At 36.9% G+C, this 267,433-nt stretch overlaps 7 protein-coding genes across 8 annotated transcripts; 4 read left to right on the top strand and 3 right to left on the bottom strand.

Moving 5' to 3' along the window:
- Positions 1 to 3,166: 3,166 nt before the first annotated feature.
- On the bottom strand, positions 3,167 to 35,547 carry LOC124645840 (tribbles homolog 2-like). Its single transcript, XM_047185769.1, has 5 exons — positions 35,308 to 35,547; positions 34,756 to 35,152; positions 30,929 to 31,218; positions 5,579 to 5,770; positions 3,167 to 4,810 (listed from the first exon to the last, which is right to left on the bottom strand). The coding sequence occupies exons 2-5, from the start codon at positions 35,056 to 35,058 to the stop codon at positions 4,549 to 4,551; spliced, it is 1,047 nt and encodes a 348-aa protein (XP_047041725.1). The 5' UTR covers positions 35,059 to 35,152; positions 35,308 to 35,547; the 3' UTR covers positions 3,167 to 4,548.
- Positions 35,548 to 63,447: 27,900 nt separating this feature from the next.
- On the top strand, positions 63,448 to 69,195 carry LOC124646033 (transcription initiation factor IIB). The gene is made up of 5 exons (XM_047186050.1): positions 63,448 to 63,514; positions 63,728 to 63,838; positions 64,417 to 64,717; positions 65,419 to 65,775; positions 66,493 to 69,195. The coding sequence occupies exons 1-5, from the start codon at positions 63,498 to 63,500 to the stop codon at positions 66,652 to 66,654; spliced, it is 948 nt and encodes a 315-aa protein (XP_047042006.1). The 5' UTR covers positions 63,448 to 63,497; the 3' UTR covers positions 66,655 to 69,195.
- A 13,563-nt stretch (positions 69,196 to 82,758) lies between these two features.
- On the top strand, positions 82,759 to 217,762 carry LOC124645918. 2 transcript variants are annotated; one of them, XM_047185897.1, is made up of 9 exons: positions 82,759 to 83,053; positions 98,901 to 99,360; positions 172,937 to 173,040; positions 188,915 to 189,097; positions 189,967 to 190,161; positions 190,374 to 190,550; positions 204,668 to 204,769; positions 212,353 to 212,437; positions 216,381 to 217,762. In XM_047185897.1, exons 1-9 carry the CDS (start codon positions 82,969 to 82,971, stop codon positions 216,466 to 216,468), a joined length of 1,479 nt encoding a protein of 492 aa, XP_047041853.1. In that variant the 5' UTR covers positions 82,759 to 82,968; the 3' UTR covers positions 216,469 to 217,762. The 2 variants fall into 2 exon arrangements, 1 of the variants encoding a protein (XP_047041853.1); XR_006986287.1 differs by lacking the exons at positions 82,759 to 83,053; positions 98,901 to 99,360; positions 172,937 to 173,040; ... (1 more) ...; positions 189,967 to 190,161; positions 190,374 to 190,550 and adding an exon at positions 191,402 to 191,550.
- Positions 217,763 to 241,448: 23,686 nt separating this feature from the next.
- Positions 241,449 to 244,040, top strand: LOC124646260. The gene is made up of 3 exons (XM_047186376.1): positions 241,449 to 241,566; positions 241,793 to 241,930; positions 243,626 to 244,040. The coding sequence occupies exons 1-3, from the start codon at positions 241,491 to 241,493 to the stop codon at positions 243,862 to 243,864; spliced, it is 453 nt and encodes a 150-aa protein (XP_047042332.1). The 5' UTR covers positions 241,449 to 241,490; the 3' UTR covers positions 243,865 to 244,040.
- Positions 244,041 to 248,596: 4,556 nt separating this feature from the next.
- On the bottom strand, positions 248,597 to 251,469 carry LOC124646099. The gene is made up of 4 exons (XM_047186145.1): positions 251,313 to 251,469; positions 250,883 to 250,968; positions 249,870 to 250,010; positions 248,597 to 249,225 (listed from the first exon to the last, which is right to left on the bottom strand). The coding sequence occupies exons 2-4, from the start codon at positions 250,947 to 250,949 to the stop codon at positions 248,948 to 248,950; spliced, it is 486 nt and encodes a 161-aa protein (XP_047042101.1). The 5' UTR covers positions 250,950 to 250,968; positions 251,313 to 251,469; the 3' UTR covers positions 248,597 to 248,947.
- A 10,491-nt stretch (positions 251,470 to 261,960) lies between these two features.
- On the top strand, positions 261,961 to 264,256 carry LOC124646227. Its single transcript, XM_047186336.1, has 2 exons — positions 261,961 to 262,585; positions 263,490 to 264,256. Exons 1-2 carry the CDS (start codon positions 262,247 to 262,249, stop codon positions 264,123 to 264,125), a joined length of 975 nt encoding a protein of 324 aa, XP_047042292.1. The 5' UTR covers positions 261,961 to 262,246; the 3' UTR covers positions 264,126 to 264,256.
- LOC124646226 lies at positions 262,582 to 265,101 on the bottom strand. The gene is made up of 3 exons (XM_047186335.1): positions 264,776 to 265,101; positions 264,266 to 264,578; positions 262,582 to 263,410 (listed from the first exon to the last, which is right to left on the bottom strand). The coding sequence occupies exons 1-3, from the start codon at positions 264,919 to 264,921 to the stop codon at positions 262,622 to 262,624; spliced, it is 1,248 nt and encodes a 415-aa protein (XP_047042291.1). The 5' UTR covers positions 264,922 to 265,101; the 3' UTR covers positions 262,582 to 262,621.
- Positions 265,102 to 267,433: the final 2,332 nt, after the last annotated feature.

Below are 267,433 nucleotides of genomic sequence, written 5' to 3'. Positions count from 1 at the left end.
ATTTATCTATTTTTTTAACGATGGCAAAAGCCATCCAATGATCGGCGAGGGAGTGTCAGACTTTTACTGACTAAAAATCCATCGTGTTCCTTTGTAGGCCTTTTATGTACAGAGCCGCGGTAAATCTTTCGAACAATCCCGCAGCCCCATTACTCTCCCCCTATATTTCAGACATCTCATTTGAAGTTCCTCCGACTAGATTGCTATGGATGTTCAGGTAGTGAAACCAGAAAACTCACCTATCTACATCATAACAAAAGATATAAAGGGTTATAATATCATATCCTCGCTAAAGATAACCATGCAAAATCATTACAGTCATGCTGACGGCAGACTTCCATTACGTTTCAGATGATACCATAATCTAGATTGGTACGGCCCCTAACTGGTACTAACAGGTTGAGGTACCTGTAGTAAATACGATACCTACTAGTTACTGGTATATGGATATTTTGATACTTATCCGCCCAAAATTAATTGCTAGCCGATCAGTCTACGAATGGTCTATTTCTTGCGATGGACAGACCGTCTACTTGCCCTGGCTGTATATTCTGTCTATATAGAAGATGAACAAATATTCTTTGTTTGTATCATAGAGGCTCTGAAACTACTGAACTCATTTGAAAAACTTTAACTGTTGGGCTACACGAGCCCCGAGTTACATAAACTTTAGATACATAGTAAATGCTACATATTTAATTTTACGAAACGCTACTTCGTACTTAGCTAACAGAACAGGAAGAGAGAGAGCTCAATAAATGAGGACCCAATAAATTATTGTTACGAAGACGTAAATGAGAACTGTCACTCGATCTAATGTGAATAAAACAATGTAATTACATTGCATCGGCTATGCACATAACACTAGTGTGATGTAACCTATAGTCTACCTACTTAGAAGTTACGTCAAATAGTTTCCTCGAATATACTTAATTGGAACTTGACGATCAGCTGTTACGCACTCTATTGTGAACATTACATTTGGTAAAATATTAGGTACTTAAAACTTTAATTGTTTGTTAATTCGAATTTTATTAGGTAAATGTTATTGGTTTGCTTGCTGCTTGAGGGAGACTCAGACTTTAGATTCCTAAGTAGGTAAAAACCTACCATGTTCCTTTTTAGACCTTTACCTATGTACCGCGGCAACTCTTTCGAATAATCCCGCAGCACAACACCGGCAAGCTTTGGCCCTTTAATCTTCAAAGTTTGATAGTTTGTCTACCTAGAGATCGAGTTAAACATTAATTTATAAATCTCATCACCATTTCTCGATAAGAAGATTACGGAATTATAAGTCAAAATTTTTCTACAAAACAAAAATGACGCTATCACAATAATTTGCCATCGTCATTATGAAAAAAAATGGTTTTCCCGCACTTAATATTGCTTTGTAATTAAGCATCTTGTACGTACTTGTTGTTTTGAAGACAACTGACGACACAATATGACAAAATGACAGTCATGTTACGTAGTTCGCTTCTCTTGACAATTAATGACACACCCATGGCTTCGAGAGCCCAGCAAGCGAGGTATTTGTCTGTTTGAAAGAAAGAAACATTTGATGAGCATGTGACCAGATCACCAGAATCTATGTTCCATAACTCTCTTTAAAGTTTTAATGGTGAAGACTTTTTGACAAAACTGCCGATGAGAGATAGGTACCTAATATGAATTGTCTCGTTCTAATAATTTCAATCCAATAATTAAAATTTAAGCCCCTCCTCCACTACTCGCGTCTGACCATGTTGCCTTTCGATCAAGAGTGTATTCCTGAACGAAAAGACCTGTGAAATAGCAGGATTAACAAAGTGTGCCTAAATGTCACTTTTAATCATTATAATTTTCGAGGAAGGCAGATCAACTAAATGAATGCTTGACTATACAAACGTTCTAGAATTCTAAGAATTAAAGGTAGGTACTACGAGGAAGGTAAATAAACGCTAACATCTCCTAACCACAGCTAATTTACCACGAAAATATTTTCCTAAAATGTTGTTACGCACTAGATTTTTGTGTATGTAGGTAGGTGAGTACCTAAATCCGTGGGATTTTCTTTCTCACCTTTTTTTTCTAGATAATTATGTAGATCAAAATACTGGGTTTTTCCTGAAAATTACGTCTGCTAGCATTTCGCGGTACCTCTTGTAATCTTAATGCTTTTATGACGCAAACCGATATTTTGGTAATCTAATCTAAGCTTCCGCTAGCATATCATGAATATTCGTTTATTGGAAGAACAATGGTTTTCATTTTATTATGTCTCCTAGTGTTTTACCTATTGTTTCATTGCTTTTCAGTGTCTTCTTCGGATATTTACTTTTGTATTTAGATACTTACGTAGGTACACTTAGTTTCTTTCCTCCGAGCCTTTTCCCAAACTATGTTGGGGTCGGCTTCCAGTCTAACCGGATTTAGCTGAGTACCAGTGCTTTACAAGCAACCCGATACCCCTTGGTTAGACTGGAGTCAGACTTACCGGCTTCTGACTACCCGTAACGACTGCCAAGGATGTTCAATAACAGCCGGGACCTACAGTTTAACGTGCCATCCGAAACACGGTCATTGGTGTCTAAGATATCCTTAGAAAGTACATACAAACTTAGAAAAGTTGCATTGGTACTTGCTTGACCTGGAATCGAACCCGCGCCCTCATACTCGAGAGGTTGGTTCTTTGCCCACTAGGCCACCACGACTTCACGTACGTAGACTAGACGTAGGTACACTTAGTATCACAACTTTAATAAAATAACCAAAATACCTGACTACTTATATCTCAAATGCTAAAGCTGTGCTCACTTTCAGCTAAGCAACTTATGCTATTACTTGACGTCCAGGTTAATAGAACATTTATATGATCAAGTACTTTGTAATTTTGGTTGAGTTATTGGACTTTTCTTGGAGACTATACTAATACTTACGCCGATCATCCCTATGATCTTATCACGTAGATGTTAATACTGATTGTTATAATAAATAATGAAGGACTTGCTTATTGCTTTCTTTATCTTGATTTCCAAATAATATTTAGCTAATATTCTTAATTTTATCTTTTTATCCACAAGTAGGTTTCGACGTATTTCCAATTGAGGATGTGATCAATTTTGACGGTTGGTAATTTTCATTGTTCGTGTAAGTAGGTATGGGTAAATCAAAGAATGAAATATATTTTTTCTAAATTATTTTATTCCCTCTATCTCTTTCTTTTTTTCAATAATCCTTATGATATCTTAGCGCTATTTACAGTTTGTATAAATTAAAGTAGTAATAGTTTATTTTACACAGTAGGCTACTATTGTACAACACACTTTCATGAACAACATGAAAGACTTGACTACTTCAACTGAACCATTCAACATAGATCCCGAATGAACAAAAATTAAACAAAAATGATTCAAAATATAAAAGGTGAGTGATTGATACAATTCAACAATTTGGATGTAGACTAAAACTTAAAATTGATCACAAGATTTAGATCAAAAATAAAAACTCAACACCAAGTACCAAATGGAATAAATAATTTAGTAATAGGAAGAGAGTGCCGACTCGACGCCGTCAATTACAACAACAATAAATAACGTTTAAATTAAATAAATGGCACAGACCAAATTCTACAACCATCTTCGGTACATGGTGAAGTGTATATATTTCTTTTATCAAACATAATTTCGGTTGAATATAATAACAAATAATAATTTCGCTTGTTGATTAGCCGAATAATCACGATTTAATATAACCAAAAATAATATAATCAAAATAACTCTATGATGGAAGCAACTGATCGTTGTGCAACAAAAGAACTATCACTTCTGCGTAACAACATAATGGCAATCAAGTAATCGCTAAATAACATCGGTGGAGATCACAATTACACGATATAACTTTATATAAATACAAAATATACATAGGTCATTTACCTAACACTACTGCAACAACTTCAATGCAATATACCCATCTATATTGATGTGAAATTGATATGATTACATTAGGCTTATGAGGAATTAACATAATAGTTAACTGAATGCTTCATATAAATAACTCATTCCTGACGAGGGCACAGCGTCCCATGCGCGAGGCCTGGGCGCCCCTCGTCCGCAGATAGATCACAAGAACGCGATATCAGTCTCACTTATTCTGTCATTATGAACGTTACGACTATACCACAGCTTGTAAAAGCTTCAACTAAATAGTGCCAATAAAAGCCGCATAAAACTGTACTAGCATTATAACAGTGCGTTTGTATTGCCTCGGTGGAGTTATGCGATTCTTATTGAAGTCCGAGCTTCTACGTTTATAAATTATTAGCGCGTGTCCGGGACGGGCCAGCCGCCGGGCGCTCGATCCCAATGGATCCTAATCACTAAATTAAAATCTCGACAGAGACATATTTGGCTTGGGGTGTTTCTTACTGAAAGTTGGATATTCGGGGACGAAGTAGGACTGTTTCAGTGAGGACGACCGCAAGCCTAAGGAGGCCGGAATAACTTAGGATAAATTCATAAATAAGGAGTAGTAGTGGGCGTCCGGTGCCAGCACCGGCGGCGGCGGCTACAGGCAGTCGAGCGCGGCGAGGTCGGGCACGAGCCGGTCGTGGCCGGCGGCGGCGCGCGGCGGCAGCTCGTTGCGCGGGTCGCGCGCCAGCCAGGGGTGCCGCAGCACGTCCCGCGCGCTCAGCCGCTCGCACGCCTCGCGCCGCAGCAGCGACCGGATCAGGCACTTGCCGCGCGACGACAGGCACTCCGGCACCACGAAGTAGCCCCGCGAGATCTTCGCGAACAGCGACGCGTGCTCAGAGTCGTTGAATGGATACCTACAACAATGCAGACGGAACGTTAATTGACGGTCATTCATTATCTAGATACCTTATTTTAGTGGCCAATGTTAAAATGAAGGATAGATCAATAATGTATCGAATCTGATCACTAACTAGCAAAAAACGCAGCTAAAGGTGCTTATCACATTTACAAAGATAAGTTTGACTGAACCATTAAACATCGGCCGAGAGTAGAGTCCCTAATCGTTACGTTTTTACAAAACGCGGTCCCAATTAATAGCGATCCGATTGTCATTTAGAAAGGGCAGCTGCAAACCAAAACAAAAACTCAGGTACGATGGAACCCTTCCGGCGACAGGTGATGCCGGCGATTGCAGCCAAATCCCGAATTTCGTATATAAATTACGGGTGCGAGAGCCCAAAAAAAGTAGAAAACAAAGGCTCGCGAACGGCAGGTGCTTGCGGAGGCGGGGGCGGGGTGCGGGGGGCAACGTCTTCGCCACATGACCGAGGCAGGTGCGGCGAAGATTTCACGAGCCTCATTTATATGTGGGTGATATAATTGTTAGCCGTTGGCGCGTAACGGCCGACAGGTGATCATCCCCACGGCTACGTCGCCAACGGTCGCCGCGACCCTCGCTTTGTGATCTCTACAAACGGTAAGTCCCACGCCTCGCAGGTGAAGACGCCCACCCTGCGCCCTTTGCATTCATTACAAGCGTTTAATTGCTGCTAACCCAAATTTTATACCGGATCCCTAAGTCTTTCTATAGAGACGTGAGACAGACAAGGGTAGATACGCACCTTCCAACGAGCATGGTGTACAATATGACGCCGAGGGACCACATGTCGGCTGCCCTCCCAGAGTACGTCCGGTGAGCCCTCAGGATCTCGGGCGACACGTAGGCGGGACATCCTCGCTTGTCCTGAAGTAAATCCTCCTCAGGATCGTCGAGAACTACTGCGTCTTCTAACGACTCCAGTTTTAACGTCGTTCTGAAACAATAACAAATTGGAGTTTAGTGTTATGGTCAGGAAGTATTTAGGCAGAATGTACAGTATGTGACTAATGTGAGGCATGTTCGTACATAATTCATCTTGCGTTGGGAGGCCCATTTAGCCGGCTACATTGTCGGGCCGCGTGCATTTGACGTGCATGACCAGTGACCCATATAAATCGCGATCGTTTGCCTATAGTATAATGCACAGGCGCGATACGCACTCATCCGAAATGGATCCCTTTGTGCACAAAGCTTTGACGGCGCACTATTAACGATTCGCGCGCTCTGCTAATTATTATTTAAGCGTCATACATTAAATAAGTTCGCGTTCATGTTGCAAAATAGTTTCGGGGGATACAACGGAGTATCGGTGCGTATGCAACAATAATGTCATGTAAATAATTACATAGCGTACCATAAAGCTGTTCGATGATGCAATAGGTTTTGTTTCATCACATCGGGCTTTAGGCTCACCGTGCGCGACCTCGTATTTCACAGAGCGGCCGCATCGTTTCGAAATGCATTATTAAATGCACAGTTGGAAACATTACACCGGCTGCGTCGTGTATGATTGAATGTAAACTAACTCCAATCGGGCGACAAACGGGACTTTTCGATCTTCGGTTTCATGGGAACGCATCGAGCCTACTGCCTTGCTGACATGAATGATTGTGTGCTTTACTAGCGTCGACGGATTAGAAGGCATAGACATCGCATCGGTTGGTAACATTTTATTTAATATATCCACGTCTGGTTACGGCAAGGTAAAACAGGACAGGTGCGTCGCGTAGGCGGTTCGATGCAACAAAATCAACATATGCATTAAACGCACACATGCATGAGGTATTTTTAGCCGTCTTAGTAATAATATACAGGGGAACGGAGAGCTTAAGCAATTTGAAGAGCAGTTCCTGCTCTATTTATACATTACGAACCCTATAATTGTCCAGTAAGAATGTCGACACGAATTGTAACATTCGATCGTGAGGAAATGTGTAAGTTTCGATCGGCCGTGCGTATTCCGAAAGCTGAAGGCAATAAATATCAAGTTTGCTCAAAGCGCTGTTACAAAACCTTTGAGTTGCGGTCTCAACTGTTTGACAAATAGTCTGGTCCGCGGACGTACGCAAGAGTCGCGGGCACTGACGGCTCAGCGAAGAGATCGCTCTGCCGACAGCCACCGCCAGCGACTCCAACGAGCCATGTTACACCGCAGCGAGGTATTAATAATGCGTTGCGATACTTCTGATACAGATGTTAGATAAACGATTGCTATTTATTATGAGCACAGTTTACAAAGTGATCGTGTCGTGACAATATGGAGCGGCTGGCTCCCGCTAAAGGTTACTCTCGTTAAGAGTGTCGCAACATCGGTTGGTTATCAAGTGAAATATTTATGCTGTAGGCCTGCGCGACACCTCGCCAGTAGTAGTGTGCGCACAGTTATGTAAAGTCCAGACGTCGCCTGGCTAATGAAGCTGTAGATGCAAGTTGGATGCGCGGGGCAGCGCTCGTGCGTGGCCGGGCACGTGCGGCGCCGCCAGTAATCGCTCGGTGTAGCAACAGATCCGCTGTGGGAACTAGTTGACGAAACAAGTGACGTCACCCTGCAACTGCACTCCGGCCCTTTTTTGTAATCCATCAGTGAGCGGAGTCGACTCTGGAGGGCGTCCTCGTATCCGTTTAGGTCTCGCGACTGCGCAACTGATCCTAATTAAATCCCTACAACGGCAAGGCTAAAGTGCGATGTCTGCAGTTGCAATCGATTCGAATTTCGCAACGTGTAAATAAGTTATACGGTGTCGTAACGCGGTCGGAAGGTTGGCCGGATTTCCGAGCGTGTTCCGAGCGGTGGCCTCCAAGGATTCTCGCGGTGTCTCGGACGCGGGCTGCGCGGCCCGCGGGCGAAAGGACACCGTCGCCTTTACGCAACGCAACGCTACGCACACGCAGGGCTGCGGACACCACCTCGCCCCATCTACTGCAGTCGTGAGCTCGTGACGTACCACCTACCCGAACTTAACAGTCTCTATTACTAAATTGACTCACGTTTACAACTTCGCAACTGTGTTAACGAAATATTTCGTTAAAATTACACGTTTGTAAGTGAGCAACGTTCTCCTTAAGATTTCTTGGTCAAGTTTGCGCTCAGGTGGATCATCAATAAAGTGGTGTATCGGCAATAATGTTAGTTTAATGCGTCGGTGTGGGTCCATGTCGCCGGTTATTAAGATTGATCGTGATGCGATGGCGGGTATCGGCAGCACGGTGCATGTGGAGCGTGTCGGCCGGCGCTCGCAGTGTGGGAGATCGCCCACAATTAGCGGGATGCGCCGGCGCGCGTTTCGCAACCGCCGCCATTGCTCAACTCAACCCTGACAGTTTCGTAATAAACAATGGCAGTCATCGAGGCACAGATGCACCACACATGCATGCACTTCCTGCTCGAGTTTGTATCATATCGCGGCAGTATGACGAATACTTGCGCAACTCGCGCTAGGAAACGCTTCATAACCGAGTGTACACAAATCGGAGCCGATGTGTCAGTTGCACAGATTGCGAAAGGCTCTATTTTAATAGCCGAGTCGACAATGTATAATTCGACTTTGACGCTCGATATCAGCCGTTTCCGAGCTGAGCGGCGCGGTGGCGCAGCGGTTAGTCACAAGTTTTCGTAACCCGCATTGTAGGGACATATGATGTCGTAAGCGCGGTGCCAGTTGCCACACCGCGGAGATGCCGCCGGGATACGTTGGGAAACCATCCCGACCATGCCCAATTATATGTCGGCTGTTGTGATGCAATTGTCCACATTTCACCGAATATAATTGATAAAAGCAGTATAGTTTCCATTTGCCATATCTTGGACAACGCTTGATGATTCATGCCGATTTGGCAGGGAGGACCTACTTATTAAAGTTGCAATTTATCACCACATGACAACAGAACTGTTTACATACGTTAGGTACAATTTAGGTCTCAAAACCGCGCTAACTGCGGCACAGTTAGCTTTATCAGAGCACCGATAACGAAAGTCGAACTGTGTTTTGAAACCGAGCGTTGGGCCGCTTGCGAAAACGCTAATGTGAACATCGGTTGCAAAATTGTATTAGTTTAAAAATCGAACGGAGTGACAATGGCAGCGTACGGCCTAGGCGCGGATGGCTGATCCGCGCCGAGATGTGGCACCCGTGACATTTGATCGCGCGACTTGTCGATGAAGTAAGGAGATCGAGTAGCGCAATGCGCTGCGGCCGTATTTGGCAGGCGGGCAGCGTCCGCACACCGCCGCGTGTCACAATGGCGTGGATTATGAGCTGCGTTGCGATATGGCATGTTGCAAGTCCGGGCGGCGGTCCAAGCGCCTCCGCCGAAATAATCCCGTGTTGCAACGCGCGGACTGCGGAACGGGCGCCACTCCAGAGCCCGTTGCGCAAACGCACTACCGCACGCAATTGGCCAATTGCGCACCATCTCCGAGTGGTCGACGCGCGACGTTTACGAAACGAACGATACCGTTCGATGACCCGCGCGCGTCTATTACGTGACGATTGTGTAATGAATGAAAGAAAGCGGCCGGAATGCGTGCGCAAAAAGTATCCAAAATCTCGTCGAATTCCGTCTCGAATCGTTGCAATTACACCGTTACGCGATGTCGTGTTAAATCCGGTGAGCGGTCGACTTTCTAACGCGGGGTCGGTGTACGCGGCGGCGTGTCGCAACAATTTCTCCGAGCGCCCGTCGCGAACGAAGAAAGCGCGACCTCAGCGGCGTTTTGCAATCGCACGGCCGCACCGCCGCTGCCGCTGGAGAAAGACATGCCAGCCCTCGTAGAAAGCGTACGTCGACCCGCGGTGCTCGCCTAACCGCAAGGAGAGGCTTGCAACACTTGTGCTAACAAGATTCCTGCTGACTCCTGCGACCGCAGCAGCACGAGCCGCTTGCCATAACAGTGGAGTTCCGCGTGTGCGCGATTGGGCAAGTGAGCCCGGCGTTACGCAAGTCGCGATAAAGCGCGACGCATGTCACACTCGTGAAACACTTCCGTTCATTGACTCCTTCCCGATATAACCGCGTGGTCCGTTTCGAAACACTTTCGCCGGCTGACATAGCACACGTGTAAGGACACTAAGATATAAGATACCGAAAAAATACAATTTGTATCTGAACCCTTCATCTTCAAGGGCCATTTGTTAGACACGCTCGACACATATTCAAAAACCCGGCGCCGGAGACCCAGGCCTAAGCTCGAACGACCCAAATTTCATAATTATCCGCGTTTCGCTCATGTCTAATTTAAACCAAGGAATTCTGTCTTGCAGGATATTACACGAAGAATCAACGGGTAACCGGCTCACTAGCACGTTTGCGTATTCACTTTCATAACTCGTTGTTACGTTTTAAACCGACTTTTCCAAGTGTTGGGAAACGTGCGAGTAAAAAGCTGGTGCTCCCACATCGCGGACGAGTAATCATCGTCATTACACCACTATTACGTGTACAAAGAAAAAAATAAGATTATCGTGCGACAGGCTGTGATTAGTTACGACGATAGCTTTCACGCTAACGATGACACGTAACTAGTAAGTGCACAAAAAGTAATGTCTCGCTGCGCGTAGAACGCGAGTGAGCTGCAATCATGTGCGAGAGGACACCTGGCGACAGGTGCGCGTGGCTCGGAGGCTGTCTAACGAGTACCAGCACAGCGCCATAAAGGGCAGCTGTTCCATGTATGTCGCCCGACAGATGCGGTCTAGATCGCTCGATAAGTAAAAAGAGCAAATCCGCATCCGTATGCGTCCGCGCAGCTTCCGCCGCACGCAGCCGGAATCAACGATTGTTTCACTCGCAGGCGTTTCCTCGTCATTATTGTGAGTCGGAAGTGCTAAAGGTGCGAGATGAATGCTCACCCGCACACATCGTCAATACAATATAGGTTAGAGCAGTTGGCACATCGTAAGGGTTGCGATACAGGCAATGGAAATTAGAACGACGATTAATCATGAAAGCTATGCCCGCTGGTCGGACGATGCAAGAGCTTGCGATATGTAGCGAGCGGAGTAGAGTATTGCGAACTGGCGAGGCAATACCGACCATTACTGAAACTGTTGGTTAACTATCTATTGGATCTGGCGAGTGGCGCAAATGTATGGAAAAATTGAACGAGACAATGCTTTGCTGACGTTACGGCTGATTTATATGCGACGAGCAGAGCATCCTAAAACCTTTGGTAACCCGATGTTTTGTAAGAGCGTCGCTTAGGCTCAGAATGTTTCGCATAGTTATCGCAATGTATTAAACGGCTGGTCCTTACGCTCCATTTCATAATGTAGTTTGCACAACAGTCGAAACAAGCGCGCGTTTGTCTCTCGAACACGCCGACTGACTTGTTCCAACTAACTTGTTACTAACGGTACACTCATTACATTTACAAAAACTACTCAATATATGAAATTAACATAGTTCTGCCGATGCGAAACAGAAACAACGAAATGTAATCAAGCGTGAATAATAAACAAAATGATAATGAAACTTCAAACATTAATATGGGCACGAGGCGGTATGGTATGGCGACATTTTGACACCAATAAAACCGTTTTAACATTTCATATAAAGACAATAAACACAATGTAATCGTACATAAGTACGAAGCAGGAATGAATGACGCAGGATGATTTCGAAAACGCGAAATAAGCGATGTTGCGATTTCGCCTTGTGAAATACATTTACTTCGTGATTGCAGAAACGCGTGGGACGACAAATGGGATTAATCTCAGTCGATTCCTAACTATTACCTGTCCTATTATGAAGTAAGAATACATTTTTGTACTTGACAGTACATAATTGATTTACATATTTCCAACAGAACTAAGAGAAAAATCTTTCATCGATACTGATTTATGATCGTCTCAATTTGATATTGCATTCAATGTCTTCGGGACTGAGTATACGGTATAAAATGAGGTGACGACATCGCTAGTACCGTTTATCGCGATTTTTATCAGCATTTCACTCATATCTTATCACGAGAATAAACCTTAAAATTTTCACCACTTGTTTATTTGTTTAGTTGGCAACGTGAGTGATAAGCAAATATTTTGTAATCTAATGAGTGAACTGTTTGTTAAGTTACAATTTGAACTTATTTATTGGTCGGCCGTTGCGAAAATGTGTTACATATAACATGCAGTTATTGTGATGCCATTTGTATGGAAATGAGTTGCGTTGCGTCGCACACGATGCACCCGGCTCGTGGATCACACGAGCTAAGCTTCGACTTCGTGTAGGAGTTCTGAGAATACCCGATCACGTCATTTGAATTTCGATTCGATGGAAACAGCCATTCCTCGCCATCAACGTCAAATAAAAAAAGAACTTGTTTGCAAACAGAATTACTCTCAGCTCCGGTACCGCTAGGCCTCTCGGCGAGTGCTTACATACCGCGATTATTATCTGAACTCCATCGAGCAGGAACAATAGCTACAGTACTGGGGTCCGTACGACCCCAATGACGACGCAGGTTCTGTCGGCTCGCCGCGATAACACACGCAAAACCATTTACTACATTCCCGTACAACTCGAACAGAACTAATCGCCGCGCCCGACATACATCACTACATGTGCTATAAGTTAACATGTTTTATGCAAGCAAACCCAGCAATGTACTGGTTATTCATTAAATTACTTGTCATGAATGTAGAACAAAGGTTGTGCTCGTACTCGTTCCAGATTATAAACGCTTTGATACAACAACAAAAGTGCGGTTAAACGTGTGCTCGACGTAAACAATACAAGGAAATTGTATACCGAATATACGCAAACGTTGATGAAAATTGTTTTGGTCCAAAGTTTGTAAATAAATACTTATCTCTGCGGGATAAACATCGCGAGAGGAGAACTCGTTTCTACCGTTAAGCATTGCTGAAAACGACGCGTAAACATCGCTAATGTGAACCACTCGAGAACGGGTTTCCATTTATTGATTATCGAGAAAAGGTGCAATGCTGAATGACAATTTAAAACTATCTCTGCTTACTACAAAATATTCTCACACATCGAGTAAAAGTACTTAGGGCTGTACGATGAAGAATTCCAAACACCGTACGATTGTGTGAATCGAGAACGTGGATCGAATACGCTGCGTTCGAGTGATCGTGGTTGATAAATAAACAGGCTTCTAGGATTCGCGGACAATGCCCTTTGTGTTTTCATACTTATTGGAAGATGGTTCCAATATGAAGTTAGCAAGCCGCAGAGCAATAATATATCAGGTTTACAGCTACGGTTCGAATGTGGCACGCCAAACAGCGGTACTTTCTGATTGGTACGCTGTTCGCCTCAGCGAAATGGTACTAGGCCGAAGAAAGTATTTCCAGCGAAATGATATCGTCATAGATAACCCCCGGAGTAAATGACTAATGCTTCCGTGCTATCAATATAATTTTTGGAGTGTTATAGTTTAATTAATAACGAATATAAATAAAAACATAAAATTCCAACATGCTTTAGCAGCAGCAAAAGCAGGTGTTTACTTCTGGTGTTAAATAAGCAAAAAAACGAATGAGGCTCACAGATATATTTTTTGTTACACTCCGAGGTACATCGAACTATGAGATCATATAAGGATCAACGCTCCCTCGAATATCGAAGAAGCAATGATCAACAACATTAAATTAAAATGGCCGGACTATTCGGGCGTTCACCCCGCGGTTACTTTTTTCTAGACGCAATGATGTAACTTGGAAAGTGCGGAAATGGTAATTTCTAAACTCCAACAGAATTACACGAAGATTTATTATATCACTATGGCGGGCATCTCGTTCGCGGATGCACCGCAGAGCGGGGGGAGGTCACTGAACTTGCGAAACTTCACCTGTCCTATCCGAGGGGAGCGAAACAAAGCCGCCTGATGTAACCGAAGAAAGTGCGGAAATGTATTCAATTAATGAAAAATCGTGAGCACAACTAGCGGCGGTTGCATCGGAAGCGTCAGTTAGATAAAACGATTCCGATTTGGAAATTGGAACTGGTCGCATTCCGAATTCACATTAGATGCGGTGCGATGGTCGCTTGCACAATGTTGGCGGCGCAGCGGAAGAGAGTGCGGCGAAACGGCACACGCCGGTGATGCAATAAAGAAAGTGCGGAACTGAAGTAGGTTTTCTAACGCGGTGAATGTACTCTAACCATTAGCATTTTATCATTCGCGTCCGCAGGCTGCGCGGCCGAGGCTCGCGGCCGTCGACCTCGGGTGATGTCAGAGGAGCCGATGTGTTATTCGCGATCCGCAACACTTCTCATATAATGTATAATACCTTCGGGATGGAAAATTACGATGCGAAATTACGAGCCTACAGCGAGGAGGTTACACAGAGCGTTACATCAAACTCTTGCTGTATTGGAGCCTGCAATGAGTTAAGTAACGAGTGTTGTCACACTTGTTTGTTGCAATTACAAAGCTGACGTAATGCGTGCACTGTGCAACGAAGGAAACATTATTTACAACTTAGATGGAACATTTCTACATATATATGCATGAACTATTGAAACATTGTCGACTGACAGAAAATCCGCAAGAAGGTCTTGAAAAATGCAAAACTTTATAACAAAGCACATGCGAAACAGTGACGCTTGCAGAAACATAAGTAACCTACTTAAGTTAACACTGACATGAATAATTGGCAAAAAATATGTTAAAAAGCGATATGTCAAGTTCAGTGGGCGCGAGGCCGATGCGCGAGCGCAAGCGCTGGCAGAGAGAGGGGGAGGTGCGGGCCGGGGAGGGGGGCGTTCGCCGGTGACAATGAATGGCAAAGCACCGTTGTACTTGACCCAGTATTCCGGCCGTCACGCCCGCGGTGCAGCGCTGACGTTCGATTGATGACATGCGTGAGACACGACCACAGCCACTAACAAATGCTACCATTTCTCACATTAGCACTATAATTAACCAGTATGTAGCGCAGCGATGGTTTTATGATAAGCCCGACATTGGCGCACTGACCCACTTGGCACCGGCCGTCAGATTTCTTTACGTCAATCAAAGAATATTTCCATCTAGCCGCAGTCATTAGCCGAACAGCTCGATCGCCTGCGATGATGTCACACTTTTGGAACGTGCATATTAGTTCAACAATTGAATCATTCCACTAACGATATTATTAAGAATTCTATCTCGACACGTTTAGGGCGCTGAACATAAACAGCCGATGTCGAAACGCATACAAAGTATCTCGCAAGCGGTTTCCGATATACATTTGTTAGCGGCTAGATATGTACCCGAGTATATGTGCCATTGCGCAAGGTCGCCAGCGCACCTGCGTGCGCGCCGGTCACTGCAGCGACCGTTGCAGCTCCCACGACATAGGTACTAATGAATTATTAATTAACTCCAGAAACTTAAAGGGTAAATTAAGGAATTCGGTGTCATCAGCACCTGCTAATTGACCTTTTGCATAAGAAGGACAGAAGCGACTTTTATCATAATATTTTAAAGTACCATATACTAGAGTAGAAGTGACAAAATGTACCGGCAAGCGTTTGCAGCGCTGTCGGCGGTGCGGGCGTCCGGCGCTCGGCAAGCGCACTCGTAATCATCCAAGTGGGTTAAGGTTCCATCAAGGATTTATTGCGGCAAGTCTCCGCTCCAAAACGCCGAGCGTTGGTTACTATGAGCTAACTGCACGCCGCCGGTTCCGCTGCATTTGTCCATTACAACCTTTTGTTATTCCGCAGTTTTAATGTTCGTTCTCAATTAACGTCGACGCTCAGTCTGTCAATGTCTGGATGATGAACAAGGGCAATTTTTTCACAAACCCACTATGTATTTGAAATTCATTCGGAATAGTGTTCCATTTCATTCACCTGTCACAGACAGTTACAACGGCCAGACACAAAGAGAACCTGGACATCTTTTGTTTAATTAGTGTCGGACAAACAAAAGTAACTTGATCGTTAGGGACGCCCTTTGTGTTAGCACTTAGAGAGCGTAACTGTAGGAATAATGAAAACGTCCTTTGAGAGGCTTTTGAAACTCCAACTGTGGTACAATGAGCGCAAAACAAACAGGTTAATAAGTTTCAAAACGATCCAGATGTATTACAAAATTTCAAAAGCGGTAGCACACAAATGTTTAGCAACTGCATGGTCGATTCTTTCGCAACTCGGATCGCAGCGTCCGGACCACTCGATTAATTGTTCCTATCCTACAACATCGAACATTCCAACTCTTTTGTTTCATAAACAACAACCATTGTAGTTCACTTAAGGGTACTTAAGCTTTGAAATTATTGTAAAATACTTTTAAACTGCTTGGACATATTGTAAACCATGGTATATGGTCGCCCTTCTGATTTCAAAAGGTTTATTATTTTAGTGAATGGACAAGCGTTTGGTTTGCAATTAAGCGTACCCTTAGTTATGTGAGAAGTCGACCTCGTATTTAGTAAAGTAACTTGGATTTATAACATCTCTCTAAATCGGTTAGCAATTATTGAGCAAACGGTAGACCTCGAAATTCGCAGGCCTATAAATGGTATTTATACGGCAAGGCACCGTTTAATTTGTTCCACTATTGCGCTTCTATTTAGTTCAAATATCCCCAAGCAACTTTGTAGTTATTCATGATTTCATGAATAGAAATACAATATGAGATATATTTTTTAAGTAATGACATCTGCATACTTTTGCAAAGTCAGAGTGAATAAGAATTTTATGATTGATCACGGAATTTTAAATAAGCATTAGATGCACAATGGTACAGGAGTAGAGATCGGTGCGCGGGCGGCACCGGCAGATGTGCGCACGCATTGTGTCCGTAACAAAGGCAGGTAGAAACCTAAAGGACGTTATCGTGCCATGTGCAGCGTGTCACTTTTTCATATCAATATATGTTTTACGTAAAAATCTAAAAAAAAACATTAATCTGACCCAACAGATGGCCGCGCACATGTCGATACAAAAAATCGGAATGCGAGATTAAAGACCACAGACAACGAAATTAATCATGAAACATGTACGGCATCGTATTACCACTTTTACACAGAACTACTCCAAATGTAATTTCGGCGCCAATCGCGAACGCTTTGTTTTGCTGCGTAACTATATTAAATTAATTACGATGGTTTCCCTTTGTTACAAAAGAGAGAAACGAATCGAATCCCAGTTATCAAAATTAATAACGGCAAAACCAATTTACTCTGATCGCGTAATATCCTGTCCGGCGCATTTATTGAGCTCCGCAGAGTTTTCATTGAAATTGTTTTCCGAGCAAATGTTGAAAACCATATGTCTAGCATCTGCCGCAGACTGGTTCACTTCAAAAACAAAACCTAGTTATGAAAAGACCAACAAAGGGGATTTTCAATACTTTGAAGAAAGGAACGTTCGAAAAAAACGGCAAATATTGACCTCGCGGCAGATGTCGAAAGCCAAACTTGGTGCTGGCTGTAAGTGCATTTGAATAAACATCGCCTCTCGATAGTAACTAAACTCTGTTGACCTTCCGTTGTATCGAATATCGGGCCGTGTGCATGCATTTCAACAGATAGAGTTGTCATCACGTGTCCAAACACACCGCTTTACGGACTTCCATTGTTTATTTTGATACAGTTCTATTACACAGTAAGGCGTGGCAACAAAAAAGAAGCTTAACCTGTAATTAATTGTTTTTTTAATGAAACCAAGCGCATGCCGGCGAACCATGAAAGATCTTGGACCCCACTAGCTAAATAACGTACACCAAATATAGATGCAGAACTATAAAGACGAGAAATTGCTGGCTTTTAAAGCCCTTTACAAGATCTCTGATTCTTTGAGTAGTTTGAGTTATACTCTTCTATCTTAGGACAGAGCAATTGCGACCCTGTTATTAATTCTTGAGGACCCTTTTGAAATGACAGGTTCGGGAGAAAAGTAATTCATTATTGTCTGTGCGGAATGCGAATATCGAACACGTGCGTGCAGGTAAGATTCTCCTTACATGTGCAATTCATTGTTCAGTCCAAAAAGGTGTTTTCTTAGTGTTGAATAGGACGAATCTTTGCACAATGGTCGGTAGTTTTCTGTCGTCCCATCATCGATTCAGTGAAGATATGGAACGAATAAATCATGCGTAGGAGAGTAGTATAATGGCCGTATTTGTTTACTGGAACATCTGTTCGAGTCGGATCGTGACGCGGGTATAGAATTGGCAAACTGCACAAAAACTGCGCATTGTAACGTCGCGCGGCCAATTGTTGGAAGATTAACCCGATACGAACGACAACAATACAGTTTGGAACACCTTGAGCTTTTTTCTCCAAAATCCTGAATGAACGTCAAGGCACTGATCTTGCCGTAAGGTTGTGTTACACCGAACGCGGAGCACATTGCGGCATACCGCGACCTTACCACGTTATCTGCCCCTGATAACAGATTGCTGTGACCTCTAAAATGATTAGGTGTCTTGAAGATAACACTGAAGTACAATGACCGTGTCACATATATTCATTTATTAGCCAGTACTGTACAGTACCATTTCCCATGGTACTTGAATTATTTTTTCATCATTAGGGGAGCGTATGCGCATGAGTTTGATTCTCAAGCATTCTCGACTGCCGGATGTAACGGGACCGGAAACGGATTTTAAATAAAATAGAACTGCACAATTTACACGGCAGATGGCCGACATTGTATCAAGAGACAAAAGAAAAAGTCGAGAGTATTAAAAATAAGTGTTCACCGTCCGGCCACATGGCAAAGGTATATTAACTTAATTATCTTACAGCCGACGATGCTCCGGGGATTTTAAATTGGATGCCTAGTTAGACTCGCAATGGATGCGCTGTAATTACGGAGCTGCAATTTTATGCAATTTTTTGACATTAATAAATTACAAAGAACTCTTATGTTTTATAATTACATCATAAATTATTATCTTTATCAATAGTAATGTTAGCGAGTCAAGTCGCGACATTGTAAATTATGTGCGCAGTTGTATTTACATAGAAGCTATTTGCGGACTTCAAATATCTTGTTTGTGGCTTTATACATAGTGTTAGTCATTTACACAGTGTTAAACAAATTAAAATGGTTGCAGTATCATCATGATACATCAGATAGCAACTGTTATAGGAAAACAATCATCGTACGATTTTATTCCGAGAATTAACTAACTACTAAGATGAAGTAATATACAATCTTTTCGTGAAATCTAGTAGCCAATACGAAGCAATATTGCATAAGAACGTGATGTTCACACGCGCAAAAACTGATACATCTTCAAAATATGTCATCACGTATGTCACACGTACGAGTAGGCGTTTGTACGCACGTTCAAATTAGCACAGGTAACATATCGTATAACATCTATTTTATAAAGCGATAAAAGATTACACGTACTAAATTCAGGGCAAGATACGTTACGATTTAAATTTGAATAGTGTTCTCTCGTTCCTGGTTGGGCGGCATGGCCGAATGGAAGGCGGAAGAGTGGCGCTTGCGCAACTGACATTGAATCGAGGCAGTCTTCGGCCCGAGGCCACCCGCCCGATTTGTATACTACTATATGTAGTTTAACGATCATTTAATCACCGCTTTATCATTTTGTACCGACAGAAAAATTTCCTTGTTTATTCGCTTTAATGCGAATTAGAGGGATGCGTAAGAGGAAAACCGCACGTTGCATACTATAAACATTTCCATTATACGAAAGAGTTCTTGGTAACAGGATGTGATGTATAACAACACGTTCTCTCGCACGCGGAAATCTTACACGAGAGTATTTATCATGAGAGCGATACGTTTCGTTTGTTTTGATGTGTGTTTTCCGCCATCCTGTTCATAATTACTGGCGTGTCGTCACCGCCCCTGTTTACCTCCGGCATAGAACGTGAACGATACTAAAAGTGATGTAAAAAAACTTTGCCAACGCGTCATCCGTAAACAAGCCAACTTTTCAATGAATGTTGCAATAAAGTACTCTCCTACGTCATCTAAAGTAACGAATTTGCAAGTGTGGGTGCTAATTTCAACAGACGGTGGCGGAGGTAAAGTCACCGTCACGTGTCATTCACCAGCGAGAAGGTGAATAAAGTCAATCATGATAAACGTTCTAGAGGCTAACTAGCCGATACGTCCGACACGAGAGACTTTTATTCAATGAACGACAAAGTAATATCTTTGGATAGATAATTGAGCAAACATGATGAGTACAAGGCGATGCCATGCGTGTGCAGTTGAGGAGTGGCAGTGAATGTGCGGCGAGTGGCGTGCGCGGTGCATCGCAGGCGCATCGCGCGGTGTGGCAAGCGGCGGTGGCCATGTGCGGGGTCCGCGCGTCCTTGGCCACGGCTCCACCACGCCGACACAACGGGCCGGCCGGCCGCTGTGCGACCGTGCGCGACCGCTTCCGCGTACCGCTTACGTCACAACACTCACGGCAAATAAACACTATTGGAATCCATACAATTACGCATCTAATCGATAGCAAGCGCCGAGTAATCATTAGGTGCGTCACTACACAGAATCCCACTCGCGGGGTAATTTTGCCGCTCTGACGTCAATGCTACGTAGCCTCGTAGCGGTTGCTACGGGTCACGTGCTACGGCCTATAAACCCCCGCAACCCTCGCGTGGGAAGGTCGCTACTTCAAAAATGTTCAGCCGAATAACTGGGTGGGCGCTCACGTTTCTCTAAATTCAAAACAATTTTCTTCGAGGGATTTGATGAATTTTATACAGTTACGTGATGTTTATAAATTGTTTATTAGCCTGCTTACGTCAATGCAAAGATAAATCGTTTAGAAGAGAAATTAATTTAGTTAAGTACTAATGGCATGTTACAGAGCTATTGATAAAATGAGTTCAACAAATGAAAGGTTTGATTGACACAATCAGTCGCAAGGCAAACGCGTTCATCGTGCAAGCGCGTGAAGGGGTGAACTGGTGCACGTGAGCTAAATGTGTTTTGATCCTACTCGGTTACATCAGAGCGTTGCGAATGTGTGTGGCGGACGCTAACTGCGCAAATTGTCGCGAAATCTGTACAAACATATCGATTGTACAAAGAAAAACAAGAGTGGGTACAATAGCGACGGCACTCGCTAATGACGCCAATGTTATTGTGGTACATTTATATACGACGATGACTTCATGACGATAGGGGATCATCACTCCGACAATGTCACGACCCGCTCGCGGCGCCGATGTAAATTACACTTTAATATTAATGATATAAGATCCGGAATCATCTTCGAAGTGGCCCCAAATCATTCTACTTGAGTTTGATGACACGACACACGGCGACCAATCAATTGTTTTAAATTACTTACTTCGACTTAATAATGTTTCTTATAATAAATAGATTTCGACAAAGAACATATTAAATTAATTTGTTTAACCTCGCGATAACAAAGGTTAGGTCGAGATATCAAAATAACACTGATCTAAAAGTATAAAATATACTTTTGCAATAATTGATTCGGCATTGTCTCCCAATATGCATGTGCAATTATAATTTATATCTTTAAAGTGTCAATAAAATCAAAGCTCCGTTTTGTCGAGCAACAATCGAATGCAAATTTGAAAATTACGTAAGCTAAAAATCACAGTATTGTTTGTCGCGTTCGGTTACACAATGAGTGACCGCGAACTGAGGTCGGATACGTTCTCATATTTATTATACGTATTCTTCAATCTCGACCGCGGCGCGCAGCGAGGCCAGAAACACGAAAAGAGTACCGTTTCGCAACGCAACTCATTTCAATGTCATTGTAAACTATCCCGATAACTGAACACTATTGCCCATTCGAACACACGTACTAAATTAAACTCTATGCGATATGCAACAGCTTGTCATCTTATTATTCTCTAATATTGCATTCTATATCTTAAAGTTCATTTTTTTTTAAGTTCATTCTTCAGTTCAGTCATTGGGAGATTATTTATAACGTGTTTATTGTATAAATCTGTTTTGTGTATACACTATTCGTGTATACACAAAACATAAATATAAAAGTATAAATCTGTTTTGTGTATACACTATTCGTGTATACACAAAACAGATTTATACAATAAACACGTTATAAATAATCTCCCAATGCCAAGAGTGGCGCAATTACACACTGAACTCATGAGCTCTTGTTAGCAGTTCGCTAACAACCCCAGCATTTCTTACGTGGAAAGAAACGTAAAAAGTTCCATTACGAGACCGTGACGTCAGAGGACTTAAATCTTACGACGGTGACGTAGAGAAAGAAAAGTTATACATTTTCGGTGGTATAGTCACGTGTAAAGTTTTGGCAAGTTAGTGTGCGGGAGGTGTTGTAATGCCGCTGGTGTGTGCAACGCCACGGCTGCGCTTGCGTCATTTCCTCTTGTTGACCGTGAACCGAGTTACGTCAGCGTCAGAGTTTCGGAACGAGATTAGGATGCTCCTATACTTCGTATCTATGGAGCGATCGCCCGGACGATCCCACTACACTTTTATAATTAGAAGCGAACTGTACTTCAAGTAATTCTAGACAGCTATGGAACAAACGTCGGTAGTTATTAACGTTAGCAATGGACACGTGTTTGTAGAACAAGATAAACCAGTAAACGACGGCATTTAGGGGAATTTGTGAGTGACATCATGTACAACTAATTAAGTGCCATACCGATTAGTTTATCTAGGTGAGCATCATTAGTATGCCACTGGAATTGTGTAAACGATAAACGGAGGAAGTTCTGTAACAAAATTAAAATAAGGAAAATACTCAGAATTCGTGCCAAAAGGAAAATAGATTTGTTTACACAATATTCTTCCAGAGTTTTCGTGTAATATTAATAGATTAACTTATTTAAGAATGAATGAGTCTGTTATAGGTAATCAATGACGGAATAATTCGATTAAAGAACAGAGAATTAAGTCATAAGTGACCCCAATGACACTGCTACTAAAAACGGTAATTTTAATTTATAATGTCGAGGTTAATGTATCAAAAATCGTGCCACTGCAACAAAACAGGAAGCCCGTAGGACAGGCGCCCGTGCCTGTACTGCTAATAGCTATAATGACCATTGTTTTAAAACATAACGCACTTTTAATATTACCTACTAGCATCGATCGTGCAGCAGTAAGTTTGAAAGCTCATATTTAGGTGAAAAACAAACATGAAAGACGAGAAGGAAATAAAAATGTATAAACAAGCGCGCATCGGCGGACGGTCGAGTATTTTTAGTGGGAGACGCATCACAACTGCAGATTGAGGGTTAATCGTAATTCTGGCCACCGCCAGACCGGTTTGGACTTACTTTTTATTCAGACGCTTGCAACGCGAGGTAAACGCTCGCAACACAGAGAAATTGGCAAAAGGAATAAATCACTAGCTTGTCAACTTATTCGCCGGTAAACATGGCAACGGAAAGGTTGTGAACTTACAAATAACAGGGATTATTTTAGGAAAGCGTGGGTCGTTTTACGCGAAGGTCGAATATTTGTAAGGACATAATATTTCCCAGTGTATGTTTGGCTCGGCGCCCCCGCTTTTAAATATTTTGCGCACCAACCCAGCAACGACGATGTGGGTGGCGAACAAATGATACTGGATTAAAAATAAGGAGCTCCGAAATTGCTAACGCCTCCGTATTAAGTTTAATAGAACGAGCTTCATTTTATTTTTGTATAGGATCGTCGTAAAACGTGTATGTATCACGAGATCTACCCACGCGCCGAGGAGTCAATGTATGACAAAAAATGAAAACAAAAACACACAAAAACTGCCAGCAAGCGCACTACATGTCTGATGGCTCGCTAAATTGACTGTCGCCTGCAGAATATCGAAAGTTGTTGAACTTTGAAGCGAAACAGGAAAAAGCTGACAGTGAGGGGCAAGAACATCTTGGAAGATTTACGATAGTGTATCGGTAGCCGGGGTCAGTAGCCTGCATCTCACTTCAGCAGGAACTCGTAAGCGCCTGTTTTTTCCTCTTCCAAGTAAGTTATGTTCGCTTTCTCTCGATCACCGTTTAATATTTTTATTATTGCGGACTCGTTTCCTTTGCATGCACAAGTAGGCCCCGGTGCTCGCACCGTGTCGTGGTGTTGTTTTTATTTTTGTTCGTGCGTTGGCGAGTGTAAAAGGACTCCGGCAATTAATGCACCTTCAGGTTTTGTACGTTTTTTGTAGCGCAACTCGATGTTATACAGTCGCCTGCCAGAAGAATAGCAAGCTGGAATTTATGTATATTATTATTAGAGCTCACTAGTTTTAGCAAGTCCCAACTTTGTATAAATGGACTGTATTTCTTAATTTATGACTCGACATAAATCTTTACAAACACGGCTAAAATTATCACTTATTTACCAAGACCCTAATAGGTGCACTCACCTATTTATAGTAGGTATCCATGGTGTTTAAATTTAGGCGCCATTTTAGGGTAAGTATATTTAGCTGCGTAGGGTGCGAGGCTAGTGACCCGATAGAAATTTCCTATGATTCATCCCTGCACCCTCTATTGTTACCCATACATTTTTAACTTCCTTCTTAGATGACGTCATTGAGTGCACCGCTTTTTTGTTTGAAATTCATCATCGCTGTCGCGCGTGATTCATTGCTATGACGAGTTTTATTTTGATGATAACAAAGAAGAGAGTGTATTTAAAATTCCACTTCAATTTACTGAAAATTGCAAAAGCTATGTGCACTATCGAGGCACATTCTTGAAGTGAACAGGTTCAACAACCTCGTTGCCGTATTGTACCGATAACATGTTATCGTTTAGGGTGACGCTTTTGTTGGAACAAAAGCATTAATTGTGTATCAATGTATTTACTTTTTGAAATACAAAATAGATTTCGCAAAACTCATCACTTTGAAATTAACAATAGTGTGGTAATGGTTATGTGGTTGTATCTGTGTTGTGTTTACGCTGGATGATTTCGGCGGTCAGCGACCTTCGCGACGCGGATAGCGACGGTGGCTGCGACGCCTCCAAAACGACGTAACACACGCCCCGAGCAGGTTTTAAATGCACAATAAAAAATATGTGCAGCGCGGAATAAAATACCCCGCTTTAGAACAACTCCACTCTCCAGTGACTTACAGAGGTTTGTTGCTACCTCGTTAAAAACTAATCTCACTCGTATGGAACGGGACGGAACGAGGGAAAATTGAAAATACAGGCTGGCGCGTGTGGCGACGGTCAGTGATTCCTCCTTCGACATAACTTTGTTCTCCCTGAGCGGTCATGTACGACGGTATTCAAGAGAGGGCGCAATTATACTGTCTCGTCCCTATTTAATTGCTGGCACGTGCATATTTTTTGCCTCTAGTGCGAAGTGAATGCACCCATCTCTTGCAGGGAACGGTCGCGTGCGCCCGACCACCGTGAAACTTTTTGCAGAACTTTTTAATGGACGTGCCCGTGCCTTATGCTCCCGCCTGAGAAGGTTAAGTCAGTTCAAGTCGGCTTTATCCGGCGTTCACGTCTCTGGAGTCACGACCGCCGTGACTCATCCGGTGATATCATGACATGACACCACCGTTGTTTTCCATGAGATATGTGGAAGGCGAGCTAGATCACTCACAGAAATGGAACGCCATTTTTGTTTGAAATTAATTGAGAACAAGGTGCTCGAGCGGAAACAGAGCCCGAAATGGGATGTTGTAGAGTTGGTCAATGTCAAATTCATTTGCATTGTCCTTGACATTGAACGATGCTAGTTTGCTTGACTATCATGCTTTGTTCTTGAGGAGAAAACGTGTAGGTCAGCACAGTTTGTAATATGCATATTTGAAAATGATTTATGTTAGTTGATCTGTGGCACAGTATAATTTAAATAAAGGTTGTGCAGATGTAGGCAAACGGAGCGTGTCACAACACACGGGCGTCGTATCGGCGGATAAGTGCGCGGTTACGCAAATCCGCAGATATGTCGGCGCGGCGCGGGCGCGCCGCTTGCACAAGGTTTCGCAGACCTTTGTTTTACGCAACCGGATCGATTTAATAGCTAGTCGTGCGTTTTCTCAGCTGTGTACCCGATAGCAAAATTAACGACGCCGAATTGAGAATTTGTACAAAATTATTCTAATAGTGACAAAAGGATATACGTAGTGGTATTAACAAAGAAATTGTAACAAAAACTGGGAAGGAAGAGCAGTTCCGCCCTTTTGGTAACAATATAAACTTGTTGTATATGCCCCTGGTTTAGCAAGGTGTACGTCAACACCGATCCATCGTCGCTTTGAATTCTGACAATCGGATTTACTTTTGTATGGGTGACACCTATGTCCGGTAATTCATTATTGAGGACGTCGCTCACACATTATGTTCTGTCCTACAAGTAAGTAAAGGCGACTTTCGCTTGGGAGCATTGCACTATCGCCTGCGTCCGGTAGTCGCATCCGGTGTTTTCGTACCACCAAAAAAGGTGCGAACACGCGTTATTTATAGTCATGACGAATGCTTGCGTCGTCCTCGCCGATTCATTTATTTTCAGAATGAGGGAAATGTGTAGGCGTCTTAAACCCGAAAGCATTCCGGGTTAGATCACGGTCGAGTGGTTTCTCGGAGGACCTTCCAAAGCCCGAGCCGTGCGAACGGGATGCCTTGCTCATTCAAGGTGAACGATGAGTCACATTTATAAGGCTCGATGTGGCATCAGAATTTTTGAACCGCTGCAGTGGCATCAGTTCCGCACGATCGAGGAGGCGGCGTCGGCGGCGGCGTCGGCCACGCGACATTGGCACAGTTGCGCGCGACCTCACCACGCCGCGCGCGCTAGTCGCGATCGAGGCCGCGAATAAACGCCCCAAAACAAGAACCAACAGTGCGCTTGAATTCCGGCACGCCTGATTCACGCCGTACAAATTAGCACTCGATGCGCGCTCGTTTATCTAACACGAGTGGCCAGCGGCCACACCCGCGCGAAAAATACCAGTAGCGAGTGCCAACTACGCACTGCACAGTCAGACATTTAGTGAAATAAAAGGTCCGTTACGCAAACTAGACAATAATGGTAAAGTACAACTGCACCAAAAGTTATACAACTAGCGAAACTGACGTATGGTTATATTACTGAGCGCCCAGTATTATGCAAATACAGCGCTGTAATGTGGAGGTCTCTTGCACCACGAAGCTTTAGCAACTCTGTTTCAAAACGTTTTCAAAATAGTCAGCGTAGGCGCGCAGGTACACGCGCTGATCGACCGCGCTCGCGCTGCTGAGATATCGGCAACTACCTCGAGGCGTTATTTGGGTTGAGTTGCACATCTTTTTTATTGTAGAGCGGTTGCGTGCCGGTGCAGTAATAACACGCATAGGTCGCAAATTAGATACAGATTTGGAAGGAAATGTTGTGAGGCGGTGGCCGGGCCGGCATGCGACGCAGCGGCGTCTGCCGGGTGGCGAGGCGGCCGTCTATCGCGGACCAATTTGGCACATCCGCCGGCTCTGGCCGCACCGTAAATATCCCGTCCCGTTAAACACGACAGACGTGCGAATTCACCAGCCAGCTATATTAGTGGCGAAACAAGAGTCGCTTTCGAGACATGATGTGTCTGTGTCATCCAGTTTGGAAAGTAGCTATTGGCTAGATATAATTCATCCATGTGGATTGTGGATATAAAGGCGTATAATGTAGACTTCAAATATGAACTTGCGTAATCGAATGCCTTTGGGTCGACATCATTGTTTGCTATACATTCGATCATCCGATCCATCTTCCGAGCACCGTGTTACGCAAAAAAAAAGTGACTAGTGTTTCTTTACCTGGAATCGTTCGACGAAGTTATTATATTTGCCGGAGCGATCGGGATGCTCCCGAACAATGAGCTTGGGACAATTTTTGTACCTGAAGTTATTTACAAAGGACCAAGACGTCGTTTGCCGACCGAAAATAGGCTCCGGGCTGTCTGGCGTTATGAGATTTAACTAATGCTATACAACAACACTTGCGAAACAAATTAGCTTTTTAGAGACTTCTTGCGGACAATGGCTATTTTCGTCACGTGAATATGTTTCCGCCTTGTATATCCTGTCGGCAATGCCAAAATTAAGAATGCATTATTCGTATAAAGGTAGTTTACAATCAAACATCCGGCTTTCTGTCGTCAGGTTCGTGATGTCACCAGCGAGCTGATTTATTTTTATACAACATTTGTCGTTGATGTTCTGTTATTATGATGGGTTGAAGACATCCTTCCTGGAAGTATGCTGATATTAATGACGTGTCGTCACAATAATTTGACGTGTGACGTAGAATGCGTGCGTGTTGTCGTAGGGCGTGAGGATCTCGCTACCTGCGCTATCGTGGCGACCTCGTTTTCCTCCCCCAAGGCCTGCGCCCGGATACACCGCCCGAGATTTCTCTTGATAGTTTCTAGTTACACACGAACATCTCATTTGTTATCTATTGTAGCTTATGATAGCAGAGAAAGCTGAATCAACCCCAACAGATGTATCTGTTTGCATTTCAGTAACGCGTTGGCGGGCTTCGATGATACATATGTATTTTTCATTTTAATTTGATTCATGTTTATTTAGTCCTATCCTGTTTCCTGAATTTAAAGGTTTTTCTTTTATTTCTCTCATTTAAAATCTCTGCATTTTATTTTGTAATTTAAATCTCAAAGGAGAGCACAGAATTTGTTTTCATCTTTCAAAGGACAAGAAAAACTACGGGCGAGTGTTAAGAAAATCCACTTCAAAGCGTCAAAGAGAGTACGGAATCAATATTAATGTTCTTGTTTACCTTTGAGACGGGACGACGGCGGTATCGCGGGATGTTGATCGTGGCGTCCCGCCGGATGACTCGAATTTATAATCAGGGGTGCCTTTATATCGCACCGAGACGTGAGAACCGAGGTCGAAGGGCGGGACACTTGCTCAAGTTGCACCTTCACCGATACACTATTCTCACGATTGCAAACAACAGCTGGGGAATAGTGACCGCCGCGACATGTGCAATCATTAGAATTTATTAGGGGTGGACAAGGTCAGCTGCCCGATTATGTTAATAGGGGTTCGTTTGACCATCTGAACAATCAGATACTTTAAATTAGTCTAAAGGATTGTCTGAGAAGAAGTGGCACACATGGTCATTAAGTGAACGAGACCCTCTGGTCACAGATTGCTTAAACAGCTGTCTACCTGCTTGACCTACACGCAAAGGTCCGTTATCATTAAGTAGAACAAAAAGCGATATTTCCGCTCCAACACCGGCACATGGCAAAACTGGAAACACATCTGCAATATCCTGCTTAATTTATATTAACGGTCAGACAAAACAGACGCCAGCGAGCCAGCGCGTCCCGTTTGCCCAATAACTAGAGTCTTTTGTACACGCCATGCCAGCGGACATTATCGACGCAATTGCAATTTTGCTATTCAATGAGTTATCTGTACGTTTTTGCCGAATTAACATTAAAACATTCCAGACGGTCGGTGCGGTAAAAGTTTATCTTTAGCTACTGTTTAGAGGTTCTGTGTAATAACCAAAAGTAAAACATTCCGGCTTTGAGAGGCAAGTTCGGAAAAGGCTTCTCAAGTCGCAGCGTACTCTGCTATTACGTAAAGGGTAAAGCAAAAGTTTTTACATTAGAGGTAGGGTCGCGGTGCTTCCCGTTCCGCATTGCGAACAGGCGCTTTTGACAACACTCGCTTTGATGACGCGACGCTGAAAAGAGTATTAAATTTTACCTTTTCCACTGTCTGTCTGTCCACTCAAAAGCGGACTGAATTAATACTGTTGCGCAAATACGCAGATAGAGTTCGTTTTATTCGTGTTTGGGGCTTATATTGCGTTTCGAACATGTCTGCGGCTGGGCGGTCACGTCAAAGGCATATTCGGATTCGCGACGTGAATGTCACTAGGGACGAGCCCAAAGGTCAGTGAAACCATCACGGCAAACTTTCAAGTTCGGGTGGGCGTACTGAATATTGTCTCAGAGAGGACGCGAAAGATAATCCAATACACAAAAGGTTGGCTGTTGCCCCCGATGTGGAATGAGGGGTCCGAGAGAATTATAACTACAATAGACGGGATTCTGACTTACACAAAACTTACGAATTTAATAAAAGGCTGGATGAAGTAGGTACAATAAAGTTTTTAGATGTTATCTGATCAAAATAAAAAATCTAATAAATGAATCTTATTAACAGGGCAAATACCAAGGGTAACGATACGGGCAGGTGAATAGAATTCATTTGAAATCCTTTTGGAATGTGGTCGGTAAATTACGCGTTAGGGGTGCATAAAAAATATTTTCTTTTTCTTATGGTATTTCTCAGGATCACCTGATCGGATGAGGGCAGGTACCCGTATGATGATTAAGAATTATATAGGGGTCAAAACGGGTGCTATACTCGCAACGTTGAAACCACACGTTGCGGGCGGTGCGCAAGCGCATTGCCGCGGACCCTTGACCCGATTGCGGCGCGCGCAGTATTGTACGCAGCAATGACACCGTTCGCCTTGAGCCGCTAGCATTGCCGGAGATATTCGCAACAATGGAGGCCAGATAACATTTCAAAAGTTTGAAAATCCGCTGGTTCCTACCGGCCGCCGCGAGACCGGCGTAATTAATAAATGCGTTGAGTAATCCTATTGTACGATTGCTGTCCTTTTAAATTTTACAACTTTTTCAATAGTTGTTGTAAGTAAGTTTTATCGTGTTCGTCATACGGATGATTAAGCATAGACATGAGGTGTCTGAAACTTAAAGTAGAAGTGTTTGGCGCCAGTGGCGCAATGTGCCTGCAATATCTACTTCAGTTTGTAGACAACGACAACTAACATTTCTAGTGCGACACATAGCGCATAAGAATCGTCATAATGAACGACTTGATAACAGTTTATAGCAGTAACACAAGGCGATTGACTCATGGAGGAAACGAGGCGCTACTTAAATACAAAGAGCATTTCCGTTTCCCTTCCGACCTTTTTATTAACTCATCTGTTTTCTCACGATCGATCTTTATAGTGGGCGTAGGCAGTAAAAAATACCGAGGAAGTTACCGATCGATCAATTCGAAGCGGGTCGATCGTCTTGATAACAGTTGCTATGGAAACGTTGCATCGGGCAATTTGTTTAGTTAGTGATAACATTTCGCGACTGACAATGTGGCCGACTAAGCTGGCGTAAATATTTTCATGTACATTGGTTTACACAGTAAAGTTAAAGAAGACTCACCTTTGAGGATCGGCGAAGACAAATTTTCTCAGCTTAAGATCCCGCAAAACGATGCCTTGTTCGTGACATGCGGCCACTGTTTCTGCCATTTGTCTGAACAGTCTGCGAGCTTCATGTTCCCTTAGCCGTTTCCTCGCCCTCACATATGAGTGGAGGTCGGAGTGCGACCGCGGGAATATTAGGTACACCCTCTTATCTCCGACTAGGACTTCGTGTATGGGGTTGACGTGCGGATGGCCATCAAGCCGATAGTGGGCTTGGAGTAAGCTGCTGCAGTCTCGTGACACCACCTAAAGGACAACGTTAACATTAACACACCGATTCCACAAACTAGTTTTGTGAAAAAACCCTAGTAATGTTCTCTTAATGTGCAGTCGCTTTACGATTGTCGTTAGTATTGATTTGAAGGTGCTTTCCGGGAAAAAAATATACGTTTCCTTTAAATCCGGCCGACTCCTTGCATTATTCAATGAATGACGTATCGTTATTGGGGTCGTTGCTATTTTCCTTTATCGTTGACCTAGCTACCGTCGCGTGTCACCTCTCCTCTAGTTTATTGTTTAATCAATTCCAATGTCTAAGCGTAACTTTATATTTAGTGCTGCCTATTTTAAAGTGAATATACGTTACCAGCAATATACAAGCAAACGAATATTAAGTATACTGATATGTTAAAAACATATGCGTCACTGAAATTCCCGTCCACGTTAAATTCAAAGGGGTCCTATTTCAAAGCGACCATGATTTAAAAGGGCTTAGTCTAATGTGAATAACGAGATTGAAACATTTAGTGAATAGAGGCAAGCTAACCCTCCTTTTGCAAATCTAGCCCGGTCGACTTCAAACAGAATTCTTGGGTGACGACAAAGTAGAAATCAAACGAAACAGACAAGATAATTGTTGCAATAACATTTTTCAATAGCGAATAGGCAAGAGTTGTCTTGTCGGCAACGGTAAGCTTTTTAGAACCGCTAGCGCGTCGACTACATGGAATGGTACAGTTATTTTGGAATGAGCGATTGCACCGATCCGTGTATGCCTGTGAACACAGTGCTCAGTGCGATCGCTCATCAAATGTCAACGACATTGTGAACGCAAATTCCAAATCTGATTTCCCGACTCACGAATGATGAATCACGTCGCGTGCGTCAAACCATTTCTTTTTGGACTTGTGTACAGTATAAATAGTTTGTTGGTTATTTCAGCGTAGTCACCCTAGACACGACGTCGCTTTTTCGATTTCTATTTAATGTTGGGCGTTGTACGAAAATAAAACATGACCCATTTGTGGACTATGTTTGCGAAAACACGAGGTACTGATAAGAATTCGCAATGTTGACAGAACACTTGATAATATTTGACATCGAACGTATTTTACGGGAGCTAACCTACTTAGCTGTTATCAATATTTGTATAATCACAAGGTATGTATATCTATTGCAAAATATTTGTAAAGCGCACTCAACAGCTATGTGGCTACATTCGGCTTTGACTCTCCCATTAGCGATAACCTAGCTTTAAATCAATCCAATTACAATGGCAAAGAACTCTATACATAATATAAAGGAGCATATAGATGTATGTATTTCCTGTTCTATTGTATCAATCTAAGTCAAGTTGTTTATGTTTAAGGAGCATAACAAATTCGCAAGCCTTCATCCGTTCTAGGCTAAATTACAATAGCAGATTACCGTACATACGGCGGCTGTCGCGATTGTTTGCAGATTGATTGCATTCACTCTTAAGATATGATTCGATCGGACTACTCAATTCTTGATACAGCTTTGTTTGCTAGACTCGTATTAATGGACCTTTTAAAGCAGCAATGAATAAGCGCTTCGCTGCTAATGCCACTCGTACTGTTATTCAGTGGGGGGGGCGAAAGGAGGGGGGCCTCTAGCCTCGCTATGACATTCGGCGATCGGCGCGTTATCAAATCGTCTATTTCACAATGTCAATGAGAAGGTCAAGCCTATTTTTGACTCGACCTGATGCGATCACATGTGACGTTACCATTAGAAGTATCAATAAAGGATGGTAATTTACGTTTTTTTAAAAACAAATACAGTGAGACGGTATCACACATGATGAATGTGAAACAAACGTGGCAGTCGTGTCGGCAATACTCGGTGTTGTAAATACGCTCGACGTTTAGCAACGATAACGTTGCCACACTATAACCTTGCCAAGTTCTCACGAGGGAAGTGCCTATTCTGTGCCTTGACAATACTCGTATAGGCCTTTGTTAGTACTCCTATGTATCCTGTATTGCCTAAAATTACTAGTAACCAGCCTAGGCTCAAAATTCGTTACGTAGAACGAGTTTTCAAACTAGTTTCTATGGCTTGAGTAGTGATTCACAAAGCCAATAAGGATAAGCCAGTTCAAACTAAAAATGAATATGTTTGGAATGTTAGCTCCGCCTAATTATAAGTTGTGAGGCGCGCGCTAGCTCGACTGGTGTAATGCAACAATTAGCGTGTTGTTAGCGTTATAATTGCCGTTATTGTTAGGTTATCGATTGCGAAAGTCGACACATGACATTGTAAAAACGGCGATGGCTGTGGCCTACAAGTGCGATCGAGCAGCGCGCGGGCCATGACATATAAAGTATGACATCGGTTTTGAACAAGATGCTATGAACAATGCACGCGAGACTCGTGAAAAAACTACTATTGAACATTAATTAACGAATTAGGTACTCAAAGCCGAGCCATTAGAGTTAGGTAAAAATAGCCAGCCGTGATTAAGAAATACATACATGTTTATGATTCAAATGATCTTTTCTTGGGGTGATACTACATTTATTAATAACAAGGCTAATGTTTTTAGATACATGTGATGAAATATATTGCTAAATAAAACTAGCTGTCAGAAGTCACTAATGGTTAAAATTGGTAAAGTTTACTATAATAATTGAATTGAAGGGACACGACATGTGGGCATATTATTGAGTACTCGGCCTATCTCTACATGGGGTCCAATCCCGTGGGATAGTGAGAACCCTTTAATAAATATTTTGCTAGATATTGCCTTTGTGAGTAATTATACCAATAAATGATGTTTTGCGTTTGTTTGTATTAGTCAAATATTCTATATATATATATATTCTTAAGCGAGGCCAGGACATGTTGTACGTGCTTCAAGTTTACAAAGGGGAGCAGGTGTTTTACAAACTGACTAGCTAATTAGATTTGTGTACTAAGAGGTCGAACTACAAGAGATTACGCACTATATCAATCAAACAAAGCCACGCAACGCCTGATGAAACCCGACACAATTTCGACATGCGCACGTTACGCATCCTAGCCGCGTCACGAGAAATACAGATTGTTCTCTTTGGCAATTCGAATTTTGAAAAATGTACCTACATGCCAGCACTAATAAGATAAAGGAGTTTTATAGGAAGGTTTGCAAACTCGTAATGTAACATTGAATGTTTGCATCTCATAAAATACCGGTCTCGTTTAAATGGATAACATAAATAGATGTTAAGTGAATATCTAAATAACTACGTAGGCACATAGGTATATTTGTATAAAACTTTTGCAAGTTCGCTCGATAAAGTTGTTGGACTCGTGAACCAAGTTAGCAAGTTGCAGATAGCTAGCTAGTGCTATAGGTTTGTATCAATAGCGCAAGTTTACTGTGGCAAATAAACTCGATCTCCTCCACAGCATCTTTGTGCATGTATAGGTGGGTTTGCTATAATATAACTAGCCGCGGTTCCGGGAGGCATTGCACTTACGTCAGTATTTAACTCGTGTCTTAGAACATTGTAATGAAGTCTATGTCTAATGTTGCCTTAGACTTAGATAAGTACTTACCTTGCAAACATACTCCTCTTGCGTTCGCACGTCAACACACCGACAGAGGGATGAGCCTTCAACTTGTTCTAGGAGGAGATACTTCTCAGCGACGAGTGCCGCTTGGAAGTGGTGCTGAGGAGGCGCCGGGCTGGAGGGCGCCGGCGGGCTGGAGGGCGAGGGCGCCGCCGCAAGCCGGTCCGTCAGCACCGGCGACTGAGCACGCTCCTCCGCCTTGCTGCTGTCCTCGCCCGCCACCGGCACCGTCACCGCCGGCTTGCTCAGGCGCAGCGGCCACAGCAACGATGGGGATCCAGGTTCCATCACTAACACTTAACACTGTCACGTTACACTTAAGTTCACAAACACACACAAACACTTAATTACGATGAAGGAACTACGATGAGATGAACATGATCTGCAACAAAACGAAAACCACTTATTAGTAATTTCCCGTTTGTGACACTTGCAAATCCACGGAACCGACATTACAAAATTTGAAACAAAACGAGACAATCGACACGATTTAGTAACGTTATTTTAGTAAGGGGAAATTACGAATAAAGTACGAACCTTGAAATGATTCGCCCTGAGTGGATATCGTACCAAAATTTGACTGTCCGTGGTCACGAACAAGTCGCTTTATTGTGTGAGGAATTACAGGAAGTATCTTCAAGTAATTCATGCACTGATAGACGGCCAATATTTTGGGCCGGTGTCCGCTCGGGTTGTTGTGAAACTAAACGAACACACGTCCTATTCTCACTAACGCCATTGCGAGACTGACGGACGACGCTCGCCGCGAAGCCTCGGACCGGCAACCGATCCAACGTCCAATGTCGACACACCGTCAGCTTGCGTAGTACGCTACAATACGCCACGCGATAGCTGAAGGAGCGACAACTCTATGTCTGTCTCTTTCTGTCATACTGAACAGACACTTTATAGAAAGAGAAAGATTGTTACCATTCATTTACGTTTGGCAATGCAATCGCAAACGTTTGTTTCAATATTTTTCACAAGAACCAGGTAATATTATTTATTTATTACACATTTATCTTCAAAGCACTAATTAGATTTAAATTTAGATACAACAACATTAAAGACAACAAACAAATATGTTTTATCATTCATTTGTGGGCATTTTGCAAACTAATCATAATAAGAGGATAATTTAACTTTTATTTAGGTAGGCAGGTAGGTCACGCTAAGATACCTACTTAACTTTATTGTTAACAAAAGAAGATTGTTTAGTTTACAGAGTGAGTTATACGTGCGTGATCAAATTCATGTTTTGGTTTCCTTAACTTTACTCGTAACTTCAGAGCAAAATCCGCAAACTATTTCGTCATCTAAGTAGTGTTGGTGTCATTCTTCGATACCTAATTGTTTAAGAAACCTACCAAGTGGGTGGATGGTTAAGTGTCATGAACAAGAACGACATAAGTAGGTACCTATTGGACATTCGATATCTGTCAAGTTCCCGCGGTCTGATAGTTAAACTAAGCACTGAAGTGTAATCAAAGTTTGTCCTCTAACTTAAATTACACGCCTTGTCTTAGTTAAGCGATGTAATAGATTAATTTATTTTAATTAAGTAGGTAGGTGGTGTATTTACTGTTGTCCTTACGATGTAGATCAAGAATTTTATTCGATAGAAAATTATTTAAACCACCTTCGCTGCGGTAATTAAAAAAAAAAACCAATAGGGTTGTCAACTTATGAAACCACTTATTTTTTTTTGTAAAAACTCAAGAAATGAGAATGCAACTACCTACCTTATACTTAGGAACAAATGGTCCAGTTTGGGATTTTGATGTTGTTGTTAATTTAATATTTCCTAGGTATATCCGGCTTTATTTTTACGACTACTACTATGAGACTAGTATGATAACAGTAGCTTGTTGTATCTTTTATCTTATTATAAGTAATACTCATAGGTACATAATATTACGCATTGATTTTATTAAGGATACTGCTTATGATGAATTCATGACTCAACTATTGACTGAGGCATGATTGTACCGGGGTACGGGAAAGATTATTCTCAGTTTATCACAATTTTATGCAAAGTGGTATGGGCAATTTGTTTAGTATAATGCGTACCTTTACCTTTACCTATACCTTTTGTCAATCCTTGTTTTTTCATTTTATAAATAAGTAGGTGTTATTTTTTTTTTCTTGTGGCTATTACATTCGCACGAATTTCTATGGTGAAATAAATCTTTCTGTACACCAGTTAATTCAAATTTACATAATATTAAACTTATTTAGGTAATTTTAGCCTGAAACGGATGTCTGAAAATAATACCTAATTAATTACATATTACATTTAAATTAAATACTTAAATTATAATTGTATTAAAAGCGGATCTGGTAAAACTTGCTGAATTAAATAAACCGGTTTTTATTTATAAAAAAACTATAAAATATTGCGCAATATGTTTTGTTCTTGTGCAACCAATCCTACATGGTTAATAAATAATACTTCCCTTCCAAGGGTTTATCCATACTACAAGTGTTGACCTTGGCCAAGGAGTTGATTTCAAACAGCCAACGTTTCGCGCCAATCGTCCGTTGCTTAGCAACGCGCATAACACTAATGGCGCGTTGCGATTGTTTATTTATTTTTTCTGACCTCGGTCTCACTCGAGAACGGGCTGATTCTTCTTAGCAGATAGGTCAACTGTATGATTCAATATGCGTAAGTACAATAAACTTTTAACTTTATTAAAGTTAAAAGGCTCAATAGCTCAGACGAAAAGAAATGGGAGACTTTTACGTAATAATAAAGTTAAGGTTAAAGCAGGTTAAAGTGTCGTCTCTACTTATAAATAGCTAAAACTTATTTTTTGTCTGACCTTTCATAGTCCTAAAAACCAACCCTGTTCACCAATACTGAAAGTTTTTTTACATATCAACTCCGTATTACCATTCAATGAATTCTATTTCTTCTTCAGTGTTCCAATCTGTAGCAAAGCACGCTATGTCAGGCGGATAACGCTAATGCATCGTCAGATCTTCATGTTTGCACACGTCTGGTTAACTCGATGATTCAACAGTCAGCAATTCGAGCGATCCTTTGTCCGCTCAGTGGCTCAACTTAGTCAGGGTTCACGCATTCCCGATCAATGAAACACGGGATGATGATTTAAGAAGCGTCTCGCGAGACTCGTGTGTCGTGAACTTAACATGTTAGTGGCTGCTTGCTATTTCCGGGGTTAAAACTAATGTTTACACCACTAGAACTGTTTGTTTAGGCATTAGCAGGAGCAGCTTATCCTAATCGTGCGTTTCCCAACGATTTATTTCACTTCGAAATTGTGGCATTTCGATTTTTAAAAACCTTAAATAGGTTTGTATGTAAGAAGGTTGAATGACGAAAGAATTTATCTCTGAAAAAAGTAAACGAGCTTACCAACCTACGTGATAATGTAGGATTTCATTTCAAGGTGAGCGCAAAAATACAATCAGACGAAATACGATTTGTTTGTAAACAGTTAAATATTGTTTGCGACTCTTTTCTGCAAATATCCAATAAGTATGTGATAATGACGAATATTCTCGACTTGCGTAAGGAGTGACGAAATAAGTTAGTAATCTTTTATCTTTAGATTTTGGTCTATGCCCACCTTTCTGGTTTTTTTGTGATATTGATATTAGTAGATATTTGGTCATTTTGAGTTCGTGTCGATACCTGTTTATAAAAGAACTTAGGTAATATTTACCTATTTATAAAGATGGAAATACAATATAAGTAGGTACCGAGCTGCGCTGCTAATACTTCACACCTTTGCCTTTGTGCAAATAATGAAATTAAACGCTCTGCCGCTTAGTGACCTATTGAATTTTCCTTAGAATTTAAGCAGAACAGGACAAGCCACACATAATTTTAATGTTTCTGGAATTATGATGTAGTCAATTCGTATAACTCACATATATTTTCCGGTACAAGGAAACTTGTGAGTTTATAATATGTACTTACTTATATTTACAGGTACTTACTTTTTACTAAGTAATAAAATTGTTGCGGTTTTCAACAGAAGTTATTTTCGTCACAGGAAGGTGAGAATTGCGGAGCTTCCTTGACTTAAACTACTCGTTCAGGTTATTTGTTATTTACTTTATTTACTTTCAAGTAGGACAGATGATGTGGTACTGAATAATTCTCTGCAATTCACCTGAATAAAAACCGATTGAGAGAATTGAATCCGTGACTAATTATTCGTCATCATTTCAGGACAATAATATTGCAGCATATTTTTGATTTTTTAGAAATTTTGCCTACGTCATTAGTAGGTAGATACTAGATACCAACTAGGCATGTTATTACCTATTTCCCTTTTTGAAGAACGGATTATACAATTATTTTAATAGCTAACTTAGGCGGAGAAACCTGATGGTTCCGTGACACCAAATGTTAATTAACAAAAAGGCTAACACAAAGACATTGAAATCTCTTTGGGCTAACAGAATTTTTCCTTACTTTCTTAGACCCCTTTGACGTTAATACTTAATGTACCTACCTTAGTAACTATGTAGGCCTGTCTACTCATCACAAACATTATTCACGATATAGATTAGTCAAAAACGCTACCATATTGGACAAGCCTCTGAATCCTTGTGTCATCTAAATGGTGGTTTCCAACGCTGACTAAATAGTTTGTACAATCATGTTGCAATGGTCAATGTGTAATTCAAACTCCTTTATTGCACGGACTTTTGTAAATCTACAACTCGGTTTTTACCCGAGACGAGAGACTATCAGTATACGTATATTAAACCTCTTTACCCGAGACAAAAGCGATTCTAGATGGGGGAAGAACTTTTCTGTTGTTTTCAGTAGAAAATGAACCCAAGATACAAAGGTCAATCATGAAGGAGCATTCGTAAATGTAAAGACAGGTATAAAATATATGGAAATGAACTGTTCACCAACTGGACACATTCGTGGTGAGTTTAGCGTGTCGAGATGACGAATAACCCGAAGTGAATATGCATCATCTGCCTAACTTCTTCCAAATTATCGTACAGCAACTTGGAAGAAATGGGCAGAAAGACTTGACCTTAAGATAATTTGCAGGGACTAGATGCAGCTGAGTACCAGTGTTCTACATGGAGCGACTGCCCATCTGACCAGTATCACGCATGAGTAAATAAATCATGCTAGCTCGCCGTGGACTTATAGGCTTAGTACTTTGTACCTACTACCTATTTCATTTAGAAGGTCCAACTCTACTGATAACGCGATTATTTCTGACCAAAGTTATCTCAAACATTAATCTTTGATTGATTGATCAATGTCACGGTTTACACGTGTAATAAATGTAGGTATGCGAAAAAATGATATAAAAATACGTAGTTGTGTATAATACAGGAAATCAGATATACATACCACAATTACAATTAGATGACGAAATATTACTATAGTGGTAGTAATTACGGTTGTTTGTGTAAACTATGTTATCATTTATTACACCATAATGGAATTGATGAACTTGGGTAAACTACGTTAGTAGTTTTTTTTTATTAAGGAAGGACAATATTCGTAGGTATGACGTAGTGTCGCGTGTATCTGTTGTTATGATGAGCTTTTTTTTAATTCATTTACCCTTTGTCAAACTTTTTTTCATGCGCTACGAATTAGGCAACTGATATCATGTTTTTTGGATTATTAGGTAGGTACGCCCAAAAAGTCTGTTACTACATTCCGCTAGATGATAATTTGATAATAGGTAATCAAAAAAAATATGGAGATAAGAGGGCACATAAGGTGACTTAATTCACCCGTGAAATTGATAATAGGAGCCATATACCTAATTATTTATGATAATTATCATCTTATCAATGTATCGTACGACTTTCTTGTATCACTAACAAAAATCCCCTTTTAATATTGAAGCGAGAAAAGTTAGGCACCTCTTCAACTTTGATACTTTAACTTTTAGGTGGGGTAATTCCTACAAAGTTATATAAACAGTTTACTAGATTTACAAAATCTGCTTTTCAAATAACTCTGTCTGTGCCAGGTTCCAAATTCAGACAACTGTTTTTTTTATTTACCCCTTTATTAATTAACTCGCTATCTTCGATAGATTGGAAAATAATTAAATAGTTTAAAAGAAATAAAAAACACGCTAGTCATGTATTGTCATCAGAACTCAGATCGTGTTAAAAATTTCAGCGTAATCGAAGACCGGGAAGTGGGTCATTTTAAGATTCTAAAATTTTCTTACATACATCCATAGTTACAAGTGAAGCTAATTTAAGCGTGTTAAAAAAGATTGAGAAAACTCTCTTCAATATGCCTAATTATAGTTCGGCCATTCAGAGAATGCGTTCCTGACACGTCGCGATTGAACTGACGACGTAATAACATTCATTGATTATTGATATAATAATGTTGTTTTAATGCTCCTCAATTGTTAAAACGGTAAACAACCAGCAAAAATATTTTTATCGTAACTGCAACGCCATTGCAAAGTTACGTCGTCAGTTCAATCGCGACGTGTCAGGAACGCATTCTCTGAATGGCCGAACTATAGGATTACGCAACATTTAAACAAAAGAACAAACAACAGGAATCATTTAGCACGTCTTAATAACAATATAGTAAACTGTCAAAGCAAACTGTCACGTTCACCTTCGTTTGCAAAAGCGCACATCTGTAACCTTCAACATTACGGGTAAGTAATGTCATGTAATGTCACCTAGAGTGTGCGACCAACTGGAACTGCCATGAGGACAATTCTCTATGCGAAAAACTTTGTAAAAAATAAGCGCTAGACAAAACCTCGCCTATTTATGTGTACCATGAAGGCATCCAAAATACTCAAACAATTTGAAAAATTATTTAACTGGTGGGAAACTATACTTTCCCCAAGAAACACATTTTTATCCAGGTACAGGACATATTTCCTCCGAGCCGCGATTCGTCCGTTTTACTAACGGATGGCAACTTTTTCACATAACCTCATACAACAAACGTGAAAAGTTACCATCCTTATCAAAACGGATCGTTTCTCGTTTATTAGAAGCGAGCATAAGATGGGAAGGCAAAGCAATGTCGTCTCCAGTTAGTTCGATTCTCTAAATAATGTCATGAGGAAGTATGTGATGAACAACTGTGATGAAGGTTGCTGATTAAGCCCTAGCAACCGTGACGTATGTGAGGTCAGACCCAGGTCCTTTTTCCTGTATTAAAACTTACGTCAGACTTATCCGTGTTCCTACTTAATTGGGTATTTCTTTATTAGGTACCTAAGTAATTGGATTTTATACTTCGTACTCTAGATATGTCTGGCCGGTAATCTCCCGGCGGATTCCGGTTAGATAATAGCTGAGTTATCTTTTGTTCACGGGGTTTTTAATCAAATTCATTGACGTTATAGCATATCCTCTTGAAGATTCATTTGTTTTGAGAAGATTATTAGGTATTTTTAGAACGGAAGTAACTCTCATTTTTACTCATATCCCACAGACTTTAGTCTGCTAATGTATCCTGATAATGATTATTTGCTACAATAAATAGCAGTGGTAATATTCAAAAACTTTCATTATCAGATAGACCAATACGCTTCTTATTCACTGCACATATAAAGTCAAACAAAACGTCTTATAATGACCTTATGTGACTTATGTTAATATCGTTTTTTCACACGATTCCATCATGGTCGCACGTGCCAAATTACAAGATTAACAGACGACAGACACGTTGGCATAACTCGTTTAAATCCTGCATTTTATTATAAGTGTTAATTAGAGTTTTTTTCTGGATTAACTAACTTAGATATTTTATTGTATCATGTGACGTTTTTATTGGGGTTCTCTCAGCAATAAACACATCCATATGTGTGTATAAAGTATCGTTTTCAAGCTGGTTTAGTTCATCTCAAATAGCTGTGCTATAGAAATCATTGATGAACCATGCTCAATCAAAGCGCAGAAATTCAATTAAAGTCTTAAATGTCTTCTTATATCCTTTCCCTAAGTCAATTAGTGACTTTTGAAGTCCTTTCATTGATGAATTTCTATTGAATTTTCGTACCACCTACATCGCGTTCTTAGAAATCTAACAATGTCCATTTAGAGAAATGTTGTATCGTTATAGAGATAAAGCCCGTAGAAACAATTCAACTGTGACGTGTAAAACCGAGGTGTAATGTAATATTCTGTTTTCCTATAAGGACACGTAATAATACCTATATCTATCACAAACAATAACTCCTGCTGTAGATAAGTAGGTATCTAAATTAGCAGCCGAATTTCCGGCTTCATAGTCCGTACTGATTAACTGAAGATATGTAGTATTGGTACAGGAAATAGGTATTTGTCTGACTTGACCGATAACCCAATTGTTTCTTCGTATTTTGTAATAAATAATTATGATGTTTTTAAAAACAGACTTCGGTATTTTAGAATTCATATGCGGATAAGGCTCTAACATCTTTTTAATAAGAAAATATAAACAATATTTAATTGGTGGCAGAGTTGAGAGTGAGAGTGGTTTAATGTACTTATTCTAAGTTTCAAATTATCCTCCGACCTCCACCTTGGTGAAAATCTCACGAAATACCGTATAGGAGTTTTTAAGTGTATTGCTGATAGACAGACAGTAGACGTGGCGGATAGTTATCTTAATATGAAGAGAATGCTCTTAAATCCACACCAATTGAAAGGAGAATCAATAATAGGAAAAAGGCCAGTCAGATAGCTACTCCAAATAAATTGTCTGCATATAATTTAAATGGGTTTTTTCCCGACTACAAACAAAACTATTAAAACTTATTTTTAGTTACCGTTTTGATTAGCAGCTGACTATAACAGACAAATGACGTGTACTGTCTACAGTGAGGTGCCATGTACAGTGAGAATGCGTAGAATAAAATAGTACTTAGTTCGTTAAACCTAGGAATCGTGATTGTATCATTAGTGATTCATAACTTATTGAATATGCAACAATGGTCTGTGTCATCTATTTATATTCCAGACATTTCTTGTAAGATTTCCTCTGAGTGAGACACGAAATTTTCCTCTGATTACAATTGCTTTGAGTACGTAAGTACCTACGTATAAGCCAAGGCCGCACTCACGAGCGTAGCTAAAAATTTTCCTCCTGAAACTAGTCCCTACCGCAAAATTAATGTCACGTTCCGGTTTTCTTAACGAAAATTACAAGGTTTCTGTATCTAAGCTTATGGCAACAGTCTTAAAATGATACAATAAACAACCACAGCGGTCTACTAAATATATTTATTTTGTAAGTTATTGGGAATGTAATATGGCGATTAGTATTCAATCGACTATTGTTCGAACCGGTTTCGACCGGTTATGTGTCAATTGCAGATAAGCAAAGGCGGCCCACGAACTGCCACTGCTGTCATTATATTGTTTAATTAATTTAACAATTAAAACAGGAAAATCGATTGTTTATTTATGAACCCACAAAATGTTAATGATTCGATATTTCAAAAATTGATTGAAATATCGTCTGTCATTACGCAAGTTGCGAGTACCTACTCATTGAAACGCCCCCAAAAAAATTGGGCAACACGTTTTTTTGTTCTTCAGAAATTATTTTTCGTCTCGTAACATCATGCTCCAAATATTTTGCAACATTTTACCCTAAAACACTCCCAACACGTTCCCTAATAATATCATGTAACGTAAGACGCCTACATCGTTGACGTCACGTCAGTCGACCCTTTACGTCAGCATCTTTGTTCTCCCCGAAGCCACTGAAAATCTCGCAACGTTGAACAAGCGAACAACTTTACACGCGACCTGAGTTGCCTAACGTTTCTTACACAGAAAATTAAAGGCTTCATTTCAAGTACCCCCTGTACTTAAATTTATAGACAGTGGATTTCAAAAAAGGTCACTCCCTGCTCGTCTACTCGTGACTATGACGTCACCGTCGAAATAAGGTACGGTCTTGACGAAAATATCGAGGAAATGAATCATTTTCCTCAAATGAAAATTTGGGTGGGCTATTTATTAGCTCAGTGGCAACCTGTTACGAAATGTTGTGATCTGTTTTTGAATATTAATGATGATTAATTACTTATCTATATCTCAAGGATTTTTTTTTTCTAGGTTTACGGTTGGATTAACCATACAAATGCCATTTATGGGTCATCGAACTGATAGTTGCACACGGATGACCAATGACCATTGTGCTAAGAAAAGTCATCAGGGTGACTAAAATCCGTACGTCACCTTTTTACCGTGATGTCATGTACAAGAACAATATCAATTCCTTTCTTATGACTTACTGGATGTATTATCACTTGCATTTTACAAAAGACTTCATAAGAAAACAAAACAATTTGTATGTGTAATTTGAATAACAGTTAAATGCTCGTTAAACGTAAGCAAATGACATAGACAAAAAATACGTCACAAAAAAGGTTGACAGTTTATTGGTTCGAGTTTTTGTCCCTGTTTTTGTTATTTATGGTCTTGTTTATTCCCATTTTAATAAAGTTGTGTTATATTTTTATTATTTTTATTAAATTGGAAAACAAATAGCTAGCGTCAGATTGATTTAGTTCTGATGAACTTCGCTTACTTACGTTATTTATTTGTCACAATTTTCTCACTCCATTGCAATTTGTATAACAAATATTTACATTCAAATTTGAAAACAAATTATAGTTACCTAAGTAACTCAACTATAACAACTTCAATTTATCAAAATTTATATTTAGTCTTGGTATATTTAGACCAGTTTTGATTAGATAACTTAAATAGATCTCTAAACTAAGTTATTTTAATAGTTGTCGAAAAGGACGATGGGCGTTTTGGTACCCTGTCCAACAGTGCTGATTCTAGTACCGTTGCGTAGGTCTTGGCAAGGCAAAAAAAATTTAATATGAGGACTAGTTCCAAATCCTTGTCCATTTCACGTGACATCGACTAGCAGAATGTGTAATGTTCATAAATCGTCAACGTAGATGTAGTTCTTAAATCCAGCTGTATTGAATAAAAACTGGTAAAGCAACAAAAAAACAGGAATTTGGCCTTCTTAAAATGTTTGCCTGCCGACTGCTTTAAAAAAAGACTGTGCAATCCTTTGCAGTTCACGCAGAACTAGATTATGTATTTGATGAAAGTCTTTCAGTATTTACAATCAATTAAGGTTGCAAAGTCAGGGGACGATGTTAACATAGTACATATTACGACTTAATCTTGCTCCTCAAGAGGTGCTGAGATAATGATGAATTTCTTCTTAAAAAAAGATGAATAGAAATGTTTTGAACTTTTGTCAAATCAGATGACTATTGTGTTTCCGTAGTATGACTCCATAGACTATCACAACTTTTAGATTATAATAGAGTGTATCTCAAACAATGTAAGATGTCTAATAACTGAGTTTAAAATTATTACACTGACGACATATGCCTCTTAATGAATTTGCATATATGGATGACATAATTGTTTCTATGTCGATTCAATTTTTATCATTACTCGGATCGGACAGCTAATTGAGGCAAGCCCCATAGTTTTTATTATTCTTCATGTAAATACCTTTCTAATGATATATCATACGTTACTGTTGGAGCGGGTACCAAATCCCATACAAAGTGCCCATTGTCCTTTAATTAAATCTGTTTTGGACACTTTATGTATACAACCATCGACTGTGTAGAGAGTTAGACAAACGAATAAAATCAACTACAGGCTTTATCAATATTGTGATATTTTATCCCGTTACGTACAAATTTCCAGAAAAGGGCGTCGTTGCCAATTTGATTATTACGTAACAAAGTTTTCAACCCCAAATCGTGAGCATAAAAGAAAACGTGATGCTTCCTCGTAACTAAAAACAAAGAATTTGACAATGACTCAGAACATTTGAACAACCCTCTGGAATGTTACGTAATTAATGAGCAACCATAAACACGTGATTTTCTGTTATTTTCTGGAAGGAAAAATTTACATCATTCATTTCATTTTTATTTAATCAAATTAGACGGAAAAATTAGAGGAAAAACTTTGTTTTGTTTTGTCCTTTTTCTTGTATTGATAACGAACGTTACCTACCGTACAATATTTTAAAAGAAGATTTTTTTAAAACGTTCTACAAAATTAAACATGGACCTATATTTGTACGCGGTGTGCGAATATCGCTCAAATATAGAGGTAATAAAACTAAATAATTAAACTAGGTACGGTAGGGAACGGGAGATAATTTTCCACCAGTATTAATTAAAAATATTGGTATAAACCTTTACAATACCTATGTAGGTACTCAGGGCGTATCTAAGAGAATAATCCGTTTTGTATTTAATCGATTCGTCTAGTATTCTAATAACCTACAAGAATTCTTAATTAATTAAAAAGTAATTGATGATTATAACTATTTAGTATTAAATCGCGATCTATCGTCTCTAGATAGTATCTGTTTGGAGACTAAAAAGGGATTATTACTTACTGATAATCGCATTTAATAAAAGTATTCACACTTATCTATTATACTTATTTATCTGTTTTGCTATGTTTTAGCGAAGATATTTTATCGATCGATGTTTTGATTGTAAAAAAGTCCCTAAATCTTATGATACTCTGCAGTAAAATTGGTAGTAAGGTAAATAATAACTTAGGATAGCACCTAGCAACATACCTACATTAAAGGTATGATTGTCACGAGGTACTTCACCACTTCACTGGGGATTACCTTTAAACCTGTACCTAAGTGTGATAGTTACATGACACAAAAGTAAATCAATCATAAAACAAAAACTTACAGTCCAGTTACATTATAGACATTTCAGATGACAGTCGTCATATATTTTTTTACCAAAATGAAAACTATCCTCAACACACTGCAAACCCAAATGCAATGTTTATCTCATTTACTGCCTAGGTATTTACTTGTATCAATTCTTTGAAATACCTCTAGAACTCTCGGTTAAACCAAAACAGACCTACATAGGTACTTATTCTTCGCAGAACAAATGAACCTAGTAATTAAACGATGACGTAATTCGCCTACAAAGCATCATAAACAATTTGCAGTGACACTTTTCTACGTAACACTATATTATCGAGAACGGGGAAAACACGATACAATACAAACGTATATAAACATATATATATATATATATATATGTAGTGTTTGTATTTATGTTGTCAACAGAATCTGTGCTAGGTTTGTTATGTAATGTTCATGAAACTAGTTAGTATTTATCTGAAACGTGTGTTGAGTAATTTCTATGTTCGTAGAAATGATTTGTTTTTGTTGTTGATAGTGATAATTCTATGATTTAGAATATGTACCTAATATATTCTAAATGGTTCATTTATGTATTTTTTTTAATCTATGGCTAAAGGAATTTCGCTTTTCTACAAATTTTGTATTCCTCAATCAATTTCGTGTATCATTTGTTTTGTCTAAATATAAATTTATTCACAGTTAAAAAAGAAAAAGTATCGTAGATAACCAATGTGACTGAAGCAATGAATTCAATTAACAAGAAGAGAATTTATCCTCAACACTTACCACAAAATCCTAATTTAGTTTCAGACGTCACACAATAACAATAGTAAAGTGTAACCAATAGTACCAACCTAATGACAATTACTAATGTTTAATTAAATTCATATACCTGCATCATTGTTACATTTATATCTGTGGATCTCCAAAAAAAGATTTCTTTGAAAAGCTGCTTGATCATGAGCAAATTGAAGACCACCTATGATGATTACTAATCTTGATTCTTTCTTCTGAAACACTGATTAATATCGTTTTCATCTAAATGTGATTACTAAAATTATAAGAATTTAAAGTGGCAATAAATGTCGAGCAGATCTTTGGATTATATTGACGCTCACTCAATATTTCTCTGTGTGAAAGGAGGCATGTACCAAACAGTTACCCATTAAAAAAGCCGGTGCTGATGATTTTCTGTGAATGGGAGTTACCTTCGGATATTAAGTAGTATATATCACATTTTTGTAACTCTTTCAAGAATAACTTAGGACGGATTTTGATGTAACTAGCGTAGTAACTTAGGTATAACATTTACAGGGATTTTATAGGCAATTGTTAATCTTTGTAAAAACTTTTTTCAGTACTTAACTCATTTAATGAACCTTTTTTTTTTAACGACGTCAAAAATCATCAAATGACCCCTTCCGCTGTGGGTTAGCAGCGGTGAGGGAGTGTCAGACTCTTACTGACTAAAAACCGTCGTGTTCCGTCATGGGCCTTTTATGTACCAGGGCCGCGGTATCTCTTTCGAACAACCCGCAGCCCCGGCAGGCCTTGGCCCTGCTGGGCCCCGCTGCTTTAAAATCAGTGTTTATGAAAACTTTTTCGCAAGCAAGCTATACTCCTATAACAACGGAAGTTACCTATTTTAGCATGCGCATAATTTCAGCTGGTTCAGACAACGGGAACCGTTTCAAATACTTATCATATTCTTACTAGACTGAAAGATACCTGTATGCCTATATATTCTTACTTAGTCATAGCTGTGAGAGAAATAGATCCTGTCGTTTTAAGTATCTACTATTGAACAAAAAATTGGTTAAGAACGGTTTCATCGAGATCAATCGTAAAAAAGAGTAGATTGAATAAGGTAGAGGTCTATTCGCTTAAAAATCTCCCTTTTTGGGTTTGGTAAATCGCCAGAAAGCCCTTGAATTGATTGTCGGGATTTTACCGACTAAAACCCACCTCCGTTCATCATCATTAATTATGAGAAACTATCTGACAAAATTACAAGAAAAGCAAACGATTTCACTGGCATATTATAAAATAACAGGTAACATACAATAAATTACTTTTAACACAATGAAAAGAATTATTAATTACACATTATGAAAAACCCATACTTACCTGGAAAGTTTCATCCAGGTAACATATTTTCCTTATAATAAATTGTACTTCAGTGGAAAACAACTGGGACAAACAAACGGTACTTTACTCAATATCGTTTGTTACGTAGTGAGTACTCATGAAAACTGCTACTCAGAAACTCCGTTGCGTAATACAGGAGAAATAATACGTTATTTTATTTACAAAGGAATTTGTTACGTACTCGAAATGATTTAACAGTGATGTTGTTTACTTGTTTCTGGAAAACAATCATTAATTTGTGATATTGTTTTTGAAAGAGAACTGGGTGAACTAAACTGGCCAGTGCAGTTTTTCGGTTTTCAGAACTACAAAATGATCTATCGATTGGGTTTTGTTACTATGACCCATTGCCAGTGGTCTGGATCAATATGCATCAAAAAAGGTTGAATAGGTAAAGTTTATCAATTTCAGATTTCATTTTCATAGAACAAGAAATACGCTGTGGCGACGATATAAACTCTTCATGTACTTTTGCGTCATGTTTATTTTCTAAATCTAAGCCAGTGGTTCCCAAACTTATTTTGTCTAATGCCCACTTTGAGAATAAATATTTTTTTAGCGCCCCCATTTTTTAGGGTTCCCTACCCAAAGGGTAAAACGGGACCCTATTGTTTTCGCTCCTCTGTCCGTCCGTCTGTCACCAGGCTGTATCTCATGAACCGTGATAGTTAGAGAGTGAAATTTTCACAGATCAGTGCCGGTTTTAACTCTAGGTACTAGCGCCCTGGGCGAGATTTCTGTGGCGCCCTCCAACTGTAATTCAAACCCATACGAAAAACAGAGACATATGTAGTTACGAGATTGCGCGAGATTTTTTATAGTTAACAAGTCAAAGCAAAAATGACGTAAAATGTAGCCCAATCGTATATAAGTTATTGCTGGTTGGTGAATGCAAAAACACGGGAACATAGCTTCTGATTGCGCGAGCGAAGCGAGCGTGAAAATTTTTGTTATATTTTAGAACTCAAAACAAAAATTAATCAAAATGTACCCCTAACGTACATAACTCTTTGTTGGTGTTGACGCCTATGTATTAAAATTGGGACTTAAAGTAGTACCGAAAATAACAAAGTTCATATGGAAACTAGAAGTTACTTTCTTATTAATAAAAGTACTTAACAACGTGATACCTTTTTGCTAGGGTAGACTAAACATTTTTGAAAAATAAAATCAACTGTAAAGTGAAGCAAACCCGAAAATTTTTGAGTTTTGGATCACTAAAAGTCCTAAACATATATAATAAAAGGCAACTGAAATGAAGAAGCCGCGAGCAAAGGAAGCGTGAATTTTTTTGAGTAGGTAATGGGGCATTAAAAGTAGCTATATCTGTTAAAAAAATACGAGAATAAAGTAAAGAAACCGCGAGCGAAGCGAGCGCGAAAATTTTTGAGTTTTGGGACATAAAAGTAATGTTTGTTCGAGAATTTCTCAAATTTAACGCGGAATTAAACACAAATCAAAAGAAACCGTGACTGGATCGACAGTCAGCTGTATGTGTCTTTGTTTCTTCGGTGCCCCAACTTTCCGAGTTTGAGCAATCTTTTAATTCATATTAGTTGATGTTCACAAGTTGTTGTTGAGAGTAAATAAAATTACAAATGACCTCTACACAACGCCCCCATTTTCTTTCTGGGTCTCTTACCGCCCCCCTTGAGACCTGCAGTGCCCACAAGGGGGCGCTATCGCCCACTTTGGGAAAGACTGATCTAAGCTACCTAACTAGTTTACTTTATGTCCATTCCTATATTTAAATCGCTGTATATAATATTGCCTCAGTACTTCATAACTTCTTCAGACCTACACTGAAACTGTTTTCAGTGTGTCAAAATGTTTTTATGAGTGCAATAAAGAATAATAATAAAAACTGCATTTTTTCATTTTACATACCGCTTCAAAGAGCATCGAGATACATATTGATTTTACATGATAAAGCAATTTAATCAAACCGCAGCCTTTGAAACAACAAGTCTAGACCAATACAACTTTATAGATTGAATCCAACTTCACCAATAATTCAAATAAGACGAGTTACGTAAAATAGTTCCATATGAAGCGTGCCAAAGATGTTATAGACCTAAAAATGTTATTAGAAGCTAAAGTTTTCAATCCAAAAGCCGTTTAGGGCTTATTGCTTAAATCTGTTGACTATTAAGGGCAAAGCGCGTGTGCCTAGAATATTGTAGGCCTACTAGTTGCCCTTGGCTTATAACGGACAGCTTTTAACCACGCTCGTAAACTTTAATAATACCTAGGTAAGTGTTGGGAGTTTAGCAATCTTTTTGAGTGATTTAGGTGTATTTTGGCGAAATGAAATTATTGAGATTATAGTGCTAGAAAGGTTAAGATGGAAAAGTAGAACGTTAAAAAGTAGGACCGTCCCTTATTTTTAATGAATTTAAAATAAAGTACTGAAAAGTCAAAACGCGGCTGAAGTAGCTTTCAACCTCGTTTTTTTTATCTTAATTAGACACATAAATTCTTTTTTTTCTAGACTTTTTTGGCAATAAATTAGACTAAGAGAACTGGTATTTGAACATGGATTACTTTAAATAGTCTTTTTGACCTTTAATGCCTACCTATATGCAAAAAATCGATGCAAAAAAATTACGATCGCAAATTAGCGAAACGACAAAATCCGCTTAGATATGGTTTTAAGGCTAGTGGATATTTATACTGGTAAATAGTAGGTAAGTATAGTTATCGGCACGGATATTGAGCCCTGACCTTCACCTGCACAGAAGCGATTTATTGGTTTATTGCCTTATGTGTACAGTGCGCAAAGCGATCCCCACTCTTCCGCCGAGAGCTCAATATCCGTGCCGGTAACTATACAATGATTTTCTGGCTATTTCTAATCCTGGTTAATGAACTTTTAGAGTAGTTCTTTACTAACCGAGGCGAGGATAACAAACCTGATATTGGATGACCTATAGCAATTAAAATCTAGCCTTTAAATAAATATCTGTTTTAAGACTTTTTCAGTTTTTAGTTCGACTTTTCCTGTTACTATTGTTTGAATGTAAATAACGAAAATCCCACATAGAAAGATACTCAGGTATATCTGTTTACTTCACATTCACCAGTCGGCAAATATTAGCATGTCAAATTGAGAAGTCTGGCATGATAGAGCAAAAAAATGTGGTGAAAAATAATCATTTTCCTGTTGTCGATGCCAACTTGGTTTTCACTGCCTACTTGTATAAATATATTTGAAAATAGTTTTCATATATCTTTTAATTTACCTATACATACATATATTTGGTTTTTGAATCCTTCTATTCTGAGTACTTCCAGGATTTTTTTTAAGCTACAACTTTTTTTGAGATGGTTATTCAGCCCCGGGTTTTTCTTTTTTCATAATATCTCCCATAACAACGTATGGCCTCCAATTCGTGATTCATATTATGCGTATGAATGTTATCAAGACTTACCTAAACAAAGCACTCTATCAGTATTTTTATCAATGTATCTTCGCTTTAAAATTATATAAATAGTATTACGTAGATTGTAGATGTATGAGTCATCATCATCCTCCTTTAGGTTCCATAGAGGTCAGCACAGCATGGCTATAGTCTATGCTTTCCATACATCAGTAAGCACCTACCTACCTAGTCTGTATCTTATGATTATAAATGTAAAAAGAACTAAAACGATTTGAATACAAATTCTAGAAAATCTAGTTGTTATTCTAGGATTTTGGGGCTAATTTAACACATATTTACTTTCCTAAATAAAATATCTAAATTATAACATTTCAATTTTCTAATTAAGGGGTTCTAACCCATAGGAACATAAAAACATGTATAATCGATCGATCGATCGATCGATTAGGCGTCGAAGTATTCCTCCGCTTCACTGTCCTCCGGAAAAGTGCCCAGAACACTGGCTGCATTGCCACGTTTAATGGCATAGGATAATATTGATAGTTTTTTTTTATTTAGGCACAGGGCATAATAGACAGATTTAACATAAGATAATTTTAGTTTATTAGGTATTAGTAAATCTTTTAATAAAAAAAAACAGCTCTTGATGCATAATCTTTGTAATTTTCCACAGAGTTTTAACCTTTAGAATGGTACAATAAGTTGTCAAAAACACAAAAATTATGTTACTGTGAAAATCCCATTCCTCGGTAAAACCGGTGCAGGCAGACAAAAAATACCCAATTACATATTAATTTGTTGTTTTTAAATTGACGGATACCGTCCGGGTAAGAAGTCAATTCTGGGTTATTTCCCAATCAGGTAGTTTTCACAATTCTACGTCTTATTTATTAATTATGTTTGACATAACTATCGGCGGGTATCGCCATTTTCTTTTATGTGAGTCATGTTTAATTTTATAAAGTGATTCATTTTTATTTTTGCTTTAAAGTGGATTTGCTGATATTTTAGTTATCTTTCATAATTAAGTATGGGTGTTGTCTTTTTTTAATTTCCGTGGTATCTACAGTATGAGCCATTTTTTTACTCAGTTCTTAAATATGTTACTAATGTACTGTCTATTATTGTCATAATGAATATACCCATAATGCAATTGTTATTTATGGTGTAAGTGCAGTGTAATTGTGTGCGTAACTGCATACAAATTGCACCATATTACATTTTCATCGAAATAAAATTTCACAACCTTTTGTCTATATTTCTACGGAAAATCACAATGATTCAGCATAAATATAATCTGTATAATACCGTAAGTGTTATGGAAATTCCATTTAATATAAACTGAAGGTAGATTAATAGCCATAAAAGTATTATAACGTAAGTTTACATCACAGATGATAACACACCCCCGCTAACGAGTCTCCCTCTGTGGATGACTGGATAATATTGTAAATAAACCTTATCTCTTCATCGATAACGAGGAAGTGACTCAGAGACAACGCCGGCGCATAAAACATGACTAACTTTTAACTTTCGCTGCGTCATAAATAACGGGAGCAGGAAACTAACGGAATAAGGTGACGTATTCCCACGATACTCCAAAGAATTTTAATATATTTTCATTGAACAGTGTCGAATTCAAGAAAATTCTGATAAACATGAATTAATTACTCATTAAAATTTTAACCCAATTTAGCTACATACCAAAATATTTACGAAGTACAAGCAATCATTTAGAAAACTCGAACCAAATTAACCAATTCGTAAACAACGAAGTATTAAAATTCGACAAAAAGGTTGCATGAAGGCATTTCCTAATGCCAAGGCCTCGGAATTGTAATATTAAAACTTGACATTACGTTTTAAAAGAGCTGGCAGTTGATGTTCGAAAAAATGTTGTGACAGCCATTAAACCTATGAAGAAAAAAAAATTGTTTTACTTTTTTGTGAGTCATGTCATCCCGAATGAGTTTTTGTGGATATTATGGCCATGTTGAAAGATTTGAGATGTCAAAAGATGTAAAACCTTTTTTAAGTCGATTTCTATCTGTAAAAAGATAAAACTTTGATATAGGTAAGTATCGCACGAAATTGATAACGCTATTATGATTTGTTACTAGAAAAAGATACCTATTTTTTTGTTTTTAAATATAAATTGCTTTGTTAGTTACCAATATATATTATTAAATCTAAAAATACATTTTTTCATAAGCCATCATAATGCGGTTACTAAAACTTTGAAAACACGATAAGAGTCACGTATGCAGGCATTACACTTATATACAAACACACATACTTACGTTCAATAAGTAGCTCGTGTATTATTAGTTATTAATATTGTAATTAATAATAGTTATTTATATTGGATATACCTATGTAATCATATCTATGTTTAACTAGTAGGCAAACTGTTTTGTTTACTTTAACAATTTACGCAGCATCTATTTAGATTTTAGATCAACAAGGAAATTGTATCAACAGTTTAAATATCTTTAAGTTCCTGAATAAAATGTCTGAGAATAGATAAGAGAAGGAAAATATTGTTAGAAAGAATATTTCTGTGAGATGACAGCAGATAGAAGAGTATGGAAGGATAAAACATGCTGCGCCGACTTAAAAATAAAATTGGGATAAGGGCAGGAGGATGAGGATGACAATGATGAAAAAAAAGAAAATATACTTATTCGCGTATTTATAACACTAATATTTACCAATAGGGATATTAGTAATCAAACAGTGTAGATTTATTTTACATCCAACTTTAGCTATTAATTTACGTAGCCAGCTCGAACGCTGTGTGTATCATTTATTTCTCTGTAAATTATGATATCACTATTCTCCCGGATCTGTTTGACATTATCATGACGCGTTTCAGCCATCACGTTTCCATTATGTGAGACTGGCCGTTTACCGCAGTTTTCAAAGCAGCCATCCAAGTTTTAATTTTTAAGTAAAAGTTAAGACACTCTTTCGCAGTTTTTCAAATCAAATCAAACACTTTTATTTTCAGGCTGCATTGGCCCATAGATATATACCACCCAAGACTCAGAGGTTTTTACTCAAGACTCTTTCATCATCATCATCATCATCATCAACGCAGCCATAGGATGTCCACTGCTGAACATAGGCCTCCCCCTTAAATGTCCACAGATACCGGTTGGAGGCGACCTGCATTCAGCGTCTTCCGGCGACCTTTATAAGATCGTCTGTCTACCTTGTTGGTGGACGTCCTACGCTGCGCTCGCTAGTCCGACAAGTATAAAGCCTCTTTACTTTATAGGTAACAAACTTGCGTAAGTAGGTATAGATACATACTTAGGATACTGAGTGAAGTGCTGTGCACCATTTCTTTTTATAAATGGAATTATTACTGATTGGATACTTATTAAAAATAATATTCCAACAACAAGTTTCTATAAATACTCTCAATTAAGATAAAGGTGTTGTTTGTTTTTATATTAATAAGAAATTAAATGAAGACACTTTCCCGTATTATAAAGAATATAAAAACAAATACCTAATTGTTGTTAACTACATTATCATCTGTTATGATTAAAGTACTGAACCGCTGTAGATCAATTCATGAACAAAGATACAGGATATTACGGCTAAAGTTAATTTGCCAATCAAATCAGTGACCCTAAACCACAAAGTAATTACGCTCCTCAGTAAGTAAAGTAAGTTCAACTCAGTCTTGCGCGCGGCCTTATGTGTGGGTAACCCTTGTACATACACAGTGACTTTGTGTGCGTGACAAGAGGTACAGTCGGGTACAAATACAGTTATTTAGGGGTTACGGCTGTTTAAAGAAAAACAGTTATTACGTAATTTAATGTTTATTTATTTATAATGATTCTGAATCGCTACTTGAAAAATCAAATGATGAATTTTCGGATTCGCTACTCTCACCGAGGTAAATTATAAATTTTGACTCCATGTCAAAATGTCTATAGTATTTTTCTTTTTTCTTTTGTACATGTCGACAAGTATTACCCAACATCCCTTCATCAATATGACTTAAACGTTCATTTATGAGTTTCATTATTTCCGTCTTATTTTGGTCGACATTATGCGAAGCAATATTATTTTTTAAAATTCCCCACACATTTTGTTTACATTATTATACTAGATTATACCTACGTCTTTTTACATTCTTAGTCCACACTTTTATTTATTGTCCGCGTACCCCGAGATCTAGAAAATATGTAAGGAGTATTTAATTCATCTTAGATATTTCACCTCATTTATTTCTTAGATACTGTCAACGTCAATTTGAAAAAACATATGAGAAAATAATGAAAAACTGTAAAATGTAATAATAAAAAGCTTTGAATGTTGTTTCATTTTTTGAAACGCTACCTGACTCCTTAAACATTTTCTCCGTGAAGAACTAGACATTTTCGTAAACGACTGTACCCATAACAAAAAGCGATAAGAACACGTCATGCTCGGACGACGTCACTGTCACACGAATGAAAGTTGTATATTTACAAGCCGACGCACACATAGGGCCGCGCGCAAATCTGAGTTGAACTATCTATACGTTTAAACAATTACACGCCAAATTCCCCATTTCCGCATTTAAAAATAAAAACAGAGAATTCCCAAATGCAAAATACAGAAAAAAGGTATATTCAAATGAGGCTATCCCACTTTTGTAAAACGGGAAAACCAAGAATGTTATCCAGTTATGCATTGTTATTGAGGAAAACCCGAAATACATTGACTTTTCACACATTGTTTGGCTATAAAGTTCCCAGATTGTTTTTCTCCATGAATCACAGTTTTATCTTTCAGCTGACGTATGACACATAATTTAATTTCGGTATAATACGCAGCAAAAATATGTTGACGCCACATTTCCTCGAACTAATTTGGAGATTAAACGCAAAAGTATGCTTGAACACTACGTAGTTAATGGAGTTACTTTAAAGTCATTATTTTTTAAAACCTGTCGGTAATTTTGCTTGTGAGAACTGTCTACTTCGGTTTATGTCCTCGTCAAAATGTCCTACTATGTTAAATATCGATCGCTGCCGACTACTATATCTCAAAATTAAAATTACCATTCTATATTGATACTGAGATATTAAAGTATTTCCGTTAATTTTAATATCTTTGATATTTATTTCTAACAAGAAATACCTACTGCATCACCTTCACCGTAAGTAGAGTAGGTAAATGAACAAGTGCAAGCAATCAAACCTCTTTATCTAAATCATTACCAAAAAGTTTTTATTGCCTGCAATATCTAAATTGGTTGATTAATTCAATTTCCACCTCTTTAGTACGAAAATAAAAAGCCGATTGCGTCTGAATCTCGGTGTCTCTAGAGATCGACGCAACATTTGTTTAGCAATACGTAGTTTCAGTAACGCAATGTTTCATAACAGTGAAATTCATAATAACTCGCCACGCCAGATGGCAATGCCAAGTTACCGGCTGTCAAGGTTGGCTCAATCGTTTGCAACTGTTTCTTAAAAAATAATTCGATACTGTAATTTAATATTAATATCACTTTTATTTTCATTACCAACGCAACAAAACATTAAAAAATATATCTAGATACTGACCTACTTAGTCTGCTCGCGATATTTAGTTTTATCGGGAAATCTATGGCACCCACAGACAATGAACTTTTACATATTTTTCCTCGTTGGCGCGAATTTCATTCATAATTTTCCAAAACACATTTTTATACATATAAGGATGGGCTGTAAACGTAACATTAACTATTTTTATAGACTCCTCAACTCAATCCCATTCATGGCTTCAATTACTAATTCATCTCGCGTCTGGTAACCATAGATTTGTAGTCACCTTTTAAGGCTAGATGATTCATTTGATATTCGAGAGGCTGTTCCAATAAGTACGTGATACATATTACACAAAAATAACAACTGGCTTCGCGCCATTTTTGATAACCTAGATCTATTTCATGCTGAACTCATTTGGTTTTTAAATGTAGTAATATATCTATCATAATTAATTTCACAAGCTATTGTGTTTATTTTAATGTTGAATGCCATTTTAGAGTGAAATAAAACGTTTTATTTTATTCTAGTGGCCTTATTTGTAATACTTATCTAAAGTATTTTTGTTAGCGAAAAAGTTTCAAATATACGTAGGTAATTAAATTGTATATTTCAGCAGTTACTTAACAGTCTATTTATATCTAAATAATGAAAGAATTCACCTTACAACTTTTCAAATAAATGCCGAAACAAAAAAAATATAAAATTAAGTACATAAGTACTTCAAACAGCCTTGATTTTCCGCGGCTCGTGTAAGTTCGCTTAACTTAAAAAGCCAGCGTCTCCATTAAGATATTTACGTCACAGAATACCAAGTAATTACCATTACAAAGTTAGATTTTGCAAAACACTGTTTAAAATACCTCTAAAGTTCCACTCCACCGTGCCTACGTCATATACCCTTATTGATGTGACCTTTGTTCTTTAGATATTATTATTAGCGATATAAGTACTCTTTAGATAACCCGTGGTACCTTTGAATTGCTATCTAATCATATAGATTTACGTGCGTAGTTCCTTATAGCTTATGGCCTAGGTGGACATTAGAACACTATGTATTCACGTCATAAGTGATAAAATCATTATTCCTGTGGGCTTGCTTGCTTGCCGAGAAAAACCTATGTAAAGGCTACATAGGTAGGTACATAAGTACTTTATGCATATGACACTGACCCTTTACCTAAATAAAAATGATTGCGTTCATTTATTTATTTATTTGATTTACACGACTTCAAAAGTCACTTACATAAATCAGAGTACCTAGGTAGGTAAGTAAATTTCTTACAAAGGAAACTTAAAAATCATAAACATCTGCCTATTCAATTTTAGTTAACCTGTGATGCAGTGAAAGCAGGAAGCATGATTCATATAATTTGAAGTAATATCTACTTTCAGGACTAGGTATATTGAAAGCAAAAATGCTAAATGTCTGAGTCATCTGAAGTACCTAGTAACAGTAATTTAAATGACCATTTCCATAGATTTAAAGAAACAATGGCGGCCGTTTCGCTCGCATGGTGTTTATTACTATTGTATTGTACCCTTTTCCATTAATATCTACCTGGCCGATAATCCTGATATTGTTTACTATGTCTATAACCGTAGTTTCAAGGCGAAACTATGGCCGATAAAATGAGCAAATAGTCCAGTCGGGACTGTTTGGTAATCAGTTAAAACGGGCAATAATTGTTAGGAAACAGAACTTAATGTATATTTAATAGTCTATGGATCTATTTGTTTATTTTGGTTAGTTTATCATGAATTGGAATCTCATCGACACAAAAGAATGACTAAATCATTTATGTAAAACGCTTTTTTGTAATACAACATGTGGCAATCATAAAATTTCATCTCAATTAATACGAGACAATAAAGTTAATTGTCGATCTGAGATCCACATTTGATGTCAACATTAAAATGTCGCCTCTTAATGAAAGACCGAGGTCTGGTGAATTAATGTGCGAAAAATTATGAAACTCATAAAAATTGTTGATAAACCTTTACAACACACTGAGCGCATAATTTGCATGTATGGCTTTATATGCACGTAGTGTCGAAATAAATGAAAAAAAAAATAGAAAATGCGAACAAAGGCCAAGAGTAGGTCTAACCTTCGTTGGAAGTTATCTTTTCATGACATCTTTATTTGAAGGTTTCCTTTACCTTTGCTTATTATGATTACGCTACCTATCCTCTCCCTGCGGCCAATTTTTATGATGCATGTTGTTTCTAATTTGACCTTTAAGATTTTGTCTCCGGGGGGAGGATCAAAGACTGTGCTAGTTACCTTATTTCGATATTGATGGAAATTTCTTGATGATATCGGGAAACATTGCTTATAAACATGCCAATTTTAAATATAGCAATAGCACAAAAAACGACTTTAGTGATGTGACATGGATCTTACTGAGCCATTTAAAAAACTGCAAATCGATTTAAAAACTGAGCGAACTAGGCAGACCCTTCAATAACCGCCCAGCCACCCAAACATACAAAATTCCTCTCTAATTGAAGCCAGAGCCAGTTTTCCTTGGGTGTTACTGTGCTTAGGTTCGGCATGCCGACTTAAATGACCTTACTACAAATGCAATAGTTGATGCAAGTTAACATTTTTGCAATGCAACTGCTAGCGTTAGTGCAAGAAACGTACGAAACTGTGATGAAACTTATTGGATGATGAGACGTTTAAGGACGAGAATGAGAGGATTTTATCGATAACTATTAGTATCGACACTCACTTTAACTAGTGTCATAACTTTACGATAGAATAAATAAAGGATGAAAGTTTCGACCTAAAAGAGGTCCTACAATGCAAAAATGACGAGCAACGAGTTTTCCAATCCCGATGCAATTGAAATGCGGTTTCAAAAACAATTGAGACCACCCAGCATTAAACATGAAACAACAGTTGCAATAAGATTAAAACATGGAAATCAGTTGGTAAACATAAATCTTTGAATGGAAATAAACTTTATTTATCAATTAAATATGATCTTAACTGGTAAAGACGCGGCTGAGGTCAAGAAAGTCTCCATTCATGCATATTCATGCATGTAGGTATGTGCTAAAATTAATTAAGTGTCTTAGGTATTTCATCAAATTTGATGATTATTTGGCTCGAATTGAATATACTTACGAGTAACTCTTAATTAATTAGGTAACGCGTAGCATACCTACTTAGAGTTAGACAAATAGAATTCGTAATTGGAATTGTGAAAATACAAAGTGTAATTCAATTGGTGGCCTAATTTCTTGTTTTAGTTCATATTTGTGAAATGCTCACAATAATGCCGACCGTTGGCCAGGATCTGAACTGGACCTTTGTTTGTTTTTAAGGTCAATTTCCATAGCTAGATAGCCGAAAAGAAACACATGCTAAGTTTCCAAATGTCCACCTTTGGAACATTGCTCTGCAATTAAGTAATAAATAAAAATATCAATCACAAGTACCTAAACTCTTAAACACGAATGATTTTTTTACAATAAATTAGCGCGGCAACTTATACCGATGACCTCATATTGCAAAAAGGTTGACCTTATTATAAATAAGTAACATTCAATACATTAAATCAACGGCTAAGGTTGCCAATAGCGCTCAAAATGCGATATTACTCATTGACCCACTGCCTTAGAAAACGTGTCCGAAATCGCGGTGCAGTTTTTTTCATTCGGATTATGACATTGCGATGTTCAATTGTTACGCTATCTGTTGACATCACTTCTATCTGTCTGCCTTCTCAACACGTCATCATATATTTGTAAAGAAATTCAAGTTTGCTAAGTATTTAGTTAATTACTGCAATCATATTGTGGCTAACGCTAATTGTTACGATATCGTTGGTATATCGGGTAAGCGTTATGTCAGATAAACTAGTATATTACGTTACATAGATGTTACTTCAATATGCCTGTGTAGGCTAGTTTATAAATTATTATAAGTGTATGCAGTGGAAACATGGTGCACGCATGAGACTCAGGGGCGGATCCAGCCCTTAAAATAGGTTGTGAGCACACACATCCATCCAATACTGTTAAAAAAAACAAATAGTTTCACATTTATTACATTTAGGTACACGAGGGAGTACATAAGATTAGGATTACATAGGGGTAGTACATTAGAAAGTACATATCGCGAATACAAAAGTTATACATATGGTGACTACACAACATGATTTTAGAGGGATACATAAAGAAAGCGTATAAAGCAGTATATAGGCGGAGTATATTATGGGAGTAATAAGTGTGATGTCACAGGTAAAACGGCTACCACCACTACGCTAGATCTGCTACTGATGTGACTAAGGCGCCCCCTAGACGAGGCGGTCGATAAACATAGGGGAATTACCCGTAGCCAGCAGTTTGCAACCTTGAAATCGATATACCAATGTTCATAAAACTAACTCCCTGTAATAAAAAGACACATTGTATTCATTCAATATTACCTACTTCCAAAGGCTACTTATTTATTATTCATCCCAGAGTTACTGCTAAATTAGGTAAGTCATTTGGTGACCATGAATGACGACGAATTGACGATTGAGAAACCTTGACTTTCGGTAGCAGACATGACATATTGTTTGTATTTTCCTGTCACTATGACAAAGTACCTACTGACTCTGATGCATATTTGCATAATACCTATTTATTTAAATTAAATTGTATTCGCAACTACTGCTCGTGTCAGCAGTATTTGCAGAATGAAACAGACTTGGTTCTGCATTTTATTTTTATGAAGCAGATGAGAAGTATTCTATTTTTTAAATAATGGCATATGTAGTTTTTGTTTCATTGTGCTACTAACCTGCATAATTAACTCCTAATTTTGTTAAACATAAGAACATTTTTAAGTATTGAAAAGGCAACTTTCAATATATCGAGAATATCTTGCTTGATTTTTTGTCTATGGTACCATTGCGCCAAACATTACCAACTCGTAAAAAAGTTCTGTAGTTGTTTATGGTATCTACTTGACAATCAATCATGGCGAGCACGTCGAGGTCTGTTTTCCTAATTTATTTTATTCCTGATTCGTTATTATCGACGTTATTTATGTATTGTACAGCCGAATATATTTAATATTTACTATGATATTACGTAAGTTAACGATGGTGCTAATTACATGTAGCAAGAGGCCACTGCGAAGTTGTTTCCCAAAGATTTGATTTCTACTTGTTGATGAATGATGAGCCTACTTTCTTTTGCGGTTTTAGGATTGAGGCGAATAAGGTGGTGTGCTATGCGCACCCAGATGCACCGCTCATCGAGGATTACAGGGCCGGGGACATGATATGCTCGGAATGCGGGCTGGTAGTCGGCGACAGGTACGTAGCTAAATGTTTGTTTGGCAATATTTACGAAACGCACTGAGCTTTCCACCACTGATGCCATGTCGTAATAATAACAAAGTTGCTGAACTAATGCGAGTGATGTATTTGATTTCTATTATTTCGAGGTCAATAAATAATTGACTAATTGTGCAATGTGGAAACTTGAGAATTGCGCATAGGAACAGAGAAGTAATTAAGCTGTATCACTCACACATACACATACGTTCATTTGAATTGTTAACTTTTGTCAACAATTGTAGTTTCAAACAAATATTTTTGAATATAAAAACTAAATGTACAAATAATAATGTTCCACAAAATTGCACATAGCTCTATAATCATGTGTGGTATGATTATTTTTATAGTTCTAAAGGACATAATTTGCATACCCTGTGACTACTCATTAAACAGCTTATCTATGCATACTGCACAGTTCTGATGTGGTATGTCCATCGGAATTAGGACAAAACAGTAATTAACATGCAATAATGAGTTTATTTCATTGAACAATACAATGTTGTCTATGTACTAGAAAAAAATGTTGTTTAAGAAGGCTGTACTTTGATTTTCAGAGTCATAGATGTGGGTTCAGAATGGCGTACATTCAGCAACGAGAAGTCCGGCGTAGACCCATCTCGTGTTGGTGGACCGGAAAATCCTCTCCTCTCCGGCGGAGACTTATCCACCATCATCGGACCAGGTCGAGGGGATGCCTCGTTTGACAGTTTCGGAGTATCAAAGTACCAGAACAGGAGAAACATTAGCAGCACAGACAGGGCACTGATTAATGCATTCAGGGAAATCAGTACTATGGCAGACAGGATTAATTTACCGAAAACTATTGTGGACAGAGCCAACAATCTCTTTAAACAGGTATGGTAACAGACATTTAAGTAAGTTACAAAATATTCTTATGCATTATCAAGGTCAGGTTTCATATGTTTGTGAAACAAACTGAATCATGTCTGTCCGAGAGTGAAATTGTTGATGTAATACATATTGAATTGATGTTTATATTTCATCTTTTGATTGAATTGGATAACTCTATTGTATTTACTCATGCAAAAATGTATGATAAGTACAAACTTCTCTTTTAATATAATATGGTTTCAGTAATCATAAATTTAAACAAAGTTTGTCATGGATAAGGGCAATTTTCAAGTATTTCCATTATTATGTTAATTTGTCATACATAATGTTGACCTCACTTACAGTTTGATTTAAACAATAATCTGCATATACATGAATATTAAACAATGTATTTATAAAAATTACTGATATTTTTTTATGGTTATTTTATTTAACATGCTACGTTCATGGTTCATTTGCAGATAAATCAAAGGAATATGTTGAAATTTTATTATGATGTTGATTCAGATAATATAACTTTTCTGTTATTCCCTCTGCCTTGTTTTCAATTTTAGTATCAATTGGTGTGGAATACCAATAAAGCGGCTCTCTGAGTTCTGCATCATAGAATACGTAATCTAGGTTCTATGATATTTCTACTCACTACCAGAAAGATTCGGCATAAAAACAGTCTAACATAGTTCATTTAATAATCTCTTTCTCAGGTGCACGATGGTAAAAACTTGAAGGGCCGAGCGAATGACGCGATAGCCTCTGCTTGCCTCTACATTGCGTGCCGTCAAGAAGGGGTACCACGTACCTTCAAAGAAATCTGTGCCGTCAGCAAAATCAGTAAGAAGGAGATTGGCAGGTGCTTCAAACTCATCCTCAAGGCTCTGGAAACTTCTGTGGAGCTCATCACTACAGCAGACTTCATGTCTCGTTTCTGCTCAAACTTGGGACTGCCCAACTCGGTACAGAGGGCTGCTACACATATTGCAAGAAAAGCGGGAGAGCTGGATATTGTGTCTGGACGCAGTCCCATTTCGGTGGCTGCTGCTGCTATTTACATGGCTTCACAGGTTTGTATTACTTATAGTTTTTATTTTGGCGTCTTTCATTTACAAAGACTGCTCCAATTAAGATTTTCTTTGTGCTTCTGTCAAGAATAGTTAATTTATATGACAGAGTTGCAGGAATACTTAGCTAAAAATAAATAACTGCACCTTGAATTAAACTCTTGTCCATAAATTATATTTTATTAATTTTTTGCTATAATCAAATCTGCCCTTCACACATCAGTGGTAATTTTAAACGCTGAGCGCAAACAAATAAAATGCATATTAGAATTTACATATTACTTGAGGTGAACAAATTCTTGACCATGAAGCTATATTATTTTGATGTAACATTTAGAAGGACAAGGTTAGAGATAAAATCAAGGTAAATAGTAGATTGGTCTGTTATGTTAGACTGGACTTTGATTTGGGAATTATTTGTTTTGATAAGGTGTTACAACTTATCAGTTCAAGAATACTATGATCACTTGAGTTTTGTGATGTTATTTTTCTTGTCTAAAAAAAGATGTCTAATTCTCCTTATCTGTATTGGCTGCAGTATCTTACGCTCAGTTACTCTGAAGGAGTTGTGTGATATTATTTTATTCCATGTTTACAGATTATGTATCAATAAAGATTAAGCCTAATCTGTCATATTGGTTCCAAGATATTTCCAGTTAATAAGGGAACTAATACAAAAGTCCAAAACCTTAACATAACTATAAAATTCCTCAATTCCAGGCATCAGAAGACAAACGCAGCCAGAAAGAAATTGGTGACATCGCCGGCGTTGCTGATGTCACAATCCGTCAAGCTTACAAGCTGATGTACCCATTCGCAGCCAAGTTGTTCCCCGAGGACTTCAAGTTCTCAACACCCATAGAATTCCTCCCACAAATGTAATAGGTACGTTATATCCTGTTAGATATAAGAAGGTTATACAAGTGAATTTGACAGGTCAGGCACACTGACTATGGTTGAAAAAAAAAAATTGCGCGGGAAAATCCTTGACGTGATATTTTGTCCTATTTTTTTTTGTTGGTTTATTGAGTTGTTTGGTTGTATTGTTGGTAAAATAAATCAAAGTAGGAATAAATAGCGCTATTCAGACAGCCATTTGTTCATGTAGACAAATGGTAAATTACACTATCAAAACTTCAAACCAGTAGGGTAACCCCAATGGTTACCTTAGGTTGAGTTATTCAGCATTAGTAACACTAATTTACCCGTAAAATGAGCCTACTTTATGCATATTCATTACCCATATTATCTGTCTATATTATTAAGCTCTTATGTTTGTGATCATATCATTTGAAAAAACTGTGTATTTATATTCATTAGCTGATCATATACTTACTAAGATTTATTGAAAAAAAGAAATACAGTGTTTAACAAAAATAAGTGACAAACAGTTAACAGAGTTGACTTGCTGCAAGCAAAGGTGTATGCGATAACAATATCTAAAAAAAAAACATTTATTATTATTACACATTTCATAGATTCATAAATGCATATTAATAGTATTGAAGAATAGGACTAACAGGACTGTAATTTAGAGGTGATGAAGATTGATAAGAAAAAGACAAAAAATGGCGGATGATTGTGAGTTTGCGAAGTTTTTAAAGACTTATCAGCAAAAATAATATCACTAAAAATCGGTTTATTTAGTAGTAGAGATGTTTCGTAAATTATAAGGCGAGAAACAAAAACTAAAAAAAAGTATAATCGCAGTTTATCGTAACGCCATAATCTACTGAGAGCTTTTGTAAAATAAATTATTTAATATTCATTAATTTGCAAATAAAACAGGAGACATATTAATGTAGACTGACACTTGTTAAAAATATCTAAATTAGCACAATTCATTAACATTTTCAAAGTTGAATTTTTCCTTTTTTGTATGAATAAGTAGTTTTTGTAAGTGTTGGAAAAAAATATGTTGTGATGGCTTGTTATGTGATTTCTAAGTATCATTTCTACGTAGGTGACAGTTGTGTATTTATAATTTATATTATCTGCATAGCTTGTAGGTCATTAGTTCGATAAACTATCTTATATTTTTTCTTGTAGAACCACCTTAGATTTATATTTGGGCAAACAATAACGATACTATGGGAATATATTAAAGCTGATTATTTAATTTGTTGTCAGATATCATCATAAAAGAATTGACTGCTATGCAATGAGCATTGTGAATGTGATTTGACCAATCCTTTATTACAATGATTTTTTAAGGTGTCGTACATACTTCAAGTTTAATTAAAACTCTTACTTAATTTATATAGTTAAAGTTTGCCCAAAACGTTCTATAAAATACTTAAAGTATTGTACCTGAGCATTGATTGCTCTTTATTCTTATCCTGGCACTATCATTTATGCAAAATATACTCGATTCTTATCGGAATAGAGTTCATTTTATACTGGTATAGAAATCAAAGTATTTGAACAAATATGTATGCAAAAGGAGCCACCATTATCGTTTAAGGAAATCATAATTATACTGCAAGTATTTTGAATTAATTGGCGATGCTTAAGCCCACTACACTAGTTATAGATAAAGTGTCAGTTAGTTATCTGATAGTTAATGCTATCTGCCAGATAAACGCTGATTACTACTTCTGCCAGATATTGCTATTCAGGACTTGTGAAACCCAAAGTTATTGTCTTGGTATTGATCAGAGACTTTGTCAATAACCCGTGAAACTGGCCGTATGACTGTAACCAGTAAAATGTTCTATATTACAGAGCTTATAACTGGATTTCTGCATATTCTTTTCTATCTAGTTGTCCCCAAATAATTCAAAATACTGTTAGTATTAGAACACGAGGTCTAAACAAACAATAACAGAAGATTAAGACTAAATTAATTTCATGTCTACCTAGGTTAGTTATTGAGTTATATGCATTTTTGGAATAACAATATAAATTATATTTTGTAAGAGTTACTATGTGATGCCCGTACCGAGTGTAATGTTACTAATCGACCATATTTTAGATAGAAAAGTTGATATAAATATACATATTCATATTGCCTTAATGTTGTACTTTAGAAAATTTATCACTACTGAAATATAGGGCCAATATAATCATACTGTCACAAAAAAGTTCCGTTTGTTTTTTTATCTGGCAACTATTATACATATAAATGTTGTTTGTGGATTAAAAGGCTCGTATTTATCGTATCATATGAGGATATATTTTATACATATACAATGCCACATCTCCGAAATATTTATATAATTTTAAAGGACTTTTTGTGTAGTAATATGATCTCTTTCTTCTTAATTTGAATCTTTTGGTCTCGTAGTGTTGCCAGTTCCACATGATAGCCGACTGTAACTTTTTGTAAAGATGTATCGTTAATTTTGAATGTATGTGTAATGTAACTAGCCTTAATTTAGTAATTATGAATAACGCCACAAAATAAATGTATACTAAGTGAAATTACTTTTTTATTACTTATCCTAATACTGGTTATTATTTGAATATAATTTAGCTGTTCAAGAAAATAAAACGAAACCTGGTTGTTCGACGAACCTTCTATATAATTTCCGATGAGTTTTTAAGACCATTGATCGGCAGAAACAGCTGTGTCCTGTAGACAACAGACTCGTAAACTTATTGCAAGAGAGCTTTATTACTGAAACACTTATACCAAACTGCTGATAGTTGTATGAACCTTTTAAAAGTAAGCATGTTTTCCGAATAAAAAATAGCAAAGGTCTTCCGAGAATAGTGTAGCATCCCTACAGTGAAAGAATGTTTCTAATCGATTAAGTATTTTCGGACAATCGAAAATAAATCTGTCTATAGTAAAAGGTAAGTAAAACATTTATATTTTCACTGCTCTGTAGTTAACTATCACATGTCAGAAATTGGTTACTGCTTTTGGTCGAGAATATATTTAATCTGCAAAATTTTTGGCAGTTAACATAAGGAACAAGCTTTATCTACGCGTATTTTGGTGTCCATTTCGACCGCGCGGCCACCTCATAATTTTTGATGAAACTTTGCCAGGAATTAGTAGTAATTTGTTACTTTTCACTCCTCTTTTCCTGAATTTGTTACAAAAAAAAACAAGACGCTATGACAAAGAACAGTTGGCCGCTAGAACCGCCACTTGCCGTAGTCATCGCCCGTGATTACTCAGAAACTATACAATGCAGATAGACGAATGATACATCAAAAGAAAGGTCTTTATTTGTTAAATTTGTTACAAAAATAAAAAAGGTCAAAACGTAGATAAACAAAAAGTTATGCAATGTTAAGTTTTCAGGTTATGAGTAGGTAAGTATATCACCGTAGGTACCAAATTAATATAAGGCGGCCAACCGTCCCGCATTCTGCGGGACCGTCCCGCAATGCTTGACGAAATCCCGTTTTGAAATTATTAGTAAAATAGTCCCGCAAAACGTTGTATGCGTCCCGCATGTCCCGCATCCCTATTTTTCTACACACAGATTACCTATAATATAATCTCGTTCTCTTTATTTCTACTGTAACACAAGTTAATTAATAACTTACCATGGGGCTAACCGACCGTGTGTGAAAATGTGTCCAGACATTATTATTATATGTATGTCTCTTCCAGACCTCGGGACTATAGAGTCCCGGATTTTTGGGAGGCGAACGTGGGGCCGAAGCCAACACGCTGAAGCCCTTTTGAGACAACTTTAATGAAATGGTGACACAAAACCGACGATTATCCCTGTATACACTATAGAAATGTACCCAAGGACAATCCCCGGTTCTGTGCTAAACTATTGCTAACTATGGATGAAAACTACTTGGGCTATTGTGATGGGATGCTAATGGACTAGGAATGGGGAAACTACGGGAACTATGGCACCTGCCGATGACAATGTATTAAATACATGTTAAAATGGCAGGTGGAGACTCGCCAACTCACTTACTGGCCCCCCGGGAATCAGTCACTGAAAAGCAACAAGTGGGCAACAGGGACATGAGCGGCTGAGAAGGGTGAGGATACCTCGGCAGATTTTAAACGCAGATCACGCGCTCCCTGTGGGTCCAGCATCACCGGCCCACTCGCCACTTACCACGAGGCACCTACCTCCGAGCAGGACTAACCTTGCTCTAGCGACTCCACTCTGACCGGCCGATGAAGGCAAGCCAAGAGGCGGGAGACCTATCCCCCGTCATGCTTCACTCCGGCAGGCCGGAGATGGGGGACAGTATACTCTCCCTGGAGCACTCGGATATATAGCCCCGCGGGGTCGCTACTCCCCGTCATCCGCCTCAGATGCCCTGCGGGGCTTATTATTATTATTTATTACTGAACTCGTGAGGCCTAATGATTTTGAAAATAAGACATTAGTGCACGCTGTGACACGATATTGATAGGTTAAATTATAGCTTTTTGCTTACGGTTTTTATTTTATCAGTTCCGTCCGATCATTTTTCAATCCCCCCCCCCCCCCCCCCCCCCCCCCTTTTCACGAAAGGTTAAGTCCCGCATTCAGTTTTCGGAAAGTTGGCCGCCTTAAATTAATAGAGGCTAATGTGTATAGAAAATTAGTCTTTAATTTGTTACAGCGAAAAAAGACAAAAAAATACTAGAAAGTAGGTTCAATAATATGTTAGAGTCGTTTTTAGTAGGCCGCGCGGACGGCAATATGCCTAAAATACAATTTCGTTTTTCTCGTTATTAAAAGTAGGTTTAAGCTTAATTAGAGTACTAATCGATGGGTAACGTAACCTAGTTTGAATAAATATAGCGAATTTAACTGCAACATTCATATTTTAGGAGATATTTACAATAAACCGGCCAAGTGCGAGTCGGACTCGCGCACCGAGGGTTCCGTACAAATGATAGTTAATAAATAATAGTTTAAAAAAAAACTAAAAAACACGCTTTTTATAGAAAAACGAACTAAAAATTAGAAAATAAATTTTAATGGATTTAAATTAAGAAAACAGTGTTAAAAATTTCAATGAATATAAATTAATAATAGTGTGAATACAAAAAAAAATATTTAAAAAAGCGTGGGGTGCATGGTGTCAATAGTTCTAAATATTTTATTGACAGATATGAGTACAGTGATTTTCATTTCGATAATATCTTAAAAGCACCCCACGCTTTTTTAAAATATTTTTTTTGTATTCATACTATTATTAATTTATATTCATTGAAATTTTTAACACTGTTTTCTTAATTTAAATCCATTAAAATTTATTTTCTAATTTTTAGTTCGTTTTTCTATAAAAAGCGTGTTTTTTAGTTTTTTTTTAAACTATTATTTATTTTCTACTTTTTAGTTTGTTTCAAAACTATTATTTGTTTTGTAGAATTAAAATTCTCTTTAGTATACAAAAAATTGTCAATATTAGAGAAAACGGCTAAAGATAATTATTGGAAATAAAAATTTACATCGAGTCCTGCCTTATCGACTGTAGAGAAAAATTCTAGAAAATTTTAATTAATTTTCTTACCTTATCGACTATAGATGAAAATTATATAGGTAAATTAACAAAAATCATATTTTGCAAATTGAAAAGCCTAGAAGTCGGTGTCTAATGGATGTTACTAAGTTAATTTTGCCACCGACTTCTAGGCCGGTGCACCTAAAATTAGTTTTTTTTTTGCTTTTTAGTGTTTTGGGAAGTCGGTTTAATTTTTTTGTAAAAAGGTTATTTATTCAAAGCTTTTCAGTGATACGAATAGTTGTCACTATCCATACATGTGGGAAGTTCTCATCAATACAAAGAATATAAGTCCAAACGAGGTATTTTACATGTTCAGTTGTCGAGTTCCCTCGACTTTCTCTGGTCTCCATCATCAGGTCAGCTCCAAATCTTCACTGTTGCATAGGTCTTGTCAATACGAATAATCTAAGCCCAAACACGAGGTAGTTTACATATTCAGTTGTCGAGTTCCCTCGACTTTCTCTGGTCTCCATCATCAGGTCAGCTCCAAACCTTCACTGTTGCATAGGTCTTGTCAATACGAATAATCTAAGCCCAAACACGAGGTAGTTTACATATTCAGTTGTCGAGTTCCCTCGACCCTCTCTGGTCTCCATCATCAGGTCAGCTCCAAATCTTCACAGTTGAATAGTGCTTTTAGGCGTACACCTGAGTGTCAAGTTTTTACCCTATGTATGCCTACAACTTTTGAAGGTTGCCCTCGATTTCTCAGGGTTTCCATCATCAGATCCTAACCTGATGACTATGGGACCAACTGCCAGCTATTCCGAGTCGAACAAAAAAAGAATCACGTAAATCGGTCTATAAACCTCGGAGTAATCGATGTGTATGTGTAACCTCCTCCTTTTTGGGAAGTCGGTTAAAAATGGAATAATTTTATCAAATTAGTGTATTGTCATCGGTCCTCAATAAATCTACAAAGTTTGAACGAAATCTGGCCATTTAAAGTGGGTCAAAATCGCGCCCAAAGAAGTCGGTTACAAACATACAAACATACAGGTGAAGCTAATAAAAAGCGTGTAAAAAGTGAGTTTCGCGCCAACCGTTCAGTTTAGAACAATCATAGTTATGGTAATTTCGTGAGAGTCAAAATAGTTAATATTTTTTATTTTATAATATAACTAAAATAGTAGGCCAGTACCTTGTAAAAGTTATTTTATTGAAGTTATTTATTTACAACATTTTATAGTCATCATTCAGAAATCTGATTGAAAATAACTAATTATGTCTTAAAGGTCATGGGGCATATCTGACCCGCTTTGTAAAAAGTGGCGGACATGAACCAAAGTAGTTTTAAATCGTGGAGAATGGTATGACGTTTCTTTGAATATAAATATTTTATTAAAATTCCATGGAGACGAATGTCCAGGATCGTTTGAAAAATATAAAAGACAAGCAGTTTCAGAGGATTGTACAGGTTGCAATGCTAGTTTTTATTGTTAAAGACATTTCATAAAGAAGGAAGGTGCCAATCCGGATGACCAGGATCTGATGAGGATCTGGACACCCTGAGAAATCGAGGGCAACTCTTGAATATTGTAGGCACGCATCGAGTCATAACCAGACATGTGAGTGTATTTTTGAGGGTACTGGTAAACAGTGAAGGTTTGGAGCTGATTTGATTATGGAGACTACAGAGAGTCAAGGGAACTCCCGAACGGTATGTTGCAACTACCACGTGTTTGGGCTTATTTTATTCGTATTGGCGAAGACTTTCCACAAAGATAGGTTTGACTGCCATTGTGGGATCGACAGCTAAGATCAGATATAGTTATGGGAACTCCTTTACAATTTATAACGTAACCTTGTGTTGGAGCTTATTTTATTTTAGGTGATGAGAATTCACTACTAACTTGGGTTAAAGCAGCCATTGCAGGAATGGGATCTTTTATTTTTGAGGGATTAATCACCTAAAGAGCCCCAGTTTCAGGTTTTTTTCGAAACCGCCTGACGACTTGTAGCTGTCGAATTGTAACAACGACTTCTAGAGAGTAGGATTCGGGGCTGCTGGCTTTACGTTTCTAGAGCCTTGACAAAAGTGTAATTCTGTCCCTTTCTTTGTTTTATAAAGTCGGCATTATTTTATTTTGTAGCATTTTACAAACAAATCCAACTTCAAACATATAAAAAAGCAACAAGAAAACAAAAGCAAGAAAGAAATTAAAAAAATATTAGGTGCATCGGTCTAGAAGTCGGTGTCTAGAGGATGCATCTATATTTATTTAACCACCGAGATCTAGACCGATGCATATAAACAGTTTTCTTGTTGTTTTAGAAGTTGTTTTTTTTTTTGTAAAAAGTTTTTTTTTTTTATATAATTTTGCGGGAAATATGGTGTTACATTAGATCTTATTATGTGTAAGTTTGTGTACAGAAACATATTTCACCCTTATTACGGGTATGCAAAATACAAATACTTAAAACTAATCGAAAGCTAATATTTAAAACTAAAACAATATATTTAAAATAAGTTAAATTAAAATAGCAACTCTTAAATTACGATAACAAAAGAAGAATATGAACAGTACGGCGTTTAGTGGGCACCAAAACGACATTTACTTTTACTTTTGTTGAGGAACTCTTTAACACTATAAAAACTCTCTTGAATTAGCCACTTTCGTAGGGCTCTACAGAATTTGCTGTACGGCAAGTCAGTCAGTTTTATTTTAACTTTTGTGAAAAGTTCTCGTCAATACGAATAATATAAGCCCAAACACGACGTAACTAAAACATACTGTTGAGGAGTTCTCTCGACTTTCTCACGTCTCCATCATCAGATAAGCTCTAAACCTTCACTGTTTGATAGTATCACCAGACATACATCTGAGAATCAAGTTTTAATCCTATGCATGCCTACAATTTCTGATAGTTGCCCTCGATTTCTCAGGATTTCCATCATCAGATCCTGACCTGATGACAATGGAAATAAACGGCGAGTATACTGTTTCACTACAAAGAAATGATTTCTCAAATCCGTCAAACTTGGTCGTTTAAATTCCCCATTGAAATGAGGAAAATATTTGATGTTTACACCTGATTTTCTCAAGATTCCCATGGTTCACATTGATGCGACTAATGCCATAGTAAATCAGAGCCTTTATCATTATACTGTGCTATATTTCGTTCGTATCCGCCGTGGGTATGGTTTTCATACTAAGATGCCCAATGACCTTTGAATGATTTAAAATTTTTCACAGTTTAGAGGCCATTATATTTAAGAAGTGTTTGATATGAATTTCACTTTTTATTCAAAACTTTAATATCTCTACGCGTTCATGTGAAAAAGGGTAGGTAGTAAGTTTATAATTATTAAAAAAATATTTTATGTCATGTAAGCAAAAATAATATTTTAATATTTTATGTAACTTCAAATTTATCATTTTCGCAATTTTTCCTTTATCTGTAGGTACTATATAACGTTGCTTCGTGCCGAATTTTAAGATTCTGAGTTCACGGGAAGTACCTTGTAGGTTTTGATTCCCTAGCGTGTGACGGAAATTCGTCTAAGGTGTCGGTAAAACTGCTGTATCTTTTGATCGCGTTAACTTAGAAGTTTGATTTTTTCATTGCTTAAAGGGACAATAGACCTAGGTATTTGGTATAAATTTCAATTTGGTACCTTTATTCGTTCGTGAGAAATAAGGTAGTAAGTTTCATTTTATTAAAATATTTTTATTATATTATATAACAAAAAAAATGAGATTTTCGCAATTTTTCCTATATTTGCATTATATAACAATGCTTCATGCCAAATTTCAAGATTCTGAGTTTACGGGAAGTACCCTGTAGGTTTTGATTCCTTTGCGAGTGTCGAGAATTTGTTGAAAATATCGACATAATCGGTTGTATCTTTTGATTGGCTTGGCTTAGAAGCTTGATATTTTCACAGCCTAAAGGGACAATAGACCCGAATATTTCATGTGAATTTCAGCTTGATACGTCCACGCGTTCTTAAGATAAAGGGTCTTGACAGACAGACAGACAGACAGACAGACAGACAGACAGACAGACAGACAGACAGACAGACAGACGGACAACAAAGTGATCCTATAAGGGTTCCGTTTTTTCCTTTCGAGGTACGGAACCCTAAAAACACAGTGGTATGAAAAGGTATGAGAGTAGGGTGTCCATGCATTTTCACATATTCGAAATTTTCGTTATTCACGTCTTATTTTTTTAGGGAGAGTGCATACTTTATAAAAATCAAAGTCACAAATAGATAGAAAATATGATGCTCAGACTCCACTTTGTAACTTTTGAAATTCCATGTACAAGGTAATCTAGTAATGAGCCAAATCTTTTCTCTTAAAATTTCCACCCATTTGTACTTAGGCAGTATTTTATATTTTTTAAATGGAGTGCATGTTCTCAAGTCATTTCTTTTATACAAGACATTTAATGGTTGCATTTTTTTCCAGTCATAGATATCTAATTCGAACTTGAAGTTTTTTGTATCGTTTTCACTATGATGCTGATTGGACTCGACATGAGAATGTGATATTTTGGATGCAGTTCTCGGGCTATTGCTTGAGGATGATGATGAGGATGACGAGGACGGACACACAGTTCGCTGCTTGCATTCAGTGTTTAGAAACTCCCTGAAATTTCTTTTCAGTGACATGTAAAGAGCTGCTGGTGTCATAAGATTATCCAAATAACTTGCAATTTTATAAAATAAAGGGTCATTCAGTTTAACATCCAGTAGTTTGTCGGCATATTTCATAAAAACTTCTCTCTGTTTTGATTTCTCAACAATAGATTTTCGTCCAGCTTTACCCATTTTTGCTGCAATAAAAGCAACTGATAATATAATACAAAGGTTAAACATCCGTTGCCTGCATCACAAACAAAATATACATACTGAGGTACTACAAATTATTGCTATGTAAGTAGGTACATATTAAGGGCAAAAACTTTTCTTAATTAATAATTTTATAACGAAGAAAAGTCGTCGTTATTTGACAGACAAAGATGCAGCGACTTATTTTTAAAAAAATTTGGTCACTAACGGTCAGCACTTCTATGAAAGAAGTGTGCAATTATATTTTGCAGCTAAATTAAAAGCTAATGTAAGTTATTAAGCTAAGAATATTTTTAAGAGATGACCACTTTTGAAGTGAAATGAAATCACATTAAAATGTGGCAGAGACTTCATGAATTTCATGTCATTTTATATATACGTAATAATTATAAGGACACAGTTTATTACTTTATACAAGTCATCATAAAATTGAAAAAAAAAATAAACTTATCGCAGTCGATTTGGATCCCTCTGCAATACACTTTTTGGTGGTGAGTTCCAACATACAGTGGGCACAACTGATAACTAAGCACTTTTAGACACTTCTGGATTTATAATGATAATTGTCTCAGTAACTTAGTAGTATGAAAATCACGGGAATTAAATACGTACGAGTACCTATACACTTCAAAATTCAGCACAGGAATTTATTTGCAACAAAAAAATATCGTTTTTTAAACCGCTTGCGACAAATATTTTTAACAATAGATTGAAAACAAAAGAGATCATTTTTCTGGAATCGTTCCCATCATAAAACACCTGCGGAAAGTCAATGAAACTATTTTTTTATCAGTAAATGGGTACTTTAAAGAATTAAGAACAATGGATATCAATATGACCGCAAAACGAACCGCATATTTGTTCAGAATACAAAATTAACAACATGCCTTTGTACTAATGTAATCATGGTACTCTACTAGTATGCACTCTCCCTAAAAAAATGTGACGTGAATAACGAAAATTTCGAATATGTGAAAATGCATGGACACCCTACTCTCATACAGTTTCATACCACTGTGTTTTTGTAAATATCTCCTAAAATATGAATGCTGCAGTTAAATTCGCTATATTTATTCAAACTAGGTTACGTTACCCATCGATTAGTACTCTAATTAAGCTTAAACCTACTTTTAATAACGAGAAAAACGAAATTGTATTTTAGGCATATTGCCGTCCGCGCGGCCAACTAAAAACGAATCTAACATATTATTGAACCTACTTTCTAGTATTTTTTTGTCTTTTTTCGCTGTAACAAATTAAAGACTAATTTTCTATACACATTAGCCTCTATTAATTTGGTACCTACGGTGATATACTTACCTACTCATAACCTGAAAACTTAACATTGCATAACTTTTTGTTTATCTACGTTTTGACCTTTTTTATTTTTGTAACAAATTTAACAAATAAAGACCTTTCTTTTGATGTATCATTCGTCTATCTGCATTGTATAGTTTCTGAGTAATCACGGGCGATGACTACGGCAAGTGGCGGTTCTAGCGGCCAACTGTTCTTTGTCATGGCGTCTTGGTTTTTTTTGTAACAAATTCAGGAAAAGAGGAGTGAAAAGTAACAAATTACTACTAATTCCTGGCAAAGTTTCATCAAAAATTATGAGGTGGCCGCGCGGTCGAAATGGACACGTATTTTGTACCAAAAGCATCACCCTTGGCCTTACATTTTACAACCCTAGAATATACGATCTGTTTACTACACCATACATAAGTAATTTATATATACAGTAGGTACTCGAGCTTGTATATACAGTAGGTACTCGAGCTTGTATATACAGTAGGTACTCGAGCTTGTATATACAGTAGGTACTCGAGCTTGTATATACAGTAGGTACTCGAGCTTGTATATACAGTAGGTACTCGAGCTTGTATATACAGTAGGTACTCGAGCTTGTATATACAGTAGGTACTCGAGCTTGTATATACAGTAGGTACTCGAGCTTGTATATACAGTAGGTACTCGAGCTTGTATATACAGTAGGTACTCGAGCTTGGATATACAGTAGGTACTCGAGCTTGTATATACAGTAGGTACTCGAGCTTGTATATGGCCCAAGAGAATGAATTTATATTACAGGGGCCCGATTCTCCTAATTTTACCTAAACGACATACGATTGAGGTTCGACTCGATTCGACTGAGATCCGATTCCGACTCGATTACGATTGAAGCGTATGTGGCATTCCGCTATTTTTCGGGTTAAAGAATCTTTATTTCTCAAACAAGAAACTACAGTTTCACTTAAATGAGAACAATTTTAAGTTAAATCTAAGTTAGGCTTAAAATTATTAGGTACATATTATATTTATGTTTACAGACATAGTTAATTCTGATATGCTAAGGAATATAAAGCAAAATCAACATGCAGTATTTCGATCTACCCTACATTACACAATCGCAAGTTAGTGTTGGTCGCGCAAAGAATGTGAATCTATGCATCATCGTAACCACATTGCAGACAAAACACCAGTAGTACAATACCTTGTTTACTTCAAGAGATTCATGTCATTCATAACATGATTTTTTAATTTTGATTTAAAGACATTGTAGGATTTAGCATTTTTCACCTCTTTGGGCAATTTGTTATATAATTGAACACCCGCAAAACTTATTGATTTTTTACCAAGATTAGTTCGTACTCGCGGTAATAAAATATGATCTCCTCTACGACTGCTCCGGTTATGTATTTGGTGTATTTTAGTGAACGTGATTTGTGTGTGTATAGTTTTATTAAGAATCTTTTTTATTAGTATGCACGTGTAATATGAGTGTAATTGCTTAATATTCATTATTTTCGTTTCTTTGTAAACTTTTATTGTTGGTGTTCGGTAGTCATAATGAAAAAGCATTTTTACAATTTTGTTTTGCGCGATTTGTAGGTCTTTTATGTATGTTTTCGGTGCATTGCCCCAAATTTCTATTAAATACATTAAGTGTGGTTTCACCAACGAGTTATAAATAGTCAGGCGTACTCTACGAGGGAGACAATGAACGATACCACGGAGTGAGCCGAGTAAGGAGGAAAGTTTGGATCGAATATTGTCAATGTGTATTCTCCAGTTTAGGTGGGTGTCTAGTCTTAGACCAAGGTATTTTTCAAACTGTTTCAGCTGCAGATTTTGATTATTAATATGGAGATGGGTATGTGGAGGTATATTTTTGTTTTTGGCTTTAAAAATTACGTAGCTTGTTTTTGAGGCATTGATTGTGAGCAGATTTTGTTCGAACCATGTAGACAAAGTGTTTAAGTCAAGTTGAGCCTGTTTTATCAAGTCTGTTATGGAGTTGCCAAAGTAGAAAATACATGTATCGTCAGCATAAAGTGAAACATTTCCGTGCAGGGGTAGTTGATGGATGGAATTAATATATATGAGGAAGAATAATGGTCCCAAAATCGATCCCTGCGGCACGCCAAACATTATGTCCTGCGGTGAACTTTGGTAATTTCCTATCTTCACTATCTGGGATCGGTTTTTGAGGTATGATTCAAGTACTTTATATGCCACTCCGGATATGCCTATGTCTATGAACTTTTGTAATAGTATTGGGTGACTCACAGTGTCAAAAGCCTTTTTGAGATCGATAAAGAGGCCCAAGGCTATCTTTTTTTGGTCTATATTCATTTGCATTTTGGTGATTAGATCGGCTGTGGCTGATAAAGTATTTGAATGGGGACGGAATCCGTATTGTTTATCGTAGAGAAATTTTATCGTACAAATTTCGCTCATTTGCTTAGGCGCCGTCTACATCTCCGCTCGTTGTCCGCCAGTTGTCCGCCAGGGCGGAGATGTAGACGGCGCCTAAGCAAATGAGCGAAATCATGTTAGAAAGAGACAACGTCATAGTCAGTTTTGTACGTTAGAGCAGGGAATTCCGCTATTGTTTCGCCGCCCAACAACTCACAACTCACAGCGAAACTATGGCGGTTTCGCCCTTTGGGTTTCGCAGCGGAGGTGTGCTACAGGCATTATGAGAGTTTTTTTTTCTACATGAAAATAATATGAGAAAGTGAAGGGCCATCATACCACTCCATTTTCTGCGACACACATGCCTTATCCTTCACTATTAGGTACCTTACAAAATGAGGATGTCGATAATTTTATGTAAATTCAATAAGTCAGAACAGGTGACCGATGGGTGCCATAACCAGCTGTCATTTGTATGGTATGTAGGTATCTATTGGCCCTTTTACCCATATGTCTGACCCATGGACTTAGTAAGGCTGCATAAATAGGTAGGTAAGTAATTAGGTTAATTGCATGCAAGCAATAAAAGTGTTGGATGGTTATCAAAAATGTTGACGGACCACCTTGGTGTGGTCTACTTATCAACATTTATAATAATTTATTGGTATGTTTATGGAAAGTTGGTCCTCACAGTCTAAAATGTCCACTGCTGGACAGAGGCCTCGTAGCTCAAAGCTTTCATAAATGGACTCCGAACTTTGAAATCATTTTTAAGTAATAAACTTTTCTAAGGAAGAAAAGTAGTTCCCAAGCTTTGCGTGTTCGAACAAACAAAAAAGTATGTATACCTAATATTTTTTAATAATAAAGATTAATCAATAATATGCCAAAATGCCTGAATGCTAGATTGCCATAGGTACTCAGTCTATGTGTACATCTTATTATGTGACATTGTTTTGGCACTAGGTATTAATTGCATTTCATTGGCTAATTGAAATCAATTAGGTATTGTCTGTGTGTTCCTATATGTAGGTATTACAATAAAGCTAATTAATTTAGGTGGTAATAATGATAAGTGGTAGGCAGAACACCAAGTGTGTTTGGAAAAGACCAAACCAGCTTTCAGCTAAAAACACGCACATAAATCGGTTTATCCATTTAAAATCTATGTTGCCGGAGACAGCTACATGACACATAATGAAAGGCACGGCATGGCATTTCAATTTGAACCTCATATAAAACAATCTATAACGTTAATAAGTATAAAGAGCAAACGACGGTTGACAGCAAGCTTGCAGCTACATCAGCTTCGCAGTTCCGTGCGGTTCATGTGTGCCATGACCTTAAGCGATCAAACTTACACCACCCTTTTTGCGTCAAGGGGTTAACAAACTTTAAAACAATACGATTTTAAAGTCACACATTCTTATTTAGGTCAATGACCCCGCATACGCTCAAAACATACAAAATATTAATTTCATTCGCTACTGAATTTGGTAATTACACGATAAGACTAGAATATTAATTAAAATTCCCGCGGGACCCGGGACGTAGTGTTATTTATAATAGTAAAATATACATAATAGTGTGTGTTTAACCATTTAACGACAAAAAAGGTTCTATTATTGTATCTGTTACGGTTTAAGCCCGAACTGCGGCTACACCTAGGTTCTATTAGATATCAACACCAAATTACTTCAAATAATATATTTTAGTTTATCTTTTTAGGCTATGAAGTATAGCGCTTTCGAACCTTCCTGTCACCAAAAAAAAGCTGTCCAACTTTAGCTACGCATAATTTAATACTAAAATATGCTAATGGACACAAAGTAGCGCGTAATTTATTACCCGATAAACTGCCCTTTTATAATCTGGCTACTTAATCAGACAAGAGCTTCAAATGAACATATCAATTAAAATAAAACTAACGGAGGGTATGAAAACGGATCAATTTGTATCGCGGGCTTTCCCAGCTACGACCTGCGACCTGCGAGCTACGAGCCGTCTGCGACTTTATTCTGCAACTGTTATGAAATCGCATCGCTCCACTATTCAGTACCGCGAGAGCTTTCGAACGGGGAGCCCGTGCTGCACGCGCGACAATCTCTCCCGCGTATTTACGCACGCAGCACATTCAATCCTAAATCCAATTAAAAAAACAATGTGTCAGTGACCGCTAATCGCCTATAATGGGATAATAGTGTAATAGGTTATTGGTTCATAGTTTTTCTTGTGTGGAAAATGTTTTTGAAGGATGTGATTTCGGAAAAATGTTGAGGGCGTCCCGCGCGCGATGTTTGCACGTAGGATTGCTGTGGTTCATTTTGTGCCTAGGCGACGTAGATGGACTTATAGGTATGTTTATTTGTAATCATTTTGTATTGTTAAAGCCTTAGTACTTACTGAGTTTTTTTTTTCGAGCGGACATCTGTTATTGTCACAGATAACTTACGAACAGTCTCGTAAATTCGACAGTTACTGCATTAAAAATGTCTTCATCAGAGCATTTTGCACCGTATAGCACTTGCCTTTATACAATTTACGAAGCATTCTCGAAACAGGTACTAAATATTTCAGGCTGAAGTGAAACAACAGTGTTTCTGAGTGAAACAAAACACGATTTAAGTCAAGGATTCGTTTCGCAAACATTTGTAATTAAGGGGTCGAATTTTGAGGCAAGTAAGCTATCAACCCCCTTCTGCTCACTCTCTCTATATTTATCTATGCTAATAAGGTTTTAGTAGCAGGAGCATCGAGAGAAATAATTTATGCTCGCGCTCGTTTGTGATAATGGATTGCTAGGTCGTTCTATTCGGGTAGAGAGAAATTTATTTCTTTCTATAGGTTTGATTTTGGATTCGGTTGGGGTTAAAGGAGTGAACTATGGTTAACACTATGACCTTGCGGAAATGACATGAAAATATATTTTTTATTCACACTTTTTTATTGTTACAGTCACTAGGTTTTGTATTTTTTGACGGGAAAACTTGGCATTCAAATTCTAGCGCATATCTACGTATGTTAATCGCTCTAGCTAGTTAGAATTCTGATTGAAAATAAGAAGTTGATTTTCACTTTGGACAGAATTTAACTTCCAGGATACAAAAAACTTACATAACTAGCCAAATGTGTATGATCTTAGTTCTTAATCTTATGCTTATACTGACGAACAGCAACCAACTATCTCAAAGACCACCTTTCTTTTATCGCACTTTTCTATCAGCTGTTAACAACGCCTACTGTTTTATTACTTTTTATTGGACATAGAACAAGGGCCCTGATGTATTCCCGTCAATAAAGTTTGATGTCATTACTATTGGGCAGTTTCGTGACTAGATTTTGCGAAATGCCACACCTAGGCGCACGCAACGATCGGATAATCAAATTGCCTTTTCTGTTATAGTTAGGCGTGTATTGTGAATATAAATCTGTGCGTATCTAGCTTTTTAGCTTAATTTGTCTGATGTTTAGTTCTCTTTGTTTTCGGTTTAGTATATGTAACAAAATTGTTGGCTTACGTGTGACACATTAGTCTGCCCTGGAAAAAGTCTTGGTTGATTTAATTACGGTCCCAGAAATATCATCTATTGTTATTATTCAATCTAACCCGTCGTCCTCTATACTGGATAACTGCTGAGTTCTGCTGCAAAACACGTCATTTATTTTGCATTTATAGTGTTCAAATTGTCGACAGCTATTTGAATTTCATTTTCAATTACAAATTACAAAATGTTGCGGATCACTCTAGCTTTCAAATTTGAACAGGCGACAACACATCTGACAAATAGCTGGCAACCCCTTTATTAAATCTAAAGTCCCTTCAATTTCCTACGAATTTCGCGCAGATGATTATTTCATACACAATTATGACAGGCTGCCATTAATCCGGGGAGGGTTATTTTTTATATCCCTCACAATTCGGCAATCGATATTGGTAGGGAGAAATATCTATTGTGTGGATTGAATAGTCGGGAGCACGAGTTCTATGACAAAATCCCAAACATTTGTCTATCCATTCATCTATTTTTGTACGGTTTGTCTGTAAGCCTATATAATAGTGGTCTGGATTTGGATAATCGATTTTTTATGAGAAAATTATACTATCCGAAAACAATTGCCGAGTGTGTCCTGTTACGTCACTGTCGGGAACATACTTCATGAAAAATACTTTGAAAACAGGAGTATTTCACTTGACCCAAATTTCGAGGGACACATTTTTTCATCGTACCTTTAAATATACAACAGATTTTGAACAGAAAATAAATATAAGCACGCTTTCCCCTTTTTCTTACGTCCCCAAAGATTTGACGTAAGTACGATCGTAGGCACATTGTCGAGAGGGGTGGCAACATCATGTACTCTGCTGTGAGTAGCCGTGAAACTGACATTATTAATTCATATATAGTTCGGCCATTCAGAGAATGCGTTCCTGACACGTCGCGATTGAACTGACGACGTAACTACATTAATTGATTATTGATATAATAATGTTGTTTTAATGCTCCTCAATTGTTAAAACGGTAAACAACCAGCAAAAATATTTTTATCGTAACTGCAACGCCATTGCAAAGTTACGTCGTCAGTTCAATCGCGACGTGTCAGGAACGCATTCTCTGAATGGCCGAACTATAGCTACAAATGCCTTTTCCTTTGAAAGATAGCGTTAAACTTGTCTCAGGTGACTTTTGAAAATGTGATTACACAGTAATGTATCTATTTAAATGTATCACGACTTTCACGAGGCTTGAATCGTTCACATATTGTATGCAAGTTGTTCAATAATAACCATTAAAAAAGTAAACACAAATGGAAAGAAATATAGGAAATTACCTACACTTCTTTCCCTTTAACCGATTTACAAAAAAACGAGAAAAGGAAATCAAATAAGGATAGATATTCCTGATAAAACTTCTCATCAGTCATTTTCAAAATGGATGACATGACAATATTAACAGTTACCCGCCATTTATCATTCGGTTGCAGAATAACGCTGTTAAGGTGATGTTTCACACCTAGATGTGTTGCCATTAACTCCCGAATTTAGGGTGCGATGATTAATAGTTTATTCGATTCCTACTCGATACTCGACTGCCATCGATTAGTTTTATTCGATAGCAAACTATTCGATTTAACTTCATAGCCATTAATTACAGAGTTTTATGTGGACGTTTATTTTGGTGCTGACGATTGAATGTTGAATGGAAATGCTTCGGTTTTAAGTAGTTTGTAACTTTTACGAAATAGCTGAAAGTTTTTTGTAGACGTTCGAGATAAATAAATAAACTATTACGTAAAATATATAAGTCTGCCGTTTTTTTTTTCTGTTGTATCTTTGTTTATGTCTAAAAATATTTTTCTTGCAATAACGAAAATGTATAGAGGGCCATTTGTCATGCAGATATTTCGGGTTTCCATGTCTGCGGTGCGACGATATTTCGTACCGGCAAAAGCCTATGGATTAATGTATCAGTGAGCGTTATAGATAGCTGAAGAACTTTTACAGTTTGTATGGTAATGACTAGGAAAACTCTGAAATTAAAATCAAGTTTAGAAGATATTTTTGGACGCACAAAATTCTGTTTTTCCTTCTTGGTAAACTAGTTCTCATATATTTATTCTTACGTACAATTCAGTCATACGCGTTCATTGGTATGTGCAGTTTTTAACAACTGACCTAATTTTAAAAGTTCAGCGAAAATACAACTTTCGGAAAAGTTCGATTTCATTGGAAAATGTGATGACATTAGTTTTATCCAAAGATTGCAAGATATTCTCGTATGTTTTCAGCAAACTTGCCGATTCTGTATTAAAGCATCTAACTTCTTATTTATATTGATTAAAATCTGAGTTCGGTTTTGTAAGGAAGCCCGAAAAAATGTTATACATATAATATGTATCTGTAAATAAATAGATACGTTTGCAAAATTGTGTTCAGAGTTAGAAAATTTAAAATAATATAATGGTATAATGGTGTAATAAATAAGTTAATGTTTACAGACAGCTGAAATAAATGGAAATGATAAAAAATGTAACTGCTAATAATTGCAAGATTTTCCCAATAACGTTCCTACGTCTTCCTTGTATTAGAAAACTAGCTTCTGCCCGCGACTTCGTACGCGGATCCTGTCCCTTATGCCAGCGACTATGGGGTCAGCAAAATCAAAGATCTGAATAGTCGCAATAGACGTGACCATAGGGATAAAAGTAGTGATTCTAATTAGACCGCATTTAAGTTGTGTGTGGCAAAAATATTACACGTAGGTATTATTTCGTAAAAAAACATTAAATAGATGACAAAGTCGTGGTGACTTAGTGGAATTCGTGGTGGTTTAGTGGGTAGAGAACCAATCTCTCAAGTATGAGCGTGCGTCTTTGATTCCAGGTCTGGCAAGTGCCTGCCAATGCAACTTTTCTAAGTTCGTATGTACTTTCTACGTATATTTTGGATACCAATGACCGTTATTTGGAGGGGATGTTAAACTGTAGGTTCCGACTGTCATTGAACATTCTTGGCAGTCGTTATGGGTAGTCAGAAGCCAGTAAGTCTTACCAAGGGGTAACCGGGTTGTGGAGGTCAGATAGGCAGTCGCTCCTTGTAAAACACTGGTACTCAGTTGCATCGTGACTGGAAGTCGACCCTAACATAATTGGGACAAAGGCTCTTGAGATAATAACGACAATAATAATGAGATATAGGCACCGCAAGACATCTGAGGCTGATGACGGGGAGTAGCGACCCCGCGGGGCTATATATACTGAGTTCTCCAGGGAGAGTATACTGTCCCCCATCTCCGGCCGGTCGGAGTGAACCATGACGGGGGTAGGTCTCACGCCTCTGGCTTGGCTTGGCCGTCCAGAGTGGAGTCGCTAGAGCAGGATTAGTGGCCCTGCTCGGAGGGTAGGTGCCTCATGGTAAGCACAGGGAGCGCGTAATCCGCGTTTAAAGTCCGCCGAGGTATCCTCACCCTTCAGCCGCTCATGTCCCTATTGCCCTCTTGTTGCTATTCAGTGACTGGTTACAGTAAGTGAGGTGGCGAGTCTCCACCTGCCGTTTTTACATGTACCTAATACATTGTCATCCACTAACATCCCATCAAAATAGCCCAAGTAGTTTTCCTCCATAGTTAGCAATAGTTTAGCACAGAACCGGGGATTGTCTTTTTTTTAACGACGTCCACCGGGGATTGTCCTTGGGTTCATTTCTATAGTGTATAAAGGGATAATCGTCGGTTTTGTGTCACCATTTCATTAAAGTTGTCTCAAAAGGGCTTCAGCGTGTTGGCTTCGACCCCACGTTTGCCTCCCAAAAATTTGGAACTCTGTAGTCCCGAGGTCTGGAAGAGATATACAAAATAATAATGAAGATAAAACGCAACAAAGTTAGAGAGTGGAGGCTCGTGACGCCACGTCTAGGTATGTAAAATTTGTACTAAGCAGTGACTTAACACGAAATTCAAGCGTTGTTGTATCTTCGTTATTATTTGTTTGTGAGAGAGAGAAAAGAAAAATGCGTGTCCATTATTTTAGGGTTATCTAAAAGACGGACTAATTACTTATTTTGATTCACTATACCTATTTCATAACATTCATTTCTATACATTTCAAGTGTAGTATTGCTCTTGAAGTTCCACATCAGGTGTTCCAGATCTTCGAGGTTTACACGTCAATAGAGAGTGCTTATCAGATTGAACCACTTTTGCTAAAACGTCATATCTTTATAAGCTATAGTCTAGCTGGGCTCCTGGGTTTCCACATTAGGTGTTTTACATCTTCAATTTTTATAAGTCAACAGAGAGTGCTTATCAGATTGAACAACTTTTGCTAAAACGTCATACCTCTATATGCTATAGTCTAGCTGGGCCCCTGGAGTTCCACATCAGGTGTTTTAGATCTTCAATTTGTATAAGTCAATAGAAAGTGCTTATCAAATTGAACAACTTTTGCTAAAACGGCATACCTGTATATGGTACAGAGAAGCTGGGCTCTTGGGGTTCCACATCAGGTGTTCCAGATCTTAAAATTTATAATCTCAGCTGAAAATGCTCATCAAATGAAACAATTTTTGCCACGGCACCATATTTGTATCTCTTATAGTTTTATTGGTCTGTTGGAGTTCTGCATCAGGTCTTCAAGTTTCGAAGATAAATTATAGCCTATATGTTGACCAGGCCTAATACTGATACAACAAAGAAAAAATCATTGAAATCCGTTCAGTAGTTCGGAAGATTAGCGTGTACAAACAAACAGACATACAGACATACAGACATACAGACATACAGACAAACAGACAGAATTTTTTTTTTGGATTTGTGCTCCATTACTGTTTCTAAACCCCACCCAATTATTATTTTTTTAATATATTCAATGTACAGACACAGTTTTTTTACAGATTTATTATATGTATAGATTATATAAAAAAAACGTAAGACCAAGTAATTTAGTCTCAACGTTCGTGTTTATCAGTAAGTTCAAGAGAAGTGGGTCACTCGACTGGTGTACACAGTTGTACGCGACACGTCAAACAATACATTGCGGATTAACTTTGGTTTTTAACAGAGGGTGATTGGTTTTGTTCAATACTTCGTGTGAATATGAAGTACTGTTGTAAAACGATGTGTGTGCAGCATCCTCTCTTAGTGATGTAAGTTAGGCATTTAGGAAAAACACATAGGAAGTGGTGAAGGGAGGGCGTTTTGGGGGCTGTCTTTTGTAAATTTGACATTCAAAAAGTGCTGAATTTCAGCCAAATTTGAATAAATGACTTTTCATCTTTAGGCTTACTTTTAAGATATATATGAAGTACCAATGCAAAAGTTTTTAAGTACATAGTTTGAAAACACTATACTTACAGCATTATTTTAATTAAAGATATTGTTTTGTGCTAATTTCGTCAGAGCTTTTTATTGGCACACAAAAAACTGTTATAGTAGTACCAGAATACCTCAACAGGCGATAAGAGACGGCAAATGATGTTAGCAATTCTACTCAGTAGGTAAAAACAACTATCCCAGCTTAGTATTTGTCAAGGCGTTTAAACAGCTAAGCCTATGATAATCCGTTCTCTAATTTATAACATTGATATTCAAGCACAAATCCTAAAGTAAGACCACAGATTTGAACCGAAAACCATTTAAATTTTATTACCTATACTTCGGCCGTTCAGAGAATGCGTTCCTGACACCTATCAGTTAGTCACGACTAGTGATGGGCACAACATAACACTGAGTTCGTTACCGTTCCTTCAAAATGAACCGCCGCATTATTTTAAGATTATTTTCGTTTTAAATTGGCGGAATCATTTGTTTTATATTTTAGTTATTTAAGTGGAAACCAAAAAAAGGTAATATTCATATAATAAAATTGTTTTATTTATTCTTTGTTACAAGTACATTGAATTGAATGTGCGAACAGAATATTAATCAGACTCCGATTTGCTTGAGGAGGTGGTGTCTTTATCATCATCTTCGCCTACATGTATAATTATATTATTATCAATAACAGAATCAATCCTGATATCTCGGTCTAACAAAAGCCGGGTAATCAAATAAAAACAGATCGAAAACACTTGAAAAACGTGGTCTATGCGCACGAAACGACAACGGACGACTGTTTTAGCGTCACAAAATGGCGGCCCATAACGCCATTTGGGGTTACCATTTTTAATCTAAGTATAAAAATGCGGTTTGGTCATAGTTTTATTTTTATATTTCATAAAAGTTATAATTAAGTCTTATAGTCCATTATTTTCCAATTCTTAAAAAGAAAATCAAAACGTATTATTTTATATTATAACTGTATAAGAACAGATTACGATACTTGCCTGTTATTTTTAGCACAGCACTACAAAATATAAACCGCTGACATAACCTTGTAATAGCGCAGTATAGATTTAGAAAAATATTGTTTACCAAGTTATTTGACACTCAGTTTGGCACAAAATTATAACATTCATTGATTATTGATATAATAATGTTGTTTTAATGCTCCTCAATTGTTAAAACGGTAAACAACCAGCAAAAATATTTTTATCGTAACTGCAACGCCATTGCAAAGTTACGTCGTCAGTTCAATCGCGACGTGTCAGGAACGCATTCTCTGAATGGCCGAACTATAGTAAGCGAAGCGTTCTGTGGCTAATTTAGAGTAAACACACACTAGAAACTTTTAGTCGGCCGATAGTTGGTTTGGGCTCATACCTAAATCAGTATGAAGATGAAGTGTAGTACATTCATGTATCATAAATGTTAATACAATAATGTATGTATGTGGATGAATGGTAGTGCGCACATTACAAAGATCAGTTTCAGGCCGACTGAAATGTATCATTGGAATCAAGATTTTAATTTAAAAAAAATTGACTATCATGGGGGCGACTGTCGGCCGACTGTTTAGTTTTCAGTTTGCGGGTGCTATAAGTAGAGCGTTCTGTAGCTAATTTAGTGTTAAAATAGAATTCAACCGTAAAATTATAATTGATGTCGCAGAGTTAAAATAGATCGGTATGAGGAAGGCGTCTCTAATGAAATCGAAATCGTTTGTTCTAAGATTATATTTATATGATTTATGATAAGAGGAATTAATTTACTGCGATTCTGACTGATAAATTGTTTTACAGAAAGGGCCTGAATTCCTTTTGAAGTCTTATTGAGATGACCTTCTTCTACACAGGAGCCTTTTTCTGAAAGCATTACTTACGCATCGAAATATTTATTTACTAGGATAGGTAAAGCAGAGTTGTGAACCTATAGTCCCGTCACATCCATATCCCGCCATTTATCACTGTCAGTTCATTCAAAAAGCTTCCCTGGCTACTGAAAAGCAAAACCTGAAAAAAAATAACTTTATAGATAAAATGACTCGGTATATGTATGTATAGCTATACCAAGTCATTTTATCTATGAAGTTAATTTCCTGATACTCAAAATTGTTATATCTCTGAAATTTTTTTGTTAAATTCTTCCATTGTCTTTAGATGTCTCCTACACAAAAAATTTAAAACAATGGAAACGTACACCAGAAACCAAAACGTCTCGTCCCTCTAAGGGTTGCACCCTCTGCGTTCTCTGTACACTGAATTGATTTCTGCAAGCATCCCTTTCAATATTTCTTTGGGAGTGCTCGGTTTGACATGTATTGTTCTTCGAGTGCTGTAGGGAAAAGTTCTTTTATAAGGCAATGTATGCAGAAGAGTACCTCACGTACCTATGGTAGGATTTTGATTGTTTTCGGTGAAATGTGAAAGTGAAAATTTGAAATGCGTGTTATTTAGGGTTCCGCTCCCAAAGGGTAAAACCCTATTCTGAGACATCGCTGTCTGTCTGTCACCAGGCTGCCTCATGAAGTGTTAGTCTTAGTGGGACATTAAAGTTTCTAAGAGTTTCGTGCCCAAAGAAAAAAACAGAACCCTATTGAGGCTAGTTTGTTCACCAAGCTGTGTATCATGATGAACCGTGATAGTAATATTTTTACTATTACGTTTTTACTATTAAATATACTGAAAACTAGACTAACTTTGGACCCTCTTATTTTTGAACTGATCGTGTACGAGTCTGACTCGGACTTGGCCGTCTTTGTTTTTTTGGTTTTGTCGGTGTAGTTTTTGACGTGACTGTGCTTATGACTTAAGGGGCAATATAAAGGGGTTGCTTGGTCGAGAATGCAAATAAGCATAAGTGTAGGAAGGTAATTTTTCTATGTATGCTTTTGTATGCTTGTTATTTATGAAATAAACAATTGGTAGGTATAAAATAAAAGTTTCATAATTAGTTCCTTTATTTTTTTATGTTATTTTAGGATATAAGATGGTCATTGGGAACAAATCTAATTTTAAATAACAAGATTAATATAACTTCATTTAATTCCTTTATTAAATAAGTGTGGGTTTTTTTTATTGCAAAATATATATCGGATTTGCACATATCAATCTTCTGCTAGTAGCTTTCCCTCTCCCAAATGAATCAATTAAACTACATACAAGGTAATTTGTAAACCCAGACAATCTATTACATCTCCTTACCAAGTAATCGAAGCAATTATCTTCAAAGGGTCCACAAATCCAGTAGACCCTAGCCAATAAATAGGAACATAGTTCCCTAGCCTCCCTTAAAACAGAAAACAACATTTATCACACCTTCGCCAAGTAATTAACTGAAATTGCACTTTAATCCCTTTGATCAAGGTATAATTTGCAGTAATCGGGATTGATTGCTGTCCAGTATAAGTTGAACTGTGATTGTTTGTACATGTGGAACGTTTTCATGGAGAACAAAATGACTAGCGGAGGTGCCATATTGCAAAATCTCCTAAGAAAGTAGCGTGCCAAAATGCGGGTGTGTATGAGACGAGGAAAGTTACTGTCTTCGCCTTTAAACGCTTCCTTTGGACCGACCATTTTTGTAATACCAAAAATCGTTGACAGGTGTCTCAAAGAACCCAAACGCCTCGTTATTTCACTCGTAATTGATCGTTCGCCGTATCTGTTTGACCTAGAAGAAGGCGGCAGACCTATCACTACTATAGCATCTCTGTTCATCTTTCCTTATTCCGTGGACGTTTTAGAATAAGTAGATTGGTCGGACAGATCAAAATTAGCTGGTGCAAAGAAACGGTTGTTTGGACCCGTTGCTATGGCAACGGTTGATCCGAATTTGGCGCGCGAAGGGTGGAGTGTGGGAGTGAGTGAGAGAATACAGGTGTGTGTGTGAGTGTAAAAGGGATGGAACATTGGGGTTGGATGATGCAGTGTGCATGATTAAATTGCATTAACGTTTCGTACGTTCGCAATCTGTTGGACTTGCGAATTTTAGTAATCAGCGATGTGCGACTGAATTTGAGCTTTTTTCTAGTCTTTTTTACGTGTTAGTTCATTCTGCTATCTGTGTTAGTTCTCCTCAGTTTAGCTATGTAGATAATATTTAGAGTATTGTATTTCGTGTTTTATATGCATAAACTGCATGTAAAGTGAAGAAAACAGCCACATACCTAGCTACGAATTTAAAATGTAGGTCTAGTCAAAGAATTGGAACTACACTTGAAATTATTTTTTAATAACAATCAAAGCCTTTAGACAACGTAAGCTAAAAAATAAAAAATCTTATTTACATATCAGGCTGTACTTAATCCCCAAATTTATTTAATATTTACTAAATCATAGACACATCGATTCTCACAAACAAACACCGTTAACAAACACACTATCACTACGCCACGTAACGTTCGCTTAAAATTCTGATTAACGTTCGTATTTAGGCTTAAATACGCTCATTGCGTACAAAATGAGCCCGAAAAAGGTATAAGAGTGAAGCAACACAGCATATATTAACAATATAAAGGGCTGTCCGTGAGGGAATGTTGCCCTATTGAATTATGCAAGGAACGGAACAATGAGGATTTACAGCAGACCTGGAGTTCTTTGATACATTATTAAAGCTTGGGTTTTTTGTTCTTTTAAGTCCTTTCTTGTGGAGGGATGTAGTAGTGCAGTTTTGTTGAATTTGTTTGCAAATATTTAAATTAAAAACTTGCTCTCAATGGTTTCTTAAAGGTGCATCCACATTTAGCAATGGTAACAAATACGAATTTTATTAAGTACATTACAGATTTATAAGTGAGAAAAACATCTAATGATAGTAACAACGACACCAATATTAGAAAAAAATGGACACGATTCATCAAAACGGAAACTATCGGTGACAGTCCCGGCTGACCACCGCTAGGTCCATTTTTGGTTATTCATAAGAAAAAAAAAACACTTTCTTACTTTGACAATGATTTTAAACGCAAAAATTCACCACTGGTCAGGTGGAAAAGTCTGCGATATTACGTAGGTACGTTTGCTGGACCAAGTGCCTAGATATAAACATTTGTGCTCTTCACTAGTGAAATCTCAGATATAGCATTACAAATACCAGCTGCACCTACTTATATAACATACACCATTACATTACAAGTTCCAAAGCTACCATAGCATTACGAATCCAAGCTACATATACTTAGGTATACACTTGCAATTTCTAAAGCTTCCTAGTATTAGTGTAAGTGTGGCGCCACTTGTCACCTTGTGCCCTGGCGCGATGTCAATCACTCATGACGTTGAGTGATATACATCTGACAGTTACGCTCCAGGCATGCTTACAGGTTGCTGGATAGTACTTAGAGTCAATGGCTGGTCTGGTCTAGGCTAGCAAAGTGGGACATGTAGAAAATGTGATAGGTAGAGAAGTTTTTAAACTGTTAATAACAAAATGAGAAAAAATGCTCAAACCTTGGATACTTAGTTAAGTGTATTGTTTAATTTTTCTACAACCTGATATATTACCCGGATTGCAGTTGTCTTGTGCCAGATATATGTAAGCAGATAAGCAAACAATTGCTCAACTTTTATATTCGAATGGTTTAATTGCTGGAAAGCCGCAAGCGATAAAAAATAACATAAACCTTAGTTAATTCAAAAATAATTAAAAAAATGTAGGACCAACATCAGTTTTAGACCATCTAAGTAGGACCAAAACATGTCCAAAAGAATTTTCGTCTACAAAAATCATCGTATCACCCAAATAAGTAAAAATGCAATTGTGCAATGAAACAGGAAATTATTGTAGTAAGCAAGAAGTCTTCACTTAACAAAAGTCTTCTATACGAGGAGTGATCGTAAATAATTTATCAGCCATTAATATCTCGTCCGACTTTTACGACAGAGAGCGGTTTTTGGTAGATTGCCGTCCTATGTTTTGAGGTAATTTATGTGTTTTGTTTAAATAGCAATAAACAAATTAAGTACTAAAAAATACGAGAAAACACATATAAATATATATTTATTTAACGAACTTTAATTTTTCTTCAATTCATTAATATATTTCTTTGACGACCTCGATGGCGCAATGGTCATCATGCCGGACCGCCGAACCTGAGGTCCCGGGTTCGATTCCCGGTTCGGTCGACATTTGTGTGATGAGCATGCTTGTTGGCCGTGGTCTGGGTGTTATGATATGTATTTATAAATATGTATATATGTAGCTATATGTAGTTTATCAGTTGTGTTAGCACCCATAACACAAGTTAATAAAATAACTTACCATGGGGCTAACCGACCGTGTGTGAAAAAGGTGTCCCGACATTATTATTATTAATATGTACCGTTTATACATTAGATATATCACGTGCTTATTATTATTATTAATATATTTCTTGATTTTTCGCAATTTCCAGAATTCCATTTAACCCGTCGATGTTACCTGAAACAAAATTATGACATGAAATTATTTTGCAGACTTAAAATTCAATATTTAATAGAAAAACGAAAGACGGTTCAATATGTCATCAAACTACAAAAAAAAAAGACTGTAGCGTAAAAAATATACCGCCGTACAAAGAAAAGTAGACGAAATCCGCATGGCAAAACCGACATCGTGCATTAAGTACTTTATTTATTCGTATGCGCTGTCAAACTAAAAGTATTTCGTTGTTTTAATCCCGCTAGACTCAAAGCTGTTATTTTGTTCCGAAAGCACCGAGTTAATCTCATCAGAGCTTACATTGTAAGCTTAGCTTACATATATTTTATAGTTTTATAGCACATTCATGACTGCACGCGAATTTTTCTGTAGATCTGCGCATTGCGTCTGTGGATTGAACCCCGACGTATTATGTGTTCTTTCGTTCGTTCTGTATCTATCTGAATGTTCTTATTATGACCAATTGTACCTGTCTTTTTCAGTTCAAACCTAAATAATAGTTACTGTTACTGTTACAGCCTTTTTATCGTCCCACTGCTGGGCACAGGCCTCCTCTCACATGGAGAAGGATTGAGCATTAATCACCACGCTTGCTCAATGCGGGTTGGTGATTACAGACTTTATAGTCCAGGTTTCCTCAAGATGTTTTCCTTCACCTTTATATCAGCCATTGGTGTCTAAGATATACTTAGAAAGTACATACAAACTTAGAAAAGTTGCATTGGTACTTGCCTGACCTGGAATCGAACCCACGCCTTCATACTCGAGAGGTTGGTTCTTTACCCACTAGGCCACCACGACTTTTTCTTTACCCACTAGGCCACCACGACTTTTTATATATATAATATTTATATAAATAATAGTAAAATATTGTATTTTTCTTATATGACTTTTGTCAAAATGAAGTCATTATAGTTATCCAAAGAACGTCCACTTAAACTTTTGCATTTAACTACCGGGACAAACTATGAAGTATTAGTAGTACTATTAAGTCTAGCCGACTTGATATATTGCGTTTGATTTGTTTGTATGTCTAATGGTTATACGTTAATGGCTTCATACAATTGAGTATGAAGTGCATTTGCATGTAACTGATATTATCAATATATTGAAAGTGGCCAGCGTCACGCGAGTAAATTGCAGCGTGGAAATGTTAGATTATTCATAAGTATCAAAATGCACAGTCCAAATGGTTTAGGAGTTTGGACTTCCATTTTAAAAAGCTGTTTAAGATTTTGCTAAAGCTGTCTATAGCCCAGAAATATTAATTTTCCTACAATTGTGTATATAAATTCCATTTGCTGATCTTTTGGGCAAGGTCATTTAATTTTGGTCAAATACAAAATTGAGATTGCTCAACTAAAAAAAATACTCTTTACTGGTTCCTATGCATTATTCCACAACTCAATTAAAAATAAATCAAATAGAATTCATTCAATCTTCCTTTTTAAGACCACAGACAATAAAAACGTTTAACGATCGATCAAACCTTTTACAAAGCTATCAAAATATTTAAAAGCTTTAACATAAACAATGACATAGCCATTAACATTGATATGGCTTGGCTGAAAGGCTGTATATGGCTATTTGGCTATAATACACACTTGCTAAGGCAATCTGTTTACCGTTATTTATGAATATTTATCAACGGTGTGTATGACATTTCAAATGCATGTTATTTTATGCATGTGAGAATTTTAGGGTTAAAACGATTTATTGTCATGATTAAAATGTACACCTTTTATTATTTTTAGATTTGTTTTTCCTGATAGATGCTTATTGATTCACTCAATTGTGTGAAGATTATCATTATTCAATCTTCCGTAACAAATGTTTTAGAAATAATTGACAGTAATTCAATTTTAATGAATAAATTACTAAGATTTATACACGGCTTTGAAATTAATATCACTGGTATTTCCATGAAATATATGCATCATAAATAAACACACGCACGGTGCATGTATTATTAACGTAAGCTAATGATGTCTTCTGTTTTACGAACATTTATTTATTATTTGTTTTGACTAATGGGTGAAATAAAAACTTTATGGCTTATAATTTTATTTTAAAGCTTTAAAAATTAATTAGGGTATCGTATTGAGAACGATTGGAGATACATTTTAATGGTTGGTCAACCTTACTATACCGTCGAATAAAATAGAAGTCGTTCCTGCATGTTGACAAAAAAATTAAAATTATAATCAAATGATTACTTCATTAGTACCAATTACAAGAGCAAAAGATAATTCCAGTACTAAAATTAAGTTAAAATAACTAACTCTGGGCCGACACGTACCACCCGTAGATTGGGACCTGCCATTACACCAGGAACGCCTTAATTCTCCTATTAATAGCTTGAGCGTGATAGAAATACTAACTACTATAGATTTTACAATGGTAATTAATTTTGATGAGTTCGGCAAAGCAGTTGGAGAAATAGGTCATCGAGATATAATTTGTTTGAAGCTTTTGAAGTTTTTAATGTCTTAGCTGAAGTCTAAAAATTACATTTTACTCAAAGTTTTCGGAATCCTGGTAGTTGCTAATAGTTGTTTGCCCCAAAAGCTAAGAAGAATAACTCGAAAAGGACACTGTCGCCACAAAGCCAATTGACCTAAATTGGAGGTACAATTACACCTCCACAATTGGGACTTGATCGCCATTGGAATCCACCTGTTACCCACGGTCGATGCAATTAGCCCGAACCGTCACATTAGGCAAAGAAATCCCAAATGTGTATAAATATAGAATACTAGCCGTTTTCCCGCGGTTCCACCCGCGTACTACGTGCCGGAATAAAATATAGCCTAAGTTACTCACAGATAATGTAGCTTTCTTATGGTGCAAGAATTTTTTAAATCGGTCCAGTAGTTTTTGAGTTTATCCACTACAAACAAACAAAGTTTTCCTCTTAATAATATTAGTACAGATTAAGTTTATTTAGAATCGTTTTTCATTTGTTCCAGAAATAGTGGAAGAGCAACAATGTCACGACAGCGAGTTCCGACTCACATGCCGGGACCTAGACTCTCACATCGCAGTATTAGAGGCGTGGTACACCTCCGCAGAAAACTACCACATCAACACCACCCACGAGAGTCTCAAAATTAAAACCGAAAACGATTCGGAACTAAACAGAGTTTACGTGTATTCTAGTCCTAAACATAATGGGGTTTACCAGCCCACAAATCATTCCATGTTAGAAAACACCTCGAGTATAAATAATACGTTTGATTTTAATGATTTTGTTAATGATACCTCGTTTTTTAATGAGACGGTGGATGTGTCAGTGGATTACGTAAATGTGTCCGGGTGTGGTGTTCCGACCTTCGCGAGGAGTTACGCCAGTTGGCGGGAGGGAGATAAGAGGAGACGGCCGCAGTCGAGAGAAGCTTCTGTCAATTTGAGAGCGCCTGTCAGTTATAGGTGAGTGGTAATATATTTTATATAGTTATGTTTGATCTTTGATCTGCGGATTCTCTTGCACAAGTACACATGAAACAGGATTAGCGGGACTGTCAGATGTAGTTATTAAGGAAGTAACCTCACCTGTGAAAGAATATGGATTATTGTAGGTATATGTCGTTTTAAAATGATCACCCATTGCGACAGATTAAAGAATATTGTTTATGACAACATTGCAAACCTTTTATAGCGTCATCCTGTTCCGTAGAGCTAAATTTTGGGACTAATATTGAATGTGTCAAAGAGCATATGATTGGCAATTTGAATTCTATAATTGAACTCAAAATATGATCAAACGTCAATCCTATGTCAATCAACTTACAAATCGATGTTTATTCCTTGCCTCCGGGTTATTTGTTAACAAGGGTGATTCAACGTAGGGATGGTTTAAAAAAATGATTAAACTGTGTTGAAGTGTGTTGTTACTATTTCCTAAAAATATTAGGAGAAAAGTTTGTTAATTTAGTAAGAGTTTTCGTTCATGTCTATGTGAGTTAATTGTTTACCCTAATATCTGTTGCATATAGTCCAAAAGACTGACAATATGAAAAAAAGTAACAATGTAAATGAAAAAGGTCGCAAAATTCCCAAAGGTATGCGTGACATAGAGCCTACCCATAACGTCAAATACACCCTAATACCCACATGTATTGTAATAAAGCCATGAAGTTATGCGTGACGCTAACAAGAAGGTTTCACGTAGCGTAACGTAAGTATGGCAATACTTTTTTTGCGTAAATAAATAGACGGAAACTTTTTAGGCATTCTTTTTTATTCATTAAAAATAATTTCGACTGGGAAAAGGGATAATTTAGATTGCCCGGGTAACTGGGTTGAGGAGGTCAGATAGGGCAGTCGCTTCTTGTAAACCACTGGTACTCAGCTACATCCGGTTAGACTGGGAGCCGACCCCAACATAAGTAGTTGGGAAAAAGGCTCGGAGGATGATTGGGAAAAGGCTAGGTAAATGGTAATGATAAAAAGTCACTTTACACCTGTGCTTACATTGACGTTATTTATTTTTGAATATGGAAAATTGACAAAAAAAGTATTTATTGTTTGACCAAAAACATTCTTGAAATTGATTTTATTAGCTCACTAGATTATTTTAATTTCTTTAAAATAATTAAAAAAAAACATAAAAAGTTCAAAGCTTGTGTGACGTGAATATAATTTTATTGAGCTGTAAAACACTAAACCACCAAAAGAGTTAAACCAATTATCCAATTTAGTATAAAGATGTAAGCGGTAGTCGCCATATTTGATGGGCTAGCGTGTTCCTACCATTTCTACTATTAAATTATCCAATTATGTACTAGGGAATGTAGCGGTATTTATTTTATTGAAAAACTATAATTTGATATGTGTTAACATCTGTGAGTATACTTTATATTAGTTATTCCGGATATGGATTAATATTATATTTCGTAAAACAGACTACAATTATTTGGATTTTTCTTTTGTGGCAACTCAAACTTGTCTCGGCGAAATCATTGTGTGTTTTGGATGCAGTTTGAGAGTGTATGTTAAGGTGTGCCAAAAAGACCACCTGCGTTTATTATAATGTGGCATAATATCTCACAGTAATGTTTACATTATTTATCTTCCATCAAAACTGCAGTTCTTCGAAAGCCTATATTCCGTACCCATCGCAATCGCCATCAAAGGCAAACGTGTAAGGCCTCCCATTACGCGATATTATTCATTCAGAGCGCACTAGACACGTAACGATGTCAATGATACTTTTCCCATGGGAATGGGGAGAGACCCGATGCTCTAGTGTTGCGTTACTAATTAACAGCCTTTTGGAATGACAAACGATTAGGAAATTCTGATTGTTAGGACAGTTAAAGATTTTGGGTCACACACACACACATACATACTTTGTTCTAAATACCCAAAGAGGTCGTATACATATGCGACCTCTTTCAATTCTTCATACTTACTTTTTCTTTTTTTAAAGTTGACAGCTCAAATCGAATTCCAAATTTAAAATCAATAGAACATAAACAGAACAACAATGTAAAAGCATTTATTTGTAGTTCATATGCATTCAAAATTGAACTTTATATCATGAAGTTAAGGTTCAAGGTCGGCTAATTTATCTTGGATGCGTCTATGGATAGATATGGGAGAATAATAGACAGCTAATGCATCTCTAAATGGTGACTTGGAGTCATCTAGGAGTCAAAGGTTATCAGTTATTGAGGGCGCGATGCGTGATAGCGTAAGGTAACTGATCTTACTAGAAACTCACGTGCCGAACCGAAATGACGTACTTTTTAAGAGACTAGTGACGTCACGTCAGTTGTTTTCATACTAATTACGGAATTTGAATTGAGAATTATTTAGTTTATCAATAGTTAGGTATAGTCTGACCGTTTCTTGGTGTAGTTGACAGCGCTGTCAGTCAGTTCAAAAAATGCTAATTTCCTTGAAAATTGACAGCTGTCCACTGCACAAAGGATTTGGTATTCCTATAAGAATTCATATAAACCAACTCTCTTTCACACTAGTTACAACTCACACCACGAACATGCTCGTAATATTTACGGAACTAAAGTCAACGAATTGGGAATACGTAGCTACCTACCTAATAAAATACACTTAATTATTCGTTTACTGGATTTTATATTACGGAATCAAAGCTATCGAACCGTATAGCTACTAGTATTTCCTACCGAAACGTCTTAATTTCGTCGGCTAGCATAGACTCTAATCCTGAATTCCTTATTTGACGACCACTAAATGACACGCGCCTCAGTTTATGGCGTCTCTAAAATTAGTTAAAAGAAAAAACATTTTGTCGCGTTGTCAATAAAACTCCGAAGTGCTGACAGGAACTTCTTGGTGGAAAACATAAAAATGTTGAAAAGTTTTTTATGCGGTTTTGTGAAATACTTACACTTAAGTTATTTGGGTAAGATAATGAATAGGCTATTTTTATAATAGGATATTTGCATTTGTGTTTTGTGAATTCGTTAGTGATGGTGTTTTTGAAGCCAAAAAAATATTTCAGAGAATATTGTGATTTTCTAAAATAAATCTCTAGTTTTGAGTTCTTTCAGTTTAGAATAAAATAATTTGGTTACGGTCTTTTTAAATTCTAACCTCCGATTGCTGTTGTGTCTAAAGATAGATCAGTTATAAGAAACGATACATCAAAGGATTACTACAATTGGTTCAGTCAAATATCACCAACACATCTCAACGTAACAATGCTAGATATTTGACAGCAGTAATGTTTGTTGATGTACCTATGTGATGTTTAGAACTGAAAGGAGCTGCTTGCAATGATTTGTGTGAAATAATATGAATAGGATTTATCTGCGTTATTTAGCTGTTCCCCGTGGTCTCCATGTCCCGGGAAAGCCACATCCCGCAGCTAAAAAGTAGCCTTTCTCAGGCTCTAGACAGAATAGAAGATATACAGAGTTACTTTTGCATATGATGTCAGACTTTTTTCAATTCTTGACAGAAAACTCACGCTTTTCTCACTCTTTTTGGAAAAACTGTTCACGATAAAAAAATCTCACATATTTCTTCCATTCTTGACAGCAACGTAGCTCGGCACACCAATCAACTACTTATTTACCTCAAAGCAATTTTTAATTAGAACACAGATGCACAAGCAAGGAGTTTATACTTCACACTATGAACTGCTCAAATATTCATGTGTATTATCTATCAGCAGTGGATTGCAGGTGTATGCTGTATATAGGTCAGGATGTCCCGATAGTTCCGCAAGTATGGTGCTTCTATCTATGGTATTAGTTAAATGTGGTTTATATTCATTAACAAGTGTGCATGGGAAGTAATTGGTTTGGTGATGGTATGGGTTTGGGAGTTTTTAGTGATAAAAATATCTTCTTTAATAGCGATATGTGTAGTTAGTTATAGCTTTAGGTACTATCGTAAGTTGTTTGTTTTCTATGTTACGAACCTGTAGTAGATATTGTTGTTATTGCTGTTAAATGATGTTTCTTTCTTCTTGTACATAATGAAGATTGATTAAAACAGTATCGATTCAGAATAGAAGATTCAAGTAACTATTTACACCTAACTGTATAATTTGGTACGTGCAGAAGTTCTTTTGGTGATTGCAATAGTGACGTACGTGTGGCTATTGTTTATTATAGCCAGTGATAACTGAGTGCGAAATAGGTGGGGCAGCAATTAATTAGCTATGTCAATACTTTCCGCCCATTTCCCAGAAATCTCAAGCAATAACCGAGTCGCCTAGGTGTCATTAGTTCACGCCAAATAGGTTAACAATTCTGAAGTTAGACATTTGACGCCTCATGCTAGTAGATATATCAAAATTTTTGGCTATTGCGAAAGCAATAATAGTCAACTTCGGTCAAGCAAAGATTATCGACAATACCTGTATGAAGGTATGCGTGAGGAGTCGTATATAGCCAAGGTTAGAATTGCAAAGTTATATAAAGAGAACTGCAAATAATGAGAAAATAAAGTAATGTAATTCTGACGTAGGTATTATGCATTTGATTAAAGTATAACGTAACCCATTTCCGTGCAAAGTAAACCAAACGCTTAAAACCAAAATAGTTTCCAATACTTTTAAATAAAAGCTTATCTCATTCTGAGTAAAAGCTATTTCTAAGTATTTGTTAGTTTTTCCATATCTTTTGTTTCCATTTCAGCCATTTTTATACCGATTACAAACCGATTCCTCAAACAAACACATTAAATCGATATATTTGAACAGCCATACATCACTGAATATTTCGAGATGTTTATTCAATCGAGACATTTTTACCGAGAATCGAGTCATGGAGTATCGAGTTGGCGTTTATTTACTCGAGTCTATTACGAACTATCAATATTGGTTACATTTAGAGAGCAATAAAATTCTCTTAGGGTTTTGTAAACATATGAGTAGACGAAGCTAATATTAATCATCTTTATTTATTCTTGTATGTAGGATTCGTAGGTATGTTTGTTACTCTTTTGCGCTAAAACTGCTGAAAGGATTTTGATGAAACTCAGCAGTAATATAGTTTATAATATATCGGAATAACATATAAGTTACTTTTATCCATACTGTTATCCATGTGCGGGATATAGCTTACCTGAGATACGGGCAAAACTAAGGGCGGAAGCTACATTATGCGTAGGTAATAGTTATACAGGTGAAATATAATTATATTTTGTATCAAATATTTAGATACATTTCACAAAGGTTACACAAAGGGTTAAGATTTAGGGTAACAGTACCTACAAATAGAAGCAGTAATTATCTACCGTTTAATCTTTCATTTCTTGGTTAATTAAGCTAATTGCCGTCTAAGGTTCCTTCGAAAGGTAATGACTGATTTGTGTAAAGGTTCAGTAATTATAGGCTGGGGTTAGGGGAATATTAACGGCGATTGGGTGCCGTTTCAGATTAGTTGAACCCTTTGTGTGATTAACCAAACAGAAATGCATATAGGGAGTTCAGACTACAGTGAGTTTGCTTAAGATGCACTAATTAAATAATGTCAATTTCTAGTCACAAAAATATTAAAGAGATTTAATATTTTTTGGCTGGCTATGCTATTCAGGAAGTTTAAGGGTGCGTCCACATCTGGCGAATGCGCCGCGAATGCGCAACACGCGAGCCGATCGCGAGCTGTCCGTGAGCTGCGCGCGTGCAGTCACTGCAATAGTTCGGTGCGCCTCTTTAGCGCAACTCACGCAAGGCTCGTATAGAGCGCGCGAGCGGCGCGCGATCTGCGCGCAATCAGTTCTCGCCCTTACAGTTCCGTATATTGGCTCAGTACTATCGAAGATGGCAGACGTCGCGCGCCGCCTGCGCGCCGCTCGCGTGCGGCGCTTAGGTCGCGCGCGGGCGGCGCAGAAGCGGCGCACGAACAAAAATGCACGCGCGCAGCTCGCGGACAGCTCGCGATCGGCTCACGTGCTGCGCATTCGCGGCGCATTCGCCAGATGTGGACGCACCCTTATATGGTTCTCCATTCAAAGAGTAAAACAGGACTCTGTTAGTGAGACGTCGGTGTGTCCGTCTGTCACTGGGTTGTATTTTTGCTTCCGCTATAACAAAAAAAGCTACTGTAATGAATATTTTAGAGGGAAAATCAGTAGTAGCCAAATTCGGATAACCAACTTTTTTTTTTTAACGACATCAAAAATCATCAAATGACCTCTCCCGCTGTGGGTTAACAGCGGCGAGGGAGTGTCAGACTCTTACTGACTAAAAACCGTCGTGTTCCGTCGTAGGTCTTTTATGTGCCAGGGCCGCGGCCGCGGTATCTTTTTCGAACAACCCGCAGCCCCGGCAGGCCTTGGCATCCAGTAACCAACTCATGTGATATTTATGCTTATGTCACAACACTACAAAAGCGAAACACAAAAATATAACATAAAAGGGACAGACAAAATATCTCACAACATTTTCCAAATGTAACCTAGTTTTAATCCATTCCTTAGATGCCAGTGACGTGTATCAGAAGATGATTATTTTTACTTGTCGCCTGACTAAAAATGGAAGCCGTGGCTATTAAAGTTCACTCATGGAAGAATTAATGGCATACAAATGTTTAGGTTGCTATTTACGATTTTATTTGGAGTAAGTTAGCTGGGAAATAATTCTCCTTCATCTAGGAATATAATAAAGAGGAAATATTTTTTTCTTCGTTTGTACCCTAAAGGTTTCGAAACTACTGAAACGACTTCAAAAAATCTTTCACTGTTGGTAAACTGCACTTTTCCCGAGTGACACAGGCTATATTTTATCCCAGTATGGACGTCCACCAACGAGGTGGACAGACGACCTTATAAAGGTCGCCGGAAGACGCTGGATGCAGGTCGCTTCCAACAGGTATCTGTGGAGATCAAAGGGGGAGGCCTATGTTCAGCAGTGGACGTCCTATGGCTGAGATGATGATGATGATGATGATGGGCATTAGTTCCCACGGGACGCGGGTGAAACCATGATAGAAGTAAATTGATTAAGATTTGTAGTTTTAATTTTAACCGACCGAACTTTGCGCATAATCCGCTAGTTTGAAAACTCTTAAGATCAAAAATAAAAGGATTATCTCGGCAGTCTTCTTTTTCTTTTCCGAGACTAAGTTTTAAAAGGATATTGATTGAAATACTTTAGATTTTCAACTGGTATGTTCAATTACAGACTTTCCTAGAAGAAGAGACGGCAAACGGCTTCACAGAGCGAGCTTTAAAGATTCTTTTGACGCAAATATTTTTCAGTACAGGACTGATTCAGATATTTCTCCTCAAAACTGGTCTTCTAGGAATTGTATTGTGTTACATAAATTGCTTTTTTCCATTAGTACTTTTGCAATTCTGAAAGTATAAACGCTTGTACAAAAAAAACGTACATTCAGAACAATTTTGTAACAAAATTTTACCAAGCTACTTTTAACTATTTTCTTGATAAAATTTTCAATTAAACCATAAATATTTAACTTTTCCTTAATTAAAGGAAAACGCAATATTTCTTCGTTATCATATTTCTCATAACGATTTTCAGTAATATTCCTGAGTCTCGGTATCAAAGGGAAACTCGCCAAAGGTAAAGCTGAAAAGATTGTGCATCTCATTAGTTTCCTTTTTGTAAAAAAATATGCAAAAGCTTTAATATCGTTACTTAGTTATTTTTGTAACTTTATTTATGTAGATATTTTTAACAATATGATGAAATGAACTACCTAGTACTTGATGAGAACCGTCAAAAGATCAACAGGTTTGGAGACAAATTGGAGAAGCCTTTGCCCAGCAGTGGGACGATTTAGGCTAAGAAACGGAAACCAAACAATGACAATAAATAAAACTTTTAAGTTACTGACAAACTTTTCGTTATAATTTAGTAGAGGCATGATTTTTAAACTTCGAACATATAACTCTTGACTTATTTTAAAGAATTAAGGCCCAAAGTGAACTTTTCCAAAAAAAGAAAACTCGGTACTTGATTTTAATTAATTGCTTCTGGAGAACAACTTATTCCATTACTAGCTTCTGCCCGCGACTTCGTACGCGGATCCTGTCCCTTATGCCAGCGACTACGGGGTCAGCAAAATCAAAGATCTGAATAGTCGCAATAGACGTGAACATAGGGATAAAAGTAGTGATTCTAATTAGTCCGCATTTAAGTTGTGCGTGGCAAAAATATTACGTATAAAAACATTAAATAGATGACAAAGTCGTGGTGACTTAGTGGAATTCGTGGTGGTTTAGTGGGTAGAGAACCAATCTCTTAAGTATGAGCGTGCGTCTTTGATTCCAGGTCTGGCAAGTGCCTGCCAATGCAACTTTTCTAAGTATGTACTTTCTACGTATATTTTGGATACCAATGACCGTTATTTGGAGGGGATGTTAAACTGTAGGTTCCGACTGTCATTGAACATTCCATTCTTGGCAGTCGTTATGGGTAGTCAGAAGCCAGTAAGTCTTACCAAGGGGTGTTGGGTTGAGCGGGTAACCGGGTTGTGGAGGTCAGATAGGCAGTCGCTCCTTGTAAAACACTGGTACTCAGTTGCATCTTGACTGGAAGTCGACCCTAACATAACTGGGACAAAGGCTCTTGAGATAATAACGACAATAATAATGAGATATAGGCACCGCAGGACATCTGAGGCTGATGACGGGGAGTAGCGACCCCGCGGGGCTATATATACTGAGTTCTCCAGGGAGTGTATACTGTCCCCCATATCCGGCCGGTCGGAGTGAACCATGACGGGGGTAGGTCTCACGCCTCTGGCTTGGCTTGGCCGTCCAGAGTGGAACCGTCGCTAGAGCAGGATTAGTAGCCTTGCTCGCAGGGTAGGTGCCTCATGGTAAGCACAGGGAGCGCGTAATCTGCGTTTAAAGTCCGCCGAGTTATCCTCACTCTTCAGCCGCTCATGTCCCTGTTGCCCTCTTGTTGCTATTCAGTGACTGGTTCCCGGGGGCCCAGTAAGTGAGGTGGCGAGTCTCCACCTGCCGTTTTTACATGTACCTAATACATTGTCATCCACTAACATCCCATCACAATAGCCCAAGTAGTTTTCCTCCATAGTTAGCAATAGTTTAGCACAGAACCGGGGATTGTCTTTTTTTTTTAACGACATCCACCGGGGATTGTCCTTGGATTCATTTCTATAGTGTATAAAGGGATAATCGTCGGTTTTGTGTCACCATTTCATTAAAGTTGTCTCAAAAGGACTTCAGCGTGTTGGCTTCGGCCCCACGTTTGCCTCCCAAAAATTCGGAACTCTGTAGTCCCGAGGTCTGGAAGAGACATACAAAATAATAATGAGATATAACGCAACAAAGTTAGAGAGCGGGGGCTCGTGACGCCACGTCTAGGTATGTAAAATTTGTACTAAGCAGTGACTTAACACGAAATTCAAGCGTTGTTGTATCTTCGTTATTATTTGTTTGTGTGAGAGAGAAAAGAAAAATGCGTCAATAGAGAGTGCTTATCAGATTGAACCACTTTTGCTAAAACGTCATATCTTCATATGCTTCATATAGTCTAGCAGGGCTCCTGGAGTTCCACATCAGGTGTTTTACATCTTCAGTTTTTATAAGTCAACAGAGAGTGCTTATCAGATTGAACAACTTTTGCTAAAACGTCATACCTCTATATGCTATAGTCTAGCTGGGCCCCTGGAGTTCCACATCAGATGTTTTAGATCTTCAATTTGTATAAGTCAATAGAAAGTGCTTATCAAATTGAACAACTTTTGCTAAAACGTCATACCTGTATATGGTACAGAGAAGCTGGGCTCTTGGGGTTCCACATCAGGTGTTCCAGATCTTAAAATTTATTATCTCAGCTGAAAATGCTCATCAAATGAAACAATTTTTGCCACGGCACCATATTTGTATCTCTTATAGTTTTATTGGTCTGTTGGAGTTCTGCATCAGGTCTTCAAGTTTCGAAGATAAATTATAGCCTATATGTTGACCAGGCTTAATACTGATACAACAAAGAAAAAATCATTGAAATCCGTTCAGTAGTTCCGAAGATTAGCGTGTACAAACAAACAGACATACAGACATACAGACATACAGACAGAATTTTTTTTTTGGATTTGTGCTCCATTACTGTTTCTAAACCCCACCCAATTATTATTTTTTTAATATATTCAATGTACAGACACAGTTTTTTTACAGATTTATTATATGTATAGATTGGCTTCCACAAATGAACTGGTGCAAAAAGTTTGAAACACATCAACTCTCGCAATTCTGCTTTGTTCGACGGCTTTATACATTTTCAATTTAGAGTTGAGTAAAAGCGAAGTTGGGGAGTGATGCTGAATCAAACATACTTTGTCTATGGTTGTAGGTCAAGTTGTACGTATTGTGAAAGGTTTTATTCGAGTATTGAAGTGCGTGTTAGCTTTTAGATTGCTTTGACTGTTGCTGTTAAAATGGAAAAATCTATTCCTTGATGATTGTTAGAAATATGTACTTACTTTTGGTGTCAAAATGGTGAAGTTACAAAATATACCTAAATCTGTTCTCGATGTGCAACAACGTAACCAAAAATGTCCGCTATCACGGGGGTCTCCATCTTTTCTGAATGGATTATAAATACGTGTAAACAGTGGACCTTGGAGCAATGGTCTTTAGACATAAAGAAAAATAAGCCGGACTTTCCAGGATAGCCGAGGCCTGTGTGTACATACATGTTTTGCACATACTAAAACAGTAGGTAACACAATTCCACAACACAAAACCAGGATAGCTACGGTCAATACCAACAAATAATTCCCGTGACCGTTGACACGGGGTCACAAACTCACAATTGGGTCACGCAAGGAACAGCGTCCATGTCACTGAACTAATTGTGATTCCACGATGCTATTAATTAAGGAAACCCGTGTTTTTTCTGCACGGTCCTCTGGCTTAGACAATCTAAGTAACAGGAGACGCCATGCCTTCCTAATTGCCAAAGGTATGTGACCCGGTCATATTCGTATGTCGATATATAATGTCTGACAAGTTTATGCTTTTATCTACCTTTTCTTAAGGAGCCCGTGGCTAATTAAGTGAGTGGCTGTCAAGTTTATGCTTCTTATCTGCCTAGCCTTTTCCTCGAGGTTCTATAAGTTCTTGCCCATGGACGTTATGCTTTTGTTTGTCAATTTCGGATAAAGATGTGATTGAAAATGCAGAAGTGAGCTATCACTATTATTTGTGTTACCTCGCCCTTCGCGTGTTTTGCAAAGATATTTAAATTCATGGTGGATCCGGATGGTTAAATGCTCTTAGTTATGTGGTGAGGTTACAAATGGGTGACAAAAGGCATTTGTCAACTTTTTGTGGGGAGTGTTAGGTGGGAAGGAAGTCAGTGGACAATATTATGTCGTGTCGTGTTGAAATTATAGCGTGAAGTAATTAATTGGGAAATGTGTGCACGCATATTGGAAGTATTTTATGGAATATTTACACACAACAATGTTTTTATTTTGTTGGAAAAAGTTGGAGTGAATATTATTGCTTCATTAAAATTGACTAGTTTCTAATCAACATATTCCAATAAAATAGTGACTCAAATAAAGGCATTCAAACATTACGATTGTAATTGATAAAAAAAAACCGACCAAGTGCGAGTCGGACTCGCGCACGTAGGGTTCCGTACCATCCAAACTAATGTTCTATATATATTTATGGATATCGAGCAAAAAAGAGCAAAACGTTTGTTGTATGGGAGCCCCCCGAAATATTTATTTCATTCTAGTTTTTAGTATTTGTCGTTATAGCGGCAACAGTAATACATCATCTGTGAAAATTTCAACTCTCTAACTATCACGGTTCATGAGATACAGCCTGGTGACAGACAGACGGACGGACAGAGGAGCGAAAACAATAGGGTCCCGTTTTACGCTTTGGGTACGGAACCCTAAAAAAGTTTCATCAATGTTCATTGATATCGAAACCATTAAACCGCCTCGTCTTTGATATTCTTTTAAAATTACCATCATAAAGCGGTACTACAGTACTTTTATCAATTATTGCAATAAAAATAAATGAAATCGTATGATTCAACAAAGATGCTTGTTATCAAAGGTAGTTGAAACAAAAGCACTTCAGATCGATGGAACAACGGGACTCATTGCTCTATTAGCGGAGGTAGGGCTGCCTGATAAAAATTATTATAAAAACGCTTATTTTTTCATCACAATATTTAAATTATAAAAATGTGTTTGAATTCGATATCTGAAAAGAATGATACCTGTGCGATGACAGCAGATAAAAAGTGAGGAAAAAGAATGTGCTGATCGCCAATAAAATTACGGTCAGAAGGATGACGATACCATGAAAGATGTTATCCCGGTGTGATCAATGCATTTAGAATGTGGGATACTGGTACCTAAGCTACGCCAAAGATTTGTGTTTCAGGACACCAGGTTTTCTATTTATAAATGTTAATACAAGTCTCTGTAAATACATATTTGGTAAATAAAAAACTTTGACACAGTTTTAAGAATGAAAACGAACATTTGCAAGTCATAGTTGCATCCTGTCGGTTTCGTAAGACATCTGTTTATAGTTAACCCACTTTTATTATTTGCTTCTTTATTGAGTATGCACTATAAAGAGATAACTTTAATAGTATTCATAAGTACCACTAAAATTAGTAGGACGGCCGTCTAACTGTCCGTCCTACTGCCATCAGACTGCATGTGATGAACCGTGATACTCAGATAGTTGAAATTTTCACATATGACGTACATATTTATTTATTATTGCCGCTACAAAAATTCGAAAATATTTCAGGGGGCTCTCATAATAACAAACGTGAGGAAGTGTGTTCCTTCTTAAGCTCTTTATGTACCTGGCCGCGGTAACTCTTTCGAACAATCCCTCAGCTCTGGCAGGCTTTTGTCTATGGTGCAGAAGTGTTAGTGTGCAATCCGACTCGCACTTAGCAGGCTTTTTAAGACCCAATTCATATGACACAGTAAAAAATGTCTACAAACTTCACATCTCCTGGTAGCCCTGTAAATAAATGTAGATTACCAGTAATTACAGCAACAGAGGAGCGTTGTCTATTCCAATTGAAAGTAATTATACCGAGCTTGCGCATGCGTCAGATTGTTGTGATGAGCTTAATGGTTACGTTTGAGGCTGTCAAATTAAGTTTAATGAGTTTCAAGTATTAATGTGTTTAAGAATTCTTTTAATCTGTGTTTATGTAAAGAGGTAAAGTTTGTGAAGTTAGTAAAGGGTGTCTCTTAATCTATTGAATCGATTTGAGTCACGATATTTGTGAGTGTCACAGGATAAAGATACAGGGTAGACATGGGAAAAACATATCATTGAAAAGAAAAGATTGATATGTATCTTTTGATCACTGGGATATGTATCACTCTTTTGTATCTCTATATCCTTTCGAATCCGCAAGTGACATTGTACTGTTGCTCTGTGTTGCTCAGAGTGACTCGCTTCGTTCAATTCAACCCAATGTATCACTAAATCAGTACGAACTAAGAGTGATAGATTTGTTTAGGATAGATAGATTCGTATATCAGTTTATAATATTTTTAAGTTTTTTTTTTTTTTTAAGTTTTTATTTTTCATTTTAAATTTAAGTTTACGATTTATGTAATTGGTTGGTAAAAATAATGGTCAAACACTTATTCCCGGTATCGAGAAAGTGAGACAGAACATTCTAAGTAGGGAAGTGCGAAAGAGATGTCTGGACGACTTTCCGATGAGAAACCGTGACGCCAGCCGCTCAACGCTGTGTGTGCGAGTGCAAGTGCAACACAGATATAAACGGACGACGATTGAATGAGTTGTTAAAGATACACTGATACATTCGGATTTGAACTGATACAAAGAGTGAGTGATCAGAACGGAAAGATACATATCTTTTTTATCTATCACTCTTGAGTTACCCATCTCTAATACAGGGAGTAGTTCTCTCGGGACACGTGTGAAACCACGAGAAACAGTTAGTTGGTTATTAAACTATGTTCTTTTGCTTTAAGTGCAAATGACACAAATCAATTGATTTCTCTATTTCTTGGAAATCTACGAAAAGATTTTACGATACTGACAGTGAAACCTCGTCCCTAAATTCATGGAAAGTCTGTTTGTATCTAAGTAAATTAAAATCTTCGAGAAAAACAGGTGTGAAGTAATATATATAAATTAAAATAACTTCATCCTTGGGAACCCCCTCAATTTTTTGTTTCTCCCCATCAATCCATCTTCACTACTTTTATATAAATAAGCATGAAGTCTCATAAAATATGAAGTTTTATGAAGTATCGCTCAATGAACTCTGTATGAAGTATTCTATTTCGAGTTACTTTTACGATTGCCGTCGTCATTAGAGGATTTTGATGTTTATTTTTAGTACTTTTTAAAAAATAAGCCAAAGAGTAAAAAAAAAAAACTAATGTCTCGATGAAGGAAAAGCGCTGAACCTACTAGGTCCGTAAGTGAAGTGACTCCACAATAGAATAAAAGGCGGAATTTGCGTTATGAGACTTAACGCAACTGAAACCTTAAAAAAACACTAGTGCTAACGTGTCTGTAAGGATTGCATTACAATATGTGAGGTAATTTTTACATACTTACAGTTTTATTCAATATGTTTTAAACAATGCTTTTTTGTTTGATTTAAAAAATGAAATATTTAGGTACTGCTTTCAGATTAAAGTACTATGAACCGGATTACAATTCGCTATGGAGTCCTTTAAAAAAATACGGAGACCTACTTTTCGTACAACCCAAAATTAGAAGGGGAACGACTAAAAATAACCCTTTCGTAAAGTCATCTTTCTTTGTCGAAGTTTCCACGTCATCGGCCTCTCTTGTCTTTCGTTGCGTCGAGATCAAAAACCAAAGAATTTTTTACCAAAAACTTCCTCGGTCTTTCATATTTTTATGACCGGTAAAAATTAAATTATGAACGCCTAATATAGTCGTAAAGAGTTTGTTGACAAATAAATAATTAACAGAACAATTGCTATTAATCAATTTTGTCAGTTCTAATTAAATATGAAAAGCCCTTGTTCCCATCATCAAAAGTCTTAGATTTGACATCCCTATTACGCAATGAATCAAAAACCACCAAACTTAAAACGAACTTTACCTACAAACAAATAGAGTTAATAATCCAATGTATGTGCTACACCTATTTCACGGACAAAGCGATTTGAAATTCGAACAAATCGGGAACGTTAAACGCTTGTCGTGAAAACCGAAATGTATTAAGTACATTGCCTCCCCACTTAAAGAAGGTTAAGCATCGCTCGTTAAATATTGATCGATGGATTACTAATAAGGGTTTAGCATCGTGTAGTTTTTATTTCTTTCCATTGATTTATGGTTGCGTGTAAGCTTAAAGGGAAATTATCTATGTGTGTTTAGTTGTCTTAAGGGCCGAGTATTGAACATCAATTAGTGAAGGAATTTCTTTTAATTCATATCTGGTTTAATGTTAATGTTTGGCGTTTGATGTAGTTTTGTATCGGGATAGTTTTGTCTATGATTGATGAGTTCTATTGTTGTTATGAGCTAGTTCAGTATTTGATAAATAGCTCATTACAGTACTTATGTATGTAATGTTAATCATTTATGGTGGCTTAATTCTCTGCACTGCATGTGTTTACGTACAAAACGGTAGCAATTTCGCGCAAGAAAAATCGCCCGCTTTTTTTACTTTCAGCTAGAGCGAGTAGAAGAAACATTGGTGTGCCTTTAAACGTAACCGCGCAAGTTGGAAACCTACAACTCTTACTATCTTCTTTCATTCACACAAATCTGACAAAAAATACAGCCATTCTGAATTCAAATTGACCTATTAACCCACCATTTCCCACGAATAATAACAAAACAACAGAAAACAACAAATAATCTCTGTCGCAATAAATTGATACTTAACTGTATCGATAACTACCACGGAGGAAAAAAAGATAGCGGAGATTCCATAAGTTAGGTAGGTCAGGCGCCTTCTTGTAGGTCGAGCAAAGGCGTGATCAGTTACTAGAACTAATGAGACGTTAGGGTTCCTTGTCAAATCAAAACCAATCTGTCAAAGATTGATTGGTCATTTTATTTTGAAAACAATCATGGGATTGCATAGAAGGCATGTAAGGACGGAGCTATTAACTTTCCTTGTCTCCCTCATCATCCTCATCCTCCGAGCCTTTTTTCTAACTATGTTGGGGTCGGCTTCCAGTCCTCCTCGTCTCCATAACACCTGCATATTGGCGCATTATATTCTTAGGAGATTTTCTGTGACATATCCACTAGTCATTTTATTCTCCATGGTTACGACTAGAATCACAGATTATTTAATAGTAACTACGCTAGAACCAAAACATTGGGAGTCACGACTCGATACCGTTAAGAGATGTAGGTACTAAGAATTTTGTAATTATCTCATCGGAAACAGATGATTAAATGTATCGATATTTAAAAAGTACGAACATAATTGCTAAGTTGGGTTTGAGAGGATGTGAGATGTCAAAATAATTATGAAATCTAACTTGATTTAAGAGGAATGTGACAGGTTCTGTTATTATTTAAGTAGCTGTAAATGTTGGACTATGTTATTAGGTTTAAGTCTACAGATAAATAATATATCCCCGAAACTGTTCACTAATGCAATGGAGGATATGTTCAAGACGCTGAACTGGAAAGGACGCGGCATCAACATCAATGGCGAACACATCTCTCACTTGCGATTTGCTGACGATATCGTCATCATGGCGGAAACGCTGCAGGACCTGCTGAACGACCTGGCTGAATCTTCTCTACGCATCGGAATACGGATGAACTTGGACAAAACCAAGGTCATGTTTAATGAACATGTTCTGCCGGAACCGATTGCGATACACGGCGCCGTTCTCGAAGTTGTTCGGAAATATGTATACCTCGGGCAGACATTGCAGTTAGGTAGAAACAACTTTGAGGATGGGGTGAATAGGAGAATTCAGTTGGGTTGGGCTGCATTTGGGAAGTTACGTCGAGTCCTAACATCGTCGATCCCACAGTGCCTAAAGACAAAAGTCTTCAATCAGTGCGTCCTACCTGTCATGACTTACGGAGCCGAAACGTGGACACTGTCGGTACGGCTGGTTCACAAGTTTAAAGTCGCTCAGCGGGCTATGGAAAGGGCTATGCTCGGCATTTCTCTGAGGGATCGCATCAGAAATGTGGTAATCCGTCAGAGAACCAAGGTCATCGACATAGCCCACCGAATCAGCAAGCTGAAGTGGCAGTGAGCTGGCCATATTAGCCGAAGAACCGATAACCGTTGGGTAAACGAGTTCTAGAGTGGAGACCACGCCTCGGCAAACGTAGTGTAGGACGTCCTCAGGCACGGTGGAGTGATGACTTGCGCAAGACGGCTGGCAGGAGCTGGATGCGAGAAGCCGAAAATCGATCTCAGTGGCGTGCACTTGGAGAGGCCTATGTCCAGCAGTGGACTGCGATAGGCTGATGATGATGATGAGATAAATAATACAGATTTTCCTTTTTAGGGTTCCGTACCTCAAAAGGAAAAAACGGAACCCTTATAGGATCACTTTGTTGTCCGTCTGTCTGTCTGTCTGTCTGTCTGTCAAGACCCTTTATCTCAAAAACGCGTGGACGTATCAAGCGGAAATTCACATGAAATACTCAGGTCTATTGTCCCTTTAAGCTGTGAAAATATCAAACTTCTAAGCCAAGCCAATCAAAAGATACAGCCGATTATGTCGATATTTTCAACAAATTTTCGACACTCGCAAAGGAATCAAAACCTACAGGGTACTTCCCGTAAACTCAGAGTCTTGAAATTTGGCATGAAGCATTGTCATATAATGCAAATATAGGAAAAATTTCGAAAATCTCATTTTTTTAGTTATATAATATAAAAAAAATATTTTAATAAAATGAAACTTACTACCTTATTTCTCACGAAAGAATAAAGGTTTCAAATTGAAATTTATACCAAATACCTAGGTCTATTGTCCCTTTAGGCAGTGAAAAAATCAAACTTCTAAGTTAACGCGATCAAAAGATACAGCAGTTATACCGACACCTTAGACGAATTTCCGTCACACGCTAGGGAATCAAAACCTACAAGGTACTTCCCGTGAACTCAGAATCTTGAAATTCGGCAAGAAGCAACGTTATATAGTACAGATAAAGGAAAAATTGCGAAAATGATAAATTTGAAGTTACATAAAATATTAAAATATTATTTTTGCTTACATGATATAAAATATTTTTTTAATAATTATAAACTTACTACCTACCCTTTTTCACATGAACGCTTAGAGATATTACCCAAGTAGCATTCGGGGTTCTATATAAGACGTCTAGTCGTTCACATGTACTCTGCAAGCTGTGTATGTCAGTTGTATATGAGCTGTATAGCTTGCTATAATGCTTTTATTGAACCAGTTTGGGCACAAATTAGACAGCCTTAAGTTCACTATGGCTGTACATTAGAAGTATAATAGCATTATAATAGCAGTTTAAGTAGTAACATCGGACTTAAGGCTGACTTACGGCACTATATGGAACGCAGTGTGAACCATACAACGTACATGAGTGTAATAAAGAGTAATAAGTGGCTAAATACACAGCCTTCACAGTTAAAATCGGACAAAAGTACTCCAGTAAGCTACCTTAAATTCACTTGTGTCCTAAATTATTTCCATATTTTAATATATTAGTTTGTCAATTGTACGGAGTGCACGGATTCGGGGCAAACTAACTCCGGCGGATTATTATTATAATATAACACGCTGTAGTACCTGTTTTATATACTATAGCATGTTAATGTCATGGGAATGCAACTTTATCGTGAAATGTATACATATTGACAACTAAAATTTTCACGCGCCTCTGTAAAAACGCTTTATTCATTTTGAAACATTTAAAACTGGCTGAGAGGAAAATTTACATTTTCAGTTTTTGATATTTTATTGGCATTATAATTATACTACGGTTAATAATTTTAACATGAAACCAAAACTCATTCGCTCTATCTGCGTATTTTGTGATAAATCTGCATTAATCTTGTAGATTTATTTGGTAAATATTTAAGGTTACGTAGAACAAAATGGTGGAAATGAAATACGGCTATGTGAACTGTTATATAGCCTTCTAACAGCCTACAGTCCACAAGTGAATCATTTAAACACTTCTGTACAGGTAGTAAAAAAAAGGTTATTTTAAGTATCACAAACAAGTCCTAATACAGCTACTAGCTGTATAACAGTCTAAGACAAGTAAAGATAACAGCCTTTGGCTTTATAAATGACCAGAAGTGTTCTTTTAAAATGCCAGCTGTATAACATCGAACAAGTAGGCCGTTAAACAGCGGTTGCCGTATCTCTACCCTCCTATAATGCTCTTAGTCAGAAAGCTGACTAAAGGATAGTTGTTAGAGTATTATAACACCCATAACCGTATAAAAGTATTACTCTACACTCCTGTAAGTCCCTTAGACAGGCATAGGTGTAATTAATTACAATAATGCAGCTAATACATCACGAGTGAACTGTAGTAATGCTTTAAGTTCATCTTGGAACTAAATGTGTACTCTTAAATGGAACAAAATGCTACTTGGGTAAAGTTGAAATTCATATCAAACACTTCTTAAATATAATTGCCTCTAAGATGTGAAAAATTTTAAATCATTCAAAGGTCATTGGGCACCTTAGGATGGAAACTATACCCACGGCGGATACGAACGAAATATAGCACAGTATAATGATAAGGGCTCTGATTTACTATGGCATTAGTCGCATCAATGTGAACCATGGGAATCTAGAGAAAACCAATCATAAACATCAAATATTTTCCTCATCTCAATGGGGAATTTAAATGACCAAGTTCGACGGATTTGAGAAATCATTTCTTTGTAGTGAAAGAGTATACTCGCCGTTTATTTCCATTGTCATCAGGTCAGGATCTGATGATGGAAATCCTGAGAAATCGAGGGCAACTATCAGAAATTGTAGGCATGCATTGTAGGATTAAAACTTGATTCTCAGATGTATGTCTGGTGATACTATCAAACAGTGAAGGTTTAGAGCTTACCTGATGATGGAGACGTGAGAAAGTCGAGAGAATTCCTCAACGGTATGTTTTAGTTACGTCGTGTTTGGGCTTGTATTATTCGTATTGACGAGAACTTTTCACAAAAGTTAAAAATAATAACTTTTTACAAAAAAAAAAACAACTTCTAAAAACAACAAGAAAACTGTTTATATGCATCGGTTTAGATCTCGGTGGTTAAATAAATATAGATGCATCCTCTAGACACCGACTTCTAGACCGATGCACCTAACATCTTTTTAATTTATTTCTTGCTTTTGTTTTCTTGTTGCTTTTTTATATGTTTGAAGTTAGATTTGTTTGTAAAATTCTACAAAATAAAATAAAGCCGACTTTATAAAACAAAGAAAGGGACAGAATTACACTTTTGTCAAGGCTCTAAAAACGTAAAGCCAGCAGCCCCGAATCCTACTCTCTAGCAGTCGTTGTTACAATTCGACAGTTACAAGTCGTCAGGCAGTTTCGAAAAAAACCGGAAACTGGGGCTCGTTAGGTGATTAATCCCTCAAAAATAAAAGATCCCATTAGTAGTGAATTCTCATCACCTAAAATAAAATAAGCTCCAACACAAGGTTACGTTATAAATTGTAAAGGAGTTCCCATAACTATATCTGATCTTTGCTATCGATCCCACAATGGCAGTCAAACCTATCTATGTGGAAAGTCTTCGCCAACACGAATAAAATAAGCCCAAACACGTGGTAGTTGCAACATACCGTTTAGGAGTTCCCTCGACTCTCTGTAGTCTCCATAATCAAATCAGCTCCAAACCTTCACTGTTTACCGGTACCCTCAAAAATACACTCACATGTCTGGTTTTGACTCGATGCGTGCCTACAATATTCAAGAGTTGCCCTCGATTTCTCAAGGTTTCCAGATCCTCATCAGATCTTGGTCAGCCGAATTGACATTTTCCTTCTTTATGAAAAGTCTTTAACAATAAAAACTAGCATTGCAACCTGTACAATCCTCTGAAACTGCTTGTCTTTTATATTTTTCAAACGATCCTGGACATTCGTCTCCATGGAATTTTAATAAAATATTTATATTCAAAGAAACGTCATACCATTCTCCACGATTTAAAACTACTTTGATTCATGTCCGCCACTTTTTACAAAGCGGGTCAGATATGCCCAATGACCTTTAAGACATAATTAGTTATTTTCAATCAGATTTCTGAATGATGACTATAAATGTTGTATATAAATAACTTTAATAAAAAAACTTTTACAAGGTACTGGCCCACTATTTTAGTTATATTATAAAATAAAAAATATTAACTATTTTGACTCTCATGAAATTACCATAACTATGATTGTTCTAAACTGAACGGCTGGCGCGAGACTCACTTTTTATCTATACAGGATTTGTACGGAACCCTCGGTGCGCGAGTCCGACTCGCACTTGGCCGGTTTTATTTTAGTTGTAAATATGTAGAATCAATAATTTAAGTACCTCAAACATAAAAGTTCGATTGATTACATCACAAGAATCCAAAAAATGAACTAATCGAATAATGTTATTTAAAAAATCGGAGAAATTCGATAGGTATTTTAATGAGCGTTTAATAACAGTAGTGTACTAAATACTACTAGCCTTGTAAGTATCTATCATTACAAGCTCTACCAAGCACATTATTTCTGTTCTAGAATCTCATACTCGCGAACCTTATGATATTATCTAATAGGAAATTACATATCCTACATGTTCTCTTAAAGGGCAAAATGGCATGCCTTCGTTCTCACAGTAATTAACTTATCTATAATCAGATATATTTCGTAATAAATAAGTTGTGTGGTCTAAAAATCGATAAGGTTCATCATCCTCCGAGCCATTTCCCAAACTATGTTGGGGTCGGCTTCCAGTCTAACCGGATTCAGCTGAGTACCAGTGCTTTACAAGAAGCGACTGCCTATCTGACCTCCTCAACCCAGTTACCCGGGCAACCCGATACCCCTTGGTTAGACTGGTGTCAGACTTTCTGGCTTCTGACTACCCGTAACGACTGCCAAGGATGTTTAATGACAGCCGGGACCTACAGTTTAACGTGCCATCCGAAACACAGTCATTGGTGTCTAAGATATACTTAGAAAGTACATACAAACTTAGAAAAGTTGCATTGGTACTTGCCTGACCTGGAATCGAACCCGCGCCCTCATACTCGAGAGGTTGGTTCTTTGTCCACTAGGCCACCACGACTTTTGAAAATCGATAAGGTTATGTACCAATAATTCCGTGTACAAATCTATAGCTCCATTTTAACACAAACCATGGAGAACAAAATGACTAGCGGAGGTGCCATAACGGAAAATTTCCTAAGAAAGTAGCGCGCCAAAATGCGGGTGTGCGGGGGACGAGGAACGGTACTGTTTGCGCCTTCATACGCCTTCTTTGGACCCGCCCATTTTTGTAAAACCAAAAATCGTTGACAGATATGTATTTCAAAGAACCCGAGTGCTTCGTCAGTTCATTCGTGCCCACAGCATGGATTTGACCTAGAAGAAGGTGCCTGACCTACCTGCATCATGGCATTTCTGCTCATCTTTCCATACTCCGTGTTATGTACCTATAATTTCATGTACAAATCTACCGCTCAATTTTAACACATACATACGTACCAAATATAGGCACAATTACTGTTCATAGTCCCTTCAAATCTCAACTAATTCTCCCGTAAAAGGTAAAGAATGTTTTTAAATTTCGAATCGACATCTGTCATAGATTACGAAACCGTCAAATGGGATCAGCCGTTCTCGATAACGTGACGCGTAAACAGACATACAGTCCCGTTGGATGAATTAGTAAGACAAATAGCTGAGACCGGTATTATCAATGTATTTAGATAGTAAAGTGTGAATTCACTTAAAAGCATGAAATTGACTTTTTATTGACTGTTGACATGTAAGTTAATCTACTCAAATAACGAGATTTTTTGTTTATAATTTTTTCCCAAATAGCAAAACAAAGAAAGAAGCTAATATTTGAAACTTCTTAACCGAATTTGAAAATTGAAGGCTATATTAGTCCCACGCTCAATTTAGCCGTATGAAAGTCTATCTATGCATAGGTGAAATACCTACATATCTACACTGCAGAGGAAGCAAATTTTCTCAAATTAATAAACGATCAAAGAAAAAATAAACCAACATTCCTGAAACGCAAAGAATTTGCACGCTCACCCATAAATAAACATGTAAGTACTTACACACGACTTACCTATATTTATGGTTTCCTTGCTACAAATAAATAAAGTTCCAACTGCCCGCTTGGGTATACAAAGATACTGAAAATAGTTGACACACTATTTAGCCAGCAGATTTATTGAAACTATTTTTGATGAAAAACAAAACAATTTTCGAATTGTTTTGAGTCGGACAAATATAACTTTTGGGGCTGCAGTATTTATTTGACGTTGATTGGGAATGCAGGCTGTGATAGAAACGTGAATGAATCGCATTGTTAAACTTGACAAATGTCACGAAATACTAAAAAAGTAAAAAAAAAAGTTAAATATGGCTGCCTCGTTGGACTAGTGGTCGCAAGCGTGGCCGCTGTGCTCGAGGTCTTGGGTTCGATTCTCGGGTCGAAACGAAATCGCTTTATGGGTTTTCTTCATCATCATCATCATCATCATCAGCCTATCGCAGTCCACTGCTGGACATAGGCCTCTCCAAGTGCACGCCACTGAGATCTATTTTCGGCTTCTCGCATCCAGCTCCTGCCAGCCGTCTTGCGCAAGTCATCACTCCACCGTGCCTGAGGACGTCCTACACTACGTTTGCCGAGGCGTGGTCTCCACTCTAGAACTCGTTTACCCCAACGGTTATCGGTTCTTCGGCTAATATGGCCAGCCCACTGCCACTTCAGCTTGCTGATTCGGTAGGCTATGTCGATGACCTTGGTTCTCTGACGGATTACCTCATTTCTGATGCGATCCCTCAGAGAAACGCCGAGCATAGCTCTTTCCATAGCCCGCTGAGCGACTTTGAACTTGTGGACCAGCCGTACCGTCAGTGTCCACGTTTCGGCTCCGTAAGTCATGACAGGTAGGACGCACTGATTGAAGACTTTTGTCTTTAGGCACTGTGGGATCGACGATGTTAGGACTCGACGTAGCTTCCCAAATGCAGCCCAACCCAACTGAATTCTCCTATTCACCTCGTCCTCAAAGTTGTTTCTACCTAACTGCAATGTCTGCCCGAGGTATACATATTTCCGAACAACTTCGAGAACGGCGCCGTGTATCGCAATCGGTTCCGGTAGAACATGTTCATTGAACATGACCTTGGTTTTGTCCAAGTTCATCCGTAGGCCGATGCGTAGAGAAGATTCAGCCAGGTCGTTCAGCATCTGTTGTAGGTCCTGCAGCGTTTCCGCCATGATGACGATATCGTCAGCAAATCTCAAGTGAGAGATGTGTTCGCCATTGATGTTGATGCCGCGTCCTTTCCAGTTCAGCGTCTTGAACATATCCTCCATTGCATTAGTGAACAGTTTCGGGGAAATAACATCCCCTTGTCTCACTCCTCGATGCAACGGTATGGGCCTTGTTTGCTGATTCTGTACTTGGACGGACATTGTAGCGGCTTCGTAAAGACATCTCATCACTTGGATGTATCGCCAATCTACTTGACAACGCTGCAGGGACTCCAGAACAGACCAGATTTCAACCGAGTCAAAGGCCTTCTCATAGTCCACAAATGCTAGACACAGGGGCTGATTATACTCTTCGGTCTTCTGTATAATCTGCCGCACTGTGTGGATGTGGTCTATGGTGCCATATCCGCTCCGAAACCCAGCCTGCTCCGGTGGTTGGAATTCGTCGAGTCTTCGCGCAAGTCGGTTCGTGATCACTCTTGAGAACAGCTTATATACGTGGCTTAGGAGGGAAATGGGTCGATAGTTCTTCAGCTGGGTTTTGTCTCCCTTTTTGAAGAACAGGACGACAACACTCCTACTCCACGCCTCTGGAGTTCTCCCTTCAAACAGGACGGCATTAAAAAGCTTCTGGAGCTCCCCCAGTACGGGCTTACCTCCTGCTTTTAAAAGCTCTGTTGTAATGCCATCCTCGCCAGGGGCTTTTCCATTTTTGAGCTGTCTCAGAGCGATCTCGATTTCGCCACTGCTGACTTCTGGCAGGTCTTCGGTGAAATGGCGTGTTAATGTGGCTCTAGAATCCTCATTTCCGGGATCAGGTCGAGATGCATGCGATGCGTATAACCGGCCATAGAAATTTTCCACTTCCGAAAGGACTGCCGGCACCGAAGAAACGACTTCTCCACTTGTTGTGGTCAGCTTCGTCAAGTGGCTTCTTCCAAGAGATTGTACGAACACCTTTGACCCCCGATTCAGCTCAATTGCTCTTTCAATGGCAAGAGTATTGGAGCACCGGAGGTCGCGTCGTACGTGCTTGTTGATCTCTTGGTTTAGAGCCCGCTTAGCTGACGAAGTGACAGGCGGGTTTTCACGTCGTTTCTTCATAAGCCCTAATGTCTCTTCCGAAAGCTTTGATTTCTTGCCCTTACGCTGCATGTTACAGAATCGCGAACCTTCCTCCCTGAGGATCCGAACCACATATTCATGGTTCTGGTTAACGTCTGTTGTGGTTTCCACGGCGGCAAATCGGTTCTCCAGATTTGACTGGAACGTTTCAGATCCTGTCATGGTTTGGAGCAGTGTTGGTCGGAGCCTGGCCTTCACCAGACGGAAACGTTCGGCCTTGAAGTTGATATTCAGAGAGCCTCGGACAAGTCGGTGATCGCTCCCGGTATTAAACCTATTAATCACGGAGACGTCTCTGAATATGTGCTTCTTGTTCGTCATGATGAAGTCAATCTCATTTTTAGTCATAGTGTCGGGGCTTTGCCACGTCCACTTCCTTTGGGGCTGCTTTTTGAAAAAGGAGTTCATCAAAAAGAGCCCCTCGCGTTCGAGGAAGTTGACGAGCATTTGCCCCCTATGATTCCTGCTTCCAAATCCATGGGATCCTACTGCTGATTCGCCGCAAATCTGTACTCCCACTTTAGCGTTAAAGTCCCCCATGACAACGGTGTAATGGGTCTTTGTAGTGAAGTGGAGGGCCCTTGATATATCATCAAACATATCCTCCACTTCATCGTCTGAATGTGTCGAGGTCGGTGCGTACACTTGCACTACCTTGAGGCTATACCTGTCGGTGAGCTTTATGATAAGGTACGCTACCCTGTTCGACACACTAGACACCTCCACAACGTTATCAGCTAGGGACTTATTTACCAGAAACCCAACGCCACCTTGGGATTGTTGGTCTCCCTCTCGGAAGTACATTAGGTGACCTGATTCGAGGGTTATGGTGTCCTCCCCCTCTCTTCGAACTTCACATAACCCTAATATATGCCACCTAATCTTCCCAAGTTCCACCTCGAGTTGCGCCAGATGCGAGTCAAGCCGCAGCGTGCGGCCGTTGTACGTCGCAAGAGTAAGTTGTGTTTGGTGGCCTCCCGTAACCCGGAGATTCTTCGCACCCCCTGTCCCGCCGTAACCACGGTCGCCACCGTGACCGGGAATAGCGGGACTGCCGGGAACTAGGGGCCGTGGCTTTTTCGTTCTGCACATTGAGGAATTTAGCCTACTGCTATCACGCTGGCCAGACGGGTTGATAGAGGGTTTTTTTCGAGTTTTCCTTCTCTCGCACGGTGTTCGGTGCATTTTTGACTCCATTAGTCGACTTCTACGACACCCACTGGAAGAAGGGGGTAGCGACACATGTATTCTTAAGCCGTCGCTACACGGCACGGGTTTTCTTAAACTTTCACAAAGCAGCCCGTAGTCTGGAAGTTGGTGATTGATTCACCCGTGCATCGGAGAGAACGTAAATATCGGGCCTGCGCCTGATCTCTCTCCGGTCGTGTCGGATTGCCGTCCCATCGGGTTATGATAGTGATGGAATAGGGAGTGCACCTGTGTCTGAGCAAATGCTCGTGCACTATAATATGTCCTGCGCAGCTGGCTGATCTCCTTAAATTCCTAAATTCTTAAAACAACAGCCGCCGTGGCCGAAATTGGCCGTGGACGCCATAAATATTATCACCATTCTTAGTTTAGTTTTAAACATGGAACTTTTTCTTGACAGCTGCTGTCAAAATCTTAACGCACATGTAACTTGCCATTTGCGTCCAATCAAGCCCTTTAGCAATCTCAGTACAAACCTCAATGGTAACATTGCTATCAATAACATATCCTTTGAAGTATCAATCGACATTGACTACTGAGGGCTTCTCAATGCGTCCGTCCAACTGTGGCATCCATTCAAAAACTTCGAGTAGCAAAACACTTGATATAAGAACCCTATTTAAAATACATAAAGTTCGAATTGCCTCAATGAAACTGTAAAAGCAATTTGGAGATACCATCTCGGCAAAATTACACCAGCTGTCTCCGTACTCAATGACATCTCTTATTTCAAAGGTGTAAAGTTGAAACTAGTTTGGCAAGTTAATATTTGAACGCATTCACACTTTGCTATTCTGAGCTCCTTATTGTCAGAATTTCTAAAAGACCGTTCCAGCGAAAACTTGGTATTGAAAATGATATTTTTGATCTTTAATATTTCCTTGGGGACGTTTATTCAAGTGGCTTTGAAAGGAAATTAATGTCGCGGTTAGGAATTCTGGACTATGAAATTTTTGACAAACAACCAAAATGTTGCGAAAATATTTTGCAGCAAGTTAAGAATGAATTTGTTAACTTCAGTGAAAACAATCTTATTTACATAGAGGTACATAACCTACGTGTGTGGTGGTGCTAGAATGTTTCATGTAAAGAACAGAAGGTTTGAAAAGTATAGTAAAGAGTCATCGGTATCTTTTTATTCTTACTTGATAGGTATTACTTACATTATTTGATATATAAACTATCTCACAATCACATCATCCTTCTATAAACTAAACGACCACTTTAGGATCGATTAAACCCAGAAGACAGCCAAATCTTGATCGAGAAGTATCGATAGTCAAAAGATATCGATATACTGCCATAGACTTTATCTCCTATCGAGATCGTGCTAAGCCTAACTCAGCCGTCGGTCTAGTGACAGATATCCTTTATAAGGTCGAAGGTTCGAGAACCCCTGTCATAGTAGCGATGTCTTATCATTTATAAAAAATATTTTTTTCAGTATTACGGCCTGTAATCTAGATTAATTTATTATTGAATTATAGTTTTTAAAAGCTTTTAAAATCTGCCATTGTGAAAAGAGACTGTAATTGGCAGACTTTATTAGAAAGTGGTTTGAATTTAATAATTGCAGATCTTCTTATTATGTTTAATCACCACACTAGGGCTAGTGTCAGAGTTTTCCCAAATCCGCCTGACGGCCTCTGACGTAGAATTGTAACAACGACTGCTGGCAGGGGTGTTGCAGTTGCATACAGATTATGCACTGCATCTTTTTCTGTTGTCAAAAGCACATACTTCCGCAAAATTCATTTATTGTTTTTGGAAAATATCCCATAAACGAGTCACCACATAGGTGATTATGGGGTAGGCAGACATTCAGACGGTGTAACCGTTGATTGCGTCGGCAGTGCGCCAACTGCCATCATGGTGTGTGTTTTAACGAGTTGGAGTTACGCTCAAATAAATGTTATATGTATGTGTGGCTCCATTTACGGGTCACGGGTGGTCTGAAGCCAGAAAATTTTACAGTAAGTCTTACCAATTTGATCGGGTTGTGTCATAAGAAGGTCAGACAAGCAGTTGCTCCATGTAAAACATATTTTTAATTTTAACTGCAAGCCGAACCCTACACAGATGGGAAAAATCTAGGCAGATGATTATAGATAAGAGGGCATCCACGAAATAATGACAACTATTATTAAATTATACGTATTTGTGTGTAAGTATGAGAAATAGGCCTAAACTCCTACATCGGGCTCATTACGCAATTTTTACTGGACTACCGTGTCCAGAGGAACCTTTTAAAAAGGAAGAGATCGACTCCCTATACGCACACTTTTCACCATTAATATGGGCTAGCCATTTCACCTCTATCTACTACTCAAAATAAATCTTTAACAATCCATACGATGGCACAGACATAATTAACTGTCAATACAATATTATGATTGATCTACTAAACACAGGGGCAGTAATAAGCCATTATTTCTCGTACAATATGGTAACGCATTGTGCAAGTGAGGTGAGACCACGTCAGGTCGACTCGACCGCATAGCTGCGGTCTGGAGTTCGATGCTTGCTCAACTTATATAATTTTGCAATTGTCTGGTGATAATTTGTAATCGATGTACCTATGTGTTCATTGGTGGTTTTCATTCCTTAATTTAATTTTCACTCTAACGTAGTAGACAGAAATATAGCCTAATTTGCATTTTTATTTTGAGTCAGAAGTACTACTAAAGGTTAGGAAGTAACTTATGCTAAAATTAGGGACAATTCCGTTTTAAAAGGTACCAAAAAGCATTTTAGGCAAACATTCTGCATCAAACAAACGAAATGTCTAATCAAAGTATAAAATCCCTAAAACATATTCCAACAAGAAATAGCCTAAAACATAAAGAACCACTTTTGTATACAAATTACATCTCAAAAGCAAACGCCATTTCTAAATTAGCAAGACTTTATAACTGTTTGAACTTTACAAAGCGGAAACCACAGTCTGATCACAGCAGTGTTTCAATTTTCTTGAACCTCTGTGGTAGGTAGTTAGTCTGTGGTCGGTTGGTAATGCAATTTTTCGTGATTGCAACTCTCAAAGGACGATTGGAACGTTCTGTTTCTCCTCAAGATAGTCTTTTGTTCCCTTGTGATCTGTAATTTATGTTTGAGAGTTATTTTGTCGTAGCTGGAAATGGGAACTAGTATTATTTGTGAGCATGGTTCATTGATGCAGACATAGTTTTCTTAGTAGGTCGTTTTCTGTGTATTTCGACTACGATTGATAAAAATTTTCTTTAAAAAGTATGCAGCAGAGGCAGTGTCTATTCTAAAACGTTATGATTCATGTGTGAAGTATCAGAAAGGTACAACTTTATAAAAACTAGGTCAAAGAATTAAATACGCCAATAAATTGCACACTGGTTTGGACTCATTTATTTAATTACCGAAGTAGTAACAGCTGAGTTCGCACGCATCACAAAATCCGATTACAAACACTAAAACTCAAGCACACAACCATTTACGTAATCCCAAAACACCATAAACAGGCACAAAACATTCAAGGGGTCTATTAGACCCACTGTCAAATCTAACCATCTCCTGCACAAACACAGATAACGGTTAACAATGGGACTGCACTATGGAATATCGATGGGATTCGTGTCGATAACAATAAGGTTGGTATCGAGTGCACATTAGTGAGGATTTTGTAGTCAAAAGTGGGTCGATTTTTACCCGATTCCCCATAATCGGGACAAAAAGTATAATAATAGAGCAAAACTAGAAAATCCGTAACTTTAGAACAAGATATATTCACACTTTAGTTACCATTGGCTGTATGTTCTTCTGTACGTAAATGCGATTATAAACTATTAATTTCGTAAAGTCCATATTCATTATTCCTTATTTCTCGTTACGTTGTCCATATAGTAGTGAAACCCCCTGGTTAAAGGTTGGCACCCAACACAGCGGACCGCCCAAATTGCACCAGTATCCAAACGGAGCCAAACATCACATTGGCACATTATGAGGCGACTTGTAAGTGCCCATATATTGCCCGGGATAGTAAAGATTAGTTTTACAAGCACAACATTACCAAGATTTTAAATAAGTCGGGTAATAAAAATAAAATACAGTCATGAAATAATTTATGTAACATACATACTGCATTTTGCAAACAAAAAAGTTTAAAAAGCTCGTAAAATCCAATTTGAAAACTTAAAAAATAAATTAGAAAAAAAAACTAAAGTTTCATCAAAGAACATTCATAAAATAAGAGCAATTTTTCATTTAATGCTCGGGTAACACTAGAGTAATTTACGTTCCGTCTACCCAATTACGTGTAAACAAACTTGGCACAGCTTTTAAATGAAAATGCATGAAAAATATATCAAAAAGTTAAATTACACAAATTGCGTTTTTTACTACGTATCTCGTGTTTTATGACTACATTTTTTATTCAATTAGCTTTTAATGCAAAACACTTTAAATTCTAGGCGAAACGATGCACAAAGTTTTGAAACATAAATAAAATTTCAAAATTTATTTTAAGCGTACTCAAAACATCGTATTTTCTTTCTAGGTCGATCAGGTCAAGATAAAAAATCCTAAAAGCCCAACAAATTCAATGTTCTATTTTGAAAGACTATTAAAATGCGAATCGATTCTCGATGTTTCATTCGATCCAAGAATTTACCGATAGCGATCAGGAAATCGAAACAGGGAATGACCGATTCATCTTTAGCGTACCGATTACTGTTAGTTTCGATTGATTTACCACGAATATCAATCGAGATAGTTTTCCGAAATATATTTTATGGTGATTTTTATTGGTAAATAAGTATATAAATCTTGTATTAACTGTTTTCTCTGCCTTGCATTGTGAGATTTGGAACCGAGCCAATTGACTGACATCGTGTGTTTACCAATAATGTTTTTGGTGAAATAGGCTTTTTATGTCCATGTTTTCGTTGAATTTTGTTTTCAATACAACTAAACAAAACACATAAAGATCTAGAAAAATGGTTTGTTGACTTCCTATGTACCAAAGCTCAGAGGCAGGCTTTATTAAGGCCAACGAATTGTAAAGGATGCTTGATTCTAGTAAATGAATACTTTGAAGATTTATCTCGTAAATAAAGGCTAGAATATATTTGTTACAAGTAGGTATAAGTTAGGTATGCTAAATACTTACACGTGTATCAATGTAAGAGTCATAGTCTAAAAATCCCACTCTAAAAATAAAACAATAATTTACAGTATTACCAGGGATTACATCGAACATTGTTTATTCTACGTTCTGTTATTTCGTTAATATTTTTAGGAAGAAATCTTATAATAATAGCAATAAAACAATTCGTGGATAGAATTAATGCGTCCGTTAGTTTCAAGTTTTATTTTTTTAGGAACTCTGCCAATAATCGGTTTAGTTTTAACACTCGTAAAATTAACCGCAATGAGTTCTTTGGTGTTGCGGTTTTAATTTCATGGCTTTTCTACGGAGATTTGTATAACATTATTAGAATTCTTGTCAGGAATCCCTTTTCTAAATATAATACGAAAGTTGAACTATCTGACCAACTTATTGATTTCAGAATGACATAATGTAACTTGGAAAAATGTTGTGAAAACTTCAAAACAATATTATTGATGGATGATTAAAGGGCGTCCCATTTTCACCTTTTTGTCAGATATGTCATTGATGTAGAAAAAGAAGATAAGTTGCGATGCGCCGATTTTAAATATAGTTGGGGCAGGCGGATGATGCCTCCGAGCCTTTTTCTCAACTATGTTGGGGTCGGCTTCCACACTTCCAGGCTTCCAGTGGTTACAAGTCTCTGGAAGAATGTTTTCTTCACCACAGAGTAAAAAAAAACCTTCATATCCTAAACTCTAAACTGTTGCGAAGATATTGCAGGAACATTGCGAGAAACTGGTGTTTTATTTTATTATATTTTAACATTTTCGGAAAACTTACAGCTAGAGGAAACAATTTTTTTTTCTAACTAACTTATCATCATCCTCCTACCCTTTTTGTATTTGAAGTCGAGTATGTCTTCTTCTTCCATACTCTTCTATCTGCCGTCATCTCACAATAACATTATTTCTAGCTAAACAACGAATTTATCATGTTACCATTTATCTTTAAACCAGAGACTTATAATTTGTTTGTGTTCGTAATTTCTTAAAGTTGGAAGTTTTAACGTTAATTTGTCCTCGATCCTCGTATAATCAGATTGCTGGTCCCGTCTCGGTATAAGTTGGGAAACTTGTGTCATCTGTGACCTCGTTAATGTAAGGCAAAGTGTTTTGCTACGAAATATGGAACTTCGTATAGCAAAGGTTGAGTTATAACTGGGTTTTAATTTTGTATATGTAAAAATAAAGTTACTGTATCTTACTTTTAAACTTAATAATTTGACTGATCTACTAATTTCTGGTTCTTTGGTTAAGCCGAAATATGTTAAGATACACAAACTAGCTTCCACCCGCGCGCTTCACCCGAGGCTCTATAATAAACTACTTCCGCACATTGATAAAAAGCTCTGATAAGCTGTATTACGCCCAAGTAATTTTAGCATGAAAGAGGAACAAACACATACTTTGATCCATACGTTAGTGGCATGTGGCATAGAATATGAATGTTGCAATATTTTTATAACGCCAGACCAGAGAACACAGACGACAAAACAATCTATGCTATATATTTCTCTGTGTTTGTTTGTTTTACCTAAAATATTGTTTTCTTATATACGTAATATGAAGAAAGTCTAGCAGCGAGGGACCTAATCTCAAATATTAATAAAAGGGGCGGATCTTAGGTCCCCGTTCTGGTACCCGCTTGTATGAACTTCACGATATTGGAACACGATGTTACACATTGTGGCATAGAAAATGGGCCACTTTACAAGAAAAATACATGTAGGTAATGTAAGACATTTCAAACCATTTTGTCTTCATTTTCTAGTTTAGGCAATTTAGTTGAAATTATCATAACAAAATATCAAGAAGTCTACTGGTCAGAATAAAAACTTGGAAGTATGGGGGTAGCGAATGGTTTGTGCAGTTGACAGCTGTCAGTTTTCAAGACAAAATCGCTTTGTTTATACTGACTGATAGCATTTGTAAACTGCACCAAAGAACGGTCGGAGTCTACATAGAGAGCTTTCCATATTTCTAAATTCCGAAAGGGAAATTTGTACAACAACGTCCATAAATCCCAAACAATTATCAGACTGACCAAATTTTTTTGCCGTCGAGTGTATTTCAGTATTGGACACCCAGCTCGCATGAGTTTGACGATATTGAAAACACGATACGTTACGTTATACGCATACACAAAATATTTGTTTTCTTCATGGAACTTGGAACGATATTTTCTTAATTAAAAGACAGATGTGTCGTTTTTATATTGGAATTCGGAATGTAATTAGTGGGTATGTAAAGGGGTCTACACACCAAAGCCGCTGACCCGGCGGCACAGCCCGGCGGCACGACTGCCGCGGCATGTGGTGTTCTAGTAATTGTCAAATACTCTATGAAAGCCGGCGGCATGATTGTACAAAATACGGCCGGCGGGTTGGGCCGCCGGGCTGTGCCGCCGGCATCAGCGGCTTTGGTGTGTAGACACCTTAAAGAATTAAAAGGTTTAGATTGATTGTTTGTTTGATTATAAAAGCATTCGTAAACAAATTCTCATTTTTCTTTGGAATTCGGAATCGAAATATTTTACTCAACTTTTTTTATGACTTTGGGTTTAAATTATATTAAAAGTCAGGTCAGTCATAAATCTGATCTAGATAGGCCACTTAGTTCTGAAAATTTCGATATACAAAAAAAACCGGAACATGTTTTTACATAGACATGATATTATCTTCTATCTATAGATCATCCCAAGACATACCCAGCAGGTTGTCTTTACGACTAGTTACCCAATAAAGTAACAATCCGTATAATATTATTATTCACTACTTCAAAGAAATATTTGAGTGTCGATTTAATTAAAACACTTCAATTGATTCATTCGAATCTTTTCGTAAGTGACTTTGGCCCCGTTCAATGTTCTAATTGTGGTTGATCTACTTGGACGGATCCGACTTGTACTAGAACTTCGTATTTAATTACTGATTAATTGTTTTTCAATCGTTGAGAATCTGGATGAACGGGTACACATTGGGTACTAAGTACCACATTCTCTCTCCACTTATGGTGAGCCATTTAATTATGTAATAACCGAACCATTTTCAGTTGTCAAATCGATTTGACAAATGGACGTCAATTTCAAGACTGGTTATGGTTTGTTTATCGTTACAGTTAAATGGTGCAACTCATCTCTTAGAAGAGATCTCTGATCTGTCAGTATAACATTGGTACTAAAACCATGCATATAAAAAATAAAACCGGCCAAGTGCGAGTCGGACTCGAGCACGAAGGGTTCCGTACCATTTTTCATAAAATGGACAAAAAAATCACGTTTGTTGTATGGGAACCCCCCAAATAATTATTTAATTCTAGTTTTCAGTATTTGTTGTTATAGCGGCTACAAAAATACATTATCTGTGAAAATTCTAGCTCACTAACTATTATGGTTCGGTTCATGAGATACAGCCTGGTGACAGACGGACGTACGGACGGACAGAGGAGCGAAAACAATAGGGTACCGTTCTACCCGTTGGGTACGGAACCCTAAAAAAACATCCGAAATCCACCGTCAACATTTCTAGACCTTTTAAGTCTATAGGGTCAGTCAGAAGTTTCATTCATTACCTCAATCCTTGATATTATTAACCAAATGATATTTGATAATTTCAAATCATTTTTTACTATATACACATTCAGATCCTAATTATAGTTACATAAGCAATTCGGCTGACGATGCTCAGTATATCGGATATTCGGATGTAATGGAGCACGGATGAAGCCGGATATCCGCAAATTTAGCGAACAATTAACTACTCGATGGTTTTGACGATAATTGCATTGGATTAGAAATTTGAATATTTTGTGGTAACAAACAGGCATTCAGGCTTTTAGTATCTTCCAAATGTGGTATACCTAATTTATATTTAAGAGATTAAGTGACTACATACAAGAGTATGGAAGGAGAAAACACAGAAAAATTGGGATAAGGGCAGGAGGATGATGATGATAAAGTTACTAGTTAGGCAACTAATTCAATGGCTTCCGAGTTATTTTTTTATCTGTATTTTATTTTAAACATCTCTCAAGTTAAGTCCAGTTTAGTACACCACAAGAAAACACCACGGTTCATCAGATTCAATGAATGACTTTGATATAAAAATATCCAAAGCCGATGTGGATGAATGAATATTTTTTGGCAACATCTGAACATTCAACCAGCATGTAAGAAAAAGCCTCAAATATAATACTTTACACTTCATTGCATTTAACTACAAATTGGGCTATTTTTTAATCCGAAACCTTTATTAAATCTTAAGGTTACGGATACCTGCGTCTTTCAAATCGGAAGCTATCAAAGAGATTATAAAAACCTTTGGCGGCTCTTTTATATAGAACCTATCAAGTATGAATACCCTATTGGTAGTTATAACCGTAGAAAATTGAAACAACTTTATTGAATGAACATCATGTTTTTATTTTGCATTCGAGAGCAAAGAATTCGGGCCATTTTGTAAAAAAAAATGTGTTGATGTTATGAAAGTTTCTTTACTATTGTGAAGGCAAAAAATATGTTGTGTTAACGAATGAAGAAAGAAATAGGTTCTTCAAGAATTTTTGGTTTTGTGGTAGTTATAAGCCAGACTAATAAAACAAAAGTTCTTATTACGACTACCTACATAATAAAGTTAACCTTAAATAATAAACCTCTCATAATAAAAAAATGCTTTGTGGTTTAATCAACGCCGCTAATCGCGCAATATACCAAAAATAGTGGCCGTTTCCGAACGAACCAAAAACAATATGGCTTGTACATTTACCGCCGGGAAATGACGTCATAAAGACGATAAACCGGAAACCGGCACTTACGAATTCGGATTTAATTTTCCTGTAAGCAAAGATAAGGTTCGGTAGCTTGTAGCTTCAAAGGTATGCCCATTGATGAATAATTAATTGACTTACTTAAGTTAGAAAAGTGTAGGTAAGTAATTATTGAAATGTTACGTGAATTTTCGTGAATTTTTGCGTACTATGATATACATTTATAGTTAATTTCATAGTATATTTTTATTCTGACCCTAATTTATTACCGTTGTGTGTAGTTAAAACTTACTAGGTTGCCCATTAAATTAAATTCTTATAGTTCCTCGTCCGATATTTTGTGGATTCAATTCTCCATCCTATATACATTATTTGCTTTCCTCCAGATACAAGCACATTCGCAACACGTCATCTAAGTTTCCCTTTAAAACTATACAGCACATAGCAACAGTATAAAATCCATATGTTATTCGATATCTTAAGAGCATTACCACATATAAATCATCACGCTGACGTGTAGGAGCTCAGTAATAAAATAGCGAAGCTGGGAGAGTAAATATACCTATACAAGCTGTTGATTTGCATCCGTGCCATATTCAAGGAGGTAATTATGCTAATGATTCTCGACCCAAATCAATAAAAAAATTGGTACGTAATTTTTTTTCTTTATTTTTTTTTCGGAATTCCGTAAATGTCATCTAGCCTTATTTAAACTTGGCGCGTGTGTTACTGGCGTTAAAACCGTGCTGCACCCTCACACAAACGCAAACACAAAGCATACGCAACGATCACTCATAAATTTCATTCATAAAATTGGATTACTTCGGAAATACCACGACATTTCAATGACAAAAAAAGCAGTGCATATTAGTTATTTCCCATCTACTGTAATTCCAATCGATTATTTACGTATTGTATGTCCTCCTCCTGAACTATGGCACAAATGCAAATCAACACCTTGTATATTTATGTTTATGTATCATAGGGTTTCTGAGAAGATGAGAGTACTTACATTTCTAAATACATTTTCAGTATGTACTGGGTTTTATGCTCGATGTGTACTTAGTTTTATTAAAATTATACACGCGTGGTTTCGTCTAAAATTGCGTCTGTGTTTAGTACATTTTCGTGACTTTCTCGATCTAAATGTTTGTTTCAATAATCTTACTAAGTACAATTTAGTAAACTCTTACCTGGCAACCAATTAATTTAACTTATTTTCAAGGTGGGATTTTTACCAAATTCCAAATTCACAGTCCATGCGGCTTCTAAAAAAAAGTTAAGAAAATTGATGTAGAAACAAATTGTGAAAACCGAACTCGAATCCTAGACCAGTCACAACCGAGAGCTACCCTATAATAGGGTTCATTTGTAACATTGTACACCAGATAAGGATCAGTGTTGAACCAAATTGGGTCCCTGATTATACAAAAAACGTATCTTTCGCAGACCTTTTTAGGGTTCTTTCTCGGGGTCTATCTGTAATCTTCAGTACTCTTCAGTAGTGCTATTATAATTAAATTGGTTTATTTTGTGGAGTTTGAGCACAATTTGAGGGTGTAATAGTGTTTATACAGTAAGTATTCATTGTGGGGAGTTCCATGGTTTTTGTGGCATCCTACTTGAATCTGTCAAATTTTGCCAATCAAACATTTACCTTCTACTATTGTGATTAGGTGGAAAATCTATTGTATATGATCATACGTATATTTGTTGTTATATGGATAGGTAGTTCATTGCAAGGGTTTCATAACATTTAGAAAAGAGGTAGATATACAATGTATATATGTTAACGCTAAGTTTCCCAACCAACTCAACACGTGCCTTCCAAACTTGAAGCCTGAATCACAATAATGTTCAATAAAAAACAAACTTTTAATACAAAAACTTATATTAAAGGAAAACGTGACGCTTAGAACGTTGAGAAAGCCAATAAACTCCCCAATATTACACATTCTCATTACAAAAGCTGACTTGTTTACTGAACTTAGAACCACTTTTTATTAAACAAACAAGTGATGTAGATGGCTAGCCATCTAGATTAAAAAATCGTGTGAAAAATATATAAAACACTATATGCCTTTTTACTGTCCCACTGTAGGGCACAGACTATTTTCTTATCGAAAAGGAATAAGCGTTAATCACCACACCGGCTCAAGACGGATTGACGATTTCAGATTTAATAGTCCAGGTTTTCTCAAGAAGTTTTCCTTCAACAACAACTTTTTGCAAAACCAGAATTTTGTAATTTTTGTTTTTTTTTTTTCTCGCTGGCAAAAAGAACTAACTCAGTTAAAAATAGACTGCTGTGTCTGCAAAACAAAGCGTGTCAAGTCATCAGTCAACTTCTGTCACTAATGTGCTAAAACGTGTCACAGATGGTGTCACGTATCTAGCACAGACGTAATCCTGGTACACTTCCAGGTGACCATTAACCTAGTAATATTGTCCTGGGAGATAAAAAGAATTTAAAATACTGAGGAATTTAGACTTCCGCAATAATTAAGGGGAGAAGAATGACTATTGGTGTGTCATTGTTACCGTAACAAACCTTTATACAAAAGATAATTTTTCATGCATTTAGAGGCGTACTGCCATTTTCCTTTATACATAATTTTACTTAATTGCTCTAGTGTCTTTAATATGCCTAGAAAGAAAATGACTATATGCCTCATGGGTAGATTTTGGACCTACAACTGTAAAATGATGATACTTCTGTGGTACTCTTGCCAGTCCATAATTCTTACGGTAGGTGTAAGTGGGGATTAAAACCTGCTAACTGCGAATCGTACTCGTGCACCTCTGTTTTAGTAGGTACTTAATTGTTAGTTTTATTATAATAGATTTTGTAGATACTAAAAAAAAACAACAGTTTTACCCTTTGGGCACTAATAAAAGTAAAAACTATGATTCCTTTATAAATACGTCGTTTATTATAGATTTATAAACCAAACCTATATTTACCCTTTTAGTATTTAATAGCACTATATTCTCAAGCAGTATAAAGTACGCTACATGATTGCAATACGTGCCTGGAGGCCATACTTGCGAGTCGTACATCGATACACAGGGTGTTTGTGAGCTATTTGTATTTGTCGTGTCAATAGAAGCCGGTATTGCTTCCTTTGTTTTATATATGTATATTGTGCTCTCTTGAAGTTATCGGCTCTGATATATGGAAGGAGAAAAGGTTTGAGAGCTGAAATTGAGCAGTTATGTGATAGAAATAAAAATATTCTTATGTTCTTCCATATGAAGGAAATAATATCAGTTATTAAGGAAATAGCACACTGTATATAATGGTGCATATATACCGCGTTTGACTGTCGACCGTAGTAATATTATTCTTTCGTGATCTATACCTAATCGTATACCTACAGTCAATTGTTTTTAATCTTTCATTGGAGTTTAATACATATGAAGTGGGCCGTGTTCTATTGTGTGAATTTTCTTTTATGTTTCTAAACGATTCCTGTCCTGTTCCTTACACACAAATTCGACAATACCAATCAACTTCATTCTTTTGTGACATCGTAAAACCACGTGCAGTCTTTTTCTTTCTACAAAATGACCCTTTTGTCAAAAACTGCGTCTTATTCGACGATAACACAAAGCGGGATATAAATGAGATGGTGATATAATTTGTGGGGCCCGCAATTTAGGGCAATATGGGGCAAAAGGGCTCCTTTAAATTGCCCACGTGGGCATAAATGTGCAGTTTACTTTTATTAGAAATGTTATGGTAAGTAGCTGATTGTAGAGATATATTGTTTATGGGCTGACAATTTTATCTCTGTGCTTCGTGGTGGCGCCACTTGTACAGGAGAAATGTCAAAGTTCTGTCAAAGCCTCTGTGTTTTGTTTAGATTCAGTTTTACCGCTCGCACATTTAAGTATGTGTCGGTGTTTGCTTTTATTTTGACCAAGATTGACATCAGGTGAGGGCGTTACTATAATGCGCTGAACATGAAGATGGTCCAGTTTAGAGTCCAGTAATGCTTGTTTTAAAAAAAATACGGTAAACTGTTAAGATAAATAGTAGTTGGCAATGTCATAAAGACTTATATCCGATACTATTCAGTCGGAATTAGTTCCTGTTTTATCTGTACTAAAAGCTTTAAAAATATCCCGCTTAATGGGATCATACTTCATCATAATTATTGTACTTTAAATTGAAAACAACGGACAAACCCTCAGAGAAAACTGTCAACAAGAAGGAAACTTTTAACGATGAAAACTGATACTCCCTTTGTCTCTTCGCAACAAATATTTTCAACTGAAATATCATTTTTAAAAACTTTTAACAGGTCACAGTCAGTGAGCGCAGAAGTTGTGAAACTATCCGTAGCTTTCTTTTGTTTTTATTTTAAAATCTATTTCTATGAACGTATTGTTTTGGAGTGCTTTTGTTTTATCTAGTCTTGCGTGAAATGATGCATTTCTGGATTTTTATCTCAAATATTTCGCTTGTAATATAAAAATGTGAGAAAAGATGTCAGACTGTTGGTTTGTTTGGACGCGCTTATAGAAACTAATGAACCGATTTGGATAATTATTTCTGTGGCTATATATTATGGCTGTATATTAATTTTAACCGAGTGCTTTCTATGTATATGACTGTCGTGAAGTCCTCTAATAGCAGCTACTTTCAGAACGGTCAAGTAATTAGCGAAGAAATAACACATGCTTACAAAACAAAAAGCAAGCAAAATCATGGTGCAAAAGCTAGTTTATCCCCTAAACAAAAATACAGCAGTAGCGACAACACAAATCAACCATGTTTCATTTTGTTCTTATTGACACAGCTTCTAAATCGAGGCGTTTGTTTTCCAAACGATGGCCGTGGAAAACTGGTAAATAAACTAGACTGGGGAAACGTGATTTTTACTGTTTGTCCGTTTGTTTGTTTGTTCGCTGTGTTTTCCCTTTGAATGTTTTGTTTGGAAGATGAGAGAGGTCCCTTGAAGGCCTGTAGTTTTATCTTAATTTAGAGAATTAGTTTTATAGACATTGCTCTATAGTTTTATTTGAATTAAGATGTTCTCTACTGCTTTGGGACGAGGTTATTTTAATCTGTGCTTCGGGAGTGGTTCTGAGAGCTTTGTCCTTCCGTTTTATGATATTCTATGAAAGCGAAACAAACTCATATCCGGATTGGTAATATTACGCTAGCTTCTGCTTACAAAGTTGTATACTTAAACGTCTATGAAGGAATGTAATTTTCATTCTTTGTTGAGCTATTTTTAGTTCTTTGTGTAATAAAACATTATTTCCGTCAAAGGGTTAACCAATACTGACAGTCTTATGCCACACTAATGTCTCCATAAAAATATATACCTCAGAATAGTATAAAAAGTAGAGGTTTTCGTATGTTTTCATTTCATTCCGGTGGCTTTCTGGTGTTCTTGTGTGATCCTTTGGGAAATACTCGTGTTTGGATAAAAAATAAGGTAAGATTTTTTTTAGTTTGCGGTAGTTTTACAGGGTTCTGTTCCTTGTTATTTGTTACGTAATAAAGAACAAAGGAAACTACTGATGAAGATGTTTTAACGACAGCCAGGACCATTCAGTTTATCGTGTCTTCTGAAACGTGGAAAAAATCGTCAAGATAAGTGACCATCTTGGTCACTTATCCACGGACCAAATGCGCCAAACGTTGCTTAAAATAAAAAAATACCTAATATATACTTCATCGTCCACCAACAAGGTGGACAGACGACATTATAAAGGTCGCCGGAAGACGCTGGATACCGGTCGCCTCCAACAGGTATCTGTGGAGATCTAAGGGGGAGGCCTATGTTCAGCAGTGGACGTCCTATGGCTGAGATGATGAGTTAAAACTGAACCTTCTCATAAAATAATTTCCAATATTTTACCTCTATTTTATACCAAAGAAAATAAAACGATAATCTCAATCAATAGTAAAAACAAGATCATATATCATAGAGTTACGTAACATCTATCTGTAATGTCACACCAACATTTGGCGGGACTCTTGTCTATGGGAATAGTGGTGACGTCACGCTGGGATGACGTAGTTCAATGTCAAGCGGGTGTTTTATATTTGGACTTTTTTATTTTCTTTGGTTTGTGTAGATCGTTCTCTTTCTAGAATTTTATGGATCTTTTGAATGAATTTGTATTTAATATGATTATTTTCATTTTCTGCCTCGATAAATGGACTATCGGACACTGAAAGAATTTAAAAAATCGGGCCAGTCGTTCCTGGGATTTGCGCCATTTTCAACAAACAAACTCTTCAGCATTATAATATTAATACATAAATGTACTTTTATAGTTCCGCTAAAAAGTCTACTGCACTAGAAAGTTTAGACTTAAGGACCCCTCCCGCTGTGAGTTGGCAGCATGAGGGAGTGTCAGACTCTTACTGACTAAAACCCATCATGTTCCTTCTTAAGCCTTTTATGTACTAGGGCCGCGGTAACTCTTTCGAACAATCCCGCAGCCCCAGCTGGCTTTGGCCCTGGTGGGCCCCGCTGGGACTTTATTACCTCTTAAACACACCCGAATAAATTAAAAAAAATATTACTTTGCACCGGAAAATCAATGACGTCACATCTCCCGTTCACGGCCTTCCCAATGTCACGCTTCCGATGTAACTGTTTGTTTATAATAGATCAGTTTATCTTACATGTTGTTTGCGTTTACATTTCTTGTGAAATCCGCTGAACAGTTTTATAGCGTACATTGAAATGATTGTCTATTTTTGATGGTTTTGCCTAAGTTCATCGATGTATTTTTGAAGTTTTGATCATGGTTACAGTTGGTTGTATCTTTTAGAATAATTCTGGTGGTGAGAAAAGGTTCAACTAAAGCTATGTAGAGTTTTTTCTGGATCTAAAAATATTAGAAAACTGAATGTGAAAAAGGATTTGAAGGTTTATTGTATCTTAAAGCTTTACAATTTGTGGGTAACTGGGGAGTCATCTAATATCCGTTTACCTTGTGTGTCCTAATGCAGAAAGGAGGTACAGACTCTCACTGATCTTTCTATGCTTTTTATTGAACCTTCGCGTTTAAGGCCAAACACTTAAGAATTATTCCATAGCCCTGACAAGGTCTTAAAACTGACAAGTATGGTGAAAACATTTACCTTTTAATCTTTCTTAGATAGAAACACAGTCAACGAAAAACGTATTAACATATATAACTTAAATAAAGTTGTTTTATAACATTAACTATAAACGTTTCATCTCCCTAAACCAACCAAAACACATCATCATTCTTCATCCATTACTTTTACGACTTTTTACTTTATGCACGTGCTTCTAGCAGTCAAAACGCGTAGTAGCTAGTTATCACGGAGTAGGGAAAGATAGCGGAGATGCCATAAGGCAGATAAGTCCGGCGCCTTCTTGTAGGTCAAAGCAACGGACGGAAGGCGTGACCAAAATCCTCAGTTACCAGAAATATTGAAGCATTCGGGTTCCTTTTGTTCGATTGGTGACTTAATTTTAAAAACAATTTGCGGGTTCCAAAGAAGACGTATGACAGAAGCTCAACGTTCCTCGACCCACGAATACCCGCTTTTTTCGACGCTACTTTTCACATCTCCGCTATTCATTTTATACTCCATGGTAGTTATAAAAACATCTTAATGTACATAGAGAAGAGATCTTATAAAACACGTGTTTCTACTTGACCTACAAATAAAAAATGCAGGAGTAAGCGTTAGTGAAGAGATAAGGGTCATTGCTAACTGCATCGATAGGGGTTCGTTAAAGATTCAGCGAATGTAAGCTGTTCGGAGGAATTTTATTGAAACTGTTGCTATAAAATTCGAAAACGATCGGTTTCTTGAGGATTTGCTGGTGGAAATGGCTTTCGTGTGTTTGGCTGGAGGTAGGATATATTTTTAACGATTTAACAGATTCATAATTTAGTTCAAGTTTTCGTAGCTATAATGCGCTTGGGTAACTTTTTGAAAGACTAGCCATGCCGTGGGATCTACTGCCCATATCAAGATAAAATATAGCCTATGTTACTCGGGAAGAGTGTAGCTTATCAACGGTGAAAGAATTTTTCATATCGGTTCAATAGTTTCGGAGCCTTTAGGCCACAAACAAAATAATGTTTTATCTTTATTGCGTTAGTATGTACAGATATGTTTTTGCTGAAAATGTTATCACTTAAATTATATCTTAATCTGTTTGTAAGAGTGTGTAAAGACACTGTCAGAATTTGCATTTTACATCCATCTGTATTTTAAATAACCCTACGTTACACATCAATGGATAACCACCACAACATCACACATTTAACCGCTGAGATTATGAATGGGTGGCGCTCAATTAACTAGCGGGCTCATTAAACATTCATTAGATGACATTTATTAATGGAACATCGGCCATTCGGTACATCTGTCGTCAACTCTTTCATGTTGCGTTGATTTGCCGAAATTGTGTCCAGCGGGAATTTTTAATAGGAATTTTAATTGTAGTTTGTTTTTTTTGTTTAGGTATGATAGGAATGCTATGCTTTGTAGGTATTGATTTCGTTGCGCTTTTGTTTGACTGTTTTTTGTTTAGTTGTGTGTGTGTGTGTGTGAACGTAAAGATTATAGAGGAGAATAGATTTTGATTATGATGATGTTTGTTACTCTTCTTCCACGTACGTGGAACGTGATAAAACTTGGCACATATAACTTATGCATCATAAACTACTTTGTATGCTTGTGTAGGACGCATATCCTGTTGGACATGTATAAATTCGCAGATGAAATAAAGTGTAGAATAGCTGGCTGAAACTTGGGAAAGGCCATTATATAATTGGTCTGCGTGCTTTGAGTATTTGAAACTGAAAACACGAGAAACAGCTATTCAAAAAATGAACATTAATTTTAATAGCACTCAATTTGTCATAGTTTCATGTCAATAAAAACTTTTAATTGACCCCTTAATATGTTCACTTTGAGGGCTCTTTATTTGTACCGCAATCAAGACTCTTAAAAAGTAATTATGAATGTACAGAGGGTCATTGAACTGCGTCCAACACTGACCGATGTGAGAACTTACATTATAAGTTTTCATGGATTCAACTTTTATAGATTTTTGCTATAATGGAAAAGTTAGTCTGGCAATTTGTTAATAATTTATTATATAGCTTACCTACGTTGATGCTGTTTTACATATATTTTTTGAAGATAAAGACGTAATATCAAAGGTAAAGTGAAAATATGTTTGCATACTATATACGCATTCAGATGTTTTGTAATATATAATTGCGAAACATGAGCTTATCATCGACAAAAAGCTACACAAACAGTTAAAAACACTCCTAAACTAAACTTAAACTCCTTTGAAAACTACATGTAAATCCCAACTATTGTAAGTTAAAGTAAGTTCCGGTGAATCTTAACGAACTGTTGTCTAACTTAACTTGTAGATACATTTACTGTGTTGTAAGAGTGCCCCACACTGCAAACTTTTGGTCGGCCGATAGTTTGTTTGTGCTCATAAACCAGTATTAAGATTAATGGTAGGACCGGTATTGCAAAGATCAGGTATTTAGTTGGTATCAGACCGACTGAAAAAGATTGCAATCAAGATTTTCTTTTAAAAAAGTTGTCAATTGTCGGCCGACTATTTAGTCGTCAGTGTCAGTAGATAAGTTCACTGTGTTGTAAGACTTCAGAGCTTCGTTCAGAAAGTTCACAATTGTTTTAAGCATGTTCGTTCTAACAGATGTTGCTAACTCAGTTGTTTTGCCAAATGTTGTGTTACTATTACGGAAGAGAAAGGATGTTAAAAGCATTTGTTTTTTCTTTTTGTACCTTTTCATGAGGACTCTTTTTTGAGAAGCTGGCAGACAAAATCGGATTTTTATAGAAAAGTTTTTTTTAATTATTTATTATCATCCTTTTAAACTTTGAAAAGGTTTTTAAACAATTTTTTGACATTGTTTGAAAGGGCTCCGAAACTATTGAACCGATTTAAAAAAATCTTTCACTATTGAAAAGTTACACTGTACCTGGGTGATATAGGTTTTACTTTATCCGGGTGCGGGAAGTAGTTTTCACGAATCTCTTATGAAACCATGACAATAAATAGGCATGTGTTTTCAGGCTACCCTAAAGAAAAAGTTATGAAAAAAATATTCAGCAGTACCTACCCAAAAGTCCAACTACACTGTTACCGAGCACGAACAAAATGCCTTTGTCTAGTCAAACAAAGACCTATTTCGTGCAAAATACATTCGTATAAACAAAACATGTTTATTCTCACTATGTTCCGTAAACAGCCGTGTTTATTGGAGTACGAACAAACAAATATACAGTGACAAATATTATGTTATATTGGAGCAATGTATTCATATCCGTCGCGTGAATTATTTCATGTGTAGTGATGGTGGATGGTACAATTTGAAAGTTTAGGCGTTTTAAAACGATTATAAAAAAATACTGGCGTTCTGAAGGTATTGCTTTGTATACTTCTATGGTAATTTCGTGAGACTCTAACTACTGGATAGTAAGTATAATTATTAATCTTTAAGAAAGTTAATAGCTCTATCAGGTTTGCGGATTAGAAGAAGAAATATGAATACTTGTTAAAGTAAAAATTATGCCTAACAGAATGATTAAAATACTATCAATGAAAACAGTTTTGTTTTAAAGCAATAACAGACTTATTTTGCGAAACTGAAAATTATTTTGTATACAATATACACACACAGTGCTAAATTATTTATTGCATTCAATTTGGTAGGCCATATTGTTCTAAAATTATTAAACAAACCTGTTTTGGTTGTTTCATGTAAATATTTAATTGAGTTTAATTTGAAATTCCAGCCTCTGGTTTATTTATGTAATGTTGCGAACAAATATTATGAATAACATTTAGTAAACGCTGGGTTCAATTTATAGTGATATTATGTATCATTTGTTGTGACTTCAAGTGTTACCACAAATTCATATTTCAATTTAACTTTGTAAATACATACTGTACTATAATACTGAAAGCATTTGAATACAGTAGCGCGTTTATTATGATCAGTTATCAGAGTCATACTGTACTGTTCTTTGTTAATTAATGTTTATTTTCCTTTTATTAAAATTTGTATCTACAAATGTTTTTGTCAAAATGTAATGTAAATAAAAACTAAAAAAAAATACTAGATTTATTGACCGGCAAGGTCATACAGTCAAACATTTAGGTAATTCCATCTTTTATTCTTGAATTACTATGGCTATTTATTTGTCGAACATCTCAAACAAAACATGCTGCTATGTAGTTTTGAATTTATACCTAGACGTAAATTATTACTAGTTGACAGGAACATGTGACCGATGGTAGTGCATGGTACAATTCAAGAGAAAAAGCGTTTAACGAAAACACTATTTGGATTTAATATCTATAATCGGTAATTTTCACTTAAGACAATTATGAGGTTCTAAATTATACCTATGTAAAAGTGATAATATGATCACTATTGGAATTACAGTGTTGGTGATACTCCCGCCAATAACAATCAAAGCATTCATCTTTTTTCCATCCATTTCTTTGAAATATTATGTTCAAGAATACTGACTCATAAACAGTAACTAGAACATAAAATAAGCCCCGGCGCTACCTAATAACATTGTTGGCAGATTTTACAACTTTTTTTTTGACACATTTTTAACTAAAACACTGTGCCAATTGCATTTTTGCAGTGTCGTCCGCAATTTGGTCGGCTGCCAGTACTTTTTGGCCGTATTTACATTGGCCACTTCAGCCAAATGGTTGTAGGAAGCCGGATATTAATACAAAAGGCTTAAAATTTCATGTGGAATGCGAAATTTGAGGACCGGGTTAAGGCGATGTCACATTTATTTTTCGCGTGTACGCTCAGTTTTCCTATGCGTCACACAAAAAGCAAAAAGCCTGTTGCGAGATTTTACGAGGCATTGTTTTTTGTAAAAGTAGTTGTCAATTGTTTTTTATCGCTTGTATAAGCATGATATACACTCTTGCAAAACGAGCGTGCTCTTTCGCAAACCGAAAGGAATATTCGCTAAAGTGAAAACGTTCCATCATTTCGATAATACCTCTAGATACGCTTCATGATTTTTAAATATTTCAGAATTTTGTACCACACGTTGATAAATAGCCTATTACGTAACAGCTGTCAAACGATGCCTGTTTTTCTTTAATTTAGATGCATTTTTGGTTCATAGGTCTGTTAGTCGGTAAATTTGTATTTTCTTCAATACATTGTCATGCTGTATGTTTTACAAGTTATATTGTTTTAGAATGTTAGAGCAAAAAGGCTTAAAAATATTTTAGGTATTTTGCCCTCATGTTAACTTATTTTCTTTGATGAAAATCATGGTTTATCAAGGTTTTTAGAAAATTACAAATTGCACGCTTTTATTTTCTTATCAAAATTGCTCATTTAGGTTTTTTGTGAGTTTATTTACCTTTTCTATAATAAAAGCTTGTTAGTTTTATAACCTAAAAGCTACTGATAATAAAACTTCACGCGATCTTTAAGTAAAATAGTTTAGTTCTAAAAGCATCACATCACAGGAATATTATAGTGTGAATGTTTGGAGATATGTATCATCTGGAAGTTTATTACTATTTCAAGCAAAAAATACAGAATGGATTGATGAAAGTCGGTAGTAGGGATGGTAGTTACATCGGATCGTCTGTAAAATTATAGACGACCTACGCTGGTACTGAAATCTACAATTGAATGTTACTGCTTCTTTTGAGTAACTAAATAACTTTTGAAGCCTTTAGTTTACTTTCACATCTAAATTCAAACGTACCTACTCTGTATAAAAACATCGTAATTTTATAACTGTCAATTTTGACGAGGTAACTTCAAAAAATCGCAAATAAAAGAACCCTTACATTTTTCTTTACATCTTTACGTTACCCTAAAAACATCAAACTTAACACATGACCTACGTGATAGTGTAAAAAGCTCTCGTTACCACATTTGTTTTATCCTCAGTGTTGCCGACTTTAGGGTTAAAGGTCAAAATGATAAAAAGTAGCTTTGTCTGTCAATCTCTCGTAGGTAAAAGGTGTTGTCACCAAAGACAATCTCGGTGGTTTATGTAAACAAGCTTTTTGCTTGCAATGTAACTAATCATTGAATGCAAGCTGATTTGTAACTAAAGTTGAAATGACAGTACTTTTCTTAACGGCTGAACGAGTATAGTTTCATTACAGGGGAACTTAAAGAACATCTTTTAATTGAAATCAAGTATTTTTGTAAAGATAGTAACAATAGCCTAGTATAATTATTGTATATGTAAAGGTTTTAAATATATATTTTTTTATAATCATAAGTGAATGCGCGAGACTTCAATTTTTCAATCTTTTATTGCGCACCGATGGAAGCAAATATTCGCACTAAACTTCGAGCCGATCGGCCCGAAGAAAAGTATGATCATGTAATCGATGTAGGTATGTAAATAAGTAAAAGAAACAAATATCTAGTGTCCAGGATTATTTTCTACTGTCCTACGTTCAGCCATTTCGAAGTTAAAAATATAAAAGAACACATCTACTGGGTGCAAACACAAAATGTCACATAATTTAACCCTACAAGCTTTTGTATTGCAAGTTATAGCTGAATATACGCGCCATTGGCTTTTAACTGCACCTAGATGTTTGATAAGAGTTTTACCACATACTGCGCAGCAATTACGTTTTACGAGATTGTTCAAAGGCTAAGGTATTATGTGGGTCACGTTTAATTGTGGCTCTTTTTTATTATTACTTTTTTTAAACGGAAAAGTGTGCCTTTTTGTGGAATACTAGGTTCCAACAGCGGTTTTACCTGTATCCATGCATGCATGCATGCATGCTTGGGTATTGCTCCAAGAACCATGAAAAGTAGCCTATATAGCCTTCCTCGATAAATGAGCTACGTAACACTCATATCATTTTCAAATCTGTCAAGTATATGAAAACAAAATGACTTATTTTTATTTATATATTTATCCTTCACAGAATGACTAACAAATGTTGTCGCCTCCTTAAGCCCAATACAAATTCCTGGCAAAACCAATAATTGCTTTCGCGTAAACATTAAACTTAATTTCAAGAACATTAATGTAGGTACAGTCAGCATCAAAAGTTTATGAACAAATCAAAATATCCAACAAGTAACAACTTAAAGGGTCACAATTTCTTAAGGATTCATACGTCAAAATTTACTTATCATACAAAATTCCAAAAAAAGTTGTACTTTGGTAAGTTATTGACGACACGATGTTTAGCAATTAAAATGTAGTTTTTTCAGCTACTTTTGAAGCTGACTGTACTTTAGTCACTAAAGTAAGTGCAGTTTAGTCATACTTTGAAATAAGAAACTTCATCTGTTGTGTGGGTCGAGAAGAGTAAAGGATTTATAATATCAGGTGTGTGAGATCACACTTTCCTGGAAAGTGGTAGTAATAAATATGTGTGACTCAGAAAGTATTTTCAAGTGTTTTCCATTTAATTTCGAGTACAATTGCTTTAGCCGACCTTGCAGTTGTGTATGTGTCATGATTGCATTTGGATAGCGTCTTCTTTGATGTTTATTTGTTTGACAAATGTGCTTGTTTCCCGTGGTTTGAGAAAGGATGAGTAAAAAGTTTCGTGCAACCGAATCAAGAGTTCTCCTCATATGCCTCGAGAGGGTTATCTAACTATTAGTAAACTAGCTTCTGCCAGCGGTTTCACCCGCGTCCCGTGGGAACTTTTCTACGAACCTGGATAAAAGAAGCCTTCCTAGATAAAGTGGCTACCTAGCACTGAAATATTAGTTCCCAAGATTAGCGTGTTCAAGCAAACAAACAGACAAACTCTTCAGCTTTATCATATTAGCATAGATTTGATTTCAATAGCTTCAGCCATTTTACTACACAATCAAAACGAGACACATACGCATAGATGAAATATTAGTAGGTTTTCACAAATAAATAAAACTGGTCGAGAGCGTTATCGCTGTGAACCGAGGTCTGTTCTGTTAATCCTTTTCCATTCTGCTTTGGTAAGCTTCGGAATACGCAAACATTTTGTATGTTGCCCAGTGATAAAGTCATCCAAATAATTTAGGCATGAATAACTGGATGTGGATATGTTTTTGCTTGGTTATCATATCGGGGATTGTATGAGAGGTTTCTGACACCGGTTTTGATTGAGAAACAAACTCTTCAGCTGTATAATATTGTAAGTAATTAGTAAAGATAATCAGTACTTTAGTTTATTGTTTAATTGGTCAAATTATCAGCCTCCTTTATCCCAATTGAACATGCATTTTCTTCTTCCTTACTTTAGAAAAAAAGTTTGTAATAAAAGTTGCATAGCAAAATCGGGGATACTGTTTAGAAAAAAAAAGATTCAGAGACAACAATAGACAGGAATACTTCTCTTTAAGAATTTTAGACCCACAAACACAAAGATTAATATTTATTCCTACAAAGACATAACATTACCATCATCTTTATTGTAAGAATTTTGAACGCCAACTTAGTTTCATTCACAGAAAGTTCTAGAAAGAACACACATATAATTTAATAGCGGGGGTTGGAAGTAGCAAAGTTTCTTAGTAAACAAGGGTGCAAGACTATGGGGTTCTTTGTGACGAAACATTCCCTTGATCGCATGCTCATTTACATGAACTATGGGTTTTTGGAAGGAAAATACTTTCGGAATTACTTTTCATGGTATTTTTTTGGGACAAACCCTGTAATATACATAGAAAGTGGAGTAATTACTAAATAGAAAACAGTGCAAAGAATTGGATGCCATCTTTTAGTTACTATTTTTAACCGACTTCCCAAAAAGGAGGAGGTTCTCAATTCATCGGGATCTTTTTTATTGTTCTAGATAGTAACGTTGTTTATATGCACACTTGCACAGTGCATACTTATAAAATAGTTTTTTTTTAATAAGTAGTATGTATTTTCAAACTAACTTTTCAAATCTTATTTGTAGACATATTTCAAACAGCTAGGAAAGTTTAAAATAGATGAGGCAGTTCCCAACTAGATTACCTCTTTATAGAAACACCGAAATTTCCAAGGTCAAGGTCGCGAAGTCGAGACATTTCGTAGAATACTAGATAAGTAGAGAAAGTCTTCGAGTAGAATCTGAAATGAGGTAACATCAAGTGTGTTTGCCTAGTCACCGGTGGGCGCTAGGATTTCTGAGCTTAATACCTACGGTAGTTTTAAAATTCAATACTTTTGTAGAACTGACAAAATCGGTTACTTTTGATGTAATTTGTATGTATTTATTTATATGTGTAGTGTACTTACTTATATTTTGTTTATATATTAACAAAAAAAAAATGAATCAATATTTCCACCAAAACGATAAATGAAAGTGTCAACGTTTGCACTGGTAGTTGTCAATTCTTTGTCGTCCGTCTTTCGTATACACGCGACAACGCCCATACGAGCAGAGCGTTGCCCCGCAGCAATTCCGCTAGTGTGAAACTGCTATTATACAGAGTGGTAAGGTTTCCAGTAGCCAAAATATCTATCAAAAGTACCGCAGTCACATCCATGTGGCTATAACTACATTAATCATTCAGATCGCTACCAATTCTCAAAATCTAACGTGATTCATTAATATTCACATCATAATCATAATATTTGATAAAAGCCGACAGTTTGTACGTTTATATAAGCTGATCATGAAGAACAAAATAAGTAGCGGATGTGCCATAACGGAAAATCGCCTAAGAAAGTAGCGCGCCAAAATGCGGGTGGCCGGAGGACGAGGAACGTTACTGTTTTCGCCCTAATACACCTTTGGCCTCGGACCATTTTTTGTAATAACAAAAATCGTTGACAGATGTCTCAAAGAACCCGAATGGCTTGTCAGTTCACTCGTAACTGATCGTTTAGGTCATGCCCACCGTACGAATTTGACCTAGAAGAAGGCGCCTGACCTACCTGCATTTAGGTATCTCCGCTCGTCTTTCGTTATTCCGTGAAGTGGATTAATTAATATTACTCGTAAACAAAGCTGATGTGTTCATACATTAACTACTAACGTCTTCAATCTTTTGGGAAAGCCGTCTTGCTTAATTTCATATTCATATGAAGTGTTAACGATGTGATTATCATATTAATATAGATTTTTGATTATTTCTTAGTGATAAGTAACGGTAGTCAAATATCACAGCTTTTGATTTATGACACTGTTAAGTTGGTGTGTGTGAAACATCTCATAGTCCGAATAACTTTTATAAATGCTCAATCCTTCTTCGTGTGAGAGGAGGCCTGTACCCAGCAATGGGACTTTAATTTAGGTAATTATAAGCTGATCATGTACTTTTATTTTAAGGTTATGAGAGTTTGTTCAATAGATTAACTAAGAACTTATTTTCTTGGTTGGTGAGGTTATTAGTGTTTCTGTTCATTTTTATATGTACCTCGGTAGGTGTTTTCTAGGAAACTAGGTTTACTAGGTAGGTATTCTAAGTAGGCTAGCCAACCCCAGTGTAAAAGGTATTTTGCGAAAGGGACAAAGCACGACTACTTTAAAAAACTGGGGATTAGCCAGATGGTCCTCTATCTACATCCGTAGGTACTCGAATTCCGAAAAAACATTTGAACTTTTTCGAAGCTTGATGCAGCGAGTTGACGCTAGAGTAGAGATGGGACACATTGAAGGGTTTTAAATCCAACATAATATGAGGCATATGTATTTCATCATCATTTTAGCAATAGGACATTAACTGCTGAAAACAAACCTCCTTCATTGAAAAAAAATAAAAGGGAAGGTAGCCTTTGTTCAGCTTCTACCCGCGACCGTTGTCAGATTTGGTTGAATCTAACCATTAGAACCAAGTAGTATATTTACTTCAATGGTGCAATAAGCTTAGTATCATCAGTTCATCACGTAGGTTTTATCTTCAGAAGTCACGAGGTTGAAATTAAAGTTGAAATTAATTATTTTTATCAAGGTTTATTCAAAGCCAAAATTCTTGATAACCCTACCTTAGACTAAAGACTTGGCTAAATAACTGAAGGAAACTCCAACTAATTGGGTCGTCGCGTGCCTGAAGGTTGATGCGTCATTGTTTTAATCATATCAAGGACAGCAACATAGATATAATGTGAAATGGAATAGGTAATCTTGGCGCAGTTGTGTAGCGGTGTAAGCCTTGGGGATAGGAGAAACGGGTACAGAAGGTCTTTTTTGGGGGAAATTGGTATTCAAATTGTTTCATGTTTTTTGAAGTTTTGTAAAGTTGGCTCTGTTAAATGTCAGGGATTCATGGTAAATTACAAATCCAGGTATTTAAACTTGTCTTATAAATAAATAAACACTTTATTTATGGCATGTTTTACATAAGGCACCTCCTGAAATGTCTGTATGTAAAAGACCGTAGTGATACGGCCTATGTGTTACCTGGGTTTTAATTCATGCAGTACCTACTTGTAACTTCAGTGGTCAGCATCAGAGCGCTTAAGAAGAAAATAAATACAAACATCCGAATTGAGACCCGTCTGTTTTTTTTGGGAAGTCGGTAAAAATCTTTATAATGGCTAAGCTAGTTCCTTTTTTGCTCTTCCATCAATTTTATCTAAGTTACCTGCTTGACATTTGCTTGAGTATCACATGAAAACAACTTCTCACAAACACACTAACACCTTTTCTATCCTTCTAACCGTATACCGTAAACATAGGTTTCACCTATTTCATGTACACCCAGTTAATCCATTTGGAAGACGGCCAACTGATAGAAGTGTGGCGTCGGTCACTTTATGCACCCCGTGTTGACCTATATGATCGACGTTAGAATATGTTACCACCGTGATTATAGACAAAAGTCTTCAATCAGTGCGTCCTACCTGTCATGACTTACGGAGCCGAAACGTGGACACTGACGGTACGGCTGGTCCATAAATTTAAAGTCGCTCAGCGGGCTATAGAAAGAGCTATGCTCGGCGTTTCTCTGAGGGATCGCATCAGAAATGAGGTAATCCGTCAGAGAACCAAGGTCATCGACATAGCCTACCGAATCAGCAAGCTGAAGTGGCAGTGGGCTGGCCATATTAGCCGAAGAACCGATAACCGTTGGGGTAAACGAGTTCTAGAGTGGAGACCACGCCTCGGCAAACGTAGTGTAGGACGTCTTCAGGCACGGTGGAGTGATGACTTGCGCAAGACGGCTGGCAGGAGCTGGATGCGAGAAGCCGAAAATAGATCTCAGTGGCGTGCACTTGGAGAGGCCTATGTCCAGCAGTGGACTGCGATAGGCTGATGATGATGATATGTTACCAATGTTGCATGTGCAACTTATGTCAATATCCGTTGGTGGAATATATAACTACCCAGAAATTGTCTTGACCAATATTATGCGAAGTAACTCTGTTGATAGGTTAGTAGGTAGTAAGGTTAATCCAATATTGTATTTATTTATTCCATTACTACGTAGATAACTTCACTTTGCGTGGTCATGCTGAGCTGAAAATGTCCTCAAATGATAGCAAATGTCATAAATGTTGAAGCATTAAAATTAAGATCGATGGCATATTTTATCCTTGTGGTGAAAGCAGCAAAACTCATTTCATATTTTTATAGGCTTTTGACTAAATATTAGGCACAAAATAGTTATGGTAGAATAAACTTGACTTGAGCCGTGTAGCGACGGCTTAAGAATACACATGTCGCTACCCCCTTCTTCCAGTGGGTGTCGTAGAAGTCGACTAATGGAGAAAATTGCACCGAACACCAGTGCGAGAGAAGGAAAACTCGGAAAAAAACCCTCTATCAACCCGTCTGGCCAGCGTGATAGCAGTAGGCTATATTCCTCTAATGTGCAGAACAAAAAAGCCACGGCCCCTAGTTCCCGGCAGTCCCGCTATTCCCGGTCACGGTGGCGACCGTGGTTACGGTGGGACAGGGGGTGCGAAGAATCTCCGGGTTACGGGAGGCCACCAAACACAACTGACTCTTGCGACGTACAACGGCCGCACGCTACGGCTTGACTCGCATCTGGCGCAACTCGAGGTGGAACTTGGGAAGATTAGGTGGCACATATTAGGGTTATGTGAAGTTCGAAGAGAGGGGGAGGACACCATAACCCTCGAATCAGGTCACCTAATGTACTTCCGAGAGGGAGACCAACAATCCCAAGGTGGCGTTGGGTTTCTGGTTAATAAGTCCCTAGCTGATAACGTTGTGGAGGTGTCTAGTGTGTCGAACAGGGTAGCGTACCTTATCATAAAGCTCACCGACAGGTATAGCCTCAAGGTAGTGCAAGTGTACGCACCGACCTCGACACATTCAGACGATGAAGTGGAGGATATGTTTGATGATATATCAAGGGCCCTCCACTTCACTACAAAGACCCATTACACCGTTGTCATGGGGGACTTTAACGCTAAAGTGGGAGTACAGATTTGCGGCGAATCGGCAGTAGGATCCCATGGATTTGGAAGCAGGAATCATAGGGGGCAAATGCTCGTCAACTTCCTTGAACGCGAGGGGCTCTTTTTGATGAACTCCTTTTTCAAAAAGCAGCCCCAAAGGAAGTGGACGTGGCAAAGCCCCGACACTATGACTAAAAATGAGATTGACTTTATCATGACGAACAAGAAGCACATATTCAGAGACGTCTCCGTGATCAATAGGTTTAATACCGGTAGCGATCACCGACTTGTCCGAGGCTCTCTGAATATCAACTTCAAGGCCGAACGTTTCCGTCTGATGAAGGCCAGGCTCCGACCAACACTGCTCCAAACCATGACAGGACCTGAAACGTTCCAGTCAAATCTGGAGAACCGATTTGCCGCCGTGGAAACCACAACAGACGTTAACCAGAACCACGAATATGTGGTTCGGATCCTCAGGGAGGAAGGTTCGAGATTCTGTAACATGCAGCGTAAGGGCAAGAAATCAAAGCTTTCGGAAGAGACATTAGGGCTTATGAAGAAACGACGTGAAAACCCGCCTGTCACTTCGTCAGCTAAGCGGGCTCTAAACCAAGAGATCAACAAGCACGTACGACGCGACCTCCGGTGCTCCAATACTCTTGACATTGAAAGAGCAATTGAGCTGAATCGGGGGTCAAAGGTGTTCGTACAATCTCTTGGAAGAAGCCACTTGACGAAGCTGACCACAACAAGTGGAGAAGTCGTTTCTTCGGTGCCGGCAGTCCTTTCGGAAGTGGAAAATTTCTATGGCCGGTTATACGCATCGCATGCATCTCGACCTGATCCCGGAAATGAGGATTCTAGAGCCACATTAACACGCCATTTCACCGAAGACCTGCCAGAAGTCAGCAGTGGCGAAATCGAGATCGCTCTGAGACAGCTCAAAAATGGAAAAGCCCCTGGCGAGGATGGCATTACAACAGAGCTTTTAAAAGCAGGAGGTAAGCCCGTACTGGGGGAGCTCCAGAAGCTTTTTAATGCCGTCCTGTTTGAAGGGAGAACTCCAGAGGCGTGGAGTAGGAGTGTTGTCGTCCTGTTCTTCAAAAAGGGAGACAAAACCCAGTTGAAGAACTATCGACCCATTTCCCTCCTAAGCCACGTATATAAGCTGTTCTCAAGAGTGATCACGAACCGACTTGCGCGAAGACTCGACGAATTCCAACCACCGGAGCAGGCTGGGTTTCGGAGCGGATACGGCACCATAGACCACATCCACACAGTGCGGCAGATTATACAGAAGACCGAAGAGTATAATCAGCCCCTGTGTCTAGCATTTGTGGACTATGAGAAGGCCTTTGATTCGGTTGAAATCTGGTCTGTTCTGGAGTCCCTGCAGCGTTGTCAAGTAGATTGGCGATACATCCAAGTGATGAGATGTCTCTATGAAGCCGCTACAATGTCCGTCCAAGTACAGAATCAGCAAACAAGGCCCATACCGTTGCATCGAGGAGTGAGACAAGGGGATGTTATTTCCCCGAAACTGTTCACTAATGCAATGGAGGATATGTTCAAAACGCTGAACTGGAAAGGACGCGGCATCAACATCAATGGCGAACACATCTCTCACTTGCGATTTGCTGACGATATCGTCATCATGGCGGAAACGCTGCAGGACCTACAACAGATGCTGAACGACCTGGCTGAATCTTCTCTACGCATCGGCCTACGGATGAACTTGGACAAAACCAAGGTCATGTTCAATGAACATGTTCTACCGGAACCGATTGCGATACACGGCGCCGTTCTCGAAGTTGTTCGGAAATATGTATACCTCGGGCAGACATTGCAGTTAGGTAGAAACAACTTTGAGGACGAGGTGAATAGGAGAATTCAGTTGGGTTGGGCTGCATTTGGGAAGCTACGTCGAGTCCTAACATCGTCGATCCCACAGTGCCTAAAGACAAAAGTCTTTAATCAGTGCGTCCTACCTGTCATGACTTACGGAGCCGAAACGTGGACACTGACGGTACGGCTGGTCCACAAGTTTAAAGTCGCTCAGCGGGCTATGGAAAGGGCTATGCTCGGCGTTTCTCTGAGGGATCGCATCAGAAATGAGGTAATCCGTCAGAGAACCAAGGTCATCGACATAGCCTATCGAATCAGCAAGCTGAAGTGGCAGTGGGCTGGCCATATTAGCCGAAGAACCGATAACCGTTGGGGTAAACGAGTTCTAGAGTGGAGACCGCGCCTCGGCAAACGTAGTGTAGGACGTCCTCAGGCACGGTGGAGTGATGACTTGCGCAAGACGGCTGGCAGGAGCTGGATGCGAGAAGCCGAAAATCGATCTCAGTGGCGTGCACTTGGAGAGGCCTATGTCCAGCAGTGGACTGCGATAGGCTGATGATGAAACTTGACTTAATTCCTCTATTGCTTACTAACGAACCAGACTTCTAAACTTAATAGTTGAGCTTAAAAAATAGTTTGCATTAAAAAAGCAGTCCTGCTTTCAAGGAACGCAATTAGTGAGTAAGAAGCCAGATTGAGTCGAGTTGTATAACTTTGAGCCTGACATCTATTTGAGTAAAACAGTTTTGAACCTTAACCCTAGGGCGTAAGTTTGAAAATTAATTGCAAAGTTGCATGAACAGGATTCTAATTCTTGAATAGGTGCTGATGTGACCTTAGAGATGTTTTTAAATTGATTGGTTTTCTTTGAGTTAAGAGAAAAGGCTTGTCGCAATTATTAAAATAGACAAAATGAAACATATATGTTTTATGACTTGGTAGAGCAATATGGATATAGCGATCGTTCAGCGGACCATGTCGATTGAAAGCTCGTAAACCTATATTTTTGCTATGATATGTTATTTCTTTTGATGTTTTATTACGATAGAAGATATTCGTAATGTTATGAAATTGATTGAATTTAAAGTGTGTATGAAGCAGTTTTATTTTCAGCACAGTAAAAATAAGATATAAAGTGAATTTTGTGTTTGCAAACCTCCCAATCTCTGAAATGCGCACTTTCTGAAATGAGGTTTTCTAATGCTGCTAGTATTTACAGACTTTGCATGCCGGCAGAATCTACATATAAATCTTTGTTTCTGCTGACAGGTTTCTCGTCAGTATTTTTGCAATTGGATGAACCCGACTGGACTGATGATAGATGAGGCCCTAGATGAATAACTTGAGGTTTCTTCTCAAGTCTACCTACGATCTCTAAGTTCATACATGCCTAATTTCTTTTACATACATCATTGAAGAACAATAATTACGTAGGCTTGTGTCTGAAACGGTATATTAACCTGAAATTGGTACGTAGGTAAGTAAATACACCTCCTACTTACCAGTACAGCATTTCTGCCATCATAACTTTGCGAGCATAAATTTGCGAGCACTCATTGTTTCCACACATTTGTCATACTTGATACAGATTCCATTGTTTGTGTCGACAACTGCAATGCAGTGTACAGGTAAAGCGAGGTACACTTATTGACAAAAATATGTAGGTACAATATTTGTACCGTATTGTGGCGGTAGTGACAATTTGCTGGTGTGTGTGGTTCGAAATATGACGGTGATTTTGGCTTGCCAATTCGGTGGAATAAAGATGAGGACAGGGTGTATCAGATAAGGATGAGGAGTATTATATTGTTTTATTGTCGGGTTAGAATATGAATGGATGGTCTCTGTTTTGTTAAGGGTGAGATGAAATGATAACCAAAAAATAAACAGCCGTCAAATCGCCAATTTGAGCAATTGCCGGCAATTTGAGTTTAAAATTCAATTAAATTCCAAACGTGCATCCCATCGGAATAAAGTTCTAAACTTGTGCACGGTTTGTATCGAAACAAAGGCTCCGAATAAAATGCTATGTTTGGAGTACCTCACATACCTTAGTTAATTGCTTTTCTCTGTTGCAATGTCCAACTGCAAGCAAGGAATAGATGCAATTGTAGAATACAAGGCTGGAATTTGTAGTGTTTTGTGAACGCGGAGCAATTTTTGGCGGCAGATTGCTTTTGTGGATCCTGGAGTTGGTTGTATGCTGGTTGCTTTGTCCCTTTGGCGTACGTAAACTTTATCTTTTGCATCTATAGAACAATAGTTGAAAACTGATTCCGAGTTCTTAAATCTGGTTAGAACGCATTTTTTGATTGGTTGGCATGAAATTCTTTCACCATATATAACTTGAGAGGTTTAGACTTTCAATGGATGAGTAGGACATTTGGAAAATTTAATTATTAAACATGACATGATGTAATTAAAGCATGTATCAAATTCCTAAATAACCTTCAAGATTTCACCTACCACTTCATTCACATAAAATAGTTCCTTCAGTTACCATTTCCATCCAAGTAGTCATATCTTAGTCGCCGATTCCATTTCACATTTACATAGCAATTCCTTGACCATTCTAGAACCAAACAAAGAACTGGAACTTTCTAGAACCAAACAAAGAAGATTTGTTTCATCACTTGACACAGAGGACAGACGATTCGTGTCTGCTGACGCTACACACTAAGAGTAGCCACACACTGTAGATTATACCTACAGTCGGCCGACAGTTACAAACAAATTGAAAACTTACCTCTTAAAATGATCTTCCAACAAAAATAATCTGTATTACTTATTAACGTACATTGAGTCCAAATGTAAATACAAAACTTGGTTAATTTTTATTTTTGATTACTCAACTCATTTTAAAGCTATTAATTTATATTGTAGGTATGTTACGAATGTCGCGTCATTAGGCTTCTTTTTCGAACGAATTTTGTTTGAATTTATTGAAGTTTTTAATAAATTTGTTACCGGCCAAATACCTGATCGTTGTTATGTGCGTACTATCATTCATTTCCATACTGCTTTATGAGCCCAAACAAGCTGTCGGCCGACTAGAAGTATGGTAGTGTGTGGCTACCCTTAATGCTCGAGTCTTCACGGCTTTATTTTTAGCTATTCTCTTTGGGAAATTTTTTAAACATGTTGAGTGACGTGTTGCGAAACAGAATGCTTTATTTAGTTTTGTGTTTTTCTTTTGTTTTGTCAGGTGTTTTCAGCTGTTTATTTTCGTTTTTTTTTATACCTTAAAGTTAAGACAACAAAAACGGTTTGATCTACGTAATAATTCTTGAGTTCATAAAATATAAGTGTAGGTAGCGGTATACAGGTGTAGGTGGTTAAAAATTGATCTTTGAATAGTTGATAAATAATGCCAGGGTTATGAATTTAAATTATCTTAGCATGTCAGGTGCAGCATATAAATACAAAAAACAAAAAAAAAAAATGTTTTTATCTTGCATTAGGTAATTGGCACACATATTAAAATACACAGTAAATTCCCACAACATATTCAATTAAAGAAACAACTAAACTTTATTACCATTGCTCACATCATCAACATTGATTTACGAACCAGCTCACAAAGAGAATTCAGTACTTTAGGCTTAAGCTGTAGTTATAAATCAACATGATTTATATTACGTTCCAGACTTTGAGGGATTATGATGTTAAAACCGTTTTAAGTATTGATTGATGGTCTATATGAAATTAAGTTATTGTGAGAATGTTTTTTAATACTTGAAGAATGATGTTTCGGTGGATGGTAATTGTCTTATAATGCCTCGTTCTCATTAAGTTGTTGTTTAAATAAATAAATAGAATGACTTGCATCTATTATCTGGGTGGATCTTTACCGTGATCGGTGATCGGATCAATTTATTACTATTTTTTTTTGAAATCACAGTTGAAATAAAAGTTTTTTTAACTTTCAATGAGTAAAAGAGTACATAGTACGTTGCATTTTTTATCAATTTCTATAAAAATGCATCCTAACTTAACAAAATAATTTCTACCGTAAAAACGGTTATTCCAACAAATGGCTGTTACACCAATTTATATTAAACAGTATACCCTAATCGAATTCCGTACAAAGGGCGAATTACACTTTATCGGTGTCCTAAAAAACGATGTGCGGTTTACACACATTAGGGTCCAATTTCACCAACATCGACGGTTGTTTATGTACTCGATTGGTTAAAAAAAATTGTGTTTTTCTATAATTTGGGATTTTTTCAAGCCATACTTCTTGTCTAACCTTGCTTTAGGAACATAAGTCCCAATTAAAATTTTGACTTTTGAGTATTGACGTGGTTGTAATGATAAATGATGCTGTCGTTTAAACATCTTTGGCAGTCGTTACGAGTGGTCAGAAGCCAGAGTGTCTGACAACCAAGTGTCTTACTAAGGGATACTGGGTTGCCTGGGCAACTAGGTTGAGGAGATCAGATAGGCAGGCGCTCTTGGTAAAACACTGGTACTCAGTTGCATCCGGTTAGACTTTAAGCCGATTCCAACATAGTTTGAAAAGGGCTTTGGCAAAGTTTTCGTTAATCGGATGTTTATCTTTTTGGTTGAAAATGTCCCTAAAACGGTTCGTTATTTTACGGTTGGCGTGTCACGAATGTCGCGGATAAGTGTAGCGTGCCCATAATATACTGCATTCAGAGAATTTAATGGATGTCCGACACGGATGAAATTGATTGAGAAATGGGTTTTGCAATTTTAAAGGACTTCCACATTCCATATATTTTGGTCCAAAATTAAAAATGTCGGCCAATAAAATGGTGCTATGGTGGTATGGTGGCTAATGGTGGTTTGGTGCCATATTCAGAAATGCTCAGGCAGACTAGTATATCGGAATACAGCACTTTTCATTAGTTTTTTAATTTTGGATCAAAATGGATGATGCCCTTAATCTTAATGTAACATTTTTTTTTTCATTTACTATAAACTTTGTACATAGTCAAATATTTTGTACATAGGTACTTAGGTGTGTACCTGCAAATGGAAGTTATGAGAAAGGCAAAAGACCAAGATTAGATGGATTACTCATCCATGAGTCATGAAGTTAATCAAAAAGAAATTATTCTTCTAAAACATCCAAATAAGTAAAACGTCTTCTTTACACATTTATAGGTCACATCAGCCCTTAACAGGTGCAACATACAGGAAGTGACGTACGTGACGTCACGCCAACCGGAACCGCCGCCATGTTTGACAAACGCCGCGTCCGACTGCGCACGCGCTTGATCGCGCGCTAATTTGAATAATGTCGGCCATTTTAAAATTGTGATGTGATAATTTATGGTATTATTGTTTATTGAAGAGAGCTTTTACCAATAATAATTTGGTTAAATATATTAATGGTTGTGGTTAAATATTTTAACAGGTTTTTATTAATGTGGTGGTGGTCGTTACATTGTCAACTAGATTTAATTATTCTGCAAAGTCCCGAATATTGAGATGTTCCTAGGGCCACTGTTTGTCTTGTGTACTGGGACTGTGACTTATTTAGTACAGCTTTTTAGTTACAGTAAGTAGTTGTACTTGCATAAAAGTAATAGAGTAATTGAAAATATACTCGAAACGACAACTGACTCTAATATCATATTATGGTAGAGTAGACTACTAGGTACAACTTGTTCAGTTTAAACATTCTAGTTTCAAAATATCGATAACCGAAACAATTATAAACCAACCAATTTACCTTTAACAATTCAAACCTAACAAGACATGACAGGAAACTTAACAGTTTACTCACTTATAATACCACAAGAGCTTCAAAATTATCGGGTATTTTCCGATAGGTTCGTTGCAAACAAATGAAGGAGTCAAGTTTTTCAGGTTAAAAAATAACGAGCGCGAAGCGCGAGTGATTTTTCCTGAAAAACTTGACGACTTTATTTGTTTGCAGGGAACCTTGAGGGAAATGCCAGATAATTATGAAGCTCGTGTGGTATTCGGGAGATTATTTTTCCGTCCCAAATGTCGGCCACAACCTGTCAGTTTGACGTAGCAACGACCAGAGAAAATATTCAAAAAATTTTCAGTATAATACCATGTAGGTTGTACCACGTGACGTCGAATGGTGCAATTCTATTGGTCGATATTTGGGTCGGAAAAATAATCAACTTTATTACCAACTATTTTGTTTGTTTGTCCGATAGAGCGTAACATTGAATAATTCAGTTTTATGTGTAGTTAAGCACAGTATGGCCAGGTGTATGCTTGTACCAGATGTTATCGGGATATTGATTGACACTGACAGGGTAAAAGCGTATGCGTCCAAACACTAGTATGTGATATTAAACACACAAATTGAGTTCCATAAGTAAACGAGTTATGGCACGTTTTTTGGCCAGTTTCTGAGTATTTTTTCCACTGTTGGTTTATTAATCGGGTCTTTAAAATCAAGTTCGGACAAAAGCTTTCAAAAAAATCTTCATAAATACGCTAAGTATGGCTTTAATTGCTTATCAATATCATCCAATACCTTTAGTGTTGTAGTTGAAAAATGTTTCTTAGTTTTATGGCAAACGGAACTCAATAATAAAAGCAAAAATTGCTTAGTTTAATGAAATGCAATGAAAGTAAAAATGTTCTTCATTAAGTATACAGTAAGTAGTACTTTACATATACTTAAAGTCGCTCGAATAAAATGAAAATGATGATAACCATCATTTTCATTGTAAACGAGCTAAAAGCCCTATTTTCATGTTTACTCACTAAATTGTCTAACTAATGGATATTAAATCTTCGAACACTCATGCAGTCAGTAGGGCTGTCAAATATTTAAGTACGTATGTAATCGTAGTGAACGCCATTAATCACGGGAACCACTCGCCAGTCACTTCCTACTTCAGTGTGTATGCAGGTACGCTTATCGACTGCTAGTGATGTGCAAGTGTGTCTGTGAGGTGTCGATATTTTATTCATAACTAGCTTCTGCCCGCGACTTCGTACGCGGATCCTGTCCCTTATGCCAGCGACTACGGGGTCAGCAAAATCAAAGATCTGAACCGTCTGATATTGAATTTTAAGGGCCCGTTGACTTGAAAACAACGGAATACGGATAAACATTAGAAACGTTCCATATATTTAATTAAATTGGACTAAACAAAACGCTGAGAACTGAACCGCAATAGGCGTGATCATAGGGATAAAAGTAGTGATTCTAATAAGTCTGCATTTAAGTTATGTGGCAAAAATGTTACACGTATTATTACGTAAAAAAACATTAAATAGATGACAAAGTCGTGGTGACTTAGTGGAAGTCGTGGTGGTTTAGTGGGTAGAGAACCAATCTCTCAAGTATGAGCGTGCGTCTTTGATTCCAGGTCTGGCAAGTGCCTGCCAATGCAACTTTTCTAAGTTCGTATGTACTTTCTACGTATATTTTGGATACCAATAACCGTTATTTGGAGGGGATGTTAAACTGTAGGTTCCGGCTGTCATTGAACATTCTTGGCAGTCGTTATGGGTAGTCAGAAGCCAGTAAGTCTTACCAAGGTATGTTGGGTTGAGCGGGTAACCAGGTTGTGGAGGTCAGATAGGCAGTCGCTCCTTGTAAAACACTGGTACTCAGTTGCATCGTGACTGGAAGTCGACCATAACATAATTGGGACAAAGGCTCTTGAGATAATAACGACAATAATAATGAGATATAGGCACCGCAGGACATCTGAGGCTGATGACGGGGAGTAGCAACCCCGCGGGGCTATACTATATGCTGAGTTCTCCAGGGAGAGTATCCCCCATCTCCGGCCGGTCGGAGTGAACCATGACGGGGGTAGGTCTCACGCCTCTGGCTTGGCTTGGCCGTCCAGAGTGGAGTCGCTAGAGCAGGATTAGTAGCCCTGCTCGGAGGGTAGGTGCCTCATGGTAAGCACAGGGAGCGCGTAATCTGTGTTTAAATTCCGCCGAGGTATCCTCACGCTTCAGGTTCCCGGGGGCCCAGTAAGTGAGGTGGCGAGTCTCCACCTGCCATTTTTACATGTACCATTGACATCCACTAACATCCCATCACAAATAGCCCAAGTAGTTTCCCTCAATAGTTAGCAATAGTTTAGCACAGAACCGGGGATTGTCTTTTTTTTAACGACGTCCACCGGTGAATGTCCTTGGGTTCATTTCTATAGTGTATAAAGGGATAATCGACGGTATTGTGTCACCATTTCATTAAAGTTGTCTCAAAAGGGCTTCAGCGTGTTGGCTTCGGCCCCACGTTTGCCTCCCAAAAATTCGGAACTCTGTAGTCCCGAGGTCTGGAAGAGACATACAAAATAATAATGAGATATAACGCAACAAAGTCGGAGAGTGAGGGCTCGTGACGCCACGTCTAAGTATGTAAAATTTGTACTAAGCAGTGACTTAACGAAGCGTTGTTGTATCTTCGTTATTATTTGTTTGTGAGAGAGAGAGAAAAGAAAAATACGTGTCCATTATTTTAGGATAGGATTCACCATACCTATTTCATAACATTCATTTCTATACATTTCAAGTGTAGTATTGCTCTTGAAGTTTCATATCAGGTGTTCCAGATCTTCGATGTTTATACATCAATAGAGAGTGCTTATCAGATTGAACCACTTTTGCTAAAACGTCATATCTTCATATGCTATAGTCTAGCTGGACTCCTGGAGTTCCACATCAGGTGTTTTACACCTTCAATTTGTATAAGTCAACAGAGAGTGCTTATCAGATTGAACAACTTTTGCTAAAACGTCATACCTCTATATGCTATAGTCTAGCTGGGCACCTGGAGTTCCACATCAGGTGTTTTAGATCTTCAATTTGTATAAGTCAATAGAAAGTGCTTATCAAATTGAACAACTTTTGCTAAAACGCCATACCTGTATATGGTACAGAGAAGCTGGGCTCTTGGGGTTCCACATCAGGTGTTCCAGATCTTCAAATTTATTATCTCAACTAAAAATGCTCATCACATGAAACAATTTTTGCCATGGCACCATTTTTATATCTCTTATAGTTTTGTTGGTCTGTTGGAGTTCTGCATCAGGTCTTCAAGTTTCGAAGATATATTATAGCCTATATGTTGACCAGGCTTAATACTGATACAACAAAGAAAAAATCATTGAAATCCGTTCAGTAGTTCCGAAGATTAGCGTGTACAAACAAACAGACATACAGACATACAGACATACAGACATACAGACAAACAGACAGAATTTTTTTTTTGGATTTGTGCTCCATTACTGTTTCTAAACCCCACCCAATTATTATTTTTTAAATATATTCAATGTACAGACACAGTTTTTTTACAGATTTATTATATGTATAGATTAACTAAAAAAATACATTTACAGTAGATACTCAATACGTAAATATTATTAATTTCAATTTTATAAACTTGCAATAATTGAATCGTTATTTAATTTAAAAATAAAACTACACATCGAAGTATTCAACTATTTCTACTACATTGCCAATTAAGTATCAAAAATGTAATCATTTAAATATTTTAATAATTTTAACTCTTTAATAAAATACAGTGACAAAATATTCTGACATTAATTAATGAGCAATTTCATTCACTCAATACTTATATATACACGCAACTATCACCAAATTCCTCAACCAACATGCAAAAGCTATATCGATATAAATTATCGATATAACATTTCCCCTCTCTATGGTAGCAGGGGCGAACCTCGAAGGTGGATATTAACCGATACTATCAGCTCCATGCATTATGTAATTTGAATGCAGTTTTCGTTGCCAACACTCAATGTTGCTATTTAATGTAAAAGTATTGATCAAATAACGGCTGCTCTCAGTGTTGATAGATTATTTACTATAGATGGAATTTCGGTATTAGCCTCACACATGTTAATAAATCTATGCTACTGCATATAATAAAGAGGAAAGATTTGATTGTTTGTTAGACATTTATAGCACAGTTTACCTTAAAAGTTACTTCGTTTTATAGACTCCGAAAATACTTGATCAAATTTTTTTTTTTAATTTTTGGGAGCTACATTACACCCTGGTGAACATAGGTTATATTTTATCCAGGTATGTTCAGTAGTGTCCAACGGACTCGGGTGTAATCGCGAGAAATCGGCTAGTTTTCTATATATCTGTCGATTTGCTTAGGCACTAAAGATGGAATATCGACATTAGGCCCATACAAGTAGGTATGTAATGTCAAATTCTTATTTATTCTCTAGTACCTAAGCAAACAGCAGTTACGGCCAGTTTCTTCATCAAAAGTAAAAGTCAAAGTAATGTCTAAAGTAATAGTAACGGTCAAATTCGTTTTTTCAAGGCTAAAGTGACAGCAAAACTAATAGAAAAAATGAATTTGACCGTTACTTTTACTTTAGACATTACTTTGACTTTTACTTTGGCCTTTACTTTTGATGAAGAAACTGGCTGTTAGACCATTGGGAAAGGCTATAGGTAAAAGTTGACGTGAATTAAGGACAGTACCGAAAAGTTCCCTGATTTAATGGACAGGTAATCAAAATAAAAGATATAAGAGGTATTAAGCATGGGTGAGTGTGAAAATGCTCATCATTGCATTTGAGTGTACTTTTCTTATTTAAAGGTAAGTGGTCAAACGCTTACCCTAGGAAAGGGTGTACGGTATTATTTAGGGTTGTGCTATTAGGGGAAAAAATAGAATTAGTGGAGTTTTTAGAGTGGCTCTGGCTTTATATTAAAATACATACTTGCATAGTCAGCAGAACATCACCAAAAACATTTTGATGCGAACTACAATTAAAAACATACCACCTTTATTTTTGAAAGAAAAAAATAAAGAAAAGCTTCTATTTGGACACACAACTTACAATATAATAAACAAGAATAAATGGACGGCATTAATAACATAACATAATTACATTAATTATCTCCAATAAAACATAACAACAGCGTGTATGATCAATAATAATAATATTTTCATTTAAAATACCTTTATTACCTCTAAATCCTTGCACAACGGTACCTCGGGTTCTAATTAGCAATGACATAACTTATAAGTTAACCCTTTAGCTCTTATAAGGTGTTAACCCTTGACTTACATAGGTTTAAGTGGTGAACGTGGGCGGAATATTAAACTTCATGCTTCGTTTATAGGAATATATAACTTTTGCATGCTTGCTGAGATATATTAGAAGGCTTGATAGGTTTAAAATGGCAGAACAGACTTACAAAAGCCTGAACTTGGAGAAATGGCACAACTGACCATGATCAAAAAAATATTTGGAGATGTTTGAAATAGAAGAAATTAGGTAGAGTTACAATCAACTTAAATTTTACATAGTAAAAGGTTACGACAAATGGGGAACTTCCTGCTTTTTGGGAAGTCGGTTAAAAAGCTTTAAAAACATCAAAGGAACGAATTATCTTGTTACACTTGTTTTTCCTTTTTCTTTGTAATTCGGTAAAATATCAACATGAAAAACCAATGTTCGCGAAGCATTAATTTCCCTCTAACGCGATATTTAATTAACAATTTATTATTTAACTATGTTCTAACACGAGCCCCTAGTTAGCACTGTCTCCCAAAGGCAAAACTGTCAGAAGGTTAAGTCCATACAAACTGTTCTAAATAAATAAATACATAATTTTGTTGTCAATTTGTGTATGTTTAGAAATGGACCATCAAAAAAAAATACTTATGTTCGAAACTGCGGGATTGTTCGAAAGAGTTACCGCGGCCCTGGTACATAAAAGGCCTACGACGGAACGCGACAGGTTTTAGTCAGTAAGAGTCTGATATCACCACTGCTAACCCACAGCGGGAGGGGTCATTTGATGATTTTTGACGTCGGTAAGAAAGACTTAAATGACATTAGTTACTGCTAAGAATTTATATTATTGAAAGCTTCTATTTAACTTGCAATGTTTTGTCCTTCTGAATAAAACTTTTCAGTGCCACCATCCAAGTTACTAACAAAGCTAAATTAACACGAAATCAAACTGAATTCTATTAACACATACGTGATGAAATTTCACAAAGCCGTCTTTATGAAGTCGTACATTTTTATGACTACCCTCGTCATGTCTCTTTTCTGTGTAATAATTAGCATCTTATATTATATTTTTTAGCTTGTGTTTAAAATGTTATTAAACCCGGTAAAGTTATGAAAAAAAATCGGGATTATTTAAACATTTTATATGTAGGTACTTATCTCTGATAACAACTCCCCCCATATACTCCCTCATATACTCTCCCCATATACTCCCCTATGTACTAACCCCATATACTCCCTTATGTACACTCCCCATATACTCCCTTATGTACTAACCCCATATACTCCCTTATGTACACTCCCCATATACTCCCTTATGTACTAACCCCATATACTCCCTTATGTACACTCCCCATATACTCCCTTATGTACACTCCCCATATACTCCCTTATGTACTAACCCCATATACTCCCTTATGTACTAACCCCATATACTCCCTTATGTACTAACCCCATATACTCCCTTATGTACTAACCCCATATACTCCCTTATGTACTAACCCCATATACTCCCTTATGTACTAACCCCATATACTCCCCTATGTACACTCCCCATATACTCCCTTATGTACTAACCCCATATACTCCCTTATGTACTAACCCCATATACTCCCTTATGTACACTCCCCATATACTCCCTTATGTACTAACCCCATATACTCCCTTATGTACACTCCCCATATACTCCCTTATGTACTAACCCAATATACTCCCTTATGTACTAACCCCATATACTCCCTTATATACTAACCCCATATACTCCCTTATGTACTAACCCCATATACTCCCTTATGTACACTCCCCGTATACTCCCTTATGTACTAACCCCATATACTCCCTTATGTACACTCCCCATATACTCCCTTATGTACACTCCCCATATACTCCCTTTTGTACTAACCCCATATACTCCCTTATGTACACTCCCCATATACTCCCTTATGTACACTCCCCATATACTCCCTTATATACTAACCCCATATACTCCCTTATGTACACTCACAATAGAGGCTCTTAGTTACTTACCCTATATACACCCTTATGTATTTACCCTATAAACACCCTTATGTACTTACCCCATATACCTACCTAGTTACCTACCTAGTTTATAGTGTGTTGTACATGTTTTCGGACTTGAATCACTTTGTTTTCCTCTACATCACTCACTTATCTGTTAGGCACACACACATACATATATCATCATCATCATCATCAGCCTATGGCAGCCCACTGCTGGACATAGGCCTCTCCAAGTGCACGCCACTGAGATCGATACATATATACGTATTGTGAACTTGTTTTATGTGTCACTGTTCCTGTCATGATTTACTCCTATAACAACCACATTTATGTGCACTAGTATAAACTCCGACTGTTCAATTCATATTCAAGCGACTTGCTAGCAATAAATTGTTCTGAAGTACTCATAAGACTTCATGAAGCACTTAATTCAGAGATTAAAGTGCTTACCGAGCAATAGACTGTCACATATTACAGTTACACAGTTTCTCTCTGTACTTGTAGCTTTAGGGTCCGTTCAGACAGACCGGCTCGGAGAGCATCGGCGCGCATTTTTCTTTTCACACAGACCGGAATCGGCGCCGATCGGCTCCAGTCGGCTCGTCTTATTATTTCACACCGAGCGCCTTCGAGCATTCTTAATGACAAAAGCAGTGCACATGCAAAAATATACCTTACAAAAAATACTGAGTACTCGATTTTTAACGTATTAAGAATTTGCTCTCCTCTCCGAGCCGGTCTGTCTGAACGGACCCTTAGTTACAATGCCGACTAAACAGTCGGTCGACAGTCGGCCCAATGATTGGCAAAAAATATGTTTAAAGAAAATCTTGATTCCAATGAAAGTTTCCAGTCGGTCTGATACAGCTAAATACCCTGATCTTTGTAATGTGTTACTGCCATTCATCTTTATGATGTGTGTGCCCAAACAATCGGCCGACTAATAGTTTGCAGTGTAGTAGTAGTACTAATAGTCTTAATATTTATATGAGAATTACTTAAGGCTGTATGAAGGAGCTCTTATGTGTATTAAGGATTTATCCTAATGATTACGGAGCTTTTCTTATTACGAATAGTACCTAGAAGAAGTATTTACCTACAAGTTTGTTTCGCTTACGGAAACTTCTTTACGGACTTGTACAGTAAACTGTACATTAGTGGTAACTGTCATGCACCTTAACTCAATAGTACTATTTATCCAGGTATACAGAGTAATTCCCAACGGAATGCTGGTAAAAGTGTAGACGGAAGGATGTCCTAGCTTATATTATAGTACTCGTACACCCGAATAACATTAAAACAACTAAACCTGTTTAACTAAATCGGTTATAGTTTATTTATAGTTATGTACAGTCAACTTCAGGTCAGTGGTCAGTGGTAGTCAACTTCAGGTCAGTAATAGTTTTATAGGAAAATCTAGCCTTCTTCGATAAGTAGGCTAACTTAAAGACGAATACCTGGATAAAAAGCATCTCATAGTCTTCTTCGATAAATGGGCTAACTTAAACACCAACATCTTTTTCAATCCAGTAGTTATTGAGAATAGCGCGTTTAAGCAAATAAACTCTTCAGCTTCATAATATTAAGTATAGATAACACGTAAAATTAATTCGTTATTACCTATTGTTACCTTATATATTGTTGTAAGTAATATCTATTTCCTTTGTTATAGATGTACAGGCGTGAATCATTGCAACTTTCTGCTGTATGAAGACTTCCCCCCCTCCACGAGTTGGTCGCCAGGAGCTGTGTTCATTAAATATGCTTGTTTTGATGGTAAGTAGCATACACAAGTTGTACATACCTATTTTTTAAAGTCTAGACAGGAGATGGATTTTTAATATCAGAGCAGGAACTAAGGGAGAACACTAAAGAAATAATAAATGGAGAATGACGTTCCTTTTTGCAGAGAGGCGTAAGGATCGTTGGAGTCTTATAATGAATTCTCACTTTTATCTCAAGTCACCGTTCAGAGAATTATTGTTATCTTATGTTTGGTTTTGGAAATTGCATCACATATCAATCAATTTAAAACCGGTCACTGCAGACGATAATACTTAATTACTAAAATATTTTCACTGTAGCATTTTAAAAAAAATATGAATTCACTAGTTTTATTGGATGAAAATAATGAACTTTAAGCCATACTGTTCATTCCATAATATTAAATTGTTCACATTCATGTAGTTCTGACATCTCACAGTGACGTCAAAGCTGTTAATTAAGAGGACGAATTGGAAATTTTGGCGCCAAGGATCTCAATTTTTCTCAGTAAATACAAAACGGATCAAAATACAACTTGGTTACCTGAAAGTTGCCTGATATAAAACTTATTTTGTTAGACTTCAAAACATGATTAGGTAACTTTTATAACAGAGAAAAATATATCAAACATACCTCTTTTTAAAAAGAGATTCACATATTATGGGCAAACGGGACCGATTTAAGCCTCTTAACTTTTTTAGTAGTTGAGTCAAATTATCAATTCTAAATAATACTTAAAAAAAAAATATGTAATTCTAAATAATAAAATTACAAAACCATTTTGTCGCTTACGACTTTTAGTTATAAGCTAGCGCGCGTATTGTAATCCTCGCCCCGCTCAGACGCTCCGTCCTCTCTTGGCCCCTTAGATGCGTGTGCCGGTTATGGAATTATTGTTTACCAATTCGTCGCCTTAAACTACTGCGTCAGATGCGCAGAATGGATAGCATTTCCACGTACAGACAGTCACAAAAGCTTTTTCTTAAAAAATGAGTACTGTATTGCACAGAAATGCATCAATGACCAGACTTTTGAACAGTTTTTACATCTGTTTTGGTTTTATCTTATGGGTAGAAAGTTTTTTCACCATTTAATAACTGTCTTAAATAAGAGTAAGTCCTTAAAACGTAAGAAAAACTTTTTGAACTCTGGGTTCATCATGCAGACAACATTTCAAAGACTTTTCTCCTTGATGGTACTTCGGCTAATTAGTCGTGAAGCGAAAATTGCCGGGAAAATATAGGAGCACTAAGTACAGTATGCAGTGGTATTTTACATGTAAGCCGGATTTTCGCTTTGAAAACATTCACAAAGCAAGGATACTTAATTTTAGTAATTAGTGTTCCTACTCAGGCATAAATATTATTTACCTCACAAAAACGTATCAGTTTTCAGGGGCCTGATAAATAAAATCCAGGAACCAGTATTTAACAGGACCATGGACAGAAGTCATTTTTTTTATCAAACTTTCCTTACACACTAATAAATTAATGTGCCCAAAACGATCCCAAAAACCGGCCAAGTGCGAGTCGGACTCGTGCACGAAGGGTTCCGTAAATTACAGTTAAATCAACCTATCTCAAAAACTATAAGAGATACTTTGATCAAACCAAAAATCGTTGAAAGAGTTAATTAGCATGCATCACCTCTATTTTTTTTAGAATTTTATACCCCGTAGTTATAAAAATAGAGGGGGGGGGACATACTTTTTACGACTTTGAGAGCTGATATCTCAAAAACCGTTCACTTTAAGAAAAATGTTTTTTAGAAAACTTTATATCATTTTAAAAGACCTTTCCATTGATACCCCACACGGGTATGTACATCGAAAAAAAAAATTTCATCCCTCAGTTACATGTATGGGGGGCCCCACCCCCAATTCTTTTTTTTACTATTTAGTGTCATATTTTTGTAGCGGTTCATACAACACATATTCCCATCAAATTTCATCACTGTAGTACTTATAGTTTCCGAGTAAATCGGCTGTGACAGACGGACAGACGGACAGACGGACAGACGGACATGACGAAACTATAAGGGTTCCGTTTTTGCCATTTTGGCTACGGAACCCTAAAAATGACCCCCTATAAGTAATATTTTTTCACTTCACCATCACCCATAATAACTTAATTTAATAGACCGATACAATTTAATTAATTAACACTCCCATAAAAATATGGAAGGTCTACGAGCACATGGCGTTAGTAGTGTGAAATTGATTTATATTGCAACAGATGTATAACATCACGCCTAAAGTGTTATAGGGTATAGGCCATGTGTTGGGGTGTAAACTGCAAGTTTAATTTGTCATTTTGTATGTCTGTGGTTTTGGGTTTGAATGAACTCATCTGCCTAGACCGGTAGTCTGACCTGCAGCTGACTTCCTCAACTCAGTTTATGACTACTTATTAAAATTTACTGTCAAAGATGTTCTAATGACAGCTAGCCGGAACCCATTAATTAAATGTGCCTTCCAAAATACGCTTAATCGTTAATAGATGTTAATTACACGATATGATAATATTAAAAGTCACATACAGAAATATTAAAAAACTACCGACTATGTCATATTTCAATTGAACTTTATATGTTCGTGGGAACATAGACGCAACGCTATAAACTAAATGATAGTTTGATCGCCCTTACTATGTCAAACACCAAGTTTGAATACCCAAAGCGAAAATTGACTGTAAATCTATTTCAACAAGAACAAACTTTGTCAATCCAACTTTACTTCTAAAGCAACAACAATTACTACACCATATACCATTGACAGTACATTTACCCTTGGGAATCCCATGTGCTTCCCATTGTTAACATAACCAGATTAAGTTGATCCGTAGCACGTTGCTCATTTTCGCTGTGTCCATAGACTTTTGTACGACGCCTTCGAAGTGTAGGGCTCAAGTTATATTGGTACTCCTGTTTGCCATAGCATTGACACATTTTACCCCGAAATGTTAAAATATCAGTAAGTTGGGGGCACCTAATGGAGTATGGCAACACATAGTTGTCGTCACGTGCGCGCGATTTCAAAGGAATTGTACAATTTATGTGGTCTTTGTAATTTTGTGTTTGGGGGGTGTTATCGCGTGCCTGTTGTTGTTTGGCTGAGAATTTTAAATATCGAATGTTATGTTGGACAAAGAATATCGATATAGTGCCCCAACATAGTTGGAAAATGGCTAGGCAGATAATGTTATCTTGGTATTTTGATATTGCCATTTTTAACATTTATAGAGGTACAATGTTGCGAAACTTGCTTTTGCTTCTACTAAAAAAACTTTGGTGTATTAAATGAACAACAACAGTTTATCTCATAACCATTCAACTCTCAAATAAATAACTTTGAAGCTTAACTCGGAGGTCTGATGAACCAAACATAATGCAACATAATGCATGCATCTCCCACACAAGTAACTTTGCAAACCAACGTAAATCCAGCAGGAATAATGCATAAAGTTCACCCGTTATGCACTAGCTTCATGCAAACTGCACTTTGAATAGCCAACTTGTTCCTGTATTATGGAAAAAACTTTTTCATAGCAAAAGAGGAGAAAGGAGTATTTATTTCTATGCATATTAAAAGCGTAAATTGAAGATAGCATTTGTGCTGAAGATTGAAAAAAAGTAGAAAAGTTTTGTAAACCGAAATTTTTTACTAAAAGCTTTGAAAATGTATTTTGAGCTTTTTGTAACTAGCTATTATTAGGCTAAATTGTCTTTACTTATACTTACATATTATAAAGCTGAAGGGTTTGTTTGAACGCGCTAATGTAAATAAATACCTGGTTCGATTTGAAAAAATCTTCCAGTGTTAGATAGACCGTTTATCGAGGAAGGCTTCGATTATGCTAATGAAATAGGCCTTTTTTCTATTTTCACCCATATCGGTTCACCCGTTTTACTGGCTGAAATACATAGATATATTTGCTTTTCAAATATTGGTCAGGATTCCAAATATGGGTACCTATTCCAATATAGGTCACAACAATTTTTTGTTTTTTTATTCAATGGACATTTTGGTGTCAGTATATATTATGCCCATTCGTTATAGACCACAATGGACATTACCATAAAATGATGGATGCTTTCATATTATTCGCAATAATATCGGTATTATGAATGGTTATTATTGCAATATTAATATTGGGTTCCGAATGGCACAGTTATTATTTTTGTGCTTATTGTTTATGCTTATTGTTTATGCTTATTAAGAATGTGGGTGACGTTGACTCATTTTGATTAAATCGATTAATAAATTGGTGTGGGGTAAGAAAATAGCAGGAATAGTTTAAGTGAAATTAGACCTGAAGCCGATCCCAACATAGTTGGGAAAAAGGCTCGGAGGATGAGGAATGAGGTCAAAAATAATAATAATTCGAGTTAAAAACTTTCTCCTTTTTGGGAAGTCGAATAAAAAGTTTACACACGGAAGTGTTATAAGCTCTAAAGCCTTATTTATTGATCTTAATAAAACAGTTTCCTTAGATAACTCAAAATTTTAATTGCACCCGTTTCGCATCTCGCAGCACTCTGCCATACCTTGCATGCACCCTTATGAACAACAAGCGTCGTGTGTGTCGAATTCCGAACACGTGCGATCTACTGCTACCCTGATTGGCGACACAATGCGTCTATCCTCCCCTACGTACACACACTGGCAAAAAAATGACACAATACTTTACCCCTACGTCAGGGTTACTTAAACTTTGTAATCACGGACCACTTTCACAGTTTAAATAATTCCGGGGACCTTGTGAAAAAATATTTTTAGAAAACCTTCGTAGCTTCGCCACCCAACAACTACAATGTCTCGTCGAGATTACTACACAATTTCATAATACTTACATATGTTTAAAATCCATAAACTGACCTACTGCGGACCTGACCCTGATGCACATGCTAACGGGTCCGTGGACCCCACGTTGAGAAACCCTGCCCTACGTACACTTACTGGCAATTTTTTGGTCCCCGCGATAAAGCGATGGACCAATTTTTTTTTGTCAATATAGGTTAGGGGTGCGTATTGTTATGTTAATGTTTCTTTTTTAATTGTTGTGGTGTTTTATTTGGCTTTCGATTTAGATCGTCGCGTTAGTGCAGGTGGCTTATTGGAATAGGTTAAGCTGAGGTCCCACAATTTAACAGGAAGAGAAATTCTAACCGGTTTGTGAAAGCTTTCTTTCTGATTTAATATGATGTATTTGAATATGTTCGGCTCATTTAGGAGCCCTTTAATAACGGAACAGAAGTAGATAAGACACATAAAACTGGTTTTACCAGCTGATTACACAAAATTGATATAACTACACACTTTCCTACAATATAATTTTCCCATTACAACTCAATTGGTTGCAAGTTACTAGTAGTAGCTTGATAACTAGTATGTTCTATGTAATTGTTGGAGCAACTATTTCACTTGTGGGGTTGCAACGATAATTGCTATTCCCACCCTCATAAGAACATTAAACTCACATCGAAGGACTACCAATCCCACGCTGATTTTGGAAACGATAAAAATGATGTTAAATGTACTGGGACCACTGGGCTATGTGTCAGATGCCTTATCAGCGGGTTTTTACCGCAGTGCTCATATAACTCTCTGTGTATCTGTGAGGGAGGTGCGCTTTACCGTGTACATTATAGTGGCAACCGTGGTAACGTCGCCAAGCTTCCACGGTAGCCAGAAGCCACGTAGGGAGCTGTAGCTCGTGGCCACGCTTCCAAATTGGCGACGTTGCCAAACCGTCGCCAAGTGAGTTAGGTTCTATACATTTCAATACTAACTGCTTGGATACGTAGCCGGCGACGTCGCCATTGGCGTCCTAATGAGGCAGGGTTCTTAGTCGTTACCCGGGTGCGCGAAGTATTTGTAGTTCCCTCGCGATGCTGATGAAACCGCGGGAGACAGTTGCTTAGTAGTGCTAGTAGTAAGTAAATGAAGATCATCATAAACCACCTAACTAAAAGTACACAATAAAAACCAAATTAAGCCTCAAAAAACTATAGTTAACCAAATAAATCCAGTACTACATAACTGAATATTTTCCACATAATCCTGATCCACGCACCATTAATCTATCAACGGGATCCCCGAACCGAATCTGTCGATGAGATTAATCTGCCGAGCCGATTTCGTTACTGATAAAAACGGAGATTATAATAATTGGATATGGCGTATTTTGTGGGGAAATTAAAGATGTTTTGATATATGTGCTCTGAAGGGTAGGAAAAAAATAGTATTAGGGACTGATGTAGATTGCAATTTATGATAACGTATCCAATGTGGCAATGCAGCTAGTTGTTTTGGGCACGATCTGAGCTGACTGTGATGTGAATGAGATTTTTAATGCTTTATTGTAAATTCGTTTCCACTAGAACCTAGTAATCTTAGAACTAGTTGGCGCCACCGGAAAAGAATATTCTTCCTCAATTTATGGGCTATCTAACACTAATTAAATTATTAATTACAAGAAAGAAAGAAATAATATGTATAAATCTCTTGAAAATATTTGGACGTATGAAAAGCTCACTTAATTATAAAATAAGTTAGACAATTTTCTTTAAAAGCGTCTTCGAAGTAAAACGTTTTATGTCTTTACTCGAAGCTTGCCAAAACAGACAGTAATTTGTATTTAATTTGGGTTTTATGTTAAAACTTAGCAAATAGCTGTTGTTAAACGCTCGCCATAAAAATGAAATATAATGAATATGCCGCACGAATGATAATTTTATGCGGAAAGACAACTTTTCTATAAGTTTATAATGATACATTGGGTTTCTTTAGTTTTGGCTAAAACTGGCTAAGTTTCTTTCACACCATTAGAAACGAATTACATACCTATTTAGTATTTAAGTATCTCTTTAGTATTTATCTCTTGATAAGTTCATTGAGTAGTTTATATTTGCGCTGGTTACTGACGTTTCCGTCGAATTATACTATACTTTATTTCATCACCTATCGTTTAACTAAAACAAATGAAAGGCAAATGAAAGTAGGGAAATTATATTAAAATTTATTTCACTTACGATATCATTCACAAGCTTGAAATAAAAAACCGTAGAAAGCTTCTAATATCACACATTAATGACGCAATCTTACTTCCAGTGAATCACATAAACTATTGCAATAATATTTCACCACCTCACAGAATCCAGACGAGAAATGGGATATTCTAAGAGCAGTGAATACCGACGTCATAGAGTAATAAGTACTGTGACGTCATTCCACGTGGAGCGTTTTCACAAGTAATGTTCTAGACTAACTGGCTGCTGTCGGTGGGTAACGCCCACTCTGTATATGTGTATGTAGGAGGTTAATATTACATGTACTTTGTGAATATCTTAAACAAAGCAAAGAGAAGATGCAAAAGGCAGATTTTAATTAATTTATACATTTTCTCCCAAAGACACCGATGACTGTGCTTCGGATAGCACCACGGAGGAGAAAAGACTAGGACGGCACGTTAAACTGTAGGTCCCGGCTATCATTGAACATCCTTGGCTGTCGTTACGGGTAGTCAGAAGCCAGTAAGTCTGACACCGGTTTAACCAAGGGGTATCGGGTTGCCCGGGTAACTGGGTTGAGGGGGTCAGATAGGGCAGTCGCTCCTTGTAAAGCACTGGTACTCAGCTACATCCGGTTAGACTGAAAGCCGACCCCAACATAGTTGGGAAAAAGGCTCGGAGGATGATGATGATTTTCTCTTAAAGATAGATGGATAAACAAAGACAAAGGTGCTTGAAACCAGCTACCATGCCATATAAGACTTAAGTATAAAGATATAATAATTATGTGCCCAAGTGTAGAGCGTGGGTTAGGTAAAATTATTATAATGATTAAATAAAGATTCTAAGAGAGATTAATAAAACTAATCACTAGAATTTCATTACATGAAACTAGGGATAGTTAGTTTTATGTTTTTCTCTACTTCATCACCATTTTCTCATCGCAATATAAAAAGGCTGAAACTTTCTACGTAGGTGTTTTAGCATTTTGAGCACGTTTTATGTTTATTACTAAAATGACACGGGTTCGATACAAGATGGGTCTTCTTGAAGAAAGACAATTTGCTTTAAAAAATCTAAGCGCAATGCGGTACATTATTTTGAGAAGAAATATGATGCCAAAGGTTTTTTTTTAATCTTTATAATACTAGCTTCTGTCATTGGTTTCACCCTTGTCCCGTAGAAACTACTTCACGTATGAAGTAGCCTATTATAACCGTAGCCGGTTAATCGGTCTAGTAGTTCCTGAGATTAGCGCGTTCAAGCAAACAAACAAAAACAAACTCTTAAACTTCGTACAAGTATAGATTTTTGTTTTCTTATTCCAAAAACAATGAACACTATTACACTTGAAAGTAACAACAACCACAAACACCGTGAAACCATTGCTAAAATACCTTAGTCATGGCTTAATCGATGTTGTTCTAGATTCCAGATAGTAAATAGCCTAGTCATTGCCTTGAATTCAGCCTGTATCTGAAATGTACGAAAACTGACGGCTCACTACTATTTGTCATCGACTACTATTGTATTTATAACGTAGTTTATTGTATTCTTTTGTTCCTTTGCAAAAGGAAAAGGAACTAGGTATAATAACTCTTCAGTCTGTATACATTGGGCAACTCTGCAAAATGGAAGAATAATGCTTTTCGAAATGTGTCTATGTGTGTAGAAATAAATATAATTAAATCATATTTAAGGCAATCTATGTACGATATAATATTTGTTAATGACAAGCACTTACTAATATTTATTTATGGGAAAGTAATTCTGTCTGTATATCTATAGGGTTTCCACACAAAATTTAGTGAACAAAGAACAATGTCAGACGTCCATAGTAACTTAGGCTCAATAAAAATATTTCATGTACAGTGAAAATTCTTACAGTTTTTTGTGTAGTTTAAGGTCAGAAGCTTTTCTAGGTTTTCCACTTTTGCATTGAACTTCTCAAAACAAAATTCATCATCATCATCATCATCATCATCTCAGCCATAGAACGTCCACTGCTGAACATAGGCCTCCCCCTTTGATCTCCACAGATACCTGTTGGAAGCGACCTGCATCCAGCGTCTTCCGGCGACCTTTATAAGGTCGTGGGAAAAACAAAATTATTAAAACGAAAAACCTGAACTCGATAAACAAAGTAATATGATATTTTTTTTTTGAAAAGTTCTAGATAACAATTAAATATTTTATAAGAAGTTAGTATTTTATATTTAAATTTTTGTAGTAAAGAACTTTGTATCCGTGAGAATTTAGTTTTAAAAGTTGATTGGGTGGGCCGAAACCTGACATTGTTCTTTTAATGAAAGGTAGCCAGATAGTCTTGTGCCTGGAAAAAGACTCGGGTTACTTTTTACCCCGTGGCGGATAGTGGGTCTTCAGAGAAAGGGGTGAACCCACGAGGAACAGCTAGATGTACTGTCTGTATATTTAAATATTTGTCTTTTTTGTATTGAAGAGGGCCTAGCTCTTTAAAGTTTTTAATAGGCAGTCAGGTGTAATTATATATTTTCATTCATTAGATTGTTCTAATATACTTATTATGTCTACAATACAACGATATTCTAAATCACCATACTACCCCATAAAGTCAGCCCTGGTTAGGCCGGTAACTCACGACAGTTATCGACCGTCCTCGGAATAACCTGCAGACACGAGAACCTTAGCAGAGATTAACTGTATCGAATGTCCGATAGTCTGTACATAGCCTTATCTTTGTTTGTTCTAAGTGTAGACTGGTTTATTTCTATTGTTTTGTGGTTGGTTTGGATGGTGAATTTATTTGGTTTTTGGTTAAGAGAGTTAATTATATTGGTAGAAGGATTTAAATAGTGGTTAAACTTGTCGTCATTATTTGGTTTTAACCGACATCTAAAAGGACATAGGTAATCAAATTGAAAGAATTATAAGCACTAAGCAGTGCTTTGATTCTGCTTTCAAAACAGAAACTATTTTTACAGGAATTGTTTACTTTCGTTTGCAAGCCAGAGAAGTATGAATCGTAGTTTATTTCTTTAATAAGATAACCATATGATGAGAAAGTATATTTCCTCAAATGTTCTTACTATTTATCTACAAAACCTTACTAACATTATTTTATACCAAGACTAGGTGTAAATAATTCTATTCTAAGATTTATCTTACAATGTGGCTACGGACGATTTCTCGTAGCCGCTCGCCTACGCGATTTGCTACGAAAGCCTACGCAGATTCATATCTTTCCTCAAAATATTCTCGTGGGTTTGAAAATATTGGTCTTATTTCCTTCGTTTATAGTAAAATATTATCGTTGGAAACGGTAAACAAAATACCTTTTTAATAGGTATTACGTCGTTAGTATTTTTATTGGATCTGTAGCAAGGCTAGCTGACTCAATAGCGTGCTTGGCTAACTGCGTATTTTATAAGCTATCTTTTGATTTGTTTAATAGAGATAGGATTCTATCCTATCTCCAACAAATGTACAGATACTAAGTTAAGTTATTTAAATCTGCCGTAAGACAAATGTGTTGTGGAATGCCATACTATTGACCTTTTTAAATAAGCACATTAAAAAAAAGATGATACGTAACTTATCTCAGAGAATTGATCATTAAAACGTCGACGATAAACTTTTAAATTTATCTCAATAAAATTCTCAAAGCCTGTTTATAAATAAATTATGCTGTACTATAATTTTCAGCGGCTGAAATAGCTTGCATTGAAATAAACCGCAATGCGCATACCTACATACTATAATTTGTTCTAGAAGAGAGTTGTATGAATTTTATATCTACAGGGTTGAAGTTAGAAAAGCTGTTTTTTTTATCTTATTTTTATTTTAAGCTTTCATATACATACATATTATGCAACCTGTTGATTTGCATCCGTGCCATATTCAAGGACGTAATTATGCTAACGATTCTCGACCAAAATCAACAAAAAAATTGATACATATTTCTTTTTTTTATTCGGAATTCCGTCAATGTCATAAACTTGGCGCGTGTGTTACTGGCCTTAAAACCGTGCTGCGCCCACAAACGTCACACAAACGCAAACACCAAGCATACGCAACGATTATTCATAAATTTCATTCATAAAATTGGATTACTTCTGAAATACTACGACATTACAATGACAAAAAAAAGCAGTGTATATTAGCTATTTCCCGTCTACTGTAATTCCAATCGATTATTTACGTATTTTACGTCCTCCTCCTGACGTATGGCACAAATGCAAATCAACACCTTGTATAGACTTCAATACAAACTTTATTGCATGTGCGTTAGTTATTAAATAAATAAAATGATTAACTGTCTACGGTGCTTGAAAACACTAGAGAGCTGATGAATGATTTCATACAAGAGTTCAAGATCACCTTGCCGATCAACGGTCTAAGACGATATCATTATTATAGGCAGCATTTATGGCAGCAGTTTAATGTAAATGAAAAAATATAAAGGCCTCTATCCATGGGTGATAACCCTAGAACGCCGACGTTATTGGAACCAGTTGCAAACAGTTCAAGGTCAGTTTGCCGTCTGGTAACAGGGTGAGATATCATATAGGCAACTATTTAGAACAGTTCCATTTAAATTCACCCGTAACACAAACAACTGTTTATCTACCTGCAATTTTTGTAGGAAAGAGTTCAAGGGCACTTTGTCGTCTCGTGACAGGGTGAGAATATATAGAGGTAAAATAGGCACCTATTTAAATGCAATTAGTTGTGATATAAAAATTGTTTATCTACCTGTAATTTTCCATTGATTGGAAAGGCTAGACATTTTTACGTACTTTGATAACCCTAGGGCGTCCACGTTATTGGAGGAAAGAGTTCAAGGTCACTTCGCCGTCTGGTAACAGGGGCGAGATATCATATAGGCGGCTATTTGTCGCAGTTTCGTTTATTTTTGTCGTAACCTTTTTTGTGTGATTGTGATCTTATGTTTGTGTTATTTGTGCTATTTTGTTGATATGTTGATGACCTTATGATTATATGGTCACCTAAGCTTTGTGAGTTCAGATATTGTTATTAACTTAGAGTTCACTTATTTAATACTGGGACTGGGACATAGGCATCTTTTAGAAAAACATATCTCTTTTTGTTCTTTGACTAGGTCTATACTAAATTATATGTTAAACATTACACACAAATATGTAATAACCACACAATACCCCATAATAGTGTTTTTTTTTTTTTAATAATAACGTAGTTAACGTAGGACGTTAGCGTAGGACGTCCACCAACGAGGTGGACAGACGACCTTATAAAGGTCGCCGGAAGACGCTGGATGCAGGTCGCTTCTAACAGGTATCTGTGGAGATCAAAGGGGGAGGCCTATGTTCAGCAGTGGACGTCCTATGGCTGAGATGATGATGATGATGATGATGAACGTAGTTATGAATGCATGTAACAACAATATACCTAAATTATTGTAATTATGTCAAGTTTATGTTATTACAGACTTCTTTTGTGACTGTTGGAAAAAATAAAAAAGGGTGTCCTTATAGTAAAGGATACATAAGTTCTTTTCAAATTGTCATGTTTGTGTTGATGGGCGGTTTTTTTAAGCGTTGTTATAATGTTAAATTATTATGTGTAACAAAATATTTTTGATAGTACCGGTCTTTTGTATTTCTTTTGGTTTGGATGAAGTGGTATTTTAAATACTTTTTGTGTAGTGTTTTTTTTTTCTGTGGTTTTCTAGTGATGTTGGTTAATTTTGATAGCTTAAAATTTTATTGGTTAAATATAGATGAGGGTTTTGCATTTTTAATATCTATCTGCCAGAGCAAGTTTTAATACCTTAAAATCTGCTCAGAATAAAATTAAAATTTTTCAAAAAATATGACGTAATAAAAACTTTAATGAGACAGGTTTTTTCGCTTATTAAAACACGGCTAACGAGCGTTTTATTAAACGATAAATTATGTGTCTGGCACTAACTAGTACAGTCAACTTCAGGTCAGTGGTAACACTTTTATAGGAAAATCGTACTTATTACTATTGAGTTAAGGTGCATGACAGTTACCACTGATGTGCGGTCTACTGTACCTAGCGGCAAAATATGAGTTTTATAAATTATATTAAGTATCCTTACCTAAGGGCAGAAGAACGTTTTCGTGAAATTATTACTAACGAGCTTTAATAGGATTCTTTTTGGTAGAAATGAAGAATTTTTTGGAGCTTAAATCGTAGTGGGGGTAGGAGGAAGATTAACACCATTTGTCGGTGAAAAGGTTTTAAAACATGATCTTTAAGTATAGTAATGCTATAGGGACGATATAACTCGTAAAAAAGTTTGTGAGTTTGTCAGGAAACAATTTAAAAAATCTTTAGCCCATTACTATAAAGCCGCGTTTTTTGGTAGTGTTGGTGGAAATGTTTTCTCCGAATGCCGAAACCATGCTAAATGGCTAGTTTATAATAATCTTTTAGAGCTGTAATTAGATCCTAGAATTTATAACCTTTCAATTAGGTATACTTCAGTCATACCTACATCTCCAAAGATCAAGAGTACCTACGAGTTATATGTGAGTACCTACTATAACATCAATAAAACAGTGACAAACTGGGACAAACAACTACTCATAAAAGGCGATATCTTCCGATACATTTACTTTATAGTCCAAACATTTTGACCATTAATGTCTGTACCAAAGCGACAATTTTATGCGTTTCTTGTATAATTATGGTGATTCACTTATCCTGACAAAGGAAATGAGGTGTTATTTTCTTACTTAATGGAAAAAAGTCGTAAAACGGAACAAAGAAAAAATATGGCGAAAAGAATCCTTAGTCAAGCGATTTTCCACCTTATCTCGACGAAACTAGGTTGATATTTGAGAATCAAGGTAGTTAAATTACAGCCCGTTGCATCAAAATGAAAAATTATTTTCATGCGTAATTTTTACTGTTGTGTACCTTTTAATTACTGCTTTGCATAATCCAACCATGTACATATTAACCCTCTATGTACTTTAATAGTTTATCTATACTATATAATATCTATACTAATATTATAAAGAGGAAAACTTTGTTTGTTTGTTTGGTTGTAATGAATACTCAAAACTCAAAAACTACTGGACAGTTTTTAAAAATCCTTTACCATTCGAAAGCTACATTATCCACGAGTAACATAGGCTATATTTTATCCCGGTACGGGCAGTAGTTACCACGGGAGGCGGGTGAAACCGCGGGAAAACGGCTAGTAATTATTATAAGGTAAATAGCCTGCCCCCTGCCCGTTTATACTTCACGCTAATACCAGGCCTCTGTCACTCCACGTACTTGCGCGCGATAAATGCCTACCGCTCGCTGGGTTACCGGTAGCCCCACGCGGCTCAGGGCTTTCAACAGTCACACGCGCCGCGCGTGCTCCAATATTATTATTTTTATTTCGTGGCATGTTATGCTGTTGGTTTTTATTAGGTTTTTTAAGCTACCTCACAAACTGATGGATTATTTTGAGTTGTGTTGGTTTATATGTGACTATTGTAAGATTTAGAAACATTTTATATGTATGAACTTATCTAGTCATTCTATCTTTTTTTAAATATATTAATACTTATCTACTTTATGATTTTAACAACAGAGATCATTAGGTACTTATTTTACTTTAGATACCTACTTAGTTATATGAACTGTATTGTGAGTTTTGTAGCTAAACACATTTCGAGTGTAAGTAGGTATAGTTCTGGAACATTACGCGTGTCGCTACGCAGAAACCAATTTTAGGTATGTATCAACACTCGACGGAGTTGTACCATACGGGGTATGGCACTTGCGCTCGAAAAATAGTTGGAAACCGCCTTTGATTTTGACGAAAGCTTTACTTAAGTACTTACCTATGCTTACGTATTAGGTAATATTTAGTAATATGTACCCATACTCCATTTTAATAGGCAATACAATAGCTAACTAAAGAAACTTTTTATTTAAAAACTCAGTTTTAAAAAAGGCTATCTTAAAATAAGCGTAACTTTGTTTTCCTACTTAAATATTAATAAATTGTAAAAAGCAACCCTAAGCACGGCCACGGCACGGTTGCGGTCACTGAACTGTGCGCTATCGCATTGGAATAACAATCAAGCGCTCGAGCTCTTAAGGCTCATTTTATAACGCAGCTAGGAATTTGTAGGTAGTTGTGGAACTTGTAGGTGCTTATAACAGTAGGTATGGACTTTTTTGTATGGAGTGATTTATCTGTTACGTAGTAACTATTATATAATCTGTGCTAATACTGTTAAGCTAATTTCAATAGTATCTGGGAAAATGCAAAAAAATGTAATTTGTATTTTCAAATTCCTGAAACCATATTTCTGTATAATTTCTGAACTTCCTATCCGAACATTTTTATCGCTGCATACGAGGTCATTGACTTTACGGGTGGTCATTATTGTAGATTAGCGGGAAGCCGACAACTGCTTTTTATGCACAGCCTTATAAATAATGAAATGCAAATTAGTAGTAGGTCGCTGAAGGAAATTATACGAAATTGCCTTATGGCTTCTGTCTAGTTTTTCTTTTAATAATAAAATTGAAGGAATACTTTAAAGTTACCTGAGAACTAGTACTTTAAATGTTAGGTATTATTTGATAAGAACTGGGAGCTTAAATATTAGTCTATCATCAATTTCCTTTCAAAAATTTAATTGACTAAAAAGTAATTCAAAGTAGACTGAAAATAGCACTTTTTGAAAGTCACGTTTACAAAAGACAGCCCCCAAAACGCCCGTACTTCACCACTTCCTATGTGTTTTTCTGGGAAGAAGTGGTGGAACAAACTCTGTAGCAACACAATTCTGTCTGTCTTGGTTTGATGATGATGATTACCTACATGATCTACTTTGTCCTTTATACTAACTTAAGAACAATTTCCTTCTTCCAGATACGTTATCAGTCCACTACTGCAACAGAGAAGTCACAATAGCCGAGGTCGGAGAAGACAGCGAGGGGTACATCCGAACCCCGGGGTATCCGCACTTCTATGTCGGTGACGAGTGCCGCTGGCGGCTGAGGGTTAACCCCGAACAGAGGGTTAGGGTCACGCTTATGGATGTCAGTTTGAGAAGTGAGTGTTGATACTTCCTTTTATTCCTAAACTTGAGCAACACATTTTGGTTTGTCAGATGTTTTACCTATACATAGATACAAAGCTAAAGGGAACTCTAGTAAAGTTATGTTCTAGTTTTTAATATGATCGTGTATTATGGTCACTACCAGCACTTTTTGTAGCGGAAGTAATACTGTAAAATATCAAAACTCTTTTAGCAAATTCAGAATTAAACCCTCCTACACGCAATTTCATAAGTACTATTATTGCAACATTTTGGAAGATTCCCAAATAATTAAGCAGTAGTAATTCCTAAAAAATAAACATCCAATCTTATGTAGGTACCCGCTTAACTTACTAGCAACAAAAAGCAGCAATAAAACTCAAGCCTTGGTCTCACGATAAAATATTCTGTTTCGCAGTTACGAACTGAGTTGGCGATTTAGTTTTTAACTCATTAACGTTAACTGTGACAGTAACGGCTGTAACTGGCATTCATAATTGGATCTTGCATGGACGCGAAATAGATTTAATTGGACCATGGAAATGCAAATGGGGTGCTTTTCAGGAATGTAGAACTAATTGAAAACGTTTTTGGGTTAGCTGCTAATATCATTATTTGCGAGCCAGGGTACCGACGACCCTACACACATTTGACAAGTTGTGTTTTAGTATAGGTAAGTAGGTACGTACCTAACATGTATAGAAGTCTGGGACAATCAATCTATCCATCTCTGCTAAACAATAAATTTTATGCAAAACTGCTCGTCTCAACATTCGTAAATACAAAGATCTTCATAGTCCATTATTTTTACTGAACATAGTACATAGTCTTAATGAAAAAAAAAAAATACATTCAACTAAAATTAGTTTTTCCTTCTCCACAGGTATAGGGCCCTTTGAGAACCGCTGTACGGACTACGTTACGGTTCAGGACCAGAATGGGGACTCCCTCCTGTCTTCCTGCGAGCAGGTGGAACTGCCTCTAAGATTGACATCAGTGACCAACGTCGTTGATGTCGCCGTGGAAGCTAAGTCCAAAGGAGCTTACCCTAAGAGAGGGGTGCTGTTACATTATAAAAGTAAGATAAACTTGCTTTTAGCTTTATTTCCCTATATTAAAATTTAATTTATATGTAAACTACTATTATCTCTTCGAGAAACATACAGAGCCATCTACTTATTTATACAAATTCAACAACTTGCTAAACTCTGTACAGCGCCATCTATGTATTTTGTGTGGAAACATTTTGTAAGTACAGCGCCATCTAACGTCAAACTTTTTCACCAACAGGTATAGGTTGTGTTACGCTACCAGCGCCATCTAACGGCTACCTCGTGTACCGCAACGAAGACGTAGCTCACTACATGTGCAACGTCAACTTTGTTTTTGTGGACACGCGACAGAGGGCGCGTCTATTATGGTGCTATGATGACAATAGATGGAACGACACTGTGCCTGTGTGTGTCGGTAAGTTTTTTCGAATCAATCATTTTTGGGACGGAATGGTCGAAGTCTGCAGTTTTTCTAAGAACTATGAACAGACGGCGAAATGAGTCAGTGACTTGTGTATAATGATGATTAGGAGAAAGTATCAATGTTGATTGATTAAATGGTTATTATGAATAAGGAAAAGTGTTCGAACTTCATGGAAAAGCTTATTCAATTACTTACGAGTTTCTTTTTCTAAGAAGTTCTAGTTTGGATGTGATATTCCACACCAAGTTAGTTTACCTACACCTATGTTACCCATTTAATTATGACCAATCTAGATTATATATTTTTGTTCAACTTTATGGAACGAAAATCACTTAACTTTTCCTTCTTACTTATACAAATCGAATAGTTAACCCAAAAGCAGTTTTTCATAGGACATGCCTTGCTAGACTTCATCAACCAGGAAAATAAATACATTTTCACATAGGTACATCAAAGCTTTCATAAAAAAATATTTATAGCAAGAAATGTATCATAAATCAGATCGTAAGAACTTCCTATAGCCTCGCCAATCTTGCCATAAAGCAGATAGCTCATAAAATATCATGGCGTAGCACAAACTTGTCGATAACAATAAACGTTCCATAAAAACTTCTTTGAATCATTTCAAAGTCTATGGGGAAGCGTGGCACATGCGCGAATTTCTCCATCTGCCATCCCTTTCACACATCCCAAAACACATAAGAACAAAAGAAACAGCAACATTCATTTCAGGTACACCACGATTATTTACACTAAAAAGTTTTGCTTCAACTTTTGACTTTATGCTAACGTGTTAGAGATCAAATTTGATTGATGAGTGTTGTTATTATTTTTCGTGGAGCAAAGGGCTTCTACAACACTTCAGTGATCAGTCGCTCACGTTCCAGTAAATAGGATATTCGGTCTTCGGTCGCCGTCGAGTGCGTTCGGCAAGTTCGAAATACGAAATTTAATTTGTGTCGTGTGGGAACGACACGTGTTTTCGGCGAAAGTGAGTTTTTAATAATACTCCACGGAGTTTTTATTGCAAATATTTAAATAGATGTGATAATTTAGTGTTTAAGTTATTTTATATAGTTTTTCAGTGATAATTGTGAAGTTTTCGGAACTAAAGTCGTGGTAAGCTCGTGTAGGAATATTTGGTTAGGTTTCACGTGCGTTTGGTTAACAAAATATTGGCGCTCTTTTTATTTCAGTAATGATTTTAAAATTGCGTTTGATCGCTCTTTATGATTTTGAATCGACAGAATTATATTTTCATAAATTATTTACTATTAATAAAAAAATGTTTCATAATTTCCCTCCAAAATAAGTCTCAAACTTTCAAAACCAATTCCCTTCCGGAGCTTATTTTTCGAACTGTTTAATATTCTACGGTGCCCAACTGTAGGTACAGGAGTTAATTTGGCACCCATTTATACACAAGGATAATACACTTTGTAAATGTATAAATAGGTAACCTTGTTACCATTTTTGAGCTTTAATTTCCTTAGATCGTCTACTTCATTAATTATTTTATAACACCGCTGAAAATTGTGTTTGCGTTTCTATGGAAATAAAATAAACATTGGAACTATAGTTCGGCCATTCAGAGAATGCGTTCCTGACACGTCGCGATTGAACTGACGACGTAATAACATTCATTGATTATTGATATAATAATGTTGTTTTAATGCTCCTCAATTGTTAAAACGGTAAACAACCAGCAAAAATATTTTTATCGTAACTGCAACGCCATTGCAAAGTTACGTCGTCAGTTCAATCGCGACGTGTCAGGAACGCATTCTCTGAATGGCCGAACTATAGGTAGGCAATAGACATACCTTAGTATAATATAAAATCACATTAGAGATATCCATATATTTACGAAACTATAAAACTTCTTTTATCCCTAGGTATCGTAGACAAAAGATAGTATAAACCTATCAACATCTCCATAGAAAGTTAATCACTACGAACTCGCGTGCGAACTGCACTATCTTATCGATAACCCATAACGATTTGTTTGCTTATCGACTGTCGATAAAACCTATTTGCAACAATAGATCGTTTTCGTTTCTTTCAATGCGTGTTTGTTAATCGATTTGATTGGATAAAGGTCTGTTAACGATTTGAAATTCGATCATTCTTTTGTTTTTTATCGATAGTTTTGTAATTGTTAGATTGAGAGATAGAAGTATGTAGGGGCATATAGGTTTATTTTTACGTGGTAGAGGTAAAATTTTGTACATCGTTTTTGGCTTTTTTATTACCAACAAGAGCGTCAGGTTATTGTAGAGCCTATTTTGCATGACAATGTGACTTATACAGACTTTTTGGACTAGTCCAGTAGTTCCGAAGATTGCGACTCACAATTCACAAACAACAATACAATTTACAGAGTTACCCCTTCGGTATGAATGATATATTTTTAAACATGAATTAAACAAATTATCTAGGTACTTCCAGCTTGCCGCCAGTAGTATTCAATGGCATGACAGTACCTTATAGTGGCAACGTCAAGAACCTTGGCTTACAAATGGACACCACACTGAATTGGCAACCACAAGTCGCAGCTGTCAGCCAAAAAGTCACTAACATACTACGGTTCCTCTACCGTCTGAAAAATTTGCTTCCGCCCAGTGTGAAAGCGATGCTTATGCGAACCTTAATCTTCCCCATAATCGACTATGGTGATGTGTGCTACTATGACCTGAATGCAGATCTGCTCAACAAACTTGACCGGCTTCTCAATAATTGCATTCGATTCGTTTTTAATCTTCGCAAGTACGATCATGTGTCAGTGTATCGAACGCAGCTCAGATGGCTACCTATTAGGCAGCGTCGTGAGGTGAGGGCGTTGACTACTCTTTTCTCTATTCTTCACACTCCTACTTCACCTTCTTATTTAACTTCTCATTTCAAATATCTTGGCTCACATCATGACAAAAATTTACGCTCTTTCAACAATCGCCTTCTACAATGTCCTACACATCGTTCTGATATCATACACTCTTCCTTCTTTGTAAAATCTATTCTTCTCTGGAATGAGTTACCTCTGGAGATCAGGATGGTAAATACCCGTCACACCTTCAAACTCAAAGTTCGTGACCACTATCTTGGGAAATTGGCAGAAACATAAATAGTCAGTTTCAAATTAACTTCCTTAATATGTTATTAGTATTGTTTGTAGTGTACATATTTATATAGTTATATATATACATATATATTATTATTAATTTATTTGTGTATTGTAATATATGTAGGTATATGTTTCACACTAGTTTTTCAGATTTGTTTGCACCTACCAACGCTTTCTCTCCGCCACCCAAAGGTAGACTGGTAGAGAACGCCTAAGGCGTTAAGTCCTATGTGTGCAATGTGTAATTGAAAATTGAAAAATTGAAATTGTACTATGTGTGCAAGAAGTATTTTAAATAAATAAATAAAAATAAATAAATATTCCCTACATGTTAAGATTGGGAAAGTCGAAAACCACAATGCCTTTTCGTGGTTAACATATCAATTGTTTATTGGTAGATCAATTACTTTAAATACTGTTGATCAGTGCCCTTTCAGTTTCGTAGCAAAAGGCTAAGTTGATATTGACCTCTGACAAAGCTTTGACAATATTTAAAAGACATATAGGGGTACCGAATGTTCTGTGCAGTTGACAGTTGACAGCTGTCAGTTTTGAAGGGAAAATACTGTTGTTTGTACTACATTATATCGACTGTAAACTGTTACAAAAACGGTTGGTATATACAAATCTTGCTGATGATATAATCTGAAACTACTTAACCATAAAAATCAGACAAAAGACACATCAGTTCTGTAATCTAGATATTCTTTTGTTTATTTACAATGAATATACATTAGTAATATTTTGTTTGTTTTCATGCAGACGTGACCAACATAATATAACGTTCGACTGCAATTTCACACAATGAGTGTGACTAATATGTTGTTTTAACTGTAATTAACTGTGTTAAATAAGTCAATAATAATATTGTTTTAAATTAAATACCTTTGGTATTACATAGTTTTTAGATTAACATTAACCTAAAGTTATATATTTCTAAATCATGTTTCGAACTAAGAAATTGGTCCCTACCGTAAGCTTACCTATTTTACGTAGATACCTTTGCATTAAAAGTTCTTCAATTTTAATGGCAGCTTAAAAAGATGTTTTGAATCTATTTTCAAAGCTTCGAATTCAACTAAATGTTAAAACTAAATTCAGAGTCTATAGTAAGTACCTAAGTTAGAGTCTAATGCTTATTTGAACTGAATATAAAACGTATATACTTAGATGAAAGATATTCTGTTAGGTCGATCCTATAAAAATGTTGCATAAATGGATACTTTATATCCCGGTTATAGTTTTCAGCGCAAAAGTTGCCGACAAAGCGAGTGTATCATTTATCTCTGACATTATGTTGATACGTTTAGAAAACTATACGGAATTTAAAAGTAACTCTTGAAATAGTTATTTCGGTAAATATATCGGTATAAAAGTCGCTGTGGCTAAGTTTATAAAGAACCGATCTTTCGAGTATGAGTGTAGGTTCAATTCCTGGTTGGATATTGGTGATGTACTGATGAAACTTATAAGTAGCATCATCATCATCATCTCAGTCAAAGGACATCCACTGCTGAACATAGGCCTCCCCTTTTGATCTCCACAGATGCTCGTTGGAAGCGACCTGCATCCAGCGTCTTCCGGCAACCTTTATAAGGTCGTCTGTCCACCTTGTTGGTGGACAGCGTACCTATGTATAAATATTTTTTTGATTAAGCAAGACATATTGAAATAAATTCTAGTACTTACTATAATTTTCATAATGGTTTTTCCCGTATACAAGAATATAATAGGGAAAACTACTTTATCAAGACGAAAAATGTTTTCATGTAGAGATGTACCAAAATAGTTTGTTATTGATAAAATATAGGATCATATTTTCCGTTATTCAGCATTGAAGCATGTATAGGTATAATTATCGTTTCAAGCAAAATAACGTTAAATATAGAATTGTAATAATAATATGTTATGTCCATAAATGTTTTCTGGGAAATATTAGTTATGTTATTTACTCTATGAAAGGTTCAATAGAGGTTAGTCTATATTTGTTTTGATTAATCTAATTATGTGCCTAATGCATTGTTTGTGACAGCTTTATTTACAAAAAAAAAACATTTAGTTTAATACTTCTCATCCAATAATCAGATATATATTTTATCCCACAAAAGCGGATGAGAAGTACTTGTGTGTGCAAATATTCATGCACATTGTCTTTGTATGTGTAAGCTCGGGAGCGCTCAGTATTGGTCGACTCCACGAGGCACACAAAGACAACTTACATTTACATTCACACACACAACCATAGCTCACCGGCTTTCATTACACAAAATATATGTTATAGTAATAAACGCTACAGATATCTTTGTACCATTAATAAAATAAGAGATATTACTAACAATGTTTTCCACATAAGATATGAAAGGAACAATCTTATATTTATAATCAAATCTGCAGCCTCATGATCTGATAGAGGAAGACAGCTGTTTCCTTTGCTCACAAGTCGCGTCACTCTGACACAAGATGGACGGACTTGGCTACGTTCCAATGTACGCTAACGGACGATAGGATTTTTTGCGGAAACGTTTCTGCTATGGATGGGAAAAATTGTCTATGGCATGGAATAGGGTCGATTAGTTGTTTACCTTTTAATCAATAAATTGGGTATAATTATGTAGTATTCTAAGATTTTATATGAGGGCAAAGCTAAAAGATAAGGCTAAATAAAATAATAAATGCGTATAAAATGTGCAATCTAACATTTTCACGGCCCAATTAAAAATAAAAATGAACCCCAAAAAACCCAGACCACTTTCACTAACAAATCAGGTTAATACATTCTAAAACTAACCTCATTTTTATACGTTATCTACATGGTATATAGCAATTACATTTCTTTATACGCAATCGATGCGTAACGACACGCAAGCGTCACGCTCACGCTTCACGCAAACTTCTCTATTAATAAAAAAAAGCAAAATAAAAACTTCCCATTTAAATTCTTGAACGTTTTCCAAAATGAAAAAGATGAATAAAAGTGATGGCCATTTTGTATTACGGTTGCCGCCTTTTTTTGTTCGATATTTGAAAATTGATTTGGCGGCAATAATGTGAAAGGTTACGAGATTTAATACCTACCTAACTTATTATAGTTATTAGCTTAAAAAATTTTGACCAAACTTTTGTTAATTTTAGAAAAATATACGATTGTTTTAACAAAAGTTCATTGGCCCCAGAAAAATTGGGTATTTTACGGAAATCCCAGTAATGTCTTACGTTAAGAATAAGACTGGAAAATATTTCTATTTTTGTGTTTCAGGACATTAACTCTCTTTGTATTTCGAAATATTTGGAATCCATTCCGAAGAAGATTTATATAAATACCATTAGACACGATATAACAAGGAAAGAAAATACTATTTTGTTGAGGTCTATGAACTTTGAAAAAATAGATTTTGGTCGCGATGAAAAATAGTCTGAATGCTATTGCGATACAAATCTGTAATTACTACATATACTTATTTTAATTGCTTTTGGAATGGAATGGAATGGAATAACTTAATATAAACTACTACTCTCTAACAGTAGAAAAGTCATCTATATTAAAATCAAGCTATATTTATTTAAGCCAATCCATTCAATTTTGCCGTAAAACTGTTACAAGCGCTCGTGTACCATTCACCCGTAAAATATAGGACACCATGATTTACATATGTCATATCTGTATACTAACCACGGAGGAGAACTAACCCTTATCAAATACCATGACATAACTACAATAAACTACTTACATAACAAAAGTTAGACATCTTTCACCATGGACCATGGCGAACAAAATTATTAGCGGAGGTGACATAACGAAAAATCTAATAAGAAAGTAGCGCGCCAAAATGCGGGTTAATGGAGGACGAGGAAAGTTACTGTCTCCACCTTTTTACGCCTTCTCTGGACCTGAGCATTTTTGTAATACCAAAAATCGTTGACAGATGTCTCGAAGAACCCGAACGCCTCGTTAGTTCACTCACAACTGATAGTTTTGACCAAGCCCACCGTACGAGTTTGACCTACAAGAAGGCACCTGACCTACCTGCATTACGGCATCTCCGCTCATCTTTCCTTATTCGTGCCATGGACAGACTCCACATAAACTTTTTTCCTCAAAGTACGGAACGATGTCTTACGTAGAACTCTCGTACTATAATCATTAATCAAAGAAGTCCGTCTAGTGAGTTCATTAATTTTTTTATTACTCTTGCTTTTGTTGGTGGCTGCTATTGATTTAAAACTCTTCTAATAGATTTCTTACAAAGGGTTGTGTGAGAAATGTTCGCGGTTTGAATCGATCGTAGAGTTTGTTTCAAATAACTTTTACAGTTTGAAATTAGCCATTTGAAATCTCTTGCATATGCAGTAGAGTTTTGTTATGACCTTTATAACCGCTTACCATAAAGGTAATCTTTTTCTTCCCGTTTCATTCCTGGCTTGAAGATGTTGCTCTTATCGATAAGACCACACCGATTATGTCTCTCTACTTTAATTAGACCAAAAATCAAAAATGTCAGATCACCATCATTATGTCATTTATTTAAATTAGTTCTAAGTTCAAAATTGGTGAACCTAAAAAGTTCGTATATGTATCTATTACTATCATAGAGCCAATAATAGCCAAAGACAAGTTATATCTTACTTCATCTACTTGTCCACTGGCTAGGTTACAAGAGACAAAGTTTTCGATTCAACTCCTATTTTTAGATAGAATATCTTCTCTTCTATTGTTGGAGCAATATGATGTTGGATGACTGGTGAAAACTAGAGGTCTTAACCCTCGCTCAAAATAGACTAGCTCAAGTTTGGAAAGTCAAGTGACTTAGTGAATCTTGGTAAATGATTTTGAGTGCAAATTCCTAAAATAGCACTGATTCTCGTTGATATAATTAAACTATGAGTAGGTACTAATGCTGGTTTGTATCATTTGGCTATAATTTTTTTAGATTTAAAATCATTGATTTGAGCAATGATTGGTAAGTTCACGGCTATACATAGTTTGGTTATCGTTATAGTTAAACTAGCTTTCCGCCCGCGGTTTCACCCGCGTCCCGAGATAGCTACTTCCTGTAGTCGGATGGTAAACACTATCATAATGTCCTTCTCCCCGGTCTAAGCTATCTCTCCTCTAATTTTCAGCTTAAACGGTTCAGCCATGCTTGAGTAATAAATCTGTAACTTACACGACTTTCTATAGATAGTGCAACTCACCGTAAGTGTATTTTATACTGAATTTGATATCAATTTAGTGAATTGATAAGCTGAACATAGTTATTCTATGTCCGATAGCAACATACTCTAGTACAACAAGTATCTTTATTATTCCGAATAATAATATCTATGTTTAGTCAACTTTTTATCAGCGACCTCCGCCGTTGTTATTTTATTTTAATTGATACGAGTGTATTGATAAGCAAGTGCAAAGTATGAATTAACAAGAATTTTAATTATTTTACTGTAACTGTAGTATACAGTAATGTTGTCCTCCTAAATATCACTAAGTAAGTAATTTTTGAGGGCAATACCCATTTCTTTCATAAAAATTGACTTAAATATTTTCAGATATATCAGAAAGTATACGTTAACAGATAAATGCTTTCATTACCTACTGTAATAGCAACTTACTTTAATTTCATGAAGGAAATGGCTACGTGTATGCCAAACCGTAGTTTTGTACTCAAAAATGGATTTTCTTTTGAAAAAAAAAAAATTGAAACATTACACCTCCTGATATTTTCCTTATATTATATTAGTAAGTTCCTTATTCATATTTATTCGTGTTTCTATTTCTGTAAGACGGTCTACTAGGGGTTTAATTTATATAACTGGTACAAATACAAATTAAACTCGTTAAACACGAGCTGTGCGTGACTGTACACGCTTTAGAATAAGGGGTGACGTCACTACTTAGCACTAGGGTTGACAAAAATTACTTAATATCCATTAAAACTATTTTTGTAAAATCCTAAAGTTATGGGTTTTTTTGTAAGAGCGCAAGAAGGTTAATCTAGTCCAGTCAGTCCTAATACTATTTTGTTAGGATAAAATAAACCTAAACCTAAATTTCAACTACAAAAATACGTAATAAATCCCAAATTCCGTATCAAAGCAATTCATTCAAGCGTCCCAAAATCTTTGTTTCTATTAAACGTTACACACGACGTACATATTAAAATAAAGCCTTTCATAAAACCAGGATAATAAATGTAAGCCAGATGTTTTTCACGAATTACGACACTAATCCACGCAAAATTAGGCCTTTTGTGTAAGTACACCTACGCAAAAAATTTTGATACACGAAAAAATGGAAGGTTTATATTTTTCCTAGGGACCATCAATCCGTATTACGTAGCTTATAATGATGGATCGACATTGCGATATATCATGGTATATTTACCAAAGTATACACTGTCGAGCAGTGTATTCGAAGCACTTTTTTCCCGGCACGATTCCAACCCGTATTTTGCGTGTGCCCTGTTTTGTTTACCAGCATGTGTACTCAGCTCTGAATAGAGACAATACAAACAATAGTTCGGCAGCAATGATTCACGTTTTTCCTTTCTGAAAGTTCGCAGACGGCTCTCCGCAGATTTATGGGAGGTATAACTTAAACTTGGATTTATGGTGATTGTTATTACCATTGGAAAGCGGGTTTGAATGCGAAGCTACCTTAATGTAAATATTTCGAGTTTGAAAGTCGTTTACCTGTTTCTAGTACTTAACAGTCAAACTTTTAATGTTGGATCGGAAATTTCGATAATGGTAGAACATTAGGGGAATTTGTATTTTTTGGGGATGAAAGTAGATGACTTTGTGAAGTCAAATCGTCATAGCCATCATGAGGGCAAAGTTTGGGCAACCCTGGCATCCCTTAAGGGCCATACGTCACATTAGTTATGTACCCAAGCGGTCCGTGAACTGAATTATCTCGTCGGTTAGCCCTTTGGGGCTTCACAGTACAATTGAACTCAATGGTGTAATAAATTACGAATTTATCATCAGAGCCGAGGGCTTTCTGCCATGAATCTTAAAGGAGTTCGTTTTAATTCTGTGAAGATGAAGAGTTTAAATTTAATTATGTTGGAACTTGTTAGCAAGTCTTTTGAAGAGTATTGTATCGGATACAGCTGTGTTCACGATCATTGGTTAATTCTGTACGTCGGATATAATTGATTTTCGAGTTTCCACGCAGTATTTAGGTACAAGAGACTTTATATAAGTATCGGAATAATAAATTGATTCGCGATAACAGTTTTTTCAGCAACTGTACAGTTTCTAGTTATTTTGAAATTGCTGTTCTTACTATTGAAGTACATTAAGGTCATGTCTCCCTAATTATTTACAAAGGGAAGCCAGCTTTTAGCCCCTAACTGTGGACTGTAAAGACTTTTCAAACTTGCGTGACTCATCCCCTCTTTAATAACGTCGGCTGAAGCCCTAGTACTACCTACTCAACGTTATTTCACTTCGGAATACTTGATATTAAAATTTTACTATGGTATCCGTCAGTACCGTTCAGCACCGATTTTCAAAAAAAAAATAAGTGTTAAATAGCCCATTACTCGGAGCTGTTTACGGAATACTTTTTTCAGCACGTGGGTGAAGATTTTATTTGTATAATATGAAAGTGATCCTTGTAAATATTCAAATTACTGTTTATTCTCTTAAATAGCAACAAATTGAAGAATGCGATTGTATACTCAGGTTAGGTTACATTAAATTGTAAAATGTTTTGCCTTCTCGTAATAATTTTCTTTGTGTGATGTATTGCAATTGTTTAACATGTGGAACATTGAAACATTAATTCATAAGTTTGTTAGGTACGTTCATAAAGTTGACTTTTTACTACGCTTCTCCTATTATTATTTTTTAGCATTATAATGATTTTCCTGTTTGATCTAACATTTGGTAGGTACTTCGAATGTTGAATAGTAATTGAAGGGAAGAGCGATAAAGTACCTTTTAAATAAAATTACATGTCCTAAATAAATGTTGTACCAGAGCTTATCTCACATAGCTTAGTGCCTTTTAAATTCAAAATAATCTTTTGTAAAATAGTTTTACGACACAGATGCAAATCTGTGTGCAAAACTATTTTACAAAAGATTAAGTATCGAAAATCAAGATAGATACGTGCTTATATATTCCAGCTTGAAAATGCATAGTCAAACGTGATATTTTCGCAATTCTAACGGCAGAATGCAGTGGTATATATAACCATTAAAATAACTCTCTAAAACTATAACTCGGAAATATTTGAAAATCTGCGTTATATATCGATACTACAGTAAAAGTTGCAGAACTAAATCTATGTTAAATTTTAGGAAAAACATATTTAGTGTTTAATTACCCTAGAAATCTCGCGGAACTAAATACATATCTTTCCTAACATCCGATGGTATAGGATATTTCAAAGAGAATCAGGAATATTAAAAATGGCTATTTATTAGAATTTTTCTTAGTCCTTCGGTCTCGGGAGACGCTTCGACTAGCCTCGGCTGAGAATTGAATTTATTTGTTACATAGACAGCATAAATTGTTTTTTTTTCTGTACCGTAGCTGTGAGTTTCCTTTTAATGAATAATTATTTTTACTAACAAGTTTTTCTGAGAGTTTTATCCTCAGAATAATAATAACAAAACCGAGAAAGTGAATTTGTCAAAGGCATCCTTTTCTTTGCAAAATCAACTTTTACCATTTTACATGAAGTTATACATTCTTTCAGATTATATTTAAAACCAGTACAAATAGCTAGTTATTATTTAAAGAGAAGTTTAGTTAGATAGTTTGCTTTGCGCGCAAAGCTAAATTTAACATCGCGATGCAAAAGCCGAGGTCTTCTAGTTTAAAATTAATATGTTTTGGACAGGTTGTTTCTGAAGTTTGTTCCAAACCTTTTATGTTCTCATAGTTCAACATAAGCTTAGATGCATTTGATGTAAGTGTATTATGTCTGATCATGTTTTCACGTCAAACGAACTGAAACTATTCTGACGTAATTTTTTAAACCAATTTTACCAATTTGAAAATTCTTTCAGTATTAGATAGTCCATTTATCAAGGGAGGCTACAGGATAACAGGAAAGTTTTTATCCGGGTGTCCCACGGGACGCGGGTGAAACCGCTGGTAGAAACTAGTATGAAATTTTTCCCGCAAAAACGCTAGACAGTATTTGATTTATTTTTAGATTTGAGGCAAATTAAATTAAGAGGCTTTCTGTCGGACGATCTTATCAATTGATATTTATTATGACAGATTTGACACCTCCAGAAATTACCTAGGGAAGTGGAAAAGGTGATTTCTCCAAATGTCATATCAGTCATCATTAAATAAAGCCGAAGATCAGGATAGACATTATGAGACGGATAATGAAAATAGGAACACATTTTTTAAGAGGTTGGGCAATTTTACTTTGAATCATTTTATGATCAATCACTGAGACACTATTAATTGTTTTTTTTTATTATTAATACTACCATTAACTGACAAAAAATATCCTATTAACATACTATGTTCTGTATAAGCTATGGGTAGGTACCCATCTTCCTTATAGTTTCTACAACTCAGTGGTACTTAATTAAATCCCGTCAACTTCTCAACTTCATTTTTTTCAATCTTTAATTGCCTTCCTTTTTTAATTCCTTCGCAAATTAATTTCATGCTTCAAAAGTAGTATGCAAAACATAATTTAAGCAATATTATAGCGTGTAAAGTTAGGATAATATTATACAATATCAAGTAAAATTACTATGGAAAATACATAGTAATTTTACAATATAGTCAAGATTATAAATTGTAAAAATGATTGCTGTTGCACAATGCCCAATATACGAGAACATGCAACGTTTGCATCGGTTTACGTCCATTTTTTTCGACCTCTGTGCAGTTCGGCGACCTGTACTTCTGTTAACACTATTTTAATAATGTTCTTAGCTAATTTCATTTAATAATTGTACCGTGTAAACGATTGTTGGTGAGCCAAATAAATAAAATAAAATAAAAATAATTAAGTCAGATAGATTATGTAGAGACGATGCTTAAATTAGTCCTTCTATAATCAAGCTAGTAGTTCCCCCCGATGTATCTATGTCCTTTGTCAGGCTCTGTAGACTTTAATTTAAATCGGTTCTGTGGTTTTGGCGTAAAAGCGAGACAGACAGACAGAGTTAGTAGTAGTAGTGAGTAAGAATTCGCGTAAGTTGCATTCATATCACATTTCAATCATATATTCTTCTGTGACTTTTTATTGAACCATGAAGAGCAAGCCTTAACTCATCATTTATTTCTTTTTCAACCAAACACAAAAACTCTATTACCGACCACTAAAATATGACCGAAAACCAAACAGATTTCCAAGTGAACTCGTAACAAAACCGACATTATTCCTAAACAAGTTTCAGTATGTAATAAGTAAAATATCGGTAGCCTCGTCCTACTTTCCATACAGTAACTTTAACAGTAAAATAAATCAGTATAAATATACACGTGTAAGTTTGTCCGCATTTGACATATTTAGTTCACAACTGAACAAAGGAAAACTTATATTTTTAGCGATAAGAGATGCTATTTGTTTCTACAACTTTACATATTTTTCCTCGCATAAGAATTTGTATGTAGATTGTTGAAGTTGAAAGAACATGTTTTTATTTGTAGAATATTATAATATTATAATATTATTTTATACGAACTTTATGATCAATAGGAAAATACTCCTTTTTTACATCCTAAAACTAAATTCTACGAAAACAACCTTCATGCTAAAACTTTGTCTATTATCAAACTTGACATTGACAGCTTCAATCCAATCAATTCGAGATTAGAAGCTGCAAGATGGAAATATCAAAAATGATATTATTATTATTTAAAATATTTCTCATAACATTACATGAAGTGCGGTTAACAAAAGCACAGGATTCAGAGACGTTTGATCCAATTGATGATATATTGGGTGTTTTCCCCACTGATGTTGATACAACGGTTGTAAGTAAGACTGTTTCGGTTACAGAAGAGGCTACTCAGACGACGGTACCAGCCGTCGAAGATTTAGTTGAAGCAAGAGGGGAAAAATACGACCTGGCGCCACGCGACGTACCCGACATGATGGTTGGTGAGTATCGACACTTTGTAACTAATATTAGGGATGTAAGTTGGTTTATATATGGAGAAAACAATGTACCATATCATCGTCTCTGTGTTAAAACCTCAGAAATGCCTTTACTGCGTTTCTAGCAAGATAACACCGCAAAGGACATTCTCCCCTAACTAATTTAATATTACTTCTGTTACACTTATGATGTTTTGACCCTAAAGAGTCAATAAGGAGATAGATGGAGAAAGAATAAAACCAATAACGTCTATGTTTTATCCGGGAGCGTAAAAATTTTAAGTTCCGTAGTATAGAGAATAGATATACGAAAGATGACCCAAATGTATAAATTTGTAATGTTACTATTGTTGATCTTAATTGATCAGAGAGACCGTAGTAAGATTATCGACGCTATAAACGGTCCAGAGATTGAAGTTAAAAATGTTCTTTACAAGTATTATGAGAAGTTAAAGAAGTTGCATGTTCACAAAAAGTAGATATTCCATCTGAGTCCCTAAAATGTAAAGACATCTGTGACGCTTCTGGCTGCAGGTGACAAAGGCTGCAGTGACCGCACTTAGCACGAAGTGGGTCAGGTTTTTGCTATCAAATAACTTGAGGAAAGAGGTCAACATTTGAATAAAGCATCAACATCTTCCTTTCAGCTTATTCTTAATCCGATAGTATAGTTCCTCTACTATGAGGTTAAAGCAAGTTGTTGATACTCTGTGCGGACTACATATTTTTATATATATACGGCAATTTTTACAGCGCCTCTGGCGGTCACGGTAGTCCAAATTGAGTACTAACAAATACTATTCCTTCAAATTCATAGAATTGTAGGTTACTTCCTTGTTCTAAAGCAATACTCAACTTGTTAGCCAAAGCTTCGAAACATCCACAACAGATCGTATTTATGCAGATTGAATATATAACACAAAACGTAAGGAAACTCAATAATTGTATCTCATTGGAAGTTTGACGAACTTCACAATTTAGACTTGAAGGGGTTTCGACAATTTGATTGTCGTTTTCTATCTAACAAATTCTTGGGGATTTGACAAATCTGGGAAAATTTTCTCAAAATATTCACGCAATCCTATCCTACTAATCTCTTGTTATATTGACGTTTGTAAAGGTGTTATTAATGGGTGCAGATCTCTCTTCTAAGTCTTTCAAAGGACCGCAATCGATTTTTGAAATGTCTCCCATCACTATCAATTTCTAATCTACCGCCTGAGTGCGTTTACAAACATAACGCGAGCTAGCCTAGAGATGACCAATCTATCGATACGATTGGTAGACCCGATTGGAATGAATCCCTACAGATTGGAATACAAAATACATCTGTTTAGGCATATGTATATATAATAGTGGAGTCAAATCATACTGACAGTCGTTTTGTCTTCAAAATTGAGTGTATAAATTTATAAATACTTTGTAAGTTTCTATAGTTTCCGGAATGTAGTACAAAGCTTTCAACAAAGTATTTAGCACGAAATTGGATCCCCTTTCTGCAGTTCATCAATAATTCTCATCACGTGGGAATCTCTCTTCGCCATCGCTTTCATTGCAGTTTGAAAAAAAGAACACGTGATCCGATGAACATCTGCGGGCATATTTATCCTGTCTGTTACAACCGGATCTGACAATATACACTATTATATAGGTCCTTCCATTGTCACGTGGTGGGAAAAGAGTGTCATAAGACTAAGGGAGGGAGGATTTTACTATTCCTTTTGGTTTTTAAAGTGAGATATTTCATCTTAATAACAGTTTAGGAGTAAGATAGTAGTAGTCAGATGTTATTTTTTGCAAGAAGAGGTACCCTGACTACCCAAGTAAACCTACGAAACTTAGAACAAGTTGCAATCATCAAAGTTATTTCAACGCGAAACTGTTATTTACCCAACCCAGACCGAGCTTCGTTATTCAGCCAGGGTAATTTGTAGTAAGTTATGAAATTATGACTGGCTAGGGGCTTGTCAAGGCTTCGCCAAAACCTTGACCAACCCCAGACAGTTTCAAGGCAATAGATATTACTGGAGAACTTTAGCTATACGTCAAATATGGCGGATCTGGTCCATTATGTGTCTAAATATTTATGGGGAGCCCAAGGTACGATGTATTGGTGTGAAATATGCTGTTCGTAATTTATAGTCTGAAGTAGTGATGTAAAATGAAAAAAAACGATTTGTCACTTTATTGAAAAAAAACATGAAAAAAAACTTTGCATCGTTGTTTTTTTTCTAAATTTGTTTTTTTTTCTAGCCTACTTTTTAGTTCAATTTTCAAAATTTCCCTTTCGTTGAGTTAATATCAATGAATGTTGCCAATATTTTCATGAAATTTGGTTCTGTTTTATCAGAAAAGTACCGTAGATTCAAGAATAAACCTAAGACTATTATGTAACCTTAAGTATTAATCTTTAACGGTAAATGCCCTAACAATTTTAGAGTTATTATACTCTTGAAAAAAACAAGGCCCAGAAAAAAAACAGTTTTTTATCTGGTTTTTTTTCAAGGTGTTTTTTCACACTAGAAAAAAAACAGTTTTTTCGCAACACTAGTCTGAAGGCCATAGATATTAGACTTGATATATTGGTGTAGCAGGTGAGTTAATAACTAGAAAATGGTGATTGTATGTATTGCCATTTGTGTAAAAGCAATACATAGTTATATTGGAATGAAGGGGCTTTATAGCGATGCTCTTTTGTTTTATGTTCAACATTTCGATTTTATATTTAGGGATACGCAAGTCATCACCTATTATGTTTTCATCGTTTACGCCTTGATTGTGTTTGCATTTGTAGTTTGCAATAATATTGTTGAAATGTTTTGGGTCGTTAACATCAAACAATAATCTGAGCGGTTTGGGTGTTGTTTTTGGCACTTAGTGGACAGATTTGCCCCTAGTTAGTGGTGAGGCCTAATTTATTCTCAGTCGGATAGGATTAACACAAGCCATTTGGCTCTCTAATGAATATCTATTAGTAGACTAAAGTTTCTTAATGGGCTACACTTGGGACATATCACAAAAATGGGAATAGTTAGAAATTGAACTATTACAAGGCTGATGATGATCACATAAGATTTACCGCTGTATAATATAGGAAAAAGAACTATGACCCCTTTCAAGTATATTAGAATACGCACTTGAACTAAAGCAAAGACCAAGAGAGCGTAATTTCACCCATAATTTAGTCTAGATACAAAAGATATAGTGAAATATTCTAGACTGATATCTAAGGGGGTTTAGTACTCGAAGGGGTGAAGGGGGGAGGGAAGATTAATAGATTCCTTTGACTTTGGATATAAAGATATAAGAAGACTGAAAGCACATTTATTCTTGTAACGTCAGATTTTTTGGTCCATTGTGTTATCAGATATTTTTTATTGAATTCATGATATGAATGGTCTTCAATCCACTGGGTATTGTGTTTTTGTTGCTATTTACGTTTTTTGTTTGAGTCTGTATTTTTGTTCGAATTCAGCTTGTTTTTATTTGCAAGAGCGTTGAGCAAATCTTTTGAGAGGAATGGTTAAAGAAAATACAGTAAGACGGTGCAGCTCATACAATGCGGATTAAGATTGTTTCAAGTGAACAATAACAATTATTTTGTTTGAAAATATTTTTGCTGCAGCACGGGTTATTTTTTTAATTGTTTTTTTTTTAATTGTAAGGTGGATTTGAGAAATCTCTGATACTAGGACTTGTTAGGTGATAAAACCTGCAGCCCACTTGATAAGAAAAAGAAGTCTGATAGACACGTGTCTGACCACTATCTCACCTAATGGTAAGAAACGATGTGGAGGACGTTGTCAAGAAGTAGCCTATTTACTCTTGACTTAAAGACTCCCGCTCTCTACTTAGTTATTTCATTCCAGACTATGACTTTATCAAACAATGTCTCCACTCCATCTGATCTTTCCCGTTCGGCTTATCTATCTATAGATCCTTTATGCAAACCACTTTAAACTATCCAATAAAGAAATAGACGTAGAAAAATGGCTTCACATGATAAATATCTTACTCAGCAACTCGATAGTGCCTTATACGAGCTTCAGAAAAGTGCATAAAACCTCACTTGTTGAACGTGATCTAGAAATACTTCATTTTATGATCCCGCTAGAGAAATTGTGATAGGTGATAAGTTGTTGGCATTTTTCTCTACTCAGTTTCAACGCCTTTGTTATTTCTTTTTGAAAGACTAGATCTTGTTGCTCGTTTGAAAAAGATTTGTGGTTTAGTCAACTTGATATGTGGGTACTGCCGCCTTCATCTAGTGATCTCGCGACTACTGTGCTGTGCATGGGGTCTGGAGTTGCTTCTAGGATTGGGCCGAAAACACTTAAATATTTTAAGAAACTCTCAAAGCTGTTACCTTTTGATTAAAGTTAAGATCTGTAGCTTATCCTTTCTTGGGATATGTGACTTTCCCTTCCTTCAAATGTTTTCTTTGTTCCTTTTAAATCCAACTATTTTTATATGCCTACCGAATTTAACTCTTTGGGGTGTAGGTAGATTAGGTATTGTTTAAACGTGAAGTGGTATAATTGTAAAATTCAGGGGTAGGAAAATACAATACCTCATGTTATTATGTTTATTATACATCGTAAAATGACACTCCAATGGTATCAGGAAGTTTTAAGGTCTCTCGGACCTGGACACTCGAAATTGACCTCTTCTAACAATGGCATGTAACAATGAGCGCCATGTTTTTATGTTTTTGGAGGAAAGCTTTCTGAATGAAATCCTTGATATATTGCCTGAATTATTTTTGATCTACTTGACTATAATTTAGGTCTATCGACTTAAAGGTGTAAGCACATGTTATGGTCATACCAACTTAAGACAGAGGCAACCCTTAGATTGAGTTCAGTGGCATGTCATAGGAGTGACTTATGTCCAGGAGTGGTCTAACAAGAGCTGTCTGTATTCTGTACTTATAAAGATAATCATTCATGAATTTCCAAAATTTAAGTCAAGGATATTGACAACATACTTATTAAATTACTTATTGTCAAGATTTTTGTCGTTACAATTGTGTACTATAGTTCGGCCATTCAGAGAATGCGTTCCTGACACGTCGCGATTGAACTGACGACGTAATAACATTCATTGATTATTGATATAATAATGTTGTTTTAATGCTCCTCAATTGTTAAAACGGTAAACAACCAGCAAAAATATTTTTATCGTAACTGCAACGCCATTGCAAAGTTACGTCGTCAGTTCAATCGCGACGTGTCAGGAACGCATTCTCTGAATGGCCGAACTATAGAACGTTTATTATTAAATTAGCATCTCATTTTTATACGTTCTCAAGTGTACTTGGGTAATATACTCCCACGCACACATTCACAAAATTATTACAATGTACGTACAATTTAATATTATTACCAAAATAACTTGTCACAAGAAAATTGGCAAGGAGTTGACAGTGGCAATTTGATAAAATGAAATCATGAACATTTTCGTGTCATTGAAGATTTTGCACATAATAATGGGGAAAGGGAGAATTCTTTTCTTGTATGTAACAATGATTTGTGTATTCTGAAAATATAATCTATCTAGACACGTGTAAGCAAAATTGATTTGTTATAAATACTTACAATCCCAATATTGATGGGAATTCTGTTATGTAGTAGCTTAGTTTACTATTTAGATACTTTCTTGCCACTTTACCAATATAGGATACCAATGTATGGAAAATACACGATTCCAAATTACACAACTGACCACTACGTTTCCAATAATAAGCACGTTTTAGTAGATATCAGATTCATTGTACATTGGTAAATATATTGCAATTGATTAAGCTCAATTAAGATAAGTCTTAAGTCCATCTGAAACTCATTTACGCACCCGGACAAACCCTTATACACTAGGCTTTAGGCTACGAAGATCGTCGATACTCCTTTAATTAGATCTCTAAGGCCTCATTTACGGAGACGCGGGGCGTCGCGCGTTGCGTTGAGCGGCGCGGCCCGCATTGAATTCAAATATATGGCGTTGTATGAGTGAGTACGTTTACGGAGAAGCGATTTTAGACGCGTTTGTTTGAATTAGGGCGTTTTTCGCGGCCGAGCCCGCGGATGGCACCGACGCGTCCCACGCGGCGTTTATCGCGGCGGCGCACGCAGCGGCAATTCTCGATGAAGCTATGGCCGAGGCGGAATCTTCTGTCAGTCTTATTTAGAAATCGCGCAACTTATATAGAAATGCTGCAAGTTGCGACACGTGCGCTCCCATCAAAGACTACTATATATTATAATATGGCTCCCATCTCTCGCCAACATAAAACCAGTCGATTTGATCGAGACGAGCGTGCGCCGCCGCGATGCCCGCCGCGTGCTGCGCTACACGCTAGAGGATTCGCCGCGGGCGCCGCGGCGGGCACCGCCACGCTTCCCGTCTCGCTTCTCTATGAACATGGTCGTATATTGCTATAAGTTTATGTTTACGCGTGCGATGATGCGTGCCGCTTCACGCGCCGCCTCACCGTAAACAGAAAAAACGTCCGACGCGCCGCGAGACGCCACGCCACACGCGACGCGATACGCCCCGCGTCTCCGTAAATACGGCCTTAGACGCGTTTGTTTGAATTATGGCGTTTTTTGCGGCCGTGCCCGCGGATGTCACCGACGCGTCCCACGCGGCGTTTATCGCGGCGGCGCACGCAGCGGCAATTCTCGATGAAGCTAGTTCCAATTTTTCGTCATTCATGCTGGAAGTTGCGACACGTGCGCTCCCATCAAAGATTACTATGTATTAAAATATAGCCCTAATCTCTCGCCAACATAAAACAAGTCGATTTGATCGAGTTGAGCGTGCGCCGCCGCGATGCCCGAAGCGTGATTCGCTACACGCTAGAGGACTCGTCGCGGGCGCCGCGGCGGGCACCGCCACGCTTCCCGTCTCGCTTCTCTATGAACATGGTCGTATATTGCTATAAGTTTGTGTTTACGCGTGCGGAGATGCGTGCCGCTGCACGCGCCGCCCCGCCGTGAACAGAAAAAACGTCCGACGCGCCGCGAGACGCCACGCCACACGCGACGCGAGACGCCCCGCGTCTCCGTAAATGAGGCCTAAGCGATTACGGAAATTCAATTCATAGAGTTTCATTCACGTTACCGAAACTTTGTTTGCATAACAGTCGCTTAGAAAACAAAATCAGGAATCGATGATTTGTGTAAGTTAGTCGTTTATAGAAAGAAAGCTGGACGCTGGTTAACGTACGAATAACTTTAAACGTTTTGAGGATAATTGTTTAATCTTTTCAAACCTACTTTGAGAAATAGCTCCCTCCTAAAAATATATCGATATAATATATTATAGTTTTAGAAGTATGCTACTGCAGAACTCTCCGTCATCTTTAAGCTGTGCCCTACCGGGTCCATATTGTGTCCACCTTATAAAATGTACCACCTGTATGACATATGGAATACTTAAAAAGAATTGAGTATATCCTTTTCTACGTGAGAGGAGGTCTGTGCTCAGCAGTGGGGCGATAAGAAAGCTGATGATGATGATGAAGAAATATCTACTTGTAGTGTGAAGTTGTGTGAAATGTTGTATAAACAATTTTCTTTTTGTTCCAGACATAGTCATACCATCACTACTTATAGCAGCGTTGTTCGTCGGCAACGCTTTAATCGTCCTCATCATATATAAATATAGGAAACGGTAAGTTTTATATACCTTAATATCATTGTACCTCATAAGTACCTATTAGATCTCTGCGAGTAAAAGGACTTTTAGGAAATCCACAAGCATGAGTAGTTGATACTAGAAAGCTATAGCAGCCTGTCCTAGAAAAACATCCAAATTAAGTGACTTTTCCTTTTTGGGAAGTGGATTAAAAATAGTATCTATACAAGGTGTTGATTTGCATTTGTGCCATAGTTCAGGAGGAGGACATACAATACGTAAATAATCGATTGGAATTACAGTAGATGGGAAATAACTAATATGCACTGCTTTTTCGGTCATTGTAATGTCGTGGTATTTCCGAAGTAATCCAATTTTATGAATGAAATTTATGAGTGATCGTTGCGTATGCTTTGTGTTTGCGTTTGTGTGAGGGTGCAGCACGGGTTTAACGCCAGAAACCTACGCGCCAAGTTTAAATAAGGCTAGATGACATTTACGGAATTCCGAAAAAAAATTAAAGAAAAAAAATTACGTACCAATTTTTTTATTGATTTGGTTCGAGAATTATTAGCATAATTACCTCCTTGAATATGGCACGGATACAAATCAACAGCTTGTATATATTGTAATGCTTGAATATTTAATCTAAGGCTATTTACGCTTGATAATTTTCTCACAAAAAGTCTAAATTACTGCACTGATTTCAATCCTTGGACCAGAATCTACTCATGCCTGTATAACTTTTCAATCAATGTTGTTTGTTTTCTTCACTCATACTTTTAAAATCACATACAATATTTCACATATTCCTTCCCCATCAGTAGATGTACAAGTAAATCGTCATATTGTCCACTCGTGCGCACGAGTTAGCATGCGGGTGACGGGAAGTCGGTCTATTAGCGTTGATTCGACAATCGACCGCGGACAATCATCATGCCATGCTTGTGTTAGTGGAAAATGGACTTTATGTCCAAGAAAATAGGGTTGGATTTAGTGTGGAAGTTTTAGTGTACCTATATTTTTAAATGGGAATTTTGGTCCTATATTTAATGAAATGCATGAAATTTTTAGGAGAAAATAAATTGAAAGCAATATGTATTTTTTATATCGTTTAGTTTTCTCTGAAAGATTAATTTTTTGATTTCTTTACTACTTTAGAATAGAAGCAAACCGAGGTCACGATGAAGGCACATTTTCGTTTTTCGCTTGGCTAAATTGGTGTAAGAAATCCGTTGGAATTGCATAAACTGACTAATCGATATTCGATACCGTTTATTATCGATTGAAAATCATCGAAATGAGTTAAGGTAATCAGTTATCTTCGTTGTTTGGTCTAGGTATAACTTATTATTAAAACAATGTATTTTTTAATAAATGGGTCGATATTTTGAAAAAAGTATGTATATTTGTACATGTGAAGGAACATTTAGTGTTAGCTATAATTATTATTATTTACCAAAGCTAGATGTAGAAATTTAACAGTAATTGACTAAAAGTAAATTAATTATATGAGTTATTGACAAATACATAAACAAATGTTTTACTTTACGTAGATACTTTAGCCTGATGCGTAGAGTTGTTCAGTAGATACTCTATTATTCTTGTTAACAATAATACTATTCGTTTTACCAGACAAAACCCATTACTGAATAAAAATTACACTTCGTCCTTGATATTTAGTATTATAAATAGACCAGCTGAAAATAGACGCCTATTAAGAGAGACAGTCAATTGTTTTATAACAAAACTTGCCCAATTTACTCTAAAACAAAAGTTCTAATTTAACTTTAAAAAAATAAACAACCTTAACAAAGATCTAAGATATTTAAAACCTTTCTTAACTCGTAAGACTTAACTCAAAACACTCAAACGTTATTTCAAGCTGCGTTTTGAATGCCAGCTGCCGATTGCAACTGCCGATCGCACTTGCAGCGACTGCATGAAATCGATCGATATCTGAGGGCGACTGCACGTGCTGCTGCCGCTTCGATCCAAAACAGTTTTATGTAAATACATACAAACCAGTAGTGCAGCTTCGGCCGATTTCATGCAATCACGGCATGTGCGGTCGGCAGTTGCAGTCGCCAGTTAGGATTCAAAACGTACCTTTAGTTCTACCATCTACGTAAATGTGACTAAAGATAGAATGATTCAAACATCATTCCTTAAAATTGAGCAGAGTTTCAGTATTCGACCGGTAGAACCTAATCAGTACCTAACTTAAACTTCTGTAATACTGAATTCAGCATTAACAAAAGTTCTTTCAATGATCCCATCTACCTAGTCGCCTCTTCATCAAGATAATACAAGTTTATACCTTTATTTAGAAGGGACCTTCAATGAAAGGCTTAGTAATGCAAATTAAGTCGTTTACATTAAGATAAATTAATTAACTAATGAACGGAATTTACATCTCGAAGATTCTCGGATTGAGTTTTAAGATGATGTTTATTTCAGAATTTAGTGTGCATATTAATAGCAACTGAATTTTTAACCTATCTGTGTTTTGATAATTACCTTTTATATGAATTAATTAAAATAAGTGCATTTTAAAAATTTATCTACGTTACTTTATGCCTCTTCATGCTTATAAAATAAACTGTGATGAACTTTAATTAAGAAAATGACATGTAATAACCTTAGGGCCTATGCACACCGCGCGCTTATATCCTAAAACAATAGGTACGTTAAACTTTTGTATCGCAAAAAAAATACAAGCTTTAAAAAATAATAATTTTAAAATTGTAAAAATTTAATTTTTCAACGAGTGGAAACGACATGCAATATGATTTTTCAAACAAAAGTTCAAACAAATAAATGTAGGTACTATCACCGACACATAGCTAAGGGGAATGATATACTAGCGTTTTTAGATCATATTTTTTTTTCTCGTTTATCAATGATAGCCGGTAATTCCAAATTGTCCGTTCGAATAGAAATAAAATTGAAAAACAAAGCAGTAATTATGGTTCTTGTGTGTTCTCTGAATCTCTTGGCAATATAACAAAGAAACATTTTCATATGTATTTATCGAATAACAAAATACACTAATTGGTGCTTTTGAAACTGAAAATAAAAAGATTGGGTAGCTAAAAGAATAGAGAATTGTAATTAGTCTTCTGTAAGAAAAATGGCACGTTCTGCTGTAAAAAAAGAAAGCTACAATATCACTAAGGTACTGCACAAACCTGCTACACTAAACTTTATACAAAAAATCTATCGAAAACTCCGCTGCGAGCTGTAGGTATCTATCTATTAAACTAACAAAAAAATTACGGGACTTCCATCACAGAAAAAGCCTTTTTCTAGTCAGTTGTACCTATGCATATAAAACAATTTCATTTGATAGTTAAAAAACGTCAGATACGGGCGTTCGGAAATTCCATTGCGCGAATAGAGGCAGTCAAAGGCTCGAGTGTGTGCACACCCTTATTCATATAAAAAGTGCAGATTTAAAAACATTGCTTTGTATTTTTATAGACAAAAGAAATACCTAGTGCTATTCATTAAATAAAATGTTAGCTGTAAAAACAGCTCTCAATAAATGAATGTTTTTTTTTTCAGTTTTTCTGTGGTACATTTGCGAAAGAATTATAACTAATAAAAATATGTTGATAATTTTATTTTAGTTTCTAATTGAGTTAGTGAATGGGTTGTAGTTTATTGTTATTTTAGTATTTTGCTTGTAGGAAGTGTTTCATTGAATGTATTATTTTATTCTTTACGCGCCTGGGTCAGCTACGATAACAACGCTACGTAACTAGTTACTGAGGAAGAGTTATTTTTCTTGCTAGGAATCCGGTTTCGTAGAACTAATGTTGGTTTCGTAGCCAGCCAGCAGAAGTAGGCTTTATACTGGTTCACCACAACATATATTTCTTTTATAATCAGAATTTGTGATGTCAGGTATCTACTCCTGGTTACAAAACTTGCTACCATCGTTTCTCAACACTAATAAAATCAATTTTGTCCACAGAAAAGAAGGCGATGAGGTCGAAGATGAGTTTAACACCATTCCACTGAGTGTCAACGGCAACGTGCATAATGCCGGCAACGCGGTTTAGTCATCTTACTACACAGGACGGTTTCACGCGGACGACTAAACTTCCCACTACGGAAGAAACGCAAGTTGGCCTACGTATATATACGAGTTGACCTACGTAATATACTAGATGACCTACGTATATCTCCAGTTTGGCCTACGTATATGTACAAGTTGACCTGCGTATATTCTTGCGTAGTGGATAGTGAATTTATCGAGACTAGGAAGACAAGATCATTGTTTAATTTGTAACTGACGTCGTGTATACATTTTTGTAACTGTAAATCGAAACGAGAAATATTAAGTTTTATGGTATTTGTCACAGATGTTATGTTCCTTTAAACATCTTAATTATGTCAATGTCACGCTAAGAATTGGTTTAGCTTTGTAAGAGCAATAGGTTTTAGGTTATTTCGATCATGTAAGTAGTAACTTTTGTGATGTTAGATAGCGTCGTCGAAATTAATTTAAAACTGTGCTGACATCATTTCTTTTCGACGCAGTTAATTTATTAACACACTTTAAAAGTGTTTCACGGCCATATAATAGAAATAAATAGTGACTGTTTAACCTTCAGATTATCTTGTTGCCGAGTCTAGATAAATACAAAAGCGATTATGATAATGCATTCAAAAGATAATTAAGATTACAAGAAAGATACAAGTTTTATTATGTCTTTAACGTAAAGCGAGGTGATTGCTGAAGAAAAAAAATCTAATTACAACTACAGCAGCATCATATTGACTTTAATTAGTCGTCGGCGTGCAAGCGTTCTTAATTGATTTGAACTTTGAAGAACGTATGTTGTTGACAGCTCGGTGGTCCGGTCGTGTCTCCGGTCTGTCGACAGCCTAAAGTAACACGCTTTCAATATCCAACATGGCGACGTCGCCAGGACAACTTGGCAACCTGTGTTAGCGACTTTATTTAATAGGATTTTATATGAAAGTAAATAACGTCGTTGATACAAGTCGCTGTGTTGTCTAATCTAAGCGTATTAGGGTTACCTTATTTATTCGTTAGACTCAAATAGATCGCGAAATAGTCCAAGTTTAATCTTTCTTAGGACCCTTTTAGGTATTAAGTAAGGACTGATATTGTTATAAATACTCTATTAGATTTTTTTTTATTTTCTATCGCACCTTCACTGGCTCTGTTGTCACGTCAATTAAGTACCTAATGTTGATGCTTGATCGCTCTAGGCTAGTCTATGCTCTAGGTACCTTGTGATTATAATTTCTTCTGTAATTGTTGATGTTTTTGTATTTGGCGGAGTATGTATAAATTCTGTAATGAATAAAAAGCACTTTATCTTTTTTGTGTGTTTTATTGTGTAACATCAAGACTAGCGTGAACGAAGAATATAAGAGTGTAACCACATTATAAGACAAATCCCACATTACTGAATAAAAACTTAAATCTCAACCCGAATGGGCCTGCACTTTCACATTGGCGGATTTTCCACACTGTTTTTCCAAGCTGCACCGCTCGGTTCATACAGTCAGTGTACGCGCGACTGCTAGCAATTGAAAACTATTACTACCAGTAGTACCACGGGAAACAAACGGGACTATGAAAAAAGAACAGAATGACATTAAAATGCGCCCTATAGATTTTTGCTGCTCGAAAAGTCACGCGCTCAGTTTCCCGCCCGTGTGAAAACGCCGATAGCGGCTACATAACCAGAACTTACTCTATTGACACTTATTCTGCAGTCTCAATCCTAGGAATCGAAACTACAATCGCAAGAGCTGCAGTCCACAAGATAGAAGATAACAACAGAAACTAGCTGAGGCCCACGTATCCATTTTCTGCAAATAACCTTCATTAGTAAGTATACTTACTACTTAATGTAGGTAAACCTATAAGATCTGAGAGTTCTAAATCCTAAATAAACTAGTACAAATGAGCCGTTAATGAGCCTCCATGAAATCTTTTATCACACGATTGATATCGGAATTAATTAAAAATCTTTTTTTCATTTAAATCCAACTTATAAATGAGCTCCGACCTCACCGTTTTAATTAATATCAAGAGAGAAAAATTCCTGCGAATTCTCGAGTAATTACAAGTGGGTATATTTATCGGAATTCCTTATTTTCTTGCCATCAACCCTTCGGATTATCGAAGTGGTGTTTCGGTAATGGTTTTGCGAATAAAAATGTCGAAAGCAAACATTTTTAATTTCGCCGCGATCAAGTGTAATAGGCCCTCTGCAAAAGTAATGTAGGGCTGTCAGGTTGCCCATATCGAATTTTTTTATCGAATTTGCATGACATTTTTATTGGTGATCTATTCGAGTGTGATTAAGTGTGGCATGCCTATTTGAGAGTGAAAGGTAGGGTTATTAAGCTTTTGAGGACTTCGGGGCTAAATGTCACCTCGTTGGCAGGTAGGTAGGTACTTGCAATCAAAACGCAGACACTAGATCAAGTTTGAGTATTACACTTTTATTTACAGATTTTATTAATAGGTTTAAAACACATTAAATATGTCGACTAAAATTAAGTAAATTCAAGGAACTAGAAGTGTTTCTATATCAAAAAATAGAAACAAACACTACATGAACTCGACAAAATCCACATTAATAGTCCACAAGCATCCTATTTATTTAGCAAACAAGTAGTCTAAATAAACTAAACGGACCTCACATATTGATGCACATAAATATAAATAAAGTAAATAAAACAGCACTTAATAGCCCGTAGAGAGTAATTTGCTCGTCTTAATAAATAGTTTGTTATTGTACCTTTGTGTAGGTACTACCAACAGTTACAGATAAGAAAGTACTAATTAGAAATAATATACGGACTTAATTTACTTTTGACTCTTTTATGTAAATCGACATCATTTCTTAACGAAATTGAATTAGGCTCTTAAGAAAATAGCTAGATGAACTAGATTATTTCTTAAAGGATCTCGTTAGATCTAATTGAAGCCTCATGATCAGTCTACTAGCTTTCACCAGGAGATTGATCCGCGCCTTATGGACTACTGCGCGCACCCGGATTGCCTATTGCCTTTCTCGATAAATGGGCTATCTAATACCGAAAGAATTTGAAAATCGTTCTAGTTACCTACAGCTGAGATAAGCACGTGCAATCAAACAATAAAACTCTTTCCTTTTCTAATCAAATATGAGTCGGTAAGTATAGATTGTCATCCACTGCTAAAGATAAGCCTCCCATCATTGAACGCCAATCATCCTGATCTTGGGCAGCCAGCATCCATCCACCACCTTCTTCTAATTAAAGCCTGTTGACGACAAAACTTTTAAAACATTTTTCGACAACCCTAAACAAATGGATTATATCAGAAAATTGAGTGTAGGTGAGATTCGGGGTGTAATTAATATCTGGGCCTTTTTAAGCGATCAGTTATTTCGATACCCAATTCCAGAGATTGCAATCATCTCGATTTGTGGCATTACAAATTATTACTCGATTAAGAGCAAAGTTTCGGAATGAAGTGCTTCTTTTGTTTCTTTAATTATTTCTTTGTTTGTCTGGTTTATGTTTGTTTTTAATTTGTTGGGGAATTCTTAACACTAAATAAAGGGTGAGTCCACATTTTGACTATTTGCGCACTTTTACAGGTTCAACTGATGATGATGATGATGTCCTCCTAGCCGATTATCGGCTACGGCGGCTGTTCTCATGTAAGGAGATTAGCCAACTGCGCAGGACATATTATAGTGCACAAGCATTTGCGCTGACACAGGTGCACTCCCTATTCCTTCACTCTCATAGCCCGATGGGACGGCAATCCGACACGACCGGAAAGAGATTAGGCGCAGGACCGACATTTACGTGCTCTCCGATGCACGGGTGTATCAATCACCAATTTCCAGGCTCCGGGCTGCTTTGTGAAAGTCTTCGAAAACCCACAAAGCGATTTCGGCCCGACTCGGGAATCGAACCCGAGACCTCGTGCTCAGCAGCCACACTTGCGACAACTAGACCAACGAGGCAGTTAACAGGTTCAACTATACTGGTGCTGAGTCCCAAGCAAATAGTAGCGACAGTTTATTTATAGTGAACTGGATTCCTCTATAGAGTTTTAACCTGGGCGAATAGCAGACCAATGGACATTTTACCTTTAAAGAGCAATACAACAGAAAAATGTCGCGAAATCTACGCTAAAGACTCAATATAAAATCTTGGTTTGTTCAAGTAACTTATGACTAGAAATTCTGTTAAAAAGTACTCAAATCTAATTGTTGTGTTCATACCTCAAGTTTTAACATCCTCCGGGTCGCCAATTCACCCCGAACGTGATGTCAGACCGAATTGAGGGACTACATTGTTCAGACAGGCTGAATGCTTACTGTTATTATTAAATGTCCGCTAGTCCTAACTATTGAAGGGGTCAGACGAAGGGCAGTAATTAACATGTTATGTGTAGGTTCAGCCTAATTAGCACTCCTACGGTGACCTTAGAAAACCAGCACACTGCAGACTTAAAGTTGGGCGATAGTTTGTTTGGGCTCTAAATCATCTCCCGAGCCTTTTCCCAACTATGTTGGTTGGGGTTGGCTTCTAGTCTTACCGACTGCAGATGAGTAGGTACCAGTGTTTAACAAGGAGCGACTGCCTATCTGATTAGCTACTTTACTTTTATCTACTCACTCGGTAAGAATGGTTGTCTGACTTACTGGCTGCCCGTAACGTCTGTCAAAAATGTTCAATGGCAGCTTATAGTTTAACGTGCCCTTCGACATTATCATCATCTTCGATCTTTGTGTCCAAAATATACTTAGAAAGTACGCACAAACTTAAAAAAGTTACAGTGGTACTCGCCTGACCTGGAATCGAACCCACTCATACTCGAGCGGTTGGGTCTTTACCCACCACTATTTAGACTTGTTTGGACTCTAAATCAATATGCAAAATGAATGGTAGTAGGTACGCACAAAGCAACGATCAGGTATTTGGCCAGTATTAAACCGCCTAAAAAGTTTTATTGAATTCACGATCTTCTTGAAAAAAAAAATTTTTCAACTTCGGGTCAACAGTCGGCCGACTTTTTAGTCTGCAGTGTGGTGTATTCTTAGTCACAAATGTGTTTATAGCTTGTTTTATGTCGTAGACTATATAAAACCTATGTCGTTAGGTCGTTTTTAGAGGTGGCAGCTTAGGTATAAAGGCACATTTATCTAGGCCAAGGTTAATCTATTCCTAAGTAAATCCTTCGATGGTTGGAGATTGAAGTAATACTCAGAATCCTTTACGTCTCAGAAAGCATGTTAGACCCTTTGGTCAACTTACAGTCAGTATTTTCAGAAGGACTAACAAAATAAAACTTTTGACGTGTAAAAGTGTTTCAAGCTTTTGCAACCTTTCTTGTCGATGGATATTATCAAAATAGTTCGAGCCGTGTTTCCTGTCATATAATCGAGTTAACATGTTTCTTGATTGCTAACTAGCTACTACCCCGCGGTTTCACCCGCGTCCTGGGTAAAGTTACCGAACCCGACAAGGGGACAGTCTAGCTACCCAACAGTGAAATAATTTTTCAAATCAGCTCAGTAATTTTGGAGGTTTTAGGGTGCAAATAAACAAGCATATAAGTGTAGAGCTTCGCCACCGTACTGTCTGCAAATGCTATTTAAAGGTACAAGTTGCAAAAGTATAGCTGCTTATCACTTCGAGTATAAGATATATAGATGACTTGCGCAAGACGGCTGGCAGGAGCTGGATGCGAGCAGCCGAAAATAGATCTCAGTGGCGTGCACTTGGAGGGGCCTATGTCCAGCAGTGGACTGCTATAGGCTGATGATGATGATGATAAGATATAGTAACATATTTTATACTTGCAATAGTTGAGCTCTTTATTCACCTCCACAGAGGTCAAATATCGTAAATCTTTATGTGTGTCGCCGGCTATCCCAAAGGATTTATTATTTGGAGGCCTGTGTCACACATTTATTAGGTAGATACTATACTATAGTTAGATACTGGCTTGATACCAGCTTAATATAGGATCCATATATTTTAAAACCTTTAGCTTTAACTAACAATGTAGGTACTTCTGACTGTTATCTTGTATGGTTTTACAGCAAAACTGCTAAGACAATTGAAACTAACTTTTCTTTATGGAGAAAAAAAAGTAGTAAAGTAGTCTAGTCTAGCAAAAGACACTTATTAACAGGTTTAGTAATTTTCATTAATAAAACAGCTTCAAAAATACCAAAATCATTCATTTTCCTTGTTTAGAAAACATGAACAAAATAACCCTAAAATATTTAACGTGTATGAAATACCAATTTCGGAGGCTAATTGTACCCTTCGCTCGCGAAATTTATTTTTCATAATAACGTGCCCAAGAGTGGTTTTCGTTGTGTGCACTTAATAATGAACTGGAAACAAAGCCCCCTACTCCGCAAGTTGTATCTCGGGGGATTGGGGGAGTTTTTGGGGATAACATGTTACGCGAAGGGTTATATATTTTTCATGTTGGTTTGGCTTGGTTCAATCTTGTATTCGAAGTTGGTTCGTATTTGGTGGATGATGTCATGTAATATTAGAAGATTTCCATTTCCGCTAGTAATAATTTAAAAAGATTAAATTAATGGATTATTATATAAATAATGAATGATTATTCGAAAAGAATTTATGCTAGAACTTGATCCTCATATTCTTTGCTTTTCAACATGGATAGGAGCGTTAAATAAATTTATAACATTTCAAAAAAAAAATGTTATCTTAGTTTACTTGTAAATTACATAGTCAAGCGACAAAAGTATTGTGCTGATTTATTGTGATATATTAAAAAAACTATATAAATATATAAATATTGTCAAAGCAAGATTAATTATCCCTGTTTTGCTATACATATTTCAGAAGGCGTTACGTAGTTACAAACTGTATTGTTTCTGTAATGCAAGTTCCACGTTTTCGTGAATGTGCATTGCAACTGGTAATGGAAGTTTCTAGTGCTAATTAAATAATATATAGACAGGTGCTTGAGTTAATTATACCTCGTATGCTTTATTATTTACTCCTTGTTACATCCAACATGCAACGTACATGTTACATATTGTTTTTGTTGTTATCCCACCTCATGGGTTGTCATTGAACATCCTTGGCAGTCGTTACCAGTCATTACGGGTAGTCAGAAGCCAGTAAGTCTGACACCAGTCTAACCTAGGGTATCGGGTTGCCTGGGTAACTGGGTTGAGGAGGTCAGATAGGCAGTCGCTTCTTGTAAAGCACTAGCAAGTAGTACTCTTGGTACTCAGCTGAATCCGGTTAGACTGGAAACCGACCCCAACATAGTTGGGAAAAGGCTCGGGAGATAATGGACCATCAGATGGAGTTGAGAGAATGTTGACATGAATGTTACGGCTCTGTAGCTTTGTAAACTTATATATTACATTTTTTTTTTATAAAGTTCAATAGAATAGAATATATAAAGGCACTAGTGGCCCTGGCTGCACCTAAAGTACCTCAACCTTCCTCAAGGATTATTCAATTTACCTACTGAAAACTGCAGCAAGTTCCAAGCAGTGGGTAGTTTTTAATTTTTTCGAGAACACACACACACAGATGTAATTTTGAGTTTGTCGCAAGCAAACACAGAGAAGTCAATACATTGTTGTTTATGAATTTAAGTTGTAAGCAACAGTTAATTAACAAAACAACCCAAGTGTGCAGTATTAAGATCATGCACATTAGATATAGTGCATTACAAATCAAATTATTAGTTCTATGTAAGTTTAGCTTTAGCTCTATTACAAAGTTCCTAAGTGCTTTATGCGTCTTGTTTGATAGCTTCAGAATATTAAACTATGGATTTCAGTAAATTTCTTATTAACAAGCTTTTGAGATAGGTATTTGGGTGTTTATCGCGACTTAAGTTATTGTAGAAAATATTTTTTTAAGTACGAGGCTGAAGTTAGCTAGCATAGCTTAATTTAGTTCTGAGTTTAGAGAATCGCTATTGACATTAAATATAGGATCATAGTACCAATCCTCATTGAGCAAGCGTCAATCCTTTATTTATTGTAGAGTAATTTATTAACCACCCTTATCAGTTACGCTGATTGTCTTTTTAGTCTCATAATTAAATTTTGGTTTCAACAGCATACGATTCTTCCCTCAAACATAAATCTTTATAGTGGATACTGCTCCGAAAACGAGTTTTAAACCTTTGAAAACAGTCTACATAAGTAATCACAAAAAACTAGTCACATTGAACTAAAGGCAACTAAGTTAAATAATTTATTAGTGAGCTAAGCGCGGGTCGCAAGTTTAACTTTGTTTTATGAACTTACTTCCGATGTAACGGTTTTATTTAGCAGTTTGAATTGTACGTTGAGCTGGGTTAGTAGTTTAACCATCGCATCGTGTGTTAGAATAACATGTGTTTTCAAGTTATCTAGCTACAGCCAGCAGTTTTTTGCGCATGTCGAAGGAACTCTATCAAGCACCCGTAAAAAGTAGCCTGTACCGTTCCTCGATTACTGGAATCCGACTGGTTAGACTGGAAGCCGACCTCAACATAGTTGGGAAAAAGCCTCGGAGGATGATGGAACGGAGGAACGGTTCCTCGATAAATGAGCTATGTGACACTGAATTTTTTTTACGAACCAGTAGTTCCTAAGCGCGTTCAGAGAATTAAACTCTTTAGCTGTGTTATACTTCCAAGATTATTTCATTGATTTCTGATAATGACTGACGCGATAGTCTAGTGGTCACAAGCGCGAATGCCATCCACGGGATCTCGGGTTTGATTATCGAGCTGCAATGGCTATGTGGGTTTAAGAAACTTTCGGAAGTTGGCGGTAATGTTATTAAGAAATGGCTTAAAAGTCGATTTGAATAAGCACTTTGTAATTTTTGGCCTAAATAATTAAGCGATCTCGGTTAATTGTTATGGCACTCTAAAACCCGTTAAAATGGTAAGTGTTATGTTAAATAGGTCACTAATGAATTCTAACTAAGTACGTAGTCAGGTGAGTACAAATTTACGTATGGTTTTAACCGTTTAAGCAATATTGCTATATTGCTTAAGGTTATAATTATAAAAAATGTGGATAAAAAGTAGAAATAAAGCACGTTCTTTATAAATAGATAATAACTTTTTTTTTGTATATTTACCTCTGTATCATCATCTCCCGAGCCTTTTCCCAACTATGTTGGGGTCAGCTTCCAGTCTAACCGACTAGTACAAGGAGCGACTGCCTATCTGACTTCCTCATCCCAGTTACCCGGGCAGCCCAATACCCCTTGGTTAGACTGGTGCCAGACTTACTGGCTTCTGACTACTCGTAACGATTGCCAAGGATGTTCAAATACCTCTGTATGTACTTAATAAAATAAAGAATTATCTAACTGTAACCACCGTGTACCGTGATCGTGAAAAACAAAGAAAATGATGACTCCCGTTTTTTGTGCCTGCCAATAAATAAGGAGCGATCAATATCAAGGTTCAGATTTCGGAAACTTTTAATAGGCAACAAAATGCGGAACATGGTTTTCTGTTGGACACCGTTTGTTGTTAGAAAGACAGGTATCATACCTGTATCAAGATCTTTTTTGCGAAAGAAATGAAATATAATAATGAATTCCCGTTCAAAAATTATTCGGCGTGGTACAAAATCCGACCACGTTCGTGTTATACTTATGTATAACTAGCTTCTGCCCGCGACTTCGTACGCGGATCCTGTCCCTCATGCCAGCGACTACGGGGTCAGCAAAATCAAAGATCTGAATCGTCTGATATTGAATTTTAAGGGCCCGTTGACTTGAAAACAACGGAATACGCATAGCCATTAGAAATGTTCCATATATTTAATTTTTGTACTTTAACGGCAAAAGCACAGCAGACTAAACAAAACGCTGAGATCTGAACCGCAATAGACGTGACCATAGGGATAAAAGTAGTGATTCTAATTAGTCCGCATTTAAGTTGTGTGTGGCAAAAATATTACACGTATTATTACGTAAAAAAACATTAAATGTTACTGAGATGACAAAGTCGTGATGACTTAGTGGAAGTCGTGGTGGTTTAGTGGGTAGAGAACCAATCTCTCAAGTATGAGCGTACGTCTTTGATTCCAGGTCTGGCAAGTACCTGCCAATGCAACTTTTCTAAGTTCGTATGTACTTTCTACGTGTATTTTGGATATACTTATGTATAATATAGGTAGATGTTTATGTTAATCATCATATAGTGCAAGTTTGAACGTTACACAACCCTTTTTAGTATTCAAATAAAACTGACAATAAGCTTAGAAGTGTTAAATCATGAAGCTTTCAACAAAATTGGTAGTTTATTTTTGAAACATTCTTTGCTATGATTAAATGGATCAAAGCCTTCGAGAGGCATATTACCGTAAAAGACAGATAGACAGAAATACCAACTCAATAATATTCAGATTTACATGTTTAAAAATAATTAATTTTATTGCCTAGAGCTAATTTGAAAAACTGCTACTGTTGGAAGATACAAGTAAACATGAAACGAAGACGGTTATAACTATTTTTATACGAAATGCATACAGCTTTTCTCAATAAAGGTATATGGCCTATAACTAGTAGATAAGGATACCTACATGCTACAAACTCTTTTCAAATAATACCAAGCCACACACCAACAAAGAAAAACCCACAAAGATACTAGCAAAGGCCAATTTAGCCACAAAAGGGGCCAATTATAAGGCCCATTATACAATAATTTCGCCTCGCTTCTCTTAAATGCAAGTCTAAGTTTAACGTGGCGCAGGAAGTGAACCCACGACCCTTGTGATGCAAATGCAGTGACAATTTGCCGTTTGAATGTGGCAGGTCTCTGCACCTCTGGTGAGTTCAATTTACGATTCTAGCTTTTGTCGTTTTGTGAGCCAAACTGTTTGACTGGTAGGTTTTATTTTAACAGTTTTGAAGTTGTGTGAGTAAATGATAGGTAGTTTTCACATGTTTTTTGAACGGGAAAATTAAGTATACTAAATTCTCTGTTAATAATGAATTTATGTAATACTTGTGATCATTTTATCAAACAGAAATAGTGGTGATGATGCAATAGGGCACAGCATAAAGTATCAGAACTCTTATTTAGGTGTTAGTATCACCAAAATTAAGAAATTTATTGTATCCTCTTCCTATGTATGTATACAGGGTAGTATTATGTATCAAAGTAGGTACTTTTGCAAAACTGTTATGAATGACCTCACTATTTCTAAATTTACCAAGAACAGTCTCTGTATTCAGTCATTCCATAACGGTATGCCTAAGTCTAAGACGGCAAAAAAAACTTGAAAAAAGGTCTTAGTAGAAACCTACGTTGAAATGTATTTGATTTAAATTAAAGGAAAGTATTCTTACAGTGTATACAGTAAAAGCTTAGCAGGATTTTCTTACCGATTGCGTTTGATTGGGGACGAGAGCTAGACAGGTCAGTGACCCCGTCTGAAGTGCACAGTCAAGTGTAGCCTTATGGTTGTTACATGCTTTGTAAAGTTTTGAATTGTAAGTTTGATGTCGAAAACAGTTTTTTTTAAGCCAAGCAAGTAATAATGGCTCTGTTTTAGGAAATAATTATTTCACGTGTTTTAAAAAAATAGCACTATGATCATATCGTTTTCGTTTCTTTGGTTTTTGATTAGCTACAAAGCTTGAAGATTTTTTTATGATTTCGACAAAGGTGAAATGTCTATACCTTTGTGTATACATTTTCAAATAACCGTTTAAGCTTATATTCTTTCAATGATTGCATTTTTCAGAGACCCTCGATTGTAACTGTTGACGTAGGCACCTCATCTAAGCCATATTTTAGCAGGAAGTAAAAAATATAAGTATTGATGAATTGTTTAAACTGTCTATAAGTACAATGGGCTAAGAAGCGGCCTTCCAAAACGAATGTTTCTATCAGATCTAATAAGTTAAAGGACAATGCTATTCTTTGTATGGAAGTTGGGCTCAAGAGTTGCCCACAGTAACTGCATAGTGTATTATGTTCCATAGGCTTATAATAGGTCCCAGACCGAAATATTTCGAAATCTATCCCAGGAGTGCTGAGAAAAACTGGTTTGACTCTTATTCAATACTACGAAAAATATGCTTACGAACTCTTAACTATTCCACTTTTATTACCTTAATTGAAATGCATTATAATATTAATCGACAAATACGAGGTATTGAACGAGATTTTTTTTTACCGACTTCAAAAAATGGAGGAGTTTCTCAGTTCGCTTGTATTCTTTTTACGTAAGTACGTGCATAACTCCGTCGTTTACCAACCGATTTAAACAATCATTTTATTGTTTAAAAGGATTTACTTTCCAAATAGTTCCAGGGTCCAGGGTCTGGTGATAGAAACCTTAAAACATTATGGAACTCTCGGAAATTGTAAGCACATATCGAATAAAAACTTGTCATTCGGGTATATGTCTCCGACACCACAAAACTGTGGAGGTTAAGACCTGACCTGACGATGGAGACGACAGTGAGACGAGGGAACTCCTCAACGGTATCTATTTACTACCTCGTGTTTGAGCTTATTTTATTCGTCTTGATAAGATTTTTCCATTGCCATTAAGGATTTGCATGACGCTACTCGAACTTAGGACTGATTGTGGTAGATAGAGACTGAAAAGCAAGAGAAACAACAATTACCTTTAAACGTCTATTTCTGTTTTTTTTTTATCCTGTTAACAGTAAAACCACTATCTATCTGAATGTTATTTCAAGAAAAGAGGTTGTTAGGTTTGTGGCTGCTTAAAATGGCTTGCTAACAATGGCTGGCTAACATTAGAACTGGTTTTTCTCGGGACCTCTGGGACCGATTTCAAAAATATTTGGATTCCGTCTTAAGAGTGAAGTAAAAAACCTATTTTAACCATTCCCACTACTGGGCAAATGGCTTGGGCTTCATAAACTGACTGTTCAAGTTGGACATTAGAACCGGGTTTTCTCGGAACCTCTGGGACCGATTTCAAAAATATTTGGATTCCGTCTTAAGAGTGAAGTAAAGAACCTATTCTAACCATTCCCACTACTGGGCAAATGGCTTGGGCTTTATAAAGTAACTGTTCAAGTTTAACATTTGAACCGGTTTTTCTCGGGACCTCTGGGACCGATTTCCAAAATATTTGGATTTCGTGACAACAGTGAAGTAAAGAACCTATTCTAACCATTCCCACTACTGGGCAAATGGCTTGGGCTTTATAAAGTGACTGTTCAAGTTTAACATTTGAACCGGTTTTTCTCGGGACCTCTGGGACCGATTTCCAAAATATTTGGATTTCGTGTTAACAGTGCAGCAAAGAACCTATTTCGACCACTTTCACTACTGGGCAAATGGCTCAGGCTTTGTTAAGTGACTATCTATGGAGAACATTTGAACCGGTTTTTCTCGGGACCTCTGGGACCGACTTCAAAAATATTTGGATTTCGTGTTCAGAGTGCACTATGGAACCTATTTTAATAATTCCCACTACTGGGCAAATGGCTTGGGCTTTATTAATTGACTGTTCAAGTTTGACATTAGAACCAGTTTTTCTCGGGACTTCTGGGACCGATTTCCAAAATATTTGGATTTCGTGATAACAGTGAAGTAAAGAACCTATTCTAACCATTCCAACTACTGGGCAAATGGCTCAGGCTTTGTTAAGTGACTATCTATGGAGAACATTTGAACCGGTTTTTCTCGGGACCTCTGGGACCGATTTCAAAAATATTTGGATTTCGTGTTCAGAGTGCACTATGGAACCAGCTGAAACTACTCCCACTGCTGGGCAAACTTTGAGCCCACACCCTGGCATTGTCCTTTAATTTTTAAAGGGTAAATTCAACATCGACATTTCATGACGATGAAATCAACTTCACCCAGGGGTTGGTAGACGACGATTTGTTCATACCTACTTAAAACAACTAAAAGCTAACCATTTCCCGAAAACCAAAAATAGCTCCATTAAACTGCAAGCACCCACTTTTATATGTATAGTTCGGCCATTCAGAGAATGCGTTCCTGACACGTCGCGATTGAACTGACGACGTAACTACATTCATTGATTATTGATATAATAATGTTGTTTTAATGCTCCTCAATTGTTAAAACGGTAAACAACCAGCAAAAATATTTTTATCGTAACTGCAACGCCATTGCAAAGTTACGTCGTCAGTTCAATCGCGACGTGTCAGGAACGCATTCTCTGAATGGCCGAACTATAGTAGTCATTCATTTCGTAAATCACATACTCAACGAATGGTTAATACAAACGCGATGTCGTTAAGATAAGGGCTGTTCTGTATTTATTACTACGGTTTGCTGTAAATGTTACCTTTAACTGTGTGAGGTGGTGTTGGGAAATTGCTAGGTAAGGCTGTGGGTTTTTTACGCGAGAACTTTATCCGGCAGTGGACATCATGAAACGAGGATGAATTTGATTCACATGGTGTTTTTACTTGGTGTTAGCTGAAGTGACAGAAGGTTGGTCATGCTGTTCGCTGATTACCTGTGTGAAGGTAATCAATCATAAAAAGGTTTTGACAAAATTCGGCATTGTGGAAGTTTTGTGAAATAATGCTGATAGAAAAATTAAAATGTTAGAAGTACACCGACGACTAGGCAACATGTCGCATGTAGGTATTAGATATATGCAGACTTTGAAATGGTTTCTTAACTTTATCTACTGTTGGTGATAAAGAGCATTTTTGCCACGTACTTACCTACTGCTATTTTGATGGGTATACTTTAGCTTACAATTGCCAGGCATTAGAAACATTCCAAGGTAGTTAAGTCATTTTTAAAAACACCAACGAACGTTCGATAGGTACCTACCTAGGTATTTTCTCTTCACTGTTCGCGTAAAAGAATCAAGATCTTAACATTTCGGCCGACTTGTACCATTTGCCGGTAATGTTTCTCTGTACATACTTATGTACCTACTACTAAGCCTACATACTACATACTTATGTACTAAAGCTTCATGAGGTCATTTGTGTGAAACATTGCGTAGGTGTCGGACCTGAGATGAAGAAACTTACTTATATGTGGGAAATACTCCTCCTTTGATGTTCTCGTTGGCTGTAACTAGCTTCTGATCTCGGTTTTTGTTGGTGAAATACACTTATATATTGGTAGAAAATATTTATGTATATAAGGTTATTATGTCGCAGACAACTGGTTGGTTAAAATAGCTTTTCAATCAAACAGTCAGCTCTAATAGACAAGCGATTGAATAGTGTTGTACAGTAAAAGGGTTGATTGATTGAACGGCTACTTTAACCAGTTGACTGCGACATACACTCACATTGGTTTACTTATATTATTATGGGAGGATAATAGTAATCAAATTGAACCCTCCTGCTATGTAAACAGGGGAAGAAAAGTCAGTAACGAGTACGCCATCTATAGATGTTGATAAAATTCTATAGATTATCTGTTGGATTTGAGAAAACTCTGAAACTATCACTTTGCAGTTCTTACTAAGGCTTTTAAAAAACTTTTTAAAGTCAAAAAGGGTCACACGATATGAAGAATGACTTACTAAATAATGAATAATTACTTACTAAATACTAACTAAAAGTAAACTATGTACTTATCTATTCAAGGACAAAGCACTATTTTCCTTTGTAGGTTTGTAGGTATAGGCTGTAAGAAATTCAAAGTCTGAAAGCAGGGTAGATCACGATATGGTACCGTAACAGACCTACATAAACCTATAGGAATTTATATCAGATTGCAGTCATAAAATTGAAGGTTCTACAACATGTTTGACCTTGAATTTTCAAGGTTTTTTATACACGATAGCTATTGAAAACTATAAATCATACCGTTTTTATAAAATGTTTATGAAAATCCGTTGTCAGAATTCTTGAATATGCCTAGAAAATGTTATTGAAGCTGTAAAAAATTATTTCAAGTTATATTTTAATTCTGGATACCTTTACTTGATTTATCGCTCGTTCCTTCTCTGTATGAGAAGAGGCCTGTGTCCTGCAGTGAAACGATAAAAACGGCATTAAAAAATTATGGTGAGGTAAGTAATACTAGACGCTGGATGCAGGTAGCATCCAACAGGTATCTGTGGAGATCTAAGGGGGAGACCTATGTTCAGCAGTGGACGTCCTATGGCTGAGATGATGATGATGTAATACTAGTGAAAATGCCTCAACATGAGGGAAGCCTGAAAAATTAATATATTTTTTTCTACCTTTTAACATGATTACTAGATTTAACGATCATCACTTCTCTGTGTAAGAAGAGACCTGTCTCCCGCAGTAAGATGACGATAAGGTAAGCTCCACACAACGGGTGAGGAAAGTGTAATTTTTTTATTATATACCTACAGGTACTTACATATTATTTCCAGATCTAAAACTATTGTTATATATTATTTACTTACCTAAAACTGAACAAATAAAGTATTAAGTTAATTAAGCATTGCTATCCAACGTGGCAATGCGGCCAGCCTTATGGGTACGCCAGCGGGCAACGATGAGGTTTTCGATGCACTATAATCATTATGTTTAGTTTCAAAATATATATTTATCTATAAAATATATCAACCTAAAATCATACCCACCTGAAACACGTAAATACCTACCACGGACATTGGCCAGTAGTTACCTGCAAACATAACTCTTGTTACTTCGGCAAAGCCTTATCTATCAAGTTCTAAAGCTTCAGTGAGACTTTCTCGAACATAGATCCGCAGTTCGATTCCTTTTACTGCTTATCTTTGAACCAATTCTTTGTAAGAAGAATTAGGTGGTCAGTTCGCAAGTTTAGAGATTTTGTTGGAACAAGTGGTTCTATGTTAGGAAATATTCGATTTGTGTGTGGTGAGATGAATAACATCAATGATTGATTTGCTTTTAACTACCTACCAATACAAAATATTAACCTATGTAACTTGAGGATAGTCCAAAATAGGGCGACTTTTCCAAATCTGTACAATAGTTTCGAAAAAATATTTCCTCTTTATTAAATAGACTGTCATATAATGTGTTGTGTCATATATGCTTTTAAACTGTATTTTTTTAATCTAATAAAAACGAGCTTGATTAGTAAAAACGAAAATTAATTAAGTTAACAAATATTGTTTTGTCGATTCGCGTTGTTTGCTAACTCTGTGGGTTTTTGAAAACAAACGCAAACAGCAATTAACGTGTATGATTTCATTTGTGTTAGAGACAATTTTAACGTTTTATAATGTTGAAAAAAAAAGGTTTGTTTTATACCTTATATTCTCCACGTTATCTTCATTCTTCCAAATTGAAAAAAAATCAAGCTGTATTTCTCAGTCATACGTAATATTTTGAAGTTTCACTACAATGTATATTTAAGAGGAAAAAGTGATATCATATTTTATTGGCAGTAGGTTTCATGCAATTCATAAAAACAAATCTTAACAGCAACTCTCGATACCCCAAAATGGTCCATGTTATAAAATACGGCCTCACTTAACTGCATTCGATTCAATCAATATAATCGCTCGGTTTTGTAGACAAATCGGCAAAACGCTTGCAATCGTCGTAGGGAATGACATAGTGGTGGAAATGTTTCATAAAAAACCGGCCAAGTTTGGCGTTTGGGAGGGCAGGGTTCAGTAGTTCTGTATTTGTAGCATTTACAAGACTGACAAACAATTTAAAAAGAATTAAAAGCTTATGTATTTTCTCTTTATCTTCATTTAGAATGTCTTCATACGTGAAATCACCTTTATTGACAAAATAAAAAAAAACCCCAATGACTATTTGGTACAAAACTACTAAATAGCACCATTTCGATAAAAAAGTGACTTAAGATATATAACACCGACAGATATATTATAACACAGACATAGGCAAACCCGTATGTAAGGGTTAACCTACATGTAAGGGTTCAATAGTTTCACTAAGGAACCCCAAAACCGTCACAATCACAAATCGCCCTCGTTTTCGGAGACATATTTCCGGTTAGTTCCGTACCTCTGCCTTTCACGGAACGGTCTGAAATGATGTCCCATTATTTTCAATGCAAGTGCCACGAAAATATTTTGTTCTAAAGGTTTATTTGGTCAAAAACACTAGCTACCTCTGATTTTCTATTGATAAGCTCCTGTTAAAAAATCTGAAAAAAATAGCTTTTATAGTTTAGTGGAAAAGAAAACCTATGTAATCAATAATTATGATTCCAGTGATAGTAGACCACTTCAATCTAATTTTAGTAGCAGATTTAGACCCTCGGTCCCTTAAAGTACAAAGGAATACGAATCAATTTTTGACAATACGAATCCGAAACTTCCTTATCATACATAGCTTGAAGAAAATCGAGTCACTGGCATATTAGCAGTTAGTTCAATTATCCCAAAAAAGTAGTATTAAAAATACAATTCCCAATACCAATGTACGCTATTATTTCTATATGTTTCCAAGGTATCTCTATAGATAAAAATTATAAGTAGCTTACTCAAGGTATTCAGGTTTTAAAAAGTTCCATTAAATGGGTATATTAGCTACACTTTTATCGGGCTCTGTAGTGTATCGAAATGACCATTTTTAAAGCATAGCTATAACGTTGTATAGAAATTGTATGCTCCGGGGATTATGTGCCGTTGCTAGCTTTTGTTAGGTCAAATGATGTTTAGAGCTTAAAGGCTCCTGAAAGTAGACTTTGAAAGATAAGAGTATGGTCTGTAAGCTGTTCCGTATTTATCTTGAATATTTGTTTCCTTTATTTTTATTCCTTGAAAAGAGTTTATTAACTTTTTTTTTAGATATAGTATAGTATACTGTGTGTATGTAGTGCTTTTCCGATTTATATAATCCTAAGGCGTTTCTCACACTGCCCCGCATGATGCAGCGTAGCGCGTGGATGCGTTTTCTTCCGTTGCTTGTAAATATCTCCGTTTGTATGGAAAACACGCACAGTCCAACACACTGAAAATGCATCCACGCGCGTTCATGCGGATCACGCGCATACACGCGGAGAAACATGCACCCCCGCGCGTAGGTGCGGGGCAAGACGCAAGGTATGGCACACCGAATCCCGCAGTGCCGCGCGTGATTTTGAATGGGCGTGACGAGTATATTTGAAAATGGATCTCGATGAGAGTCGCCGTGCGTGAATCTACTAAACGCACCTACGCGCGTGACTGCGCAAAAAACCCGCACGATGATGCAGATCTGGACTCCCGCAGGAACGCGCGTAGGTGCGTCGACACGCAATATGCAGCGTGATGCGGGGCAGTGTGAAGATCACCTAAATTAATACATATAAGAGATTTGTTGGAATTTGTTATTGATCTATGATTTTTTAAGAAGAACTGAACGCATACTTTCACCCTCTTATACGTAGGTAGTGTTTTCCAGATTTACAGAACCCTAAATTACCCAATACATTAGTTGTAATTATTTAAAGAAACAATATTTGTTTGCGAGTAAAATATTAAAAAATATCAAGAAGTTTGCCGCCAATTTCAGATATACTTTAGAATCATTTAGAACGTACATTAAAAAGATGTTTCATGTAGAACTTTTAACTTGTAAACGTTATACCTGTATCGTACTGAATTACTTTCAGCGTCAAGTTGCTGGTAATTTTCTCTTTCAGAACTTTATCCTCGGTCGGCGCCTACTTAGACAGAGTTAGCAACACAGACTTTAGAAGCTGTAGATTTGGCTGTAACCAGGAATGAATGGAAATTGGTAAGAAACAAACCGAATTAATTGTGAAATAAATCGCCCGTTGGTGGCCTGAGATCATTGGCTGTAGCTAAAGTAAACAGTTGTTTTATAAAAACTAATGTATATGTTATCGCTGAAAACAGGACTTTGACAAAGAATTTTAAGATTTTTTTGATTAGTTGAATGCGTACATCGAAATTCAAGTCCTTACAGACACTCTCTCTTCTACTTCTGTATCTCGTAGCCAAATCTAGAACTATCTAGATCTGTGGGAAATAACTTCTGACAGCGATCCGCGGAACATCGCGCAGACATTCGACTCTTTTGAATTCTGTAATACACGGTTGTTATAGAATTGTTATTAAACTACATGAGTTTTGTCTGAAATTCACCCAGCAATACCTATGTGAAAACTAAATTGTCGTTTTAAGTTGGGTCTTTATTTAAAACCTTGTCCAATATTATTTGCCCACCATTTTCCCAAAGAACTATTTTTGGGTCGGTGCCCAGCTCACTGGATTTAGCTAAGTACCAGTATTTAACATGACTGACTTTTAGATCTCCTCGAACCAGTTACCAGGACAACCTTTTCTGCCTAAAACAACCTAAAAAAATGTCTGAATCACCATCTTCCTAACCTTGTACCAACTATGTTACATTGTATAACCTCCCAAAATACTTAATTGTCCAATGAAATACCTATTTTAAAGATTTCAGTTTTCCTCAATTATAACAAGAATGGCAAGATAAACTAACTGCAGAGCTCAGCTCTCTAAAGCGAGAGTAAATTGAAACGTATTCAACATTTCCAATATAAGTTTCGTAGAATGTCAACGAAATGAATGATACAGTGCTGCAGAGTTTAATCATCTGCCTAGCCTTTTCCATTGGCCTTAGTACTGTAGAGTTGAAATGGAATCTATATTCATTGTTAGCTGTTTAATTAAGTTTATTACTTTGTTTACTTTAAGTTTGTGCAGCACACTACAAACTTTTAGTCGGCCCATAGTTTGTGTGTTCATATAAATCAGTATAAAGATGGGTGGTAGTACGCTCACAATATCGATCAGGTATCATGCCGACTAAAACCTTTGATTGGAATCAATAATGTTTTGTCAACTATTGATTCAATTGTCGGCCGATTGTTTAGTCAGCAGTGTATGTGGTAAGGAGGATTATTATTTACTAGCTTCCTCCAGTGGTTTCACCTGCCTCCCGTGGTAACTACTCCACGAACTCGGATAAAAAGATGTGTACAAAAAAAGGATTTTTTTGACCGAGTGGTGAAATTTAAACCAGTGTCAGTGAATTATGAATGCCTTTTTGTACAATATCAATGTAAAAAAGTAGAGTATGTGTGTGTATGTATATGCTTGAACACTTTGTCTCGTTCAACATTGTAGAAGAACCAGACAATTAATTAAAGCAACAAAGTTAATTAATGGCCAATCAAACTCAAATCATTAACTTTTGCATCTAATGAACTACGATGGCAGCTGTGAAAGTACTTTGTAATTACATAGTTTTGTTTTTTGTCACTCTTTCAATCTCTAAGGGGCTCGTGGTTAAATAAGCTAATCATTAACCCCCTTACTTATAAAATCTCTAATCACCTTCTAAGCAACATTTTAACTAATCACTACTTAAAGTCTTAAGTGGTGATTAAATGTTACTTAAGACATGCTTAAGCAACGTTTATAAGTAAGAATTTTCTTAAACAGCGCTTAAGTATTACTTATATTTAATTCACGTTTATAAGTAAGGCTGTAATTAATCATAAGGTTAAGCAGTGCTTAAGAATTACATGGAAATCTGCGAACTCGAAGAAGATGTCCAGGATAGAGCGAAGTGGAAAAAGATACGGTTCGCGGAGTCCGTCACAAGACGGGATAAACGCTAAGAAGAAGAAGAAGAAGTTAATCAGTGCTTGGCGTGGATTGTCACCCGGTAGTGTAGCTTTCCATGAGTGAAAGAATTTTGCAATTTGGTTCTGTATCTCTGAGTCTAATCAATGTAAAGAATTTATTTTGTTGTATTTTTTTTGCATTTTTCCTCTGTATATATAGAAATTGATAATATTAATTAAGTTATAATATCATTATCAGTAGGATAAATCAGTAGGAAACTTCCGCTTAGAAATATTTGGTCAATTTTTTGGTCAGTCATTGTTTGGTCAGTTTACCCAATAAAAGCCAATTAATATTAAACACTGGAAAAACGCGTTTAGATAGATTATATGCATATATCCGATCAACTTCCAACGAGTATACAGATATTTTTTTTGTAAAGTTCTCTCGATTTGGATGTGTTTCCATCATCAGATCATAATTTACTTTTGTTTGTTACGGAACCCCAAAACCAACTATGTACTCTAAAACGGCGTATGGTATATCAACGAAAGGACTTACTCAGTTTAATAGATGCATGAATTACGTGAATTAAAAAACGTTTAAGAGCAAAAACAAACCTGCATTTCTAATAACAGCTATCTGATATTTAGTCGCTAAAAATTAAAGAAAAAAAATGCGACTTTTATCAAATCATCAAATGATCAAATGATCCCGCTGGGAGCAGCGTGAGGGAGTATCAGACTCTTACTGACTGAAACCCACCATGTTCCTTCTTGAGCTCTTTATGAACCAGGGCCGCGGACACTCTTTTGAACAATCCCGAGCTAGACACCGGTACTAAGTACGGTAGACTGCACATCAGTGGTAACTGTCATGCACCTTAACACAATAGTCATAAGCACGATTTTCCTATAAAACTATTACCACTGACCTTTTTTTACGACGTCAAAAATCATCAAATGACCCGCTGTGGGTTAGCAGCGGTGAGGGAGTGTCATACTTTTAATGGCTAAAACCCACCATGTTCCTTCTTATGCCCTTTATGAACCAAGGCCGCTTTAACTCTTTCGAACAATCCCACAGCTACATACAGGTAATAAGTACGGTAGACTGCAAATCAGTGGTAACTGTCATGCACCTTAACTCAATAGTAATAAGTACGATTTTCCTATAAAACTATTTCCACTGACCTTTTTTTTACGACGTCAAAAATCATCAAATGACCCCTCCCGCTGTGGGTTAGCAGCGGTGAGGGAGTGTCATACTCTTACTGATTAAAAACCGTCGTGTTCCGTTGTAGGCCTTTTATGTACCAGGGCCGCGGTATCTCTTTCGAATTACCACTGACCTGAAGTTAATTGTACATCTTTGACGTCGTTACAAAACGCTGTCCAGCACAAAGAGTCTTGTCCACAGGAATTTCAATTTGGATTGCAGTCTTGCTCCCTCAATAATAGGGGAACTCCCCGCTCCCCTCAAGGCTAGGGTTAGCAAGAATTGCTTCATAATAGAATTCCTCAGCACCATTGGAGAAGTTTGTAGTCAAATAACAACTACAATAAGTGGTGCAAGTATTTTAAAATCAAGAGTAAGCGAAACGCAGAATTGTGAAATAGAAATGATTTTCCCAAAAAAAAAAACATGTAATTATTACAGTAAATATTCCTCCTAGGATAATAATAGTTATATGCATGTACCCAGTTAGTTAATACGCTTAAATGCCAATTAATGAGCTCATTAAACACATCGTTAACAATTTATCACTTTCCTGTTTTGAAATTAATCATAATACATGATTTCCTGATGCGTTTTGAAGAACAATATTATATTTTAAAAAATATAGCTTGACTTTGATTGGCTGAGTTTAAGACTTGATTCTGAAAATACAATGAAAGAATGTTTATTTCTAAAACAGTAAGAAAAAACCAATGCATTTACCAAAAGGGGTTCAGGGACCAATATTTACATGCTCTTTAAACCAGTAGTGGTGCATCTCTGGGCTAATTAGTTAAAGTATGTTCAAATTCTCATTCGGCCTGACTGTTTTGGGAATGGAACCCCAAGCCAACATGCTACATGCAGCTGTCGCTGTTTGCAACCAGTTGGTCATTTAAGCAGTCAAATGTTAGAATAGAGAACCTCCTTCCGATACTGACCGAGTTTGCACTAAATGAAAAATATTACTATAAGAAATATACAGAAAGTAAGGCATCGTTCACACCAAACGTATTGTCCGCCGCTGACTGTGAGCGCGCGTTACGCAGTTTATTGCTTTTCCATATATATTGAAATTGTCGTTCACACCGAACCGACTATACGCTGTTACGTCGTCTGTTGTAGCTGACTCTCAGTAGCCGATTATTTTACTACGCGACTATGCACGGCGGACGCGGATTGGCTACGCGGACGCAGTTGCCGAATAGCGCCGCTCCGCCGCGTACGCACCGCCGCTCCGCCGCGTCCGCACCGCCGCGCAGTGATGCCAGATTGGGGGGATTCCCCCCAAATTTGGGGGTATTTTCTGCCCACGGGGGATTTTTTGGGGGGAACAATCCTTTGGGGGGATCAGCGGGAAACTACACAAGAAACTGTAAGAATTTTCACTGTACATGAAATATTTTTATTGAGCCTAAGTTACTATGGACGTCTGACATTGTTCTTTTCGCAATTGTTTAAACGTGATTGATTTGATTATAATAAATAAGTGTTGATTACAGTACAAGTTGTTTTCCTCTTACCTTAAAGTAATTGTCAATCTTTCTTCTGGCTGAATAGCACGTCGATAATTAGTGTCCCTTTTATATAAACTTATACGTATTAAAGATAGTAACTCATCGAATGTTTTTACTGTCATACGAAAATATTTCTTGAACTTATTTGGATAAAGTCTATATTCGAAATATAAAGTATGAAATTGACCAAGAAAACATCTCTTCAAATTTAAGGGATGTACCCACAATCTCTTCTTTTTATTATTTTCGTCTTCCTCTAGAGCTTCGCAAATGGCAACTATCTGAATGCGCATCATTTAATTGAAATATCAGTAAACGTCCGATTTTTTTTAAAAATACACTAGTTTTATCGTATGGGAACCACGAGTGATCTCAGAGATCGTTTATAAAATACTACGAGCAACTTCAAATACTGAGCTCTTTTATGTGTAGAATAGTCGGCCGCTCAGCGTACGCATCTAGTGTGAACCTACACGAGCGTATTCTTTTGTTCACACATGTAGCGCATCGTACGCTATAGCCTATTGTCGGCTTGGTGAGTACGCGTACTGCAGATTGAGTCGACGTTCACACTGAGGCCGACTGTGAGTATACTCACAGTCAGCGGCGGACAATACGTTTGGTGTGAACAATCCCTAAGTGTGACAATGACGACTGGCAACAGAACCCAAATCATTTTTCAATTTTTAATCATGACAAACTGCTAATTAGATTATTTTAACTAATTTCCTACTTATAATATGGCATGGTTTTCCTTTACTTTATACATATATAGTAGTACAGACACACTTTTTCCCAATAAGCTGTCGAAATTTTGACTACCAACAGTTTATTTCTTTATATATCATGGAGCTCTTAAAATCTACATTGGTCAAAGTGGTATTTGTCTTTTCGGTGTTTGTCGGTATTTGTGATGCAAAAGGTAAGTTTAAAAAAAAATCAATTTACATCTATTAAAATTTTATTTATAATTTGAGCGAAAAAGAACAATACTGTACGTATTTTTTCAGTCTGTACGGTAAGTGAACTTGTAATCCACGTACACAACAGAGATATTGACAATTTTTAAACATATTTATAAAACAATGTTAATGTTTTTTAAATATTGTTTTAAACTTTATTTTTTCTTACATGTTCTTCCTCTTCAGATCGTGATAAAGAAATAAACTGTTACTCATGTAACACCATGTCCAGTATTTTAAATGCGTCGGATTACACGTGCAGGTCTGATTTGACAAATGTGCCAACATGCAAGGGCCATGAATGCCAAGTCGTGAGAATTGAATGTAAGTCCTACCTGAATATTATTATACTTCGGCCGTTCAGAGAATGCGTTCCTGACACCTATCAGTTAGTCACGACTAGTGATGGGCACAACATAACACTGAGTTCGTTACCGTTCCTTCAAAATGAACCGCCGCATTATTTTAAGATTATTTTCGTTTTAAATTGGCGGAATCATTTGTTTTATATTTTAGTTATTTAAGTGGAAACCAAAAAAAGGTAATATTCATATAATAAAATTATTTTATTTATTCTTTGTTACAAGTACATTGAATTGAATGTGCGAACAGAATATTAATCAGACTCCGATTTGCTTGAGGAGGTGGTGTCTTCATCATCATCTTCGCCTACATGTATAATTATATTATTATCAATAACAGAATCAATCCTGATATCTCGGTCTAACAAAAGCCGGGTAATCAAATAAAAACAGATCGAAAACACTTGAAAAACGTGGTCTATGCGCACGAAACGACAACGGACGACTGTTTTAGCGTCACAAAATGGCGGCCCATAACGCCATTTGGGGTTACCATTTTTAATCTAAGTATAAAAATGCGGTTTGGTCATAGTTTTATTTTTATTTTTCATAAAAGTTATAATTAAGTCTTATAGTCCATTATTTTCCAATTCTTAAAAAGAAAATCAAAACGTATTATTTTATATTATAACTGTATAAGAACAGATTACGATACTTGCCTGTTATTTTTAGCACAGCACTACAAAATATAAACCGCTGACATAACCTTGTAATAGCGCAGTATAGATTTAGAAAAATATTGTTTACCAAGTTATTTGACACTCAGTTTGGCACAAAATTATAACATTCATTGATTATTGATATAATAATGTTGTTTTAATGCTCCTCAATTGTTAAAACGGTAAACAACCAGCAAAAATATTTTTATCGTAACTGCAACGCCATTGCAAAGTTACGTCGTCAGTTCAATCGCGACGTGTCAGGAACGCATTCTCTGAATGGCCGAACTATAACGCGAAAGTATATCGGGTGTGTTGTACCTAACCAAATTAAATTAAATACATTAATATACTGGTTAACGTCGATTAGCACAAAGAGAAAATAAAAACGTAAAAATAAAAAATGCATTTTTCAAAGTAAATAGAATAAAAATGTCCGAGAATTGGAACACCATAAAGAGTCAGTCATTGCACACAACGGATATTCCTCCTTGAAAACTGACAGATGTCAACTAGTCAAAACATTCGATACTCCTAACTTTATCTCTGCTTTACACATGATGTTGAAAAATTACTCCCGTGGCTAAACCACTGAATGGCTAAGGTTATTTTTTTTACAATTCTCCATAGAATATCATAAAGTATATGTGATAGATTTAATGTGATTAGGTACGACACACACAAAGGCTTTCAAACGAGACCATAAACATTTAACAGTAAATATTGTATTGGCAATCGGGGCGACCATTTTTTTTTGCCCGGGCGTGTAGTTGGTTATAGTCTCGGTAGATGACGAAGCTTTTTTTTTTATTTATCTTATATCACAAAGGTAGCCATCTTATGTGCTAAGCCCCACAAAACCGTTGTAATGGTTTGACTGTGGGGTCAGTGAGTATCTTTAATAACAAATTAATTTACTTATAACTAAATACCATATAGATAATGACAAAGAACTTGCAATTACATAATATATAAAACTTAAATAATTGCTTTTACAGATTCAGGAGATGAAATGATAATACGAGATTGTATGGTACGTCATAAAGATGGAGCAATGATGACATTTTTGGGGCCATCTTTCGAGAAGTCCGTAACACGAAAATTTTTTGGCGCCAAAATATCTTGGAGATCCTGTGACACAGAATTGTGCAACTGGGGGGTAGCACAGAGAGCACAGACCTTAATTCTGTTCCTTAGTACTGTGTTGCCTTTGTCCGTGTATTGTTATTATTTTTAATTTTGTATTACATATATAAATTGACGGCTTATAAATGCTTGTGCGCGAAATTGCAATGTAAACTGCCTTAAAGAGAAAATAATAGAAACTACTTTAAGTGTAATGATGTATTGTATATTCCTTGCTTATAATAACCCTTTTGTTTTTTAATATAAATAAATTATTTTTACTAGCTATTATTTTCTCAATTTTTATTTTCTGACCATTTTTTATACGATTGTACATAATCACGTTACTAGTCAAATTAGTTCTAAATGGAAAGCTAGACGCGCTTATTAAAATCCAGATCTATTCGACAAAATGAAATAAATATTTTGAGTTTGAGTTTGAAAAAAATAGAATTTAGTTTATCGCCAACCGTACTTTCAGTTACATGTAGAGCAATTGTAGCCGCCGAATCAAATTAACTGGCATTCTAAACTCCAGTAAGAATCCCTTTAAGCTCAGAAATGCCATTGTATTCCATCATGGAGGTTACGAGACTCCGTCTTTGATTCCCGTATAGCACTATTAAGGTCGGCAAACACTCCACATTAGTGTCAATTTCAAAATGTACCTAGAAAATAGCATTCCAAAGTAAATCTTAATTAAACCACCAATGGCGTTTGTGTTTTATTTGGTACTTATCTTATTTTTAGTAGCATTTTTTACCCCTCTAAAAATAATTTGATAGAAGGAATAGAATGTGCATTCGCTCGTTTTAATAAATTAAGGTCAAATATTCGCTATTTTATTCGAAGGTTCAAACTTGTCTGTTTACCATATCTGTATATCTTCCTGCGCCTAATTAAGTACAGTAAAGAAATACAGGGTGCACCTGTGTCTGCGCAAATACTATAATCTCCTTTCGTGAGAACAGCCGTCTCGGCCGATAATTAGCTAGGAAACCATTATTATTTTAGTGTCTACGAGACCAATTTTTGAAAGTCGAACGTGGAGCTGAAGCCAATACGTTGAAGCCATTTTGAGGCAACTTTAAACATTAAATATAAATATATATATAAAAAAAAACATTTAAAAATATAAAAAATAGGTGACCACCGATATCGGGCACAGGTTCTAAGGTACCAGTTGTAAGGGGCCCAGAGACGAAACCTCCCGGCAATATTATTATAATGTTTATGTTACATTTAGGAACGATGCAGTGTAGTGTGTGCTAACCTTAACAAGGATCTCCATCGTCATATCCAATTCTCTTGTTAGTCGTCGCGAAGTAATTATTTGAATCACTGAGGCGAATGTGTGAGCTTTCTGTCTCAGCATTATAGTATACTATAGCGCGGGCTTACTCACGAAGGTTGAATAGTTGTTCCACCAGAAAGGGTTTTATTTTAATGAAAATTTACAGGAAGTTTAAGCTTGCGTTTATTTCTTTTGGTCGATTGTAGGATTGCAAAAAGACAGCTGTCAATTTTCAACGGTAAATGGCATTTTTGTACTGAATGACCGACAAATTGACATAATGTTATAAAATACCTAAATTTTTCCGGAGTCATCTATATTCATTTATTCTACAATATTTTAAACTGTGGATCTTAAAAATATTTTTTTTTTTCTTTTACTATAATCTTGCGAATACTCATATTCGCAGGTTAAGCAACTGAAGTACTTACACGAATTTCATGTACTCATGTCTAATTCCAAGTTATTTTTGGAGGCAATCGAAAATGTTAGCTATCAGAAATGTTCGTTTACAATATCAAAGAAACCAATACATTTTAAATATCAAAGAGTCCCCAAATCGGCTGAATTAGTGTTCATTCAACTATCACATGTTATTTTCGTAGAAAAATACTTAGTATGTGTGTAAATACATACATCGTTATTCATATCAGTGACAAAAATAAAACAACATTTATTCTACATTGATAAATATACCAATTATTTATTCTACATTGATAAACATACCAATTATTAACCGACTTCCCAAAAAACGGGGAGCTTTTCAATTCGGATATTACCAATTAAGACCAAAGCTATAGATAACACTATACAACAGTGAAGGTAGAGCTGACCTGATGATGAAGCCGAAAGGAACTTGAGGGAACTCCGCAACGGTATCTACTAACTACCTGGTGTTTGGGCTTATATTATTCGTATTGATATGAACTTTCCACATAGTGACCTACCTATGCTTCCACTGAAAAGCTAAATGTAAAAGAAAATAAGTTATTTTTTAATGACAAATTCAACTTTATAATAGGTAGTACTAAATCAACTCCATACATATTATTTTCAATTTTCAGTTTCATTCCTTGTTCTCCATACCTAGTTTCTTGGTCCAAAATCATTAAGGTCTGTTTAAGGAAGTGATATAAGGTGATAACAGGGTGACACGTCATGGGGCCGGCCATTACGCAGCGTCTATGGGCCTTACGCCCTCATCTTACTCCCCAGATGGATGACGCGTCGTTCCGAATTCCTACACATTACACTGTTATGAACTCCTGGTATCTCTAGTGATGTTACATCGAATGAATTGGTGAGTTTTAGACGATAAAATGAAAAAAAAAATACTAGAGTGTGAAAACAAAATACTTCGTGACATCGATTGCGCAATGGAAACAATTCCGGACTACCGAACTTGAGGTCCGGGGTTCGATTCCCGGTTCGGTTGACATTTGTGTGATGAGCGTGCTTGTTGGCCGTGGTCTGATATGTATTTATGTAGTTTATCAGTTGTGTTAGCACCCATAATGCAAATTAATTTATAACTTACCATGGGGCTAACCGACAGTGTATGAAAATTATTTGGACCTCAAGACAGCGAGTATTTTTAAATGCCCTCATATTCTAACCGATCTATTCTTTGTTTTTCGATTAGATCTTTTGTTTTTTAAGTCAGTAACCGATATCGATAGATTGAATGATTCGCCATGAAAGTTTAGGTCGCCCTAGACAGGCCGCTAGTGTTCTGTAAATAAAAGAGACGCATCGACATATTACCTACTGTCCTGTACTGTCACATCACTATTTAAAGCAATTCCTCCCGAATTAAAGACTACGCACAGTTAACAAGAATAAAACGTGAAATGTACGTCATTTTATTTCAACTAATTTGAAGCTAAAGAGACGTAGAACGTTATTAAAGCAATGTTATTGCATTCATTTGTTGTAACTAAGTGTAATTGTATGCTCAGTATTGGGCTTAGAGTCTTCAAATTACCGGAATCGCCATGAATACAAATCTCAATACAAAAATATAAAAAAAACTCGCCTGTCTGAACAATAACGAATTGAAAAGGTAGAACCAAGTTAATAACCGCTTTTGGTTCTTCACTGTTCTCAATCAGTTTGGACTTTTCAACGACAATTAAGAGGTACATACTAAAGAATACAAGGTACCTAGATACCAATAGGTAAAAAAAAACATAACACTTCTTGGCAGTCGGTTACGGTACTTATTTACGCTCGGGGGGCTAGACAATATCCATTTGGAATGAAATCGTTACGTATGCACATTATAAAATTGTCAAACACAAACATCAAATTGACTCACACATATGTACGAGTATGACCAGCGGTCTCGATATGTTGGGAGGTAAGGCCTGGCACTGGCGTCTTCAGTTGGTTCAATGCTCTAAGAGTTTAACCGTTGAAATAAGCTAAATTGTAGGAGGATTGTTTAAATTATATTATTATGGTTAAGTTTTACATAGTTTAAATTACAGTCATGTTGATAGATTTTCAGGGTTTTTAAAACATCTTAAAATATACTACATGGATTATCTCAAAATAAAATTCCACGTTATTAAATAATAAAAAAAAAATTTACTAGTAAAAAAAGCGTTGTACTCATGTCATCAAACAGATCGATCTCTGAATTTCCAAAACCGAACTTTTTTTTAACCTACCGTTTTCTTTCATTTTGTTTCTTTAAACCCACTAAACCCAGCTCCCAAACTGACTCATACACTATTTGCTTATAAAACTTTCTTACTACCACAAACAGTGTCCAACTACCCTCATTAAGCCAACTACACCAGTTCTCACTAAACTGTAGGTAAATCGAGGACACAGACAAACAGACAGACCAATTAAAGCTCACTTTGTGGTCTGTGCAAGTTTCTTTAAGACTCATCCAGCAATTAGTAGTTTAATGTTTCAGTTGGCTGAAGGATTACTTATTTAGTTTCTTTTCGGCGATAAGAAGTTTTTTGGAGGGTTCTGAGTTACTTTTATTTTGGAGGATTATCTAATAGATCATTTAGAGTAACCCCGCACTAGCATTTTTTGGCAGCCGATAGTTTGTTTGGGCTCATAAATCAATCATCATCCTCCGAGCCTTTCTTCCCAACTATGTTGGGGTCGGCTTCCAGTCTAACCGGATGTAGCTGAGAACCAGTGCTTTACAAGGAGCGACTGCCCTATCTGACCTCCTCAACCCAGTTTACCGGGCAATCCAATATCCCTTGGTTAGACTGGTGTCAGACTTACTGGCTTCTGACTACCCGTAACGACTGCCACAACGACTACCCCGTACTTACCCGTAACGACCGGGCTCTTAAATCAATATGAATATGAATTCTAGTACGCACATTATAATGATCAGATTAATGGAACCAAGATTTTCTTTAAAAAATAATGCCAAACATCTGGTTAACTGTCGGCCCACTGTTTAGTCTGCAGTGTGTCTAGTCTCTCAAGAACTTCGATTGCAGGTTAAGCAAACACCAATGTTTTTCGAAGAACATACGCTGCGTTAAATTAGATATGAAAATAAAACGACAAATTAAAGTTGAAGCACTTTATTGATGAAAAACAAACAAAGAAACAACTTTGTTGAAAGATGCGGAATATACTTAAAAATACTTAAAACTATTAGAAGGCACATTCAGAAGACATCGGTATATATTTTGTGCACAGTTTATATATGTTCCTGAAATTAAGTTCTAGTTTAGCCAACAAATTGTACCTACAAATATACCAATCAAGACCGAAGTTCACTGATAAAGTAAACGTAAAGTATTCCTAACGAAACTAGTTACTTTGAAAATTGGAACGTACAAAATATATTAGTAACCAGCTGCTTTAAGTCAACATAAAGTGGTCGGTGAACTTGGGTCTCAGACATTATTATATATTAATAGAAGTAAGCACAATACTTAAGGGGTACCACCACACTTGCAAACAAGGTCAGCACGTGAGTTCTCCAAATAACTGAAGAACCAGTCGCAAATGAATCAACAGCTTTATCCTTTATGTTATAAGAATTGCAAAGGTTTTCGTGGCATGTTGACCAAGAAACTTTCAGACCTAAACGCTGCATGCCGCCCTCTTCGGTTGAAAATATCGTGCGTGAGATACCATGTGTATAGTGTTTGCCGTTACACATACGATACACTATGTCATCGCCGAGAACTGAAAAAGAGAAAACATTTTTAAGTAAATGATTAGGCGATGAGCCAGAATAATGCAGTTAATCATGTCTCGTTTTACAATTGAATAATTGAGGCGCTCAAAAAATGTTCGTTGAAAATCTTCGGCAGTCGTTTTCGACAGTCAGAAGCCAGTAGGTCTGACACCAGTTTTACCAAGGGGGGTTGCCCGAGTAACTGAGTTGACTAGGTCAGATAGGCAGTCGCTCCATGTAAAACGCTGGTACTCAGCTGCATTCGGTTAGACTGGAAGCCGACCCCACATAGTTGGGAAAAGGCTCGGGAGATGATGAGTCCACGGCGGCGCTAGTAGCGCTTGTGTTCTTCATTTTAAGTCGTTAGTTGATTCTACATTATGGTTATACCGCCAACAATCAGACGCCACAGCCTCGTTCGTTTTTTATGCACCACGGGCAAGTGAGGTTGGCAATTGAGGCAGGCGATGTTGGTTTGTCCCTTTACACATGACGACCTCGTTGGCGTAATGATCAACATTTACGTGATAAGCGTGTGATCTTAGTGTCATAATGGCACTGGCTAATAAATAGCTTACCATGGGGCCAACCGACCGTGTGCGAATTGTGTCGCGATATTAACTTAGTAAGTAAATAAAAAGTAGGTACTCACATTCCATCTTTAGAACATTGCATTCTTTGCCATAGCACTCACGTACGCCAGTCACATCAGTCCTACAGGTTGCATTGGCCCCGTCCAGTGGATCCGAGAGGCATTCGTAGCACTTAATAAGATTATTTTCTTTCATATATTCTGCAAAAATAAAAGCAAATTAAGTTATGTTTTTTGAAGTCTGGTAAAATGCTGGCTGCATGGTAGGGAAAAGGCTAGGTATAATTTATGGAGATATATATAATTTTAAAGCCGTCTACATCAATGGTTCAGAATAAAATTCGTGGGGTAAAAATGTTGACATGATTTTAGATAACCATCCTTATCTATGGGATTTACCTCTTGCTACTGTGTAATTACATAATCATTATTTATGAAAATACTAGCGGCTAACTAACTAATAACGAGGAAGAGCTCGACCGATTTTGTGCAAATTTCATACAAACAATCTACTAAATTGTCCGAACCACGGCTAAACATTGGTTTTGAATTAGGGAGCCCTTTCTTGGGTTATAAAATTACAACGAAAAGTGACATTATTTTTTATATATGTAGACCTAGCAAACAGTTGACACATGTATAGAGCCCGTTTACAGCACTTTCAATAAAAGGGTAAAAGCCCCGTTAAGGTGCTATCTAGAACCAAGCTGTCGATCAACTGCCTCCAGCACGGAAAGGGACTACACTACTGGTTTTAACTAACTTATTAAAATAACTTCAAAGTGCTGTCGCCCTCAGCCTTCATCCGATATCATGCCGTCGGCGTTTGGCAGATCAGTTCCAAATAGTACCTTTTATATCTGACTGGCGACCCGCCCCGGCTTCGCACGGGATAACAGTATTTCCCCACTATTTAATGTTTTTTATTATACATATACACCATCCTCTTTAATCACTCTAACTATTTAAAAAAACCGCATGAAAATCGGTTGCGTAGTTTTGAAGATTTAAGCGTACAAAGGGACGTAGGGACAGAAAAACGACTTTGTTTTATATTATGTAGTGATACTCACTTTCCTCGTCCATGCAGAGACAGATGCCAGAGATCATTATGACCAATGCTGATATAACGAGTTTCATATTGTCCGTTGATAAGGCACTGGAAACGGAGAGATGAAGGAATCTAAATTAATATTTATTGAGAGAACAATTTTTTACTATAAACTAAAAATAAAAAAAAAATGTAAAATAGGGTTTCAGAAAACTACTCAATCAATTCGAAAAATTAAATCATTTGATAAAAAATAATTATGATGCTCAGTAATTTCGTATATGAAAAACGAAAATAATGTTTCCTCAAACAATCAAAGATTCTGCAAACTTAAGCTCAAATCTTCTCTTTGATATTATGACGTCAACGATTGCCGATCCACATTATTAAGCATTGTTCACGTATTTTAATCATTTATCCGATATGTTTAAAAGACAAACTTCAAGACTCACCTTTTGATTAACAACCAGCTTCAAATTGATAAATAACTAACTTCCACTCTGTTGAAAATAAAAGCACACTAAAAACAACTGGGTTCTAATAATTATTTAACTTTAACTTTTCTATAATATTTAGACGCGTGTCACAAGGCGACTAAAAACAGAATGACTCTTAACTGTGGTCTGACATAACTATTTACACTTCTGCCAATCATATCGTTTGTACCCTGTAAATCCCCGTAGATTTTAGGGTACCGTAGGCAAAAACCTTTAGAGCGAGAGCACACTACAAAATTTAATTAGGCCGATAGTTGTTTTGGCCTCATAAATCAGTATGAAAATTAATGGAAGTACACACGTACCAACGATGAAGTATTTTTTCCGGTATCAGTACTTCTTAGACTACAAACTTAGATTAAAGAACAATGTCAGACGACCATAGTAACTTAGGCTCAATAAAAATATTTCATGTACAGTGAAAATTCTTACAGTTTTTTGTGTAGTTTAATGTCAGAAGCTTTTCTATGTTTTCCACTTTTGCATTGAACTTCTCTAAATCAAATTATTCAAATCAAATCAAATCAAATCAAATCAAAACGTTTATTCGCGTTCGTGACGCACACACAAAAACGAATACATATAAAAGCTCCAAATATTCCAAATTATTAAAACGAAAATCCTGAACTCGATAAACAAAATAATTACTTATTCAACTGATATTTTTTTTTGGAAAAGTTCTAGATAACAATTAAATATTTTATAAGAAGTTAGTATTTTATATTTAAATTGTTGTAGTAAAGAATTTTGTGTCTGTGAGAATTTAGTTTTAAAAGTTAATTGGGTGGGCCGAAACCTGACATTGTTCTTTAGAACTTTAAAAATTTACAGTGTGCGCACGCGCTCAGGCTTAAAAAAATTGATGGTTACTAAAGAATGATACTGGTACTAATGATTTCTTATTTTAATTTAACTAATAAATAAATCTACTCTAATCCATTTTATTTTATCCTTAACTTAAAAGCTAAAGAGTAAGTTTGTGAGCTTCTTTAAACGCGCCTATCTCAGAACTACAGGACCCATTAAAAAAAATCTAAGACAAAAAATATAAATAATCGAATTTTGTGTAAGATTTGGTAAAAGTCTAAAGTATTTTATTATCTGAGTTTATTGTCTACTAAATAAAAAAAAAATCGAATAATCGGACCCAACGGAACCAGCATTGCACTCGGTTCGAGACCCACTTGGTCATTTTTAAAAAAGAGATTTATTAGCTTTTTCGTAGAAATCTTCAATGGTTTTAGAATCGGTTTTGGCCGTAGTTTGGGTCCTTACAAATGCCAGCAAGTGTGGGATTTGTATCCAAGCGTTTCATCAGTTTCTGTAATGACGGTTTAAATTCGTTTCTGCCTTGTCAACATGTTATTTTTTTTTATAAAAATATTTTTTGCAACTCAGATGTAGGTAGTACTCCAACTTTCGCAAGCTCTATAACTTAGTCTAAGCACATACAATTTCACGAAAGAATAAACAATCCATTATAAGATTGTCAATTCAACAATATAGGAGATATTTCATCTATTATATCCGATATTGTGATCTTGATGGCATGAGTCGATCTCTGAGGAAGCACAGATTATCCGCATACCGTGATTTCACGATAGATTCACTTGTGTATCTATTGTACCTACATTGGTAAGTCATACATTATTTTTTTTTCTGTCGTAAAATAATCTTAAGGGCTTATTACACTTGTCTAAATTAAGTAGCCTAATTAGGCTTGTCTAATTAGGTTTCTAAATGATTTAGTGAAACCTACCTTCTCAAATGCTATTACATTTTACTGAATTTAGTAACTGCATCATTCAGATGACTGAATTTAGTCAAGTGTAATAAGCCTTTTAGTCATAGACATCTGAGGGCACACTGCAAACTTTTAGTCGGTCGATAGTTTTCTTTGGGCCAATACTTAAATCAGTATGAAGAATGGGCTAATACTTAAATCAGTAAGAAGGTAGTAAGCACAAAACAAAGATCAGGTATTTAGCCGGTATAAGACGACTGAAAACTTTGATTGGAATCAAGATTTTCTTTTAAAATATTTATTGGCAATCATTAAGGTTCTCTAGGTCTAAAGTCGTAAATAAGTTCCGTATTAATTACATAAGTATGCCAAACCTTTTCTAATTGCAAAACAACGTCTAAATAGGTTACAGAACTTAACTGTTAACCATGTCCCTAAGGATAAGTATTTATTGTCTTGCGTATTGTTCCTTTTTTAAACAAAAACAGCCTTACTACACAAACTAAAACGTCTGTTGAACACTTTCCAAAAAAATGTGGCTGCAAAACGGACCTTATTTCAACGTCATAATTTGACATTTCTTGTCTGCGTCAGGACTGCTGTCACGCCGTCGCCTCCTTCTGCGAAGCGGTCATGCTCGAGAAGGAGGAAGCGGAACACCCGAGAGTACGCACCTCTCATCCCGGCCGCCGCGCTGGACCAGGTAGACACCATGGGCGCCGGGTGTCGCGTGATGACTCCCGGCCACCGTAGGCGTGGGTCTGTGGGCGGTGAGTTCGGGTGGCTCATCGTCCCTCTGTTTGCTTAGACGACAGACCCGTGTCGACGGCGCGCGTTGTTCCACGCGCTCCTCAAAGAGATGTCAGCAACCCCAGCGGGGCCCAGCAGGGCCAAGGCCTGCCGGGGCTGCGGGTTGTTCGAAAGAGATATCGCGGCCCTGGTACATAAAAGGCCTATGACGGAACACGACGGTTTTTAGTCAGTAAGAGTCTGACACTCCCTCACCGCTGCTAACCCACAGCGGAAGGGGTCATTTGATGATTTTTGACGTCGGAAAAAAAAAGGACTGCTGCCACAACTCACCGATACTCTCGAAATACATAGAGAATTGCTACCAGCTATCATTAGTTGCTACCAATTGCTACCCTCGTGCTTTTGAAGATATTCAGCATCCAAAGGTGATAGCCATTCTGATATCAGGATAAGACGAGTGTTCAACAGACGTTTAAAAGTTTTTGTGGTACGACGGTTTGTGTCTTGTTTTTTGTAAACATCTTTGATTGTTTCTACTTTTGTTTTCATGTTATTGAATGGTTTCGCACATGTGCATCGCTATGCAACTCTGCGATCCTTTATCGCTGCGTCTCAATCGTCTGAAGGGTCTCTAAGGGCTTATAACTGTGTACAAGACGTGCCACTCAGATCCAACGCTTTTGCTGTGGGAAGCTCTTGTCTAATACTTAAAATGTTTTATTTTAAGAGGCTCGGCCGTGGTGTGGTGTAAAATAAATCAAGGTTTTTTAGTTAAGTTTAATAAGTGGTGTGAACTGATAGTCACCCGAGATGTTTAGATGTATGATTTACTTAATGCAAATGAACAGTACGGTAGACTGCAAATCAGTGGTAACTGTCATGCACCTTAACTCAATAGTAATAAGTACGCTTTTCCTATAAAACTATTACCACTGACCAAGTTGACTGTACCTATCGCTTTAAATCGATACTCATTTTTTAACCATCATGGTAAGTTGCACTATGTTTCTTACTATAATGATAACCAAACCAAAAGTAGCCGTGAAATTACTGCCCATTGGCGAATTAAATTTTTTACTCATCTTTAAACCGAAGAGTACAGTCGAAAATATTTGTCAGGAGGTAGAATTTTATTCAGTAATGAGTTTCAAAGACAAAACAATCGATACAACGGAATCCATTGCTACACTCAATACCTCTATAGAAAATGCTCGATCCACGTATTCAAAGACTTCTCGATACATAACGATCACGTAAGCAAAACGCTCAGCAGTTGTTAGGAGCAAACGATTTAGCAAGTTATGCAAATAATGTATTCTACGTGTTAACAATATTAATATAATTTATGAGACACTGTTCCTGTTGATAACTATTATTTACCTAGTCATTTTAGTATACAAAGGTGATTCACACTCGGCATTATTTAATTATTTGAGTTGCTGAGTATCTATTTCAAAAGGTTAAAAGCGAATTGTCATTTTTAAGTACTTACCTGATTTTTTAGTTAGTATGTTAGCAGGGCCAGATTCTATCAAAATTGTTCGCGAAGATTTGTTTACGATTAGAGGTAAATAATGTGTAAAGCCTGTTGGAGTCTACCACAATCATGTCGTGTTCGTGTACCATTTTGTGTTTTGCCATTTTATTGATATTTTAGAAAAGTTATTCTAAGAAAATCTCGCCTCAAATACTGGAAGAAATAGATAAATTTTCATGTTTATTTCTGAGTAACTACATATATCAAACCTACTGTTCGTTCATCGTCCTTAGTAGCTAAATCTTACTTACTTATCACCTACTAGGCAATATTACCGGGTAGTGAGCGCTTCATACAGCCTTCGACTGATAAAGCCCTTCCGACCTTCGCTTAACAAGATATTTAAGCGACTAAAATGGAACCCTTGAAGAGAAAAAAATAGGGTAATATTCAAAACTGTAAGAGCAATATATAATAGGCAGATAAGTACAGTCAATATTTAAAAAATAATTGAGATAAGTTTCAACTGGTTTCATTTATTTACTATCTATGTCTCGGGGAACACCTACCGATGACCGAAAAAAATATAGCCTTTTCTCAGAATGAGTGTAGGTTTCCAACAGTGAAAGAATATTTCAAATCGATTTAGTAGTTTCGGTGTCCGGATAGAAATAAAACCAAAAAACATACTAATATTATTAAGAGGAAAACTTTGTTTTGTAAATACGCTTAAAAACTACTGGACCGTTTTTTAAAATTCTTTCACCATTCGAAAGCTACATTATCCACGAGTAACATAGGCTATATTTTATCCCGGTAAGGGCAGTAGTTACCACGGGACGCGGGTGAAACCGCGGGAAAATGGCTAGTCTATTTATATAATTAAAGATAGTATAGATAAAATGCAAAGTAAATAAACCGGCCAAGTGCGAGTCGGACTCGCGCACCGAGGGTTCCGTACAAATCCTGGTTAGATAAAAAGTGAGTCTCGCGCCAACCGTTCAGTTTAGAACAATCATAGTTATGGTAATTTCGTGAGAGTCAAAATAGCTAATATTTTTTATTTTATAATATAACTAAAATAGTAGGCCAGTACCTTGTAAAAGTTATTTTATTAAAGTTATTTATATACAACATTTTATAGTCATCATTCAGAAATCTGATTGAAAATAACTAATTATGTCTTAAAGGTCATTGGGCATATCTGACCCGCTTTGTAAAAAGTGGCGGACATGAATCAAAGTAGTTTTAAATCGTGGAGAATGGTATGACGTTTCTTTGAATGTCCAGGATCGTTTGAAAAATATAATAGACAAGCAGTTTCAGAGGATTTTACAGGTTGCAATGCTAGTTTTTATTGTTAAAGACTTTTCATAAAGAAAGGATCTGGAAACCCTGAGTAATCGAGGGCAACTCTTGAATATTGTAGTCACGCATCGAGTCAAAACCAGACATGTGAGTGTATTTTTGAGGGTACTTGTAAACAGTGAAGGTTTGGAGCTGATTTGATTATGGAGACTACAGAGAGTCGAGGGAACTCCTGAACGGTATGTTGCAACTACCACGTGTTTGGGCTTATTTTATTCGTATTGGCGAAGACTTTCCACATAGATAGGTTTAACTGCCATTGTGGGATCGATAGCAAAGATCAGATATAGTTATGGGAACTCCTTTACAATTTATAACGTAACCTTGTGTTGGAGCTTATTTTATTTTAGGTGATGAGAATTCACTACTAATGGGATCTATTATTTTTTTAAACATGCATAGAGTTCTCTCGACTTTCTCACGTCTCCATCATCAGGTAAGCTCTAAACTTTCACTGTTTGATAGTATCACCAGACATACATCTGAGAATCAAGTTTTAATCCTATGCATGCCTACAATTTTTTATAGTTGCCCTCGATTTCTCAGGATTTCCATCATCAGATCCTGACCTGATGACAATGGAAATAAACGGCGAGTATACTCTTTCACTACAAAGAAATGATTTCTCAAATCCGTCAAATTTGGTCGTTTAAATTCCCCATTGAAATGAGGAAAATATTTGATGTTTACACCTGATTTTCTCTAGATTCTCACGGTTCACATAGATGCGACTAATGCCATAGTAAATCAGAGCCTTTATCATTATACTGTGCTATATTTCGTTCGTATCCGCCGTGGGTATGGTTTTCATACTAAGGTGCCCAATGACCTTTGAATGATTTAAAATGTTTCATAGTTTAGTGGCAATTATATTTAAGAAGTGTTTGATATGAATTTCAACTTTAATATCTCTACGCGTTCATGTAAAAAAGGGTAGTTAGTAAGTTTATAATTATTAAAAAAATATTTTATGTCGTGTAAGCAAAAATAATATTTTAATATTTTATGTAACTTCAAATTAATCATTTTCGCAATTTTTCCTTTATCTGTACTATATAACGCTGCTTCGTGGCGAATTTCAAGATTCTGAGTTCACGGGAAGTACCTTGTAGGTTTTGATTCCCTAGCGTGTGACAGAAATTCGTCTAAGGTGTCGGTATAACTGCTGTATCTTTTGATCGCGTTAACTTAGAAGTTTGTTTTTTTCACTGCCTAAAGGGACAATAGACTTAGGTATTTGGTATAAATTTCAATTTGATACCTTTATTCGTTCGTGAGAAATAAGGTAGTAAGTTTCATTTTATTAAAATATATTTTTTTATATTATATAACTAAAAAAATGAGATTTTCGTAATTTTTCCTATATTTGCATTATATGACAATGCTTCATGCCAAATTTCAAGACTCTGAGTTTACGGGAAGTACCCTGTAGGTTTTGATTCCTTTGCGAGTGTCGAGAATTTGTTGAAAATATCGACATAATCGGTTGTATCTTTTGATTGGCTTGGCTTAGAAGCTTGATATTTTCACAGCTTAAAGGGACAACAGACCTGAGCATTTCATGTGAATTTCATCTTGATACGTCCACGCGTTCTTGAGATAAAGGGTCTTGACAGACAGACAGACAGACAGACAGACAGACAGACAGACAGACAGACAGACGGACAACAAAGTGATCCTATAAGGGTTCCGTTTTTTCCTTTTGAGGTACGGAACCCTAAAAGTAAGTATATCATCGAATAATAGTCAAACGTTCAGTATAGTGGACGTGAGGTAATGTATGGCACAGTAAATACGAGTTAAAGGCAGGTCAATTGATGTTTACCTTCGAGAAAGGTCGAATATTTATTTTGTTCAGAGACTGTTACTATGTTACGTTGAGCTTCGAATGTGAATGTTTTTGAACAAACGGACAAAGAATTAAACGAAGAACTAGAACATCTATACTAATATTATAAAGACGAAAAAAAAATTTTTTTGTCTGTATGTTTGTAATGAATAAACTCAAAAACTACTGGACCGATGTTAAAAATTCTTTCATCATTAGAAACCTACATTATCTAGAAATAACATAGGTTGTATTTTATCCCGGTATGGGCAGTAGCTCAAACGGGACGAAGGAGAAACCGCGGGAAAATGGCTAGTTTTAACATGGCCGCATTTGTAAAACTATTAGCATGGATAAATGTCGTATACATTAGCCCAAAACAAAGTGGAAAGAACAATTGACATTTTATAAGTTTGAATATAAAATCGTTTATTCAGTCAAGTTATTCATTCCTCAAACTAAAAAAATATATTTAAAACTAAGAAAATATATTTGGAGAAACGCCTATTTTATATGTATATTTTACAGTTTCTACAGAGTTCCTTTTCCAAAAAGTCGTACATCTTTGGTGGGTAAACATTTTTCTAAACGTACTTACATCCCGGACTGAAGTGGTCCCTTCGTCTTCAATATTTACATTAGCTGAATTCGATCGACTATGCGGTATTATCGTACGAGCTAAAACGAATATATGCCCAAGACTTGTATGTGAATTTGATACTTGAGTTTCGGAGTATTTTTTTACAAGGTAAGCAGTTAATGAGAGGAGGTTGAGTATTTAATTTTAAGGTATCGTCTGATTTTAATGTAGAAGTTAAATATGACATAATTACTATAGTAATGATTGTTTTTAAGTGTACCGCGTAACCGAAGGTAAAAATTAAAACTTGTGACCTAGTTGTATCACATAAACCATATTTAGATATAATAAAACTGAAAAGTAGAATAGAGTAGACTAAATGGACGTGACTTTTTGGCTATTTTATCGGTAATGGTACTCCCTCCATGCGTGAGTCCGGCTGGTACTTTAACGGTTTTTTCTTATCGGATTGGTCTAATTCAACATAAACATCATTCATTGTTACAATTTTTTTTTTATTATAGTACTTCCTTAATGGAAGCATTGATTGAAATACAAAGAAGTCTTGTTGATTAAAACAAAACAGCTAACAACATTGTTTTGTTAGTAAATTCTTGCCTGTAAGCAAAAAGTAGGTACCTACATTCATTGTTACATAAATCGCTGAACAAAGAAAGTATTGTCGTAGACTCGGATAACCTACCGAACACGGAGAACAAAATGACTAGCGGAGATGTCATAACGCAGGGATTGTTCAAAAGAGCTACCGCGGCCTTGGTAAGTACATAAAAGGCCTACGAAGGAACATGATGGGTTTTAGTCAGAGAGTCTGACACTCCCTGATAGTGCTAACTAATAGCGGAAGGGCTCATTTGATAATTTAATTCTTTAATCTTTAAATCTAAATTTAAATCTTTAATCTCCTATTAGTAGCGCGCCAAAATGCGGGTGTTCGAGGGACGAGGAACGTTCTATCTCCGCCCTCATATGCATCCTTTGGCGATTTAAATTCAAAATATAATCTTCGATAAAACCATTTGGTCTTGATTTGACAAGGAATCCGAATGCCTCAGTAGTTCTAGTAGACTGACCACGCCTACCGTATTTTTTGACCCACAAGAATGTGCCTGACCTACCTTTCCTTTGACATCTCTGTTCTTTCATTCCTCCGTGTTCTCGAAGCTTGGTTTAACGATCAGCTGATAATGGCGCCGTGTATCCGACATGGCGGCCATTAATCAAAAACTAACGCAACCCGTATTGCGGGGGAAGCCGCGGGAAATACTAGTTAGCCCGTGTGTGCTGGCATGAATTGCTTGCGTTGAATATGATGTTCATGAGTAGGTAGGTAAAGTACTTGATGCCTATAGTAGGTACATAGATAGTGGATAGCCAGGCAATAATGATGATATGATAGGCAAAAATCCTAAAAGTTGTTCTCAAAATAACGAAATGTAAAATCATACGCATATTTTATAGCAAATATCTCAGTTTTCAAAAATAACAAACAACCAATAATAATGAATTGTATTTAATTTTAAGTCTTATAAATAAACCACTTCAAACCATCTACAAATAAAAAAATAAAACTCCGATCTTTCAAAAATCGAACGTGCATTTACAAAGGTCGTTTGAGATAAAACCATGCCTCACTCAACGGACTAGCTGAGAACACGCTCCGCATATTTTGAATTTCGATTGCAGCTCTCGTTGGCAGTCAATCTAGTGCTCTATGGTTTGTGCACCCTAGAGGTTTGTGACCACTGCTAGTAATCTGACAAAGGTCTACCTGGTAGATTGAAAGTGCTTAAAATATAGGTTAGTAATTGGACTACGGGTTTATAGGGAAGATATCCTAGTTCTATAAGCCAATAGGAACTTTATTATTTACTAGCTTCCGCCAGCGGCTTCGCCCGCGTGGTGTGTTGATAAAAAGTAGCCTATGTGTTATTCCAGGGTATCACCTATCTACATACCAAATTTCAATTAAATCGGTCCAGCCGTTTTTGCGTGATTGAATAACAAACATACATCCATACATTCTCACAAACTTTCACATCCTACTTATATTATAAACTAGCTGGTGCCCGCGACTTCGTCTGCGCAGGTTTAGTATTTCGAACAATATGTTTACAAATTGTAGCATATGTGTTATTCTGATGTATAAGCTATATTATTGTAAAGTTTCATTAAAATCCAATCAGTAGTTTTTGCGTGAAAGAGTAACAAACATCCATACATCCATACATACAAACTTTCGCGTTTATAATATTAGTAGGATGTGAAAGATATAAGTAGGATATTTGAGATTATTCATTTTAGAATCTCCCCCACACACTATAAACGTTCACTCAAAGATTAAGTTGGATTTAGTAGTCAAACTTATCATAGTCATTATTTATTTATGTTACCTAAAAGGTTTGGAAAAAGACACCGGAACACATGAATATTTAAACTAGATGAGACAGTAGGAACGACAATTCCTACCTTGAAAAGAAACACTGGAACCAACTCAAGGGCCAGTCAGTCATTTCTATTATTCTCTCCTATTAGACAAAATAACTTAAAAATACATTTTGTCAATTTGAACTGGATCTGACGTGGGTGTTCATTTCAATATACCCACGACGAGGTTGAAACCGCAGAGAAGTATTAATATATAGGTAGCAATATTACAAAAAAACCTGCCTAAAAATCTACAAAGCGTGACTTTTTACATGTTAATAAAGTCTCTCATCAATATTTAAAATGATCAAGCTTGTGAATTATTTGGGTACGGACAAAGAGAATGCCTGAAATCTATCACGTAGCTTCTCACTCGCATTTAAAATTTGATTTGATTGTTAAGCCGTCTACACACTCGCGCGCGAACCGCGCGCGAAGGCGCGAAACACCCGCGTAACATGAGTGTAGATCCGATTCGCATATTCTTCGCGGCTTCGCGGCTCGTTCGCGCTGTGTTCCCCGAAAATTGTCGGTTTTTTGTCCCGCGACAAAGCGCTCGCAGGCGCGAAGCGCGACGTGAACGCGACAAGACTATACATTCGCGCCTCGGGCAGCTCAGTCGCTCAGTAGCAATTGACACGGATGGTTGTGTTTTAGTTTTTTTTTAGGTATATGCTACGATTTTGCTTGCAAAATGAGTAACGTGTGGAGCAATGAATTAGAACTAACATTTATAGAATGTTTTCGTGCTGAGCCGGTATTATGGGACATTAATTTGAAAGATTATAAAAATAAACTGAAAACCCATGATGCTTGGATGCGGATAAGTACGGTGATGGAAATACCAATTGATGAATTGAAAAAGAAAAAAGGTTCTCTCATGTCAAGCTATAGGAGCTACAAGGGAAAAGTTAAGAAGTCCGTTCAATCGGGAGCTGGTGCCGATGAGATATATCAGCCCATTTGGTTCGCTTATGAAGCAATGGATGCTTTTTTGGGAGATACTCTAAAGTGTAAAAAAAGTATGAATACGGTTAGTAGATAACTTTATTTTTTAATAGTTAGGTACTTAAATATTACTTAAATATTTTGTGAATTCGTTTCTTATTTCTGTGGCGTTATTTGCTGATCGCCGAGGTACTCTTCTCAAGTTACGAAAAGCGGATGTATTTTCTTGATCTGTCCTCCATGATCCAGGTTGTATAAGTACTCCATCATCATCAAACATATCAATAGATCCGGGTGGTGTATAGATATGTAAAGAAGTAGAACTTCGTCTCAAGAAGTTATGTAGTAGTATACAAGTATATGTTATAAGGCGAGCCTTTTGTGGTTGTAATGGGATTGGTTTTCTAAACACTCTAAATCTGGCCGCCAATATACCAAAAGTATTTTCTACCACTACCCGAGCTGAAGATAATCTTTTGTTGAATTCACGTTTTGCAGATCCTATGTTGTGCTGATCAGGATAGGGCTTCATTAAATGTTCTGACAGTGCAAAGGCTCCATCCCCCAAAAAAACGTAGGGCACATCAATGTTCGAACCTGGTAATGGATGCGGTGGTGGTAAATTTAAGCTGTTTGTACACATCTTGTTCCATAAAATACTATTTGTAAAAACTCCACCGTCACTTATTCTGCCTTGGCAACCAATGTCAGCAAACATGAAATTGTATTGACTATCAACTAATGCTAGTAATACTATACTGTAGGTTCTTTTATAATTATAGTATACAGAACCAGAATTGAATGGACAGTCGAGAACAATATGTTTGCCGTCAATAGATCCAACCGCTCGAGGAAACTTCCTTGCAAATCCTCTTTCAATACGCAGCCACTCTTCTGGACAAGATGGTATCTGCAAAAAACATAACATATATAAAACCTTCATGTAAAAAACAGTATTTAAGTGCCTAAATGTATGTGTGTTTTTTTAGGAACGTGGAATAAAGGAGCCTAAAGAAGTAAATCTCGAAGCTATTAAAGAGAATGTTGAAGAAATGAATGAAAATCGAAGTCAGTCTATTAACACCCAAAAAGACAGTGACCAGACAATCCACCGACGCAAAATCTCTTCAGAAGTGGTTGACGCAGGAAATGTCGTTAAAGACGCTCTTATCACCTTCAAATCCACGCTAAAAAGGAACCCATTACAGCCTATTCAGCAAGACGATGATTGCGATTTATACGGAAAACTATTAGCAAATAAGTTGCGAAAATTATCTGAAAAGAATAGATTGAAGTTGATGCACGACATTGATGGGATGTATTTACAATACCAATTTGATGACCCTTTAGTGATGACTCCATCGCCACCTCATTTTTATGAACCAAGAACAGGCACATCATCATCTACGCATTCAGAGCCTCCATTTCATTACGGGCAGGCGAATCAAAATACTTATTACCAAAATAGACAAGTAATATCAGCCCCACCTTCTAATATCATTATTCAATCGAACCGGCTAATTCGTACACCAGATTATCCTGTCCTTCATTTACCAGAGAACCAAGATGCAAACACATCTGATCATAATAATGATATAGTTCAGACAGCTTTTGACTTAAGTTAAATACCTACTGAAATTACCGAATTTTGTTTTTATTGTCTATTGAATTTTGTTATTATATTTGGTTGATTTTGCAAAGTTATATTCTAGATTCTAAGTAGTTCTGTATATGCATAATAAAAGTATTAAATTGATGTCCTTACTTTTATTTCATCCTCTAACACTTCACATAGGGCATGGCAAACTTCGGGTATAATTTTTGATATTATTTGTGGTGAAACTTTGAACAAAAAATGAAGGCTTTCAAAGTCATCTCCTGTTGCTAAGTATCTCAGTGTTATAGCGAGACGTATCTGGGCAGGAATAGCTTTTCGTAATTGGGTGTCTTGTTTTGAAATTCGTGTTGAAATTTGACTAAGCAAATATTCAAAATCATTTAATGACATCCGGGAAAACTTTTTGAATTCATCTGTAGGTTCTGCAACTAGTTCATTCAACTGCTCCTCCATGGTTGCACTGTAACAAAATACAAAGTTATCAAGTATCAGATCCCACATCACAAGATATGTTACAGCGGCGTATTACATTTTAACTGTTATTAAAACTGTAATTTTATATAGCTAAAAGTGAATATATATTTATTTCACCCATCTTGTACTACGTACTTACTATATCCTAAACTCTATGAGAAAGCATAATAAATTGGTACTTACCTGGTTCTGTTTCGGTGAATGGTGGTAATCCACCATCTCCGTTTTCTTTGCTTCTTTTGAATTGTTTGTTTTTTCTTTATGGCGTAACTATAAATTGCTAAAGCGCAAAGTAGCCCCGCAGCTGCTGTAGTGGTTTCACTGTCCATACCGACTACAAATAAACTATATTGATTAAATGCTTGGCGTGCATACGCGTCAAGTGCGCGAACTATACTGAGAGCCCGGCGCGAACCTCTGCCAGTGTGGACAGTTGGCAGTTCTTGCTCCAATTCGCGCCGCGATTCGCGTCGCGATTGGCGCCGTGATTCGCGCGCGAGTGTGTAGATGGCTTTAGTCTTTCAGGCAAGAACTACTAAACCTATTTTGATAAAAATAACGATTGCTATAGAGAAAGCAACATAGCCACAACGATTGCTATTCAGTAGTACTCAATTGCTAGTCAGTAGCAATAGTTGTTGACCCAAATGCGTAGCTTTTAAAAAAGAGTATGCACTTGAAGGCATTTAGAGTTATTTAAAAAACAACAATAAACCAAAGTCATATTTTAACACAGTCTATTCAGAAATCTATAACAAAATCTGTGGAAAAACCCCATCCAACCATAACCAATATTCGAGTTTACAAATGTTTACATAGACTCTCCATCACTCAAAGAGTATTTAAACATCAGGAGGGCTTAGCTGAAGTATAATATTCAATATTTTTCCTCTCCGAACAAACATTTGAACAGCTTTGAACGTTTTTTTCCTGAAACATTGAAAAGTCTAAGCTTACGCGCACACTAAAGATTAAACAATCGGCCGGCTGTTAGCCCAGTGATTGGAAAAAAATACTTTTTAAGGGATCTATCAGACAGGGAGCGGTCCCACAGTCAAGCGTTCAAGCGGTCAGTTTTGCGTTCTTTGTGCTATATTACGTTACATAGATAAACTCACACAGGAGGCATTCTGACCGCGTCGGTCAAGTAGAAGTAGTAGTAGAGCTCGAACGCAGAACGCGAACGCAGAACGCTTATCCGCGTGACCGCTTTTCTGATAGATCCCGAAAATCGTGAATTCAAGCAAACTTTTTTGTAAGTTGTTACTGGACAGATACCTAATCGTTGTTACGTGTGTACTTCCATTCATCTTCATACTGATATATGAGCCCAAAGCAACTGTCGGCAGACTACAAATTTTAAGTGTGCGCGTACTCTAAATAATCGAGAGATTTTATTAATTTTATTCTCACGCAAAAGAATATTGGTCAAAGGATATTGTGAATAACAAAATAATATATTTCAATGCAGGCTTTGTGAATTTTCAAGTAGAAAGTCTGATACTAGTCGTAAAATTTCATTATGAAAAAGAATCGGTTTTCTTTTGAAAATATTTTGAAATGTATAACTTTATTTCTTATCTCTGCGTTGCTTAATAAACAGTCTTGTTTGTTGATTATTGGAAAAAATAATATGAAAAAAACTCAAAACTCAAAATATTTATTTGCATGTTAAGGTTGTACAGTTCTTAGGGTGCGTCCACATCTGGCGAATGCGCCGCGAATGCGCAGCACGCGAGCCGATCGCGAGCTGTCCGCGAGCTGCGCGCGTTCATTTTTGTTCGTGCGCCGCTTCTGCGCCGCCCGCGCGCAGCTCGCGCGCAGCTCGCGCGCGACCTAAGCGCCGCACGCGAGCGGCGCGCAGGCGGCGCGCGACGTCTGCCATCTTCGATAGTACTGAGCCAATATACGGAACTGTAAGGGCGAGAACTGATTGCGCGCAGATCGCGCGCCGCTCGCGCGCTCTATACGAGCCTTGCGTGAGTTGCGCTAAAGAGGCGCACCGAACTATTGCAGTGACTGCACGCGCGCAGCTCGCGGACAGCTCGCGATCGGCTCGCGTGCTGCGCATTCGCGGCGCATTCGCCAGATGTGGACGCACCCTTAGATACAGGTTTACGTTCAGCTTAACGGCCTTTTGCAGGCGTTGCAAAAATGTGAGGGCTTATACTCTACTTATTGCTAAATTACTGTCTATTACTTATATTCTAGACATAAACTTTTTATCAAAACAGTAAGTATTAGATTTGATGTGGTAGGTAGTATTAGGCGGCTATGTTACATATTCATGTTGGTAGTTGGCAGTTGCTGATGTTATTTTATGAAGTAGTGATTTTAGATTGTTTTATTTGTCTTTTTCGAAGTATTCTTTTATTGAGTAAAAACACTTTTTTTACTCTTTCTATTGGTAAATAAATAATATTGTTGATTGATTACTTCACTTCTAACCCAAATAAAAAAATTGCGTTATACATAAAAGATTATTAGGTAGTTAGAATATTTGTTTGAAGTTTAAAATATTATCCCGTTGCACATAAGTTGCAGCGCAGATTTACGCGAGCTACATATTTTTATTTGATTTTCTATTGTTTTATAATTAGTGACATTCAAGCAGTAGTGAGTGGTGTTTTGAAATAAATAAGTGTTCTGTTCATGTATCCTTTGTCTATTGCTCCGGTATTTGGAATTTTAACCATTTTTTGTGGTACTCAGAAAAAGAGAAACAATATTCAGAAAAAGTGATGAAGTGCTAACTAACTAGGTATATTGGGGCCACTCGAGCTGTCTCCGTCACAGGTTCTTGGGACACTTGGTGGTGACAGATGATTAATTCAGCCAAAC

This window comes from Helicoverpa zea, chromosome 3 (genome assembly GCF_022581195.2).
Source record: "Helicoverpa zea isolate HzStark_Cry1AcR chromosome 3, ilHelZeax1.1, whole genome shotgun sequence".
NCBI lineage: Eukaryota > Metazoa > Arthropoda > Insecta > Lepidoptera > Noctuidae > Helicoverpa > Helicoverpa zea.
The sequence above is the reverse complement of the archived record's forward strand: the minus strand, read 5'-3'. Positions and strand labels throughout refer to the sequence as shown.

Coding starts and splice junctions, on each gene's coding strand:
- LOC124645840 (XM_047185769.1), bottom strand. CDS start 35,058: ATGGAACCTGGATCCCCATCGTTGCTGTGGCCGCTGCGCCTGAGCAAG. Junction 31,219..34,755: donor AAGAGGAGTATGTTTGCAAG/GTAAGTACTTAT, acceptor GTTGTCCTTTAG/GTGGTGTCACGAGACTGCAG. Junction 5,771..30,928: donor GTCTTCGCCGATCCTCAAAG/GTGAGTCTTCTT, acceptor TTATTGTTTCAG/AACGACGTTAAAACTGGAGT.
- LOC124646033 (XM_047186050.1), top strand. Junction 63,839..64,416: donor GGGCTGGTAGTCGGCGACAG/GTACGTAGCTAA, acceptor TTTGATTTTCAG/AGTCATAGATGTGGGTTCAG. Junction 65,776..66,492: donor CTATTTACATGGCTTCACAG/GTTTGTATTACT, acceptor CCTCAATTCCAG/GCATCAGAAGACAAACGCAG.
- LOC124645918 (XM_047185897.1), top strand. CDS start 82,969: ATGTTGAGGGCGTCCCGCGCGCGATGTTTGCACGTAGGATTGCTGTGG. Junction 190,162..190,373: donor GGTGCTGTTACATTATAAAA/GTAAGATAAACT, acceptor TTTCACCAACAG/GTATAGGTTGTGTTACGCTA. Junction 212,438..216,380: donor ATATATAAATATAGGAAACG/GTAAGTTTTATA, acceptor TTTTGTCCACAG/AAAAGAAGGCGATGAGGTCG.
- LOC124646260 (XM_047186376.1), top strand. CDS start 241,491: ATGGAGCTCTTAAAATCTACATTGGTCAAAGTGGTATTTGTCTTTTCG. Junction 241,567..241,792: donor CGGTATTTGTGATGCAAAAG/GTAAGTTTAAAA, acceptor CTTCCTCTTCAG/ATCGTGATAAAGAAATAAAC. Junction 241,931..243,625: donor CCAAGTCGTGAGAATTGAAT/GTAAGTCCTACC, acceptor TTGCTTTTACAG/ATTCAGGAGATGAAATGATA.
- LOC124646099 (XM_047186145.1), bottom strand. CDS start 250,949: ATGAAACTCGTTATATCAGCATTGGTCATAATGATCTCTGGCATCTGT. Junction 250,011..250,882: donor TCTCTGCATGGACGAGGAAA/GTGAGTATCACT, acceptor TTATTTTTGCAG/AATATATGAAAGAAAATAAT. Junction 249,226..249,869: donor CAATGTTCTAAAGATGGAAT/GTGAGTACCTAC, acceptor TCTCTTTTTCAG/TTCTCGGCGATGACATAGTG.
- LOC124646227 (XM_047186336.1), top strand. CDS start 262,247: ATGAGTAACGTGTGGAGCAATGAATTAGAACTAACATTTATAGAATGT. Junction 262,586..263,489: donor GTAAAAAAAGTATGAATACG/GTTAGTAGATAA, acceptor GTGTTTTTTTAG/GAACGTGGAATAAAGGAGCC.
- LOC124646226 (XM_047186335.1), bottom strand. CDS start 264,921: ATGGACAGTGAAACCACTACAGCAGCTGCGGGGCTACTTTGCGCTTTA. Junction 264,579..264,775: donor ATTCACCGAAACAGAACCAG/GTAAGTACCAAT, acceptor ATTTTGTTACAG/TGCAACCATGGAGGAGCAGT. Junction 263,411..264,265: donor TGTTAGAGGATGAAATAAAA/GTAAGGACATCA, acceptor TGTTTTTTGCAG/ATACCATCTTGTCCAGAAGA.